This window comes from Bufo bufo, chromosome 8 (assembly GCF_905171765.1).
Source record: "Bufo bufo chromosome 8, aBufBuf1.1, whole genome shotgun sequence".
NCBI classification, from domain to species: domain Eukaryota; kingdom Metazoa; phylum Chordata; class Amphibia; order Anura; family Bufonidae; genus Bufo; species Bufo bufo.
The window spans coordinates 125,408,276-125,696,633 of NC_053396.1; the positions used below are offsets into that span (position 1 = coordinate 125,408,276).

Here is a 288,358-nt window from a genome sequence, read left to right on the forward strand (position 1 = left end):
GCGATTTTTGAAATGCTGACCCGGCCGGAGGAGGAGATCACGGCTGGCCCTGTCAATCAACACGACGAGGGGGCGTTTTTTTGCGGCGGCTACCAGCAAGTAGACGCCCTACTTGCTGGTAGAGACCTAATTTACATATTATAAAAGTTTGTTTTTATAAGAAACTGCTGAAGGAAAGTAAGTAAGACCATTATATTTTCATATATCGCAGTATAAGGAATTTAACTAGCCCAAAAAAAAAAATGACTTTAGTGGGGTGACAGAAGCCCTTTAACAGAGAATATGAACTATTAGCTTGAAGTAATTTAAGAGATTGCAAAACTAATACTGTGTTTTCTCTTTTCCAGATACATTAGGAACCAGACCCCCACCTTGTTTGCCAATCTTTGAAGTATTCTTTTCCATATTTCTTCCTGTTATTTCAGGTCTCTCCTCTTTCATTCCCCCCCCCCCCCCCCCCTCTTTTTATTCTTATCTCATTATTCTTATCTCTTTCTGTCAGTTTAATAGTACTTTTATACATCTTATTTTTCACTAGTTTCTTATGTCAGTAGTATTCACTTAGTACTAACACGGATTTACTCCCCTCCCATCTAGAATAGAGGCAATTAATTATGCGTTCCACTGTGGCACGCGTCACCTCTGACATGCGCTCCATGTGACGACAGCCAACCGCGCTCAAATAAGGCTTTCCCATCTAGCGCACCTAGATTTACGCTACGTTTCACTGGTGTAAGATTGTGTGCTAGCTGTAAATATTTACCTGCTGTTTTGAATTGCCTAATTTAGGACCTGATAAGTTCTATATATGTTGTATATCGCTAGAATATGCCATCCATTGTCAGATAGGTGTGGGTCCCACCTCTTGGACCTGCTCCTGTCGCCATAACAGGCCCCCCGAAGTGTGTTCTCCATGTACAGCTATGGGACTTCTGAAAATAGCCAAATGTGCTCACTTGGCTATTTTTTGAAATCCCACAGAAGTGAATGGAGAGAAAGCAGAGCATGAGTAGTGTGCCCTCCTTCACTTCAGGTGCCTGTTCTGGAGATCAGAGTGGGCCCCAGAGGTATGACTCCACCTATCTGACATTGATGGTATATCTTAGCAATATGCCATCAGGGTATGAGATGAGTATAAGTTTAACTTCTTACATTATTTTGTATTACCCTTTATTACTCAGAAGCCCCCCCCCCCTTTCCCGTGCAAGCTAAAGTCATATTACATAGAAGCAGAAAGCTAAGAAGAAAGCTAGTGTTACTTTGAACTACCAAAGAAACTTTGCAGCCTAAACTAAAATTTCCCTAACAACACATTTTGGAGGCCACCAAGTGAATTTATCTTTATAAATGCCACGTTTATAGAACATTTTGTATTTGCTTCAAGAAACGTGGCATTTATAAAGATAAATTCACTTGGTGGCCTCCAAAATGTGTTGTTAGGGCAATTTTATTCTTGCATGTTCAGCTGCACACCAGATCTATTCTCTGTGGCTTATGGTGGCAGATGAGCCCTCAGTTACAAAAAATGGAGAAAGCATCAGTTCAGCCAAGGCATGTTGCTTTGATTTGTTGCGTACAGTTAATTCCCTTGAATTATGTCTGTTAATAATTGGTCATTTTTTTTAGTTTACTGTAGTTTATTTCTCATGTATTGTTTATGTCTCATCACACTGCTCTGTGTGAGGTTCATTCCTATAAAACTGCAAGACTAAGCTGGAAAGACAACACAGTATAATACGTTCCACAAACAATTAACTGGTATTTAAGGAATCTCGTGACATCTTTAATATAAAATGTTAATCAAAACCAGGAGAATTTCAAATGTTTACTTTAACGTTAACTGTTGGTATTTCGTTATAAGGTTTGCCATTTTACATTATAGAGATGCTAGCCTAACCCTTCAGTTTTTGCAAGATCCAGATGCCAATGCTATCTGTGTGGTCCTCATAGCTAATATCCACATTTGGATCCTCATTATAATACCATATTTGCCATATTTTGGACAAATTGCTTGTTTTGTTTCAGCCTTGACCCCCTTTACTTGATCTTTGGGCACTTCCCCTGTCCCTTGAGAGACCTGAAAATGGCTGACCTCCGATGGTCTCCAAACAACCTGACAGAGCTTGAGAGGATCTGCAGAGAAGAATGGCAAATCCCCAAATCCAGGTGTGTAAAACTTGTGGCATCATACCCAAAAAGACTAAAGGTTGTAATTGCTGCTAAAAGTGCTTCAACCAAGTACTGAGTAAGGGGTCTGAATACTTCTGTCAATGCAAGATTTTAGTTTTTCCTTTTCAATATATTAGCAAAGATTTGTAACATTCTGTTTTCACTTTGTCATTATGGGGTAATGAGTGCAGAATAATGTGATTTTTTATTTTAGCACATGGCCACACCATAGCAAAATGTAAATAACGTGAGGGGGTCTAAAGACTATCCAAATGCATTGTATGAGAAGAATCGGACACATTGAATTAGGAATTATTGAATCAACTACACATTCATGCTCTGTCCATCTAAGCCTGTAGGTATATGGGAGAATCAGAAATAATAGCTGTTGGCCAAACGGGGGCTCAGCCAATGATTATTGAGGGTGTATGGACACAATTAGACTGACAGGAAGACCAATGGCATGGTATAATTTTTGTATGATCCTTAAACAAGGGCTCTAACCATGTTGTCTTCAATGCTCCAAATCTTAAAATTCAGTCTAAGGGGAAAAGAATGAGAAGACATGACACATGGTGGTACTTCAGTCTATCCTCTTCTGACCCCAAACAGCAGAAAATTCCTTTTTTTAACTAAAAACCTGGATGTTACCCTTACAGACTAAAAATACAAATGAGCCAATAGGATTCTGTCACACAGATCTATATGTCTTCAGAACATACCATCTGGACACAGTTAAGATAGCTTTTGGGTGGTGTCAGGATCCCTACTCAATAGGTCACGTCACTGGGGTGAATTATACTAGTGAGCTCATCAAGTTACCACAGAAATTCCCACCCACCTATTCTAGATGACGGAATTATGCTAACTTACTCCCCTAGATTCTAATACCCCAATATTTTCTATCACAATAGCTGCCACCACCTATACTATCAGGCAATAGGGGCCTATACTCAGATATTCTCTCAACCCAAATTTAACACAGTAACACAGGTTATCTATATGGGACCTAAAATCCTCTGAAACACTACTGGTAACGTTATTCCCTCCGAAAGAGCAAGTTCTATAAGACCACAAGGAAGGGACTTATTAATGTTTAAATTTAATACACAATAGTGCAGTGCAATACAAAAAGAAAGTGTCAGATAAAAGATAAAAACAAAATATACATACAATAACAATGCAGTGAACAGATAAAATAAACGGGATAAAATACAGAATATTGGCTTACTGAGATGCAGCAGTTATATTCCGGCTGTGGGGACAGCTTAAGATATGGGCAGTCACTCGAAACTAAGTGGATCCCCAAAATGGCTGACAATTACCTGTTCCCAAACACCCATTTTTATCCCCCCCTCAGCCGAGGGGTGGGCTGTGAGGGAACCTCCCTCCTTTCGGTCTGGCCTTCTGGGACGTCTGATATTATTCAGGTTTCTGCCCCACCTTCTTAGAAGACTGACTGAGGTGGCAATATGAATCACGAAGATTCCTCGCTGTATGACAGGGACTGCGGGTACAGGTATGATCCCATAATCTGATTCGCTTCGTCCCGGTCATACAGACACCAAATATGATTGAGCTATGATTTCCAGAAGGCCAGATCCTGAATACCGAGAAATGCCCCCTGTCCAGTATGGCGTGCATAGACTCTGCCCGAAGCCCATGTCAGGCTGAACACAATTATTAGGGTTCTGAGGCTGTGGGTGCCATGAGGTCGGAGTTATGGCTTCTGATATTATTTCATTCATCTACTGAATGGGTTAGACCACCCACTGGTCTAGCAGCCAACATGTCTAGGGTGGCTGTGCATTTTAAGTATCCCCCTCCCAGGTCTTCATTAGGATGCCCAAATGGTTTGCAATTAGCAGGCCAGTGCTAAATGGGGGCTTCCTCTGAGAATGTGGAGTGTCTCACCTAGTCTTCAGACGGGCTGGCATCTAGAGGCACAACTTGCATTTACTTAATAGATCCACAGCCACTGCTATACAATCAGCTATTGATAATACATTTAGGAAAATATGAAATCAATCTATCTATATATATATATATATATATATATCTATATATATATATATATATATATATATATATATCTCTTGTCTATTTACCTCAGATTTCGTTACAGGTGGCAAAACTGTAGTGCTCGGGGGCTCGGGCCAAACACATCGGGATGTTCGGGTGCTCGACCGATCACCCGAGTATAATGGAAGTCAATGGGAGAACCCGAGCATTAAACCAGGCACCCCATGCTCTGAAGAGGGGAGGGTGCCTGGTTCATAGGAAAATGTCAGAAATCTATGGAAACACCACAGAAATAGATCTGTAACAGCATGGGGATGGTGTCTGGATGCATCTTGGACTCGCAGGTCGCTGCTGGGAACGATGTTGTCTGAATAGTACGCCACTTTTACAGACTGACAATAATACGCACAAAACCGAATAAAAATTTGATTTTAGAGGAAAAATTGATAGGAAACATTCTTTCCTGTATATTTACTTGTATATAAAGTGCAAGTGCTGGCAAAAATTACAAGGAAGAGGCACTCTGATGTCGGATGTCTGGCCTATCAACTTTCGATGTTATTGTCAGTGCAAACCATGGTGACCACGGGTAACGGTGAATCAGTGTTCAATTCCGGAGAGGGAGCCTGAGAAACGGCTACGTCTACCACATCCAAGCAAGGCAGCATGCGCGCAAATTACCTATTAGGTATAATTAGGTGCGGGCCTGCAGGTGAGCTGACCCTGTAAAAGTCTTTAGGTGCGGGCCTGCTGGTGAGCTGACCCTGTAAAAAATTATATGCGAGCGCCTGCTGGTGAGCTGATCCTGTAAAACATCATATGCAAGGGCCTGCAGGTGAGCTGACCCTCTAAAGAATTATATGCAAGGGCCTTCAGGTGAGCTGACCTTGTAAAAGATTTGAGTTGCGGGCCTGCTAGAGAGCTGACCCTGTAAAAGATTTAAGGTGCGGGCCTGCTGGTGAGCTGACCCTGTAAAACATTTGAGGTGTGGGCCTGCTGGTGAGCTGACCTAGTAAAAGATTGTAGTTGAAGGCCTGCAGCTGAGTTGAGACTCTAAAAAATTATATGCGAGGGCCTGCAGCTGAGCTTACCCTCTAAAAAATTATATGCGAGGGCCTGCAGATAAGCTGAACCTGTAAAACATTATATTTGAAGGGCATATATATGCGAGGGCATTATATGTGACGAATAAGCATGTTGATATGATGGAAGAGGAGGAGAAGGATGAGAAAAGGAAGATTCAACCATATACCCTTGTTTGTGGTGAAAGGGGTGCATGGGAATACAGTGTATTCAGTACATTATAAACAACACATTTAAAGTGCCTTTATGTTCAGCTGCTTTCCTCTGGTGGAGGACAAAACGCTAGCGGCAGGGCAGGCCAGCACCTCCAAAGCGTAGAGCGCCAGTTCGTGCCACGTGTCCAGCTTGGACGCCCTGTAGTTGTAAGGCACTGAGGGATCATTGAGGACGCTGACACGGTCTGCTATGTACTCCTTCACCATCTTCCAAAATTTTTCTCTCCTTGTGACAGTAGGCCGCGCATTAGGGTGAGGGTGCTGGCGGGGTGTCATGAAACTGTCCCCGGCTTTGGATAGTGTTGCCCTGCCTCTGTTGGAACTGCTGTGTGTTCCCCTTGTCTCCCCTCCTCGGTTGACCAAGGAACTACGGACTCTACCGCCAGCGTTTTTGCTCGTCCTCTCCACCGGAGGAATGAGAGATGAGAAGTTCTCTTTGTAGCGGAGGTCGAGAAGGGTGAACATCCAGTAATCCATGTTGTCTAAAATGCGTATAACGGGCGGGTCGTGGGGAAGGCACCCTAACATGAAATCAGCCATGTCTGCTAGAGTACCAACAGGCAAGACTTTTCTGTCGTCATCAGGAGGATGACTCTCAATCTCCTCATCCTCTTCTTCCTCTTCTGCCCACCCACAGATGAAATTAAACTTCCATGGGTACTTCCCTCTGTAGCGGAAGCAACCGTCTCCTGCTCCTCCTCCTCCTCCTCCTCTTTATCGTCCAATTTGCGCTGAGAAGACGAACTGAGGGTGGTCTGGCTATCACCCTGTGTAATGTCTTCCTCCATTTCCACCTCTTCCACATGCAAAGCGTTGTCCTTAATTGTGAGCAGCGAGCGTTTGAGTAGACACAGAAGTGGGATGGTTACGCTGGTAATAGCGTTATCGCCGCTCACCATCTGTGTTGATTCCTCAAAGTTTCTTAAAACCTCACAGAGGTCAGACATCCATGCCCACTCCTCGCTTGTGAATAGCAGAAGCTGACTGGAAAAGCATGTTGCAGCTGGTATTCCACTACTGCCCTCTGCTGCTCACAAACCATGGCGAACATGTGGAACGTGGGGCAGAACAGCCGGTGAGCTGGCAATTTCAAGCGCTGCTGCAGCGTTGACAGACTGGCTGAAGCTGTTGTTGACTTGCGGAAATGTGCACACACGCGGCGCACCTTCATCAGTACAGTAGCTCAGGCAAATTGGGGTAGGTTTTGAGAAACCGCTGAACCACAAGGTTAAAGACGTGGGCAAGGCATGGGATGTGTCTAAGCTTGCCGAGCTCCAAAGCCTCCACCAAGTTACGGCCATTATCAGACACAACCATGCCTGGTTCTAGGTTGAGTGGCGAGAGCCACAGCTCAGTCTGGTCTCTTATCCCCTGCCACAGCTCTGTGGTGGTATACTGTTTGTCCCCTAAGCATATAAGCTTCAGCACGGCCTGTTGCCGCTTCCCCACTGCAGTGCTACATGTTCTGTCCCCACATGAAGGCGAATGAAGGTGTAACTGATAATGACTTTGTGACTGACCTACCTTCGTATCCAAGCAGTGGAGCCGACCGGACCGGCAGATGCTCAGGTTAGATGGATCCAGACGTAGACATGAGGATGCAATCAAACATGGGTTTATTTGATCCAGAGCAGTGACATACGGTGATGCAATACAGGAATGCAGTAGCAGAGTAGATGCTGTGATGTGGATGTCTTTCCTGAGGCTCACTGCTGGTCAAAAACTGATGCCTTCACAAGCCAAGGTGTGTGTCTCCAGTCACAAAGGAATACAGCACTGAAAATGGCTACAGGAAGTGACAAGGACCAAGGCTGCTAAAACCACGCCCAGAGAGAAAAACTTTATTTAACAAAGAACAAGGCGTGCAGCATACGAATTCCGGCCAGCAGATGGCAGCAGAGAACAATAGATTGAAACAACATGGTAAAAGGAGATAATAATGCAGTGCAGGAATCAAATTTTAAAAGAACAGCACACTCCCCGTCTGAAATTCACTTCGGGAATTTCACTACGACGAATGTCCATAAAATATAAATGACCTGTAAAAAGAATATGTTAGAATGCAAAACATAGATTAGTCCTGTTTTCCAACTTGGAATGGAGAAGATCTGCGAAGCTAGTTACAGTCCTGTTCACCCAGCAGGGACGTTCTCGATGGGTAATATTAAAATTAGTTTGTTGATTGGTCTTGAGAACGTTTTAAGCTTGCCCTTCCTGAAGATCTTCAACTCCACCTTCCGTACCTTGCCATCCTTGCTAGGGAAAACCTTTGAAATTAGTCTGATAGGCCAGTCAATCCTTTCGGTTTGTTGCTCTTTCATCAATACAAGGTCTCCTTCCTTCAAGTTTGGTTTGTGGTGTTGCCACTTTCTTCTTCCTTGAAGAACACTGAGGTACTCCTTTCGCCACCTGTTCCAGAAGTAATCTGCTAGGTATTGTACACGTTTCCAGTGTTCTTGGTAGATGTTAGCATGAGATTCTCCCTCTAATGCAGTGCGCCGAAGGCCGTAAGTTGCCACGGCAGGTGAAGGGCTGTTTCCAAATACATGTACCCTCATTCGATATTCTGCCATCTCTGCATTGGTGTCATTATTCTTGTACCACAGAAACCTGAGGAAATTCCAGTGGTCCTCTCTGACTACGAAACAGTGGAACATCTGTTCAATGTCGGCGGTGATGGCAACGAGCTCTTTTCTGAACCTCATCAGCACTCCAACTAGGTTATTCGACAGATTAGGACTTTTGAGAAGGACATCATTAAGAGATACACCTCGATGTTTGGCGCTTGAGTCGAAAACAACCCTAATTTGATTAGGTTTTCGTGGGTGATACACTCCAAATGAAGGCAAGTACCAGCACTAGTCGTTCTTCCCTAAGGATGGAGCTGGTTCTGCATGGTTGTTGCGGAATATTTTGTCGATAAAGGCAACAATGTGTTCTCTCATCTCAGGCTTACTGTTCATGGTACGCTGAAGAGAGTTAAATCTAGACAGAGCTTGTTCCCTATTGTTCAGGAGTCTCACCCTGGTAGCTCGGAAGGGTAATGGAGAAACCCAGTGATTGGTTTCGTCTTTAAGGAACTCATTGTCCATTATCTTGATAAATTCTCTGTCCTCTACTGACAATTTACAAAGCTACTTTATCATCGTCCTTGCTTGTGTGAAAGACTAATCTTCCCAAGTTGTCAGCAAAGATGGGAGGAATGTCGTCAGGTGGTTGTATGAGGTCTGGAGGCTTCTCTTTCACCTCATAGTGATGAGGGCAAGGCTTAATGCAAATTGTGCGTCCATCTCCACGCACGTACGTTTTGAATGAGTGGATTCTTGGTTGATCCAAGCATACATTTCCTATGACTACCCATCCCAAGTCCAATCTCTGGGCGTATGGTGCATAGTCGGGACCATTACACTGTTGACGCACGTTGTGTACCCTTAGATTGTCTCTGCCAAGCAGGAGTAAAATCTCAGCGTTGTTGTCCATAGGAGGGATAACGTTGACTAGGTGCCTTAGGTGTGGATGGTGAAATGCAGCTTCCGGGGTAGGAATTTCATCCCTATGGTTGGGTATTTGATCGCATTCGATCAGCGTCGGTAGAGGTATTTCCGTATTTCCACTGACGGAACAAGCGATGAATCCTTGTGCCCTCCTGCCGCTAGTCTCTATGCGACCCGAGCAGGTGTTTAAGATGTAGGGTTCTGACGGTCCCTTTATTCCAAAGGCTTCAAAGAATTTAGGTCCTGCTAGGGAGCGATTGCTTTGGTCGTCAATGATGGCATACATTTTTACTGCCTTTTCTGGTAGCCCCTCCGGGTAGACCTTGATTAGGCGTATACGGGCACAACATTTCTCACTCTGGCCCTCCCCACATACGTCCAAGCATGAGCAGGAAACGGCAGTGGCTGCGTTAGCGTGGTTCTGGGGCTCCCCGCCATGACTTGGAGCAGGACTGGTGGTGACAGCAGCCGGTGAATCCCTTGTGAGTGGAGTTGGGTGCATAGCTGAGGCATGTCTTTCACTATGACACTCTTCACACTTGATAATGGATTTACAGTCCTTAGCCATGTGCTCCAATGAAGTGCAGCATCTGAAACATACCCCAAGCTCGGTGAGGACTTTCTTGCGCTCCTGTATGGTTTTGGATCTAAATCCTCTGCATTTGTTCAGTGAGTGTGGTTTTTTTATGAATGGGACATTCACGATTGAAGGCCTTGTCTCCTGATGAGGTAGTGTACTGTTTACCAGTGGGTACTGCAGATGATGGTAGGTTAGTCTTTCTAACATTCACACTGCTCTTAAAGTCTCTGTGTTTATGCACAATACTTTCATACCTTGATGATGGTGTCACTGAAGCTGTAGTATTGAACTCCAGGAAGTCGAGGCTGGGGTCATTCCTCATCTGGGACTGTTCATCGATGAACCTACAGAAATGAACAAAATCAGGGAAAAGTGACATTATGCACTCTTTTGTACCTTGAGACTGATGCCGCCCACTTCTCTTGCAGGCTGTATGGTAGCTTCACGACAACTGGGTTCACCCCATGGGCTGTATCCAGGTAGCACAGCCCGGACAGACGAGGGTCTCTTTTGGCAAGCTCCAGTTCCATGAGAGAGATGCGGATGAGAGATGCAGAGTTCCACTTTATCTTTAGCGTCCAGCACCATGTCGTCTCTTTGTCTGTTTATTATTCTGCCTTGCACAATTCTGATGGGGCTTCTTCAATATTAGAGTCTTTTAGAAAGGTTATATACCTTGTGGACAGTCTCTTGTATCTTTCATGGGCCGCGTTCAGCCGCCCGACGGCAACTTGTAAGTTGATGGCATCGCCTGAGGAGGACTTAAGTCCTGATATGAGGGAGGAAACTCTTTCCTATAGCTCTTCCAGGTTTTCACATAGCTCATCTTTCCTGGTGTGATAATTTTCCGTCATCTTTATAGTTGGTTTGGGAGAGCTCCGTGGTCGCGTGACTTGGTCTGCTGGAAGTGTGGGTTCTACCTCCAGCTCTTCATAATGATCAGTATCAGGTTGCATTTGCTTTGTTTCATCACTGGGGAACTGTACGAGGTCCCTTTTGGCCATTTTGATTTAAGGTGCGCTGTCTCTTTAAGAAATCGAACTTTGAATTGGCTGAAAATTGCAGTGCGGCTCAGATGAGGCACCCCAATGAGGTTCCCAAAGTGTTGTGAGTGAATTACGGGGTTTTGGCTTGAGGGAGGCCCCGCGTGCGTGAACAGTTCTTATATCATGCGAGCAAGGATTAATATAGGATGTAGAAAGTGGCTTGGCGAGTAGTGGAGGACTTCCAGGCGAGAGTATATCTACTGCGGACACGCCGTGCTTCCCCTTGGGCTTGTGGGACGTGCACTGTTGCTGGGCAGATTTGCTGGGAGTGGGCCTGTTGCAGGGGAGGTTCCTGAGTGTGGCACTGGGCTCTGAGGGAACCTGTAGCCGGGCATTGGACATTCAGACAGATATTGACTGGGGTATAAGGCTTTAAGGCAGTTTTTGACTGTTCTGTCCCCAGATGAAGGCGAATGAAGGTGTAACTGATAATGACTTTGTGACTGTCCTACCTTCGTATCCAAGCAGTGCAGTGGAGCAGACCGGACCGGCAGATGCTCAGGTTAGATGGATCCAGACGTAGACATGAGGATGCAATCAAACATGGGTTTATTTGATCCAGAGCAGTGACATACGGTGATGCAATACAGGAATGCAGTAGCAGAGTAGATGCTGTGATGTGGATGTCTTTCCTGAGGCTAACTGCTGGTCAAAAACTGATGCCTTCACAAGCAAAGGTGTGTGTCTCCAGTCACAAAGGAATACAGCACTGAAAATGGCTACAGGAAGTGAGAAAGACCAAGGCTGCTAAAACCACGCCCAGAGAGAAAAACTTTATTTAACAAAGAACAAGGCGTGCAGCATACGAATTCCGGCCAGCAGATGGCAGCAGAGAACAATACATTGAAACAACATGGTAAAAGGAGATAATAATGCAGCGCAGGAATTAAATTTGAAAAGAACAGCACACTACACTGCTTCCAACTACCGACTGATGACTGACTGGTGATGCACGTGGATAATTCGGAGGTGGAAGAGGAGGCGGAGGAGTAGAAGTGGGGGTTGGAGCCACTAACGTAGGTGCTGGCGGAAACCCTGATCGACGTAGGGCCTTTAATCCTTGGTGTCGGTAGCACCTGTGCCATCCCAGTCTACGACTCGCTCCCAGCCTCCACAACATTCACCCAGAATGCACTTGTCCATGTGTCCGTGGTTAAGTGGACCTTCCCAGTAACTGCGTTGGTCAGGGCACGTGTGATGTTACGGGACACATGTTGGTGTAAGGCGGGCATGGCACACCTTGAAAATTGTGGCGGCTGTGGACTGCGTAACGCGGGATGGCCACTGACATCAGGCTGCGGAAGGCCTCAGTGTCCACTAGTCAGTAATTTGGAAAGCTGCACATTTAGTGCTATGGCCTGTGGGTGGGTGGGTGGGTGGGTATTTTCACTTGCGTTTAAAGGCCTGGAGTAAGGACATTTTGACGCTGTGCTGGGACACGGATGTGGTCGCTGATGGTGCTTGCGAAGGTCCAGGTGCAGGGTGGGAGACTTGCGCCTTCGACAGGGGATTAGCCAGCACGTAACATAGGGGAAGAGGAAGCAGTGGTGTGACCCGCAGACACAGATTGTGGACCCAGGCGTTCATCCCACTTATTAAGATGCTTGGATGCCATGTGGCGGATCATGCTGGTGAGGGCAAGGTTGCTAGTGTTCACGCCCCGTCTCATTTTCGAATAGCACAGCTTGCAAACTACTATTCTTTTGTTTTCGCACTTTCTTCAAAAAAGCGACAGACTGCGGAATATCTACCCCTTGGCAAGGGAGATTTCCGCAAGGTGGTGCTCCGTGGAACAGTTGCGGGCCGGTTTGGTGTGACCCACCTTCTCCCTTTTGCCACCCCACTGCCTCTTCCAGCCTGTTGCGGTGCTGCAGATCCCTCCCCCTCTGTACTGCTCTCCTTGCTCGGCTTGCCACCTTCCCAGGTTGGGTCAGTGACCTCATCGTCCACCACCTCCTCTTCCACTTCCTTACTCTGATCATCCTCCTGATTTGTTGACCTAACCACAACCTCAGTGATTGACAACTGTGTCTCGTCCGCTTCATCAACTTCTTGAGACAGTAATTGCAGTTAACTCATTGGCAACTGTGTCTCATCATCATCCACCTCATTAAACTCTAATTGCCGTTCAACACCGTCATGTTCTTGTGACTGTGGATGCTCAAGAAGTTGGGAATCAGGGCACAAGATCTCATGTCCCTCTTCAAGCGTGCTTGACGAGAGGGCCAAATCAAGTAATGGCGCTGAAAAGAGCTCCTCAGAATATCCGAGTGTGGGATCACTTGTTTGGCCACACTGTAAATGGTGGGAGGAAGGACGATCAGGGTGAGGATTGTGTGGACCAGACTCCTGGCTACTGAGACTGGACTTGGTGGAAGACAGGGTGGTGCTTAACCGACTGGAAGCATTATCTGCTGCAACCCAACCGACCACCTGCTCGCACTGGGCTAACTTCAAGAGTGGTATCCTGTGCTGCCCTGCAAACTGGGACATGAAGCTAGGTGTCTTTGATGATTGTTTTTCCTGTGCTCTGGCAGCAGGCACAGTTTCTCCGCGCCCAGGGCACGGCCTCTGCGTGCACCATCAGCATCACGGCCACTTCCCCGTCCCCTACTGCTCGCCTTCTTCATTTTAAATGTGATATATTCTTGAAAGTATGTGACACGTACGGTAGCGTAGGATTTGGAAGTGTATGTGCAAAAAAATTTACAACAGTATTTGTGATGAGGAAACATTATACAGGACAGGTACCACAGGTAATATCACAGTTCGCAGTCTACAGAAAAACTGCATTGGATGTCACTGATATTTTAGAAATGCGCACACTTTAAACATGAGATGTGGCGCGGATAATTTAACAGTCCGCAGCGGACACCGTCTACTGAAAAACTGCACTGGATGTCACTGATATTTTAGAGATGCACACACTTTAAACAGGAGATGTGGCGCTGATAATTTAACAGCCCGCAGTGGACAGCAAATCACTATAATGCCAGTACCCAACATGGCTACTGGCATTACAGTGAGGGCAGTACTTACCTGCACGTTTATTGGCTGCTTAGCAGCCGTGAAACATGTGGGATGGAGACTCGAGCATTGCGCTCAAGCACATGCGGTACTCGGCCGAGTACCGCCATGTGCTGAGCATAGCGATTCTCGAGTCGAACTGGTATTCGGCCGAGCATGCTCACTCAACACTTATAATAACCAATATTTAAATGTATTATTTATCTCTTAATTTTTCCCATATCACTAGCAATCAGAAGAAAGCCATAACATCCAAAAAGTTGTACGTTAAAGGAGCTGTTTTGGCATTAAAGATTTTTTTGTATTGGCTTATAATAGGCATGTTATGCAAATAAATGAACTTTATAATTAACGTTTATTCAATATATATGGATAAAGGGGCTATGTCTTGTGGTCACATGGTGGCTGTACAGACTTATGGTCAATGCATGGATGGAGGGTGTATTAACATGGTGCATGTATACTAAAAATACTATAAATACAAAAAAAAAAAATTATTCATATTCTATAAACCGTTTTAGATCTTTACGAATATCAATATCAGAGACTGTAGCTCTTTAAATAATTTAGATTATTTACAGGCTCAGCATGTTTCTTTCTCCCGACATCCCTAGACATCTGCCATTGGAGAAGAGTGGGGATGACTCCATGCATTTTTCGACCATTCCTGCTAAAACTGGCGGATTCAGCCAACAATCATTTTATGTCTATCGCCAGCTTAAAGAGTACTTGAGTTTTCAAAAAGAAAATTTGCATAATGGCTGTCCTTCTTTGTACAATCATAACTGTGAATGAATAGCTCTTTTTGGGGCTTACCTAATGTCTCTTTCAGCCATAAGTTTCTCTGTTTCAGCTGCACAGCTAGATGCATTTCACTCAGAAGCAGGGGCGTCTCCCTTCTATGGACTCTGCCAGCACTGTACTGCTATGACATCCCTTCCTACTATGTTTGTTTTCAGCTCAGGAGCTCACAGAACAGATAAGGAGGGGTAATCACACTTACAGACACACAGGAAGCTCCAATAATCTTGAAAAGCTGTGTAGCAGCAGTTCTTATATAGGGATCCGGATCTCAGCTAGCTCTGACACGACACCATTTCCTGTGAGCCACCTTCTGTGTCATTGTTACTAGGGGCAGATCTTAGCCATGACTTTAGAGGGTTTTTTTTGTTTTGTTTTTCAGGTGGATGCAGGCATTGTTTTTTTTTTATAAAATGATGTGAAATCTGCTATTTACACCATCATCTATTAAATGAAATGAAATTGTGTGAAAGTACAGTGACTTTATAGTAATGCCCTGCTCAAAGGCTATGGACACCCTTCGAACTTTTATTTTATTTAATTTTCTTATTGAATTGCATGTATTATGGGCTAAAAAGCATTATTTTTTTTAAATTAAAACCAATCATACTATTTGGCTTCTGCAGCTTGCATATATTACAATGCATAGCAAGCTGGCCTTCACTATCAATTCCATAAGACAGGATCTCTGATGGCCCATACTATTGTCTTCTCCAGAACGCTCATCTAAACTGAACTGTTAAATCAAAGGTCATCAACTTTGTTTCAACTGTAATTCAGCTTAGACCAGCGTGTCCATTCTCTCCAAAACTTCCCCTGCAAGACACGCAACATATTTCGTTTCTCCCTAACATTCTGATTCATTAACAAATGATTTACATGTAGATTTCAGCCAGGGTGCGATAAAATGAGCTTTACATTACCTTTGTACAGCGCTGACATGTCATTGTGGTCAGGGAAATTTTGAAAGCGCTTCACATTTTTACAACATTTTTTATTTTTGTAGCAGAAAGTCTAAATATACTGCACTGACCTTAGACTTTACTTTTGTTATTTCCTTGTTTTCTTACCTCACGGTACTGCAGTGATCAACTTAAAAAAATGATGATGCCCTCAGATTTCATGCCTGACTTAGAGAATGTGTGTTTGTATTCGTACAGAACCAATATATTAATATATTACACCTTGTAGTGGAATGGATCTGATAATTTTTATACTAATATTTTAAGGTATACTACTAAAAATAATCTATGCTATAAAAAGTAGACGTAAAATATAACACGGAAGGTTGAAGTAAGATCGACACTGCTGTTCACCAGTGTGTGGAAACACATAGCCATAATCAGAGGCTTGCGTAATAGGACGGTAATGTTCTGCTACGTAGTTCATGAAAAAGTCTCTCCAAGTAATATACATCAATAAAGATATATAAAACTGACACTCGCTGACAATAAAATCTGACACTTTTATTTCCAAAAATCCATAAAAACAAGCAGGAAACAAGATACATGATTGTGCAATAACGGCCATTCCAATTAAAGTATATTTTAGACTCTTTTTGCGCTGTGTCTTTTGTGTCCATATACTGTAAGCACCAGGAAAGCCTCCAGCACATCTACTAAAAGGACCCACAACAGCAACCAAAAGGAGTGTTTTTCTTGGCCTGTTGTAGGAGTTTCCAATTTTTTGCCATATGGCTATTCCATGCAAAAGTGCCCAGTAAGATAACGTATAATAGTACCCATTTTATGGGTCTGTTTAACGGATGCACCAGTAGCCACATATACGGTAAATGGACTCGAAAGACACAGTAAGCAGCCTAAATGCCTCAATGCACAAAGTCTAAGGTGTACAGGGTCTGGCAGCAGCTTTCCCCTCCCTCCCATTGAATACACATATATGTTCAGCTGAACCAAATGTGTATGTGTATGGGAGGTAGCTGGGAGAGATTGTTCTCGACCAATAACTATTGAATGTGTATGGTCACCTTAAACATATGTTCAGATTGATGGATCCAAGACAATTCTAATAGGCTATCCTTATGGATCCCATTGATTATTCCTTTTTACTGGAGACTATGGCATAAGACCACATAATTATGCCTGCCAGAGAGAAGGAAAACTTAAAGTTGGTTGTGCAAGAATGGGGGGATTTTGGCAACCCTTCCTCCCCCTCACTTTACAGGACTTGTAAAGGGAAGATTACATACCTATGGCTCCTGGCACAGGCCCCTCACTCTTTCTCCTCCTGGCCTACGATGCTCCGCTGCACTCCCTCGCTGTAAACATCCAGTTTGACACTGCCACAGCCAATCACTGGCCACGGGAGTGCCAGTCTCCCTTTATGTCATGACAAATGGTCACATGACGTAAGGGGATCCAGTCTCCACCATGGCCAGTGAGCGACTGTGACAGTGTCAAACCAGATGTTTAGATCGGCGGAGCATCACATGCCTGGAGAAGAAAGTGCGGGGAACCAGCACCAGGAAGCAGGTAAGTAATCTTCCCTTTACAGGTCTGGTAAATCCCCTAACCCTCCCCCACCATTCTTGCACCAACCCTTTAAAGCAATGGAACCAAGGGCGGACTGGAAACAAAGTAGCCCTGGAAAAAAAGAAAGAGTGGCCCCATGTTGTAGGTCGGTCCAAAATGACAGAAGGTGGGGCAACAAGTAGGAAGGGCCAACAGAAGTAGGCGGAGCCAGCAATACTGTAGTGCAGCACAAAATACTGCCACCCACGCCACAGTATGAAACTGTATCATCATCCTGAGGACGGCTACAGTTGAAATCAGGAGAGCAGGATAGGTCATCAATATCAGATCGTTGGGGGTCCGACACCCTGGACCCCCGCCGATCAGCCTCAACAGTTAGTAGAGGCCGGACACTCCATGAGCACCACGGCCCCTTCCTGGGCAATGTGACGTGACCGTACATGGTCTAGTTGCAGTCCAACCCCTTAGAAGTGAATGGGGCTGAGCTGCAATACCAAGCACAATCACTATAGTATGTACAGCGCTGTGTTTGAGCCCAGCGGATCCCTGTAACAGCTGATCAGCGGGGGTGTCGCCACTCGGACCCCCACCGATATGATAATGAGTGTGTGGATAACTGCTAATTGCTGGGATGTACTTATACTTGCCGTGGTTTAAGTTGAAAGCTCAGGTGCAGCCTGGCAATTTGCAGTAATCCTCATGCAGTTTCTGCAACCAGGCCACAACTAATCGGTGTAACCAGTGACGTCTACAGTTAGGCCTCTTTCCCATATTAGTGAATCATGGACCTGTGCTGTCCTTGGTCTCCGCGGGCCACTCACATAATAACTGACTTTAGTGTGTGTATTCACCATGTGGGTCCGTGGTGACACCCTGGAAACAGGAACAGTTTTTGCCCATGATTAAAGGGGTATTCCCATCACATACAATGGGGGCATATCGCTAGGATATGACCCCATTGTCTGATAGGTGTGGGTCCCTACAAGCAGAACGGAGCGGGGAGAGCTGTGACTGGAGGACCCCGGGTTTTCCCAAGGTCCATCCACCACCAAGCGCTGCTTACCGCTGCTCCCATACAAGTGAATGGGAGCGCACCACAAACGCGCGGCCCCTGCTCCCATTCATTTCTGTGGGGCAGATGGAAATAGCCGAGCCAGCACTCAGCTACTTTCGGAGGCCCTATTGAAATAAATGGAGGGCGGATGCGCGTGCGCAGTGCACCCTTCACTCATTTCCCCGCTCCGTTCTCATTGTAGGTGCGGGTCCCAGAGGTGGGACCTGCATCTATCAAACAATGGGGGCGGATCCTAGCAATATCCTAGCAATATGCCCCCATTGTATGTGATGGTAAAACCCCTTTAAGGATCTCCTACATATATTATAGTATAAGCAAGATATTGCTGCATTTGTGGGAGGGGAGGCTGATTACAAGGCTATTCATACGTGCCTGTGGGCCCAGGCTGGCTGATTACTAGGCTATTTATAGGCACCTGTGGGCCCAGGCTGACGCCGATTCAGCTGATTTCACTACCTCTGAGTCAGCTCTAGGATACAGCAGCATGGTGTGGAGGCTCCTTATGGCTGGGCGATGGCAGAATGTCTCAGGAGGGCGCTAGTATTCATGGGAGGATCGGAGTTGTTTGTACGGGACCCACGCTGTGGTCCCCGACATGTAGCGCTCTGGGATGAAGCAGAGTTTGGGCGCTAATGGTCAAACGATGGTTGTTAGTATTGTTTGTCTGGCTATTCAGAGGCCTGGTGGGGCCATTGCATACAGTTATTGGGGTAGCATGTGCTTAGAGTAGGCATGGTTGTATGTTTTCCGATACCTGGTTTACATGCGGGGCGCGTGTCTGCAGGGGGCTCAAGCTATGCACGCTGTGTTAAGTGATGGTAAATATGGATCAATGGTCGATTAAAAAAATAAATAAATGCAGCATTGTGTGGCAGCTCGTTCACATCTTGGTAAACAGCAAAAGGTGCCATGTGAATGCTGGCGCTCACGGTAGCATCGACCTTGCTGCACAGGACTCACACTGCGGTCCGCGATTTGCAGTGTTCTGGGACGAAGGGGGTTTGGCGCTAATGGTCGAATGATTGTGGTTAGGATTGTTACCTTCAAAACTACGTCTGTGTGTCTGCATTTACATTTTGTCCTATACACCATTCACTACTAGAGCTGCGTTCATACGTCCGCTGTTGCATTACGTTAATACTCTGCTCACTTTCAGATTGCATTCATACGGCTGCTTTATACCAGTGTTTCCCAACCAGTGTGCCTCCAGCTGTTGCAAAACTACAACTCCCAGCATGCCCGCACAGCCAAAGGCTGTCCGGGCATGCTGGGAGTTGTAGTTTTGCAACAGCTGGAGGCACACTGGTTGGGAAACACTGCTTTATACCATGCTCTTCATGCTCGTACTCAGAGCTGTGCCCATACCATGTTTTAGACACCACTCGCATCCAGAGCTGCATTCACCCACTTGTTCTTACATTACGTGTTATACTCTGCTTCCACTTAAAGCTGCATTTCCTTTCATTGCTACATTATGGTTACTCAGTATTCTTACTAGGGCAAACGGCGCACCGCTCTGATACTACTCTTCCGATAAACATAGCTGCTTTCCTTTCAGGCTTACGTTTCTTTCCTTGGTGGTTTGTTACATTCCATAGGTCTACTTTTCTGTTCACTTCAAAAAAAAATAAAAAAAATTGTGGTGTTCTTTAGTCCTGGTTTGCATTCACTAAGACTGGTCTCCTTGACTTCTGGTTCATATTCACTCAGATTGGTCTCCTGCCCCAGTTAACCAAATGGCTTCCCAGCGGTCAGTGGGCCAATAGGAGTAAGCCCTTACTATGTTTTCACAGTAGTTCATTCGTTTGTCACGGTAAGGGTCTTCTCTTAGCGAACTGCAATGCCTCTGGCTCTTGTTTTTCTCCCATCTGTTTCAATTTCGCGGTCGGTTTAATGTTTCGTTTATGCACATGGTTCAGATCACTAATGTCTATGCATTTTTCTTTAGGTCTGGGTCAAGTTTTAATTACTTGTCACTGTAAGGTCATTCAGTTCAGTCTCTTGGCTTCGGGGGGCTTCATGGCCTCGGGGGCCCGATGACCGTTCTTTATGTTCGTTAGGTGTACAATATGGTGTACAATACTGGTGCTGCATAAGTGGTTTATATTTTATAAAAAAAAAATAAAAAGGGAATCCGCCATTAGCGTCTCTCATGCATGGCTTCTCCGTTTTAGTCTCACGCATGGCTCCGCCATTAGAGTCTCTCACGTATGGCTTCTCCGTTTTAGTTTTACACGTATGACTCCGCCATTAGTCTCTCACGTATGGCTTCTCAGTTTTAGTTTACACATATGACTTCGCCATTAGAGTCTCTCACGCATGGCTCCGCCATTAGTCTCTCACGGATGACTCCGTCATTAGTCTCTCAAGTATGACTCCGCCATTAGTCTCTCACGCATGGCTTCTCCGTTTTAGGTTTACACATATGACTCCGCCATTAGAGGCTCTCACGCATGGCTCCGCCATTAGTCTCTCACGCATGGCTTCTCTGGTTTAGTTACATGTATGACTCCGCCATTAGTCTCTCACGTATGGCTTCTCAGTTTTAGTTTACACATATGACTTCGCCATTAGAGTCTCTCGCGCATGGCTTCGCCATTAGAGTCTCTCACGCATGGCTTCTCCGTTTTAGGTTTACACATATGACGCCGCCATTAGAGTCTCTCGCGCATGGCTTCTCCGTTTTAGGTTTACACATATGACGCCGCCATTAGAGTCTCTCGCGCATGGCTTCGCCATTAGAGTCTCTCGCGCATGGCTTCTCCGTTTTAGTTACACGTATGACTCCGCCATTAGTCTCTCACGGATGACTCCGCCATTAGTCTCTCACGGATGACTCCGCCATTAGTCTCTCACGGATGACTCCGCCATTAGTCTCTCACGGATGACTCCGCCATTAGTCTCTCACGGATGACTCCGCCATTAGTCTCTCACGGATGACTCCGCCATTAGTCTCTCACGGATGACTCCGCCATTAGTCTCTCACGGATGACTCCGCCATTAGTCTCTCACGGATGACTCCGCCATTAGTCTCTCACGGATGACTCCGCCATTAGTCTCTCACGGATGACTCCGCCATTAGTCTCTCAAGTATGACTCCGCCATTAGTCTCTCACGCATGGCTTCTCCGTTTTAGGTTTACACTTCTGACTCCGCCATTAGAGTCCCTCACGCATGGCTCAGCCATTAGAGTCTGCCGCGCATGGCTTCTCCGTTTAGATTTGACACACATAAACTCCTCCATTCGAGGCCAGCTGCGTGGTCCCACCACAAGTAGGTTCCATGTCTTTTTCTGCCTTCATCTGTGGCTCGCAATACAATTTCTTGTGGTGGCTCATGTCATTAGAGCCTCACTCACATTATTGTTTTCTCTAACTTTAAATTTCTAGGTTGTTGGGTATAAAAGGAAATCATTGTTTTTTTTTTATAAGCCGTCATCCCGAGCCTGCCTTTGAGGACATCACCTTCTCCCAGGCAGGCTTACTTCATCTACAAACTCGGGCTGAGGGTGTTGGTGTCCGGCCTAAATCCTGGGTATCGGTCGGTTTTCCAGTAGGAGGTACAGTAATAAGGTGCAATTTACGAAGTCTGCCACGTCTACAGACACGACAAAGCATATCACGACTACAGGCACAGTATACATAGTTTATCACGACCTTAAGCTTATTTTCTGTTACAACTGCAAGTATGGTGTACGTCTGTCCTTATTACAGGCAATGTTAGCTCGTTAATCGAAATAGGCATGTAATCCTGTTTGAGGTTCCCCAGGCCTGGTGAGTTTACAAATTTCAATTAATCTACTACTAGAGTAAGACGGCATACGCCATGTTCTAATTTTTTGGCTTCTTTATAAAAAAATAAAATAAATAAAATAAAGTGTGGCCTGGGGAATAAGTAGCGATGAAGTATTTTGCCACCAGGAACAGTTGGTGTCCTATCAGGGCCCTTGGCGAATGGTTGGAGTTAATTTAGGCCTTCCGACAGATTCACCATTGTTTGTTTCAGTCTGCAGCTCTCAGGATTCAGACCTTCTCGTTGTATGGTCATGTGTTAGCGTACATAGGAGTAAATCATTTCTGGTTACCGGCCACTCTTTCAATCACATCAGCATTAACCATCTCCAAGAACGATGTGCCGATGCACAAGACAAAGAGGTAAGGTAGATGGAAGTCACTGTGTTATATACGGTATATTCCGCACCTTCATCGTGAAAGGGCTTTCGTTCAAAGTGGGTGTCGTAACGGTATGTATATATTACTCTAAACTAAGGTCTGCTCTTTTTGGCCACTTTAGGCTACCCTTCCACAGCAGTTATGGCATGATTCTACTTCTCATTGTAGATGGGGTTAGATAGGTTAGGTTCACCTTTCTGATAGCCAATCTGACCACAAGTATAAGCAAGATATTGCTGCATTTGTGGGAGGGGAGGCTGATTACAAGGCTATTCATACGTACCTTTGGGCCCAGGCTGGCTGATTACTAGGCTATTTATAGGCACCTGTGGGCCCAGGCTGACGCTGATTCAGCTGATTTCACCCACCCACCCACACCATCTTACAGTCACTTCACATTAGGGTGGCCCACTTTAGGCTACCCTTCCACAGCAGTTATGGCATAATTCTACTGCTCATTGTAGATAGGGTTAGATAGGTTAGGTTCACCTTTCTGATAGCCGATCCGACCACAAGTCTATGGTTCATGAAAAAAACAATTGTTGTACACTACACTGTGTGCAAACAATGCCAGAAAAAAGCACCACAAAAAGCAAGGGTGGCAAAAAATATTACTTAATCTGGCCTTTTTTACAGGTAAAAAAAGAACAGTAGAACCAAATTCATGTATATGGAGACCCTAAATCAGCCAAAACCTAGGGCTGTCTTGATTGAGTGTTGTACTAGATATTGATAAATGAAATTATCACACCAACATGGACAATCTCCACAAGCTCAATTCAGTGTAATTGAGGTAAAATAACTTAATTAATTAAAAATATTTGTAGGATCAGTTGAAATACAGTATGTTATGATATTACAAGCAATAAGCTGCCATTCTCAGCATTTAAAGAGGACCAGTCACCTCTCCTGATATGTCTGTTTTAGTAATTACTTGCATTGCCCATGTAATAACAATCCTGAAGCATCTACTGTTATGGCTCTGTTTTGTGACTCCTCAATTTTTCCTACTAGAAGTTTATGAATGAATTACTAACCATTTGCAATAAACATAATACTGGATGTTACCATTTGGGGTGGGGGTGGGGGGGTCCCTGCACAGTCTGACACTATCCACTCAGTGCTGGCTTTGCAGGGGCCTACCCCCAACTGGTAACACCCAGTTGTACCTTTGTTGCAAACTGCTAGCAATTCATTTATAAACTTCTAAAGAGTGAGTGGGGTGAGCTTACGGCTGAGGAAGACAACGGGATGCTCCTCCCTGTTGACTTCCTGAGACAGTACAGCACCGAGGCCTACTTCGGAGGCAACGGTCTGTACTATAAATTCCTTTTTGAAGTCGGCCGTCATCAAAACCGGGGAACCGCACAGGGCCGACTTCAAAGCGGAGAAAGCCTCTTCCGCCTGATCATCCCAGCGAACAATCACTGACTTGCATCCCTTCAAGAGCCCTGTCAATGGCGCGGCCACCGTAGCAAAGTGGGGGACAAACCTCATGTACTAGCCCACCATTCCCAAGAACGACTTTACTTGCCTAGTAGTGACAGGTCGGGCCCAATTCCGTATAGCCTCTATTTTGTTCACTTGGGGGTTGATGACTCCGCGCCCAATGACATACCCCAGGTATTTAGTCTCCTCTAACCCTATCGCACATTTTTTGGGTTAGCGGTTAGTCCAGCCTTCCGAAGGGAGTCCACTACGGCCTGCACTTTAGGTAGGTGATTTTGCCAGTCGGTAATGTGGATGACCGTATTGTCCAGGTTAGTCGAAGTGTACCGACGGTGTGGACGAAGCACCGTGTCCTTAAGTCGTTGAAAAGTGGCAGGGGCGCCATGCAGACCAAAGGGTAACACCTTATATTGGTACAGCCTCTCTGGTGTGATGAAGGCAGTTTTCTCTTTTGCAGCATCCATCAAGGGTACCTGCCAGTACCCTTTGATGAGGTCCCAAACAGAAAAATACCCGGCTTGTCCTAACTTCTCAATAAGCTCATCCACCCGGGACATGGGATACGCCTCAAATTTGGAAATCTTATTTAGTTTACGAAAATAATTACAGAACCATAACGTCCCATCCGTTTTAGGTATTAAAACTATAGGACTGGCCCACTCACTTTTAGACTCCTCAAAAACGTCTAGTTGCAGCATTAGTTGCACTTAGTCCGAAATGGCTTGTCGCCGAGCCTCATGTACCCGGTATGGTTTTAACTGGACTTTTGCCTGAGGCTCAGTGACAATGTCATGCTGAATTGTGGAAGTGCGTCCGGGGAGGTCTGAGAACACATCCGTGTTCCTGCTGACAAATTCCCTGGCCTCCTGAGTCTGTTTAGAGAAGAGGCTGTCAGCAATCTTCACTGTGGCAACCGCTTCCCTTGCATCAGACCGAGGGGCTGGAACCTCTTCCCCTAGAAAACTCGGCTGCGGGCTGTCGTCAGTACCGGTATCCCTATCTTTCCAAGGTTTGAGTAAATTCACATGGTACACCTGCTCCGGCTTTCGCCGCCCTGGCTGGTGTACCTTGTACTTTTTCGATTACTTCATAGGGTCCCTGCCACCTAGCCAGGAAATTACTGTCCACGGTCGATAACAGGACCAAAACTCGATCTTGCGGGTTAAAGATCCGGACCCGAGCCGGGCGATTATAGACCCGACTTTTAGCTCGCTGAGCTGCCTCCATATGCTCTCTTACAAGAAGCAACACTGTTTCCATACGTTCCTGCATCTGGGTGACGTATTCAATAATACTTTTATATGGAGTGGGTTGTTGCTCCCACGCCTATTTGGCTATGTCCAACAGACCACGATGATGTCTGCCATATAGCAGTTCGAAGGGTGAGAACCCAGTAGAGGCCTGGGGCACCTCTCGCACTGCGAACATAAGATAGGGCAGAAGGAGGTCCCAGTCCTTCCCATCCTTAGACACCACTCTTTTTAACATGTTTTTTTAATGTTTGGTTAAACCTTTCTACCAGGCTGTCAGTTTGCGGATGATAGACGGACGTCTGTAGCTGTTTGATGTGCAGCAACTTACAGAGTTCCCTTATGACTTTGGACATAAAAGGGGTCCCCTGGTCAGTCAGAACGTCTTTAGGTAGCCCCACTCGGGAAAACATCTCCATTAACTCTTTAGCTATAAGTTTGGCCGATGTATGTCACAGTGGAACCAGCTCCGGATACCGAGTGGCATAATCTAGGACGACCAAGATGTGTTGGTGGCCAATAGCGGACTATGGTACTGGACCTATGAGGTCCATAATGATTTGCTCAAACGGTACCTCGATAATCGGGAGAGGAACTAAGGGACTGCGGAAAAGGTGCTGGGGGCTAGTTGTTTGGCAGGTCGGGCAAGACTTGCAAAATTTGTCTACCTCTCTAAACACACTAGGACCGTTGTAATAGCCAGTCCCGTGTTTTCTGCATTCCCAGATGACCCTGGAGAATATGTTGGTGGGCTAACTCTAACACGAGTTTGCGATAAGTCTGGGGCACCACCAACTGTTCAATATGCTCACCCCGCAGCTGGTATACCCGATACAGCATATTCTGATGAACGGGGAAACATTGACTCGGCCCCAGGTTGTTGTGGTTCACCATAAATTATTACCACATTCTCCCAGGCTCGGGATAGGGTTGGGTCCCGGTGTTGTGCTGTACCGAAATTTTTCCAGGAGATGTTGAAGTCTGCCAACTCAGGACACGGTGGCAAGTCCTCCACGTCTCCCACGATTTCACTCAGCGGGGTTGTCGTCCCCCTCCTCCACTGAAGTGGTGGTCACCCCTACTGCTGGCCCTTCGGCCTCAGGTTTCTAGGGTTCTGGCCTTCCTCCTGAACAAGGCTAATCCCCTGGGTTTACCCCTGACTCACGGGTATCAGTAACTCTCACAACCGGCCATAGGGCCGGGAATCCCGGAAAGTCTCTCCCTATTATGAGTTCGTAGTGTAGATTTGTGGCAACTGCCACCTTGTGGTTCCACCTGCTGGCTACCGTGGTTAAAGACACCAGAGCGGTGGGATAGTCTTTTAAGTCTCCATGGATGCACATCAGCCACGACTTTTCGGCCAGTATACTCGGTGGACCGCACTAGGGTAGCCCTTACTAGTGTCACCAGGCTCCCTGAGTCGAGCAGCGCCTCCGCCTGAGTGTCTCCCACTTCCACCTGGCACAAGTGGTCTAGAGATTCCGGGGTATCTGTTGCACACAGTTTCCTGGCATATAGCGACTGACGGTACCTACAATTAGTGTCCATGGGCTCAACCCGATGAGGACAGTCAGCCCTTACATGGCCAGGTTCCTGACACTGCAGACTAACGGAGCCAGGCCCATAGTGGGTACATCCCGGGTGGGTTTCATCGGCTCAAATATCTGGGCCTGGGGTGGAGATTTCTGGAGTTTGACTGCCCCCCTCCCAAAACAACCCCCCTGTAGATTCTTAGTAGCCTTATAGCGTTCCACCAGGTACACCATCTCCAGGGCATTGCGAGGAGACACCTGGCCAATCCAGTGCTGGAGAAGGGGTGGCAAAGCCCTCCAGAACATATCAGCTAATAGTCGATCCAGCATAGCCGTGGGACTCAGAACATCAGGCTGTAGCCACTTTTGCAAGAGGTGAAATAAGTCATAATACTGGGGTCTCGCAGGCTCAGCCGGGTTAAACCTCCACTGATGTACCCCCTGGGCCTGGACCAACACAATCACCCCCAGTCTTGCCAGAATCCCACACTTTACTTTCTGATAATTGGCCACTTGATCATCCGGCAAGTCGAAATACACCCGCTGAGAATCGGATGCCGGGAATGGAGCGACGACCTCAGCCCACTGGTCTCAGGGTAGTTTCTCCCTTGTGGCAACCTTCTCGTACATCGCCATTTAGGTTTCGATGTCTACTTGGGGATCGCCTCACGGACCGCTTTCCGGACATCATGGACGCTTTGGGATGTTCCTGCAGTCTGTATAGCCATCATGTGTTGTAACAGCAGCTTGTTTGTTTATTGCTGCTGCCTGTTAGCCTTCCGTTGTTGCAGGTTAGTTTCTCGCTGCTGCTGGTTAGCCTTCACAAGAGCTTTCATTATGGCCTCCATCCTGTCGATTGTCACGGGTTGAAATTTAGTGGGTTTAATGCAAGACACAACTGTGCCCAGAGAAAAACTGAAAAACAACAATACTTCGGCGATCACGTCTGCCTCACTGCGCTTGCCCGCATCCTCCACCAATTGTGGGGTTTCGCTCAGGTATATAGAAGACAAGTTCTTAACGCTAAATTTCAGTGTTTATTCACACTTGAGGCAAATGCACAAAACAATGCGTTACTTTGCAGTCTTGGTGTTTACTTCACACACAATGGAAAGTACATCTTGGTGTTACTTCACACAAATTGGAAAGTTCATATAAGACAAGTCAACTTGATGTCAGTTCTGCCTCCAGCAGTCCACGGCAGGCTTTAGGGGGCCTGTTTCCTCGGCCCATGGATCTCATCCCTCCAACCTGGCCCCAAGCCTCAGATCCCAACACAGAGATCCTGCTGCTGAGCCCAGCTGCCTATTTAAGGACAGCCAGGTCCTGCCAAAAACCCAGACCGGCAATTAAAATCCAGTCCGGTATTTTACCCCACCTGGCTGCAAATCAGCCCAGAAGCACACGCTGGGAGGAAAATGCCTGTTTTCCCAGACTATTCCCCTCACTTTGTCACAAGAGACACAACAAAAAGGGTTAAGAATAGATGCTCCAGTATTGTTACTACATGAGAAATGCAAGTCATTACTAAAACAGACTTGTCAGGAGAGTCGACAGGTCGTCTTTTAAAGTTATGGGTGCCAACACGTACCAAGATGACAACTGAGGTAGAAAGACAAGTGCAGTTGTTTTGGAAGTAGTTAAAGTGTATTTTCACCGGCTACAGAGATGAAATCTCCCAAAAGGATTCAAAGCCTAAATCCAGCTAGCGTCTTCTCAGTTCATTAAAATAAGCACATCAGAACTGAATAAGTAACAAATGCAACATACAGTTAATTATGAATTACAGCAGGTAATCTTCAATTGGAATGCTTTCATTTGCTGAGTACATTTAGAAGACATGTGGCAGTTCGTGTGTTAACGTTTTTCGGCACGTAGGCCTTCGTCAGACACTGCGATTACAATAGAACAAAATTCATCAAAACATAAAAAGTAAAGAGAAATAATCAATAACTCCTATACAAGACGGACGTAACTTAAAAAATGTCTTTACTTCGGAGCAAGTATTATTATTCTGGGGTATTCACAGTCTAATAACCAGTCGTATATATTCAAGTTTTCAAAATGTAACATTTGTTCGTGGATCATAGTAGCATATTTTGGTACATATATTGGTTTTGTTGTATAATTTTAGTAATATATGATTATAACTGACACTTATCTCTTCTGATTCTAGGCCCTCTGACCTCTGTTGGGACGACGTGCTGCATAAGGGTATCCTTTTATGTTATACTGGTTTTGGACAGTTACATTTACTGTCCTCCAACTTTTCTTTAGTATTGTTTCTTATTTTGTCCCCCACATATCCCCTTTTTTCTATATAAACCTCCACTGGGCGGGCGACCATTAATACCTTCTCTCTACTGGTACGCTCCAGCACCCTTACCTACGGTGTGCTACTATTCTTCTCCTCAGATACCTAACTGCGGCACAGGTAAGTCCACCACAGGGGATTATGGCCTTGTTATCTTATTATGTATTCAGCATGGAGTGTTCTTGATCACAAGATAGGAATTCTTTGTTAGCTACATGAGGTGACTTAGCATAGTCCAGAACACCTTCCCATAAATAAATAAAAAAATAGCTTTTAATGATCAATTTAAAAATATTCGCTCAGATCAAGCTCAGACCCCATGGGTCAAGACAACATATATACACAATGAAATACTTCATCTCAGATCCACAAATAGTTTTAGCATACTTCCAGGGTTACTCACGGTTTGATGATATAGCCCAGTGTTAGTTATTTGACGTTTGTAGGGGACTTGTATCCAAAAAGAGCAAAGGGTGAGGAAACAGCGTGATGAAGATATCATTGATGAATGTTCCAGGGCAAAATAACATAAGGGTCAGAGATTAAACGGTTGATTATCCCTGTTTCTCCCTGTGTCCCTTAGTATGCCTCAGCCCAAGGACACCCCTTGGTGGTAGGGGTTCCCTGTCCTCGTCCCTTATCTGTATGCCCCTGTAAAACCCTACTTTAGTAACGGCAAGTAACTAAAAATGATGCTGAGTGTATATAACTATCCCACTAAAGGACAACACGTATATGTGTATAGGAACAATTTCCCTATACATAAAGACAATTTCCAGATGAAGCGTTTCCCCAGTCGATCAATGTCACGACCGGTTCGTCAGGGGATAAATTATACTTAACTTAAGGTCTCACAATGGAGACTATCACTTAGTGCCCCTCAATCAGGACCCTCTTGGAGACTTGAGCCAGGATGCAGGCTTTTGGGATGTCAGTTGTCTCAACTCAAATTTCAGGTTGGCGCCTTAAATAGTCTCCTCCCATACTCCCCCCCCCCCCCCCCCAGCACAAAATCGTCACCATACATCGATCTCCTCAAACTATCCCCATTATTTGTCTCCGAGCTATGTGGATACATGGTATCTATCAATAGTTTGCCTTTTCTCTCCTTCTTAGTTAATCAAACCAGGGGTGAGAAAGCGCCGCTCTGCAACGCATATGCGTTCCACAGAGCGGAAGTTGCGTGATCCGGTCCCCTGGCGATATCTGAACTCCATCAATTGTGTGTTGGAGAGGAGGGACGCCTCAGATCATAGAGGTTATCCCACCTTTACCGCGTAAGGGTGATTGGGACAGGAGGATACTACAAAAAGAATGTCAATGGATTTACAGACTAAAGACATCTAGTTCTGATGGCCTAAACGAACAGCTTTCGTTTGGTTGTTTTCTTTAATGAATAAACATCTCTTATCCTCCCTATTCTTATACATCCTTCACAAATGATCTTCCCTCTAGTAATGAGGAACTTTCCTTCCTCCGTTTTCCCCCCTCCCCTCCCTCTGGAGTCATCCCCAATTCCTCCTCCCTCTATTCTCTGTCAAATGATGTCTGCATATTTGAAACTAGTGTCATACTTTTTAATATCGGATCAAAATACAGAGAGCGGTCCGTGGTAACCCGGCCGGGATCCCTGCTGACAGCAGGCGCGCACGGCGTCATTGGTTGCTATGACGCCGTGCGCTTCATGCAGCCGCTGCTGTACAGTAATACACTTGTATGATCTATACGAGTGTATTACTGTACAGCAGCAGCTGCATGAAGTGCACGGCGTCATAGCAACCAATGACTCCGTGCGCTCCTGCTGTCAGCAGGAATTCCGGCCGGGTTACCACGGCCCGCTCTCGGCCGTGGAACACGGCCATGTGCATGAGGCCTAAGTCTATCTTATCTTGTAGGAATGCTGGAATTTCTGGATTGTAATCATCAGTAGATAAATGGGGACCTGTTTGGAGTATTGATGTATGTTCTTTGCACTGATATTAGGCTTACTTTCTATTCTAATGCTTTAACTCATCCCCAAGGATTTAGTTCTGATTGATGGAACGCAAAGGGATATTGCGGACATGATACTTTCGGTGTCTGGAACGCATGAAGGTGACGCAACTTCCGGTCTCCGACGTGCTAGGTGGGGATGTAATCTCCCCTCTATGGAACGCATGTGCGTTCCAGAGCGGCGTCCCTCCTCTCCAACACACAATTGATGGAGTTACGGTCCCCTGGCGATATCTGATGACGCAACTTCCGCTCTGTGGAACGCATATGCATTCCAGCGCGGCGCTTTCTCTACCCTGATATACAAATTATGGTTTGATTAACTAAGAAGGAGAAAAAAGGCAAACTATTGATGGATTCCATGTATCCACATAGATCGGAGACAAATAATGGGGATAGTTTGTGGCGATCGAAGTATGGTGAGGATTTTGTGCTGGGGGGGGAGGAGTATGGGAGGAGACTATTTAAGGCGCCAACCTGAAATTTGAGTTGAGACACCTGACATCCCAAAAGCCTGCATCCTGGCTCAAGTCTCCAAGAGGGTCCTGATTGACGGGCACTAAGTGATAGTCTCCATTGTGAGACCTTAAGTTAAGTATACAAGGGTATGCAGCTGCATATTTAGCTGATGTCGTTGTTTTCAGTTCAGACTGGGAGTCTCATCTGACAAAACTCCAAGCGGTTCTGGACTCAATTTCGGAAGCTGGTTTAACTGCAAATCCAAAAAAATGTACCATAGGCCTAGAAGAAGCACGTTACCTAGACTACAACATTGGGCGAGGCGTCATCAAGCCTCAAATTGACAAGATTGAGGCTATTAAAAACTGGCCTCGACCTGTATCAAAAGGTTTCAAAGCCTTCTTAGGGATAGCTGGATATTATAGAAGGTTTGTACCAAATTTTGCCACATTAGAAGCTCCTCTCACTGATCTTACCAAGGGGTCCAAATTCACCATGGTAAAATGGAGTGAGTCGGCAGAGTAAGCGTTTCAAAGTTTGAAAGAGGTTTCGTGTAAAAGGCCAGTGTTGATCGCTCCCAACTTCAGAATTATTTTTTTTTGGTTCAAGCAGATACCTCAGATGTTGGGTTAGGAGTAGGGTTCAGCGAACCCGAACTGTAAAGTTTGGGTTCGTATCGAACATTAGGATTTTTGGACCCCGGACCCGAACCAAAATTTTTTTAGTAAAAGTTTGGGTTCGGCGAGTTGCAGAGCAGCCAATCAAGAAGCGTTTAACTCGTGTGCCCTTAGAGCCATCACAGCCATGCCTACTAGCCTACTAATGGCATAGCTGTGATTGGCCAGTGTAGCATGTGACCCAGCCTCTATATAAGCTGGAGTCACATAGCGCTGCATGTCACTCTGCTCTGATTAGTGTAGGAATAGGATGCTGCTGCTGTGAGGGAGATAATAGGACAGAATCTTTAATCTGAAGTGCTTGTTAACTCAGCGATCTACCTAGATTTTGTTTTGTGGGTGCAGTGCACAATCTTTTTACCCTGCCCTGAGCCCAATTACCCAGAAAAATAACTTTTATCCATCTGTTAGTTAGGTGGGCGGGGGCGGCCATTTTATGCAAGTTCTGTGCACCAACAGAGCATATATGCATTTGTGACAGTCAAATAGAAGCTTGAAATACTGCTATTATATTCTGGGCTTAAAAAAATCACCCATTTTTGGCAAGACCCTACATCTGTGGCCTTTGTAGCATTTGTCTGTGTGCAATTTAAGCTTGAAATAATGCAATAATTTTCTGGGTTTTAAAAAACACAAATTTTTGGCAATACCCTCCATCTGGGGCCTATGCCGCATTAGTCAGTGTGCAACTTGAGCTTGAAATACAGCAATAATTTTCTGGGTTTTAAAAAACACACCCTTTTTGGGCAAAATACAAAATTTTGCAGCCCTTGCTGCATCTGTCAGTGTGAAATTCAAGCGTTGTATACTGCTGTCATATTCTGTTATTAAAAAAAACACCCATTTAGGGCAAAATCTAAATTTTGCGGCGTTTGCTGCATCTGTCATTGTTATAAATTTTGTTCGAATAAATTTTGTTGCATCTGTCATTGTTAAATACAAGCTTGAAATACTTCAATAATTTTCTGGGTTTTAAAAAACACCCTTTTTTTGCAATACCCTCCATCTGGGGCATATGCAGCATTAGTCAGTGTGCAATTTAAGCTTGAAATACAGCAATAGTTTTATGGGTTTTAAAAAACACCCTTTTTGGGCAAAATACTAAATTTTACAGCCCTTGCTGCATCTGTCAGTGTGAAATTCAAGCGTTATATACTGCTGTCATATTCTGTTATTAAAAAAACACCCATTTAGGGCAAAATCCTATTTTTGCAGCATTCGCTGCATCTGTCATTGTTAAATAAAAGCTTGAAATACAGCAATCATTTTCTGGGTTTAAAAAAGCACCTCTTTTTGGCAATAGCCCCATCTGGGGCCTATGCAGGTTTTGTCATTGTGCAATATAAGCTTGGAATACTTCAATAATTTTCTGGGTTTAAAAAAAGCACCCATTTTTGGCAATACCCTCCATCTGGGGCCTATGCAGCATTAGTCAGTGTGAAGTTTAAGCTTCAAATACTGCAATAATTTTCTGGGTTTTAAAAAACAAAATATTAAATTTTGCAGCCCTTGTTGCATCTCTGTGTGAAATATAAGCGTTAGATACTGCTATCATATTCTGTTATTAAAAAAAACACCCTTTTTGTGCAAAATACTAAATTTTACAGCCCTGGTTGCATCTGTCAGTGTGAAATACAAGTGTTAGATACTGCTGTCATATTCTGTTTTTAAAAAAACACCCTTTTTGGGCAAACTACTAAATTTGCAGCCTTGTCTGCATCTGTCATTGTGAGATACAATCGTTAGATACTGCTGTCATATTCTGTAATAATAAAAAAAACAATTTTGGGCAAAATACTGAATTTTGCAGCCTTTGCTGCATCGGTCAGTGTGAGATGCACACGTTAGATACTGCTGTTCTATTCTGTTATTAAAAAAACACCCATTTTGGGCCACATACTAAATTTGCTGTCTTGGCTACATCTGTGTGAGATACAAGCTTGAAATACAGCAATAATATTCTGGGTTTTAAAAAAATAATTTTGGGCAAAATACAGAATTTTGCAGCCTTAGCTGCATCTGTCAGTTTGAGATACACGCTTTAGATACTGGTGTTCTATTCTGTTATTTAAAAAAAAAACAATTTGAGTCAAATACTACATTTGCGGCCTTTGCTGCATCTGTCAGTGTGAGATACACCCGTTAGATACTGCTGTTCTATTCTGTTATTTAAAAAAACACCCATTTTGGGCCAAATACTAAATTTGCAGCCTTGGCTGCATCTGTCAGCAGGGGCGTTGCTATAGGGGGTGCAGAGGTAGCAGTCACTACCGGGCCCAGGAGCCTGAGGGGCCCAAAGACCCTTGTGCCACTTAAGAAGACACTGGTATTTTAGAATGCAAGTTACACCTCTGGTTGGACAGAAGGGGTTAGGTTAAGAATTTAGTATGGAGGAGGGAAGGTGCAGTTTCAATTTTTGCCTCATGCAGCACGAAGGTTTGAGGGAAGGGGGGCCCAAGCTGAACTCTTGCACCAGGGCCCATGAGCCTTTAGCTACACCCCTGTCTGTCAGTGTGAGATGCACGCGTTCGATAGTGGTGTTCTATTCTGTTATTAAAAAAACACAAATTTTGGGCAAAATACGAAATTTGCGGCCTTGGCTGCATCTGTCAGTGTGAGATACACGCGTTAGATACTGCTGTTCTATTCTGTTATTTAAAAAAAAAAACATATGAGGAGTTTCAAATAAGGGACGTGGCCCCGGTCGTGGTGCTTCTGGTGGAGCTCCTGTTGCAGGGAGAGGACGTGGTTGATCTGTGCCAGCTACACGCACAAGTGAAACACCTTCCTCAGGTGCGAGTAGGCGACAGAACCTTCAGCTGTATTTGGTCAGGCGTAATGCATCTCTACGAATGGTGAGGCCAGAACAAGTACAGGTGATAGTAGATTCGGTGGGAGACAAGGTAATGGAACTGGAGGCACTGTCAGCAACCCAGTCTCCAGCTGAAGGATCAGAGTTGGCACCTGCAGCCGATGTCCATCAGTCTTTCACCTCACCCCCTTGCAAATCAGCGAAGCAGTCTGAGCCCCAAGTCATGCAGCAGTCTCTTCTCCTTTTTGATGACTCTGCTAGCAGGCTTTCCCAGGGCCATCCACCTAGCCCTGCCCCAGAAGTGGAAGAATATGAGTGCACCGATGCCCAACCACTTATGTTTCAAGATGAGTACATGGGAGGACCACCGCAGCACGTCTCGGATGATGACGAAACACAGGTGCCAACTGCTGTGGCTTTCAAAAGTGTGCAGACCGACAAGGAGGGCAGGGGTAAAGACTGGGTGGAAGATGATGTGGAGGACGATGAGGTCCTTGACCCCACATGGAATCAAGATAATGCGAGTGACCTGTGTAGTTCGGAGGAAGAGGCGGTGGTCGCACGGAGCCACCAGCACAGCAGAAGAGGGAGCAGGGTGCAAAAGCGGAGCGGCCATCCCCTAGACAGTACGCCTGCTACTGCCCACCGCAGCAAGGGACCGAGCACACCAAAGCCAGCTCCAAGGAGTTCCCTGGCGTGGCAGTTCTTCAGACAATGTGCTGACGACAAGACACGAGTGGTTTGTACACTGTGCAATCAGAGCCTGAAGCGAGGCATAAACGTTCTCAAACTGAGCACAACCTGCATGACCAGGCATCTAAGTGCAAAGCACGAGCTGCAGTGGAGTAGACACCTCAAAAACCAAGAAAGGTCTCCGGCTCCTCCTGCTTCCTCTTCTGCTGCAGTCTCGGCCTCTTCATCCACCTCTGGAGTGACAGTGCCACCTGCCACCCCGTAAACAGAGGATCTGCCAGCAACACCACCACCTGGGTCACCAAGCATCTCCACAATGTCCCACGTAAGCGTTCAGCTCTCCATCTCCCAAACACTGGAGCGGAAATGGAAGTACCCTCTACCCGTGATCCCTGGCCCTGAATGCCAGCATTTCAAAATTACTGTACCTTGAAATGCTGTCCTTCTGTCTGGTGGAGACGGAGAGTTTTAAAAGCCTTATGGCGGTGGCTGTCCCACAGTATGTCGTGCCCAGCCGCCACTACTTTTCCAGGCATGCCATCCATTCCCTGCACAACCAAGTGGGGGGACAAAATCAGGTGTGCACTGTGCAACACCATCTATGGCAAGGTCCACCTAACTACGGATACGTGGACCAGTAAGCACGGTCAGGGACGTTATATCTCCATAACAGCACACTGAGTAAATGCAGTGGCGGCTGGTCCTGAGGCGGATAGCAGTTTGGCGCATGTCCTTCCACCACCGAGGATTGCAGTGCGCTTCTCTTTGCCTCCTGTTGCTTCCTCCTCCTACTCCGCATCCTCATCCTCTACCGGTCAGCGTAACTCCTTCACCACCAACTTCAGCACAGCCAGGGGTAAACGACAGCAGGCAGTTTTAAAACTTATCTGTTTGGGGGACAAACCCCACACTGCGCAGGAGCTGATGGAAGAGGATGTGGCACAGGAGGAGGAGGAGGAGGAGGAAGAGGGATCATTTCATAGGGTTTCCGGCCAGTCATTCAGAAGTGGCTCCGAGGGTGGGTTCCTGCACCCACAAACGCCAGGTACACAATTGCCAGCCAGGGCACAGTTCTGGAGGATGACGAGGTGGAGGATGAGGAGGAGGATATGGAGGAGGAGGAACCGTGTTCACAGCAGGGTGGCACCCAAACCAGCTCATGGCCATCACTCGTGCGTGGCTGGGGGAATACAGAGGACACAGACGATACACCTCCCACAGAGGACAGCTTTTCGTTGCCTCTGGGCAGCCTGGCACACATGAGCGATTACATGCTGCAGTGTCTCCGCAACGACCGCCGAGTTGCCCACATTCTAACTTGTGCTGATTACTGGGTGGCCACGCTGCTGGATCTCTTTTACAAGGACAACGTACCGTCCTTAATTCCTTCACGGGAGCGTGATCATAAGATGCGCGAGTACAAGCGCACACTGGTAGACGCGCTGCTGGTGGCATTCCCACCTGAGAGCGTGGGCACTGTGGAAGCACAAGGCGAAGGCAGAGGAGGAGGAAGAGGTCACCAAAGCAGCTGGGGCACCGCCAGCACCTCAGAAGGCAGGGTTAGCATGGCTGACATGTGGAAAAGCTTTGTCAGCACTCCACAACAACCAGCACCACCAGCTGATATGGAACGTCTTAGCAGGAGGCAGCATTTCAGCAACATGGTGGAGCAGTATGTGTGCACATGCCTACACGCACTGATTGACGGGTCTGCCCCCTTCAACTTCTGGGTCTCCAAATTGGGCACATGGCCTGAGCTTGCCTTTTACGCCTTGGAGGTGCTGGCCTGCCCCGCAGCTAGTGTATTGTCTGAACGTGGGCTTAGCATGGCAGGGGGCGTTATCACAGACAAGCGCAGCTGCCTGTCCACAGCCAATGTGGACAAGCTCACGTTCATTAAAATGAACCAGGCATGGATCCCACAGGACTTGTCCGTACCTTGTGCAGAATAGACATGTATACCGGCACTAACCAGCCATTGTTATACTGCAGCGCAATTGCTCATTGTTGTATTTTGGATTATTCCCACTCTTTTGGAGTGTACCCTAATAAAAAAAATTCTAATCAAAACCAAAAAACTGTGTTGGCTACCTCGTCCTCCTCCACCGCCGCTCCCACCTACACCGCTACGTCCACCGCCTCCTCAAACTCCTACTCCATATGGACCTCCACCTAATAAATCAAGTTTATTTTTTTTTATTTGTACGTATTTTATTTTATGTCATTTCACTAATTTATGGGTGTGATATACCCTTGCTGTACCTAGTAGACAGGTAAAAACATTTCACTAATTTGTCTGTTACATTTTCTGGTGAAATTAACCAATTTTTCTGTGTGATATACCCCTGCTCTACCTAGTAGACAGGTAACATTTCACTAATTTGTCTGTTACATATTCAGGTGAAATTCAACAATTTTTGGCTGTGATATACTCCTGCTATACCTATTAGACAGGTAAAAACATTTCACTAATTTGTCTGTTACATTCTTGGGTGACATTTGCTGTGAGTAAACCCCTGCTCTGCATAGGTGATAAGGACATAAATAAATAAAAAATCGTCTGACATTTTACCAATTTTGCCGTATACAAACCCCTGCTCTGCATAGGGGACAGGGAATAAAATTTTAAAAATTCTTCTTTAATTGATGCGCGCCCCCTCCTTTCATTCAATGCTTAAACTTTAACAACTTGTCCCACATTTGCGCTTCAATAATTTGTCCCACTTTTCCGCTCAATTATATTTAATTTCAAACAATTAACCTCCCTTGGATGTGGTATCCCTTTCTCGCACTCCCTCTCCGGCGTGGAACCCTGATTCGCTGCTAACCATGATAAACATTGTAGGCACAGAAAAGAACATCAAAAGTTGATAGAGCAGATATCCAATTGGATGGTGGACATCACGGGGACGTGCGACATGGTGGAGCAGTATGTGTGCACACGCCTACACGTACTGACTGATGGGTCTGACCCCTTCAACTTCTGGGTCTCCAAATTGGGCACATGGCCTTAGCTTGCCCTTTACGCCTTGGAGGTGTTGGCCTGCCGTGCAGCCAGTGTATTGTCTGAACGTTTGTTTAGCACGGCTGGACGGGATTATCACAGGTTATATTTCCCAATGTTTTGGGGTGTACCTTAATAAATAAAAAAATAATAATAATTAAAATCAAAAACCAGTGTAGGCTACCTCCTCCACCGCCACATCCACTGCCTCCTCAACCTCCTACTCCATATGGACCTCGTCCTCCTAGATCAAGATTGTTATTTTTTATTTTTACGTATTATGTTATTTTAAGTCATTTCCCTATCCACATTTGTTTGCAGAGCACTTGCCATGCTTTTACTCACATTTTGCTGGCCCTTTTCATGACCCTTTTAGAGCCATTTTACTGCTCAAAAGTTCAGGGTCCCCATTGACTTCAATGGGGTTCGGGGTCAAGTTCGGGTACCGAACTCAAACTTTTTTGTGAAGTTTGGCCGAACCCATCGAACCCGAACATCCAGGTGTCCGCTCAACTGTAGTTAGGAGCCATCCTTTCTCAGGTGGTTAATGGTGAGGAACATCCCATCATGTACCTTAGCAGAAAGTTATGCTCCGCAGAAAAGAATTATGCAATAATAGAAAGAGAACCCTTAGCCCTTAAGTGGGCTATTGAGTCCCTTAGGTACTATCTGCTGGGGAGACAATTTAGGCTGATCACTGATCATTCGCCATTAAAATGGATGGAACAAAATAAAGGGAAGAATGCGAGAGTGACTCAGTGGTTTTTGGCATTGCAAGACTTTTTTTTTGTTGAGCATCACGCAGGCTCGGAGCAAGGCAATGCGGACGCGTCGTCATGAGTACACTGTCTAGGGCAGTGGTGGCGAACCTATGGCACGGGTGCCAGAGGCGGCACTCAGAGCCCTCTCTGTGGGCACCCTCACCCTGGAAAAAGTCTATGGTGTACCAATATGCCTTAGACTTTTCCTGCCATTCATCAGCGCAGGACGCACTATGAACAGCACAAGCAGCGCACTGAATGTAGGCAGGCTATTATAGCTACATGATAAAGTACCCTGGAAGATATATGATATTGGTGTTCAGGTTAAATTGCCGTGTTGTCACTTTGCGATAAATAAGTGGGTTTTGGGTTGTAGTTTGGGCACCCGGTCTCTAAGAGGTTCACCACCACTGGTCTAGGGGCACATGGTGCCCTTCCCTACAGGTCTGAGCAGAGGGGGAGGGTATGTAAGGTGGCAGCAGGTAAAGTATTAAATGGCGTATATATTCCACCTAGGTTTCTCACCTATATATGGTGAGGGGCTCTGTTCCTAGCCCTGGAACAATTTACTCTGCAGCCACTTGATTAATGCAGCTGGGCTGAGGCCTACTTAAAAGACCCAGGCTGCATTATGTGGGAGAGAGCCTAACAGGGTGGTTGCTCTGTGTGAGCAGAAGGTACAGGTTGCTGTTACTCTGTTTTGTTTGGGACAGTCAGGTACGTTTCTGTCTAGTTAGTGCTCAGATGAGTAGGAGTTTCTTTATGTTATGTACATGTGCTGTGCTGCCTGTTTACGCTGACAATAAATGCCGGAAAGGACCGCACTTTGAAACCTTAAAGTCTGTCTGGGTCTCTATAGCATGGACTTGCTCGGACCATTGAGCTGAATAGAAAAGTCCAATAAATATATATATATATATATATATATATATATATATATATATATATCAGTACAGACCAAAAGTTTGGACACACCTTCTCATTCAAAGAGTTTTCTTTATTTTCATGACTATGAAGGCATCAAAACTATGAATTAACACATGTGGAATTATATACATAAGAAACAAGTGTGAAACAACTGAAAATATGTCATATTCTAGGTTCTTCAAAGTAGCCACCTTTTGCTTTGATTCCTGCTTTGCACACTCTTGGCATTCTCTTGATGAGCTCCAAAAGGTAGTCCCCTGAAATGGTTTTCACTTCACAGGTGTGCCCTGTCAGGTCTAATAAGTGGGATTTCTTGCCTTATAAATGGGGTTGGGACCATCAGTGGTGTTGAGGAGAAGTCAGGTGCATACACAGCTGATAGTCCTACTGAATAGACTGTTAGCTGCTTTTTTCTTGCCATAATACAAATTCTAAGTAAAGAAAAAGAGTGGCCATCATTACTTTAAGAAATGAAGGTCAGTCAGTCAACAGAAAAATAGGGAAAACTTTGAAAGTAAGGGCTATTTGACCATGAAGGATGGGGTGCTGCGCCAGATGACCTGGCCTCCACAGTCACCGGACCTGAACCCGATCGAGATGGTTTGGGGTGAGCTGGACCGCAGAGTGAAGGCAAAAGGGCCAACAAGTGCTAAGCATCTCTGGGAACTCCTTCAAGACTGTTGGAAGACCATTTCAGGGGACTACCTCTTGAAGCTCATGAAGAGAATGCCAAGAGTGTGCAAAGCAGTAATCAAAGCAAAAGGTGGCTACTTTTGAAGAACCTAGAATATGACATATTTTCAGTTGTTTCACACTTGTTTGTTATGTACAGTATATAATTCCACATGTGTTAATTCATAGTTTTGATGTCTTCATAGTCATGAAAATAAAGAAAACTCTTTGAATGAGAAGGTGTGTCCAAACTGGTCTGTACTGTGTGTGTGTGTATATATATATATATATATATATATATATATATATAGAAAATCCGCAGCACTCCTTGAAAAATAAAATGTGCTCTTTATTCACACTTATCAAAAGTTGACAACGTTGACAACGTTTCGGTTCTCTCACAGAACCTTTTTCATATACATTGTGTGCTCACAACACCAACATTAATTATAGTTTACATCAGTGATACATTAAAGTGCATATAATGAAGTGCATAGTGCTATAAAAACTCCTTAACATCTAATACCTTGCTGGGGGTTTCTTATGGAGTAGAAGGAGATGGCGTGTTAATTTCTGTAGATGCACGCCGTTCCTCCGCGTCTACTCCTCGTCAGTGCGCATGTGTCAGCCTCTTGCCCCTCCTGTTAGGCGGTACATAACCGCTTTGCGTCACTGGTAGGCGGAGACTAGGCGTCATGAGGTCCGGTTTACTGCGATTCGGCTCGCATCACGTGCCTACGCGCCCGTCATCGCAGTCGCCAGCGTCACTTCACCTGTTCCTTCCGCCATTTTACATCAGGGCAAACTTTAGGGCAATGACAATATCCATCATCTTCCTGACTCTATTGTTTCTTATTCATTACAGTGATCCTCCCAGTAAGGTAAAATGCCTAATTCTACTTGCAAATAATGCAACTAAAGTAAGATCACGTTAGGGCATATTCCACGTAACATTCCATTAACTCCACCCTATACAGCAAAATGGATACACCGAAGCCTGGGCCCTATGAAGGGATAATAACTAACCATTCCTGTTACCCTAAATTCGACATTTAACCCTTTGGGTTTCAAAGTGTCCAAATGAAAAATCCATCTGAGCTCAGTTTTTTTTAAAATAGTCAACCTATCTCCTCCTCTAACGGTTTCACATGGGCCAAGATCATAAATCTCAGATCATTTTCCCTATGATTTTTTTTCACAAAAATGCTTAGACACCGGTAAATCTTTTCTTTTATTTCTGATGGACTGTCTATGATTGTTTAGCCTAGTTTTCATATCACACGTGGTTTCACCCACATAGACCATTTTGCACGGGCACCATAACACGTATATCACCCATGTTGAATTACATGTAAGGTAATATCTTGTGTTAAATGTTTCTCCCGTGTCTGGGTGCGTGAATACCGACCCTTTATGCATCAGTTTACAATTCACACATCCCAGACACGGGAAAGACCCTGTACGTGTCACGACCATGGCCATGGTCATGACTCCTTAACCGCATGCTGTTGCCTGCGGTCTCGTTTGGTTGTTTCAACCACAGGTGAGGGCCGCTTGTTTGTTGCCTCACTTGTGGTTGCCTTTAGCAACATGTTCTTTTGATTGTACTTGGCAGTATAGCAGCCTGAGCTGTTGCTAGGCAGCTTGCTGTCAAGTGCATGCGGTTACACCTGGTTAGGTGTGTGCGTTTATGTATGCACTTTGTGTGTCATTTGTGCACGAGCTTTACTTATGTGTGCACGTCCCCTTTAAGTGGCTGTCTTATCCCTAATATTCCCTGCTCTTTTATATGCCATCATCGGGTTTTTTTTAAAAGCTGCTATAGTGGGGTGACCACTGGTCAGCAGCCCCCAATGTCGCCTCACTATCTGTTCTATCCTTGGGCTCAACTCGTTATAAGATGATACAAATGGTAACCTTTCACTGGCCTGTTTTTGTTTCGTAGTCAACAATTCCTCCCTAGACATTCCTCTTGCTCTCTCAGCATGCCTTTTTACCAAACCTTTGGGGTAACCCCTATCCACAAATGATTGCTCCATATTTCTTAGTGCTTGATTCATATTTTCATCCTTATCCACTATTCTCCTTACTCTAAGCATTTGGCTGAACGGTAAAGAATTCACCATCCTCCTTGGGTGCCCATTCGAAAAATGCAGTAATGTGTTCTTATCAGTGGGTTTAATATTCAAATCCATATGTATTTGTTCATCCTCTATATATATCTGGGTATCGAGAAATTGCACTCGGTCGACCGATGCCGTTAATGTAAATTGGATCTCCTGGTCAATGGAGTTCAAAAATACATGAAAGTCCATCAGTGTCTCCATAGTACCAGTCCAAATGAGGAAAATGTAGTCTATGTATCTCCACCACGTCAAAACATGGTTGAAGTGGGGAGATACATAGACAAGACGTTCCTCAAAAGAACGTACAAATATATTTGCATAGGTGGGCGCGGTGTTGGACCCCATCGCCGCGCCCACCATCTGCAAATAGAACTGTCCCTGGAACACAAAGTAATTGTTCCTAAGTGACAACTCCAGTAATGTCAAAATAAACTGGCGGGTTGGAGCAGGATAATCAGAATCCCGCAACATCTCCGCTACAGCTAACAAGCCCTTTTCATGATTAATTGAAGTATATAGTGATACAATATCAAAGGATGCCAAAATTTCCCCATTCGGGATCTGCATCCCTCTGATCTTGTTAATGAAGTCTCCAGTATCCCTAATGTATGATTTTGCACCCATGGCATATTCTCTTAATATCTTGTCGAGAAAGACATTGATGTTTGAGAATATGGAGTTCCTCCCTGAAATTATCGGCCGTCCCGGAGGGTCTATCAGCCTTTTGTGTATTTTGGGTAATACATACATGGTTGGTGTAACTGGAGACTTCACCACCAAAAATTCTTTGAGTTGTTTATTAATAATACCCTTATCCTCAGCTGTAGTTAACTGTACATAAATTTTTCTTGATCCCTGCTCAATAGTTTAGACACCCGGTTCCCCTAGTTGCCTGTGTATTTCTTTCACATATTGGGAGGTATCCATAACCACGATTCCACCACCCTTATCCGCGGGTTTTATGGTGAGATCGGGGTTCTTGGATAAACTCTCTAGAGCAACCATTTCTTGTACAGTAATATTTGGTTTTACAATCGCATCAGATTTGGTATTCTGTCTCAATAAGACGATCTCTTTTCACTGCTTCAATAAAACATTCTAAGGCATGTGAGTTCACAATGGGAAAAAAATCACTTTTTAAATGCAAACCAAATTGTTTCAAGGTTAACCCAATATCTGATGCAGTAATCTCATTAGTGATCCTGGTCTCAGGGGAACCAGAGTCGAACCACACCCTCAATCTAAGATTCCTGAAGAGGCGGTTCAAGTCTAGTTCCAACTGAAACCAGTCAGGCTTGGCCTGTGGACAAAAGGACAGTCCTCTATTCAATACTTTCAATTCATGCTCAGTCAATGTATAGGATGAAATGTTGACTACTACATTTGTTTTTACTTCTTCTTCATTTGTTTGTTGGTCTTCATAGACCTTTATGCTCTGGTTTTTCCCAGATCTTCTGTGTCTATGACCACCCCTTCTCGTGGGGCGTCTCCCATAGCATTGTGGGTTCCTAAAAAAGAGATATATATATATATAATCTGATGGCCAAATTAATTTGATTCGTTGGTGATAGTGTTCATAAATATAATTATTAGTATCGCGTTTTTTATATAAAATATTGTTTCTTCTAATACCCCCTTTGATCATTGGTGGTATCAGTGGAAATAATGCACTGGCCAATTAGAAAAATACTTACCACATAGGAGGATCCAGCGATGTCACAGAACTCTCCTCCTTCTTCTCTACTATGCCGGCTGTCTTCTCTTCCGGGAGCACTGTGACGTATTCGGCGCATGCGCAGTGAGGAAGCCAGCGAGCGTCCTTCCCTCACTGCGCCTGGGCCGAATACTGAACAGGACGGCACAGGCGCGAGATTTCCCCGGCAGACAGGGCTGGCAGGAGGAGATCAACGCTGGCCTGACCCTGTCAATCAAGAGTACAAGGGCGTGACCTGAGGTGGGAGAATGGGAGAACGGAGCCTCTAGGAGCAAGTGCAACGCCCTCCCCCCCCCCCCCCCCGCTCCTAGAGGCTAATTTGCATATAATAAAAGTTATAATTGCACAAAAACGGGGGCACACTGAATAGCAGAGTTAAATTCAGGTGACATTTGCACATGTATAATGTCAGCCTGTTTAATAGCGAAAATTGTGGTGACAAACTCTTTAACTGTATTAAACTTGGGCCCTTGTTTCTAACAGCGATACCAACGCTTATCAATGGCCCAGTTCTAGAACATTCTATGCAAATGTGGTGACATCACAATACTCTGCCAGGATGAAGGCCAGATTATTTTAACCACTTAATGGCCAGAGCATCTAATATGTTAATGAACTAAGATATAGTAACATAGTATATAAGGGCAAAAAAAGACATTTGTCCATCCAGTTTGGATGTTATCATGCAAGTTGATCCAGAGGAAGGCAAAAAAAAAACCCTTTGAGGTAGAAGCCAATTATCCCCACTTTAGGGAAATAAAAAATTCCTTCCCGACTCCAATCAGGCAATCAGAATAACTCCCTGGACAAACGACCCCTCTCTAGTAGCTATAGCCTGTAATATTATTTTTTTTTGTAAATCTTTATTTATGTCAATTTTTTGGCATGAAAACAAACAAAGCTCAGTTGAATACATCAGATATTACAGCAAATAAGAGCAAAATAGTTACACAAATCTGACCATCGGACACAGTGAAAAAGGAATCAACCGTATGGGTGGCCCGTCTCCTGCCGCAATTGAAATAAGCAGTAAGCCCTCGTTTAACGCTAGAGTCAACTAACTCTTCCATACACGCTGTTATATTTTGAGGCCTAGATGAGGCATTGGCTAAGAGACCAACCTCCCCCAGTCGTCCCCTCCACCATGCTTAATGCAGTATGAAGGACAAACATGAAAGAACCATTAAACAAAAAGGGTAAAAGGAGAAAAAATTAAATATGTCAGTCAGGATATCTAGTAAATGGTTATGTTGTTATTACCACGAAACTTACACCTCTTGAAAAGTAAAATGTGAACTAGGGAAAAATAGAGTATGCACTATCTATCGCAATATGCTAGTAGGATGTACAATATGAATGAGCTAACACTACCCCTGAGCATACTTCTCCTCCATATGCGTGAGCCAAGGTTGCCATATTTTAAGGAACAACTTCCTATTGTTGTTTTCCCACCCCGCCAATTCCTCCATTCGACATATTAGGTTCATTTTATCATACCACATAGTCAAAGTAGGGGGATCTACCTCCCTCCATTTAATAGGGATAAGGAGTTTTGCAGCTGTAACCATATGAGTGGCTAGTGAAGTTTTATTAGGTCTAGAAGTTTTTCTCTGGACGCCACAGTAAGATCAATGGGCCCGTGAGGACAATTTGAGTGTTGCATACCTTATTGATTACAGTTTCAATTTCATGCCAGAAATGTGCGATATGTTACCTACTCCAGTGGAACATCTCCAGCAAACATTGGAAGGGATTAGGTTAATTTTATGAAGAAATTCCGGAGTTCGGTACCATCTAGTAAGTATCTTGACCGAGTTCTCTTGGACCCGCACGCACCTCGAGAATCCATGTGAGTTAGATAGTATAAATGCCTTATCCCGATCATCTAAAGTGATATTCAGTTCTCTCTCCCACTCCCTCAAATAGGCAGGAGTCTGTTTATCTCTCCCAATCAATAGTTGTCTATATATTAAAGAAAGGCATTTTGGGGGAATGGAGGGGAGAAGGACATAATTTTCCAACCAGGTAGGATCTGGAAGGGGCAGATGTGCAGACCTCGAAAACTTTGCGCATGTATTCTCAAAATCCCATTTCTGGATCATATTTATCAGAGTTCGGGAGGATTCTATTTAAGTCCCAGCCTGTAATATTATTACACTCCAGAAATATATCCAGGCCCCTCTTGAATTCCTTTATTGTACTCACCATCACCACCTCCTCAGGCAGAGAGGTCCATAGTCTCACTGCTCTTACCGTAAAGAATCCTCCTCTATGTTTGTGTACAAACCTTCTTTCCTCCAGACGCAGAGGATGTCTCCTCGTCACAGTCACAGTTCTGGGGATAAATAGATGATGGGATAGATCTCTGTACTGACCCCTGATATATTTATACATAGTAATCAGATCTCCCCTCAGTCGTCTTTTTTCTAAAGTGAATAACCCTAATGTTGATAATCTTTGAGGGTACTGTAGTTGCCCCATTCCAGTTATTACTTTAGTTGCCCTCCTCTGAACCCTCTCCAGCTCTGCTATGTCTGACTTGTTCACAGGAGCCCAGAACTGTACACAGTACTCCATGTGTGGTCTGACTAATGATTTGTAAAGTAGTAGGAATATGTTCTCATCACGGGCATCTATGCCCCTTTTGATGCAATCCATTATCTTATTGGCCTTGGCTAGTATTTGTTTAATGGATGCAGATTTTCAGTTTTTGAAAATACATTCATTTTTACCTTTACAGTACATTTTCTGCTTCACATTTTTTTTAGTTTGATTTGGTTGCTAATTTTATTTTTTCTGTATAGTTCCAAAACTTAGGGGTCAGATAATTATATTATATTATATGAAAAACTCTAATCCTTTAAATAAAATTACAGAATTTGAGATGCAGATGCTGCAGAAACTCTTTTCTGAAAAGTAAGGAAGAGATTCTTGTCCACCGCTGATTGCTTGGATAAGGCCTCATCTTTCTCATAAGAAGGTCTGCAGTATATGACGTGTATTTTTGTGTTGTGCCCACTTTTGTGATTACGAAGGGGTTGTCCAAATTGTAGAGTCCATTTAATTTTGGCCACCCATTAACACCAGAGTAATATGCAAGTGGTACGCAGCCATAATACAGCCCCCAAAGTAGTCTATGGGGCCTTACTGTACCCAAGGGCAAAACTAGATGCAAAATTTGGAGCAACTTCCCTAAAACCAATCCTCCTGCAGCGAGTCCTGCACAGTTCAGGAGGAAGAGTCAAGAGTTTACTTATCAATGGCTGATGAAAGCACCACCCCAGGCTCTTCCCCCCCTTATTAATACCCCTCCATCTACATGCAGCAGTTTCCTGATAGTCCTCTTCTCTCTGAGGGTTTGGGTCCCTGTAGGTCATAATCTTCTGTCCTTACTGTAACCTAATCATCTCTCCACATGCTGACCTTTTGCCTACACACAGCAGGAACATTGAACAGGCAGTGTAAAGCATGAGGTTGATACAGAACAGCAGACCAAGTTTATATGGAGACAGGACCTCCTATACACAATACAGCTAAGCTACAGTCACTGATCATAGTCAGGCTTGGACTGGCCCACAGGGGTACAGGTTAATCCCCCTGGTGGGCCCCTGAGTAAGGTGGGCTCCTAGTCTCCCACCCTCTACACAAGTGGCACATAACACAGTAGACTTACTGCACTACATACATATATTCAATGTACAGCACCTCAAACAGCCTATATTCATATAAAAAACTTGATAGATTATTAACTACCATTTATTATTATAGACTCGTTTATTATAGTAATGCTAGCCAGTATCCTCTTTTTTCCAGGACCTACCTTGTCAACGTTGCTGCAGGGACCCCCATATTCAATCATCTGGTAGCATCTAGCTGCTGCGTGAGCAGGTAATATTTGAATGTATCCGTACAGTGGGCCCCCAAAATAATTTTTTCTGGTGGGCCCTAGGAACCCCAGTCCGACACTGACTACAGTCCTTCTTCTTGCATGTAGTTGACTCTGCAAATTTCTGAGAACTGATGGCTTGTGCTCACGCAAGTTGAAAATTCCCAAGCCGAGATTACTTTTCCCAAAAAGCTGTACCAGCCCTGCACACATACGTTGAGCAGAAGGTGGGCCACCCCTTGGACCTCTCCGTGTCTAGTAGAGTTCACGCCAGAACTGATGTATGCAGTTGTAACCAGGGCTTTTTTTCTCAGAGAAAAGGTGGTGGAACTCACTCCCCCCTCCCCTGGCCATGCCCCTACCCACCCCTAGGACCGCCCCTAAAACCGCCCCTTTAGAGAACAGGGATGCAAGTAAAATTTGGGGGGGCTATAAAAGTCCAGCCCAGCAAAGAAACCCCCCAGATGGGGATGGCACTGTTAATGGGGGATCTGGGGATGGCACTGTTAATGGGGGATCTGGGGATGGCACTGTTATGGGGTGGAGGATCTGTGGATGGCACTGTTATGGGGGATCTGTGGATGGCATACACAGATCCCCCATCCTATAATAGTGCCATCCACAGACCCCCCTTCCTTAACAGTCCCATCCACAGACCCCCCCCCCATCCCATAATAGTGCCATCCACAGACCCCCCTTCCTTAACAGTGCCATCCACAGCCCCCCCCCCCACCCCATAACAGTGCCATCCACAGCCCCCTCCCCCACCCCATAACAGTGCCATCCACAGACCCCCCCCCTTAACAGTGCCATCCACAGACCCCCCCCACCCCATAACAGTGCCATCCACAGACCCCCCCCCCTTAACAGTGCCATCCACAGACCCCCCCCCCTTAACAGTGCCATCCACAGACCCCCCCCCCTTAACAGTGCCATCCACAGACCCCCCCCACCCCATAACAGTGCCATCCACAGACCCCCCCCACCCCATAACAGTGTCATCCACAGACCCCCCATTGCCGCTCCAGTACAGTTATAAAATGTGTAATTCAATTAATAATGATTCATGCTGCCCCCTCTGTAGTATAACATTCAATATATCCTACTCACAGCCGGCTACTGTTATATCGTAATGCAGGCTGGCCGGGCAGACGAGCGGCAGAGTGACTGACTGACTGACGTCACGTGCCTGCCCGGCCTACTTTATGAATGAAGCAGGCGGCGCAGGCACGTGACGTCAGTCAGTCACTCTGCCGCTCGTCTGCCCGGCCGGCTTGCATTACGATATAACAGTAGCCGGCTGTGAGTAGGATATATTGAATGTTATACTACAGAGGGGGCAGCATGAATCATTATTAATTGAATTACACATTTTATAACTGTTCTGGAGCGGCGGGGCCGGAGCACAGTGAACGCACCGGCCCCCAGCTCCTCCTCCCAGTCCATCCCCGCTGATACATCGCAGCCTGCAATGCTGGAGCACGGCAGGCTGCAATGTCAAAAGATGGCGGAACGCCAGAAAAAAAGCCCTGGTTGTAACTATAGTCATGGACAATATATCTCATGTGGTTCCGGCCTAGGCACACCAGCAACTTTGCCAGGGGATGGCAATGCCACCTCTCTGTTGTAATGGTGGGATTTCTGTGACCGTGTCCTCCTCTACCTCCTCTTCCTCCACCTTGTCCTCACCCTCCTCTCTAGACAGAGTTCACAATGGTCCTCCATCATATCACCTATGCAAAGCTAGGCGTTGTCAGGCGGTTCGCACCTGGTCAGCCTGGGCGAAAGGAGCGCCACCAGGGAGGAACTGCTCCATGTCATCAATAAAGAAATTGAATACTGACTGTCTCCTCGCCAACTGGAGATAGGAACCATGGTTACTGATAACGGGAAGAACAGTTGGTCTGCACTCCATCAGGGAGGGAGTGGCAGCTCATGCGTGACACATGCCGTTTGCTCAGGCTGTTTGAGGAGACCACTTTATTTGTCAGTCGGCAAAACAGGATGAATTATTTAATTCCACTCCACATCCTGGAGAAGAAGCTGAGAAATATGATTGGTGAGAGGAAAGAAGAGATGGCACCTCAAGGCCACCTGAGCCCTGAGGAGGATGAGCACGAGGAGGACATAAACACCCAGGAATTTTATACACACCTAGGTGGTTTATCTGCCCAAGGGATAGGAGAGGAGCAGGAGGACGATTGTGAAGACAACACAGATGACCTTGACAGACCGTGGCAGTATGCAGTGGAAATGGAGGCAGGGAGGTGCTTTTTGGCCTACTGATATGTACATGTTAAATTTTAAAAGGATATGCATGCCCCTGTGCCTTGCTATCACACTGCTGTTTTTGGGTTCTGCTACTACTTGTGATCTGCCACCTTGTGCTGTATGCCACTGCTGCTGCCCCCCTTCCCACTCTGTCATGGGGCCACTATTGTCACTGTTACTACCCCTGCTGCCACCCTCCCCACTCTGTCATGGGGCCGCTACTATATATCGTACTACTTTTTAAATTTATTAGACGCTTGGCCAGCACACTGGGATTGGGCCCGCAAGTTGGTTAAAAACACTGCATTATGCAGCTGTAACTTCCAAGCCTTCACACTGATATTGGTCCACCAAGTGGGAAGAATATGCCTTAGAGGGGGTTCACACCATCGTTTCTCTGGTTTTCAGACTTCTGTCCGACGGATCGGCCTGCCTGTTCCTTAAAACGGAAACAAACATTTCCGTTCTATTTAACCTGCACTTCAATGGAGGACAGATGTCATTTCATTGACATCCGTTTGCTCCAATTCCATCTAAAATCCGTTTTTATGCTGGATTTGAAAACGTTGTTTTTAGGCAGAATGGCCTGAAAGTACCTGATGTATAACGGTTTGTGACAAATTCATTTGTAACTAATCGAATTTCTTGTCAAACTTCGGTGAAGCTGTCAAATTGAATTTTTCTAAATTTCGCTCATCTCTAGTCTCAACATTACACATATAGTCTAATCCTCCATGGCAGTCCATGTGACTAGGATGTGTTTCAGAGGCTTCTTTTCAAAAGCTTATGGGCGTTTCTACAAATACCATGATTCTAGGTATATAAGCAGAGTCTAATTAGCATCAGTAATTATCACTGTTGGCACTATTAACTCTTTCATGACCACAGTACATACAATGTATATATATATTTATGTGAAAACATCTCCCAATATAGACACAAAATCGAGTCACATTATTCTAACCAGCAGCTATTATACAGCGTACCTGCTGTGACGGGCTGTGAGTGACTAGGTAGGTTGTCACAGGTATCTGGAGCTATGCTGACTGCAGTGCATCCTACAGCTGCTGGAGCGTGTGTGGGGGAGGATCCACAGAGCGATCATAATGATCAAAGTGGTTCCACAGGTGCTCTATTGGGTTCAAGTCTGGGAAATTAGGAGGCCAGGGTATTACTTGGAAGGCTTGGTCATGTTCTTCCGACCAATGTTGGAATTTCTAGCTGCCTGACATGTCACGTTGCTTTGCTGGAAGATCCCATCCACCCCATGGAAGACAATAAGCATGTTTGGGTGTACATAATATGCAAGGATGGATTCATACACAAACTGGTTGAGAGTACCTTCCACATGGATAATTGGGCCCAGAGCATGCCACAAAACATTCTCCAGACCATAACACTGCCATCACCAGCTTGTTTTCTTCCAGCAATGGTTGAAGGGTGTTTGTTCTCTGTTTCTTGCCTGACACGCCAATCTCCATCCATTCGATGTAGCAGAAAAAGAGAATCATCAGAGAAGGCAACCCTTTGCCAATCAGCGGAGGTCCAATTCTAATACTGCCACAAAAATGTAAGCCTTTTAAGCCAATGCTATTTAGTTAGCAGAGGTGTAGTGACCATCCATCGTCTTCAGAGCCCTATACACAGTAGAGTTCACTGTTGTTTTAGACATACGTTTGGTGGCCCCCTGGTTCATTTTGGCAGGGAACTGCTCCACTGTAGCGTGTCAGTCCACCCTCTTGCACCTATGTAGCCAATGTTCACCTCTCACATTAATGGCACGTAGTGCTCTACAGTTTCCTCGTCGCTTATTGACAATGGTGCCATCTTCACTACAGCAGCACGTCAACAGTTCGCAAATAGCGCAGTTTCAGAAATACTGCCACCCTTGGCCCCAAAGCCAATAATCATCCCTTTTACCCATGACAGTAACGAGGGACATGTTTGCAGACAGCCTATCTTAAAAGACTTAGATGTCTTAATTTAATAGGTCCTAACTAGGAAATATAGTTATGTTTTTTTTTGTTTTTTTAAATGGCCTTTTATCTGATCTTTTATATTAAAGGGATGCATTAACAACCTACAGTGGCAAGAAAAAGTATGTGAACCCTTTGGAATGATATGGATTTCTACACAAATTGGTCATAAAATGTGATCTGATCTTCATCTAAGTCACAACAATAGACAATCACAGTCTGCTTAAACTAATAACACACAAAGAATTAAATGTTATCATGTTTTTATTGAACACACCATTTAAACATTCACAGTGCAGGTGGAAAAAGTATGCGAGCCCCTAGACTAATGACCTCTCCAAGAGTTAATTGGAGTGAGGTGTCAGCCAACTGGAGTCAAATCAATATGATGAGATTGGAGGTGTTGGTTACAGCTGCCCTGCCCTATAAAAAACACACACCAGCTCTGGGTTTGCTTTTCACACGAAGCATTGCCTGATGTGAATGATGCCTCGCACAAAAAAGCTTTCAGAAGACCTTTGATTAAGAATTGTTGACTTGCATAAAGCTGGAAAGGGTTATAAAAGTATCTCCAAAAGCCTTTCTATTCATCACTCCACGGTAAGACAAATTGTCTATAAATGGAGAAAGTTCAGCACTGCTGCTACTCTCCCTAGGAGTGGCCGTCCTGTAAAGATGACTGCAAGAGCACAGCGCAGACTGCTCAATGAGGTGAAGAAGAATCCTAGAGTGTCAGCTAAAGACTTACAATAGTCTCTGGCATATGCTAACATCCCTGTTAGCGAATCTACGATACGTAAAACACTAAACAAGAATGGATTTCATGGGAGGATACCACAGAGGAGGCCACTGCTGTCCAAAAAAAACATTGCTGCACGTTTACAGTTTGCACAAGAGCACCTGAATGCCTGAATGTTCCACAGCAGTAATGGCAAAATATTCTGTGGACAGATGAAACCAAAGTTGAGTGGTTTGGAAGAAACACACAACACTATGTGTGGAGAAAAAGAGGCACGGCACACCAACATCAAAACCTCATCCCAACGGTGAAGTATGGTGGTGGGGGCATCATGGTTTGGGGCTGCTTTGCTGCGTCAGGGCCTGGACGGATTGCTATCATCGAAGGAAAAATGAATTCCCAAGTTTATCAAGACATTTTACAGTAGAACTTATGGCCATCTGTCCACCAGCTGAAGCTCAACAGAAGACGAGTGCTGCAACAGGACAACGACCCAAAGCATAGAAGTAAATCAACAACAGAATGGCTTAAACAAAAGAAAATACCCTTCTGGAGTGGCCCAGTCAGAGTCCTCACCTCAACCCGATTGAGATGCTGTGGCATGACCTCAAGAAAGCAATTCACACCAGACATCCCAAGAATATTGCTGAACTGAAACAGTTCTGTAAAGAGGAATGGTCAAGAATTACTCCTGACCGTTGTGCACATCTGATCTGCAACTACAGGAAACGTTTGGTTGAAGTTATTGCTGCCAAAGGAGGTTCAACCAGTTATTAAATCCAAGGGTTCACATACTTTTTCCACCTGCACTGTGAATGTTTACATGGTGTGTTCAATAAAAACATGGTAACATTCAATTCTTTGTGTGTTTATTAGTTTAACCCCTTAAGGACTTAGCCCTATTTCACCTTATGGACTTGCCCATTTTTTGCAAATCTGACCAGTGTCACTTTAAGTGCTGATAACTTAAAAACGCTTTTTTCTTACTCAGGCCGTTCTGAGATTGTTTTTTCGTCACATATTGTACTTCATGACACTGCTAAAATTAGGTCAAAAAAGTAAAAAATTTTCCTTAAAAAAAATACCAAATTTACCCAAAATTTGGAAAAATGTGCAAATTTTCAAGTTTCAATTTCTCTACTTCTATAATACCTAGTAATACCTCCAAAAATAGTTATTACTTTACATTCCCAATATGTCTACTTCATGTTTGGATCATTTTGGGGATGTTACAAGGCTTAGAAGTTTAGAAGCAAATCTTGAAATTTTTCAGAAATTTTCAAAAACCCAATTTTTAGGGACCAGTTCAGGTCTAAAGTCACTTTGCGAGGCTTACATAATAGAAACCACCCAAAAATGACCCCATTCTATAAACTACACCCCTCAAGGTATGCAAAACTGATTTTACAAACTTTGTTAACCCTTTAGGTGTTCCACAAGAATTAATGGAAAATAGAGATACAATTTCAAAATTTCACTTTTTTGGCAGATTTTCCATTTTAATATTTTTTTTTCTAGTTACAAAGCAAGGGCTAATAGCCAAACCAAACTCAGTTTACAGAAACACCCCATATGTGGTCGTAAACCGCTGTACGGGCACACGGCAGAGCGCAGAAGAAAAGGAATGCCATACGGTTTTTAAAAGGCAGGTTTTGCTGGACTGGTTTTTTTGACAGCCATGTCCCATTTGAAGCCCCCTGATGCACCCCTAGAGTAGAAACGCCATAAAACTGACCCCATCTAAGAAACTACACCCCTAAAGGTATTGAAAACTGATTTTACAAACGTCGTTAACCCTTTAGGTCTTCCACAAGAATTAATGGAAAATAGAGATACAATTTCAAAATTTCTGTCACGGCTGTATGTGAGCAACAAGAGCATACACAGTGAATTAGCTACTGACCGGACCCAACCTAGGGAGGATAAAGGGTGACCCCTGTCAGACCCTAAAAGCTCTCCCTATGCTGCTAAGCACATGTCCAGATCCAGATGGTGGATCGAGACATGCCCGCGTACCTAAGGCTGATGACCACTGTAACCCCCTACAATAATGGAAGGGGCACGGCCACCGGTGCCCTGCTCAGAATATGGACGGAACCGGGGTCGCCTCGGATCCAGTCAGAAAACAAACAAACACACAATGTCTGCACACTTAACTGAAGGAGCTGCAGCAGCAGTGAAAACAGACCCAAAGTCAGCAGACAATATCCGAAGTACTTGCTTCAGCAGAACTCAGGTCCATTGAAAGATATCACACAAGTGAAGACACTCAATCGAGAGATACAGCTCAAATGAAAAGTATAATCCGCACCCTACAAAGGAGGAGGCGTGATTTAAAGGCAGAGAAATCAAACACAGGAGGGACAGCTGGGAGGAAGGAAACAGAAAGTAAAGACCTCAACACAGGGGTGGAGAAACAGAGCAGAGAGAACTCCTCCAAGCTCTAGTAGTGACATCATCACAGGGGTGGAGAAACAGAGCTGTGAGAACGTCTCAACGCTCTGGTAGTGACAATTTCACTTTTTTGGCAGATTTTCCATTTTAATCATTTTTTTTCCGGTTACAAAGCAAGGGTTAACAGCCAAACAAAACTCAATATTTATGGCCCTGATTCTGTAGTTTACAGAAAAACACCCCATATGTGGTCGAAAACTACTGTACGGGCACACGGCAGGGCGCAGAAGGAAAGGAATGCCATACGGTTTTTGGAAGGCAGATTTTGCTTCACAGTTTTTTTTTTTTTTACACCATGTCCCATTTGAAGCCCACCTGATGCACCCCTAGAGTAGAAACTCCAAAAAAGTGGCCCCATTTTAGAAACTACGGGATAGGGTGGCAGTATTGTTGGTACTAGTTTAGGGTACATATGATTTTTGGTTGCTCTATATTACACTTTATGTGAGGCAAGATAACAAGAAATAGCTGTTTTGGCACCAATTTTTATTTTTTGTTATTTACAACATTCATCTGACAGGTTAGATCATGTGATATTTTTATAGAGCAGGTTGTCACGGATGCGGCGATACCTAATATGTATACTTTTTTTTATTTATGTAAGTTTTACACAATGATTAAATTTTTGAAGCAAAAAAAATCATGTTTTAGTGTTTCCTGAGAGCCATAAGAGTTGTAGTCTGAGAGCTATAATTTTTTCAGTTTTTGGGCGATTACCTTGGGTAGGGTATGATTTTTGCGGGATGAGATGACTGTTTTATTGGCACTATTTTGGGGTGCGTGTGACTTTTTGATCGCTTTCTATTACACTTTTTGTGATGTAAGGTGACAAAAAATGGTTTATTTAGCACAGTTTTTATTTTAAATTTTTTACGCTGTTCATCTGAGGGGTTTATTTATGTAAGTTTTACACAATATAATTTTTGAAACAAAAAAAAATCATGTTTTAGTGTCTCCATATTTTGAGAGCCATAGTTTTTTCAGTTTTTGGGCGATTATCTTAGGTAGGGTCTTATTTTTTGCGGGATGAGATAATGGTTTGATTGGCACTATTTTGGGGTGCATATGACTTTTTGATCGCTTGCTATTACACTTTTTGTGATGTAAGGTGACAAAAAATGGTTTATTTAGCACAGTTTTTATTTTTTATTTTTTACGGTGTTCATCTGAGAGGTTAGGTCATGTGATATTTTTATATAGCTGGTCGATACGAACGCGGCGATACCAAATATGTATACTTTTTTTTTTTTATTTATGTAAGTTTTACACAATAACAGCTTTTTTCAAACAAAAAAAATGAGGTTTTAGTGTCTCCATATTGTGAGCCATAGTTTTTTTTATTTTTTGGGCGATTGTCTCAGGCTGGGGCTAATTTTTTGCGGGATGAGGTGACCGTTAGATTGGTACTATTTTGGTGGGCAAACGCCTTTTTGATCGCTTGCTGTTGTACTTTTTGTGATGTAAGGTGACAAAAAAATTGTTTATTTAGCACAGTTTTTATTTTTTACGGTGTTCATCTGAGGGGTTAAGTCACGTGATATGTTTATAGAGCCGGTCAATACGGACACGGCGATACCTAATGTTTACTTTTTTCCCCCCCTATTTTTTACCAATTTTTTTTTAACTTTATTTGGGGAAAATGACGTTTTTGTTTTTACTTGAAACTTTTTTAATTTTTTGGGAGGAAAACTTTATTTTTGTAACTTTTTTTTTCACTTAATTTTTGGTCCCACTTTGGGACTTGAACTTTGGGGGGTATATTCCTTTACAATGCATTCCAATACTTCTGTATTGGAATGCATTGGCTGTATGAGTAATACTGTGTGTATTACTCATACAGCTTCCGGGGCCTGTGAGATCCAGGGGGCTGGATCTCACAGGCTATTCACCGGAAGGCAGCGCGTTGCCTTCCATGCCATCGGGTCCCCCCCACAGCCGCATGGGGACCCGATGGCACCTCCGCAATCGCAGGTAAAGCCGCAAACCGCAGGTCTGAATTGACCTGCGGTAAACGGGGGGGTCACATGACCCCCCCCGGGTATTGTGACAGGATGCCCGCTGAATGATTTCAGCGGGCATCCTGTTCCGATTAACCCCCGCCGCGCCGCAATCGCGGTTTAAACCCATGACTTACCGGTACGTCATGGGTCCTTAAGGACTCGGGAAACATGCCGTACCGGTACGTCATGCATCCCTAAGGGGTTAAGCAGACTGTGATTGTCTATTGTTGTGACTTAGATGAAGATCAGATCACATATTATGACCAATTTGTGCAGAAATCCATATCATTCCTAAGGGTTCACATACTTTTTCTTGCAACTGCATATGTGACTATTCTGTGTAATTTTTCATCAAAAAAACAACAACAGGTGTCTCTTCATGTGTTCTACCTCCTATCCTGGCTCTTTAACTTCCTCCTTTGTTAAGACTTTTAGCCCAGCAAACTGCCTCACTTATCTCTCTCAGCCAGACCATCACTGTGACCAGAGAGAGCCCCCCTGTAGTGATTCAATTAGAGCATCACTTTAATTAATGCAGTGATCTTTATCTACATCTTTGAAGAGAACTATCAATCTGTCATCCCAATTCTAAACCTACTATTATCATGAGTATTACCTTTCATATACTACATCCCTTCACAGCAGAAGTAAACTGACCATGGATTACCTATTCATATAGGAGGTTTTATTATCTGTGCTGAAATATAAAGAAGTACAGTATTGTGTTTAATGTTCAATAGCATAGTACGGCTGAAATAAAAATAAAAAAAAGCCAAAGAGTTAATAAAGTGTTTTCTATTACTATTTAAAAAGTTCTAAAAGTGGAAGTTTTTCTTTAAAGAAGTTGTACGAGATTTAAAAAAGGGGGATTTGCTGACTGGATATGGTATTGTAGCTCATCCCAATTCAAGTAAATAAAGTCACTGAACCCAGCCCATGTGCACATGTGCAACTGATTCTGAGAAAGAAAAAAAAACATTTTGTCTAATCCCGGACAACACTTTGAAATACAGTATATATGTGAACATAAATCGTAGTTTTGCAGGAAAAAATATTGAGTACCCATCTATTTCTCATAATTACTTGCAGATTGGCACGTCATTGAAAAAATTGGCCTTGAAAAACAGACACACTCTCTGTTCTTCATGACCATTTTTCAACCATTTTTGCATCCATTTTCTGGTTGTCTGGCCATTTCTGACATTTTGCATCCGGTTTTTTTAGCGGCCGTTAAAAACAGCCATTAAAAATGAATGATTTGCATTGGCTTTTTTAATTGAACCCAACCCCTGCAATATCAAATAGTCCCTGATAGTAGCCCCCAGCAGTACTAGTGGCCCCCAGCAGTAGTAATGTCCCCCTATAGTGGTCCATAGTATTTCCTACATAGTGTGCTGAAAAAAGAAAAAAATTCCTCACCGCATTCACTTGCATGCGCAGGGACAGTCGTTCTTCACTGGATGCAGAAGGGCCTGCACTCCCTGGGTGATGACATCACCATGCACTTCCAGCATGATCGCTGGGAGTGCATGGTGATGTCACAACACTGGGAGCGCAGGTCCTTCTGCAACTGTCCCTGCGCGTGCAAGTTCATGAGGACTTTTTTTTTTTTTCATTTTAATCCCTAAGGGCTGTTTCAAATGAGTGAGTCCATTGCGGGAATCAGACTCCATTTGTGAGCGTGATCCTCCATTCTGAATTTGCAGGAGCGCACAGGCAATATACTGATTTATAATGCTATCTACTTCGTCTTACTGCTACAGAATCATACTGACAGCTTTATGTCAGTATAATTCTGTATAAGTAAGATGAAGCAGAGGCACATAGCATTATAAATCACTAGTTTAATGCCCGTGCGCTCCTGCAAATTCAGAATGGAGGATCACGCTAACAAATGGAGTCTGATTCCCGCAATGGACTCACTCGTGTGAAATAGCCCTAAAAGGCAATTTTTTACTAGTGTACCCATTTTAACAGCAGTCAGTAATTGCATGTAATTAAAAATTTAGCATAGGCACAAAGTTATTCAATAAAATTTACCTGTATAGCGCCACCTGCTGTTTGTTTGTTTTTTTCTTATTTATTTGACCTGCTCACAGAGCTGGCCGCACATGCTCAGTTTAATCCTTCAACTGCCTCCTGAGCTGTGATAGGGAGAGAAGGGACACGCCTCCTGAGCTGTTATAGGGAGAGCTGAGACACGCCCCCTTAGCTGCAGCAGAAAAGACACTCCCTTTGAGCTTTCAGCTTGATATTAATCTAGCAGAGCAATGAATTTGGAGATCTCTGGATCCATGTGAGGTACAGGGCTGGTTCTAGCTGTATTAGAAAGAGATTTTCGTGTACTATATGATCTCTTATTTTAATTTTTTACATTAGTCTTGGGAAAACCCCTTAAAGGTGGATTTACACAATTCAATTATCGGGCAGATTATCAGGAACGACTGATCCTGCGAACGCTTGTTCCTGACAATCTGCCCGTGTAAATGTGCCGCTGATCAGCAAGGAGTGAGAAAAATGCTTGTTCGTTGGGGGATCCTGTCATTCGTGCAGACACACCAATTATCGTTTCTGGGCAGCAGATCATACGGTCTAAACAGCAATCTGCTGTCCAGAAACAATGATTCTGTATGGGGACGAGGGATCGCAATAGCGATCCCTCGTTCTCACACTGTGACGGTGATCGCTGCATGTAAATGCGCGGTCTCCTTCACTTACCGAGCAGCCGAATGTTGGGAAGGAACGCTTCCTTCCTGACAATCGGCTGCTGCTTCGTGCAGTGTAAACCCGCCTTTACAGTGAGCTCAGGATATTCTATTTTCAATGTACAATAGATAATTGTAACTTGAAACCACATTAAGCATACAATGCCGGAGACACTCTAGACCTGCAGCACTTGCTATAAGCTGGAAGATCCAGCCAATCAGTATCGCCATTTCACTGGTTAACTCCATGCAGCGATTACTGTCTAGCTGCGTCTCTATACAGTACAATGCGGTACTATGTGTTTGGTCCTGACACTTTCCCATGCCAGGATGAGCTGCTCCTTTGAACACCAGGATGGCTTCATTTTATTTTTCTGGTACACTGTGCGTACTGTACAGGACTCTGAAGATGCTCCTGTCTGGAAAGTGATTTACAGAGCAGCCACTTCTGACTTTTTATGGAAGGACATGCTTTGTCTATAATATTTTCCTCATTTTAATTTTATCTTCATATTTTTCTTCTCTTGAGTTGACATTTTAGAAGACTAGTTTTTCATAAAGTTATGGTTTTAAATAACAATGTGTTCAACTTAGGTTACGTTCACATGTGCAATAGTTCACCAGATCCAGTATTACCGGAGACTGCTGTTTACCACCGGACTGCATAGACTATGATGGGATCTGGTGGAAATCTGGCAACTTTCCAGCATAAGTGCCGGGTTTCAGACAGTAAAAAAACGTTGCATGAAAACACAGTATTTTCATGCAGCGGCCACTGGGGGGAGCTCAATTTAAAGAGATTATTACAATTTAGATGGTAATTGTATAAATTTCTATGCACTGAGCTCCCCCTAGTGGTGGCTACAGGCAGCCTGCTTTGTAATAGAAGTGAAGCAGGAGATTTATCAATGTATTTATGCCAATTGTCTAGTGCAGGCATGCTCAACCTGCGGCCCTCCAGCTGTTGTGAAACTACAACTCCCACAATGCGCTGCTGTAGGCTGATAGCTGAAGGCTGTTCGGGCATGCTGGGAGTTGTAGTTTTGCAACAGCTGGAGGGCCGCAGGTTGAGCCTGCCTGGTCTAGTGTAAAAACACGCAGTGGTTTTTGTTTGGCCAAAACCCAGCACTCATGCCGGAAACTGGACTGATCACATTATAATTTATGGGGTCCAGGGGGAAAATGGTAGTATCTGCCGGATCTAGTGAACTCCAGAAAATAACCAAGAGGTTTCAAGGCACAACTTTAAATGTCAGCATTTCTAACACATATTGTATATTCTAATAACTAATATTATAGACCACCTGTTTTTTTAGCTTTTCAAGTTTCTTTTTTTTTTGCAGTATAGAATACATGACAGTTATAGTAACATAGTAACATAGTACATAAGGCCGAAAAAAGACATTTGTCCATCCAGTTCGGCCTGTCATCCTACAAGTTGATCCAGAGGAAGGCAAAAAAACCCTGTGAGGTAGAAGCCAATTTTCCTCACTTTAGGGGAATAAAAAATTCCTTCCCGACTCCAATCAGGCAATCAGAATAACTCCCTGGATCAACGACCCCTCTCTAGTAGCTATGGCCTGTAATATTATTACACTCCAGAAATACATCCAGGCCCCTCTTGAATTCCTTTATTGTACTCACCATCACCACCTCCTCAGGCAGAGAGTTCCATAGTCTTATGCTATATCATTTAGGACTGATTTTAACTTAAATGGGTTGTCCAGGTTCAGAGCTGGACACATCCCCTTCTTCACCCTGGCGGCCCCTCTGAGATTACACAGGACAAGGGCTTTTTTTTTTTTTTTTACAAACTTACACTGCTAGGCAGAGGCTTCCACCTAGCAGAGGCCCGGTACGTCACTAGATCTGCTGAAAAAGCCCTTGCCCTACACGAGTCAGTTGCGGTCTAGCTATCTAGGGCTTGTACTGAAGTAGGTAGGTAAAGTGTGCTGGGTTCTAGCCTTAGGGCTCACTTTCCACGTCTCTCTCTACCTACAGTCGTAGCAATACCTGAAAAAACACTGCCATAGAAGTCAATGAGGACTCCTCCAGACTATTGTGTCTACAGTGTCCCACTCGTGTACGTGGGTACTGCAAAGTTGTTATATTATATGTTGTATCATGCTGTATTGCACTCTTATGTAAAATCCTTGTTAACAGGCTGATAGGTGTAATTCACACATTCAACCACTAGATGGGGATAGCACCACAGTATATATACCACAGTTTTGGCCTAGTTAGTTAGTTGTTGGTTGGGGGAGAAAGTGGAAGGAGATGGAGTAACATAGTAACATAGTAACATAGTACATAAGGCCGAAAAAAGACATTTGTCCATCCAGTTCGGCCTGTTATCCAGCAAGTTGATCCAGGGGAAGGCAAAAACCCTGTGAGGTAGAAGCCAATTTTCTCCACTTTAGGGGAATAAAAAATTCCTTCCCGACTCCAATCAGGCAGTCAGAATAACTCCCTGGATCAACGACCCCTCTCTAGTAGCTATAGCCTGTAATATTATTACGCTCCAGAAATATATCCAGGCCCCTCTTGAATTCCTTTATTGTACTCACCACCTCCTCAGGCAGAGAGTTCCATAGTCTCACTGCTCTTACCGTAAAGAATCCTTTTCTATGTTTGTGTACAAACCTTCTTTCCTCCAGACGCAGAGGATGTCCCCTCGTCACAGTCACAGTCCTGGGGATAAATAGCTGATGGGATAGATCTCTGTACTGACCCCTGATATATTTATACATATTAATTAGATCTCCCCTCAGTCGTCTTTTTTCTAAAGTGAATAACCCTAATTTTGATAATCTTTCAGGGTACTGTAGTTGCCCCATTCCAGTTATTACTTTAGTTGCCCTCCTCTGGACCTTCTCCAGCTCTGCTATGTCTGCCTTGTTTACAGGAGCCCAGAACTGTACACAGTACTCCATGTGTGGTCTGACTAGCGATTTGTAAAGTGGTAGGACTATGTTCATATCACGGGAATCTATGCCCCTTCTGATGCAACCCATTATCTTGTTGGCCTTGGCAGCAGCTGCCTGACACTGGTTTTTGCTGCTTAGTTTGCTGTTTATTAAAATTCCTAGATCCTTTTCCATGTCAGTGTTACCGAGTGTTTTACCATTTAGTATGTACGGGTGACTTGCATTTTTCCTTCCCATGTGCATAACTTTACATTTATCAGTGTTAAACCTCATCTGCCCAAGCCTCCAATCTATCCAGATCCCTCTGTAGTAGTATACTGTCCTCTTCAGTGTAAATTACTTTACACAGTTTAGTGTCATCTGCGAAAATTGATACTTTACTATGCAAGCCTTCTACAAGATCATTAATAAATATATTAAAGAGAATAGGGCCCAATACTGACCCCTGAGGTACTCCACTAGTGACAGTGACCCAAAGAGTGAGAAGCAAGGGGGAAGGAGAGGATCCCTCTCCTCTCAGCTCTCTCTTGGGCTCCACGGCCCAGAGGACCCAATTTGTTTTGTCTCAGTGTCAAGACAGGAAAGCAGGCAAAGGTGAGGCCTTCTTCTACTGTCTACTCTTCCAGAGTGCCAAGTGGATTTCTTCATTGCTATGTGAAAAGACAAAGGAAGGACAATATCCATTATTCTAGGCTTTAGGCGCCTTTCTACCAAGGTGAAGGTTTATTAGCTTCCGGCAGCCTGACCATTACTTCAAGGACAGACAGTCCATCTGTTGTAGCACTTGTGTGTAGAAGATAAGGACCTAAACCACCGTTTACTGAGATTAGAACAAGGCAAAGAGCTAAATACCAGTGAGTACACAACCTCCTACCATAGCCTGAGATATAGCCACATATACAGCCTGTTACCTGGATTTACAGTATTCAAGTTCCATATATATGAGAGACTGTTTATATCTGGATGTAAATGGCTGTCAAGACCCTGTTTACAGTAAAGTTCTTAGTTGGATTCGAACTCCGTCTCATTCTTCCATCTCCATACTACAACTACTCTCATAATTTTGCACCACCAAGGTGCTGGCGTCACGATATTACCTTAATTCAGGGGCCCAGTCGCACAAGCACCCACAAAATCTAATCACCATCAAGGGCACCTTGATCACCACCTGGTCGGTGTCCCCTGTAGAAGAGTGTGCCCCGGAGAATTCAGTGCTGTTCTCCCCTTCACTGCAGCCCGGCCCAGGGGGCGTCAAAACTGTGAGTAAAGAACTAACTGTTATTATTCCTCGGTCCACCGTCACCTCACAAGTTGTACCCCTGTGGCCTGTGTGTTGCATGTCTATGGCCCATGGTGGCTGCTGTAAAACATATCTGTAAATGCTGTTAACAACTCAGGCAGATGGCTGCCTCCATAATCATGTTCAGGAAATAGAATTGAAAAAAATCGACAATCAGAATATAAAAACAGATTATAAAAAAGGATATGTGTCACTATCTGGTTTTAACTGGCAGAAAAACTGCAAAAGCTGTGCTCCTATGCTGCTCTATAACAACAAGGAAGTGGAGGAGACATCACTAGAACAAGCAGCTTCCTCAAACAGCTGATTACCTGTGGTGCCGAGAGTCGAACTCCGGCTGATCTTGCAACGGGCACCTCCCCCGAGGGCCCTCTATATAACGCATCCCAGGTGTAGGAAATGCTGAGTGGTGTAATGGTGTGGCCCAAATGTCTCTTTATGTGTGTCACGGTGCTCTTACCTGGATACCGCTGGACCTCAGGCTTTGACTCCGAAGCAATAAATAGGGGGAATAATTGAGGGATAAAAGAATAACTGTAGTCCAGACCTTGAGATGAAGTTCAATGGCAGCTTTACTTTGAATAAATGTTCTCCAAAACAGTTTACAGGCTTTGTCTTGGTTCCAGCAGGCTTTAGCATTAAAACTGGCAGGCAAACTCCACTCTGCTATATTTGTTTCTCTCTGACTCTGCTGTACTGACAGGCTGGCTGTATAACTCTGCTTCTTCTGTATGCTGCACTTCACTCTGTAGTCTGACTCTAGGTTATGCCAGGGAACTTTCCTCTTGGCTCCTGAGGCCTCAAGCTTTGGCCTCCATGGCCAGCAGAGCTTAAGGTGCTCTGGCTGGCGTGGGCACGTCCATCACGGACTAGACTGAAACTGGTCCCCACCCTTCCTGCAGGAAGTAGGACTACCTGGACTTAGCGAATGGCATGATAGACCTGGCTTATTTACCTCTCCTGGGATCCTATCCCAACAGCCTGTACCTGACAGCTATATACTTGCCTCTGGAATAGTGGCTTCAGCTGTCTGTCGGATAGAGGTGGTCACTGCAGACCATAAACATTCAACAGCTGTCGGCTGATTGTTCGGCCGCGTCTAACCCTCCCAACTTCATCCAGACTCCCCATACACATACACGTTCACTTCGACTGAGCATGTACGGGTTATCAATGGGGAGAAAGGAGAAGGATACTCCCAGACACTTCTGATGGTGACTTATCTTCTAACTCAGGCATACGCAACCTGTGGCAGCTGTTGCAAAACTACAGCCCCCAGCATGCCCAGACAGCCTACAGCTATCAGCCTACAGCAGGACATGGTGGGAGTTATAGTTTTACAACAGCTAAAGGGCCGCAGGTTGGGCATCCCTGTTCACTTTGCCCGATCCTTCTCTCCCAGTTGCATTGAATGAAGCAACAGGTGTCTCAATTTATTTCTTCCTTTTTCCTATGAATATTTGATTTCAGTATTTCACTGACTACTTTAGAGTGGGCTTCACTGCTAGGCCATTGTATCTGCACACTGCAGATGGGTTCTCTTCAGCATTGGCCAACAGCCCAGCAACATAGTCCACCCTGGACTAAGTCCACATATGCACTGTGAACTCCGGCAGTGTCTTCCAGTGGAGGAGCTCACCATGCACCGCCAGATCCCCATTCACTGTAATGGGATCCTGTGGGAATCCGGATGCTTTCCAGCATATATGCCAGCTTTCAGCCAGACAAAAAGTGCTGCATGTAGTATTCTTTGTCTGGCTGAAAGCTGGCCTATACGCCAGATACAGTGATCGAATCAGAGTGCCGGAGTTCACAACGCAGATGTGAAAAACAGACTTTACTGTCAGTTTAGAGGTCAGGTAGCCATTTATGAACATTCAGGCTACATGCACACGACCGTATGTGTTTTGCGGTCCGCAAATTGCGCATGCCATCTGTTTATTTTTTTGCGGATCCATTGTAACAATGCCTAAAACAGACAGGAATAGGACATGTTCTATTTTTTTTTGTAGGGCTACGGATTGGACATACTGATGTGGACAGTACACAGTGTGCTGTCCGCAATTTTTGCGGAACCATTGAAATGAATGGGTCCGCATCCTATCTGCAAAAAACGGAACGGACGCGGAAACAAACAACCTTCGTGTGCATGTAGCCTCACGGTGTCACTTTCAGGCAGGCATACTTTGCATCTATCAATATAGTGATGAAGGCAATTGCCAAATTCTGATTTGGACCTCTCGGTTGGTGCTGACTAAGGAGTCCGAAACGTGTTGGCTACTTTTTGCTTTTGCACGAGATGTTTCTAATCGTAACTGAATAAAGAAGATATGTTTTATGGAAGTGCTGGAGAAAGATGTATTTTTCTGCAAGTTCTCTAGAAACCTGGTCCGGGATTATCTCCTTGCACTCAGGTTTCCAGTTTGAGGACAAACATACTGAGGTGAGCTGATCATCAATGTTTCATGTGCCATATTTATAACTAAATTATGCCAATGAATGACGTGCTACTTCTTTATGATGAAGCCCGTCACAGTCTCTTCATCCAGGAGAGCCAGCTTCCTAGCGTGATGTGACTTCTCGAGGAATATGGCGGACAGGCCAACGGCGAAAGCGACCGTTTTTAAACAAAGCTCCAATTTGTCTGAGAGACAGAATTGATCCATTCTATGGGAGCAGAGTCTTGGGAAGTCCTCTGTGATGGGCCTCATTGGTATTCCACCCCTGCCTCCCACAGGACTGGCACTTTCCACTGACAATAGGCCTCATTCTTGGGTTGTAAACAAGCAAGTGTTAATGGTGCACGTGTTTGGTTTGTATTTATGAGGCAGCGAGTCCAGAGTGACGTGTGGGGAGGAGGGAGGGAGGGAAGGAGGGAGCTGCCTGTTCTAGTGATGTCTCCTCCACTTCCTTCTTGTGATAGAGCAGCACAGGAGCACAGCTGAAGGAAGCTGATAGCCCTCAGTTTGAAATTCACAGGAACAGGCAGCCACACACTGGATCCTCAGTGTCCTGGAAGGGGGGCAACATGAGTGCAGCAGGGGATGTGGTGTGCACTGGCTGGCTCATCAAGTCACCCCCCGAGAAGAAGCTCAAGAGATATGTGAGTCCTGCTCTATAATAATATTAATAACAATATAACGCATGCATGCAACATAATATGTCTCTATATATAGTAGTGCTCATCGGGCACTGCTATGGGGAGATGTCCTTCCATCTATTCACGCTGTGCTCTCCTCACCATCCTTATTCTTCCATGCAGATGACACCACGCCAGGATGCATTTGGCAGGCGTAGTAGAGCTGAGTTTGACATTTGGCATAACTACTCATGACCTCACCGTGTGCCATCTGTGGTTTGGACTGAAGTAAATGATGGCACTATCTCAATTTATAAAATGATCGCCATGTGCAAACATTGTCTGCCGCAAGGATTAAGTGACAAATTCTGCTCCGCTGCCTCAGTACGTCCGTTCAAGGTGTTGTGCACGCACCTTACGGTGTCTTGGCGTACGTTGTCATCACTAGTGTGTATGGGCATGGCAGAGCAGAGCAGTAGTGTATGCAGTCCTGGCTAGCACATAAACCAGAGTAGAGGATGTGAGGGAACGTGCACTTTGTTCAGATCCCCTCATTTTTCTCACCGGATCAGCCTGTCTTTCTGTCTGGGAAAATAACAGGGTGTGTGTCTCACAAAGCATAGGAAACTCTCTCAATGCTGGCCTGCCAGCAGACATTCCAGGCACAAATAACCCAGGGACTTTCTATTCCGCCAATGAGATGAGAACGATGGATAGCGGCGTTCACTAGCGACAACCCTATGGCGGTCTGATCCTTATGGGGCGGGGGGGTTGCCGCTATTTATCACCCCGACCAATAATTTGCCGTAATGGACCATGATCAGCGATTTGTCATTTCTCGTGTTACTATTACACATTTCCTTTATAATACAGGAGCGGTTTATGTTACACTGTGGTCTTTGTGTGTTCTGTGGGAACTATGTGGGGTGGATGGCGATAAAAGACAGCTAGCGCAGCCACATTGTGTTCTTAATCTTTTCTCAGCTATTTTTTTTTCTTCTTTTTTTGCTTAATAATGACTTGTTTGTTTTGCTGAGGTTGGTAACTTTGTCACCAGAATTAGGGAACAAATTTGTGTGTGTGACATCTTGTGTGACAGGACAATTGTCCGGTGACTCGGAGTCATTTGTTTGTCCCATCGACGTGCAGTGTCTGTAAACATGTTCCACCCACTTATCTATTCCTGTGATATATGTCTGTATGAAAGTCATCGGAGTCCCGTTGTCAGGGATCCCGTTTATATATGAACATTTACTTTGTAGTTGTTGATCGTAGTAAAGATGTGACTCTTCATCCGGGATTATTTCTTTTCCCATAAGCGCTTTCAGTTTATTTGTTGTATTTTTGGTGTAGTATCTCTTCATGTGACTTGATGTGAATGGAAGCATTTTGGAAAGTTCTCTTTACAACAAATAAACACGAGCCATTCACTTGCTGTCTATGGAGGTGGAATACAAAGGATGTGACACTAAGCAACATTTTATTGCTGGATTTAGTCCTTTGTACTGAATGTACTGAGAACGTAGAGAATGTACTTGAGTGTAGCAGATTTGTGTTTTGTCAGATGCAGTGTTTGAGCTTTTGTGTGTCCTTTTGCAACATATTCTATATGTTTTATTTTTTTCAACTATATATATATCAAAAGTTGGTGTGGACATAGGGTGCACATTGCCTCTGATTTAGAAGTGCTGCATTTGTGGTTCACCAAATTTGTCACATGCAGCAGTGCCGTGATGTAAAAGGATCAGTTGACCATTTGACTCCCACTGTTACATCATAATGAGTTATGACTGCAAGTAAACATAAGGCTACTTTCACACTGGCGTTTTGGCTTTTCGTTTGGGAGATCCGTTCAGGGCTCTCACAAGCGGTCCAAAACGGATCAGTTTTGCCCTAATGCATTCTGAATGACAAAGGATCCGCTCAGAATGCATCAGTTTGCCTCTGTTCAGTCTCCATTCCGCTCTGGAGGCGGACACCAAAGCGCTTTGCTGTCCGCCTGACGACGCAGAGCCAAACGGATCCGTCTTGGCACACAATGCAAGTCCGTCCCCCATTGACTTCCCCATAAGACATAATACAACCGGATCCGTTCATGATGGATGCATGCGGTTGTATTATTGTAATGGAAGCGTTTTTGCAGATCCATGACACATCCGCAAAAAACGCTAGTGTGAAAGTAACCTAAAACATTGAGGCAGATTTACTAATGTTGTCTAATATTAAAGCGGTTGACCCAGGAAAAAAATACTACATTTTTTTCAAACCAGCACCTGGAACTGAATAATTTTGTAATTCCATGTAATAAAAAATTCAGTATAGCCAGTGACTTATTCACTAAACTGTATCTGTATAGCGCCTGCTCTGCGTTCTTTTCCGTATTTATGTGTCCACATTGTTGAGGTGGACACACATGCTCAGTTCCATCCTTTAACTGCCTCCAACTGAATCTTCTGTTAGAAGCTGTGACAGGTAAAGAGTGACAGCTGCAACGGAGAGGACATGCCCCCTGAGAAAGGACACACACCCTGAGCTGCAGCAGACAGGATGTGCTCCCTGAGAGAGGACACACTCCCTGAGCTGCAGCAGACAGGATGTACTCCCTGAGCTGCAGCAGACAGGATGTGCTCCCTGAGGCTCAGTTCAGACCTGAGCGTTTTACAGCGCGTTCCTACGCGCTGTAAAACGCTCAACAAGGAGAAACCAATGCTTCCCTATGGGAATGGTTCTCACCTGGGCGTTTTACAGCGCGTACGATCGCGCTGTAAAACGCCCGACGCTCACACAAGTACAGGAGCGTTTTTTTGGGCGCTTGTCGCGCGTTCCCGTACATAGACTTTCGGGAACGCGCGACACTGTGTGTACGCTTGTCTCTGTATGCGCGCTTGTAAACGCCCGTACAATCGCGCATACAGAGCGCTCCTTTCAGAACGCTCAGGTCTGAACTGAGCCTGAGAGAGGACACACTCCCCGAGCTGCAGCAGACAGGATGTGCTCCCTGAGAGAGGACACACTCCCCGAGCTGCAGCAGACAGGATGTGCTCCCTGAGAGAGGACACACTCCCCAAGCTGCAGCAGACAGGATGTGCTCCCTGAGAGAGGACACACTCCCCAAGCTGCAGCAGACAGGATGTGCTCCCTGAGAGAGGACACACTCCCCGAGCTGCAGCAGACAGGATGTGCTCCCTGAGAGAGGACACACTCCCCGAGCTGCAGCAGACAGGATGTGCTCCCTGAGAGAGGACACACTCCCCGAGCTGCAGCAGACAGGATGTGCTCCCTGAGAGAGGACACACTCCCCGAGCTGCAGCAGACAGGATGTGCTCCCTGAGAGAGGACACACTCCCCGAGCTGCAGCAGACAGGATGTGCTCCCTGAGAGAGGACACACTCCCCGAGCTGCAGCAGACAGGATGTGCTCCCTGAGAGAGGACACACTCCCCGAGCTGCAGCAGACAGGATGTGCTCCCTGAGAGAGGACACACTCCCCGAGCTGCAGCAGACAGGATGTGCTCCCTGAGAGAGGACACACTCCCCGAGCTGCAGCAGACAGGATGTGCTCCCTGAGAGAGGACACACTCCCCGAGCTGCAGCAGACAGGATGTGCTCCCTGAGAGAGGACACACTCCCCGAGCTGCAGCAGACAGGATGTGCTCCCTGAGAGAGGACACACTCCCCGAGCTGCAGCAGACAGGATGTGCTCCCTGAGAGAGGACACACTCCCTGAGCTGCCAGCTTTAAATAAATCTAGCAGAGCAATTGGAACAATGAATGGGGAGAGCTCTGGATCCATGTGATGAATAGGACTGGTCCTACCTTTCTTAAAAAGAGATTGCCATGTACTATATGATGTCTGATTTTCATTTTTACATCAATCATGGGATAACCCCTTTAATAATAATAATAATAATAATAAAATATAGCGTTGCTATATTCCGCAGCGCTTTACAATTCACAGGGTTCATATACAAAGCAAAATATACAACTGAAACACTAGGAGTGGGGGCCCTGCTTGCAAGAGCTTGCGATCTATCTGTCTGCCTATAAGGCAGTGTAACCACAGACCAGGTAGTCTGAAGATGAGCCACATTTATCATGGCAGTATTTTGAATAGTAAATCTGCTAATTATTAACTAACACTGAGGCCAGCCATAGATATTAGATAACTGCTGGCTGAACACTATCTAACTCTCCTATAAACATAGACACGTGCATCAGCGGATGAGACATATGTTTATTTCAGTGGAGAGAAGGAATAAGCCACTGCCAGACACCTCTGGAGGAGGATCATCTTCTGGGGGAGGAAAAGGTTGAGCGTGGTGAAGTCTAACGTGCTCAGTCCTTGTCTCCCCTCTGTTGGGCTGCTCTCATACACATCAGATCATCAGCCAATCCCTCTGAAACTATCAGATTTGGCCAAATTTAGATTGTAACAGATCACACTATGTTTTGTGAGTTGTTCCGGCGAACAGGCAATGTAACCCTCAAGAGTTGTCCCACGAAAATTATTCTACAGTTTTCAAACCAGCACCTGGATCTGAATACTTTTGTAATTTCATGTAATTAAAAACTGAGCATAGCCAGTATGGCGCCACCTGCTGTATGTTTTATTTTTTTCCTATTCCTTTGTCAGGTTCACTGAGATGGCTGCACATGCTCAATTTCATTCTTCATCTGCCTCCTGAGCTGTGATAGGGAGAGCATGGACACGCCCCCTGAGCTGCAGCAGAAGAGACACGCCCCTTGAGCTGTCAGCTTGATATAAATCTAGCGGAGCAATGATTAGGGAGATCTCTGGATCCATGTGAGGTGCTGGTTGTAGCTCTGTTAGAAAGAGATTTGCATGTTCTGTATGATGTCTTGATGTCTAAGGCTACTTTCACATATGAGTTTCTGCCTGATCCGGCAGAGATCAGCATTAACGCTTCCGTTTTTGATAATACAACCGTCTGCATCCTTTATGAACGGATCCGGTTGTATTATCTTTAAAATAGCAATGACGGATCCGGCATTAAAACCACTGTAAGTCAATGGGTGCTGGATCCGTTTTCTATTTTTCCGAGAAAACAGATCTGGCCCCATTGACTTGCATTGTGTGTCAAGCAGGATTCGTATTGCTCCGCATCCCATGCTGGACAGAAAAATGCTGCTTGCAGCGGTTTTCTGTCCGGTATGGGGACGCAACCAAACAGGACGGAATGCATTCTGATGCATTCAGTTCAGTTTTGCCCCCCTTGACAATGAATGGGGACAAAACAGAAGCGTTTTTCTCTGGCATTGAGATCCTCTGCTGGATCTCAATACCGGAAAAAAACAACGCAGATGTGAAAGTAGCCTAATTTTCATTTTTTACATCAGTCATGGGATAACCCCTTTAACATTTGCCATGGAAGCTTCTCATCTTCCAGCAGCGTAGTAATTCGAACACTTCCCAGCGCATGCTGTGTGTCTGGTGTCCAGCAGTCCTTGCAAACCAGGTCCATTACCATTACAAGAAGTATGATCTCACTCATCACTGGGAGGTGCCCTGCCAAGCCACACGTGACGCCAGCTAGAGAAACAAAAGGATGACCACACAGCGGTAGTTTAGTATTGTTCCTGATTGTCCTCATCATTTGGAAAGCACCATGATAGCGAGCGACTTTCAGTTCCTTCTACACAGATACATCTTCTCCTTTATAAGTGACATTTTGGAGAAACAAGACATTCTTTTTATGGAACAAGCCTGCGTTTCTGTGAAGGTTTTCCATGGAAAGAGATGACAGATCATGTTAATTATTCATCATTACAGTTGATGAATATTGGTTTCAATGAGGCAGATGCTGTTCCTGTCTTAGATCTGTCTTTTTAGATTGAAATTAATATATTCATTTTTAAAGCACCCCTGTTATGAGGCATTGTTGTGGAGAAATGGAGAAGCGCACTCTAAGGCCTCTTTCACACGGGCGTTGCGGGAAAAGGTGCGGGTGCATTGCGGGAACATGCGCAATTTTTCCGCGCAAGTGCAAAACATTGTAATGCGTTTTGCACTCGCGTGAGAAAAATCGGCATGTTTGGTACCCAAACCCGAACTTCTTCACAGAAGTTCGGGCTTGGGATCGGTGTTCTGTAGATTGTATTATTTTCCCTTATAACATGGTTATAAGGGAAAATAATAGCATTCTGAATACAGAATGCATAGTACAATAGCGCTGGAGGGGTTAAAAATAAATAAATAATAATTTAACTCCCCTTAATCCACTTGATCGCGCAGCCCGGCTTCTCTTCTGTCTTCTTCTTTGCTTTGTGCAGGAAAAGGATCTGTGGTGACGTCACTCCGGTCATCACATGGTCAGTCACATGATCTTTTACCATGGTGATGGATCATGTGATGACCGGAGTGACGTCACCACAGGTCCTTTTCCTGCACACAGCCAAGAAGAAGACAGAAGAAAAGCCGGGCTGTGCGATCAAGTGGATTAAGGTGAGTTAAATTATTTTTTATTTTTTTTAACCCCTCCAGCGCTATTGTACTATGCATTCTGTATTCAGAATGCTATTATTTTCCCTTATAACCATGTTATAAGGTGAAATAATAATGATCGGGTCTCCATCCCGATCGTCTCCTAGCAACCGTGCGTGAAAATCGCACCGCATCCGCACTTGCTTGCGGATGCTTGCGATTTTCACGCAGCCCCATTCACTTCTATGGGGCCTGCGTTGCATGGAAAACGCACAATATAGAGCATGCTGCGATTTTCACGCAACGCACAAGTGATGCGTGAAAATCACCGCTCATGTGCACAGCCCCATAGAAATGAATGGGTCAGGATTCAGTGCGGGTGCAATGCGTTCAACTCATGCATTGCACCCGCGTGGAATACTCACCCGTGTGAAAGGGGCCTAAGGGTTTTCTGGTGCCCACAAGGGCTGGATTAGCCACATTACATGTAGTGGAGATTGATGCACTCAGATCATTCAGCTTTTATTGATACATTGATTTCATAATCCAGTTGCCCAATTTTTATATCAAACTTAAATAAAGGAAAATGACCGAACGTTTCGGTCTCTATGGACCTTCCTTAGCGGTCAAATTTTATCTGCAAATAACGGGTACATAGGACATATCGTCATTGTCAACCAGTATGAGAACTCATAAAAGAAGGAAAAGGGGGAAAAAAAGAGAGACAGACAAAAAAAAAAAATGAAGCATCTAGCTATATAGTACTCGAAAAGGTAAGGGAAAAAGTATCAGGTGGTACGAAATAAACATAATTGAAGGTGATTGTAGACAATAATATACATGATTAAGGGTAGTTATAGACAATAATATATATGATTAAAGGTAGTTGTAGACTATAATATCCGGTGGATGTAAATGATCCTTCATTAGTCCATAATGTAAAAAACATGCCGGCATCACATAAAGAGGGGATATAATCCAGATGTAGTTAAAGAATCAGCGGGTCTGGGATCGTGTCTGTATGCGTTCTTCTTGACATTCTGCCGCCCATCCTGGTCCTCCACGTCCTGGTCTGCCTCTCCTCCGTAGATGGCCTAAAAAACGAGGTGGGAGCATCTGTCGCTGTCGAGGACCCGGAGTGGTAAGGATATTGATTTCCCTAGTAATTCTGTTGTTGGTTCCCTTTCCACCGATAAACTGTATGCAATCTATAATCCTCAGCATCTCGTACAAATTTCAGTTGTTTGTTCTGTTCCGTATTCTTCTTGAACTCGTGCAGTTGTTTCACGATTCGATCCTTGGCCTTTGTCAATTCTTCTTCAGGTGCTGTAGAGATTAGTTGGACTTCTGTGGACTCAATCTTCTTAGACAGTTCCCCAATTGAGGTCTGTAATTGTTCAATTGTTAGTAGAATCAGGTCAAAGGATGACAAATATTTTTTCATATGATACCAACACTGCAGAAGATATTGTATCAGGGGTACATTTACCCAGTGATTTTTTTTTACATATCCCGAACCATGAGATGAAAATTCGTAAATATGAGCGAGACCGTAGAAGGCTGATTGGATGGGAACTACATTGCAGTACTACAAGAACAACCGAATCCTGAGAGGCCTAAAGCCTACATTGTTTGCCAACTAAAAATAATTTTGCAAGCGATTTGAAAGCATCTTAAACAAGTGTTCCTTTGACCTGATTCTACTAACGATTGAACAATTACAGACCTCAATTGGCGAACTTTCCAAGAAAATTGAGTCTACAGAAGTTCAAATAACCTCTACAGCACCTGAAGAAGAATTGACAAAGGCCAAGGAAAGAATCGAGAAACAACTGCACGAGTTCAAGAAGAATACGGAACAGAACAAACGACAGAAATTTGTATGAGACACTGAGGATTATAGATTGGATACAGTTTATCGCTGAAAAGGGAACCAACAACAGAATTACTGGGGAAATCAATATCCTTACCACTCCGGGTCCTCAACATCTGACAGCGACAGATCCGGGAGCTACAGACGCCCACCTCATTTTTTGCCATCTACGGAGGAGAGGCAGACCAGGATGCGGAGGACTATGAGGGGCGGCAGAAAGTCAAGAAGAACGCATACAGACACTATCCCAGACCCGCTGATTCTTTAACTACATCTGGATTATCCCCCCTCTTTGTCATGCCGGCATGTTTTTTACATTATGAACTACTGAAGGGTCATTTACTTATGTATTGTATATTGTGCATATTCCTACAGTCCACCGGATATTATAGTCTACAACTACCTTCAATCATATATATAATCTTGTCTACAACCACCCTTAATCATATATATTATTGTCTACAATCACCTTCAATCATGTGAATTTTGTACCACCTGATACTTATCACCTTACCTTTTCATGTACTATATACCGTAGCTAGATGCTTCATTTTAATTGTAATTTTTTTCTTTGTCTGTCCCTCTTTTTTTTCCCTTTCCTTTCTTTTATGAGTTCTCATATTGGTTGACAATGACGATATGTCCTATGTACCCATTATTTGCAGATAAAATTTGACCGCTGAGGAAGGTCCATAGAGACCGAAGCGTTAAGTCATTTTTATTTATTTAAGTTTGATGTGAAAATTGGACAACTGGATTATGAAACCAATGTATCAATAAAAAATCTTTTCTGAAATGCAAAGCTGAATGATCCGAGTGCCTCAATCTCCACTACATATATAACGTGGCTAATCCAGCCCCTGTGGGCACCAGAAAACCCTTAGAGTGCGTTTCTCCATTTCTTCCCAACTCTACGACCACTTCTAAGCATGACAAATGTTTTTTCATATGATACCAACACTGCAGAACATATTATATTAGGGGTACATTTACCCAGTGATTTTTTACATATCACGAACAATGAGATGAAAATTCGTGAATATGAGCGAGACCGTAGACGGCTGATTAGATGGGAACTACATTACAGTACACTCACTGAATACTACAAGAACAACCGAATCCCGAGAGGCCTGAGATCACGCCTAAGGCCTACATTGTTTGCCAACAAAAAAGAATTTTGTGAGCAATTTGAAAGCATCTTAAACAAGTGTTCCTTTGACCTGATTCTACTAGCGATTGAACAATTACAGACCTTATTTGGGGAACTATCCAAGAAGATTGAGTCCACAGAAGTCCAACTAACCTCTACAGCACCTGAAGAAGAATTAACAAAGCAAAGGCCAAGGAAAGAATCGAGAAACAACTGCACGAGTTCAAGAAGAATACGGAACAGAACAAACGACAGAAATTTGTATGAGACACTGAGGATTATAGATTGGATACAGTTTATCGCTGCAAAGGGAACCAACAACAGAATTATTAGGGTCCATTCACACGTCCGTTTTTTCTTTCCTGATCTGTTCCGTTTTTTGCGGAACAGATCTGGACCAGATCTGGACCCATTCATTTTCAATGGGTCCTGGAAAAAAACGGACAGCACAATCTGTGCTGTCCGTTTCCATTGTTCCGTTCCGCATGTCCGTTTAAATATAAAACATGTCCTATTCTTTTCCGCAAAATTTGGATCCTGGTACAATACAAAGTCAATTGATCCGCAAAAAACGGAAGAGATTCGGATGTCATTACGTATGTCATCCGTTTTATGCGGATTCCGTTCCTGGAAATTACATTTTAATTTTTAAATTTTTTTATTTTTTTCCAAAGAAATCCAAACAACTTTATTTGCTTATTGAAATTTATACATGTTTCCAATTTTTGCGAATCCGCAAAAAACGGATGACATACGGAAACATTTTCAGGAACAACGGATCCGCAAAAAACGGACCGAAAATCGGGATATAGAAAAATACGGACGTGTGAATGGACCCTAACTGGGGAAATCAATATCCTTACCACTTCGGGTCCTCAACATCTGACAGCGACAGATCCGAGAGCTACAGACTCCCACCTCGTTTTTTAGGCCATCTACGGAGGAGAGGCAGACCAGGACGCGGAGGACCAGGAGGGGCGGCAGAAAGTCAAGAAGAACGCATACAGACACGATCCCAGACCCGCTGATTCTTTAACTACATCTGGATTATCCCCCCTCTTTATGTGATGCCGGCACATTTTTTACATTATGAACTACTGAAGGGTCATTTACTTATGTATTGTATATTGTGCATATTCCTACAGTCCACCGGATATTATAGTCTACAACTACCTTCAATCATGTGTATTTTGTACTACCTGATACTTATCACCTTACCATTTCGTGTAGATATAGCTAGATGCTTCATTTTTCTTTTTCTTTTTTTCTTTGTCTCTTTTTTTTATTCCCCCCCCCTTTCCCTTTTATGAGTTCTCATACTGGTTGACAATGACGATATGTCCTATGTACCCATTATTTACAGATAAAATTTGACCGCTGAAGAAGGTCCATAGAGACCGAAACGTTCAGTCATTTTCCTTTATTTAAGTTTGATGTGAAAATTGGGCAACTGGATTAGGAAACCAATGTATCAATAAAAAATATTTTCTGAAATGCAAAGCTGAATGATCTGAGTGCCTCAATCTCCACTACCTGTTATGAGGCAGTGACACTTTAAGTTAGGACATCTACAAGCTGACAATAAAGGGTTAAAGAGCGCGTTGAGCTTACAAGCCCCCGAAATTAGAGTCCTGTCAGTCAGTGCTGCTCCTCCAATTGTTATTGCAGAGAGCGCTCCAACTGTCAGGCTGGAGGTAAGAACATTGATAATTGACGCTGGTAAGCTACTCGCCCTGTCCTTCAGCTCTCACTTTTAACATCTAAAAGGGCCGGTTACCAAAACAAGCCGCTCCACTGCGTGGTCACAAGCGCTAAAGGACTGGACTTTTGAAGTTTGCAGAGAAAATATGCAGGAGCGTGGAAGGAGCTGAGCTGTTTGTGTACCCCATACATTGTCTATTGTTAGTGATAGAATTACCAGCAAAACATATATCATCAGGTGGTAATACGCTATTCTAGGTTATCAGCGATTTAGACTCCTGTCTTTTTCCCTCTTGTGCCAGCGGTTCTACATAACTTAGGTGGACTTCACACTTGTCTAAATCTACGCCAGCTCCCCTGCTGGTGTAGATTTAGACCATTTTCTACGCCTAAAACAGGTGAAGAAATTGATAAAATGAGATGGACCTATCCTTTTCCCGACCCACATCACGACCCCTGTTTTAGACCTGGCATGAGGGGTGGAAAAGGGGAAAAAGTTGCAGATTGCGGCCCAAATAACCTTTGCCAAACCATAAAGTGGCATATATCAGTTTGTAAGTGACACCCAACGTTTTTATCTGTTTCCAATGACATCCAGCAGAATTGTAAATGAATCCTAAAGGGGTATTCCCATCTCAGACACTGATGGCATATCATTAGGATATGCCATCAATATCAGACCGGTGTTGGATCCGCTCCTATCTCCAGAACAGGGTCCTCGAAGTGATGGAGAGCACACTGCGCATGCGTGTTGTGCTCTCCATTCACTGCTACGAGACTTCCGAAAACATCAAGTGTCGAGCTCACTGCGCATGCACAGCCCCTACTGTATTCACTGCTATGGGACTGAAGGAAATAGCCAAGCCAGCACTCTGCTATTTTCAGAACTCCGATAGTGGTGAACAGAGGGTGGCCATTCATGTACAGCTGCTCTCCCTTCACTTCAGGGGGCTCATTCTAGAGATAGAAGCAGTCCCAGAGGTATGACCCTAGGGTGGCCAGACATCCGGTTTTCTGGCTCCCTGTCCTCCGTCCGGCGCAGGGCCTGGACGGACACAGGGATGTCCACCCTTTCAGTAGCTCACGCTCAGGCAGCAGCGCTGCGCTGTCTGAGCGTGAGCTGCAGCAACTGACTGACTAGAGCCGCAGACATGGCTCCCTGTGGCTGACTGAGGGGGAGAGAAGCACCCCGACTGCCCCCCAGCCCACCTTCCATTCAGAAACTTCTTCCCTCTCCTCCCCCCATTTTCTTTCATGGGGGCGTGGCTTTACGGAGGAGGGCATGGTTTATCGGTTTGGGAGCATGGCCGGTGAGGTCCGGCTTTCTGGGGTGAAGCCAGTGGCCACCCTACATGACCCCCCCACCTATCTGACATTGATGATGACAATGTCGATATGCCATCAATGTCTGAGATGTGAATACCTCTTTAATCACATTCGTCCTTTCATTTTCCAAAGGAGCAGTCCAAAATGAAAGGTGGAATCTGATTGGTTGCTATGGCCAGTTCTACTTTACACCAGTTTGATAAATGACCCCCATAGCGTATATATGCCGGCTTTCGGCCTGACAAAAAATACCACATACAGCATTTTTTTGTCTGGCCCAAAGCCAGCATACATGTCAGAAAGCAGCTGGATCCAGCGGTGCACAGTGGCAGGGGCGTAGCTATAGGGGAAGCAGGGTAGGAGGCTGCTTTGGGGCCCGTACTCAGAAAGGGCCCACCCAGGATGAGGACTGAAATATTTTATTGTCAGGACCCCCTCAATAGTATTATAAAATTACTTTATATGCAGTGACACTTTAGGAAATGGATGGAGCGTCTGCCTGGCCTGGTCTGAGACAGCCATCTAGTTATGCCACTGTGCAGTGGTATCTGGCTATGGAACAGATTGCATATGTGAACACGGCTTTACGGTACCCTCAGTAAATTAATACTTCTAAACTTTGTGACCGAATTGCCCTTCATTTAACTGTAAGCAGTGACATTTGTTGGGTTCATGAAATGAATAATTTATCTCATAGATTATAATCTCTCTATAAACTGTAAAATGGTTTCAAGGGTGGATACTAATAACAGCTATAGGAGGCTGCCACCCAGCTAGCCTAGCAACAAATATACGTTAGGCTCTGTTCTGTGGGTATATACAGTGACATATACTGCCTCACATTCGAGGTATTTTTTGGGAATTAATGCCAGCAGAGACATCAGATGTGAGCCTCAAATGCTATGTCAACTCGGCCTAAGGAAGTATTGCATTTTTTTATTTTACAGCTTCAGGGGAGGGAGCTTTTACTGCTTTTACAGTTGTTTCCTTTTTGGGGATGAAATGTATTGATATCATTATAAAATTAATTTACGAAAACATAGGGGGAGATATAGCAAACTAGTGTAATGTAGAACTGGCTTAGTTGCCCATAGCAACCAATCAGATTTCACCTTTCATTTCCAACAGCTCCTTTGGAAAATGAAAGGAGGAATCTGATTGGTTGCTATGGGCAACTAAGACAGTTCTACTTTACACCAGCTTGATAAATGACCCCCCCATAGTTTTTTACTGTGATTTCACAGCAGTAGTAGTATGACATGATATGTATGTACTGTTACATAGATGGAGTGTTTGGGTAGAGGTATCACATATAAAATAGAAAAGTAATGATGAAACCAGCATCACATCCATTAATGATGTTGACTGCACACATCAGTATGCGTCTATTAGGTAATAACTTCTTGGAAGAAAAATTAAAAGAAAAAATAATTTAATTTGAACCATCTGAAAGTGATTTCTAAAATATGTATTGTGTGTGAGTGCAGTTGCATCATCTGTAGGCAGTGCTCACAGGCTCCAGTACAGATTCCATTAAAAAAGTCACACAAAAGAGCTGTACTTCGTCCGGTAAAATAATGGAAACCCAACAGAGCCCATTATAGGTCAGTGCGGTCCGTTGGGTGTTGTTGGTGTCCTATGATGGAGCAGAACATTGGGAATCAATAGAGGAGATGTGAATAAAGTCTATAGAGCAGGGGTCAGCAACCTTCGGCACTCCTGCGGTTGTGAAACTACAGTTCCCAGCATGCTCTATTCATTTCTATGAGAGTTCTGAGAAGAGCAGAGAAAGTATGCATGCTGGGAGTTGTAGTTTCACAACAGCTGGAGTGCCAGAGGTTGCCTACCCCTGCTGTAGAGCATTCCCCTAAAATCAGTAGGCTTGAAAATAGGAGTTAAAACATTTTCGACAAAAGGACAATTTATAAAAGGGTGTTGTGTCGTCCAAGACATTGGTGGCATATATCGCTAGGATGTCAAATAATGCCAGAGGTGGGACCTGCACCCATCTCTAGAACAGGGCCCCTAAAGCGAAGGAGTGCGCACTGTGCAAGCATGGCGTGCTCTCCATTTACTTCTATGAGACTTCCAAAAATAGGTGAGCATGCATGAATGGAAAGCGCACCATGCATGGCCACCTCTCAAGTCACCTATATCTGAGTTACAAAAATAGGTGAGCTTACTCGGCTATTTCCAGAACTCCCATAGGAGTGAATGGAAAGCGCACCATACATGCATGGCCACCTTTCAATTCACCTCTATGGGAGTTCCGGAAATTGCTGAGCCAGCATTGAACTATCTTCAGAAATCCCATTAAAGTTAATAGAGGGTGGTCGCACTTGTGTGGTACCCCACTTGGGCCCCATTCTGGAGTTACTTGCAGGTCTCAGAAGTGGCTGACATCGGTGGCATATCCTAACGATATTCCACCAATGTCTTACATGAGACAACTCTTTTAATATTCCATTCACCTGTGATAACCACTAATGGCAACCTCTAGGGGGCGTCATTTGGAGTCCCTTATCTGCATGTTAGGCCTCCTGCACACGACCTTTTTTTTTTAAGGTCCGCAAAAACGGGGTCCGTAGGTCCGTGATCCGTGACCGTTTTTTCGTCCGTGGGTCTTCCTTGATTTTTGGAGGATCCACGGACATAAAAAATGAAAAAAAAATCTAAGTCAAGTTTGCCATTGAAATGATAGGAAAAAACGGACATGGATCACGGACACGGGGTCCGCGAACCGTTGACCGTAAAAAAAATATCACCGGTCATATTTTTTTCACGGCCAGGAAACACGGATCACGGATGCGGCTGCCAAACGGTGCATTTTCCGATTGAAAGTCAATGGGTCCGCGAAAAAAAAACGGAAAACGGAACCACGGACGCGGATGCACACAACGGTCGTGTGCAGGAGGCCTAAAGCTGCATTTTTCTACAGTTACTTCGCCCCTCCCTGCACACTCCAATTGTTCTCTCTATACTGTGTTATCTCCCCCAACTCCCCCATAACATGCACACATATATGTTTATCCTCCGGATAGGTCATCAGTATCTGATCAGTGGGGGTTCGATGCCTGGGACCCTCACCGATCACCTGTTTGAGAAGGTGCCTGTGCTCACAGTAGTGCCACGGCCTTCTCCAACTTTCCCTAGGTCAGTGATGCCATGTTCATCAGTCACATGGCCAAGGCATTCACTTCCATGGGGCTAAGCTGCGATATCAAGCAGAGCCGCTATACAATGTACAGCGCTGTGCTTGGTGAGCTGAGAGAAGGCAGTGGCACTAATGTGAGAGCCGATGCATTCTCAAGCAGCTGATCGGTGGGGGTCCCAGGTGCCGGATCCCCCAATGAGATAATGATGACCTATCCAGAGGATACGTCATCAGTTAAAAAATCTCGGAAAACACCTTTAATGGGAAGATACCTCAGGCACCAGCTTATCTCATGGGTGAAATCTTCACTTTGACTTTTCCTTCTCTCCCCCCGACATCATCTGTTGGGGGAGAGTCAGGAGCTCCCAGCACCTGTTAGACTGAGGGCCGAACCCGCCATTCTCAGCCGACAATGCACTAAGGTCTAAGGGGGCCCATCATAACAAACCTTTGTTTTCCCTTTATAGCAAATGCTCTCTTACACATTAGCAAACTCCACCATCTAATATGTGCAGCCAAGTTTCATCGCAACTTCATGAACCTGGAAGCTCAGGATGAACAATGTCAATGGTTCCTGGTAGAAGGCGGCCTGCTGAATCTGCTTAGTTTTCATTTGTACACTGTTACTGGTGAGAGAGGAGAAGTACAAAGGGATGAAAAGAGCTGGCCAGAAGCAGCACGTTATATTGGGGAAGGTGTAGTTTACTATGGGATTATACAAAGTTGAAAAAACAGCTTTTTTTTTTTGTAGCAAATCCATTTTACATAAAAGGAGGATAGATTACTTTATGAGACTGTGGAGGTCGCCTTTAAAAGAAAGAAATAATTATCTGGCATCAGAAGCTGGCGTAATTAGCGTATACTGTTTTATAATTATTTTGTTCTCTGTTCTGCCCAGAATTTCACATTACATTGTGTTGCTTGGCAGCCCATACACAAACTTTTTGCGAGAGTGACAGAGGGTTTGTCACTGTCTTTTATCGTCCCATCTGATAATTATAATGTAGAAAGCATGAGGCAGTGTGTGATTAAAGAGATGTCCCACCCCGAGGGTTTATAGGAGCTCTGGATAATGCTGATGAGGGGTAGCCTCAACCTCTTCTATGTGTGGACCTGATGGTGACCACTGCCTACAGCAGGATGGATACCCCTTACCTGTAAGAGATGGAGGGCGTCTCTGAGATTATGTGAAAGCTGACTGAAATGTGTGCTGTATTAAGTAATCTAACATCAGACTTCACAAATATCATATCAGTACAGAAGATATCAAGTGTTTACAATGGAGGACCTAGTTAAGGTGGACCTCTACTCTCGTGACTACTTCTTACTGCATTTTTTTTGCGACTGTTACTTTTTATTTTTTGACTTTTCCATAATTGTTACTTTTCCTTCTGCCTCTATTCTTGTGGTGTTTCATTTCACTATCATTCCCCCTTCACTTTGCCTGTTCCATGCGGCACCTAAATCATCATTTGTCGGCAGGACATTGCCCTGTGTAAACGAGATGTGCTCCCGACAAATGACAGTTTTAGGCTACTTTCACACTTGCGGCAGAGTGATCCGGCAAGCAGATCCGTCGCCGCAACTGCCTGCCGGCAATCTGCATGTAACCGGACAGCATTTGTAGACGGATTCGGATGCGCGTCCGTCTCACAAATGCATTGCAAGAACAGATCCGTCTGTCCGTTTGTTATACGGACAAACTGATCTGTTTCTATTTTTTTCCCCCATTTTTAAAGGTCTGCGCATGCGCAGTTTGGATCCGACACTAATACATTTCTTTGGGCATTCAGGCAAGTGTTCAGTTTTTTTTGCCGGAGATAAAACCGTAGCATGCTGCAGTATTATCTCTGTCCTGAACAGTCAAAAAGACTGAACTGAAGACATCCTGATGCATCCTGAACGGATTGCTCTCCATTCAGAATGCATGGGGATAAAACTGATCAGTTCTTTTCCGGTATAGAGCCCCTAGGACGGAACTCTATGCTGGAAAAGAAAACCGCTAGTGTGAAAGTACCCTTAGTTGCCACATGAAAGATGCAGTGAAAACTAGAGTTTTGCTCTTCTGTCAGTGGCAACTGTACGCCGGCCAATTATCCAGAGAAACATATGTATGAGCTTTCATTCCCAATAATTGGTCCAATCCACATCTGGAGGAAAAAGGACCCTTCATCTGGCTGGAATTGAACCCCCTGCATCACAGCAGCAACTGTCCTGCCTTTTGCTTTATGGCATATTGGTGAGTGTTACTGACTTGCTATGTTCAGGCCATAGGTTCAGATCATCTTCAGGTCATCAGTATTGTCTGTGTGTTCTCGTTCTGAGCTCTTCCCACATACCAAGAACATAGTAGCATATTAATGGGCTTCCTTGGAAATCAGTGTAGTAGGAAAATTAGACTGTAAGCTCCTCTGAGGCAGGCAGTGACTTGTACAGGACTGTAGAGTATGTTGCTGGCAGTATCCAGATTGTCAGGATTCAGTTCGGATGCTGTCCGTTCGTAAAACTCGCTCGTGTGAAATCAAGTGCTCTTAAAGGGGTTATCCAAGACTAAAAACCTCCTCAGAGTTGCCAGACCGGCGGTGTGGTTCATACCTACCTGGTCAAAACCAGTGGATTCTGTCTGCATCGCTCCATGGCCACCTTGGCAGGTTCTAGGTCTGTGGCAATCAACATCCTGTTATGGACATCAAGTGACCATTGCAGCCAATCACTGGCCTGTCATTCATGCGGTACGTTACTGGGTCAAGAGCCACATGGGTGACAGGTCACTGACTTGCTACATTCAGGCCGTAGGTTCAGTTCATCTTCGGACCATCTGTATTGTCCGTGTGTTCTTGTTCTCAGTTCTTCCCACATACCAAGAACATAGTAGCTTCCTTGGAAATCAGTGTAGTAGGGAAGTTAGACTGTAAGCTCCACCGATGTAAGCATCGACTTGAATGAGCCCCATTGTTGTACATTGCTTGTGGTATCCAGATTGTAATATGGTTTCTACTGTCCACAGCTTTAATCACTGAGGCCTGCTACACATGGATTAATACACGCTTTAAATAAAGGGGTATTCCAGTAATTGTAAGTTATTCCTTATCCACAGGTTAGTGGATAGCTGTTAGATTAGTGAGATCCTACCGCTGGGACTCCAATCGATCTCTAGAACAGTAGCCTCATACATTGTTCTCCTGAAGTCCTGTAGGACCCCCACCGACGGAATATCTTGAAAATTGAAAATGAGCGGTCCATCCAACCCCTATGGGGACGGCCACACATAGAGGGTCCGCTGTGGAATTTCCAGCCAAAATCCACAGCAGCCAAATTCAGTTTGGTGTGGCTTTTGCCACTGCAGATTTCAACTACATCCACTGCTTATTTCTAAATTACAAAAATCGTCAGCAAACTCGCTATCTGTGGCCGAACACTTAAAGCAAAGCTCCACCTTAGAGTAATCTTGTAGAATATACTGTATTAAAGAACTGCTGTTTATGTAAAATGGATCTGAAGAGATTCTATTTTGGGGATATTTGGGAGTGACACATCAGAATGGGAGAAGACTGGAGCCTGTTGTGTAAATGGGTTGCTTCGTATTGATCTCCTGTAAGTTGATATCTACATTTTAGTCCTGGTGATCCATCTGCTGTCGTCTTAATATCATGCTGTGATATCACATAAACAGTGAAGCTGCCATACTTACTGGAACAGTCTTCCAGCCATGCCCACTTATGTAAGAAAATTGCCATGTTAGAACATTAGGGGCATGAACCATACTATCATAAGGAATTTGTTCTCACACATTTGAACTTGCCGGGTCAGATTCTGATATGATTTACAGACAGTAAAGCAATTTAATAAAAATTAACTTTTTATATGACTGCTTGTTGCCTAAAGACATTAATGGGATCACTGGGGGCTCCCATCCGTCAGTTTAATGACCAACATAATTAAAATGTTACAACATCCTTATTTGGGATAAACCCTTTAATGCTTTTTGGGGTATGTACTTATTACTGGTATAATCGGAGAATTCATACACTCCCTTTAATGCCCCACCTATCCCAGATCCTTCTAGAATAAAGTTATCTCTTGGACTTTTCAGACCCAATCATTTCTGTAAGCGTTCCTGACTGTTGCATCAGTGGCGTATCTAGAACTGACTTGGCCCCACAGCAAATTTCTGAATGGGGCCCCCCACCAACCACCTCCTCCCGTGAAACCCTCACTCCTGCAGCTAGTCAAGATAGCGCTCCCAGGGCAGGCCAGGCAGCCATTCCGTCCATTTCCTACACATATATACTGTATGTCATGTCACTGTATATAATGTCATTATATAATACTGTTGAGGGGGCACTGACAATAAAATCCTTCAGTCCTCCATCCGGGCGGGACCCATAGCAGCCACTTCCACTGCTTCCACTATGGCTGGGTTCAAGGGTTCTTCCCATCTTATAAAGAGATGACGTATCACTAGGATATGTCAGCACATTATAACTGGTGGAGTCCTTGAGATCCTGAGAATCACGGGGCTGCAGCGCTGGTTTATCACTACAATCCCTGTGCAGGGAACTGCTGTGTAGTCCATTCAAGTGAATAGGATCGGCACAGCCGGTGGGCCGGGAATGCCGCCGTGCAGGGAAAGTTTGGAATGGGCTGCTGTGGGCTCATATAGTTTGATTGAAATGTGTATGAAGAATCTAATGTTCGATGCTGAAAATGTGTGCTTAGTAGTGAATTAGACATATGGCTGAACCAGTGCTATGGCTCCTTAATTCTCTGGATCTGTGGTGGCCATAAAGTTGGACCTCCACTGATTGTAAAGTTATGACATATCCTAATGGATATCTGACATGGTCCAAAATCGTTAGCTGCAGCCGACATTTAGGCCTCTTTCACACAAGCGATGCATAACTCGTCCGAATTCCGTCAGTAAAAAAAAAAAACTGACATTTTCCCCTGAGGTTTCCTTCAGTTTGCTGCAGTGTTTTCTACAAACGTGTTATGTTTTTGCATTTTTTCCATACAGATGCAATCAGTTTTGCACTTGAAGAAAACCTGAACAATAACGCTCAACATCTCCTAGCAACCATCAGTGAAAAATGCTTGCTTCCAGATTCCTTCAGTTTTTCATGCAGCCCCATTCATTTGTATGGGGCCAGGGCTGCATCAGAAATGGACAATAAGGATGTTCAGTGAAAAGCAGTTCTCATGTGCACAGACCCATTGAAATGTATGGGTCAGGGTTAGTACGGATGCTGTCAGTTTGTAAAACGGATCGCATCTGGGCGGAAAACTCACTCATGTGAAAGAGGCCTTGTAAACCTTTTTAACAGACATTTTAAGAGTCACTGGGTGACGTGGCGCACAGGTGACAGGTCGCTGCTGCCACCTATGATTGGCTGCAGCAGTCACATGACGCCCATCAACAGGATTCTGATTCCCAGAGATCCGGGACCTGCCAAGTTACCTGTGGACCAGATAACCCCACCGCAGGTCCAGCCACTCTGAAGAGGTCTGTAAAAAGATTTAGTCTTGGATAACCCCTTTAAGATTTCACAAACAGTATTAGGCTAATTTCAAACAAGCATGTCCACTGCGGGAGACATGCTTCTTGTGGGAGCGGGCTTTCGTGTTCGGATCACTACTCCTTTGACAGGAGCACATGGCGTTATAATGATTTATAATGCGGTGTGTCCCTGCCTGAGCTTGCATCTACTGAATTTTACTGACATAAAGCTGTTAGTACAATGCAATAGATCAGAGGTCAGGCAGGGACACACAGCATTATAAATCATTATAATGCTGTGCAGTCCTGTCAAAGGAGTAGTGACCCAAACGCGAGATCACGCTCCCACATGTCTCCTGCAGTGGACATGCCTGTCTGAAATTAGCCTAAATGAAGTGGCATGGTGTTTATGAAGGGTGAGAAGAGGACCCACATTTGTACTAGACATCTAAGCATGTGTGAGGGGAAAAAACATGTGAAATACATGCTAAGACATGGGTAGACAGGAACACCTTTGGTGGTGATAGCATCTCACTAGGGATGTCACATTAGAAATGTCAACCCTCTCTTCATCCTGGTTGTCCTACGTGTGGTTGCCAGATAAAGATACAGGGTTCTTGTTCTTATAAGAACTGATTAGGTCTTATAGTATGGAAATCACTTTATATAAAACTGAGGTCACTTAGCTACTTCAGTGGCATGTTGTTGGGGAGCAATGTGGGACCCCACCATTGCCCATGGTCTTCACATTATGATGAAGCACCTGTAGATAGGTGTGATGTTCCTGTGCAGTCAGAATAGACAGGTGGTTTGTGGCGGGGTCAGGGACGCTGCCATCAGGACTACAGATGTGGTTGAACCTGAGACTGTTAAATAGCTGGAATGTAATGCACATGTGTTAGAACTAAAGCTGGTAGCTTAACTATTATTTCACACCAGAATGCATACGAAAAAAAATACAATGCTTGAAAAACGTTGCTTTTCTTGGCAAGTCCGGTATCAGTATTCTGAGCACAATCATTTCCCTTTGATGATATAATTTGGGTGGAGTGGGGTTTGGAATGTCAGCCCAGTTAAGTCCAGCTTAATCTTCTGTTCCACATTCCCTACTGTGTGTTGCTTTTGAAAACAGGAGTTCAGGATTTTCCATCTCTGTAGCATTCCTTAAAGTGATTTTTGATCATAAAGAAGGCTCCATATTTTAATGTGACAGTTTTGGCTTGGGGATTGTCTTGTTGTTGCAGAGGATTATTGAATTGTTGAGCAGTGAGTATAGGATTCATCAGCATTTTGGGATGTCAGTCATTTATAAAGGCTTGGCCCGTATTTTGAATGGAATGCATCTGACTGTCCACAATGACCTCACCATGTGCAGGTGGATCATGAGGCTGGTGACCATCCACATAATCCAGGACGGGTAAAACCATTGTAACAAAATTTCATTTAGTGTCAATGTTCACTACTTACCAGGAAACTGCAGCATTATATAACTGCAGCAGTTTTTTTGTCAGTGCGTTCACATGGCGGCTTTTTGCGACAGATTTCAGTGCGTTGTTTTCAATTGGAGTGCTTGCCACCATTCATGGTGGACACCACAGGAAATCGCGGTGGGATCCTACTGGTTTTGTCTCACAGTCACTGATGGAAAACACTGACCGAACACCGATGTGTGAATAAGGCCTTACTGTACCTGCTCCCTGCCGCTCCGGTCCTCTGTGCTGCCTCTGGTGTCTCCATGTTCTGGCCCCGCAGTGTTTACATTTGGAGCAGCATGGGCATGGTGACATGCTCCACTGCAGCCAATGACTGGCTTCAGCAGTGACGTGGTCACAAGCAGCACGACACCGCTGAAGTCAGGAATTGGCTGCAGCGGAGCATGCGACCATGCCCATGCAGCGCCGGATGTCAACACTGCGGAAACCAGAAGATGGGCACAGCGGAGGAAGCGCAGAAGACCGGGGTGGCGGGGAGCAGGTAAGTATGAATCCTTAGCGTAGTAAACATCTATGCGAGGGAAAATAAGCATCAGACATACAAGATTTCAACATGTCCAATTCTTTGTTCCCTACAGAGATAAGTGCTGCCAAAGGAGCTGATATTGCGCTGTGAGGGCTCAATCCTATATGAATCATATCAGTGGTAATAGTTGATAATCACATCACATTTTTTAATTCATTAAATAGGAAAATCCTATAGCAAAACATTCATAGCACAGACGATCACACAGGCTCTTATGTTTGTATTATTGTCAGTATATCATTTTTATTTGCCAGGGGATGTTGCTCTTAACTGGTGCTATAAACGGAATAATGATTACTGTACCTTTAAGCCTGGTTATTAATATAATTAACAGACACAATGGTATCGGTTGCAGCCCTGCAGTGCTAAACAGAAAAGACGTCTCTCTGTTTGAATCATTTGCATAGAATACTTTGCATGCAGAACTGCTTCGAGCATGTACTTCTTTCTTTGCTTACGCTTTGTTTATGTATGCCACGCTAGTGCTATCTGCTGCAAATGTTTCTACCAACATAATCGTATTACATTTATAATATACTATTTTCATTTAAAATAAAGAAATGTGTCATTTTTTTCTGTGTTCCTGGAAATTACTGTCAGCAGGGTTAACCCTATTTAAACAAGGCATACTGGCCACCACACCATGTACGGCGCTGTGTTCCATATACAATATAGTTTCTGGTGCTGTGGCTGCCCGCAACAGCTGATTGGTAGAGGTGCCCAGTATTGGACCCACTCCCCCACTGATCTGATATTGATGACCTATGCTGAAGATAGTTCATCATAATCTGTAGCTCGGACCCCTTTAATGATGCATCAAAATAACTGCCCCAGTCTGGTCAATATAGGTCCTGCTTCTGGAACCTTCAGTTTCCCTTGGCCATACATTGCTTCTGCAGCAGCCACTATTACATATTTACCATCTGTCTAAGGCTACTTTCACACTTGCGGCAGAGTGATCCGGCAAGCAGTTCCGTCGCCGGAACTGCCTGCCGGACCCGGCAAAACGTATGCCAACTGATGGCATTTGTAAGACTGATTAGGATCCTGGACAGTCTGAAAAATGCCTGATCAGTCAGAAAAATGTATTGAAATGCCGGATCTGTCTTTCCGGTGTCATCCGGAAAAACGGATCCGGCATTTATTTCTTTCACCTTTTTTTCGGTCTGCGCATGCGCAGACCAGAAGGACGGATCGAGCATTCCGGTATTTTGAATGGCACTAATACATTCCTATGAAAAAAAATGCAGAATTCGGCATTCAGGCAAGTCTTCAGTTTTTTTGGCCGGAGTTAAAACCGTAGCATGCTGCGGTTTTATCTTTTGCCTGATCAGTCAAAAAGACTGAACTGAAGACATCCTGATGCATCCTGAATGGATTGCTCACCATTCAGAATGCATGGGGATAAAACTGATCAGTTATTTTTCGGTATAGAGCCCCTAGGACGGAACTCAGTGCCGGAAAAGAAAAACGCAAGTGTGAAAGTACACTAAGGGCCCTTTCACACTTGCGTTCTTTTCTTCCGGCATAGAGTTCCGTCGTCGGGGCTCTATGCCGGAAGAATCCTGATCAGTTTTATCCTAATGCATTCTGAATGGAGAGAAATCCGTTCAGGATGCATCAGGATGTCTTCAGTTCCGGAACGGAACGTTTTTTGGCCGGAGAAAATACCGCAGCATGCTGCGCTTTTTGCTCCGGCCAAAAATCCTGAACACTTGCCGCAAGGCCGGATCCGGAATTAATGCCCATTGAAAGGCACTAATCCGGGGCCGGCCTTAAGCTAAACGTTGTTTCGGCGCATTGCCGGATCCGACATTTAGCTTTTTCTGAATGGTTACCATGGCTGCCAAGACGCTAAAGTCCTGGCAGCCATGGTAAAGTGTAGTGGGGAGCGGGGGAGCAGTATACTTACCGTCCGTGCGGCTCCCGGGGCGCTTCAGAGTGACGTCAGGGCGCCCCACGCACATGAATGACGTGATCGCATGGACACGTTATCCATGCGCATGGGGCGCTCTGACGTCATTCTGGAGCGCCCCGGGAGCCGCACGGACTGTAAGTATACTGCTCCCCACTACTACTATGGCAGCCAGGACTTTAATAGCGTCCTGGCTGCCATAGTAACACTGAACGCATTTTGAAGACTGATCCGCTGACTGAAAGCGTTTGTGAAACGGATCCGGGTGCGGATCCGTCTCACAAATGCATTGCAAGGACGGATCCGTCTCTCCGCTTGTCATGCGGACCGACGGATCTGTCTTGTACATTTTTACGGATCTGCGCATGCGCATGCCGGAACGACGGATCTGGCATTCCGGTATTCTGAATGCCGGATCCGTCGCTAATTCATTCCTATGGGAAAAAATGCCTGATCCGGCATTCAGGCAAGTCATCAGTTTTTTTTGCCGGAGAGAAAACCGTAGCATGCTGCGGTTTTCTCTTTTGCCTGATCAGTCAAAAAGACTGAACTGAAGACATCCTGAGGCATCCTGAATGGATTACTCTCCATTCAGAATGCATGGGGATAAAACTGATCAGTTCTTTTCCAGTATAGAGCCCCTGTGACGGAACTCTATGCCGGAAAAGAAAAACGCAAGTGTGAAAGTACCCTAATACATGGAAGGTTTGGGTCTGCCAGAACAAGAGCCACTCTTGTTTATTGACTTTCCATTCTGGCTGCTAGGTGGGGAGGGAGGGGTTGGGGGGTTGAGATATCTTCTTAAAATATATCTAGATAATTCAGGACCTAGAACTGAATCCCGATAGGTAGGTTTAGTTGATGGCCAATATATTGTGGTCTAAATATGGTGCAGACTAGGTCAAGACTTTGGGTTTAAAATTTTGATATTTTGAATTAAGATTGGCATAGATGTGGTCATGCCAAGAGTTACCCACTTTTATGTTGGTCGCATGTTTATTATGTACATATATGCTCAGTATACCCCCTCAGATGCCCACCAGTGAGAGAGGGCACTGGACTTGTCACATAAGCAAGCCCACATTTGCTAGTTGAATTCAGTTGAGAACTTAGTACTATGGATTTTAGTGTGAGATAAATGTTTCTCATGTGATAACATCAAGGGTTTGCTTTGTTCTTTTCAGCAAGTCTCCATAAATTCAATGTTAATTAGATAGACTTTGATGTCCTAGCCAATTTAGTAATACATGAGAACTGAATTGTACGAACCGCTCACTAAGTATTTAGTTTCATATATAACTTTGCAAAGTATACAGTATAGTTCCATTAAAGACACGGATATATTCACCCACATTTACTAATCTCCTGCACGTAGACCTTTCTGTAAATTCCACTGCACCTAGCTCACCATTGGGGTGGGGCCTAATGGGCAAGGTGTAAAATGCTAAATTTTTTCCCAAAAATGCACAAAATTTTTGGCACCAAATTCTTTCACACTGTAAGGATTCATACTTACCTGCTCCGGTCCTCCGTGCTTCCTCCGCTGTGCCCATGTTCTGGTTCTCACAGTGTTGACATCAGGCGCTGCATGGGCATGGCCACGTCACTGCTGAAGCCAGTCATTGGCTGCAGTGGAGCATGTCACCATGCCCATGTTACTCCAAATGTAAACACTGCGGGGCCAGAACATGGAGACACCAGAGACAGCACAGAGGACTGGAGCGGCAGGGAGCAGGTACAGTAAGGCCTTATTCACACATCGGTATTCGGTCAGTGTTTTCCATCAGTGACTGTGAGCCAAAACCAGGATTGGAGCCTCCACAGACATAAGGTATAAGGGAAAGGTCTGCACCTGTTCTGTGTTTAGAGCCGCACCTGGTTTTGGCTGAAAATCACTGATGGAAATCACTGACTGACCACTGATGTGTGAATGCAGGGTCTGAGGAGGCAGAGCATGATCCCCCTCAGGCCTAAATCAGTGTATTAGTTTTGGTTGAGGCCTTGATAGTCTGAAATGAATGGTAATTCGGTAAAAGCAGCACAAATACTGGCTTGCCATAAGATTTATACAGTCGTGGCCAAAAGTTTTGAGAATGACACAAATATTAGTTTTCACAAAGTTTGCTGCTAAACTGCTTTTAGATCTTTTGTTTCAGTTGTTTCTGGGATGTAGTGAAATATAATTACACGCACTTCATACGTTTCAAAGGCTTTTATCGACAATTACATGACATTTATGCAAAGAGTCAGTATTTGCAGTGTTGGTCCTTCTTTTTCAGGACCTCTGCAATCCGACTGGGCATGCTCTCAATCAACTTCTGGGCCAATTCCTGACTGATAGCAACCCATTCTTTCATAAGCACTTCTTGGAGTTTGTCAGAATTAGTGGGTTTTTGTTTGTCCACCCGCCTCTTGAGGATTGACCACAAGTTCTCAATGGGATTAAGATCTGGGGAGTTTCCAGGCCATGGACCCAAAATGTCAACGTTTTGGTCCCCGAGCCACTTAGTTATCACTTTTGCCTTATGGCACGGCGCTCCATCGTGCTGGAAAATGCATTGTTCTTCACCAAACTGTTGTTGGATTGTTGGAAGAAGTTGCTGTTGGAGGGTGTTTTGGTACCATTCTTTATTCATGGCTGTATTTTTGGGCAAAATTGTGAGTGAGCCCACTCCCTTGGATGAGAAGCAACCCCACACATGAATGGTCTCAGGATGCTTTACTGTTGGCATGACACAGGACTGATGGTAGCGCTCACCTTTTCTTCTCCGGAAAAGCCTTTTTCCAGATGCCCTAAACAATCGGAAAGAGGCTTCATCGAAGAATATGACTTTGCCCCAGTCCTCAGCAGTCCATTCACCATACTTTCTGCAGAAGATCAATCTGTCCCTGATGTTTTTTTTGGAGAGAAGTGGCTTCTTTGCTGCCCTTCTTGACACCAGGCCATCTTCCAAAAGTCTTGGCCTCACTGTGCGTGCAGATGCGCTCACACCTGCCTGCTGCCATTCCTGAGCAACCTCTGCCCTGGTGGCACTCCAATCCCGCAGCTGAGTCCTCTTTAGGAGACGATCCTGGCGCTTGCTGGACTTTCTTGGACGCCCTGAAGAACTTCTTAGCAAGAATTGAACCTCTTTCCTTGAAGTTCTTGATGATCCTATAAATTGTTGATTGAGGTGCAATCTTAGTAGCCACAATATCCTTGTCTGTGAAGCCATTTTTATGCAACGCAATGATGGCTGCACGTGTTTCTTTGCAGGTCACCATGGTTAACAATGGAAGAACAATGATTTCAAGCATCACCCTCCTTTTAACATGTCAAGTCTGCCATTTTAACCCAATCAGCCTGACATAATGATCTCCAGCCTTGTGCTCGTCAACATTCTCACCTGAGTTAACAAGACGATTACTGAAATGATCTCAGCAGGTCCTTTAATGACAGCAATGAAATGCAGTGGAAAGTTTTTTTTGGGATTAAGTTAATTTTCATGGCAAAAAAGGACTATGCAATTCATCTGATCACTCTTCATAACATTCTGGAGTATATGCAAATTGCTATTATAAAAACTTAAGCAGCAACTTTTCCAATTTCCAATATTTATGTAATTCTCAAAACTTTTGGCCACGACTGTACATGGTCTGCCACAAACATTAGGTTGACTGACAGACAGCCACCTCTTTTTCTACCCTACCTTATCTGAGGAACCTCAGGCTGAGTTCACACTTCAGTTATTTGTTCAGTTATTTCCATCACTTGTTGTAAACCAAAATCGGGTGTGGGTCAAAAACACAGAACAAGTGCAGATCGTTCCCTCATACCTTATCTCCTTGTAGGCTCCACTCCTGGTTTTCGCTCACAATCACTGATGGAAATAACTGACCAAATAACTGAAGTGTGAATTAGCCAACTGGAGGCATCAGATCTGAAGCCCATGGCAAGACAGAGCACAGAAAGTCTTGATAAATAGCTAGCTAAATATGTTTTGCTCTGTCTTCAGGCTCTACCTTTCAGGTTTCTTCAGTTATATTCTTGGTGCAGGTGGACATCCTCCTTTGGTCCAACATTTTTAATAAAGTTAGTACCGTGGTGCCTACAAGCCTTCTTGACTAAGGCCTCTTTCACACGAGTGTGACGGATTAGGTCCGGATACGTTCAGGATGCGTTCAATGAAACTTGCACCATTTTGCAAGAAAGTCAGTTGTTCAGTTTTTTCTGCGCGGGTGCAATGCGGTTTGATGCGTTTTTCACGTGCGTGATAAAAAACTGAAGGTTTACAAACAATATCTTTAAGCAACCATCAGTGAAAAATGCATTGCCTCCGCACTTTCTTCCGGATGCAATGCGTTTTTCACTGAAGCCCCATTCACTTCTATGGGGCCAGGGCTGCGTGAAAAAACAGAATATAGAACATGCTGCGATTCTCGCGCAACGCAGAACTGATGCGTGAACAAAACGCTCATGTACACAGACCCATTGAATATGAATGGGTGAGGATTCAGTGCGAGTGTTAATTGTTCACTTCACGCTTCACACCCGTGCGGAAAAATCACTTGTGTGAAAGGAGCCTAATAGATGCTGAGTTCCAGATTCCTAATTTAGGAGTCTAGAGGCACAGCCCATCAAGAGACATCAAGAAAGTTTTTTCAAGCAAATATTTCCCAAGACCATACCCTTTAACCAAAAAAAAATATGGCTCGGCCATTACGGCTTGTTTCTGTAATTTTAAGATGACTCAACCGATGTCCTTTTATGAAACTCAACATCTTACAGCTGCATCTTCCAATCTAAGAAAAACTTTTTTAGATTTTTTTGTGGAGTCATTAACAAGGAAATGTTAAGGTAGTTTATTTCCTGGATTTTCTATTTAGTACAAATCACACAAACAAAAGATAAAGATCTAGCAATAAATAGAAACATCTGTCATTACACTTTCAGTATACATTCTGGAATTCTTTATTGGTGCCAGTTTTGTATTAAATTACACTACAGATGTCAGAAAGTGCAAGCTCCTTCACATTTTTAGGAGCTACTCCTGGCATCCTGTTTCCTTTTCCTGTTCACGAGATCCACTAGAAAACCATTTGAGCAGTGATCTTTCCAGTGCACAAATGGCGAGATACAAATCTCTGGACTTTGTCAGCTATGCGAGTAGGCAAATATAGGTTGAGCTAGTTATTGGTGGCTTGTCTTCTTGGTTCTCCTATACAGCTTGTGTAGACAACAAAATAAAATTTTATGTGAAGAAAAAAAACTGAAAGCGTGCAGTTTCTTGGCGCTAGAGCATGTCTTAAAATTACCAGGTTTTAATCTCTCTGGGCTCTAGTGCCACAGCTGCAGTTAAAAAAAATCGTCATTGTCACTGGAAACTGTAATTTGTACTGACAAGACTGCCATATGCAATGAATGCTCTTGCTTTTCTTTCTCTTTAGCTGCTGTTAATTGCCCCTTTAAATAGTATTTCAGGTCATTATGCAAAAGTATTGTAAACTTGCTGTTGCTGCTGATATTATAAGGACTTCATATAGGCTAAAAGATCAATTGATAAGTAATAATCAAAATTCATAATTGTATGTTAGCTACAAAGAGTCTATGCAGACAATGAGTTAGTGTATGCCTCCATTGCCTTACCAAATGGCCCATTTCCACAGCTACAGTACTTAAAGGGGGGTACCTAGTGATGACATATCTTCAATATAGTCGACTCCTGGCACACCCACCGATCAGCTGCTTGAATAGGGCGCGATGCTCCATTGAGTGGTGCAACCTCTTTTTTGGCCAGCGACGTGACATTCATCGGCCACATGGCTTAGGCGCAACTCAGTCCCAAGTTATCACCAAGCGCTACCACTACTATACAATGTCGCTGTGTTTTGTAAGCTGTAAGGTAGCCGCCAGGGGCGTAGCTATAGGGGGTGCAGAGGTAGCAGTCGCTACCGGGCCCAGGAGCCCGAAGGGGCCCAAAGACCCTTGTGGTGCATAACAAGACACCGGTATAATAGAAAGTGCATGCTGGTCAAGTTACACCTCTGGCTGGAGGGAAGGGGTTAGGTCAAGAATTTGGCATGAGGGGGGATGGGGTGAAGTTTACATTTTTACTTCAGGCAGCATAAAGGCTATGTGCTCCCCTGCCCCTGGCCACAAAGCACTGAGGGGAGGGGGCCCAAGCTGAACTCTTGCACCAGGGCCCATAAGCCTTTAGCTACGCCACTGGTAGCCGCAGTGCTCACCCGAGCGGCATGGCTTCTTCAAACAGCTGATTGGCAGGGGTGTCCCCACTGGATTAGATATTGATGACCTACCCTGAGGATAGGCCATGAATGTCAAAATCTCAGAAAACCCCTTTAAGGGACTTTTCCAGGATTTACATATTGATAGCCTAACCTCAAGATAGGTCATTGATATCAGATCGGCAAGGGTTTGGCTCCCGGGACCTCCACCTATCAGCTGTATGATGAGGCCGTGATGCTCCATGAGCGCTTAGGACTCTTTCTGGGCCATGTGGAGCAGCTCAGTCCAATAGAAGTGAATGGGGCTGAACTGCAATACCAAGCATGACTGCTATCAAATAGACAGCGCTATGCTTGCCAATCACTGGCTCCAGCAGTGACCCGCCTAAGTCGGTTACTGGCTGAGCTGGCATCTCCAGGCATTTTCCACATATCGAGACTGCAACAGAAAGCAGAGTCCAGAGGGGATTCAGTGAGTGGGAAGAGTAGTTTTAATTACACTGCACCTCCTCTGCAGTCTTGAAGAGAAAGCAGCGGTCCTCTTTAAACACCTGAGGATAGGTCATCAATAGGTACCTGCTGCACAACCTCTTTAAACAGCTGAGGATAGGTCATCAATAGGTACCTGCTGCATAACCTCTAAACAGCTGAGGATAGGTCATCAAAAGGTACCTGCTGCATAACCTCTTTAAACAGCTGAACATGGTATCCTGCTGCTTCTCCTCTGAAATTCTGACATGTAGTAGTATTAGACTAGAAAATGGCTATGGTAATAAATTGTCAAAAATTCAGACAACACAACCTTTGTTCCAATTAATTCTTGTTTTTATGCTATGCATGTTGTAATACATAGTAACATCATTATAAGGCTGAAAAAAGACATACGTCCATCCAGTTCAGCCTAGTTCTAAATTAGCAGTCATGTGCAGCAGTCATGTGCCAGAGTCACCTAAAAGAAATTAAAGGAATACTCACCCTTACAAATTCCCTTCTGCTCCCGTTCCTAACTTCCTATGCTGACTGGCTCCCCACTGCTCTGCTTCTTGGTCCAGTCTCGACATGCGGACCATGCCTGGAGATGCCAGCTCAGCCTGTCGCTGGTTAAGGTGGGTCACTGTTATAGACAGTGACTGACTGAGCAGGAACCTCTGGGCATTTCCTGCATGACAAGACCATACCAAGAAGCAGGACCATGAGGAACCCGGTTAGTACCAGAATGGTAAGTACTGTACATATCTCTCCTTTTACTTTTTTTTTAAACTAGACTGAGCCCTTTCTAATAATTTACCCAAAAAAGTCTGTCATAATATTGTGTAGAATTGGGACAACAGTTGTCACGGCAGTGTCTCGGTCTCGGTGTTCGCCGTGACATGATAGCCGTGCATGCTGGTTGCCTGGGGCAACGTGTTGTTTGTTCAGCATTTGTGTGAACTGCTCATGATTCCTCTGTTCCTTCCCTGTCTGGTCCGTGAGGGGTTAACTACCTGGCTGGGTGTGGCCACTAGGGGTTTATATTGCCTGTGGCTTTCAGGATGGAGTCAGTTGTACTCCAGTCTTTGTTGGTGCTGGAGCTTTGCTCCTTTCCTGGGTGTTACATCTGCCCAGTCCTTGAGGGCCACCTAGTGGGACATCAATGTCTCCCCGATGTCATCTCGATGTCACCCTCCCTACCTATCCCATTTATATGTTTAGTGTCGGTTATGTTTGGGTTGGTGTTATATGTCTGGTGGTTGTTGTCCAGCATGTTTGCTAGACATTCCCCTGTCTATCTGTGCCTTCGGAAGAGGGCCTAAGGATACCCCGGAGGGGGAACCACATGTCAGTGAGCAGGTCTGCCTGGGGCCGCCATGCATCCTTTCCGCATGGGGGTCCAGGCAGTTTCTGGTTTGCTGGATTCCATGTTTGTTGTTTTGTGCTGTGTCCTGTTGGGTGAACGGGTTCCAGTACTGTTGCATGGAGTCCAGTCGTCGTTGTTTGCAGCGGCAGGTAAGTGCGTGTTTCTGGGCTCTTACCTGCCGATCCAGTGGCTGTTCACTGCCTATCTCTTCCTTGCATATAAGCCGGTTGAGACTCCTGTTCTTCCGTGTCTTAGGTCGTCTCACCTATGCTCCTATTCCAGGGATTATCAGGGCGTCTCAGGGTCCGAGGTTTCTGGGTGTGAGCCGTCCTACCATCTGGGTCCGCTCATATGGTTAGGAGTCAGGGCGAGGATTAGGAAAGCTCTAGGAGGTGACCTGCTCACTTTTTGCTGGTGTCCTGGCCTAGTTGTTATCCCCGTTTCCCATTGGTGTTCGGTGGGGAGTTTCCCCCCACTCCCCACCGTGACAGTATGTCCCACTAGGTGGCCCTCAAGGACTGGGCAGAAGTAACACCCAGGAAAGGAGCAAAGCTCCAGCACCAACAAAGGCTGGAGTACAACTGACTCCATCCTGAAAGCCACAGGCAATATAAACCCCTAGTGGCCACACCCAGCCAGGTAGTTAACCCCTCACGCATCAGACAGAGAAGGAACAGAGGAATCAGGAGCAGTTCACACACATGCTGAACAAACAACACGTTGCCGCAGACAACCATCATGCACGGCTATCGTGTCACGGCGAACAACACCGAGACCGTGACACTGCCGTGACAACAGTATGGCGGTTCTGTTGAAGAGCATTGCATTGATTAGTGTAATGTGTGATGCTTTAATTAAATCACCACAGGGGGCTCTCTGGTCGCATTGATGGCCTCACTGAAAAAGTTAAGTGAGATTGTTTGCCTTGTTAAAAGACCAAACCAAGAGGAAGTTAAAGAGGCAGGCCAGGAAGTAGAATACTTGTAGTGACTTCAAAAAATTATATCCAGAAAACCATCCACCCGATGACACAGAATATTCACAGATAGGTTGTTAATATATGTTTAAAGAATTGCTGCCTTTAAATAGCTTATCCAGAATGCGGCGATCATTTTTATGGGGGGATTTAAGCTTCAGAAGGCCCCAGCTTCAGCAGCAGCCAAGTTTTTTTGTGCTCTCAGTTCAGTAGTGCTCTACTTCTCTATGTACAACAACTGTTGAATATTGCATGATCATCATACGACGGCCAAGCGGCAGATCACTACTTGGACTGAACGGCAATAGAAAGGTCATTTTTAGAAGACAAAATTTACACTGAAGACCCCCTTTGCGTGGGGTTCACCCAGGGACTGCATCGTTTGGAGTACATTTGTAGCATATCCTAGGTTGAAGATGATACGTGTATTCTAGGCCTTACCCTGGGGAGATTCTACACAAATAAACTGCAAGTAAGCATTTCAAATCGAGAAAAGCAGTCTGTTTTTCTCATTAAAAATGTATAATGATTGCACCTGCTCACAGTGTTGTGCTCTCAACCATTACGGCATGCTTGAAAGATTATTTGGAGGGCAAGCTGACAAATAGGGTGTGTGTATGTTTATATGTGCGCTGAGTTTTATTTAATATCTACATCACTCATTTTACATATTCCCTTACCTAGAATCAAATAATCGCAACCTTGGCCAGCGTTGGCTGGGGTGGCCGTCCTTAACATGACTTGCAAAAAACAGTTTATTTTCATTTGTCGAGAACCTGTCTCATTATGTGAGATAAGTAATTGCTGGTAAGTTTTACACTGTGTTTCTGCTGAGTCATTCTGAGAACATGTCCTACCAGTACAACGAATTTGGAGGAGAACTTTTTTGAAATTTGGAATACGTAGAAAATAAATACATTAGATAACATTGAAATTGTAAATGGGTGGATAAAGAAGAATAGAAGCAGCAGCAATGAGAGTCCGTGCTGTATAGAAATACTTGTCTTTAGATTCAGTCGTTATGTTTTTCTAATCAACCAAAATTCTTACAAATTGCTGTTTTTGAGAAAAAAAAGTATATAAAAAACAATTTTGGCCAAGGCTGAGTTCATATCTGTGTCAGAGGCTCTGTTAGAGGCCAGTTATTAGCAATGTAAATGCTCTAGGAGTGAACAAGCAACGATCGCAATAGCCAGAAAACATTGTTCGAGTAACGGACAGGGTTGCCAACCTAAATTTTTTTCTTTTTTGAGGACAATTTATCCAAAAATATGCAGACAGCCAACATTTTTGAAGAGAAATTGGAAAACTATAATGAAGTATAAAGATTATGGGGCACATTTATTAAGACCGGCGTTTTAGACACCAGTCTTAATAAGGCCCTGCACTAGCGGTGGTTCCGCCAATGTTATAAAGAGGCGCCGGCCTCTCCATAACTTTGGCGCATCCTGCGCCAGTCTAAATATAAGACAGCTTCCTAGCTGTCATACATTTAGACCTTTTTCTATGCCTGAAACAGCCGTAGAAAATGATAAATGAGACAGGCCTGACAGTCCATTTCCTGCCACGCCCACTTTTTTAGACCTGGCAGGAGCGGGGAGAAGTCGTGTTAGTATCTGACCTATAGTCCAAATCAAATAATTCCCAGCAGCCTTGCTTGCTTCAATCTTGTTTCTTTATTTTTCAAAAAATGGTCTTCAAATGGGACGCGTTTCGGCACATATAGCCTTACTCAGCCGCTGGTAATTATTTGGTTTGGATTTTGTGGTGGGGTTCCCCCTTTCCCGTGCAACCAAGACAGGATCGGGAGCTGTTGATTTTGATTACAGTATCTGACCTATAGACATTTATTAATTATATGGGGTCATTTATTAAGCTGAATTACGCCTATATTAGGCGTATTTCAGGCACAGTGTGCGGCGCAACAGCTCATTTACAGTGAGCTCTAAAATGCTGAGAATTACAATCAGTGACCTGCTCAAGTACCACCAGCCTGGAAAAAATGTCCTTATTTTTATGGATGGTCCAGGAATTTCTGGACAGTTGGTAACAGAACATCTTTTTAGCATAAACGATTGACTAAATTGTTTCTTCTTGTTTGTTAATTTTTAACAAATGTCTGTCCATCTAATAGAACCCTTTACTCTGAAGCATTCTTCTTCAGATTCCACACCTCTGTATCAGGTCCTTCACAACTGCTTGATGAACTCCACAAATTGTTTACTTAAAAAAGCTTTGACAAGAATGAGTTGGAGGACGGTGTCATCGAAAACCCACTTTATAAATTTTATGCAGGTTAAAAATGCGACTTATGAACTAAAACTATTTATTAGTATCATCTATCTGAGAACCGATGAAAACACAGTTTTACAAGCCTTGCAGTTTTTACTGTATATTAGCTAAATTAAAAAAAAAATCTAAAAAATAAGATTTTAAAAGAAGTTCAATTTAGGACATCTTAAATCTGAATTTCGGGACTGTCCCAGCACTATGTGGTCTCTGATTCAGTGAACTGTGCTGTATCTATTAATCTTGGCTTAACTAATAGGCAGTTTCAGAATTGCATTGGAAATTCACACAAGTGTCACATTTTCATTTGTGTAATATCCCTAAATCTCATGATGCTATACATCTTTACCAATTTTAGCAATATTTCGTTTTACCGATACCGATAAAGTGATCGGAGAGACACTAATGTTATTCTATCTTATTTTCCACTTAATTTTTAGTATTTTCTAAACACTAGTGACTTAGGGGATAATGATGACCTATCCTCAGGATAGGCTTAGGGATAGGCTCAGAGTCCCGGCACCCCAGACGATCAGCTGTTTCAGAAAGCCGTCATGCTCATTGAAACTCTGGTGAGGGCGTGTGGCTCCCAGCAGCTTACTAACCATAGCGCCGCACAGCTGTGCTTGCTATTGTAGCTCGCCCCCCACCCCCGAAGGTAGGTCATCAATGTTATTTCCTGGACAACCCCTTTAAAGCAGTGGGGCCTAACCTGTGACTCTTCAGCTGTTATGACAGGTACGTATCTTGGGTGTTGTAGTTTTGCAGCAGCTGGAGGCACTACCGAATTAAAGTAATGCTCTACATTTGGGCTGCTGGAGCATACAGGCATTTTTCATTAAAAATAGGTGGGAAAAGGGGCATCGCTAGCTATGTTAAAGGAAAACTGTCACCCCAAGCAAGTAATGTCAAATACAGTAGCACATGAATAATACTGCTGGTGATGACTCCAGAGTACAAGCCTGTTTCATTTATCATTTTCTATGCCAGTTTTTGACATCACGGGCGTTGTTAAAAAGATACGGGGCCCAAGCCCCAATAAATATGGCCAAGTTCTCTAAGTCGCCCCCCCCCTACCCCCGCACACCGCATTTTGCTGTACTTGCTATACAGCAGCACATACCTCTCACATACGGTGCCTCCCAGGTGACGTCTCCTCCGATGTAGATCTTCTCTGTCATCATCTTTTCCATTTGGTCCGTACAACTTCTTTCAGCCGCCTCGTCTCTGCAGAGTGTGACACACAGACATCTTAGCTTCTTCACATTTCTACCATCATCCCCCAATCTCAAGTCCCCACAGTCTTGTCCTGCTGCTCGCTGTGCTCCTCAATACCCCCAAATACTATCCTAAAGAAATATAAGTGCTCCTAATGGTCCCACCAATAGTAATTCCCTTCTAGAATTCCCCATATTAGTAATACTGCCCCCTACAGTGATAATTCTCCCCAAGAATGCCCCCATTAGTAATACTACTCCCTACAGTGCCCCCAACAGTGATAATGCTCCACAAGATTGCCCCCATTAGTAGAAGAGACCCCCCCCCCGTATTAATAATACCCTCACAGAGCCCCAATAGAAATAAGGCCCCCCATTGTTCCTCCAGTGGTAATAAAGCTATCTACAGACCCCTCAGTAGTAATACTAGCAGTATTTATAGTGCCCCCTGTAGTTATATTCCTCCCTCCACCATAGAGTCCCATGTAAATAACATCACCCCCCTCAACATTCAGTCCCATATAAATAACATAACTCCCTCCCACAGCCATCAACATACAGTCCCATGTAAATAACATCCCTCCCTTTAGCCCTAATATACAGTCCCAGTTAAATAACCACAACTCCCAGCATTGCTCTGCCTCTCCCTTCACTTACACCTCCTCATGTAGCAGACATCACCACAGCTTTTTCCCCTAGGACTTCTCCTCTTCACTGCCGTCTTCTCCTGCACTGGTCACATGATGGTGACATCATCGCAGGTCCTTCTCAACCACTGCCTGTTTTACTGGTCACATGACCTGTGATGTCATCAAAGGTCCTTCAGCTCTTCCAATGCATTAAATTCAATTGTATTGCCGTCCTGAGGACAGCAATACAGTTGTATCTAGCAGGCAGGCAGGACATTCGGGGCCTGGGACAAAACATCAGGCGCCAGGCCCCAAATGTTTTAACCTAGCAACGCGCCTGTTTGGCATAGAAAATTATCTAAATCTACGCCAGCAAGGATTTAAGGCTGCTGGGTGCTGGCGGTGGAGATACCTAAGTTATGTCAAGGCCGGCTCTTATACATAACTTAGGTGCATCAAGCTCCAGCCCAGGGGTATTAAGATCAGCGTCTAAAACGCTGGTCTTAATAAATGACCCCATAATCCTAATACAGTTGCAAGAAAAAGTATGTGAACCCTTTGGAATTATATGGATTTCTGCACAAATTGGTCATAAAATGTGATCTGATCTTCATCTAAGTCACAACAATAGACAATCACAGTCTGCTTAACCATCTCCCGCAACTGTAACGCCGAAAGGCGTCATTGCGGCGGCTCCCCCAGGCTACGCTAACGCCAATAGGCGTCATCTCGCGTGAGCCGAGATTTCCTGTGAACGCGCGCACACAGGCGCGCGCGCTCACAGGAACGGAAGGTAAGAGAGTTGATCTCCAGCCTGCCAGCGGCGATCGTTCGCTGGCAGGCTGGAGATGTGTTTTTTTTAACCCCTAACAGGTATATTAGACGCTGTTTTGATAACAGCGTCTAATATACCTGCTACCTGGTCCTCTGGTGGTCCCCTTTGTTTGGATCGACCACCAGAGGACACAGGTAGCTCAGTAAAGTAGCACCAAGCACCACTACACTACACTACACCCCCCCCCGTCACTTATTAACCCCTTATTAGCCCCTGATCACCCCTGATCACCCCATATAGACTCCCTGATCACCCCCTGTCATTGATTACCCCCCTGTCATTGATCACCCCCCTGTAAAGCTCCATTCAGACGTCCGCATGATTTTTACGGATCCACTGATAGATGGATCGGATCCGCAAAACGCATCCGGACGTCTGAATGAAGCCTTACAGGGGCGTGATCAATGACTGTGGTGATCACCCCATATAGACTCCCTGATCACCCCCCTGTAAAGCTCCATTCAGATGTCCGCATGATTTTTACGGATGCACTGATAGATGGATCGGATCCGCAAAACGCATCCGGACGTCTGAATGAAGCCTTACAGGGGCATGATCAATGATTGTGGTGATCACCCCATATAGACTCCCTGATCACCCCCCTGTCATTGATTACACCCCTGTCATTGATCACCCCCCTGTAAAGCTCCATTCAGATGTCCGCATGATTTTTACGGATGCACTGATAGATGGATCGGATCCGCAAAACGCATACGGACGTCTGAATGAAGCCTTACAGGGGCATGATCAATGACTGTGGTGATCACCCCCCTGTCATTGATTACCCCCCTGTAAAGCTCCATTCAGATGTCCGCATGATTTTTACAGATGCACTGATAGATGGATCGGATCCGCAAAACGCATCCGGACGTCTGAATGAAGCCTTACAGGGGCATGATCAATGACTGTGGTGATCACCCCATATAGACTCCCTGATCACCCCCCTGTCATTGATTACCCCCCTGTCATTGATTACCCCCCTGTAAAGCTCCATTCAGACATCCGCATGATTTTTACGGATCCACTGATAGATGGATCGGATCCGCAAAACGCATCCGGACGTCTGAATGAAGCCTTACAGGGGCATGATCAATGACTGTGGTGATCACCCCATATAGACTCCCTGATCACCCCCCTGTCATTGATCACCCCCCCTGTCATTGATCACCCCCCCTGTCATTGATCACCCCCCCTGTCATTGATCACCCCTCTGTAAGGCTCCATTCAGATATTTTTTTGGCCCAAGTTAGCGGAATTATTATTTTTTTTTTCTTACAAAGTCTCATATTCCACTAACTTGTGTCAAAAAATAAAATCTCACATGAACTCACCATACCCCTCACGGAAACCAAATGCGTAAAATTTTTTAGACATTTATATTCCAGACTTCTTCTCACGCTTTAGGGCCCCTAGAATGCCAGGGCAGTATAAATACCCCACATGTGACCCCATTTCGGAAAGAAGACACCCCCAGGTATTCCGTGAGGGGCATATTGAGTCCATGAAAGATTGAAATTTTTGTCCCAAGTTAGCGGAACGGGAGACTTTGTGAGAAAAAAATTAAAAATATCAATTTCCGCTAACTTGTGCCAAAAAAAAAAAATTTCTATGAACTCGCCATGCCCCTCATTGAATACCTTGGGGTGTCTTCTTTCCAAAATGGGGTCACATGTGGGGTATTTATACTGCCCTGGCATTCTAGGGGCCCCAAAGCGTGAGAAGAAGTCTGGTATCCAAATGTCTAAAAATGCCCTCCTAAAAGGAATTTGGGCACCTTTGCGCATCTAGGCTGCAATAAAGTGTCACACATCTGGTATCGCCGTACTCAGGAGAAGTTGGGGAATGTGTTTTGGGGTGTCATTTTACATATACCCATGCTGGGTGAGAGAAATATCTTGGTCAAATGCCAACTTTGTATAAAAAAATGGGAAAAGTTGTCTTTTGCCAAGATATTTCTCTCACCCAGCAAGGGTATATGTAAAATGACACCCCAAAACACATTCCCCAACTTCTCCTGAATACGGCGATACCACATGTGTGACACTTTTTTGCAGCCTAGGTGGGCAAAGGGGCCCATATTCCAAAGAGCACCTTTAGGATTTCACAGGTCATTTACCTACTTACCACACATTAGGGCCCCTGGAAAATGCCAGGGCAGTATAACTACCCCACAAGTGACCCCATTTTGGAAAGAAGACACCCCAAGGTATTCCGTGAGGGGCATGGCAAGTTCCTAGAATTTTTTATTTTTTGTCACAAGTTAGTGGAAAATGCAGATTTTTTTTTTTTTTTTTTTTTTCATACAAAGTCTCATATTCCACAAACTTGTGACAAAAAATAAAAACTTCCATGAACTCACTATGCCCATCAGCGAATACCTTGGGGTCTCTTCTTTCCAAAATGGGGTCACTTGTGGGGTAGTTATACTGCCCTGGCATTCTAGGGGCCCAAATGTGTGGTAAGGAGTTTGAAATCAAATTCTGTAAAAAATGACCTGTGAAATCCGAAAGGTGCTCTTTGGAATATGGGCCCCTTTGCCCACCTAGGCTGCAAAAAAGTGTCACACATCTGGTATTGCCGTACTCAGGAGAAGGTGGGGAATGTGTTTTGGGGTGTCATTTTACATATACCCATGCTGGGTGAGAGAAATATCTTGGCAAAAGACAACTTTTCCCATTTTTTTATACAAAGTTAGCATTTGACCAAGATATTTATCTCACCCAGCATGGGTATATGTAAAATGACACCCCAAAACACATTCCTCAACTTCTCCTGAGTACGTAGATACCAGATGTGTGACACTTTTTTGCAGCCTAGGTGGGCAAAGGGGCCCATATTCCAAAGAGCACCTTTCGGATTTCACTGGTCATTTTTTACAGAATTTGATTTCAAACTCCTTACCACACATTTGGGCCCCTAGAATGCCAGGGCAGTATAACTACCCCACAAGTGACCCCATTTTGGAAAGAAGAGACCCCAAGGTATTTCGTAATGGGCATAGTGAGTTCATAGAAGTTTTTATTTTTTGTCACAAGTTAGTGGAATATGAGACTTTGTAGGAAAAAAAAAAAAAAAAAAAAAAATCATCATTTTCCGCTAACTTGTGACAAAAAATAAAAAGTTCTATGAACTCACTATGCCCATCAGCGAATACCTTAGGGTGTGTACTTTCCGAAATGGGGTCATTTGTGGGGTGTTTGTACTGTCTGGCCATTGTAGAACCTCAGGAAACATGACAGGTGCTCAGAAAGTCAGAGCTGCTTCAAAAAGCGGAAATTCACATTTTTGTACCATAGTTTGTAAACGCTATAACTTTTACCCAAACCATTTTTTTTTTACCCAAACATTTTTTTTTTATCAAAGACATGTAGAACTATAAATTTTGAGCAAAATTTCTATATGGATCTCGTTTTTTTTGCAAAATTTTACAACTGAAAGTGAAAAATGTCATTTTTTTGCAAAAAAATCGTTAAATTTCGATTAATAACAAAAAAAGTAAAAATGTCAGCAGCAATGAAATACCACCAAATGAAAGCTCTATTAGTGAGAAGAAAAGGAGGTAAAATTCATTTGGGTGGTAAGTTGCATGACCGAGCAATAAACGGTGAAAGTAGTGTAGTGCCGATTTGTAAAAAAGGGCCTGGTCTTTAGGGGGGTATAAACCTGTGGTCCTTAAGTGGTTAAACTAATAACACACAAAGAATTAAATCTTACCATGTTTTTATTGAACACACCATGTAAACATTCACAGTGCAGGTGGAAAAAGTATGTGAACCCTTGGATTTAATAACTGGTTGAACCTCCTTTGGCAGCAATAACTTCAACCAAACGTTTCCTGTAGTTGCAGATCAGACGTGTACAACGGTCAGGAGTAATTCTTGACCATTCCTCTTTACAGAACTGTTTCAGTTCAGCAATATTCTTGGGATGTCTGGTGTGAATCGCTTTCTTGAGGTCATGCCACAGCATCTCAATCGGGTTTAGGTCAGGACTCTGACTGGGCCACTCCAGAAGGCGTATTTTCTTCTGTTTAAGCCATTCTGTTGTTGATTTACTTCTATGCTTTGGGTTGTTGTCCTCTTGCAACACCCATCTTCTGTTGAGCTTCAGCTGGTGGACAGATGGCCTTAAGTTCTCCTGCAAAATGTCTTGATAATTTATTTTTCCTTCGATGCTAGAAATCCGTCCAGGCCCTGACACAGCAAAGCAGCTCCAAACCATGATGCCCCCACCACAATACTTCACAGTTGGGATGAGGTTTTGATGTTGGTGTGCTGTGCCTCTTTTTCTCCACACATAGTGTTGTGTGTTTCTTCCAAACAACTTTGGTTTCATCTGTCCACAGAATATTTTGCCAGTACTGCTGTGGAACATCCAGGTGCTCCTGTGCAAACTGTAAATGTGCAGCAATGTTTTTTTTGGACAGCAGTGGCTTCTTCTGTGGTATCCTCCCATAAAATCCATTCTTGTTTAGTGTTTTACGTATTGTAGATTCGCTAACAGGGATGTTAGCATATGCCAGAGACATTTGTAAGTCTTTAGCTGACACTCTCTAGGATTCTTCTTCACCTTATTGAGCAGTCTGCGCTGTGCTCTTGCAGTCATCTTTACAGGATGGCCACTCCTAGGGAGAGTAGCATTAGTGCTGAACTTTCTCCATTTATAGACAATTTGTTTTACCGTGGACTGATGAACAGCAAGGCTTTTAGAGATACTTTTATAACCCTTTCCAGCTTTATGCAAGTCAACAATTCTTAATCGTAGGTCTTCTGAGAGCTCTTTTGTGCGAGGCATCATTCACATCAGGCAATGCTTCTTGTGAAAAACAAACCCAGAACTGGTGTGTGTTTTTTATAGGGCAGGGCAGCTGTAACCAACATCTCCAATCTCATCTCATTGATTGGACTCCAGTTGGCTGACACCTCACTCCAATTAGCTCTTGGAGATGTCATTAGTCTAGGGGTTCACATACTTTTTTCACCTGCACTGTGAATGTTTACATGGTGTTTTCAATAAAAACATGGTAACATTTAATTATTTGTGTGTTATTAGTTTAAGCAGACTGTGATTGTCTATTGTTGTGACTTAGATGAAGATCAGATCACATTTTATGACCAATTTTTTCAGAAATCCATATCATTCCAAAGGGTTCACATACTTTTTCTTGCAACTGTAATACATCGAGACTAACTGTTTTGTACAGGTGACAGTAGCCACTGCATTATCATAACAGGCAGAACTACAATGACATATATTACCTTTGTATAGATAACACAGGATCCAGCTTATCTACTCCCTCCTAACCTCTGAACTAGAAAAATCTCCCACAGAAGTCATAGAGGTCCCCTTAAGTCTATTATGTCTATGGCCCATGTGGTGTGTGCTGTCAAAGAACAAGAAGTCTTGACATATTATAGGTATTGTGGCCAGTGTGAAAACTGCATGATTTCAGGATTTTTAACTACAGATAGGGACATGGAAAATTAAAAAAACACAAAAAATTCTTAAAAATGTTTAACATGAAAAATTGATTTAAACAATTACTCCTTTTCTGAAGACACATTCCCTTTAATGTTACTCATGGTCCTGATGACCACACGCTAGGTGTTGTGCTCCTACCAGTGAGTATTATCATAGAGGACATCGACCCCATGTCTTTCATGATATTACTGGCCAGAGGAACCTGGGGACCCATAGACATGTCACATGTAAAAGGAGGAGAGACGCATTTTTCCAAGAAGAGTCTCTACTAAGAGATCCGAAATACACCACATTTGGACACTTTGTGGAAGTTCTGTATTTCTATGTAAAGGGACTTTTATAAATTCTAGCACAAATAAGAGTGAATGTTGACATAGCACGCCATCTCTTTATAGTGATCACAAGATCTTGGCACAGATTATCTTTGGTTGCTTTGACTGGGTTTAATTTGTGTCTTTACGTGCAAGTGTTGCAGATTTAATTAACACTTTTCCTCTGTTGTGTAGCGTATGTAGGTTGTAGAAACCATCAGCACACACTGGAGAGGATCAGTAATCGTCCAGTTAAATCTGGATCCTTGTGCTCATGCAGAGGTTCATTCTGGTTATTAAACACGTGACGTTAATCTCTAAATAGACTTCTGCCGCTTTTGTTTGCTATAAACTGAGGGGGATGCACTGACCTTGTGTAGAAGTGAGAGATCTCATTTCTGATAGTGAACCTTGTACAGAGTTCTTTCTGAACTGAACCAAGGGTCAGAGGAGTTCAGAGGATTGTTCAAGTTTAGAAAAACATGGCTGATTAATTTCAGAAATAGCACTATTCCTGTCCAAGGCTAGTATATGGGACTGAGCTGCAATATTGGCCACAACCCATAGCAGGATCCCAAAGGTTGAATACCAGGGAATTGACAGAATAACGTCCTTAAGAGTATCCCAAAGTGAAATCTGTTGGTTGACACAGTGGTTCCACACCCACTAAACTGAATAGACAACCCCTTTTAAGATTTGGTTGTTGCCTTTAGTTAATAAGTGAGGTTCTTAAGCTACTTTTAATAAAGAGACCAATATACAGTGAGGAACAGAAGTAATGGTGGCCACCTGACTGTATAGGGAGGGTGGACAGGGACTGGTGGTCCTTCCACCCCCCCCCCTTTTTCCCCTCTCCCTTCCTGTTAGCGCGGGTTGTTTATGTCCCCTAGTGATTTTAGGGGTTCAGGAGGATATGAAGGAGTTAATTGCCCGGGAGATTGAGGAGGTGGGGGCTAGCGGTTACTTAAGCCCTGTTCCCGCCTTCCCCTTCCTCTTCGAGCGGAAGCGTGGTGCCCCACCCTCCCTCCCTTTTGGATTGCAGCGATATAGTTGATGTTTGATTGTTTTGGTGTTTCCTTGGGCTAACCAATTTATGGAAATATTACTACCTGGTTGTTATATTAAGTCACAGCTGGCGGCAGTTCAAGACAACGGAGAGGTATCGGAGAAAATGAGCGGAACTGCCCGCTGGGAGACCAGCGGCTGGCAGATCGCACGGTTCAAAGGTTTTATGGTTGCCGTTAAAATTATCAGCTGTGGCCGATTACCACCCAACAAAATAAAGGTGTTGAAAGGAAGAACGGTGTCTGTGTCATTCTGTAAAGGGGTTGGTGGTGTTGTTATGGGCCAGAAATAGAGGCGGTCATCTACCCCCCCTTCCCCCTGGGTTAACCCTAGTTGTACCAGCAGTCTTGAACACCCTGTGATTTTGCAAGTTCTCCCACTTAGAAATCATGGAGGGGTCTGAAATTCACATTGTAGGTGCATTCCCATTCTGAGAGACAGAATAAAATAAAAAATTCAGGAAATCACATTGTATGATTTTTAAAGAATTTATTTGAAAATTAGTGATAATATTTGGTACAGAAGCCTTTGTTTGCAATTACAGAGGTCAAACGTTTCCTGTAGTTCTTGGCCAGGTTTGCACACACTGCAACAGGGATTTTGGCCCACTCCTCCACACAGATCTCCTCTAGATCTGTCAGGTTTCGGGGCTGTCGCTGAGCAACACAGAGTTTCAGCTCCCTCCAAAGATGTTCTATTGGATTTAGGTCTGGACACTGGCTAGGCCACTCCAGAACCTTGATATGCTTCTTACGGAGCCACTCTTTGGTTATCCTGGCTGTGTGCTTCGGGTCGTTGTCATGTTGGAAGACCCAGCCATGACCCATCTTCAATGCTCTGACTGAGGGAAGGAGGTTGTTGCTCAAAATCTCACAATAAATTCATCCTCTCCTTAATACAGTGCAGTCATCCTGTCCCCTTTGCAGAAAAGCACCCCCAAAGCATGATGTTACCACCCCCATGCTTCACAGTAGGGATGGTGTTCTTGGGATGCAACTCATCCTTCTTTTTTCTCCAAACACGACGAGTGAAGTTTAGACCAAAAAGTTTTAATTTGGTCTCATCTGACCACAATTCTTTCTCCCATGCCTCTTCTGGATCATCCAGATGGTCATTGGCATACTTCAGATGGGCCTGGACATGTGATGACTTCAGCAGGGGAACCTTCTGTGCAATGCATAATTTGAAACCATGACGGCGTACTGTTCTACCGACAGTGACCTTTGAAACTGTGGTCCTGGGCTGATTCCTCACCTTTCTTATCATCAGTGATACCCCACGAGGTGAGATCTTGCATGCAGCCCCAGTCCAAATCAGACTGACAGTCATCTTTAGCGTCTTCCATTTTCTAACAATTGCTCTAACAGTTGATCTATTTTCACCAAGCTGCTTGGCAATTGCCCCGTAGCCCTTTCTAACCTTGTGGAGGTCCACAATTTTGTCTCTGTTGTCTTTTGACAGCTCTTTGGGCTTGCCCATGGTAGTAGTTGGCGTCTGACTGACTGTGGGGTGGACAGGTGTCTTTAAAGAGCTCGGACAGGTGCTACTAAGTTAGATTAATGAGTGGAGTAGAGGTGGACTTTTTAAAGGCACAGTAACAGCTCTTTGAGAGCCAGAGTTCTTGCTGTTTCTCAGGTGTTCAAATACTTATGTTCAGCAGTGCAAGACATTCTTTAAAAATCATACAATGTGATTTCCTTTTTTTTTTTTTATTCTGTCTCTCAGAGTGGGAGTGCACTGCACCTACAATGTGAATTTCAGACCCCTCCATGATTTCTAAGTGGGAGAACTTGCAAAATTGCAGGGTGTTCAAATACTTCTGGTCCTCACTGTAGATGACAGTGTATTGTACACTCATTGGATGTTTTCCTTTAAACTGATTTATATCTACCTGTTGATATTTTATTGTGTGTTGTATGAAGCTTGTTTATTTTATCAGGAGCAAAAACATTGCAGTGCAGACTCTTCATTCAGCAAATTAAGGAGGGGTGCCCATGATAGTAAATTTTAAATCTATTTAAAAAGTGCATAATTGGGCAAGTTTTGAAGATGTTATGAGCATGTAAAAGATTATTGCTGGGTTTATCTCGTGTGCAGTTCTCTACTTAGATTCCTTCTCACAATTACTGAGAAAGAGGTCTTGCAGAAGTTATCAGTTTTTGGTGATCATCAGTGAAGTATAAGGGGCGGGAGTTTGTATTCTTGGTAAGTGTTTTTTTTTCTTCTTTCTAAGAAAACACGATCAAGAGGCCTTCTTTGTGCCAGCGGTTTGAGGTCACCAATTTTATGCCTCTAAGTTATTGTATTATATTGAAAACACTGAATTGTACTCTACGTAACAGTTTCTATTAATGTCATTTTTTTTTTTTTTTTTATATTCCTCAAGGTTCCTTAATATCTTGTTACATCACGCTGGTGGTATAGTAATTCTAAACTGTGCATTTGGTCTGTCCACTAAGGAAGGATCACAAAACCTTCAACAGCATTTTTAATGCAGATGCAATAGGTATGTGTGATTAAAGGGGTTATCCAACCCCTATAATGCCCGCCCACAATGACCATGCACCTCATATAGGTTATACTTACCCCGCTCCCCGGCAACCCTCGTCGCTCCTGATGCCTGCACGACTGCCGCTGCATCTCCCCGTTGTGCGGATCAAAACATCCGGCAACGAGGAGGAAGCCATTAGCAAGCCTCCCTAGAGTCACCCGCTATGCTGGAAGGCTCAGGGAGATGCAGCGGCAGTAGTGCGGGCATCAGGAGCAACATGGGTGCCGGGGAGCGGGGTAAGTATAACTTATATAAGGTGCCCGAGCATTGGTGGGGGGCATTATAGGCGTTGGATAACCCCCTTAAGTATGAAAATTCTCCTTTTTGTTTTTTTGAGCATAACATTGATTACAGACATGCCTTGGCTGGGTAATTCTGCCAACCGGGTGTGAGCTTTGCTTGCAGATCTAATCTTTTTTTGGAAAGCAGTGTGTCCTGTAGTTAATATACTACAGCATTTACATACTGCCTCAATTATATTGGTGTTCCACAGATGAAATGCAGCAGTCATAAGCCTGTCCACCCAATGGTAACCGTTGGGGTATTCCCATCTAACTCAAGACAAAATAAATATAGCTCTCAGCGCCACCTCACAGGACACATTGGTCTAGAGGGTGAAAGGAATCACTGGTGCTCAGTGGAAGAAAAATAAAAAAAACATGAAATAATGAACATAGAAGGAACTCCACGGCAACTAGCGATCTTCATCAAGTCCATTTAAGTCCATAAAGTGCACAGTGCATAGGGAGAGGATGGCAGATGGCTACTGGCCTTGGCCTATTCCCATCTCAACATTTATGGCATATTGCTAGGATGTTCCACAGATGTCACATAGGTGCGCATCTCACCTCTGGGACCCACTCCTATCTCTAGAACGTGGGACTCAAAGTGAAGGAGAGCATACTGTCTTCTTCAATCATTGCCATGTGACTTTGAAAGAAAAAATAGCCGAGTGAGCCCAATCAGACATTTGTGTCATGTCCAAGCAATATCCCATAAATGTTAAGAGTGTACAGCCCCTTTAACCTACAAATTTGTTTTGTCATTAGCCTCCATGGGTGGGCCATTTGCGGCTACCCAGTGGAAACCCAGCCTTAGACCTCATGCCTAAACCACAAAACCCATAATGTAGTGTTTTACTTAGCAACCCCCTTTGACTATCACTGTATAAAAAGGAAGCAGCATTAGTATGCACAGTGGCAATGTATACATTAAAAAAGTAAACTGACAGTAGATCCCTATCTATATAGGAGTTTTATCTCTGTGCTGACTGCTAGAGAAGGACAGTATTTTGTATTTCATTTTAAATGGCCTACTGCTGCTGAAATAAAAAATAAAATGTAAAAAATTCTTAAATTGTTTCTTATGAATATTGAGTTTTACAAAAATACCCCTTTCTGATGGAAATGTCCCTTAAAGCATAAAAAGACGTACCCATTTCATTGACTCTTTTAGAATTAGACAGATCCACTATGGCTTTGTTATTAAGGAGTTAATCTGAACTGTGACGTCCCCACATCAGATGGCATGTGCAGCCTTTCCAATATCTCTCTTTTGTAAAACAACCACAAAAAACACCTTGTAATATCATGAGAAATTGTGCCAATATGGTGTGATTAAAGGGAATCTGGCACCTAGTTTTACCCTATAGAGATGCGGACATGCACGAATAGATCTCCGCTAGCATGTCTGCAATATACCTGTCCCATAGCTCTGAGTGGTTTTATTTCTGTTAAAAAATGATTTTATAGATATGTAAATTAGCCAAGTAAGGTGCCCAAGGCGTGGTTACTTACGGTTAAGGAGCCCAGCCATGCCCCCTGTGAAGGAGCCCAGCACCGCCTGCATCCAGGAATCTCCTCCTTGCTCACAAAGTTACAGTGCCGTAATCTCGCGATGCGCGAGCTAGCACATGCACAGTGCCGGCAAAGTGTTCGTTCCCTTTGCTGGCATCAGCCTCAGTGAACGAACTGCGCATGCGCTAGCTCGCACATCGCAAGATTACGGTGCTGGGCTCCTTCACAGGGGGCGTGGCTGGGCTGCTTAACCGTAAGTAACCACGCCTTGGGCACCTTACTTGGCTAATTTACATATTTATCAAATAATTTTTTAACAGAAATAAAACCACACAGAGCTATGGGACAGGTATATTGCAGACATGCTAGCGGAGATCTATCCGTGCATGTCCGCATCTCTATCGGGTAAAACTAGGTGACAGATTCCCTTTAATAGAGGATAAAGGTGCAAATCATTTGGTATCAACAGAGTAGCACTAAGGAAGGGTTGGGGAACCTCCAGCCTGTGGGCCACATACCGCCTGCGGGATCATTTCATGTGGCCCCTGCCAGAGCATATAGTCAGAATGCTAATGACTACCATTATGGAAGTGGTCATTATCATGCAGGAGGCACAGGAAGGTGAGAACAGCGCTGCGCTGGCTGTACTCACTTTTCCTGGTCTTCTCCCGAGCCCTGCTCTGTGTCCTGACACGTACAGCTTCAGGACGTAGTGCATGTAGGTACACACTATGACCTGACACTGTGGTGGGAAGAACAGGGAGGGTGAGTGAATCTGCCGAGTGACGGCGCCGTCCAGAGCTGAAGAGGTACGTTGTTGTTTTTGTTGTTGTTTTTTTCCGAACGTCTGATCTGAAGATAGTACAGGCTGGGGGTTCTGATTGGAGGCTGGGGGCTGAACTGAGGCTGGGGGGTCTGATATGGGCTGATCTGAGGCTGATGTAGGCTGGCAGGTCTGATGGGAGGTTGATCTAAAGCTGATGGAGGTGAGGGGGGCTGATAAGGCTGATTAAGTGACGGTTGCAAAGGCAGAGGCAGGGCGAGTAGAAGCTGGGTGGACCCCTCTCTGGACCCTTCTGGGATGAGCTTGGCTGCCATTAATGCCAAAAAAGAAATTAATAACTAAATATATAATATTCTCTACTCAAAAATTTGACTGCTATATTTGGTCAAAATGGCACCTGCACTATATATAATATATACAGTGCAGGCGCCATTTTGCGCTGCAAGAATACAGCGCTCTAAATTTTTTTTCATTGAAGCGCAATTTCTGTTACTTACTCCTAAGTCAATTATATGTTTGACCAAATATAGCAGTCAAATTTTTACGATGAGAATTTTGTATGGCCCATGAACGATGTTACAAATATCCAAATGGGCCTGAGCAGCAAAAAGGTTCCCCACCCCTGCACTAAGGTGATGTTGGTCCTCAAGGGCAAATGTAACATGTTGTCAACTTATACATTTCCGGGAAAGAATAACATGAGGAATGGCACAACTCTTTTTGGCAGTTGGCACCTAGTTCTCCAACATACTGTAGTTTAAGACTGTATTTAAAGTAAATTACCCTCATAGTTAATGTACCCAGCCCACCCATAGGTGCTGTACTTGAACATGTATGTGTGTTTAAGCAGATCAGGGACTGATGTGTTCCAGCATGTATATTACAGACTATACGCAATTATATCTCTCAGATAACTGAGCACGGGTTTAGGTATAGTATAAGAACAGACATGAGAACATGAAAGAATAAATTAACTTTCTCCAAGTCTACATATCCCCAGTGAGTAGTCCATAACTGCAGAACAACCAGTCATGTCCAAAATGGCAACACCCTAATGTTGACCTTTTCCATTGTTGGCTGTCCTGATCAGATTCTGGAGAACAGTCAGAACCACCACGCATATTACTTCAGTTTTGTCCCTTTAACAACTACCATTTTTAATGTTGTCAGCCCGAGGGTCTCCTGGAACTCTTTCTCACACCCTTAAGGCCCATAGTGTCCACCCTGCATTCAGCACTATGCTATTTAAGAAGCCATTATGTTGAGCAGGAAAACATCAAGCAAACTACAGTAATTCTCAGATACCTCTAAACACTTTTTTTCCAGACTTCCAATATGAGAAAAAATACTTACGGAGGTACTATTCCAGCAATTCCTTCCTTCTTCTCTAAGATAATCATCTAAAATGTCTTAAATTTGTACACTTCATACCTTCATCCTTGCTATGCCAATATATCATAATGTCCTCCCTGGTTTATATTTTTTGTTAAAGTGGTCCGATAGGGACAGCTTCCTCTGGGACAGCTTCCTATCTGAGGATTGGAGCCCGAAGTGAATGGAAGCAAGCTGTGCATGCACAGCCACCCCTACTTTCAATGCTATTGGATTTCTGACATGAACCAAGCGAGCACGCTCCCCATAAAAACTCCCCATACACATGCACACTCAGTTCTGCCAAGTAAGTTTATGTTTTCAGTGGGAAGAGGACAGTAAGCCACTGCCAGACACCTCTAGTGGTGGCTTATCTTGATTGAGAACAAAGAGTTGGGCATGTTGAAATTTAATGCTGAACTTTTTTGTCCCCTGACATATAAAGAATGAAAGGTTGCAGGCCATTTCATACTCATTAGCTTGTCATCCAGTCTCACTAAAAGTGGCGGGTTTGGCTGACGTAAGCCTAATGTGTATGCCCACCTTAAGATGCTGCCAGACACAAATGTCAGTAGCTTATATCCTGTGGGTACAAAGGATCAGTCATGTTGAAAACATATACCACCAGGTGGAAAAGTGGAGAGGTCCCTATACACATAAGATTGTTGGCTGATCTCAACAGTACACATTGGGGCAGATTTACGAATATTGTCTAAAAGTAAGACATTGTAAATTTAGACAGACGTGGCTGTTGCTGGATGATAATCTGACACATGTGTAGACTATTGAGTCTAACTTTACACCACTTATTTTTGGCTTAGTTGACTCCAAAAATAAAAGCACCCAAATTTTGGCACAGAACACTTCTGGTGCCCTTCTTTTAATCTTTTTAGCCTCAGATCTGCCAATTCCTGGGCTGCTCTTCTGCCATCCAAGATGGCTCCATCGCTTCTTAGACTGGCTGATGCATACTGTGCATTTGGTAGCCTAAGACACTTCCTGCTACCCTTGGATTGGCCATCAGTGCTCGCATGAACAGTACTAGCCAATCCAAGAGCAGGGCCGGACAATTAGGAAGTCTCTTGGACTACCAAATGCACAGTCTGCATCGGGCAGTCTGAGAAGTGGTGCAGCCATCTTGGATGGCAGAAGAGGAGCCCAGGAATTGGTGGATCTGCAGCTAAAAAGATGAAAAGGAGGGTGCTGGTCACCATGTAAGTGTTCTTTTAGTTTTCCATCTTATTGTTTTTTTCTTGAATCAGAGGGTCACTTTAATGTATGTGGTGCAAAGTATGCCATTTCTGTCCACGTTTCTATATGATCTCAAACCTTTTTTTTTATTTATCCAAAATGGCTTTTTTTTTTTTATATTGAATATTGTTCAGTACGGTATTTTCTGACCAGTTCTTTCTAACATTATCCAGGGTGTTCCTCTAGTCTGTGCCAAACCATATGACAAGGTATTTTAGGTCAAAAACATTCAGTAAGACAGCTAAGGACATGATGTATGGTGCAATCAGCATGGTAGTCTCCATATTCATTGGTGAGAACACGTTGATTTTTCTTCTATACAGCACATGCAAAATAGATATTAAAGGTTACTCCTTCCCATAATGCCTGATGTGATCCACCTGGAGAATGTGCTTTCGTTTGCATATATTATTTGTCTTGGAAAATATGTAAATGTTTGTTTAACCCCGCCAACGTTCACTCCATGTTTTTTCATTAGAATTTTTACATCCTGCTTTCATAGTGACATCAAAATCTGTAATTCTCTGGCTGCAGATATTACGATGTTTCTCTTCATATGCAAAAATGAAATAAAACAATGGACGATAATCCTGGGAAGAGTGGCCTGATATTTGATAATGGAAATTGGGTTACAAAGTAGTCAAGTTCTAGGTTAGAATAATACCATATATGTTCTCAAAAATTCAGAGTCTGTTATCCGTAGGACATAGTGGAGCTGAAATGAAAATAATCCCATAAATATTCCCATATAACATCCTAAATCAATCAGGAATCTGTCACCAAGAAATTCACTGTGAAACCAGGCACAATGGCTTGTAGGGCCAGTTCAGCGGAATGTAATGAGATACCTGTCACTTAGCAATGCGTTGCTTCATTCTGGAGAAAAAATGCTTTTAATCCACATGCAAATGAGCAGTTAAAGGGAACCTGTCATCAACGTTATGCTGACCTCACTGAGGGCAGCATAAATTAGTGACAGAAATGCTGATTTCAGTGCTGTGTCACTTATGAGCTAAAAGTAAGTGGTTGCTGAGAACCGGCATCATAATCATTGCAGCCCAGGCCTTGAAAAGAGTCACATCTACTTGGGAAGAGTCATAGTTATTCATAATCTCCTGCACTCTCACCCATCTGCTGATGATTGGCAGTTCTCTCCTAGAGAGAAAGGGAGAAAACTAGGTAGAAGACTGTCAGCCATCAGCAGGTGGGCAGGAGAGCAGGAATTCATGAATAACCAGGACTCTTCTCAGGTGGCCTTGACTCTTTTCCAGGCCCAGTCTGCAATAATTGTGATGTTGGTTCTCGGCAACCACTTACTTTTAACTTTTAATTGACAGACCGCTGAAATCAACTCACCTGTCTCTACTTTATACTGCCGTTAGTATGGGCAGCACAAAGTTGATGACAGGTTCCCTTTAAGTGCACTGAGGGCAGGTACAAGCCACTGTGTGCATCCGTGCTCCTCCTGTTTCCGCCTCCCTTCTTCTCCTTCCTGTTTCACAGGGCCAGGTAAGATGACCATGCAGGACCTGGCTTTGTCAATCATAAAGGAGAGGGAGGGGCTGACAGGAAGCAGGAGGGACATGGGTGCATAGAGTGGCTTGGGCCCGCCCTCAGTGCACTTAACTGCTCATTTGCATTTGAATTAAAAGTACTTTTTCTCCAGAATGAAGCAATGGATTGCTAAGTGAAAGATACCATTACATTCAGCTGAACTAGTCCTACAAGGCATTGTGCCTGGTTTAACGGTGAATTTCCTGGAGACTTCCTTTAAGTCTAATCCTGGCATGTGGATTTTTTATGATGGTGAATGTGATTTTAACACCTGGATATAAAGAATTGTGTCATTTTGGGGCATTCTACAAAATGTAAACCATAATATGACCTATTCTGGGGCTAGGACTACAAGGACAATGTTGAGGATTGTTGTTATGACTGCTTAGGCTACTATCACACCAGCGTTTTTTGCGGATCCGTCATGGATCTGCAAAAACGCTTCCATTTCAATTATACAACCGCATGCATTCGTCATGAACGGATCCGGTTATATTATGTCTTCTATAGCCATGACGGATCCGTCTTGAACACCATTAAAAAGTCAATGGGAGACTGATCCGTTTTCTATTGTGCCAGATTGTGTCAGGGAAAACTGATCCATCCCCATTGACTTACATTAAGTGCCAGGACGGATCCGTTTGGCTCCGCTTCATCAGGCGGACAGCAAAACACTCCAGAGCGGAACGGTGACTGAACAGAGGCAAACTGATGCATTCTGAGCGGATCCTTTTCCATTCAGAATGCATTAGGGCAAAACTGATCTGTTTTGGACCGCTTCTAAGAGCCCATGACGGATCTCACAAACGAAAGCCAAAACACTAGTGTGAAAATAGCCTTACTTTTATGTTAGCAAGGTACATGGCAACTCATGATATGACTTTTATTGAAGGTGATGCTTGGAAATGAAACACACCATACTGCACGGTCAATGTGATGTTGTTTGTTGTAGCAATATATACCGTAATACCATTTTAACATAATATTTTAAATGTTTGTAGCATGAGCTTGCAAACATGTGGCCATGAATTTGTTTTGTAGAGTTATGACGTACTAGTGTAAAGATCTTTATATGATCATATACAGTGGATATAAAAAGTCTACACACCCCTGTTAAAATGTCAGGTTTCTGTGATGTAAAAAAAATGAGACAAAGATAAATCATTTCAGAACATTTTCCACCTTTAATGTGACCTATAAACTGTACAACTCAATTGAAAAACAAACTGAAATCTTTTAGGTAGAGGGAAGAAAAAATATAAAAATAAAATATGGTTTCATAAGTGTGCACACCCTTAAACTGATACTTTGTTGAAGCACCTTTTGATTTTATTACAGCACTCAGTCTTTTTGGGTATGAGTCTATCAGCATGGCACATTTTGACTTGGCAAGATTTGCCCACTCTTCTTTGCAAAAAGACTCCAAATCTGTCAGATTGCGAGGGCATCTCCTGTGCACAGCCCTCTTCAGATCACCCCACAGATTTTCAATCGGATTCAGGTCTGGGCCATTCCAAAACTTTAATCTTCTTCTGGTGAAGCCATTCCTTTGTTGATTTGGATGTATGCTTTGGGTTGTTGTCATGCTGAAAGATGAAGTTCCTCTTCATGTTCAGCTTGCTAGCAGAAGCCTGAAGGTTTTGTGCCAATATTGACTGGTATTTGGAACTGTTCATAAATCCCTCTAGCTTAACTAAGGCCCCAGTTCCAGCTGAAGAAAAACAGCCCCAAAGCATGATGCTGCCACCACCATGCTTCACTGTGGGTATGGTGTTCTTTTGGTGATGTGCAGTGTTGTTTTTGGGCCAAACATATCTTTTGGAATTATGGCCAAAAAGTTCAACCTTGGTTTCATCAGACCATAAGACCTTTTCCCACATGCTTTTGGGAGACTTCAGATGTGTTTTTGCAAAATGTAGCCTGGCTTGGATATTTTTCTTCGTAAGAAGAGGCTTTCGTCTTGCCACTCTACCCCATACCCCAGACATATGAAGAATACGGGAGATTGTTGTGACATGTACCACACAGCCAGTACTTGCCAGATATTCCTGCGGCTCCTTTAATGTTGCTGTAGGCCTCTTGGTAGTTTCCCAGACCAGTTTTCTTCTCGTCTTTTCATCAATTTTGGAGGGACGTCCAGTTCTTGGTAATGTCACTGTTGTGCCATATTTTCTCCACATGATGATGACTGTCTTCACTGTGTTCCATGGTATATCTAAGGCTAGGTCTACACGACGACATTTGTCGCGCGACAATAAGTCACAACTACACTGCAACATTTGTAGCGCAACATTTTGTTGCACTAATGTCGCGCAACAATTTTTATAATGGCAGTCTATGGTGTCGCACTGCAACATGCAACATGCTGCGACTGCGACGCAACAGTCCACAGTCGCAGAAAAATCCATCTTGAATGGATTTTCTGCGTCTGTTGCGTCGCAGTCGCAGCATGTTGCATGTTGCTGTGCGACACCATACACTGCCATTATAAAAATTGTCGCACGACATTAGTGCAACAAAATGTCGCACGACAAATGTTGTCATGTAGACGTAGCCTTATGCCTTGGAAATTCTTTTCTACCCTTCTCCTGACTGATACCTTTAACAATGAGACCCCTCTGATGCTTTGGCAGCTCTCTGTGGACCATGGCTTTTGCTGTGGGATGCGACTAAGAACATTTCAGGAAAGACCAACTAGAGCAGCTGAACTTTATTTGGGGTTAATCAGAGGCACTTTAAATGATGGCAGGTGACGCTGACTCCTATTTAACATGATTTTGAATGTGATTGCTTAATTCTGAACACAGCTACATCCCCGGTTATTGAGGGTGTGCACACTTATGCAACCACATTATGTTAGTTTTTTTTGTTTTCTTCCTTCCACCTAAAAGATTTCAGTTTATTTTTCAATTGAGTTGTACAGTTTATAGGTCACATTAAAGGTGGAAATAATTCTGAAATGATTTATCTTTGTCGCTTTTTTTTACAGCACAGAAACCTGACATTTTAACAGGGGTGTGTAGACTTTTCATATCCACTGTACTTGTATGCGGAAACTCCAACTTTTAACCATTGCCTTTACATTGTAATATAAAGGGTGACAGATGCCTGCCCTTGAGTAGTCACATGGCAAACCTCAAAGGATATATCAGCATAGCATAATTTACACTGTGTAGGTCACACTTCATCCTTATCTACCAATGTGTCACAACCGCGTTGTCTTCCCGCAACAGTGACCTAATTGTATAATTGTCTGAGTTCCCTGCCATAGAAGATTGCCTGGGGCAAAACAGAAAAAAATCTGTTGGTAACTTATTTATATTTCTGTTGTCTAAAGGTCCTATTAGAATGTCTGATTTTCGGGCCAATTATCACGGACAAGTATTTATACGAATGCTCATTCCTGATAATTCGCTTGTGTAATTGAGCAGGCAGCCACCCAATAAACGGGTGATGGGCATCTTTCATCAGGATGAAATATGCCCGATTATCAGCCGCACATCTAGTAGTAGAACTGAATGAGTGAGGGACGAATCGTTCCTCCAGCATTGAGTTAGTGTTATCTTCCATAGGCGCTCGCATTGTCTGTACATTGTGGAGTGTAATACAGCCTTTATGCCTTGAAAGCTGTCTGCATTTGTTATCCATAGTAATACAAGGCTCCTAGACACAGGACGGGGTTAAGACCCTATTAGACTGCATAATTTCGGGTCAATTATCAGGAATATGAAAACCTGTTCCCGATAATTGGCCTGTATAATCGAGCAGCCGATCTCCCTGTGTAATCAGGGATGTGCTGCCGATCATCTATAGAAGAGAATGAGCGATGAATGACTGCGGTAGCAATCCTTCCGCCCTCATTCAAAGTTGGCATTGGCCTGTGTAATCAGGCCAGTGCAAACGAGCACCGATGGATGGTTATTATCCATCGATGCTCGCAGTGTCCGAAGATTGGGCAGTGTAATACCACCCTTAGGGTATGTGTCATAAAAATAGGGCTAGGCCCGTTACGTGGTGATTACCTGCAGGACCCTTGGTGCACCAAAACTAGCAATGTGCAGCAGCTGGGAAGTCTACTGGATGATTGAAAATCTACACAAGATCATTCACATTTACTTGAAAATCTACTGCAAGCTCATTCCCATTCACTTCAGTGGGCTTGAGCTTGCAGCAGATTTCTCAGGCACCACACAATGTACGGAGTCAGGCTAGTTCTGGTGCAACGTGGCTCCTACTAACGGCCCAGGACTATAACATTGATGAGCTGAGAATAGGTCATCAATGCTACAGTCCTTAAATATCCCTTCCAACTGTCCAGCTGACCTCATCAATTATAGCAGGATCTGACAACACTGATGGACAGCTTTAGTGGTAAAGAGATGACATCAGATCTTACTCCAAAGCAATCAATTTTCCTTCACATCTCCTCTCTTTTTAGGTCATTCATGGATAATGACAGTAGCAAAACTTCTATCCTTTTTTACAGAAATCTCCAAGGAACTGCTCAACTGACCACAGCAGAGTCCATTCTAGCCTTAAAGGGGCTTTCGGGGAGTTTAAAGGATAACTGTCATATATTTTTTTAATTTGCTAGTTTATTAGAGCTAGGCATGTATACCTTAGTTAGTCTGTCAATTATTGCCAAAAGATCAGTAATTATTCATTAATGTCCCCTGTCCCTTTCCACTGCTCCCTTAAAAGACCATTGCTATGGCTCATCTGTCTCTGGCTAGGAAGACAGAGGGGCGGTCCTTCACACTGCATGCCTGCATTAGGCTTCAGAGTGAGGAGCTGTGTCTCTCAGTAATCCAATCTGATTGGCTGGCCGGGAGCTGCTGGCTACAGCAAGTTTGTATGTGAAGTGAGGGAAAGCAGTTTTGGCCTCAGAGAACTGGCAGAGGAGCCATCTTGAGAAGATCCTCATAATGTAGGATTCAAAACAGCCGTAACTAAGAGGAAAACTCAAGGAAAACGGTGGTAAGTGAAGAAACTAAAGATTGCTTTATGCATAATGCTGCTGCAGGAGTAACATATGCTAAAATAGATTTTTTTTAAATGAAAATATGACAGTTGTCCTTTAATATTAATGAGCTAAAATATATCCTCAGGATAGGTCATCAATACCTGATCTGTGGGTTCTAACTCTTGGCACTCTCACCGATCAGCTGTTTGAAGAAGCCCCCAGCACTCCTCGCAGCTTACCGAGCACAGCACCATCCATTGAGTATTGGCTGTGCTTGGTACTGCAGCCCAGCCCCGGGGAGGATGGGGGGGGGGGGAGGCCAGGAGTCAGACCCCTTTTAATCACTATTGATGACCTGCCCTGAAGACAGGTCATCAGTTTTAAGCACCTGGAAAACGCCATTATGATAACCAGATACATTAGTTCATGGAAGCTGTTAGCAGTAATCTCCCAGCCATGCCTTGCCCAATAATGACTCGTTAATAATGAAACCATACACCATATTGAGAACATTTCTTGTTATCAGTTGACATATAGCTAAGGGTGGGTTCATATTGTGTTTTTCCTATCCGTTTAACGTATACAAAAAAATATACGTTAAACGGATGCCTCAGACAGATGCCATACAGTGGCATCCATTCACCATCGAGTTCCATTGTAAAAAAAATAAAATAACTATACTTTATTTTTTATTGGACTCTCTAGAATACAAAAATGTGGTTTGCTGCGTTTTTGTATCCTTTTTGTAACATTTACGTGAAATGGATGCATAAAACGCAATGTGAACCCAACCTTAGTGATGCTTTAAAATAGGTCCAGTCCCCATTAGTTTGGTGTCGGACTCTGTAGTATCATTATCCCCAGCTGGGAAATTACTAGGGAAATTTTCACCCCGGAATATACAGTCTAGTACATATACCATATAATCATATGATCGGGACTGATGAGACGCATGATGACTTTAAGTAGTCAGAAAACAAATTCACTGCTAAAGTTTCTTGCAATGAACTTATTTTCTAGTTTTTAAAATGCACCATGGGAATTCCTGGGCGTCTATGAACTAGAGAATATCATGGGTGGGGTCCTAATCCAAAAGAAATGCTGATAGGTTAGAAATATGATTATGCTAACATCATCTCAGTGGACAGTGGCCAATACATGGAAAACTAGTTACTAAAAACCATCACTGGCTTGGTGACCTGTGACACGTGGACTACAGGAGTAAACTGTAGATGTGAACCTATTCACTTCTCTGCCACAATTAGATCTGTTTATTTAACTGTATATTTGCTGATAAGATTGTTTATTGAAAGTGGGCCATTCCATCTCCTGTTTCTGGGAGAACTGGGTGATAATAACATCTTTATGTGTCCCACAGGAGTTGTCACTAAGGTAGATAAAGGTGTATAGAAGCCCCAGGCAAAATGTGTGGGTCTTTTCCTCTTTTAATTGAAGGAAAAGAGGGGAGAATAGAGCCATATACATATAAAGTCAGGTCCATAAATATTGGGACATCTACACAATTCTAACATTTTTGGCTCTATACACCACCACAATGGATTTGAAATGTAACGGACAAGATGTGCTTTACCTGCAGACTGTCAGCTTTAATTTGAGGGGATACATCCAAATCAGGTGAACGGTGCAGGAATTACAACAGTTTGCATATGTGCCTCCAACTTGTTAAGGGACCAAAAGTAATGGGACAGAATAATAATCATAAATTAAACTTTTACTTTTTAATACTTGGTTGCAAATCCTTTGCATTCAATTACAGCCTGAAGTCTGGAACACATAGACATCACCAGACGCTGGGTTTCATCCCTGGTGATGCTCTGCCAGGCCTCTACTGCAACTGTCTTCAGTTCCTGCTTGTTCTTGGGGCATTTCCCCTTCAGTTTTGTCTTCAGCAAGTGAAATGCATGCTCAATCGGATTCAGCTCAGGTGATTGACTTGGCCATTACATAACATTCCACTCCTTTCCCTTAAAAAACTCTTTGGTTGCTTTTGCAGTATACTTTGGGTCATTTTCCATCTGCACTGTGAAGCGCCGTCCAATGAGTTCTGAAGCATTTGGCTGAATATGAGCAGATAATATTGGCCGAAACACTTCACAAGTCATCCTGCTGCTTTTGTCAGCAGTCACATCATCAATAAATACAAGAGAACCAGTTCCATTGGCAGCCATACAGGACCACGCCATGACACTACCACCACCATGCTTCACTTATGAGGTGGTATGCTTAGGATCATTAGCAGTTCCTTTCCTTCTACATACTCTTCTCTTCCCATCACTCTGATACAAGTTGATCTTGGTCTCATCTGTCCATAGGATGTTGTTCCAGAACTGTGAAGGCTTTTTTAGATGTAATTTGGCAAACTCTAATCTGGCCTTCCTGTTTTTGAGGCTCACCCATGGTTTACATCTTGTGGTGAACCCTCTGTATTTACTCAGGTGAAGTCTTCTCTTGATTGTTGACTTTGACACACATACACCTACCTCCTGGAGAGTGTTCTTGATCTGGCCAACTGTTGTGAAGGGTGTTTTCTTCACCAGGGAAAGAATTCTTCAGTCATCCACCACAGTTGTTTTCTGTGGTCTTCCGGTGTTGTTGAGCTCACTGGTGCGTTCCTTCTTTTTAAGAATGTTCCAAACAGTTGTTTTGGCCAGGCCTAATGTTTTTGCTACCTCTCTGATGGGTTTGTTGAGTTTTTTCAGCCTAATGATGGCTTGCTTCACTGATAGTGACAGCTCTTTGGATCTCATCTTGAGAGTTGACAGCAACAGATTCCAAATGCAAATAGCACACTTGAAATGAACTCTGGACCTTTTATCTGCTCATTGTAATTGGGATAATGAGGGAATAACACACACCTGGCTATGGAACAGCTGAGAAGCCAATTGTCCCATTACTTTTTGTCCCTTAACAAGTGGGAGGCACATATGCAAACTGTTGTAATTCCTACACCGTTCACCTGATTTGGATGTAAATACCCTCAAATTAAAGCTGACAGTCTGCAGTTAAAGCACATCTTGTTCGTTTCATTTCAAATCCATTGTGGTGGTTTATAGAGCCAAAAATTTTAGAATTGTGTCAATGTCCCAATATTTATAGCCCTGACTGTATATCAATGTACAGTACAAATACGCGGTTGTGCTTAATATGTATGGGCTCCTAGCAGAATCCAACCCTGCTGCAAGCAGTCCTGAGAACCAATGTCTACCACCCCACCAACCAACACCCTAAAACAAACCTTAACACACACAAGAGATCACATAGAATCCTTTAAAAAAAAGTCCCACAATCCCAAAACTCAGCACATTCCTTGCTGCTACTTTTCAACACCATTGGAGGAATTCATCACACCCTCCACTCTAGAACTGTGCCTTCAAAAAGTCTTGTGACAACATTTTTTGCAATTTTATTTTGCATTTTTAGACCCCTCACCTCAGTTTTGAAATGTAAGTGGAAAAATGGGCATGATTAGCTACGTCAACGAGTTTCACTCCAGATTTATGACTGGGAATTTTTTAATCAGTCACAAAGAAAGTCCTAAAGCCACTCCAGTAGGGACAGGGGTACAGAAAACTGGAATAGAATTTCTAGACCAAAGTTTTTGGTTTAAGGATCAAACAACGTGCAGCATCTGATAGATTTGGCACAAAGTATACCAATGCAGACTCAAGCAATTACAAATATTACCCTCATGATAAATTCCACCATCACATATATCTCAGTGTCACTTGACCTCATAACGTAACCTAAACCTCACTGGACCCCATACAATGTCCATACATAAGACAGCGCACTCTCACAGACCTCAGGGCCTGCACAGAAATAGTTATGTGAGCACAGGTCTTCTACAGCAACAGGTCCTGCAACCTATAACACAGTGATATCAACCTGACAGCAACATTTAAAAGTCCTTAGCTGAAATAGAAAAAATGGTTAAAGGAGTTTTCTCAGATTTTTATACTGATGGCCAGGGGCATAGCTACATAGCAGGGAAAACTGCTGCTACAGATCGCAAACTCAGGAAGGGGGCCCAGGAGAAGGACAAATTTATTTATTTTCAGAGCCCAGGGAGCGGTGAGTATGGTGCTTGTAGTCCTAGCACTGGTATTATTCATCGTTCCCTGGTCTTCATCTCCGAGCACCTGCACTGCACTGGCAGCGCACAGCTTCAGGATGGGACATAGTGTGCATAGGATGCTGTGCAAAGTCAGGTCACAGTGTAGAGTGTGCCTAGACACAGTGCTGCACGAAGAGTGGAGGCGTCTGTAGGAGGAGAGTTTTTTTTTTTTGTCCGGTCTGAGGTCTGCATTAGGGGGCTGGGGTAAGAGCCTGTTCAAAATTTTGCTGTGGGGCCCAGTCAGTTCTTGTTATGCCACTGCTGATGGCCTATCAGTCATCAGTATCTGATCAGTGGGGGGTCTGAAAGGATAGGTTGTCATTATAAGTCTTGGAAAACCCCTTTAAAGAGGCTCTGTCACCAGGATCAATCCTAAACAACGAGACATACACTGCGTGCAGAATTATTAGGCAAATGAGTATTTTGACCACATCATCCTCTTTATGCATGTTGTCTTACTCCAAGCTGTATAGGCTCGAAAGCCTACTACCAATTAAGCATATTAGGTGATGTGCATCTCTGTAATGAGAAGGGGTGTGGTCTAATGACATCAACACCCTATATTAGGTGTGCATAATTATTAGGCAACTTCCTTTCCTTTGGCAAAATGGGTCAAAAGAAGGACTTGACAGGCTCAGAAAAGTCAAAAATAGTGAGATATCTTGCAGAGGGATGCAGCACTCTTAAAATTGCAAAGCTTCTGAAGCGTGATCATTGAACAATCAAGCGTTTCATTCAAAATAGTCAACAGGGTCGCAAGAAGCGTGTGGAAAAACCAAGGCGCAAAATAACTGCCCATGAACTGGGAAAAGTCAAGCGTGCAGCTGCCAAGATGCCACTTGCCACCAGTTTGGCCATATTTCAGAGCTGCAACATCACTGGAGTGCCCAAAAGCACAAGGTGTGCAATACTCAGAGACATGGCCAAGGTAAGAAAGGCTGAAAGACGACCACCACTGAACAAGACACACAAGCTGAAACGTCAAGACTGGGCCAAGAAATATCTCAATACTGATTTTTCTAAGGTTTTATGGACTGATGAAATGAGAGTGAGTCTTGATGGGCCAGATGGATGGGCCCGTGGCTGGATTGGTAAAGGGCAGAGAGCTCCAGTCCGACTCAGACGCCAGCAAGGTTGAGGTGGAGTACTGGTTTGGGCTGGTATCATAAAAGATGAGCTTGTGGGGCCTTTTCGGGTTGAGGATGGAGTCAAGCTCAACTCCCAGTCCTACTGCCAGTTTCTGGAAGACACCTTCTTCAAGCAGTGGTACAGGAAGAAGTCTGCATCCTTCAAGAAAAACATGATTTTCATGCAGGACAATGCTCCATCACACGCGTCCAAGTACTCCACAGCGTGGCTGGCAAGAAAGGGTATAAAAGAAGAAAATCTAATGACATGGCCTCCTTGTTCACCTGATCTGAACCCCATTAAGAACCTGTGGTCCATCATCAAATGTGAGATTTACAAGGAGGGAAAACAGTACACCTCTCTGAACAGTGTCTGGGAGGCTGTGGTTGCTGCTGCACGCAATGTTGATGGTGAACAGATCAAAACACTGACAGAATCCATGAATGGCAGGCTTTTGAGTGTCCTTGCAAAGAAAGGTGGCTATATTGGTCACTGATTTGTTTTTGAATGTCAGAAATGTATATTTGTGAATGTTGAGATGTTATATTGGTTTCACTGGTAAAAATAAATAATTGAAATGGGTATATATTTGTTTTTTGTTAAGTTGCCTAATAATTATGCACAGTAATAGTCACCTGCACACACAGATATCCCCCTAAAATAGCTAAAACTAAAAACAAACTAAAAACTACTTCCAAAAATTTTCAGCTTTGATATTAATGAGTTTTTTGGGTTCATTGAGAACATGGTTGTTGTTCAATAATAAAATTAATCCTCAAAAATACAACTTGCCTAATAATTCTGCACTCCCTGTATAGCCTGGTAGGGTTGATGAGGCTGATTAAAATTATACCTTTTTTTTTTTTTACTGTAGGTGACGGCCTTCAGGAGAAATGTGTTAATGTTTAATAAACAAAACCACATAAAAATGCACAAAAAACCCCAAACCGCAATAAAATGGTGCGGATTTATGTGCAATTTTGGTGGAGATTTTTGGCAGATTTTCTGCACACAAATGCGCACCCTGTGCATGTACCCTAAGTTTAAAAAAAGTGCTGGGGGGCTTGCCCAAGGATAGTGGACCGGGGAGGATAGTGGGCAGTAGCACAGGGGCGCCAAGGTGAAGAAAAAACAGATAAGGGCGGTGTAGTAAGTCTATGGAAGGTTACTACTTTGCTAGTTGGATTTCTGCTTCTGCTTCACAGTATCGATATATTGATATATTGCAAAGGCATATATATCACTGTGTCTATATAGTTAGTAGTTCTATTTCACAGTCTCAGTATATGGTAAGCCTATATATCACTGAGTCTCTTTATATTTTGTTATATTGATTCTATTTCACAGTATCGATATATGGCGACACATGTATCACTGTGCGGGTATTTAAATGATAATGAATAATATGGATAATAATAAATAATGTTAAAAGAATTATATGAGAAAGAAACGGAAGGCGACTTACTTCACCAGGGAGGGAGATATAGGATAAGCAAAATATACCTATACCTGCTCCTCCCTGGTGAAGTAAGTCGCCTTCCGTTTCTTTCTCATATAATTCTTTTAACATTATTTATTATTATCCATATTATTCATTATCATTTAAATACCCGCACAGTGATACATGTGTCGCCATATATCGATACTGTGAAATAGAATCAATATAACAAAATATAAAGAGACTCAGTGATATATAGGCTTACCATATACTATATAGACACAGTGATATATATGCCTTTGCAATATATCGATACTGTGAAGCAGAAGCACAAATCCAACTAGCAAAGTAGTAACCTTCCATAGACTTACTACACCGCCGTTATCTGTTTTTTCTTCACCTTGGCGCCCCTGTGCTACTGCCCACTATCCTCCCTGGTCCACTATCCTTGGGCAAGCCCCCCAACACATGTACCCTAAGGCCGGGATCACATGTGATTGATTAGCTGTGGATTTGCTGTTGCGTATTTTTGTGCGGAAAATCTGCAGAGTTGTACAGTACCAGCAAAATGCAGCAGAAAAGCTGCAGTATTGCAGATTTGAAATCCACAGCATGTCAATTCATACAGTGGATATTCTTGCAGATTTAACCCTTCTCAATGTAGAGGGTGAAATCTGCTGAGTTTTCCACAGCATGTAATACGTATGGTTTTGTTGCGGTGCTTTGTGCAGGATTGTTCCGCTGGATTGTCCGTCACACGTGACCCCGGCCTTTGCTTATAGATACCTCATAGAACGTACGTTATGGCAGAGAAGAGACTTCCTCGTGTGCCGCATACATTGTAACAGCCCCAACCTGTTTCTTTTTTTCTGTAAACCTGAATTTGTGTAGTCTCCTTCTAACTACTGTAGGAAGGCGCAAGGGTCCATCGTTGACGGAAGGTATGTGTCACTGAGGTTCCTGGCATTGGTGAAGTAAGAGCCGGTATTTTCAGGTGTTAGCGGCAGCTAATGCTGATTGACACTTTGCTATTTTAGTATGGCTGTACAGCTGATCCGGTACGGCTCTTACTGGGAGTAGTCAAAGTGCTGGGTGGGTGACTATTCCCCATATTCCAGGCCGGGTCTTGACTGGCCTATAAAAAACCCAGCGGCAGTGTCAGCTGGTAGTGATTACCTCTCTCTGACAGAGGAGCTCTGGCAATCACTGGTGTGGGAACTGAGCCCTGTGCTGGGCTGAATAGCTGAGACCTGTGTGTTGGGAGAGCAGGCCACCTAAAGCCTGCATTTGGACTGCTGGAGGCAGAACCGCTGACAAGGTGACGCTTTTTGTTGTGCACAAACTTTCTACTCGGTGTGAACAAACACCAACCCTACAAAGAGTTTTTTGTTTGACCTTATGTGTGAATAAACACGGACATTTGAATTACGAACTTGTACTTTGCCTATGTACTGCACCTGCTTATCCCAACTATCAGAGCGAATCCCCACACTACATTCTTTCAGCTCTGAGACATTGCTTCTCGCAGCACAAAAGACTGACTGTACCAGATTTTCACACCTACACGTCAGCTGCTTCATTGCCTTTCTCACCCCTCCTCCCCTCGTTGTTTCTAATAGCAACCTTGCAGATCTAGTAATTGGGAATAGGAGAAAGAAGACTTCTTATTTACCATCACAGGTATACGTTCCAGACTAAACTGTCATGTTAGATCATTTACGTTCTATAAAACCACTTTCGCCGCAGAGAAACTGGCACAATCATCCTTAGTCTAGCACTCCATATGTCTCTGGCAGTAAGATGATACATTGATGAGCAGTGTGTACTCCATCCATGTTTTCTTCTCCTATATCTGTTACCTAAAGCATCACTGATCCCCCAGGGAGAGCTAAAAAAATCTATTTACCAAGGGCCCATCAGTTCTACTGACATTTGTTGATTTAGTAAACGCTCATGTTCTTCGTGAAATGAGAAGTGTCCAGTTCCTCCTAATTTCTGAATACATTAACAATTGGGTGTAACCAGTTGTGGGTTTCCACGCTGAAATAACCCTCAAAGATAAAACTCAGGATCAGGCTGGAACTTGGTGAGCAACATATCAGTCATGTCATGGAACAGTGAGGTGAAATGCATAAGGGTATTTTTGTTTAGGGAATAGTTTTGGACTTTAGGGTACGGCCACATGGTCAGGTTTCATGATGCAGTTTTGGAAGCCAAAACCAGGATTGGATTAAAAAAAGAGCCATATCTGACCTTTAGACGCTCTCTCTGATTATGATCTACTACAAAACTGCATGTAAAGACCTGGCCGTACCCTTGTCCTTGTTTTTGCTTTGATTTGAAATGTTTGCCAGATTTGCCGTTTGCCTATTATTAAATTGTAAACAATAGGGGCCATTCATTTCATGTACAAAAAGCAGAATACACCCCGTGTATCTTGTTATTCTGCAGACACCCTCTAAATATGTGGCGTGCCAAAGCATGAGCCAAAGAGTGTGATAATGGAAATCTCATTGTGGGTCATTTATTACGCTGAAATATACCTATATTATGCATTTTTCAGGCGCAAATTGCAGCGCAACTGGCTGTCTGCGACTTTTCCCCACTCACGCCAGGTCTAAATAAGTGGGCCTGGTATGGGCAGGGAATGGGCAGGCCGCATTTACCATTTTGTACGCCTGTTTCAGGCATAGAAAAAGGTCTAAATGTAAGACAGCTCGGAAGCTGTCTTACATTTAGACCTGGTGAAGGATCCGCCGAAGTTATGAAGTTATAACTTCCGCGGAACCACCACGAGCACAGGGTTTTATTAAGAACAGGGTCTAAAACTTGCTTCTCTTTTTTCGTCCGTGAGGAAATTGACCTGCAGTGTGGATTTAAAAATGTGCAGTATGCTTAGTGTTTGTGTGAATCCGCACCTTTTGTAGAGTGGTTTTCCCCATAGATTTCAATGGAGCTGTTAACATAAACAGAAAATCCACAACAAAAACTGCACAAAAAACATACCAAAATAGCGGAGAAAAATGCTTCAGTTTTGTGCCCATTCATTGTCAATGGGGACAAAACTGAACTGAAGGGAATGGAGTACACCAGAATGCATTCCGTTCTGTTTCATTGCGTTCCCATGACGCACACAAAAGCGCTGCAAGCAGAGTTTTTGAGTGCGTCCTGGGATGCGGAGCAAGACGGATCTATCATGAATCACAATGTAAGTCAATGGGGACGGATCTGTTTTCTCTGACACAAAAGAAAACTGATCTGTCCCCCATTGACTTACAATGGTTTTAGAGATGGATCCGTCATGGCTATGTTAAAGATAATACAACCAGGTCCGTTCATAACGGATGCAGACGGTTGTATTATCATGACGTTTTTGCTGATCCATGACGTGAAAGTAGCCTTACATTATGGATTTATGTGCGGTTTTGGTGCAACTTACTTATTCCGAACACAAACCTTCACCGTGTGCAGGTACCCTAAGAGTCCTTGTACTTTAAGATTCTTTCCTATAAACTACCTCCACAGCATTATAACACTGAGCATGAAACTGATGCCTTACTTGACTCTGATATTGGATCTACTGACACATTTCAAGGGCTCCTTTATTAGCTCAGTTATCTTTGCTACAGAAGCAAAAACATTATTGTGTTTCCAGAAGTTGGACAGTTTTCTGTGCGCTGGTTTAGGGGTTCACAGCTGCAGAGGAACAGGGTTTACCTACAAATGCATGTCCATTTATAATACTACAGGGTAACTGTATCACAGATGGAATCTTTTATGTCAGTTTTACTTCAGTCTGTATTGGTGAAATATGTGCCAGATTAAAGATTGGTACTTTTGTCTGGAGGTGTTCCCCCAGATTCTTACACCTGGAGAAAGACTGCAACTTTTTTGTAACTTTTTAGAAAGCCACAGTAGATAAATCTGGTGTACGCCACTTTAATGTAGCTAACCATGCTCACTTTTCAAAACTGGGGTGAGCATCGTAAAATCACAAAAGTTGCAATTTCTTTCAGCAACAATGACATTAGGCAAAAATTTTTGACTTTTTAGCACCTCATTTCTGGTGTGGAAGATTAAGTCATTTACCCCCATATGTTTGTATGACTTAAGCTGGCCACACACTTGAAACCAAGAACAACCGCATTGTGGTGCATCAGTCATCCGTGGGATCGTTTGTACGAAGGTTCCCAGTTCCCACCAGTGATATATATTTTTTTCTTCTATGTTCTCCTAAGAGGATTTTTGTCTCTTTGCCTGAAACACATCGAGCTACTTCAATAAATACCTCTTATATGAATGAAGGCCTCTTGTGCACTTGGATATATCGTCTATTTGAGATCTACAGGCGGCCTCAGCGGGGGTGGAGTAGGCTTGTCTCTTGCAATCCCCCTCCCTGGTGGAATCAGTACTTTGTGATTTACCTTTTGTGATTCACTTATGGAGTCCTTTTGCATGTGGATAGGGTTGGTGACCCCACCATTTGTATCTCATACACATCATTCTATTGCAGTCTTTCTCCTGTGGTAATTTTTCCAGCATGGCCGATTACATTATTGGTACACAAGGGCCATTGCAAACGATCAATCCATGGTTGTTCGAAATGGCTGAAATTGGCCATTTCAGCTAACTTAAGTCTTGTGTATGGCCAACATTAAAAAGTGCACCATGACAAATATGCTCCACAGAAACAAAGGCTAATAAACTGAAAGGAACATGGACACATGTGTGACTTACATTAAAGTGGGAAGATAAGGAGGGGAAGCAATTAGGACAAAATATTTGAATTATCTAAGACTACACCTTCAGATGGATACAAGGCTAAGACGTCAGTCAGGGAGTGGACAGTGTGATCTTTTAACCTCCTTCTAGCACTGGGCGTAATGATTTCTATTGAGCTCCTAAGGAAGAGGAGTCAAAAACTGGACAGCCTGCTGGCTGACTCATAACAGGAAGAATGCCTGCATACATGACTCACTGTAATCATCTGCCTTCTAATAGTATTCAGCAACTTTAGGGCTTCCATAATACACCCTGCCCTCCACCCAGAGTGAGATAAAATGCAGCTAAAACACAAGTGCAAGGACAGGAAGCCTGAACATTTCTTACAAGGTCAGCTGCACATATGTCAAAATGCAATGGTTTTGTAGAGTTTTTGGTGATGGTTTTGTAGTGTTTCCACCTCAAAATCAGCTTAAAAAAAAGTCTCAAAATAGCCTCCCATTCATTTCAATCGGAAGCAGACCATGCTTTTTTTCCACATGTAAAATAAAAGCAGCATGCCCTATCTTGGGGTAATCTCCCATTGAAATGAATGGAAAGCATCAAAAAATAGCGCCGTACATGTCCATGTGTTTTTTGCGCATTTTCTGTGGGATTTTTGGCGCAGATCTGTGCCAAAAACCACAAGCTGAAAATGCAGATTTGTATTAAAGCAACCTCCTTTGATTTAAAAAAAAAACCACAGAAAATGCGTGAAAAATGCAATGGAAAATATCCTTCTACATCAGTGATGTAAAAAATAGGGCCCAGGATAGTCCAGCTCCCAAGCATTACGACTGAGGTCTGAGAACAGCTGTAGGGTTTGAAGTCTATTCCTAATGTTGCTGCCGATTCCAAGCCGTGTAATCCCTCAGCTAAAGATGATATTTAAAGAATTCCTTAGACTCAGAAATATTTCATTTCACCCGAAAGACCCAGACACATTGCTTAAAAAATTAAGATTTAATATCTAGGCTCTTTTTCTGCGACTTCAGATAAATAGTATTCCCAGTTCATGTCTAGGCCTATTTATTGTTGCTCATTTCCTGAGAAGCCATGAGGTGAAATTTTTCCAGTTTTGTCTTGTTGTCAGGAAATGACCTGACTATTGTGTAGTTATTGATCAAATACCAAAGTAGATTGTTTGACACATGGAGAAATTGTCTGGTGGTGAGAGGCAACGTTCACTGTATTAGGGTAGGTTCCCACTTGTATCAAACAGATCCGGCAGAGAACAGGTGTTACTCTGAGCGCTCCGGGTCCCCTGCTGGTCTCGGAGCGCTCACAGCGTATGTCCCCAGGCAGCACTCCAGTGTCTCGGCGTGTGCGTCCTCGCTCTCTAGGGCGCGCGCGCCCTGGGACTCTTAGATTCAAAGGACCAGTGCACCAGTGATTGGTGCCTGGTCCAAAGGGGTTATTAAGGGTTAAGGTTGTGAGAGGCAGTGCTGACTTAATTAGGCTGCACCTGTGCACTGCCCATTTATACCTTCTCCTCCCACAGCCTTCTGCCGGATCTTTGTGCCTTGTGCCTCAGAGAAAGCGTTCCCTATGATGTTAGTTTGCCTTACCTGTTGCCGTACCCGTTGCTACCGTCCACTCGCCTTTGAACCTTTGCCGCCTGCCCTGACCGCTGCTTTGTCCGACTAGGCTCTTGCCTTCTCCCTGTGTACCACGCCTTATCAGTTGCCAGAGAGGTCGAATTGTTACTAGGGGACACGACCTGGTAGTTACCGCCGCGGCAAATCCATCCCCCTTTGCGGCGGGCTCTGGTGAAGACCAGTAACTGCTTAGAACCGGTCCTCTAGTACAACCCGCGCCATCGCCTCTCTGGTGCAGAGGATTAACTACCTGTCCTGCCGGTTCGTGACAACAGGCCACCGGAAGTCCACCGGATCCAGCCTAGCCAGTTGCTGTTGTTCCCCACCGGACCCCGTTGACTATAATGGGATCCGGCGGGGATCTGGCCACTGTCCGGCAAAATGCTGGCTTTCGGCCAGACAAAAACCCAGCCGGAACCCGTTAATTATGAACATCTGTATCTGGCTATACTGGATCCGGTGAACTCCAGCGTCCAGATCCGTTTAACGCAAATGTGAACCTATCCTAAGAGGGAAGTAATAGTGCAGTCACCAGTATATAAACACTGATTATACTATTCTAAGGAGACAAGGGGATTATGCATCAACATGGTGTCAACATGTGTTCTTGACAGCAAAAAGTCAGAATCCACGTTTCATGTTTTTAATCGGGCTTAAGAAATGTAAAAATAAATTCTGATTGGTTCCTGTTGGCTTTGGCGCCACTTTTTCTCTGTAAGGGCGGAGTCACACATATTTATTTTTTTTGTGGCACTTTTTTTCCAACATTTGCATTATTTTACACATTTTTTGCACCTATGTGTTTTGGTGTGTCTTTTGCGGTAAGAACACCAACTGCAGTTGGTGGAAATATGAATGCAGGACACACTTTTCTATACTTGGTTTTGTTGAGTCTATGGCACTTTTTATTGTCTTAGAGAAAAAAAAATATGAAAAAAATGCAATTTAACCGAAAAAAAGGCAATAAAAATACACACGTGTTCTTTTTTAAATACAACATGGCTGGGTGGTTTCTTTGGGGTATCAAGCGTACATCATCTACCAGCCACATTTTTAACAGGAGGATCAGATGTAGATATTTGTACCTATTTTAGTTAATAATACGGACTTTATACTACTGTATCTTCAAGAGGTTTTCAAGGAAATAAATACTGGTGGCCTAACCTCATGTTAGGTTATCGATATTTGATCAGAGGGTGCTAGAAGGGGCCACAGTGCAAGGGCTAGTAAATGCGGCACCCATGATAGCCATTGGGAGCCTACTGTATATCTGTATGTCAATTTCTCATTTCCTATGGAGACATTTTTCAGTTGGATTCCATATGAAGCGTTGCCTCTAGGGCTCTGCACAAGGCACCACACATTGGCATATAGAATTAAATACTGAGCCTGGAATCCCGGGCTAAACTAAAGCTGCCTGTTCAGATTTCAAGAGGAGCAAATCTAGTGAGAAGTAGGTGATCTGGGCTTATTTTATGGCGGCGTCTGTGACTGGCACTGTTTCTGAGACATCTTTAGGGGGTATAAGGCATTGGTGGAGATTCATCAAGACTAGTGTAACGGGAAACTGACTAAAGCCTGTATTACACCTGCCCATTTTTCGGCAAAGGATCGCTAATGAGCCTTCGCATTAACGCTTATTAGCGATCATCCGCCAATTGCCCAATGAACAAGCAAACTCCCGCTCATCTGGCAATCCAAATCTTTTGCAGGCGTCAGATCGTGGTGTCTAATAACAATCTGCCGCCGGCAGACCACTGTACAGCATGGGGATGAGCGATGGCATGGAGGAGATCTCTGCATGTAATAGCAGTGGTCTCCTCCGCTAGCGAGCAGGTGATTGACGGAAGGGAACGCTTCCCTCCTGACAATCGTCTGCCACATTGGACTGTGTAATACAGCCTTTAGTTTTCTTTACATCAGTTTTGATAAATCTCCCCCATTGTCTTCCCTTGCCAGAGTTTTTTTTTATTCTATTTTTTACAATTTACAAATTGTATGTTCATCCAAGTCATTTGGCCACCAGTAAGGAAGCCTGTTGGCCATTTCTTACAGTAGTTTATGTATTGCACTGTTACGTTATAACATAGGAATTCAAATATTTCATAACACCCTGGTGTGGGAACTGTCAGAAGCGAGTGGAATTTCACATCAGGTCTAAAGAAGAGACACTTCACCAGTCGGCGAATGAGCATTCTTTTAATATTTTCTTCCACCCCTTAACCGGCGTCTTGTTTGTGGGCGTACAGGAGGGAAATATGTAAGTGGAATGCCATTTATGCAAACAAATGTCTAATCTATAACTGGTTTTACTGTAATCATGTCTGATATTAGGGCATATTTCACACAGTTAATATGAATTTCCGATGCACTTTCCTATGTACCATTAATACTGATGCTATACCACATGGTGGATGCTACGTTACATAGCACATCTGCGTTAAAGGGATTCTGTCACCAGCTACCTCCCTATGAAACTGTCTGCATAGACGAATGGCTGTGGTTCACCTGATTAAAATGCTGTTTTTCTTTTGTTGATCTGAGGCTCCATTCTTGAGTTATGATACTTTTTCTTAATGTGCAAATTAGGCCATTGGTGCAAAGAGGGCGTCACCATTGCCCTTGTTGCACCCAAGCTCCACTCCCTTCTTTGGGCAGCCCCTCCCTCGCTGCTTTACCATTGTCTAGCCCTGTTAAAGCAGCCAGGGAGGGGCTGGCCATGGAAAGCAGGGGGGCTTGAATGCAATAAGTGCAATAGTGACACCCTCATTGCACCAAAGCTCTAATTTGCATATTAAGAAAAAGTATCATAACTTGGGGATGGAGGCTAGGATCAACAAAAGAAAAACAGCGTTTTAATCAGGTGAACAATAGCTATGCGTCTATGAAAACAGTTGGATAGGGAGGTCGCTAGGGAAAGACTCCCTTTAAGAATTCAGTTTTTCTCTTCTGTTATACAAGAAGAAAAATTGGTTTCAAAACTGTGACAAACCCATCCTATAAGGGAAAAATTAATGGACCCTGTTGACTTCCGTCAGGTTCTGTCACGGTCCATATGGTTATCTTCCACACTTCACAAGTGACAGTGGTATTAGTATAAAGCTGGGGCTGTTTTCCCTCAGGTGCACTCTGTAACTACTGTAAAGTCCATTACATGACTAGCATTTTTCTCTACATATAGGAATGTATGTTGATGTTTCGGTTGCTTTAGTAAATAAAGGAGTATGAAGTTTATAGTGAATTCATGAGATGCCAGAGGTGGCTGGGGCTTCGTTCCCATCACCGTTCAGCCTTTCCGTTCTCCTGCTCCGTTTAGGAGCAGGAGAACGGAAAGGACAGATTCGGCACATAACTGAGTCGAACGGACCTAAGGACCCCATAGACTATAATCCGTTTCCCTTTAGAAGAAGATTTTGGAGCGGAGACAAAAGTAGTGCATGCAGGACTTTTGTCTCCGCTCCAAAAATCTTCTTCTGAGCGGAAACCTAACGGACCGCATTATAATCTATGGGGTCCTTAGGTTCCGTTATGTGCCAAATCCGCCCTTTCCGTTCTCCTGCTCTTAAAAGGCTGAATGGTGATGTGAACAAAGCCTGAACTGCATATCACAAATTAAGACACAAATATGTAACATACGGACACGCGCCCTATGTTGTTAAAAGATAATATTTTAAGAAATTACATACAGGATTTTATCATTATTTTTTTGGACAGTTTCTCATGATGTAGTACCATCTGACATAGGATATGCTTGGATTGGCCAATGAACATCAAAATATTTCTCACATGCTACACAATAATGGGCTATGTGCTGTTGTATTATGGCTATACCAGTTTTATTTATATATCATTTTGGTGCCTTAAAGTCGTTTTCTGGGACTTAGATATTGATGGTCTATCCTCTGGATAAGTCATCAATATCAGATCGTTAGGGGTCCGACACCTGGTACACCTACCGATCAGCTGTTTCAGGCAGCCACTGGCACCAGAAACTATACAGTGGACAGAACTGGAAGCAGAAGGCTCTGTCCACTGTGTAATGGAGACGCCAGGTACTGCAGCTCAGCTCCCGTTCAAGTAAATAGGAGCTGAGCTGTACTACGTCATTGCAGGAAACTACACAGTGGACAAAGCCTTCTGGCTCCATCCAATTTATAGTTTCCAGCACTGGCAGCTGTTCGAAACTTCTGATCATGGGGGGTGCCGGATGTTGGACCTCCATCAATTTTAGGATAGGATAGGTCATTAATATCTAAGTCCCTGAAAACCTATTTAAGGGAATTTTCAACTCTGAACAAGCCAAAGTAAAAAGAAATATAGGAAATAGCTCACCCACTCGCATCCACTACGAGGTGCTCTAGTCTAAATGTGAAACACCCTTCACGGCAAAAATAGTAAAATAGTAGAAGACTGGCACTCTCAACACAGGGGTCATTAGGTTGCAAATCACAAAATTTAATGTAGGTACATAAAAGGTTAAAATTAATATTGATAAAATGCGTAATTACATACACTGTTGATAAATAAACACAGTCTGGTGTCAATGGTAACAAATAAATCAAGGTGATAAATTTTATCAATGTTGCAAATCCTTGAGAAGTTAGCAATAAAGGGATAAAACTTCTTTTTTGTTCCTAATGGAGAAAGATCCAATATTGAGATACTTCAGTTATGTTGAACTTTAGGTATAATGTTCCTTTTCAAGCAGGCTGTATATTTTAACAGCTCAGAGTATATCTGATAACGCCCACTCTATTAGTATGCTTCAGTAATAATCAGTCCCTCCGGTATTTCAAGACATATATATTATCAGCCCGCTATACGGGTATGTCTCTATATCAGTCCGGCACTCCGGGACGGTGTACAGATGACAACCCACTATGTGGGCTTACCTTCTCCTTTGTGTCGGACAATCCTCCAAGTGATCTAAGCGCTGCTGAGAGCCGGCGTCCCGGCTGTTCCTTGGTCAGCGTTCCACGTGGAGTCGGAGACAAGATCGTCACTCCGGAAGTGACGTAGCGGCCAGTTGTATAGGGCACAAGCTTCGTTTTCGTCCGATCAGGGATACAGTGCACTGTTGTCCCGCAAAATATAAGGAAAATCTTCTTATAGCTGGGTCATATATAGATCTTTGTCCAGATCCCTAGAAACCAAACGCGTTTCGAGGACACCTCTCCTCTTCCTCAGTGGTAATGACCCTACTCCATATTGGATTGATTTTTATACTCCTGGTTGGAAATTCCAAAAGTCAGAAATGGAATATTTTTCAACAACATTTTTTCTCTTTTTAGATGCATTGGATATCATTTTTTCTTTTTTCATGTATATCCTACACATTTTTTCTCATCTACTATTTCATAAATCGCATTATTTTTCAATTTTTCTACTTGCGTTTTTATTGCGTTTTAGGTGCGTTTTTGTTTGGCACATGCGTTTTTTTGACAAAAGCTGCAGATCTTCTCAGGATACAAAAATCCTTCAAGGATTTTGTTGCAACAACTCTACTTAAACTTTTATAGTGATTTTTATCAGCCAATTTTTTAAAAATCATATTTCAATTATATCTCATTAATTCATTTGCCATCTTTCCTCATATACTGTGTACCAATCAGCATCATAAATACATATAAAAAATTATAAAACTTTTATTATTAAAAATGATAAAAATGTGAGCTGCATTATTATAATTCCCATCCAAACAACATCCTATTCGGATTGTTCAAAGTACAATGGATATTTATCAAAATATTCATCCAATGTCAACAAGATATAGAGAGTGAGTCGATTTTGTATTTTAAAGATATGGCAGAAGTTCTTTTGGGATTATAGATCATTTTCCGGATATACAATATTAGGCAGGGAAAAGGGTACACATGTCTGTCTCCGAGAGAGAGCCGCAGCACTGATGAACAGTCAAGCATGCGATTCCCTAACAGAGAGAAACATATGTCCCATAATATTAAAGAAAGCCAAAAATCTCCAAATCTGCATTTAATCCTCTAGGTATAAGACTTCCAAAATCATAAATTCGTTTCGATTCTGCCCTTGACATTTTTTCAATGTGGTTGCCACCCCTCCAGTCATGATCTATCTGCTCCAGTGCTAGGAAGGAAAGGCCTCCGCCATCTTTATTGTGGCAGATGTTAAAAGAGTATTCCCATCTGGAACATTGATGGCATAGTGCTAGGATGCGTCCTCAATGTCAGATAGGTGCAGGTCCCACCTCTGCTCCTATCTCCAGAACAGGACTTCTAAAGCAAAGGAGATCACACTGCACAAGCACGACTTGTTCCCCATTCACTGCTATGGCACTTCCGAAAATAGCCAAGCAAGCATTCTTGGCTATTTTTTCAAAAAATCCCATAGCAGTGAATGGAGAGCAACCCACACAAGCATGACCACCTCTCTATTCACTGCTATGGGACTGCCAGAAATAGTTGAGTCAACTCTTGCTGTCCCTTACATTCTCTTGCTCTTCTTTGCACGACTGCTTTCCCTTCACTTCGTGGAGCCCGTTCTGCCCTCATCCTATATCTAAATTCTCTGGCCCAATGCAAAGGGGCTAGTTGCCACTCCTCTGGCATCTGGCACCTGGGGCACATGTTCCCCCAGCTATGCCACTTTATTAGAGGCTTATGAATCAATGTAGGGTGATCTCCTGATTGATTAGTTAGAGCAGAAAGTTACTTTCTCACTAGTGAACAAGCGTCTTTGGAGTTTAATGGTTTAATTGGTTGTCGAGTAATTCTTCACATTGCATACAGTTTTGACAAGCTTGTGAGGAACCAAAGTGGACAAACCCGTTTGGTTTCTGTTATCAGTGAGTTGCCAAAGTCTGCCTTTATTTTCCACAACCCCAACTGATCCACAAGTATATCTGATGATATGATTCTCTGAGGGATACTACCAAGACCAGATTTTCTACTAGGCACATACCCATGGGCTGCCCTATGCAGTGGGGCACGGGGCAGTAGTCTCCAGTCAGTAAATAAATGCTGTACATGTGATGTAGCTCTATGTTGGATGATTACTATACAGGTGGAGGGCTAGTTTTAAAGTATAAAGTGATGGCTGCTGGTGTGTGTGTGTGGGGGGGGGGGGGGTAATAATTAGTGGGTGTAAGTATGTCCTTTCATGAATACCGATAATGGTTGAGGATCAGTCCTTTAGGACCTCTGATGAGAAATTGACATCTGTCAACAGGATACTCACTGAATTTGTCGAAATTATTCTTGGAGGGGTTTTTGTATTTTATTTTTCTGTAACCAAAACAACAAAAGTGTGAAAGCAACAAAGTGGCAAAGGCGTTCTTAGCATGTGGCCACAAACCTGTTTCTATTCTTTGAAACGTAGTAGGTTATACAGATCTATTTCCTCACCATAGGCCGTCCAGTTGTGGGTATCATCTTTACAGCTTCATTTTGCCCAATTTCCTGTTTTTGCTCTTTCTCTTTTTTTTTCCACTTTGTGCCATCATGTGAGGCCTGACGGTTAGATATGCAGTTTGACTGTTAGTGACCTTTTGGGTTTTGTGGTATTTCCAAAGTGAAACAAACTTAGTTCCATGGAATTGTGAAGTGCTGCCTTGGCTCTTCAGATAGCACAGGGGAGTAGTTTAGAATAAGTATTATTGAATAGGAAAAAGCTTCCTAAAGGGGCAATATCATAAAAAATAAAGTTTTTGGAGGGATTTATTTTAATATAGTTTGCAGTTCTTAAAGTGGTTTTCCAAGATTTTAATAGCAATGGCCTATTCTCAGTATAGGTCATCAATAACTGATCAACAGGAATTCTACATCCCACACACCCACAAATTAGGTGTTTTAGAGTAGCTCCGGTGCCAGAAGTCAGCACACTCCATCCATTGTGTAGTGAACATAGCAATGGACAGGGCTGAATAGTTCTGACAACAGGCTGTGCCGGAGCTACCTTGAAACAGCTGTCTGACCATGCCGACCAGATATCGATAGCCTATCCCAGTGATGGCAAACCTTTTATAGACTGATTGCCCAAACTGTAACCCAAAACCCACATATGTATCGCAAAGTGCCAACACGGCAATTTAATCTGAATACTACAGTCCAGTATACCGGTAGTATATCTTCCAGGTACTTTACCATTTAGGTATAATAGCCTGCCCACATTCAATGAGCTGCCTGTACTCTTCATAGTGCGCCCTGCGCTGATGAATGGCAGGAAAAGTCTAAGGCCAATTGGTACGCCTGAGGCCTCTTTCACACGGGCGAGTTTTCTGCGCGGGTGCAATGCGTGAGGTGAACGCATTGCACCCGCACTAAATTCGGACCCATTCATTTCTATGGGGCTGTGCACATGAGCGGTGATTTTCACGCATCACTTGTGCGTTGCAAGAAAATCGCAGCATGCTCTATATTGTGCGTTTTCCATGCAACGCAGGCCCCATAGAAGTGAATGGGGCTGCGTGAAAATCATGGTTGCTAAGATGACAGTGTATTCACTGTATTATTTTCCCTTATAACATGGTTATAAGGGAAAATAATAGCATTCTTTAATACAGAATGCTTAGTAGAAGGTCAATTGAGGGTTAAAAAAATAAAAAAAATTATTAACTCACCTCCTCCAATTGATCGCGTAGCAGCCGGTCTCTTCTTACTTCTTTAATCATGAGCTGCCGGCTAAAGGACCTGTGGTGACGTCACATCACATGGTCCATCGCCGTGGTGATGGACCATGTGATGAGCTCAGTGACGTCACCACAGGTCCTTTGACAGGTCCTGAAGAAAGAACAGGAGACCAGCAGCTACGTGATCAATTGGAGGAGGTGAGTTAATTATTATATTTTTTTTTAACCCTCAATTGACCTTGTACTAAGCATTCTGTATTAAGAATGCTAAAATTTTCCCTTATAACCATGTTATAAGGGAAAATAATTACATCTACACAACACCGAACCCAAACCTGAACTTCAGTGAAGAAGTTCAGGTCTGGGTACCACATTCAGTGTTTTATCACGCGCGTGCAAAACGCATTGCACCCGCGCGATAAAAACTGAACAACGGAATGGAATTGCAGTCAAAACTGACTGCAATTGCGTACCTACTCGCACGGGTTTGCCGCAATGCATCCGGACCTAATCCGGACACGCTCGTCTGCAAGGGGCCTTAGACTTTTTCCAGGGTGCGGATGCCCACAGAGATGGCTCTGGGTGCTGCCTCTGGTACCTGTGTCATAGGTTCGCCACCACTGGCCTATCCTGTGCCACTCCCGGTACCTCCTGCCCATCAGCTGTTTCAGGGAGCCAATGCCCTCATCAGAACTCTGGTTGGAGTTTTCCAAGCACAGTGCCGTACATCGTATAGAAGCTGTGCTAGGTATTGCAACTGAGACCCATTCAATTGAAGGCAGCTGAGCTGCAACTAGGCCATGTAACTGATGTACGGTGCAGGAGCACCCAGCTTATTCTAACGACTGATCTGATATTGATGACCTATCCAGAGGATAGATTATGGAGCACCCAGCCTCACGAAGCTCCTAGCCTCCTCTAACGGCTGATCCACAGGGGTCCTGGTAGTCAAGCTTCCGCCGATCTGATATTGTGACCTATCTAGAGAGTAGGTCATCAATAGTAATTCCCAGATAACCCCTTTAAAATCCCTAAAACCCCATTAAAGTTATTTACACAATACAATGACAAATGGGCCAATTATTCCATAAACAATAAAATGCACGCCTCGCCAGAAATTAGACGCATCTTCCAGCAGTCCATGTGCCTATTCTAAAATCTACGGCAGCTCGAAGCTGCCATGCAATTCAGTCTTCTCTTACAGCAGAAAACAAGTGTAAAAGAAGATCATTTCATCCGACCCAGTGGTCTCTCCCCCTCTCTGCCCTCACAACGTCCCCTTTTCAGGAAGATGGCAAGGATGGCGTAGATATGCCACTTCCGCCTAGATTTAGGTGCAATGGCGTTTTAAAAAGTTGCAAACCTTATTACACCAGAAAATTGCCATGGAGGGAATAATAAATTTCCCCCAAAATTGTTAAGACCCTAAAGATGGAAAAAACACTGATCGACCCTAGACCACTATTTTCCAACATTAATTTGTTAGTACATGCAGTAAACTTCTATAGCAATCATCAAATATTTACAATGTGATGAATATTATAAATTTTTGTGTGTGATAAACCAACAGTTTCATAGTTTGTCATTGCGGAAGTGTATGAATCATAGCTAGTGGGTGTGTCGAGGAGTGAGCACCTATACCATCAGTCATAGTTGGTAGAGCCACTGTACAAAGTTTTAATACAAAAATGGGTTTTAATGGAAAGTTGTTGTTTTTTCATAGTAAACTCGATCAGTGGGCCTCCCAGAAGAGTTCTTTCACATCAGGGTACAAACTAACAGGGTGTGCAGCCATTTTACATGGGTGTTTGACTACATTGATTTCAAATCTGCATTGGAGCCAAGAACCCCTGGGGTCCTAACCAGTGCCCCTGAACAAAAAAAAATCCTACTCACCTCTCCGCAGTCCTGACACTGCAAGAGCAGGAAACTGCTTGGTCCTGTGACCACTGAGGCCAATCACAGTTCTCAGCCATCACAGAGCTGTGAAATATTATTTATGCAAAACAACCGCTATCATAATTGTCTGATAAGTGTAAGAGCCACCTCTTGGACCTACTCCTATCTCAAGAACGGGGCCCAACTGAATGGAGAAGAAGCAACGCATGTGCAGCTTTCTTCATTAACTGCTATGAAAACAGTTGACTAAGTGCCTATAGAAATTAATGGAGAAAGCCTTACATGTCTGGCACCCTCTGGAACCCCATTGTTGAGATAGCAGTGGGTCCCAAAGATGGAACCTGCGTCTATCAGACACTTATGATAGTGGTTGTTTTTTTTTTAAAACTGAATCTGTTCCACCAGCACACATAAGAGCCTCTGTGCTATAACATTCCTGTAGAAGCAACTTCCCTTTTAAACACTCTTCAGATTGAAACACTTCTTCCTGAGAGGTCAAAAGAAAAGGATGCTTAATCCTATCCCGAGAGCCACCTGCATGTCTTCTGACCACTTCCTCTACAATCAGCTGCATTTTCAACAAGACCCTTAAGCCGGGGGCAACAATACAGCTTTTTTTACTTGCATAAAAGCTTCAAAGCTTATACATGTATGTTGGACCCTTTCCATGAATGCTATTAGTTCTGAAAGCTTATTTAATTTTGTCAAAGGGTGAATTTGAATTTCCTCAAAAACATCTGTTCCGATATTCAACCAAATAAACAAGTGTATTCACTACATGGACCTATCAGAAAAAGTATGGCTTGGCCTGACCTTATCTGAACCTGGAAATAATAATATCATCATGTACAGTACAGCCAAGGGCTCAGACATGTAGAATTGTTCCAAACACTTGTATACAGTGAAACCTACTTGAGATGACCACCTAAAATTATATTGAAAAGTGGTCTTCTAGGAGAGCTGTCCTCTACCAGTACCAGGTCCATAATATATGGTTGAACTGAAAATCTAACATTTGAAATGTGATTTGGATGAGGGGATGGTCTTCTCAAAAGGTGGTCACTGTATTTTGTTTATTATTATAGATGTTTTTGAGGATATTCAACTACACCTTTTTTTTTTTCCCACGAACAAATGCTGGGGGGATCGTCAGCCTATCACCATATACAGTAGATTGTCAGCAGATCCAGATTAAATCAGCCAGATCCTCCAACAATGATGTTTTGTGTATGAATTCTGGTGAACTTCTATGGCCATTTTTCATGGTCAGTTAAGATACATGAGGTCCAATGAGTGGACCATTGCTAAAATGTATTGCACAGTGTAGCATCCTCACCTTACTTGCCATTTTGTGCATTTGCTCACTAATAATGGAACCTGAGTTCAGGTGATAGATCTGGTGACACAGAGACTTTTGCAGACGAAATAATTGAATATATGATGGTGTTTTGTCTTTTCCCATTTTTAGCTGGTTATACTGCAGCATTGAATTATCTGTCACAATCATTGGAAAGCCAGTTGCTAAGGAAGTGATATTTCTTGTAGTGTGGGACTATGCAGCTGAGCTCAGCCTTCCAGGGCCCCTGATATTATCTATTGCCAGAAATGTCTTATTCGCTATACTGTGTAATTTGTTTCAACATTTTCATGCTTAAAAGGACAGATAGCTTAGAATGTTCTTGTGTGCCCTAGTATTTTCAAGGAATAGTACCATGACGATACAGGGGTCTTATCCGGCTTTGCTGCCAGTGGCTCATGACATACAGTATCTCCATTCCTTGCTTCTTTTATGGTAAAAAAAAACAAAACGTAAGTATCTGAACGTAAGGAATAATGTTCTGATGTGAACAAAGCCGAACGTATCTCCTGAACGTCACATAGCATAGAATAAAAAAAATCAAATTTTTTCTGCAAAACAGTTTCCTCATAGCTATCCATGTATAAACTGAATTAATGAAAATAATGTAGGTACATGGTATTTCAGTGGTTAGCATTGTTACAGTGCAGAATTCAAGTCCTTGCCTCAAATGGCACTAGTTACTACGCGTATATGGAGTTTATATGTCCTCTCAATGTTGTGTACATTTTCTTTTGGTACTTTTGATTCCTTCCACCATCCAAAAGCTCATTTAAGGGTTATTCATTGAAGGAAACTATGTCCATAATCCTTTTTTGAGGCATATACATATCTTAGAGAGGCAGACTGAACATGGCCATATAACAAGCTAACCATATACATTAGATTAATGTTGGCCAAACTTGAAAATTTGGGTGGACCAGCCCATCATGTAATATGTATGGGTGCCTTTACAACTATCATCCCAATGGCTGGCAGAAGGGTTTAACATGTTTGATTTCAACATTTCCAAACCTTTTGCTGAAGGGGGATAAGCCACCCTTTCCCATTCATAACATGTGCATGCTCAGTGAGCTAGCATACAGTCAGGTCCATAAATATTGGGACATTAACACAATTCTAACATTTTTGGCTCTATACACCACCACAATGGATTAGAAAAGAAACAAACAAGATATGCTTTAACTGCAGACTGTCAGCTTTAATTTGATGGTACATCCAAATCAGGTGAACGGTGTAGGAATTACAACAGTTTGCATATGTGCCTCCCACTTGTTAAGGGACCAAAAGTAATGGGACAGACTAATAATCATAAATCAAACTTTCACTTTTTAATACTTGGTTGCAAATCCTTTGCAGTCAATTACAGCCTGAAGTCTGGAACGCATAGACATCACCAGACGCTTGGTTTCATCCCTGGTGATGCTCTGCCAGGCCTCTACTGCAACTGTCTTTAGTTCCAGCTTGTTCTTGGGGCATTTTCCCTTCAGTTTTATCTTCAGCAAGTGAAATGCATGCTCAATCGGATTCAGGTCAGGTGATTGACTTGGCCATTGCATAACATTCCACTTCTTTCCCTTAAAAAACTCTTTGGTTGCTTTTGCAGTATGCTTTGGGTCATTGTCCATCTGCACTGTGAAGTGCCGTCCAATGAGTTCTGAAGCATTTGGCTGAATATGAGCAGATAATATTGCCCAAAACACTTCAGAATTCATCCTGCTGCTTTTGTCAGCAGTCACACCATCAAAAAATACAAGAGAACCAGTTCCATTGGCAGCCATACATGCCCACGCCATGACACTACCACCACCATGCTTCACTGATGAGGTGGTATGCTTAGGATCATGAGCAGTTCCTTTCCTTCTCCATACTCTTCTCTTCCCATCACTGTGGTACAAGTTGATCTTGGTCTCATCTGTCCATAGGATGTTGTTCCAGAACTGTGAAGGCTTTTTTAGATGTCGTTTGGCAAACTCTAATCTGGCCTTCCTGTTTTTGAGGCTCACCAATGGTTTACATCTTGTGGTGAACCCTCTGTATTCACTCTGGTGGTCTTCTCTTGATTGTTGACTTTGACACACATACACCTACCTCCTGGAGAGTGTTCTTGATCTGGCCAACTGTTGTGAAGGGTGTTTTCTTCACCAGGGAAAGAATTCTTCGGTCATCCACCACAGTTGTTTTCCGTGGTCTTCTGGGTCTTTTGGTGTTGCTGAGCTCACTGGTGCGTTCCTTCTTTTTAAGAATGTTCCAAACAGTTGTTTTGGACACGTCTAATGTTTTTGCTATCTCTCTGATGGGTTTGTTTTGTTTTTTCAGCCTAATGATGGCTTGCTTCACTGATAGTGACAGCTCTTTGGATCTCATCTTGAGAGTTGACAGCAACAGATTCCAAATGCAAATAGCACACTTGAAATGAACTCTGGACCTTTTATCTGCTCATTGTAATTGGGATAATGAGGGAATAACACACACCTGGCCATGGAACAGCTGAGAAGCCAATTGTCCCATTACTTTTGGTCCCTCAACAAGTTGGAGGCACATATGCAAACTGTTGTAATTCCAACACCGTTCACCTGATTTGGATGTAAATACCCTCAAATTAAAGCTGACAGTCTGCAGTTAAAGCACATCTTGTTCGTTTCATTTCAAATCCATTGTGGTGGTGTATAGAGCCAAAAATGTTAGAATTGTGTCGATGTCCCAATATTTATGGACCTGACTGTATGTATAGGGGGATTGGATAGATAGCTGTTGGTGAATGAGTGTTCAACTAACAGTCATCTTGTGTGTACGACCAACTTTACATGTGTATACAAATATATAAATGGGCCATACAAAAAATATGGTGAAAAACTGTTATATGTAAAATGCCCTCAAACGACAAGGGGACACTGCCCCCGACCGGAGAAGAAAAAGTTCAGTCTCCAGAAGCGTCAAAGCTTCTTTACTGTAAGAACTGTAAATCTGTGGAAAAGACAACCTCCGAACGCGGTCACAGCAGGAACAGTGGACAGTTTTAAAAAGGGTTTAGATGAATTCTTAAAAGTAAATGACATTAATGCTTAAAAATGTGTAAAAATCTGAGTCTCACTTTCTTTCGGGATTCATGTCCCCACCTATCCCTTAGTTGAACTTGATGGGATAACTAGCCGGATTAACTATGTAACACCAAAACAACTGAACATAAAAGAGTTTAACACCCAGACTCCCCTGTCTGTCTAAATGTAGCCTTAAGGTCCCGTAAAACGGGGTGAGGAGAAGTCGATTGTCAGGAAGGAAGTGTTTACACAGGCAGATAATCGGGAACAAGCATACGTTCCCGATATTCGGCCTGAACATTGGGCTGTGTAAATCCACCTCTAGAAACCTATAACTAATGTCTATAGACAGCTAAACTGTCTAGAATAGGAGAATTAGTATTACCATGTTTTGGCCATGCCAGTTTTGACCATGCCAAACTGTTGACAGCACTAGGTAGGGTCTGGGTAAAGCAGGGCAAACATATCTTTTGTGGAGCTTTTTTCATCAAGAGTAGTGAGAACATGAAGTTTTATTCTGCCAAATTCTGCTCTCTCAAGTGCATAGGAGTCAGAACATCATTAGGAAGTGCTCTTTGCATTGAGCTGCTCCACATCCCCTTCCGTCTGCTCTGAGTGGCAGCTGTCGTAGTCTCCTGGTTGAATGCTACAGCTGTCACTCAGAGGAGAGCAAATTCTTGGTACAGCACTGTTAACTGTGTTGACACTGAATATTTTTCATATCTTTATAATTGCTAATACAACTAGATGGAAATGTATTTCCCCTAGCTCAGTCATACATTTATAAGATGCTGAGTTATGAGTAATGCATGTAAATAACTTCATGTATGACATGATAACCCACATACTGTAACAATTTAAAAAATAGTACAGAATTCATGATATGGGCAGTGGAAATATAAGATTTTTTTTACACACACTATATGAACAGAATGTAAAACCTCTGACTAAACTAAATAGGGTTGTATTTTTTGGAAAGAAATTAGACTCCAGCCAGTTAGATCCTTGCTCCCAGGGAACCTTCATTCCCTTTCTCCCTAGATGTCAGTAGAACCTATCAAAGTTGACTGGATCACTCAAGATTTCTTGAAGATCTGATCGTACCTAAATTAGACCATCAGTTATTACGGGCAAATGAGAGTATTGTCTTGACTATATGCCAGAACGTGCACCACCCGAATAATGCAGGGAAACTATTAGTTCAATTCCTGAATAATGGTCTTATGTGACTATTCACTCACATCCTGAAGAAGATCCAAGTGGATAAGGTGGGAGCTTAAAGGGAACCTGTCACCATGAATATTGTGTCTGAGCTGCAGGCAGCATGTTATAGAGCAGGAGGAGCGGAGCAGGTTGATATATAGTTTTGTGGGAAAAGATTCAATGTAATCTGTATTTCATTCACTTAATTTCCTGCTCATTCGGGGCTTTGAAGTCAAGGAGGAGGTCCTATCAGTGACTGACAGCTATCTCTATATGCATAGTCTTAAGGATATTTTGACATTTTCATGGTGACAGGTTCCCTTGAAAAATTAGACTTGCCTTCAGTATAATGTAGCATGTATTAGCAGGCTAGTAGTGTGACAAAGAGATGTATCTAAGCGTAATTAGACGGGTTGCCACTCTTGGTGCCTGAAACCTTCTTTCCTCAAGAAGTAATGGATGCCTCCTTGTTTAGTTTACAGAACTGGGTATGACATGATGATTATAAACTTCTCTATATTGATCTTTCATGGTTCTGTCAACTTAAAGGGGTTGTTCCATCTTGGCCTTTCATGGCCGGGATGGGAATGACTGCAGTAGATGCTGGCCAGGAAATAGCCAAGCAGCCTGTGCCCTGCTGTTTCCGCAACTCCCATCGCAGTGAATTTTTCAATAACATTGTACATTATTGACATGAGACCAGAAAAAACACTGGGCCTGCATGTCCTAAATCACCTCATTGTAAAAATCATCACCTAAGATGTACAGTGTGAACATAGGTGGTTCTTTAATGTCCATGTCTTCAGAGCACAAGCTGCATGATGCTATACAGATTGTGTAATTGGCGGCATGTCTGTTCTCGCCGAGAGGGTCTGTTTTCATGTTTGTCTGTTTGTAATGAGGAGAGGGTCTGTTTCATGTTTGCCTGTTTGTAATAAAGTTTATAACCATTGTATCAGGTGTTACGTTTCAGCCGAAGTGCTTGTGGTCTTTGTTAATTCACCTGGTTACTTATTAATTTCCACTTCCTTTTTTTCACATAATATTTCTGGGAATTCATTTTTTTGTTCCTCTTAGTCTTGGTTTACGGATAGATTTCTATTTTGGTCTTTTACTGTCATGCTGAGTTTCAATGTCATTTATTTTTATACTTTTTTGTGGATTGCTCTGGTTACCAGCCTCTAAACAAGTTTCTCTTGTAAATATGTTTCCAATTGTCCAGTAATTGTGTTTGTGTAAACTTGCTTCGGTTTCTGGTTTAGATCAGCCAGTGTAAAAATATTAGTCCAAGATCTTAGACCTAGATGCTTCCTAAAGCTACTGTCTTTCTTCTGTGAAAGTGATAGTACCAATATATATGTCTGTATGGAGAGTGGATTCTAGGTAACCTTTTAATATACGTCTAAGGCCTCATGCACACGAACGTATTTTCATTCCGTGTCCATTCCTTTTTTTTTTTGCGGACATATACGAAACCATTCATTTCAATGGGTCCGCCAAAAAAATGGAAGGTACTAAATGTGCATGCCCATATTTCCGTTCCGCAAAAAAATAGAACATGTGCTATTATTGTCCGCATTACGGACAAGGATAGTACTGTTCTATTAGGGGCCAGCTGTTCCGTGCCGCAAAATGCGGAATGCACACGGATGTCATCCGTATTTTTTGCGGATCCATAATTTGCGGACCACAAAATACATACGGTCGTGTGCATGAGGCCTAAGCCAGTGTTTCTCAACTCCAGTCCTCAGGGCCCATTTGCCAATCATGATTAAGTCATCTATATATCGGTGGGGGTCTAATTCCCACCACCCAATTGAACTCTGGCTCTGACCACAGCAACTTCTGAAAATAGCGAGTCGGACTCCCACTGATCTGATATTGATGACCTATCCTAACGACAGGTCATCAATAGTAAACTCCCAGAAAACCCTTTAAGAGAATCTAAGACAAACAGGTGTGAATGACTCAATTATTTTGACTGCGCTACAATTTAGTTAAAGGCTAACTCTCTTGCTCTCTTCAGGTGTGGCGAAAACGGTGGTTTGTACTACGACGAGGGAGAATGAGTGGAAACCCCGATGTGTTAGAATATTACAAGAACAACCACTCCAAAAAGCCCATCAGGATAATAGACCTGAATGAATGTGAGGTGCAGAAATACATTGGAGTTAACCTCATAAAGAAGGAGTTCCAGAACAGCTTTGTGTTCATCGTGAAAACTGCTTTCCGTACATTCTACCTTGTGGCTAGGACAGAGGAGGAAATGCAGAGCTGGATGCATAATATCAGCAAGATTTGTAACTTCGAACAGCTGGAAGATGGCACAGGTGAGGCTGAGACGATGACCTTGAAGTCCTTCATAGCATGATGCTTTCAAGTTACATATTGGCATAAATAAGTCATTTTTATAAATAACTTTAATTGAATTTAAATAGTTTTTCACAGAAAGTCATGGGAGTCAGGACTTAAGTGTTTATGGCCTGGATGCTTTCTTCACGACAATCGGCCGCTGCATCGCCCCCATGTAAACCCAGTTTAGGAATGTACTGATGATTAGATATGGAGTCTAAATGCATAGCATGGGATCAGGACTACTCGGAATACAAGATAAGTCAGGAACAGGCAGTTCAAAAGGGTTGACCCAGCAGTGACGTTCCGCCTGGGAACATGTCGCCGCTGACACCAGTTATTAGTTGCAGAGGGCATGTGACCCATCTGAGTGGAAGTCGACAGGCAGGGAACTCCAGTCAAGACAGCCTGAAAAGGAGTGGAAGGGAGCAGGTAAGTATAGATCTCTTCATGGGTATGGCTGGGTGTCAATTGGTGGAGTTATATTTTGCGATGATGAGGGTTAGCACTTTAGCCATACTGTACCCCCCCAAATACCTCTTATTTCGTACAGAGGTTTGGAGGTAAAAAACTGCACCAGGCATTAGATCAGGGGTGCACAACTTTTTTTGCTGTGCGGGCTGCATTGTCACATTGTTCTATTTTTATTTCTATTTTTTTTTTTCCAAAAAACATTTATGACATTTATTTTTAGCACATAATACAAGATGATAATAACGGCTATTTAGGTTGGTGTGGGAGTTTTATTTTTTTAATTTTATTTGTATTTTATTATATTTATATTTTTTATATTTATTTTTGGCATATCATTTATCCCCCAGGATGTAATTAAAAGACCTTTGCCATTTATTTTTTTTGTATTTTGCATATATTCCACTGTAACTGGGGCAACCTGTGGGGACATTGTACACAGGCAGAAAGTCTGCTGAGACCCTGCAGCTCGCTCTGCCGCCGAGACACCCAGAGATCACATGATTGCCAGGTCCAATAGAGGAGGAGGCTCAATTGCTTCTTCTATTTACTGCATTGCTCTCATTGAGGAGAAGGCAGAAGCAGTAATAAATCAATTTTGTCTTCTCCGCTAGGATCCAACCTGATTCTGCTAGATTGCAGGAGCTTTAATTCGGCGACATATGGCGCTGGGGAATACAGCTGACCGCAAAGGCAGATGATCAGCTGTGTTTCTGTCCAGGAGGACAGGGGCCGCAAACTGTGGCCCTGTGGGCCGCATGCAAGCCATGGGTTGTGCACCCCGACATTTGGGTAAGTTGACACTGAGTTTTTACTGTGCAGAATCCGCTTCAGGATTCTGTGCGTTTTTTTGGATGTGTTTTATTTTAACGTGGTTTTGGTGCATTTTTCACCCTGCCCATTTTCAATGGGAATGCTGGATGTGGAATCCACATCAAGAATGGACATGTCACTTCTTTTTTTTGGAAAAAAGCTCAATATGAATTTACATGCGGATTCCAAATTGAAATCAATGGTGAAGATCTGCAAGAATCCACACCAACACAAATTCCTTGTGAACATGATCTTAAAGGGAGTCTGTCAGCACTTTTACCCCTTTTTAACAGTTCCCATAGCGCTGTAGCCGCAACACAGATGATTAAAACTGTACCTTTATATGCTTTTGTGGACTTATAAAACTGCCAAAAACGAACTTTGATGCATATGTAAATGAGGGCTCGCAAGTGCCCAGGGACGGCGTCCACCGCGTTGGTGCCCAGGCAGCTCTGCCTCTTTGGCTCTTATCCCCGCCCAGCCTCTTCCTCTGCCCGCCCATCTGTTTTCTCTCCCCCTCAGCAAGATCCCGCGCCTGCGCACTGACTTCCTTGGCCGGGGCATGCGCACTGCGATGCCCATTGCTGGCACGGCATCGCAGTAGCTTATGCGCATGCGCCGGCTAACGGATCAAACAGATAAATTTACCTCTCTTGGCTCTCTGTGTCTGCAGTGACAGCTGCTCGTTTGGCTTTCCTCCTCTTCTCCTGCACCGATGGACCGCCTCCTTTCTGCAGTTTTTGCGCCGTTAGCCGGCACATGCACATAAGCTACTGCGATGCCGTACCAGCAATAGGCGCAGTGCGCATGCCCCGGCCAAGGAAGTCAACGTGCAGGCGCGGGATCTCGCTGAGGGGGAGAGAAAACAGATGGGCGGGCGGACAGATGAAGAGGCTGGGCGGGGATAAGAGCCGAAGAGGCAGAGCTGCCCAACGCGGTGGACGCCGCCCCTGGGCACTTGCGAGCCCTCCTTTACATATGCATCAAAGTTAGTTTTTGGCAGTTTTACAAGTCCACAAAAGCATATAAAGGTACCGTTTTAATCATCTGTGTTGCGGCTACAGCGTTATGGGAACTGTTAAAAAGGGGTAAATGTGCTGACAGACTCCCTTTAACGGCAGCACTCAGTGCAGACTATGCTGTGTGCATGATGTCTGAGGAGCACACTGAGCTCTTCATGAGAACCAGCCTATCTTATCAAGTACGGTACATTTTGTCAGCCATTTTCCACCAACTGCTTATGAGTCATAGTCAAAAAGTCAGCACAAGTGCATCTATTTGCATTGAAAAGCACAAGAAGATAGTCCTCGGAGCTGTACTGGAGAAGTACTTCAATGTCTTGTCTCATTATAGGTAATTAGTCCTAATCCTGGAAGAGCATGCTTTCTCTGCCAGATACATCCAGCTCTCATGTCCACAGCTTATCATCATTGATTGGTCATCATTCCGCACAATGTACTAGAATAACAAATTACTACAGTTTACAACCTTCTTATCCTAATGACACCATTCGCACCAGTTCTTACTGTGGCAGATGTATTTCTAGTGGTAAAACTTGTTTCACTTGTGACCTCATTGGAATGCTTGTTAATAATCCACTTTTTGTAGAGTCTGGTGCTCCTGTGCTTTCACTAGAGAAGATTGTAAAGACAGACCAGTTCAACCACAAAAATTCTCAGCCCTGGAGGACCCATTGTACATAATGTGAAAAAAACACTGTTAAAAACTGATAAATTGTCCATTTTTCATGGCCATTTTGCATCCGTCTGTGCATCCATTTTCTGGCTGGCTATCCATTTTTAACATCTGTTTTTCAACAGATGAATTTCATAGGCTGTTTTTTAACATCCCATCCCCTGCAGTACCCTCAGTATACATAATGCTCCCCATATTCCCCATATGGATCATATGGCCCCTATAGTGCCCTATTGACATCCAGTGTCCCCATTAGTGCCTCCCAGTACAAGTAATGTCCCCTTAATGCCTCCCATTCTGCTGGTTCCAACAAAAAACAAAAAAACTTACCTCATCCACTTGCCGACACTGGAACACAAGCTTGCAGGCTGCAGGACCTGAAGTTCCCAGTGAGATCATGTTGAGAGCAGGTCCTGCTTCCTCCAGTGCAGAGTAAGTGTTCAACCGCGTTCAAGTGGATGAGGTGAGTATTATATTTTTTATTTTAACCCATGAGAGGCCCTTTCTTTTACGTAGTGTACCTGTTTTTAACAGCCTTTAGACAGCTGCACCCTTGTCTAAAAGGGCATTAAAAACATGCCCGCTATTAATCGCATGAATGTCCCCATAGTCTCCTTTGGGACCCTGACCTGAATATGGATAATATGGAAGAATACTTACAAAAATGCAACTTTCCACATATGCTCTGGCAGATTTAGACTTCTGTACTGATCACTAAATATTGTGTTTGTGAGCACTTTGTTGGTACATATGAGCAGCTAAATTGGATGAATAAAGACATTTAGGACACACCTAGGAAGAGGTGAGCCACTGAATATATTGCTATTGCAAGGATTAAATAGTGTTTTCATCATCATTGAACATATACAACATTAAAGTAACTCTCCTGGTTCCCCCTGACTAAAGGCTTCTTTACACTAACCGAGGAGGGATCAATTATCGTTATGGAGCGTTCCTAGGAACACTCATTCCCAATACTTGTGCTATGTAAAGGTGCCACCAGTCATTGATGTGAGAACCAAAATCATTGTTTCTGGACAGCAGATTGTGCTGTGTAAAAAGGGGCCTGCTGCCCAGAAACAACAAATCTATATGGAAACAAGGGATCGCAGTAGTGAATGCATACAGCAGAGTTGATCGCTTTCACCTCATTCACGATCGGGTAATTTTTGGGAATAATTCATTCGCTCCCAATAATTGCCTGGTTAGGTGGTCCGTGTAGAGGGGTCCTAAAGGGGTTGTCCACTTTTTATTGAGTAATGGTCTATCCTCAGAAGGGGTCCGAAGTCAATGGGAGCCGCGCTGCAGGGACAAGATCCGTCCATTGCAAAGTACAGGGGCGGATTGGACATAGACCTTACAGGGAAATTTCCCAGTGGGCCCAGGAGGCCACCCAAGCTCTTCTCTCTGCTGCTGGCCGGGTACATAATGAGCTCTCACGGATAATTAAAGCCTTAAGAATCAGGTACTCATGTACCTCGACAGCGATCGCACATGCCCTCCTGAATTCAACCGTGGCCCACATCTCACCTCCTATGCCCCCTGCTCCATATCATAATCAGAGACAACTGGAGAAGGACAGAATATGGCATCTATTGATGGCCACCACTGAGGGACTGCTTTTGGGGCAATAGATTATGCTGCACTGTGGTATATGGTTCTGATGGGACGTTATTTTGTGATATGGTATTGCTGACCTTGCCTACTTGTGTTGGTCCGCCTTCTGTCAATTTGAGTCCACCTACAACATGAGGCCACTTTTAATTTTTTAACTTTTAAAATTCCCAGTCCACACTTGGCAAAGTAGATGGAGCTGTCTGCTTCAGGCACCAGAGCCATTTCAAAAAAGCTGATCGGAGGGAGTGCAACTAGTGATGGCTTATCCTGAGGATAGACCATTAGTTAATAAAAGGTGGCCAACCTCTTTAAGGCGCCTTGGTCAGTCTTTGTGTGGCCAGTACTTTGTAATCCTGATGCCCTTGCTCTCCAAGTACTGACGGGCTGGTGAGCTTTCTGTAGGTAGGTGTTTATACACAGCAGCCAATCTGTAGAAGCAGAGCAGCAGCCAAAACCAACAGTGAGTCAGGAGGTGCGTCTTAGACTACTTCAGACATCCTACAGACATTGTAGCTAAGCTGTAGTCACAAATCACAGCTCTGCCCTAATGGCATTGAGCTAAAGATCAGCCAAGCAGCAAACACTGAGAAAAATAGATAGCAAATAAGTATTTCATATACTGTAGGTACTGACTTTTTTTTTAAGTACATGACTAGACAGTTGCATTAAGTGCTCATGCTTAGTGGTTTTTGTAATATATTGCAATAGGTTAAATGTGTATGTCTAATGTGCAAATCATGTGTCAGCTCTGTGCGTTAGTATTTGCATTCCACTTGTATTGTCTATGCCATTTCTATTCTGCATGTGAGGCTGCACTAGACGATTAGGTCTTGCTGGGAAAAAAGAAACCTTTTCCCTTCATTCTCTAGTTAGAAAATACTTATACATAATTTATTCAGCCAGCTGTTGCAATAGAACATTAATGCCCACTGATACTATTACCAGACTCGGAGAAGAGAGTGCTGGGGCTGTTTTGCACCCAAGGGAGATCTGATGAGACTGAAGGTTAGATAAAGGGTAGTGAGCACTCACTATAAGATGTGGGTAATTAGACTGTAAATAATGGAAGGGGATGTAGACTGGGAAGTTTGGGCTAAAAGGAAATATTTTATGTGCATAACGACTAGTGAAGCAATAGCAGAAGCAGAAATGTGCTGTGTGGTTTGTCTTGAATGTCCTCACATCATCTCTGCTGCAGCTTTGTGATAAATAAGATACGTTCGTGCTTCCTACTACAGTTTTGTGGAGCACACACAGGAGATTTGTGTGTTAAGAGCGGTCATTAGGTTATGGCTGGTAGTGATGAGTGAAGAGGAATTCGGTCCGAAGGTTAGGAAAACTTTGATTCGCAACTAATCCGAATTTCCTTGCGCTTCATGGCAACGAATCGGTTTTTCCTAAAATGGCGGCTGCATGTGTTACAAAGTGAAAGTAAGAAGCCCAGAAACGTGAGATCACCCATAATGCTGTGCAGCCAGCCAGTCCGCAGATAGCCATCCCCTGTTATGTCACAGCCTTATAGAACCCTCATCCTGCGCAGTCATCACCATTGACCTGTGAGCTGAGCATAGGGAGAGACGTGGCAAGCGCTCATGCGCTAGGGACAGTGTTGCTGAAAATGATTAATAGAAGAATATTGGAGAGGAAGACTGCAGGGAGAGTGCAGGGAAGAGTGCAGGGAAGAGTGCAGGAAGACTGCAGGGAGAGTGCAGGGGGGCCTATGCTGCATCAGTTTTATTTATTCCTACATTTACTTATTCCTATATCAGCCGTAAATAAGATATGTAATTTAATTCCAATAAGATGGAAGATTTTATTATTACACTGCCAGTGTGCCAACCAATACCATCCAGTCTGCTCCCCTGGGGCGGGGGGGAGCAGGTCTTAATGATGACCATCCTCACCTTTTGCTGGCATTAGGAGGAGCTGGATGTTCCAGATAATATATTCTCATCGATATTAGATGATAGGGAAAAGGAAGAAAAGCAGATGGCAGAAGAGCGATGGGTTGGTATGCCGGAGCTGATTTAATATTCTATGTTTCCTGTCAAATAACCTGCAGGAGATTGACGGCAAGAAAAGCAATAATTAACATTTTGGCCCCCCCACCTAACCAGCCAAACCCCATACCAGGAACAGCTCCTGTTTAAAGGTGCAGCGTGGTCATTAACAATGAAGAAGGGCTATACAGTGTGGTGTTCATTATTACATGAAAGGCAGCTGCGGGCTAATTGGCCACGCAGTTCTTCATGGCCGCAACCCACCCGCAGCACGGCCACTCTGTGTGGCCATACCCTAAGGCAGAGTGGCCAGGGTATACCTGATTTGAAGCGATTTATGACAAATTAATTCGTAAATGATTGAATTTCTTGGATAACTTTGGCAAAGTTGCTGAATTGATTTTTTTTAAACTTTGCTTCTCTCTAATAGCCACATGGACAGTTTTCCTCATGCAGCTTTGGAAATGAAAATGAGGAATGGATCCTTGAACTCTACGGCCTCATTGCCGGCCTGACCACTCCTCCTACAACTGTAAGGTGCGCACACGCACTCCCTCTAGCTCTTAAAAGGCTAGAGCACCCGTGCCCTAATCTTCTGCAGCCAATGCCTGATAGTCCTGGGGTACTTAAGGTCACAGGGTAAGGTGCCTGAGCAAAAGGTTCCCTAGCTTTCTAGGTTCCCTGCTAAGGTGTACTGACCTGTTGTCTGCCCGTTTACTGTTCTCTTGAACTGGGACCATTTACGGTATTGCTCGTATTCTGCCGTGAACCTCGGCCTGTCCCTGACTATGATTCTAACTGACTCCTCTTCATTTGTTTTTCACACAAGACTGGTCCATTCAAGGCCTTATGCACATGACCATTCTGTTTTTTGTGGTCCGCAAATTGCAGATCCGCAAAACACGGAAGCCGCCCGTCTGCCTTCCGCAATTTGCGGAACGGAACAGACGGCCCATTGTAGAAAAGCTGGCAATTTTCCAAGGTCCACTTCGAGCTAGAAGACATAAGAATTTGAAAATATTTAAAGTGCGTGTCCCATAAGATAAAATAAGAGCTATTGCCAGGAAACTGTTGTAGTATATGCCACCCAATCAGCTCTATGGATGACCATACAATGCAATGAAGGCTGGGCATACCATCAGAGCAGCTATTCTGGCTCGTAGAGGGGGTCCTTAAGCAGGGACATGTTCTAAATAGAGTATATGGACAGGGGGTTATCTTCGTGGGTCTGCTACTGTAAGTTTGACACGCATTATATGACACTGTTACTAGTGAGGCCATTCCCACATGAAACATTCTGCAGAATTTCTATATAATTGATTATGATGGCTCATTTGTCTCAGAGTACAAACCTTGCATCAACGTATCTGAAATTAAAGGGATGAGTCTTTGCATTCAGCCCTTATGTATGGGGTTGATAAATGAGACCTCAGAGTTACGTTGAGGATTCTTATGAATATCTTTCGACACGTTTCTGTGTGCAGTAACTGAAGACATGACATATTTTGGTGAGAAGAGGAGAGTTTAGCATTCAGTCTGCAGGGAGTGTAGCAAGCCGGCTCTTTGTAAGTAACTGCTGGGAGAATATTGTGAGGACATCTGTAGCGAGACACTTCCTGACAGGACACAACTGTTCCTGCCATGTGGTCCATCTGGTGTAAAAACACAGCAAGAAACGGATTGTTGTGCTCACATTGTGTATTCGTACTGCAGTTCTTCACGCTCCATGTTTATCGTACACAGACCTGTATATATTTTATAGTGAAGGTACACAGCGCGTGATTAATTTGCCCTGTGACCCTGTATATCACATAGATAAGGCAAATGACTCGAGGAGCCAAACCAAATATAATAAAGCAGATCTATCAGCTGAATATGCTGCCCAGCGCAAGGTCCATTCTTGTGTTAGCCAAACAAGGCACAAAAAAAGGTTGTGTCTTTTGACTAATAGAAGCCATTGAAGAATACAGAACAATCATTGGTTAAGAGTCTGCTGTTATACGGTGAATGTGCCCACTCCACTCTGCGGTGAGTGATAGGCAGGGGCGTAGCTATAGGGGAAGCAGGGGAAGCGGTTGCTTTGGGGCCTGAACCTTAGAAGGGGCCCACCCAGGAGAAGGACTAAAAGATTTTATTGTCAGGACCCCCTCAACAGTATTATACAATGACATTACAGTATATAGTATGTGTGTGTGTGTATATATATATATATATATATATATATAGGAAAAAAAATACCAACAGCACCACCCAGCCAAAAAAACAAGTAGAGAGGGTGCACTGTCCGAGTATGGTAACTGGTGCTTACCCACTGATACAAAATAGCAACTCCTGGCTTGAGAAAGGCTCATATGCGAGCCGAAAACGTCGCTTGTGCCACCTATGGGTGAATAAATCTTTTTCCACTGAAGATTCAACTGGAGTGCAGTCCGATTTCTTTATTATATATATATATATATATGAAACGGACAGAGCAGCTTCCGGGCGTCGTCTGAGAAAGTAATCTTGACTAGTCACCAGAGTGGGGGTTGCAAAGGAGTTGCTAGGGGAAGGAGGGGGCCCCCATTCAAAATTTGCTGTGGGGCCCAGTCATTTCAAGTCATGCCACTGGTAATAGACTACTGTGTGTACCACACAACTGTATACCACACAGCAGCCCTTCAGTCACCAAAGTGAGGGGCCAAGTGAGGCAGTAGGATCACTCCTATTAGCCAAACAGCTCAAAATATGCACAAGTGGAATATAAAAAAAGGAAAACCTGGAAAACGTAATCCAATTGAGCTTAGATTGACAAAGTATAAACTGCTAGTGGTGAATGGTCAATGATCACACAACCATTAGTAATACATTATTCCCCCTTGCTGTGATACAGGCTGCCACTCTGGCATGATAACAGTCATACAGATGCTGGATATCCTCCTGTGGTATGTCATTCCAAGCTATTTCACCTTGGATCTGTAGTTTAGCCAAGGTGGTTGTTGGATGCTGTGCATGGGAGATCCATCGCCCCATTCAGTCCTAAACATGTTCGAAGAGGAGTGATCTGGCAATCCAGCTGGCCAGAGGAGCTGCGGTATACTATGAAGAGCATGTTGTGTAGCTCTCCAGACCTCCTGCGAACTGACGTGGCCATCATTAGTACCAAGGTAGAACCTGTATTAGCACTGAACACTACATTGAGTATGTAGGAGAACTAGAGAGCGCTTACTGCCATAATGTGTATTGATGAGACCAACACCAGGTGTTATGGTTTAGGGCACCAATTGCTACCATGGCCAATCCCATGTGATATTCGTAGAGGAAACATTGACCAGCCTTCAGGATGTACAGGACGTTATGGAACCAGTCCTACTGCCTTTTTTGACTACATTAGGAGACTTAGAGTTTCAACAAGATAACGGCCACTGGCCGCGCTACTCAACGTGCTTTTCAGGGTATCCAGCAGCTCCTGTGACCAGTTGGATCACTAAAGCTCTCCCCAGTCGTGAATGTCTGGGAATGGATGGGGTGACAGATCTCCTATGCAAGGTAGCCAACAACCACCTTGGCTGAACTATAGGTTAAAGTTGAAAGCTTGGAATGACATACCACAGGAGGACATCCAACATCTATATGATAGTTACCATGCCAGAGTGGCAGCCAGTATCGCAGCAGGCATTTTAGCAGTAGCCCCTCGTAATCGGCAGATTACCAGGAGAGATTCATTTTGAAAGGAGCAATTATTTCATTTTTCACTGGAAAAGAAGCAGAGTTTATCTAAGAATATTGACTTGCTCTAAGAACCACTATTGTCTAGTTCAGAGCACAATTCTCTATAGGCCCCCGGTGTATTACAGTCTAAATGAAGAAAAAAAGTACTGGTTCTGATTTATTGCTGTGTAGAACCATAGGAATCCTAGTCTCACTAGAAGCCAAAATGTCTTCATGTTCTTCCTCCTTGTAAACCTTTTCTTGTAGACAGTTTAGTTCAAAGGAAAGAATTGCGAACTATTGGTCTTATACACATATCACTCCAAAAGTAGCAGTTGAAGGGGGTTTAGTAGCATTGGGGATTTCAGACGTTTCTTTCTTCTTGTAACGATGGCTTAATATCCTACTTACTGGTATAATTGGTAGGTTGTGTAAGTACCGTAGAGAATGTCATGCAGTTTTTACCTGTCAAGCAGTGGAAGGGGTGTCCCTGACAGATATCAGTGGAGCCATTTTGCTTTGAGAATGGTGGGACGGACATGAGAATAAGCCTAATGTTGAAGGGCATCTGTCAGCAGATTTGTCCCTATGACACTGCCTGGCCTGTTACATGTGCGCTTGGCAGCTGAAGGCATCTGTGTTGGTGCCATGTTCATCTGTGCCCGCATTGCTGAGAAAAATGAAGTTTTTATATATGCAAATGAGCCTCTAGGAGCAACGGGGGCGTTACTGTTACACCTAGAGGCTCAGCTTGTTCTGCAGCTATGGCACCCGCTGCACTTTGATGGACAGGGCCATGCAGGTGTGATGATGTTTTCACTGCCTGGCCCTGTCAATCAAAGTGCAGAGACAGCAGAGCCTCTAGGTGAAATTGCAACACCCCCGTTGCTCCTAGAGGCTCATTTGCATGTATTAAAACAGCGTTTTTCTCAGCAATGCGGACACATATGAACATGGGACCAACACCGATGTCTTCAGCTGCCAAGAGCACATACAACAGGCCAGCCAGTTTTATAGGTACAAATCTGCCAGCAGATGCCCTTTAAGGGCCTTTCATACAGGCCGCTTATTGGTTGAAAAGAATGCTTGTTCCCCATTATTGGTTCTTGTAAAAGCCCCCCCCCCCCTCCCCCACTTGTCAGCAGATTGGATCTTTTATAGCTTAGAAATAAAACCAGTGGTCACATGAATGTACTGATCATTCATGTAGCCATTCATTCAGTTAAGTATCTGTTTATGTGAAAGTCATTAAAGTGGTTAGCCCACCTTAGACAGTAATGGTATATCGTTAGGATAGGCCTTGAATGTCAGATAGTTGAAGGTCCCACCTCCAGGACCCCCTGCTATGTAGTGTGCTCTCTATTTACTGCTATGCTAGTTCCAAAAATAGCTGAGCAAGTACGCTTGGCCTTTTTGGGCAGGCCCATAGCAGTAAATGGAGAGTACACTGCACATGTACGGCCACCTCTCCATTCACCTCTATAGGACTGCCGGTAATAGCCTCGGCTATCATGGAATAGAGGTTGGCCGAGCTCGCCCTCTCCTTCACTTCAAGGGGCCCATTCTGGAGGGAGGAGTGGGTCCCAGAGGTGGGACCCACTCCTATCTGACATTCATGGCATATCCTAGCGTGAGAATATCCCTTTAACTGAGTGATGATTGACTTGCTATATTGTTTATTGGTATTTGTCACCTGCCAGAAATCTGCCTGTGTAAAAGGACCCTTAGCCATTAGAAAGGCTTTTAAAAGACCCTGCTAAGTGCTTCACATAGAAATAATCTATAAGTTTACAAAATTCTCAGTATGAAGAGCTATTGGTGAGAGACCAGACTTGTCCACCGGGGGATTGAAAGCACCCCATCCAATCCTACAGCAAGATAGTGATAAATAGCCTCTCATACATATAAGCTCTACCGCAGGGGGGCAGAGCGTTTTCTGGTTGGGGGCCACATTGTCAGACTGAACCAACCACAAGGACTGAAAATAAATCTTAAAGGGGTGTTACCAAGTAAAATATTGTACGTATGGCATATTGAACACACAATATATACCATCTAATGATGGAGTACCAAAAAAAAATACACGTGAGCAGCCACAAGACATAGACATACATGTCTGTTACCAGATGGTAGGGGCCACACAGAATGGTATCGGGGACCATATGTGGCCCCTGGGCCGCAGGTTTTGCACCCCTGCTCTACAGTATATCTTGATTTAAACAAACCTGATAATGAAACAGGCCATCAGAAAACAGGACGTCAGATCAATTATGAGTTTAAAAACAAAAACACTAACTTTATAGGCTCTTATACCTGGGCCAATTATACAGGCAATTATTGGGAATGAAATCTTCATTCCTGATATTTGCCTATCATTAAGCAGAGGGGAGATCTGTATGGGGATGAGCGATCACTACTGTGATTGCTCATCTTTGTAGACAATCATTGGTCGCTGGCAGCAGATCCAGGGTAGTATTCTGTCAGTAAATGATGATTTAAGGTGCACAGGAAAGACGTGATCACCCGATGAACAAGTGTTTGCCAGTTCATCGTGGCACCTTTTTATGATATTTACCCAGATCGTTTGCTTGTGTAAAAAGGGCCTTATACTACAGCATACTGCTTTTCCACAAATGGCGTCCCACTTGTCCATGGCAAATAGTATTGCATTTCACCACTATACACTGGTATCGCAATACATCCATATTCAAATGAACTGTGCTCAACACCAGACTGAGCTCATGGACATGAGTGATGGTGTTTGTCCAAAAATTCTGTAGTAATTTCTTCATGTAAATCGTTGTTCCTTTTGAGGTTAGGAGTCCAGTGGGCGGTTCTATCAATGATTGGCAGCTATCTCTCTAGACACACTCCTACGGGGAAGGCTGTCCATCATTGGATGACTCATCCATTGGACTCCTAAGCAATAGAATGAATAAATTACAAGTTAAGGAATCTTATCCCACAAATCTCTATCTGCTCTGCTCCTCCTGCTCTATAATATGCTGCCAGCAGATTGCACTGCATTTTTAATGTGACTATTTCTCTTTATTAAAGACGAGGCCGCCCTGGAAAAAAAAAAATTGGCCCCATGTTGTAGGCAGGTCCAAATTGAAGATGGCGGGACAACACAAGTAGGCAGGACCAACACTAATAGGCAGGGCCATAATACCGTAGTACAGCACAAAATACCACCCTAGCTAGAAGAACCGAATACTACAGTGCAGAAAAAAATAATACTGCGCCACCGCTTAGGTGTAGAAGTATCTGATGCTCCTAAATTAATGAATGCTGAGAGCATCAGATCATTATGTACCCGGCCCTCAGCTGGAAGGAGGGCTCAGGCGGCCCCCCAGGCATTGACCCACCAAGAAATTTGCCTGTAGGGTCTATGGCAGGTCCACCTCTCCTCTTTAATATGTTCTGTGTAGAAGCTAGAGGTTGAAGCTGCTTTTAGGATTTAAGTGGCAGTCTCTCTGCTACATATTGACTATGCTATGTCTCAGGCTGCTACTGTAGACAAAGCTGAGCCTCTGCCTCATTCTTCCATGGGAATCTAATGGAATCTGGAGAGATCGCAGTGAAAACTGCTGCAGATTATCATCCCATCGGTCATTAAGTAAACAGGCTTGTTCTGAGATAAATTTTTGAGCTCATTTGTTGGCCCCTCTCCCTGCGCTCTATCGGCCAGGGAAACAGTCTTCTTAGGAAATATAAACACCTGGTACAATTTGGACTTTGCCGTGTCCTGCCTCCATACTTAATAAATGGCATGTGTACAGTCTCCAGACATGTAAATATGCTAACACTGGGATTACTCTTTTAAACAGATTCTGTGGAAAGCCTTCCTCATACCAACTCCTCCGTCCAAGCTTCCCCAGCAGTCTCCACTCACACGTCAAGAATCACAGACCCGTCCTTCTCTGTGGACAGCTCTGCGGCTGATACCTCTACAGAAGAGAACAGAAGTGAATCCGAGTCCATATTCATCCCAGACTATCTCTTTTTATCCAACTGTGAGAGTGGGAAATTGAATACCGCCAGGTACGTCCGCCAGACTATGGACATTATCAGTTCAAATGATAAATGGACCTCTTTCCAGCATCATATCTGCCTCAAAAACCACAGCCACACATTTTATGTATTCCCCCAAAAACAGATAAAAAAGGAATAATACATTAGATCAGGGATCAGTAACCTTTGGCGCTCCAGCTTCTGTGAAACTACAACTCCCAGCATTCTGTTCTTGTAACTCCCATAGAAGTGAAAGGAGTTGTAGTTTCAGAACAGCTGGAGTGCCGGAGATTGCTGATCCCTCCGATAGATAGATAGATAGATAGATAGAACTTCTACTTTTCATATAGTAAGTATAGCAGTAATGCAGTTGACACTTTCATGTATTCAACGTTCACCTGTGTCTGTGCATTAAGTAGTGTGCTGCTACTTGTAGTTCTACGCGATAGATAAATAGATAGATAGATAGATAAATAGATAGACTGAAGGTCAACTGAAGCTTCAGTCGAGTCATTGGCCATAGCAAATAAACAGAAGCAGAAGGTTCCCTTTAAAGGGCATCTATCAGCAGATTTGTACCTATGAAACTGGCTGACTTGTTACATGTGCACTTGGGAGCTGAAGGCATCTGTGTTGGCCCCATGTTCATATGTGGCTGCATTGCTGAGAAATGAACATGGGGCTTTAGTATATGCAAATAGGCCTCTAGGAGCAACAGGGGCGTTGCCATTACACCTAGAGGCTCAGCTCTCTCTGCAACTACCACGCCCTCTGCACTTTAATTGACAGTGCAGGCAGTGAAAATGTGATCATGCTTGACCCTGTCAATCAAAGGGAAGAGGGCGCAGTAATTGCAGAGAAAGTGGAGCCTCTAAGAGTAATGGCAACACCCCTATTGCTCCTAGAGACTCATTTACATATATTAAAACTTCATTTTTCTCAGCAATGCGGACACATATGAACATGGGACCAACACAGATGTCTTCAGCTCCCAAGTGCACATGTAACAGGTCAGCCAGTGTCATAGCTATAAATCTGCTGACAGATGCACTTTAAATTTTCGATGTAGAAGCTGAACACCGAGTCTCAAAATATGTAACTGCATGCCATAAAGTTGCATGTCGCCTATTGATTCACATTGTGAAAAAACATATCCTGCATATAAAGGGTGCGACCACATGGTCAGGTTTCTGCAGGCCGTACCCATAGGCCTCTTTCACACGGGCGTCATGTTTTTTGCCCGGATAAAATGCGGGTGCGTTGCGAGAAAATACGCAATTTTTCTGCGCGAGTGCAAAACTTCACAGAAGTTCGGGTTTGGGTTAGGTGTTCTGTAGATTGTATTATTTTCCCTTAGAACATGGTTATAAGGGAAAATAATAGCATTCTTAATACAGAATGCATAGTACAATAGGGCTGGAGGGGTTAATTAAAAAATAATAATAATTTAACTCGCCTTAATCCACTTGATCGCGCAGCCTGGCTTCTCTTCTGTCTTTTTCTTTGCTGTGCACAGGAATAGGACCTTTGATGACGTCACTGTGCTCATCACATGGTCCAATCACATGGTTCATCACCATGGTGAGGGACCGTGTGATTGGATCATGTGATGTGACGTCACCACAGGTCCTTAGCCGGCAGCTCAACATTACAGAAGAAGTCAGAGATCCGCAACTACGTGATCAAGTGGACTCGGTGAGTTAATTTTTTCTTATTTTTAACCCCTCCATCACTATTTTACTTTGCATTCTGTATTCAGAATGCTATTATTTTCCCTTATAACCATGTTATAAGGGAAAATAATACAGATCGGGTCCCCAGCCCGATCGTCTCCTAGCAACCATGCGTGAAAATCGCACCGCATCCGCACTTGCTTGCGGATGCTTGCGATTTTCACACGGCCCCATTCACTTCTATGGGGCCTGCGTTGCGTGAAAAACGCAGAATATAGAGCATGCTGTGATTTTCACGCAACGTACAAGTGATGAGTGAAAATCACCGCTCATGTGCACAGCCCCATAGAAATGAATGGGTCAGGATTCAGTGCGGGTGCAATGCGTTCAACTCACGCATTGCACCCACATGGAATATTCGCCCGTGTGAAAGGGGCCATACTCTTTCTTTGGATCCCCTGTATTGAAAAGCACAGTTTGCCAAACGTATAGCAAAAGGACACTGTTTTGCCATGTTTCAAACCTTATAGGCTATGGATACATTCAGCATATATTTTGGGAGTATTCCTAGTGTATACGGTAACGTTTTTCCACAGAATTTAATTTTCATTTAGTTTTCATTTGTAGTTTAGTTTGGTATATCTGTTTACCTTCTTTTTTTTTTCTCGAATTCCAGACAACCCCTTTAAGGTAGTGCTTCCCTTTTAACAGCTAAAAATACTAAAGATAATGGTGGACAAAGATTGTCACGCACTATGTATCATTGAAAGAAAATATACATTTGTGTACTATTTCAAATGGAATATAATCTACTATTGGGGTAATTTATCAAACTGGTGTAAAGTAAAACTGGCTTAGTTGCCCATAGCAACCAATCCGATTCCACCTTTCATTTTTGACAGCTCCTTTGGAAAATGAAAGTTGGAATCTGATTGGTTGCAATGGGCAACTAAGCCAGTTCTACTTTATACCAGTTTGAAAAATGACCCCATATATTTGTAGAAAACTGGAAGACAGAGGTGCATTCATCATTCTGATTATACACCACACTGCAGGGGCAGACTGGCCATAGACCCTGCATGGAAAGTTCCTGGTGGGCCGATGTCCAGGGTCTGTCCGAGCCCTCCTCAAGTTACGTAACAGGTACGCAACAATCTGATGCTCCTTGCATTAATTTATGCTGGGAACATCAGGTACTTTTATATATACAGCTGTGGATTCCTGCCCTATCACAAAGGGGAGATATTTTGTGCTGTTGGGGCAGTATTTTGTGCTGCACTGTGGTATCTGGTTCTGCTGGTGCAGTTTTTTGTGCTGCACTGTAATATTTGGTTCTGCTGGGGCAGTATATTGTTCTGCACTGTGGTATCTGGTTCTGCTGGGGCAGTATATTGTTCTGCACTGTGGTATCTGGTTCTGCTGGGGCAGTTTTTTGTGCTGCACTGTGGTAATTGGTTCTGCTGGGGCGGTATTTTATGCTGCACTGTGGTATCTGGTTCTGCTGGGGCTGTATTTTGTTCTGCACTGTGGTATCTGGTTGTGCTGGGACCATATTTTGTTCTGCACTGTGGTATCTGGTTGTGCTAGGACCATATTTTGTTCTGCACTGTGGTATCTGGTTCTGCTGGGGCAGTATTTTGTGCTGCACTGTGGTATCTGGTTCTGCTGGGGCAGTATTTTGTTCTGCACTGTGGTATCTGGTTCTGTTGAGGTGGCATTTTGTGCTGCACTGTGGTATCTGGTTCTGCTGGTGCAGTTTTTTGTGCTGCACTGTAATATTTGGTTCTGCTGGGGCAGTATATTGTTCTGCACTGTGGTATCTGGTTCTGCTGGGGCAGTTTTTTGTGCTGCACTGTGGTAATTGGTTCTGCTGTGGCGGTATTTTATGCTGCACTGTGGTATCTGGTTCTGCTGAGGCCATATTTTGTGCTGCACTGTGGTATCTGGTTCTGCTGGGGCTGTATTTTGTTCTGCACTGTGGTATCTGGTTGTGCTGGGACCATATTTTGTTCTGCACTGTGGTATCTGGTTGTGCTGGGACCATATTTTGTTCTGCACTGTGGTATCTGGTTCTGCTGGGGCAGTATTTTGTGCTGCACTGTGGTATCTGGTTCTGCTGGGGCAGTATTTTGTTCTGCACTGTGGTATCTGGTTCTGTTGAGGTGGTATTTTGTGCTGCACTGTGGTATCTGGTTCTGCTGGGGCGGTATTTTGTGCTGCACTGTGGTATCTGGTTCTGCTGGGGCAGTATTTTGTCCTGCACTGTGGTATCTGGTTCTGCTGGGGCGGTATTTTGTGCTGCACTGTTGTATCTGGTTCTGCTGGGGCAGTATTTTGTTCTGCACTGTGGTACTTGGTTCTGTTGGGGCAGTATTTTGTTCTGCACTGTGGTATCTGGTTCTGCTGGGGCAGTATTTTGTTCTGCACTGTGGTATTTTGTTCTGCAGGGGCAGTATTTTGTTCTGCACTGTGGTATCTGGTTCTGTTGAGGTGGTATCGTGTTCTGCACTGTGGTACTTGGTTCTGTTGGGGCAGTATTTTGTTCTGCACTGTGGTATCTGGTTCTGTTGAGGTGGTATTTTGTTCTGCACTGTGGTATCTGGTTCTGCTGGGGCAGTATTTTGTTCTGCACTGTGGTATCTGGTTCTGCTGGGGCAGTATTTTGTTCTGCACTGTGGTATTTTGTTCTGCAGGGGCAGTATTTTGTTCTGCACTGTGGTATCTGGTTCTGTTGAGGTGGTATCGTGTTCTGCACTGTGGTACTTGGTTTTGCTGGGGCAGTATTTTGTGCTGCACTGTGGTATCTGGTTCTGCTGGGGCAGTATTTTGTTCTGCACTGTGGAATCTGGTTCTGTTGAGGTGGTATCGTGTACTGCACTATGGCATCCCTGACCCTGCCTACTTGTGTGGCCTCACCTCCTTTACATTTTTCCAGGGCCACTTTCAGTTCCCAGTCCGCCCTGCCACACTCTGAATAGGTCCCCACTTAGCTGCAATGTAACCACAGATTACAGCAATACAGTAAATACACAAATGGCAAATCGGTTCTCAGTAGTTGCAAACAAGGGCTATGGATTCCCTCAATTAATGGGGTGCGTTGCGAACACAGTGGAGCTACAAGTCATTAAAGGGGTTGTCCAGTTTCCTATATTAATGACCTATCCTCAGGATAGATCATTAATATGAGATTGGCGGGGGTCTGACTCCCGGTACTCCGCCAATCGCTGAACACTGCAATCTCTTGACCGTTTACCTGCTCGATATCGCAGCGGCGGAGCCGTGTAATTACAGCATCTCCGTCCCCATTCACGCGTATGGGACAGAGTGTAACTACAATTTCTCCTTCCCATTCAAGTAAATGAGATGGGTAGCTGTAATGGCACTGACGGTCCCTAAGGATAGGTCATCAATATTGGAAACTGGACAATCCCTGTAAGTTCCTAAGAGTCCAATTTTCCATTAGTCCCCAATGCAGAAAACATGAATGAAGCACTGACCGGCTCCTGTAGCAAAATGCATATAAACTGTTAGAATGTATAGTGTATCTCTCCTGAAGCGCATATTGGGTTTCGCTAATCGGTGAAGTACTGCATCAGTGTGAATATGATTTTAATGTGATATGAAGCCATGCCGTTCTCCAAATTCAGCAATTCAGTGCAGTGGATATTTAGGAACTGGGCTTTAATTTGATCGTTCTCCTCTTGCGGTTTCAAAATCAGTTCACTATAAGACATCTAAGGCCAAGTTCTCACTTCAGTTATTTGGTCAGTTATTTCCATCAGTGATTATGAGCCAAAACCAGGTGCGGGTCAGAAGCCCAGAACAGGTGCAGAGCTTTATATTATTCCTTATCTCTGTGGAGGTTTCGCTACTGGTTTTGGCTCACAATCACGGATGGAAATAACTGCCCAAATAACCTAAGGCTCCATTCACACGTCCGTGGTGTGTTGCGGACCCGCAACACACCCGCCCGGCACCCCTATAGAAATGCCTATTCTCGTCCGCAAGCTGCGGACAAGAATAGGACATGTTCTATCTTTTGCGGAGCTGCGGACCTGAAGATCGGGGCCGCGCTCCGCAAATGCGGATGCTGACAGCACACTGTGTGCTGTCTGCATCCATTCCGTCCCCATAGAAAATGAATGGGTCCGCATTTGCGGACGTGTGAATGGAGCCTAAGTGAGAGCTCAGCCTTAGGGCTCATGCATACGGCGGGTCCGCAATACACGGGGCACCGGCCGTGTGCACCCCGCATCACGGATGCGGACCCATTCACTTGAATGGGTCCACAAACCCGGAGATGCGATGCGGAAGAAAGGATCGGAAACCCACGGAAGCACTACGTAGTGCTTCCGTTGTGTTTCTGGCCGTGCCTCGGCACCGCAAAAAAGTAGTGCATGCAGATGCATCAGATGCGGATCAGGGACCCCATTCAAGTGAATAGGTCCGCGATCCGCATGCGGCTGCCCCACGGTCGGTGCCCGTGCATTGCAGCCCGCAATTTGTGGTCCGCAGCACGGGCCTGGCCAGCACACGTGTCGTGTGCACGAGCCCTTCGTTCCTTGATTTTCCCTTCCGTTTATGATCGTCATATCGAGCACGTTTTACACACAGAGTTAACTCGCTGTTTCCTTTTGAAGCCTGAGAAAATGTGGGCACTGACCCAGCTATGGGAAAGAGTCATAAACCATTTCAGAGTAGATTAAATTTAATTGGACTTTACATTGTGATCTCTTTTATTACACCACAAACAGATGTAGGAGCATATGCAGGGTACAGTAAAGATGCCCATTTCTGGCGGTAGCAGATGATAGAATTTCTCATAAATTACATGAGCGGACACATGTATTAGAAATTAATTATAATACAATATAATACAATAAATACCGTTTCCAAAAGCAGATTTTTATTGTTTCGACATGCACAGGTCTGTAGACTTCTTGTTTAACCTCTTTTTACTTACGTAGTATAGTTTCTAGATTGTCAGTATTAGTACTCATTGCATGGGACGTTCATTCAGATACATTTAACCCTTAGGCCTCTTTCACACGGGCGTCATGTTTTTTGCCCGGATAAGATGCGGGTGCGTTGCGGGAAAATGCGTGATTTTTCAGCGCGAGTGCAAAACATTGTAACGCGTTTTGCACGCGCCTGAGAAAAATCGGCATGTTTGGTACCCAAACCCGAACTTCTTCACAGAAGTTCGTGTTAGGTGGTGTGTAGATTGTATTATTTTCCCTTATAACATGGTTATAAGGGAAAATAATAGCATTCTTTATACAAAATGCATAGTGCAATAAGGCTGGAGGGGTTAAAAAAAAATAAAAAAATTTTTAACTCACCTTAATCCACTTGATCGCGCAGCCGGCATCCTCTTCTGTCTTCTTCTTTGCTGTGCACAGGAATAGGACCTTTGATGACGTCACTGTGCTCATCACATGGTCCAAATTGGAAATTGCCCATTTTGATCCTTTTTTCCGTTGCGCCATTCACCATATTGGAATTTTTTTTATTTTTATATTTTAATAGTATAGGCATTTTTGGTCGCGATGATACCCATGATGTTTATATTATTACATTATTGTTATTTAGGTATTTGTTTTTTAATTATACAGAAAGGGGGGTGATTTTAACTTTTATATCTTTATTTTTTTTCTAGATTTTTTATTTTTTTGTGATGATTTTGAAGCTCATATATGAGCCTATAAATAATGTTTTTTAATTTTTTATTTTGTTCTAAAGGGGATTTTTAAAATTTTTATAGTTGCTCTTTTCTTATCCTGGCCTGCCATCTGGTGGCCAAAATAAAAATTTCAGCATGAACACTTAAAGCCTCGTCAGTGTTAAGGGCAACTACCGATGCCCACATTGGCTGCACGGGGCATCAGTAGGATGCCCGGAAGCGCGAGCTTCCAGGTTTTTGAGCATTTAGATGCCGTGATCTCGCTTGATCGCGGCATCTAAAGCCTTCAATTACCGCGATTGGCATTATTGCAGGTCACGGTAATTAGCCGCAGGTCTCTGCTGAATGAAACAGCAGAGACCTTCCGGCCATGGCGCCCACTGCACGTGTGAGCGGGTGCCATGTTTACACATCGCTCCAGAGCCATACATGTATGGCGCTGGTAGCGAACGGGTTAAAGGGAGCCTTTCAGTTTGCACATGCACTGTGACTTGCCAGCAGCATGTTATAGAGCAGAAGAAGCTGAGCAAATTGACACACAGGGGGACATTTACTAAGCTGAAATACTCCATAATTAGGCGATCCAAAGTTTGCTCCTCTGTTCAGCTCCTCTCAGCTCTATAACTTACTGCCTGCACCTTGAATAGCGTTTTGAACATGACAGGTTCACTTTAAAAGGCATGTCTGGTTTGGAAAACCTACAATAAAACTCCTTAGTATGTGTTGGCAAATCTGCTGCAAAATTCACATCTGACTGGTGTAGATTTAGCTGCACATTTGCATACCTCCCAACTTTTTGGACGGTCAAAGAGGGACACATGGTTCATTGTATCAAAGATCCATTTTTCCCTCATATCTAAGCACTTCAATCGTTTTCTTTTATGAAATGGCGCAAAAATAATCTGAATATAGAAATTTCTAAGATCCCAACTGCATCACATAATGAAATAATATACAAGACAGACTCAAATACACAAAGAGGAACCAGACAAACACTTTCTGGGTCAATATTGGGAAGGTAATAATGCAAATCTATACCTCAGATCAAGAAGAGGGACATTTAAGGAGCAAAGAGGAACAGAGGGACTTTGGTCAAAAAGAGGGACTGTTCCCCCAAAGAGGGACACTTGGGAGGTCTGCATTTGTTGCAAACTTGTTACAGACTTTCACATTTACAAAGGGTGAAATGCAGATTTTGCAGCAGATTTGTTCATGGCAAAAAATGATGCCCCCTGTGAATCCACCCTTAGGACATTCTGAGTTAGGGTACAGCCACATGGATCAGGTTTTTGGATGCCGTTCTTGAACCCTAAGGAAGCGAGATGCAAAACGTGTGTGTCGGGGTCTCGGAGCCACACTGGTCTGTATTCATGTCTTTCACACTTGCGGCAGAGTGATCTGGCAAGTAGTTCCGGCAAAACGTATGCCAACTGATGGCATTTGTAAGACTTATCAGGATCCTGATCCGTCTTACAAATGCATTGAAATGCCGGATCAGTCTTTCTGGTGTCATCTGGAAAAACAGATCCGGCATTTTTTTTTTTACTTTTTTTTCGGTCTGCGCAGGAAGGACGGATCCGGCATTCCGGTATTTTGAATGTCGCATCCGGCACTAATACATTCCTATGGAGAAAAATGCCGGATCCAGCATTCAGGCAAGTGTTCAGTTTTTTGGGCCGGAGATAAAACCGTAGCATGCTACAGTATTATTTCCGTCCTGAACAGTAAAAAAGACTGAACTGAAGACATCCTGATGCATCCTGAACCGATTTGCTCTCTATTCAGAATGCATGGAGATAAAACTGATCAGTTCTTTTCCGGTATTGAGCCCCTAGGACTGAACTCTATGCCGGAAAAGAAAAACGCAAGTGTGAAAGTACCCTAACTATATGTTTTCAATTGACTGTCTTTTTTGGGACTGCATTCACCCCGTACATAGGCATTTAGAGAGGTCTCCCTCCTCTTGCACAGTATGTATCCCCTTTGGTGTTTGCACTATGCACTTTATTCAGGTTATTAGCGCATAGTGAGTTGCATCAGAAGTGGGGCAGTGTCCGTCCACATTCAGTCTATTTATGATAAGAACAAGTATAGATCTAGTCTGGGTTCCTTGTCTGTACAGGTCTGCCGCTGCTATTGATTTTTAATACTAATTTTGATAAATTAGTAAAGGATATATTTTTTATACTATTGTTGCACTGTGTTATTGTGGTTCTCATATTGGAGTGATTGAACCCAAACACAGAAGTAGATTCAAAAAGGAGGCTACATAGTTTCTGTCCTTAATACTTTCTCTCTTTTTATCATGTGCTCCTTACTTTGACTTCAAAAACGGCAACAAAAACTTGCATGTGTAGCCAGGGGACCGTGGTATCTGGTTCTGCTGGGGCAGTATTTTGTGCTGCACTGTGGTATCTGGTTCTGCTGGGGAAGTATTATGTGCTGCACTGTGGTATCTGGTTCTGCTGGGGAAGTATTATGTGCTGCGCTGTGGTATCTGGTTCTGCTGGGATAGTATTATGTGCTGCACTGTGGTATCTGGTTCTGCTGGGGAAGTATTTTGTGCTGCACTGTGGTATCTGGTTCTGCTGGGGAAGTATTATGTGCTGCACTGTGGTATCTGGTTCTGCTGGGGAAGTATTATGTGCTGCGCTGTGGTATCTGGTTCTGCTGGGATAGTATTATGTGCTGCACTGTGGTATCTGGTTCTGCTGGGGAAGTATTTTGTGCTGCACTGTGGTATCTGGTTCTGCTGGGGAAGTATTATGTGCTGCACTGTGGTATCTGGTTCTGCTGGGGAAGTATTATGTGCTGCGCTGTGGTATATGTTCTGCTGGGATAGTATTTTGTGCTGCACTGTGGTATCTGGTTCTGCTGGGGCAGTATTTTGTGCTGCACTGTGGTATCTGGTTCTGCTGGGACAGTATTTTGTGCTGCACTGTGGTATCTGGTTCTGCTGGGATAGTATTTTGTGCTGCACTGTGGTATCTGGTTCTGCTGGGGAAGTATTATGTGCTGCACTGTGGCATCTGGTTCTGCTGGGGAAGTATTTTGTTCTGCACTGTGGTATCTGGTTCTGCTGGGGCAGTATTATGTGCTGCACTGTGGTATCTGGTTCTGCTGGGGCAGTATTTTGTCCTGCACTGTGGTATCTGGTTCTGCTGGGGAAGTATTATGTGCTGCACTGTGGCATCTGGTTCTGCTGGGGAAGTATTTTGTTCTGCACTGTGGTATCTGGTTCTGCTGGGGCAGTATTATGTGCTGCACTGTGGTATCTGGTTCTGCTGGGGCAGTATTTTGTCCTGCACTGTGGTATCTGGTTCTGCTGGGGAAGTATTATGTGCTGCACTGTGGCATCTGGTTCTGCTGGGGAAGTATTTTGTTCTGCACTGTGGTATCTGGTTCTGCTGGGGCAGTATTTTGTGCTGCACTGTGGTATCTGGTTCTGCTGGGGCAGTATTTTGTGCTGCACTGTGGTATCTGGTTCTGCTGGGGCAGTATTTTGTGCTGCACTGTGGAACTTGGTTCTGTTGGAGCAGTATTTTTTTCTGCACTACAGTATTGCTAGCACCACCTACTTCTGATGTCCCTGCCTACCTGTGTTGCCCCACTTTTTTTTTGTCCAGGGACACTTTACCCAATCCTCCCTTATGTGTGGCCTACCATTAACGTAGCGGGTTCGATAATTGGTGGTCTCCATCAATTAACCTGAGCAAACAGCGTCTTTAATGGGATTCTCTCACCAAGTTTTGGGCTATAGAGCTGCGGACATGCACGGCTAGATCGCCGCTAGCATGTCCGCAATATATCTGTCCTATAGGGCTGTGTGCTTTTATTTTCTTTAAAAAAGGATTTTAGAGATATGTAAATTAGTCTTGTATGTGTCCAAGGGGCTGCACTAACCTTCCTGGAGCCCAGCCACGCCCCTCTGTGAAGGAGCCCAGCACTGCCTGCGTCCTCCGAATCTCCTCCTTTCATCACCGATAGATTTTTGTAATCGCGCGATGCGCAGTGCCGGTATAGTGTTCCTTCCCTGTGCTGGCATCAGCCTCAGGGAAAGAACTGCACATGGGCAAGCTCACGCATCGCGAGATTACGGCAATCTATCGTTGATGAAAGGAGGAGATTCGGAGGACATAGGAGGTGCTGGGCTCCTTCACAGGCGGGCGTGGCTGGGCACCAGGAAGGTTCGTACAGCCCCTTGGGCACCTTACCAGGCTCATTTACATATCTCTAACGCGTATATTGCGGACATGCTAGTGGCGATCTAGCCGTGCATGTCCGCCTCTCTATAACCCAAAACTTGGTGACAGAATCCCTTTAAAGAGCATCTTTAGTAGGACCCAGAACATCTGTTCATGGCTGCATTATTTCAATGCTTTATTTCCCTGCAGTGGAGCTGTAGGGGAATTGAAGACTTGCTGTCGGGGTTCCCCACAGATTACAGCTCATTAGGAGTGAGGGTCCCAGCAGCATATTTTTGTAGAGCCATTCTTACAAAATGGGACTGCAAAAAGCGGACACCTCAGCATGCCGTACATATTGTATAGGTAATGCTGCATTGTGTCCTTCACTTGAGCAGGACAGCACTGAAATATCCTGCATAGCTAGTCTATATGTACGGCATGCTGGAGGTGCCAGACACCCAACAATGTGATATTGAAGGGGTTAAAGGGGTTGTCTCACTTCAGCAAATAGCATTTATCATGTAGAGAAATTTAACATAAGCCACTTACTAATGTACTGTGATTCTCCATATTGCTTCCTTTGCTGGCTTGATTCAGTTTTCCATCACATTATACACTGCTCGTATCCAGGGGTTATGACCACCCTGTAATGCAGTGTATATTGTGATGGAAAAATGTATAATTGATAAATGCCTTTTGCTGAAGTGAAACAAACCCCTTTAGGGTTCACTCACACGACCGTATGAATGGGGCTGCATCCGTTCCACAATTTTGCAGAACGGGTACGGACCCATTCATTTCAATGGGGCCAGAAAAGATGGAGACAGCACAATACATCCGTAGTTTCGTTCTGCGGCCCAGCAAAAGATATAGAGCATGTCCTATTCTTGTCCGCAATCACGGACAAGAATAGGCATTTTCTATATAGCGCCAGCCCTGTGTGTTCCGCAAAATGCAGAATGCATGGGGCCGGTATCCGTGTTTTGCGGATCCGCAATTAGCATTTCCAACTAAAGGTCCTTCTACACGTACAGATGATCTGGCAGAGAATTGGGAATGAATCAGATGTTCCTGATAACTACCAGATCATCAGAGGAGATGAGAGCTGCATTTACATGCAGCAATCCCCATCGCTGTATAGGGACAAGCGATCAACACAGCGATCGCTTGTCCCCCTAGGAAATCATTGTTCCAGAGCAGCAGATCGCTGTTTAGACAGCACAATGTCCTGCACAGCAAGGAGGGTTTTCCGTACAAGCAGAACCACACAATCACCCGATGAAAGAGCGTTTGCGCATTCATCTGAAGATTGCCAACACCTTTTGCACAGGTAGATTATCAGGAATGAGCGTTTATACAAATGCTCACCCCCGATAATTTGTCTGATAATCGGTCCCTGTAAAGTAGGGATGCCCAACATGCGGCCCTCCAACTGTTGCAAAACTACAACTCCTAGTATGTCTGGACAGCCTACAGCTATTAGGGCATTCTTGGAGTTGAGCATCCCTGCCGTAAAGGGACCTTTAAGCACAAAAAGGCCATATATAAGTTTTTGCAAAAGTGAGTACAGGAAGTGCAGCCATATTGAATTAGTTTACATCTCACTAAAGTTTCATCTATTATATGTGACTGCTGCTCTCCAACTTTATTATACACTCAGTCTCCTTGACCTCTACATTACCTCTACAGCAGCTAGCATAATACTGACCAGAATGTTTCTAGGACACTTAATCGGTTTTTTTTCCAATATGAAAGATGTTTGGTTAGAGGGAGGGACATTTACACATTTTAGTACACTCGTCCATTGTAACCCAATATTTCTTTTCATCTTGAAGGGAGATGTTTGCTGAAATTGCTTACGCCGTCTTCTACTAGACCTTGTAGTCTCCATTGGCTTTCAGCCCCACACAACCAGTCACATCTATCCCAGAAGACGAGATACCTAAGTGTGTTAATCACCCAGGGCTGGCTCCAGATGTATGTAGGCCATTGCATGGAACAGTTTTAGTGGGCAACCTACCTACCATAATCATAACTTGAAAAGCATAGAGGTTTACCCAGATCACCATGGGCCCCAAGCCCAGTTGGCGCTGGCATCTGCACAGGCTTGCCTGGCACTAATGTCAGCTAGACTATGACCATGCCTCAAGGTCTTTTCCACCCTCTCTGAGGTGGGTTCACCTATTGTGAAGGTCAATAATGGCTGAGTGTGGCAGATCCCATTCTCACAGACACATAGTAGCTCCCTCTATGGTACATATAACACTTTCAATCTCAACTGAATTGACACAACAAGATAAGGTCATTGACATATCATAGAAAATTCCACTACATTTTATGTTTTTAACCCAGATATATGATTGATTTAGTAAAGGTAGTTGCCATTTAAAGGGGTTGTGTCACAAAACATATTCTACATTTTTCAAACCAGCACCTGGATCCGAATACTTTTGTAATTGCATGTAATTAAAAATGTAGTATAGCCAGTGAACTATTTAAAAAAATGTATCTGTATAGCACCACCTGCTGTTTGTTCTTTTCCTTATTTCCCCGTCCACCTCACCAAGGTGGTCGCATGCGCTCAGTTTAAATCAACTGTCACCAGCCATATCTTCTGTTAGAACCTGTGACAGATACAGGGAGAGAGCTGCAGCAGAAAGGACATGCCCTCTGAGCTTCCAGGCTGAAGATAATCTAGCAGAGAAATTGGAGCAGTGAATGTGGAGATCTCTGGATCCATGTGAGGTACAGGGCTGGTTCTACCTTTGCTAGAAAGGTATAGTTTTGAACTATATGATGTCTGATTTTCATAACCCCTTTAACTAAAATGAGGTAAAACAAGGCCATGAGATAGCATTTTGCTTGGTGGCGACGTTTCATGCAATATTTGATCCAAGCAGAAGAGAACTGAGTGTTCTTACTTAATGACACTTAGAAGGATCAGGCAGTCCCTCCCACTTGGTATCATCTGTGAGAATCAGATGTAGGACGGAAAACTCTGACTTTAGTTTAAAAATAGCCAAATGCATCTTAAACAGATGAGGAGCGCGTTCCATCTTATAAACAAGAGCTTTGCCATCTTGTGTGCTGACAAGTATGGGAAGACTCGATCTTTAACAGGACATTGGCACAATAGGCCGTTTTTTCCTCTTGTGTAAAACATTTCTGCTGTGTCAGTGCCAAATGTTACCAAATTCCATGAGAAGTATTACATTACTGTGTTTTTGTGTTCTGCGGCCGTTAACAGCTAAAATACTGCATCCCCTTCTGGAATAGCCCCTTATTAAAACAGTTTAAAAAAATTAAGAGGAATAAGTCAATTATCTCTTGTAGTCTCTATGGAGAGATTGGATCCAGTGGTGGCGATCAGGTGAGCATCACTCCAACCCTGGGTCGGGCAGGTCTGTGCCCCTCTTTTAGTGTTGGATACCCCCTTTAAGGATGTTGGAGTACTATCTAAAGGCCAATATGTAACCAAATTCACCTGATTTACTCAAATAATAGTCATAAAATAGCTTAAGTTATGTTTGTACACTGTATTATTAAGCAAGCTTTCTCTTTTTAAAGGGGTTCTCAGAGAATAATTGATTTAAATTGGCCGCAAGCAACCTGTCCTAGAAGATGAGCAGGAGTAGATGCCTTTACTTGCAGAGTTGCCTGGGAGGTTGAGGGGTCGGGGCTTTACTACACTGCTTACAATAGATAGTAATGATGTGATCCTGCCTACGATATGCCATCATGGCTGAACAGCCCAACAGGAAAACTCACCATACATACTGTATGCAAGTGCCATAGTGTAGTGTGTAGTGAGGCTCTGACCACTCACCCCTCTAGGCAGCTCTGCAAGTGGAAGCAACCAGTCCTTCTCATATTCTAGGACAGGTTGCTTAAGGCCATTTTCACAGATCAAAACATTTGGTATGTTTTTATGACGTATCAATTTTTTTTTTGAGAAGTTAAAATGAAATGTTTAAATGTAATTATTGTTAAAATATACATATTGTCCTGACAACATCCCAACACATCCCCCCCCCCCCCACTGTGGACCAGAACTGGAGATACCTCAGCTATCTATGTTACGCTGCTGTACCTATCTTTGTCTGATAGATGCTGCATTATAAATAGGGTGGCCACTTGCTTAACGCCAAAAGGAGGACATCCTAGCCTAGGCAATGCCTTCAACTCTGCTAAGCCTTGCTCGCAACTCCACTAAGTCACGTCCCCTCTCCCAGTAACAGTGCCTGGCGAGAGAAAAAAAAAGAGGTGGGGACCATAAGGTGAGCTGTGCGTGGGCCCAGAGTGCTCCTCTCATCTTCAGTCAGTCACAAGTGACATGTCGGCTGTCTCTAGTGACTGACCGGGGGCGAGAGAAAGTTTCAGTCAGTCAATGCTGCTGTCTGAGCATGGAGCCACAGAAAAGGTGGACAGCCAAACATCTGTCCAGATCTTGCACCAGACGGAGGACAAGGAGCCAGGAAACCGGACTGTCCGGCCACCTTAATTATAAACGTGACAACTAGTGTTGAGCGCGAATATTCGCATAGCGAATATTAATCACGAATATCGCAACTTCGATAATTCGCGAATATAGTGCTATATATTCGTTATATCGAATATTCGTCATTTTCTCCATCTGAACACATGATTCCTTCCTGCTTAAAATGCTTGTGGGCCAATGACTCATTGGCCCACAAGCAAGAAGCAGGGAGGAATCAAGAGTTTAGATGGTTAAAAATGATGAATATTCTAAAAAACGAATATATAGCACTATATCACATATATTCGTTTTATAGAATATTCATTTTTTTCCCCCCAATTAGTACAGTTATTGCCCTTCGGCATACTCCTCCCCGACAAGCATCCCTGTCACCATGGGAACGCCTGGTGGTTAGAATATTCCATCGGATCTGAGTTTTCACGATCTAACTCAGATCCGATGGTATATTCTAACCACCAGGCGTTCCCATGGTGACGGGGACGCTTGAAGTTAGAATATACTGCCAGGGTGCTGTGATCCGCGCAATTAACCCCTCAGGTGCGGGTTAATTGCGCTGATCACAGCGCCCTGTGCTCCCTCCCCCCCACCTCCCCAGTATTAAAATAATTGGTGGCCAGTGCGCCCCCCCCTCACCAGTATTAAAATAATTGGTGGCCAGTGTGCCCTAACCCCCCCAGTATTAGACCCTGTGGCCACTGCCACCAATGATTTTAATACTGGGGGGCAGGGGGGGTTAGGGCGCACTGGCCACCAATTATTTTAATACTGGGGAGGGGGGGCACACTGGCCACCGATTATTTTAATACTGGGGGGATGGCGCACAGGGCGCTGTGATCCGCGCCCTGGTGGTATATTCTAACTTCAAGCGTCCCCATCACCATGGGAATGGCTGGTGGTTAGAATATACCATCGGATCTGAGTTTTCACGATCTAACTCAGATCCGATGGTATATTCTAACCACCAGGCGTTCCCATGGTGACGGGGACGCTTGTCGGGGAGGAGTATGCCGAAGGGCAATAACTGTACTAATTGGGGGGGAAAAAAAAGAAGATTCTAAAAAACAAATATATGTGATATAGTGCTATATATTCGTTTTTTAGAATATTCGTCATATTGTAAGACAAGAATATTTAGCAACATAGCGAATATTCGTAAATTACACATATAAACTGAAATTTTACTAATGTAGTGCAATAATCTTTTTTTTTTTTTCTGATTCAGAAAGAGACCAAATTGATTTGACAAAAAATAAATAAATAGATTATAGCACTACATTAGTGAAATTTCAGTCTATATGTGTATTTTACGAATATTCGCTATATTGCTATAACTTCGTTTTTTAGAATATTCATCATATTCTAAAACAAGAATATATAGCAATATGGCGAATATTCGTAAAATACACAAAATTGCAATACGCGATTAATTAATTCGCATATTATTCGCGATAAATAGCATAATGACGAATATTCGATTTCGACGAATATAAGACGAATGTTCAATCGAATATTCACGAAATATTGCGAAATCGAATATGGCACCTCCCGCTCATCACTAGTGACAACCACGAACAGTCAATTTTATGATACTTACAGTTTTGCCACCAAGCTTTGAAAGGCTCATACATTTGCATGACTATGCCACATTCCATATTTTTCCGATTTCTTCTCCCCTACTACTCCACCTGTGTGTCACAGTTTAGTTCTATACTCCTTGCCTTATATTGAGGAGCCAGGAGGTCCATCTCCTAACTCAATGCTGTCCTAGGCATATACCTGCTTTCATATACTATATATCTTATTTCTTTTCAAGTAGCATTTTCCACATTTTAATAGCATGTATTGTGTTTTATTCCAGATGTGACGCCTCATCCAACTCTGATAAGTCCCTGGAGCAGACGTCTTTTGATGATGTGTTTCTTGACTGTCTACCCTCCCAGCACTCTGTTAGCCAGACTCTCTACAATGTTAATTTCCACCACAATCACATGCCGCCCGCCAACTTTGTTGTTGTCAAAGATCTAGAATCCAATAGTTCATCCAGTGACTTTTCCTCCTCCTCCCCACTGTTGGGACCCTCTTCAGCCCAGACATTTCCAGTTGAGAAAAACCACAGTGGAGTCAGTGACAATGAAATATTACCCATCACCCCACCACCAAGACCGCCTAAACCAAATCATTTTCCTGAAGCGAGGCCTGAGGTGATTTCCAGTGGAATTATCCAGAATGGACATTGTTTATCTGGAATGGTGCCCAGAAGAATTTCACTATCCAGTCTGGACAATGTTAGGAACTGGAAAGGTAAACATAGTATTTTTTGTGTAAAATGGATAATCGAGTGGTTTATTTAAATGGTCATTGATGGGACGCCACTACACTTATGTTTCTTCGTGAATCTAAAAATACATGTGTACAGGAAGAGCTGGTTATTCCACTTTTAATACTTTTCTAGGGCCATTCAACGATCCAGAACAATTGTGTTTGACATGTGTAAAGGAATATGCCCTCTACTATGTATTCAGCATAGGGAAAATTTGCAGGCTGATAGGTGAGGGTCCCCTGACCTTGCTGGCGGAGGAGAGTAAATGGGCAGGTGACGCTATATTCAAGCATATGAGAGTTGTTGGAATAGAACATGGTTGTGGAGAAACTTTTTTTTATTTTCATATACAGGCAAACAAATTTTTGCTCACTGATTTAGCGAAGATCTCCAGCACATGACATGGTACCAAGGTATTCTTCCCTAGAAGCATGTATCTTAATATTAGCTCAGCTTTAAAGGGAATGTTGAACAATGCCGTCTGATATGTAGAGCAGGAGGAGCTGAGTAGACCGTACGGTTTTGTGTAACTCTGTATAACTTGTGGTTGAAATATATAAAACTCTGCAGATTTAGGGCTCAGCAGTCCAGTGGGCAGTCTCACTCAATCATTCCCTGTATGAATGTATATAATATAGAAAACCGCGCTGCTTCAACTTGAGTGCAATTCACACTGAGGGAGATAAAAGGTATCTATCTATGTGATTCCTCAGTTTTGGTTCCCACTAAGGTCGATGCTCAATTCTCCTTAAAGTCAAAGAAGAGACGGCCCAATATAGTGAAATACTGCCAACTGAGTTTAAATAATGTGATTTATTGTACTTACAAGATCCATAAAACAACACACATATAAAATGTGCACATCCTCTCATGAAACGCCCTCTGTTTCATGAGAGGACGTGCACATTTTATATGCGTGTTGTTTTATGGATCTTGTGAGTACAATAAATCACGTTATTTAAACTCAGTTGGCGGTATTTCATTATGTTGGGCCATCTCTTCTTTGACTTTTAGGAGATTTGAGCATCAACCTTAGTGGGAACCAAAACTGAGGAATCACATAGATAGATACCTTTTTATCTCCCTCAGTGTGAACTGCACTCAAGTTGAAGCAGGGCGGTTTTCTATATTATATACAGTCAGGTCCATAAATATTGGGACATCGACACAATTAAATATTTTTTGGCTCCATACACCACCACAATGGATTTGAAATGAAACGAACAAGATGTGCTTTAACTGCAGACCGCCAGCTTTAATTTGAGGGTATTTACATCCAAATCAGGTGAACGGTGTAGGAAATACAACAGTTTGCATATGTGCCTCCCACTTGTTAAGGGACCAAAAGTAATGGGACAATTGGCTTCTCAGCTGTTCCATGGCCAGGTGTGTGTTATTCCCTCATTATCCCAATTACAATGAGCAGATAAAAGGTCCAGAGTTCATTTCAAGTGTGCTTTTTGCATTTGGAATCTGTTGTTGTCAACTCTCAAGATGAGATCCAAAGAGCTGTCACTATCAGTGAAGCAAGCCATCATTAGGCTGAAAAAACACAGCAAACCCATCAGAGAGATAGCAAAAACATTAGTCGTGACCAAAACAACTGTTTGAAACATTCTTCAAAAGAAGAAACGCATCGGTGAGCTCAGCAACACCAAAAGACCTGGAAGACCATGGATAACAACTGTGGTGGATGACCGAAGAATTCTTTCCCTGGTGAAGAAAACACCCTTCACAACAGGAGGTAGGTGTATGTGTGTCAAAGTCAACAATCAAGAGAAGACTTCACCAGAGTGAATACAGAGGGTTCACCACAAGATGTAAACCATGGGTGAGCCTTAAAAACAGGAAGGCCAGATTAGAGTTTGCCAAACGACATCTGAAAAAGCCTTCACAGTTCTGGAACAACATCCTATGGACAGATGAGAACAAGATCAACTTATACCAGAGTGATGGGAACAGAAGAGTATGGAGAAGGAAAGGAACTGCTCATGATCCTAAGCATACCACCTCATCAGTGAAGCATGGTGGTGGTAGTGTCATGGCGTGGGGATGTATGGCTGCCAATGGAACTGGTTCTCTTGTATTTATTGATGATGTGACTACTGACAAAAGCAGCAGGATGAATTATGAAGTGTTTCGGGCAATATTATCTGCTCATATTCAGCCAAATGCTTCAGAACTCATTGGACGGCGCTTCACAGTGCAGATGGACAATGACCCAAAGCATACTGCAAAACCAACCAAAGAGTTTTTTAAGGGAAAGAAGTGGAATGTTATGCAATGGCCAAGTCAATCACCTGACCTAAATCTGATTGAGCATGCATTTCACTTGCTGAAGACAAAACTGAAGGGAAAATGCCCCAAGAACAAGCAGAAACTGAAGACAGTTGCAGTAGAGACCTGGCATATCATCACCAGGGATGAAACCCAGCGTCTGGTGATGTCTATGCGTTCCAGACTTCAGGCTGTAATTGACTGCAAAGGATTTGCAACCCAGTATTAAAAAGTGAAAGTTTGATTTATGATTATTATTCTGTCCCATTATTTTTGGTTCTTTAACAAGTGGGAGGCACATATGCAAACTGTTGTAATTCTTACTCCGTTCACCTGATTTGGATGTAAATACCCTCAAACTAAAGCTGACAGTCTGCAGCGCATCTTGTTCATTTAATTTAAAATCCATTGTGGTGGTGTATAGAGCCAAAAATTTTAGAATTGTGTCAATGTCCCAATATTTCTGGACCTGACTGTACATTGGTTATTTGTGAAGGGTACCCACCTCACAAGAAAAACTGCAGCGCGAAAGGACAATACTGATCTGGGGACTGTAACTTTTTTTTGCAGATTATTGTCTGTGTTTTGTCTTTGTAAGTGTATGTGATTGTTTTTTGGGGGGGTATTTTTACCTGTATAAATGTGCACACAGCTGGCTAGCTGTCAATTACTGAGCAGGACCACCCACTGGACTCCTAAGCCTAGTGAGCAGAGTGTTAGATCAATAAATTACAAGTTATACAGGTTTTTTTCCCACACGACTACACAGAAATCTACTCAGCTCCTCCTGCTCTATAACATGCTGCCTGCAGATCACGCTGTTGCTGGGGCATTATTTTGTGATGCACTGTGGTATTCGGTTCTGTTGGGACAGTGTATTGTGCTGCAATGTGGTATTTGGCTCTACTGGGGTGGTATTGTGTGCCGCAATATTGTAATTCTCGCCCCACCTATTGTGTTGGTCTTGTCTTCTGTCAATTAGGACCTGCCTACAACATGGGGCCATTTTTAGATTTTTCCAGGTCCACTTTAAGTTCCCAGTCGTCCCTCAGTATGTGCATAAAGGAGTCTTAAAGGGGTTATCCAATGTCATAAACAGCCCCCCCATGTGCCGGGCTCCTCACACAAAATATACTTATCCCGCTCCCCGCGGCACTCCTGGTCCCTGCACCGCCGCTGCTACTTTTCCCTGTACATGGATGAAAACATCTGGTGTCAGGGGGGAGCAGCCAATGGCAGGCGGGGACGGAGACGAGCCTCCCTAGCATCGCGGGTGACGCTAGGGAGGCTCGTCCCTTTCCCCACCTGCCGTTGGCTGCTGCCCTCCCGACACCAGATGTTTTCATCCGTGAACAGGGAGAAGCAGCAGCGGCGGTGCGGGCACCAGAAGCGGTGCAGGGAAAGGGGAGCGGGGTAAGTATATTTCGTTTGAGGGGCCCAGCACATGGGGGAAGGGCTGTTTATGACATTGGATAACCCCTTTAAAGCTATATTTAAACATTGCTGAAAGGGACTCATCACATGCTTAACAAAGGGGGCGGACCCCCGAAACGTAGCTACATGCTTGCTAGGGACCACATATGCTGAACCTCAGAAGGACCCTATGCACCCAGGACTTTTTTAATAAGTGTGGATCAGTACTAAGAGCACCCCCATGTTTGGGTCATCAGACCTGTGATTGGGCTCTGATTGCTTCTGTATTATGCTTATGTGAAACTGACCTTATGCTCAGTTTAAAAACATGTTGTCCAGGGCCCTGATGTCAGGCTTCCCCATGTGATCCCGATGCCCAAGTTATTTATTTAGAATAGCGGATCCAAACGTTATTACTGTGGGGTAGCCCCTGAAAGTTCTTCTTGCTCCCAGGGAACAACTACTCTAATCCCTACATCAAAGAAGTTTGGTGTTGAGGAGGTAGAGTATTGTATATAAGTCTCGTTCAGCTTTATGGTCTGTTGGATAGCACTTTGCCCATTCGTACACCGAACATTTGAGAGGATGGAAGAATCAGTTTGCCATTATTGCTAAAAATGATAGATTTTGTTGTGTCCTGTGGAATCCTTGGCCATGCTCCAAGGAACACTGGGTACTGGGGAACCCTGCTTGGGAACATTAGATCAGAAACAGAAGTTTGACATAGAGAATATTATGGAAAGTTCACAGGTTCTGAATGTTCTATATCTATACATCTAACCAGAGGTTGTAAAAATCCATGCACATGCTGTTCGGAGGTGTGGAACACATTGCTGCTGCATAATTGTCTGCAACTAATCTACCACCTATGGACAGTAGGGATTCACAATTCTACATGTACTTGATTTAGAGAGAAAAGTCAGAAGACACCCATGTGACCATTAGACAAACCTATTAAAGTACAAATAACCGGTGAAGTTCATGAAGTTTAATAAATACTCTAATCGTTTCATCTGTATTTAAACCAAAATATTATCCCAAAACATGTCTACAGCTGGCCAAGCACTTTAGATAGCTGGCAGCTGAGCTCCACACCCTTCCCCCATACGCATGCACACTTGATCCAGCGTGTATGTGTCTGTGATGGGAGGATGGCTAAAAGCTGCTGACAGACACCACTATTCTGCTCACCTGTCCTAGTCCCCCGCTACTCGGCAGTGCAGACCTGCCTCCCGCTGTTCCTTTTTTTGGCTGCCGAGCCTGCTCTGTCCGTCCATGTAGTTTGCGGCCTTCTTGCTGGCAAGGCATCTCTTCCTCTGTTCGTAAAGCACATGCACGCTGGCTATTAAAGGGCCAGCACACGCATGTCCTAATTGTCACCAACCAATGGCTGCCCACCTTGGGGTACTTTAGGCAACTTCCCCTATGGAAAGATCCCTGAGCAACAGCTTCCTAGCTTGCTAGTTCCTGCAAAGGTGTGCTGCATTTTTCGTCTGACCATCTAACTTCTACCCGTTTCCTGGACTTTGACCCTCTGCTTCCTGACCTGACCTTGCCTGACATCTGTATTGAGTTTTTGCTGCTTGAACTCTACTTGACCTGACCTCAGCCTGTCCCTGACTATGGTTCTTGCCTGATCCCTCGGCACTCTGCACTGGTGTCTCTGACCGACGTAGGTCAGCGATCAATCATACAGAGACTAGTTTAGGAGATAAAGTAGTGGCCTGGTGGTTCCCCTGAAGATCCCTGTACAGGGCAAAAGGGTGAAAATCAGTGGACTGCCAAAATAATGACCTTAGGAGTAGCCGAAAGTCACATCTGTTGGTTGACACAGTGGTTAAATACCCACTGCTGTAACACTTATCTCCCTCAAAAAATGAAGGATTGGACATTTTGAAATCCTACAGCCGACTCCTTATCTCTGCCGTCAGGGGAGAGTAAGACAACCACGTACATGATGGGCTGCTGGTTCCAGCAAACTTGGCGGGAAAGTTATTGGAAAGCAGTAGCTTTTATGAAGATAAAATGTAATAAACTAAACTTCTGTCTTTCAGGTGACTTGGAAGACATCTCATTAAGAAGTAGAGATAAGAGACTCAGTCTAAATCTGGTTGGTAGCATACAATTATTCTTTCACTTTAATTCCAAGTAACTTTCAATATTTGAATGTTCATATGGGTATTATAAGTGTAACAGCTTTATCTGTGTGTTTCTATATACGGTTTTATGCTCAGATTAGACTTCACACGGCATCTCCATGTAATGATATTCTTATTTCATAACTCGCTTTAAACAACTGTAGAAAATCACACACACTGATCAGATGGAATGCCTTCCATGGTGCATTACTCAGCACGCGTTAAATCACTGCTTAGGTAACCTTCTGTGTATCCTCATCATTACATAAGACTTCATACACTGGACATTATGACATAGCACTCATATACTGCAAGAGTGTAAAAATATAAGGAAGAATGATGAGGACAATATGTAGAAAGAGAATCTTAATTCCAACGTTTGAGAAACTGGTTCCTACTCTAAACTAAATGGAGGCTCCGTGTGGACAACTGGGGAATTACATGTGCTGATTCAGATAATCATAATTAAAACATATAAAAATGTAATTTGTGTGATTTTTCACTGATCTGGGTCATCAAGACTATCACATTCAAGGCCCCAGGTGTAGTCTGCCATTAGGTGTCCATACCATCTGCCTCATTAGGTTTCCTCAATCGCCTTTATATTCTGATGGATATTATCAAGATTATTTGGACATCTATGGAGATGGCTATTGAGAAAGTGTGCCTTATTGCCATTAGTACCCACATTTTAAAAGTTTGCTAACTTATTTTGCAGCAGTTTTTCATACTTCTCTGTTTTGTGGTTGCCCAAAAAGTTCTTGACAAATGTGACATAACTGCACCGGGCAGAAGCTTTAACACCAATCACAACTTTGCTGAAATACAAATCGTTGATGTGTTCATAAATCTGAGGACCATCAAAGATTCCTGCTTTTAGTTTTTTTTTTCCCATAGTTTTTTTGGTTGTCTTTTAAGTCTATAACTCTGAGTAATAAGAGTGACAACATCCTGTGGAATATATCAGCAGTTGGTGAATATTCATTATATGAGGTGTATCTAGCACCTCAAAACTAGAGCAAATCATCTGCATCATGACCAACGCTGGTCTAATACTTTCCTTTCTTCTCTTCATCCTTCATTCTTATTGATACTATCACAAATGTAATATTTCCTTCCTTTTTTTTCCCCCCTTGTGTCTTTTAGCCTAGGTTCACACAACTTTACTCCTTGACATCAGACTGTTCAGAAGATAGCTATGTCCCCATGAACCCAAATGCCTCCCCACCAGTTTCTGAGTCAGGTAGTAGCACAGATGGCTATATACCAATGAGTCCAGTAACTGCAGCTTTCACCTTCCCAACATCAGTCAACTCAAAGGTTACCAGTCCTTTGCCAGAACTCCCAGCAGATCTGGAACCTCCTCCTGTAAATCGAGAACTCAAACCTCGTCGAAAGAGTAAGTCAGAATGTTTCATTGTAGTTTTGGTCGTTGTTTTATGAAACTTTTTTCTTTCAGTCATTTAAGAGGCAATGATCTATAGGAACATTTTGAACAGACAGTCAAGCAGGATTGATTGTTTATCACAGACAGGATACTTTAATTCCATAGACCTCAACATACTCACATTCTCTGGAACACCTTCATTCTTTTGATGTCTATAAAATTGAAAAAAAAAAACACAAACTTATCTTGGGTCTATACCAGGCATCCTAAAACTGCGGCCCTCCAGCTGTTGCAAAACTACAACTCCCAGCATGCCCGAACAGCCTACAGGTATCAGCCTACAGCAGGGCATTGTGGGAGTTGTAGTTTTACAACAGCTGGAGGGCCGCAGTTTGAGGATGCCTGGTCTATACAGTCTGTGTTCAAACTTGTTTGATATTCATTGGGCTCCTGCCTATTTGAGTGAAAACAAGATACATGGGGCAGCTTATCAAACCAAAACTTAACCTTAATTCCAAGCACGTAACAGTTTTTGGTCCATCAGGTAGAAGAAAAGGTATGACATGTTTTAATGTAGCAGTTATTAGTCATTTACATGATAATAAATTAACTCAAAAATATGTGTTTATAGTGCGTCCACCACCCCTGGACCTGCGTAATCTTTCTACAATTCGAGAACATACTACAGTGACCAGAACGTGGACAGTGCCTTAGTAAGTAATCCCAAGTGTTTATTGTTAATGTATCTGTCTGTCTGTCTATCTATCTAGAAGAACAATAAAAATATACTTGTCTCGGTGGAACGGAGAGCGTTATGTAGGCTAAAGATTCTTTATTGGCAAAAATAATGCATTTTTCAGCCAGACAGTCCCATTCGTCAGTCAGACCAGCGTTGGTCTGAATTTGAAGAAGGTGCCTGTCCAGCCCAGAAACACGTTATTGTTGCCAATAAAGAATCTTTAACCTACATAACGCTCTCCATTCATCTGACCCACAGAGGCGAGTAGCGCCACTATATTTTTATTGTTCTCCTGGATTCTATGCCCGGCTAGCTCCCTAACCGCAGTCAAGTGAGCGTCAGCACACTACAGGTGAGCACCTTATCTGCTTGTATTGTCCTTATTTCCTGGCGGTCCTACCGATGTGCTCTTCTCTTTTGTAATACATATCTACCGTGGGGAAAATAAGTATTTGATACAGTAGCGATTTTGCAAGTTTTCCCGCCTCCAAAGAATGGAGAGCTCTGTAATTTTTGTCGTAGGTACACTTCAACTGTGAGAGACAGAATTTAGAAAATCACATTGTATGATTTTTAATACTTGCATGTAATTATACATTTAGTATAGCCACTGAGTTATTTAAAAAATGTGTCAGTATGGCGCCACCTGCTGTTTGTTTCTTTTCTTATTTCGTTGTCCCGCTCACTGAGAAGGTCGCACATGCTCAGTTTCATCCTTCAGCTGCCCCCTGAGCTGTGATAGGGAGACGTGAGACACGCCCCCTTACCTGTAGCAGAAAGGACACTCCCCCTGAGCTGCCAGCTTAATATAAATCTAGCAGAGCAATGAACGGGGAGATCTCTGGATCCATGTGAGGTGCACGGCTGGTTCTAGCTTTATTAGAAAGAGATTGTCATATACTATATGATGTCTGATTTTCATTTTTTACATTACTCATGGGATAACCCCTTTACGGCAAAAAAGGATGAGATGCACAGTAGATTCCCACCTGTGAGGATTATTACAGACGTATGTAGGAGCCAGACTTCACATTTTCTTCATCTTATATATGTAATAAGCTTCCTGTTAGTCATTGAGGCTGCAGTTTATCTTGTGGTAGTACAATTGCATTATTAAAATAACATAACATGTACTATAAAGGCCGCACCCACCCTAGTGACATCCCGGTAGAAGGGGCTCCTGTTACCCCCATTCTACTGAGCAACACTAATATTTATCAGGTTTTAGTGCTCTGTAGACATCATATCATACAATCCTGTGCGTCAGTTTTCAGCACAGCTGCAAACCTAAACATTGGCAGGAAAACCATCGGCTCAGTACAACAGCCCCCGGTGTCTCGTAAAGCAAATATGACAAAGAGAAATAGGCTAAGGTATGAATCAGACCCAGCCTTTGGATGAGAAGCAAATAAATATTACATGAGGACGCAGCTGCACGGCACATTCTGGACAGACATATCATGCTTGCTGTACTCTACAGTCTATGGGGTGGACACTCTTCATATGGCTGGGGCAGTGTTTACCATGTATGTGCCTATCTGGATGAAGACTGACCCCCACTTGCCAGAGATCTCCTCACTTTCATACTGTTATTCTTACCAAAGTAACAAAAGAAAGCCATGTTTATGGGACATATGTGCAATGTCAGGAGTTGGCCGCGATTCAGAGCATCTGTAACATGCTTGTCTAACCTCTTCCATGTTTTTCTTCCTAGCAATCGGACCAGCTTTATCTCCCCAGAAAGTGACTGTATTAGCTCAGCAAATATCTTTGCCAATTCTGTCTCAGGAGAAGAGGAGGAGAGCTATATTCCAATGGTAAATGTCTTGCACTGGCTCTTGTGATGTGCCTCAGTCTTCCATAACTGTTTTACTGTGGATACTCCAGAAATAACATTGTATACAGGATATAATACACAAAATATATATATATATATATATATATATATATATATATATATATATATACTAGAAATAGTGCCACTCTTGTCAGTAGTCTGTGCCTGGTATTGCAACTCAGGCTCATTCAGTGAATGGGACTGAGCTGCAACATCAGATCTAAGCCATCTAAGCAGACAGGGTATAATAAGTCACCAAAGAGCCCCAATGCAAACCTTATACTAAGGTCCCACATGTCCACCAAGTTCAAAACATGCAAAGCATATGATTATTTTAAGTGATATGCCAGTACAGGGATAATGTACATCATGGTGTCACAGTACAAAGATAATGCTTAAAATATTGTCACACCATAAGGACAAAATGCACAGTAGAGGTATAATAAATACAACAAAGTTACAACATATGAATTGTGTGCACAGTGATGTCACAATTGTGAAATAATGTGCAGTGATGTCACAGTAGTAAAATAGTGTGCAGTGATGTCACAATAGTAAAATAGTGTGCAGTGATGTCACAGTAGTAAAATAGTGTGCAGTGATGTCACAGTAGTAAAATAGTGTGCAGTGATGTCACAGTAGTAAAATAGTGTGCAGTGATGTCACAGTAGTAAAATAGTGTGCAGTGATGTCACAGTAGTAAAATAGTGTGCAGTGATGTCACAGTAGTAAAATAGTGTGCAGTGATGTCACAGTAGTAAAATAGTGTGCAGTGATGTCACAGTAGTAAAATAGTGTGCAGTGATGTCACAGTAGTAAAATAGTGTGCAGTGATGTCACAGTAGTAAAATAGTGTGCAGTGATGTCACAGTAGTAAAATAGTGTGTAGTGATGTCACAGTAGTAAAATAATGGGCACAGTGATGTCACAGTAGTAAAATAATGGGCACAGTGATGTCACAGAACTGGAATAATGGGCACAGTGATGTCACAGAACTGGAATAATGTGCACAGTGATGTCACAGTACTTGATGATGATGTCCTAGAACTGGAATAATGTGCACAGCAGTGTCGTAGTGCAAGAAAACGACTAAGTTCCAGAACACCAATAATACACATATTAATAGATGACAGGGATTATGAGCACAATGATGTGAAGACTGCACACAAATATACAACAATACAGAGATAATACACATAATAATATCATAGCATAGGAATAACGCACAAACATTTTTATCATACACACAGGGTGATTACATTTGCCTGTGGCTTTACTGCTTTGAAAGTCTCCTACTTGTCACCCCATGTCATGTCTAGATTAGGGACTTGCTGTATATTTGCAGATTTTCTCTCCCTGAAATGAGAAATGCAAAAAATCTTAATCGCAGTAAGCGCAGCGTTTGGCATGTGGCTAGTACAGCCTTATGACAGCACTTTACCAAATGTGACGCTTTCCCTAAACTTCTCATATACAGTATCACATGGTCCATGGCCATCTGCATGTACATTAGATTTTTATTGAATATGCATACCATAGAAATAAAAGATTTTTTTTTATTTCCTGTAATAGCCTAATTAAAAATCCTGCTGCTTTAAGTATTCTCCATCTGTCTGCCATAATTACAGCTTAGATCTCAAAATAGTATGTTATGTCAGAAAAAGCATTAGTACACTGATATCCATCTTCCCGGCTTCATGTAGAAGAATCTTGTGTTAGCGCTAATTCTTACAGATCACAGTTAAGCAAAGCTTTTATCACAAAGTAAATGGAGCTATCAATATACTGTCATGAGAAGTGCGGTATAATAAAAGTAACATTACATCTCTGGAGACCCTATGCCAGTGCCCAGCACTCTTACAAGTAACTTACCGGTATATAGCGCAAACATCTTCAGTAGCAATGTGTCTTTATCCATCCTTACCACCAGTCCCGTGCCCTCATACTCATTTTAAAGGGAACCTGTCATTGGATGTTATACTGCTGGACTTTTTAGTGTTCTAACATGCTCCTCTCAGATTTTAGCATTGTGTCTAAAAAGAAGCAAATGTATGTAAGTTACCCTAGAAGGTCCAGCGGTATCCGGTTCATGTGCCGTGAAGTACGGTGTGCTGGTACTGCTCCTGTGCATGATGCCGCTAGGAGTTTACATACGTGCCTGCTTATTATACATTTTCAGACCCAATGCTATAAGGAACAGTTTTGATGGCAGCATGCTTAGAATGCTAAACCTCAGCAGTATAATGCCATGCTGGTGGTGCAGTGCCCTACATTTTACTGCCAGGTTCTCTTCAAAGGCTATGTACACCTTCAGGGGCATTTTTTCGGGTGCATTTAGCTCATTTTGGGCTAAAAAAAAGAATAATTTTTTCAATAGTTCTTTATTAAAAATAATAAGCCGTTTCTGTGATACATATGTGAACTCTAGTTTCCGATCACTATTAAATATGTCTAGGTTAATTGGTTTCACGGAAATTTTTATAGCTTGTTATAGAGAGAAGGGTAAAATCAGGATAGCTTTTCTTTATTAAAACCGCTGCCCTTCCTGAGCTTAGAAGCCAAGTGGGCAGTCTTGTCAGTGATTGGCATCATTCCCTGTATAAAGCAGAATTCACACGTCAGTGTTTGATCAGTAAATTCCGTCAGTGATTGTGAGCCAAACGGAAAGATCGGCACCTGTTCTGTGTTTAGAGCCGCACCTGGTTTTGGCTCAAAATCCCTGATGGAAATCACTGATCGAACACTGACATATGAATGAGGCATAAACGTGTATACAGAGTATCTGTCAATCACTGATAAGCCCACTTGGCTACTAAGCTCAAAAGTAGACATTTCCATGAATAAAAGATAAGTTATCCTGAATCTTTTCACATGAACGATATTCCTTCAATTATATCTGCTCTACAGCATGCTGCCTGCGGATTGCTCTGCCGATCACGATGACAGGTGCTCGGGTATTTAAACAGGACAGCCCTTTAAATCCGGTTTCCATTTTCTTCTATAGGAGCAGAGACAAGGGGTATCCCCCAGCAGTGGCAGTTTCCCATGGCCTAGGAAGTTCAGCCTTGATTATCTGGCATTAGACTTTAATTCTGCATCACCGTCTCCTGTACAAAAGGTAAGGGATCTATAGAATCAGGACCTGTTGTAAGTTTACCATGGATTTATTGCCTCTGATATGCCATAATTATTCATTCCTGCACTTACATTTCCCGGAAAACCCCTTTAAAGGGGATGTGTCATCAGAAAACGACCTACTGCTCCACTATTAGAGAGCAGTCATCTCATCATTACAGGCAGGATTCAACTGACAGATATCCTACACCTAGATATAGATAAAGAGATAATTACATAGATAACACATTACCCAACATTCACAGTAGGTGATATCACAGCTTATCTACTCCCTCCTGACATAGCATGTCTAGAAAAGTCTCCCATAGAAGTCAGTGAGGTCCCCTCCTGTCCATTGTGATTGTGTCTATGGCCCATGGTGGCTGCTGTAACGCATATCTCTAAATGCTGTTAACAACTGCTTAGGCAAGATGGCAGCCCCCATAATCATGTGCAGGAAATAAACAAAAAAAAAATCTACAATCAGAAAATAAAATTAGATTAGAACAAATGTGTGTGTGTGTTGCTATCTGCTTTTAACTGGCAGAAATAATTCTAGGTTAGACGTTCCCTTTAAGACTCCTAGGCCCCAAAGCAAAATCTATAACAAGGCCCCTACCTACCATATGCTAGAATCTCATGTGTCAAAAATGCTTTTGGGTCCCCTTAAGTTTTGGGGCCTAGGTGCAATTGTTACCTCTGCAACTCATCTACGCTTGTCAACAATTTGGTGTTCAGATTATCAGTCACGGCCTTTAGCAACTCTGAGTTAGGCCTCTTGCTCACGACCGTATGCCCTCCAAGACATATGGTCCGTAAGCGGGCCATATGTCCCGGAGAGGCACTGATCGTGCGCACGGGAGTACACAGCATCATAGAATACAATGATGCTGTGCACGTCGGGGCTATTGCCCTGCACTCATATGATCTTATGAGTGCGGGACAATAGCCCAGTGGGCGGCCCGACGTGCACAGCATCAGGCCTAGTTCACACGAACGTATAGCTTTTAGGCCCCTTTCACACGGGCGAGTATTCCGTGCGGATGCGATGCGTGAGGTGAACGCATTGCACCCGCACTGAATACCGACCCATTCATTTCTATGGGGCTGTGTACACGAGTGGTGATTTTCACGCATCACTTGTGCGTTGCGTGCAAATCGCAGCATGCTCCTCTTTGTGCGTTTTTCACGTAACGCAGGCCCCATAGAAATGAATAGGGTTGCGTGAAAATCGCAAGCATCCGCAAGCAAGTGCGGATGCGGTGCAATTTTCACGCACGGTTGCTAGGTGACGATCGGGATGGAGACCCGATCATTATTATTTCCCCTTATAACATGGTTATAAGGGAAAATAATAGCATTCTGAATACAGAATGCATAGTACAATAGGGCTGGAGGGGTTAAAAAATAAAATAAAAATTTAACTCGCCTTAATCCACTTGTTCGCACAGCTGGCTTCTCTTCTGTCTTCATCTGTGAACAATAGGACCTTTGATGACGTCACTACGCTCATCACATGATCCATCACCATAGTGATGGATCATGTGATGGACCATGTGATGAATGCAGTGTCGTCATTAAAGGTCCTATTGTTCACAGATGAAGACAGAAGAGATGCCGGCTGCGCGAACAAGTGGATTAAGGTGAGTTAAATTATTATTTTTAATTTTTTAACCCCTCCAGCCCTATTGTACTATGCATTCTGTATTCAGAATGCTATTATTTCCCCTTATAACCATGTTATAAGGGGAAATAATACAATCTACACTACAACTAACCCAAACCTGAACTTCTGTAAAGAGTTTTGGTCTGGGTACCACAGTCGGCTTTTTATCACGCGTGTGCAAAACACATTGCACCCGCGCGATAAAAACTGAACATCGGAACGCAATCGCAGTCAAAACTGACTGCAATTGCGTACCTACTCGCGCTGGTTTGCCGCAATGCACCAGGATGCATCCGGACCTAATCCGGACACGCCCGTGTGAAAGAGGCCTTATAGTTTTTTGCATAGCAAATTAATGATAATAGTGCTGTATAGCCATTTTTTATCTTGCTGAAATTTAAAACAGTTGTTGTATCAAAAGCATAGTAATGAGGATGTGCGATTTAGATTCTCTCTCACACATTGGATACATTGTATAGACCAGGGATCAGCAACCTCCGGCACTCCAGATGTTCTGAAACTACAACTCCCAGAATGCTCCATTCACTTCTATGGGAGTTTTGAGAATAGCTGAGCATATTTGCATGCTGGGAGTTGTAGTTTCACGGATCCATTGTTCCGTTTTTGAGTTCCGTTGTGTTTCCGTTTCCGTTCCGTTTTTCCTTATGCCATGTACAGTATACAGTAATTACATAGAAAAAATTGGGCTGTGCATAACATTTTCAATAGATGGTTCAGCAAAAACGGAACGGATACGGAAGACATACGGATGCATTTCCGTATGTGTTCCTTTTTTTGCGGACCCATTGACTTGAATGGAGCCACGGAACGTGATTTGCAGCCAAATATAGGACATGTTCTATCTTTCAACGGAACGGAAATATGGAAACGGAATGCTTATGGAACACATTCCGTTTTTAATGCGAAACATTGAAATGAATGGTTCCGTATACGGAACACAAAAAAACGTCCCGTACACTCGCAAAAAAAAAAGATCGTGTGAACTAGGCCTCATTGTAATCTATGATGCTGTGTACTCCCGTGCTCACGATCAATGCTGTTCCGGGATATATGGCCTGCTCATGGACCGTATATCTCGGAGGGCATACGGTCGTGTGCAAGAGGCCTTAGAATGTGAACAATCCAAACTGATCATTGGGAACCAGTATTATGTATCTCACAACAAAACCTGGACATGATGCGGTAATGTGCCTGCATGGTTAGATCCTGTCTGCTAGTGCTATGATATCCAACCAAGCTCCAGTTCTTCAGTAGGTGCAGTAGACTTGTGTCTAAAGGGTTCCCCTGTTGGAAGAACACCTGCTAAAGATAATTCACATACAATACTCTGAATTAATCTGGTTCTGGATCCAAACCACTATGTGTATACATATATACTCTCTCTGCTAGACATTACTGGATCCAGCACTTTATATACAGAGAGATTCTTATTATAAACAGAGTAAACCCCCAAATTTACTCAAGAAAGTTTTTTGCCTAATCTGATGAAAAAAAATTCTCTGCGTGCATAAAATGATGGCTGATTGCTAGGCTATGCCATCACTTTATTATTATTAATATTATTTATTATTTTTAAACCGCCATTTATTTCATGGCGCTGTACATATGAAAAGGGGTGCACATACATAATATAAAAAATTACAATAAGCTTGAACAAGACGAGTAACAAGCAGGTACAGAAGGAGAGAGGATCCCTGCCCGCGAGGGCTAACACTCTGCAAGATATGGAGGAAGCATACAGTAGGCGAGGGTAAAGCTGGTCATACAGCGGTATAGAGGCAGCAGGAATACTGTAGGTTGCAGGCTTGTCTGAAGAGATGGGTTTTCAGGTTTCTTTTGAAGGTTTCCACGGTAGGTGAGCTTCTGATATGTTGTAGTAGAGAGTTCCAGAGTATGGGGGATGCATGGGAGAAATCTTTGAGGTGATTGTGGGAAGAAAATGAGGAGAAAAGGAGGTATTGTGAGGATTGATGATTGCGTGTGGGAAAGTGCCAGGAGAACAGGTCACAGATGTACGGAGGGGACAGGTTGTGGACGGCCTTTTATGTCATAGTTAGTGTTTTGTACTTTATTCTCTGGGCAATGGGGACCCAGTTAAGGGAACGACAGAGGGAAGAGATGGATTAGTCGGCCGGCAGAGTTGAAGTTATATTGGAGGTGATGAAAGGCTACATAGGAGGATAATACAGTAGTCTAGGTGGGAGATGATGAGGGCATGTACAAGTATTTTTGCAGACTCCTGGTTGAGGAACGTGTGGATTTGAGAGATATTTTTCAGTTGGAGGCAGCAGGAGGTGGAAATGGCTTGCATGTGTGGGTTGAAGGACAGAGTAGAATAAAAGGTTACCCCAAGGTAGGGCTGCAGTAAACTATGCCAGCATCTTGTGCCAGCATCTCTCCACCCCTTGTGCCAGCAGATCTCCACCCCTTGTGCCAGCAGATCTCCACCCCTTGTGCCAGCAGATCTCCACCCCTTGTGCCAGCAGCTCTCCCCCCCCTTGTGCCAGCAGCTCTTCCCTCCTTGTGCCAGCAGCTCTTCCTTCCTTGTGCCAGCAGCTCTTCCTTCCTTGTGCCAGCAGCTCTCCCCCCCCCCCTTGTGCCAGCAGCTCTCCCCCCTTGTGCCAGCAGCTCTCCCCCCTTGTGCCAGCAGCTCTCTCCCCCCCCCTTGTGCCAGCAGCTCTCCCCCCTTGTGCCAGCATCTCTCCCCCCTTGTGCCAGCCGATCTCCACCCCTTGTGCCAGCAGATCTCCACCCCTTGTGCCAGCAGCTCTCCCCCCTTGTGCCAGCAGCTCTCTCTCCCCCCCTTGTGCCAGCAGCTCTCCCCCCCTTGTGCCAGCAGCTCTCCCCCCTTGTGCCAGCAGATCTCCACCCCTTGTGCCAGCAGCTCTCCCCCCTTGTGCCAGCAGCTCTCCCCCCCCCTTGTGCCAGCAGCTCTTCCCTCCTTGTGCCAGCAGCTCTACCCCTTGTGCCAGCAGCTCCCCCCCCCTTGTGCCAGCAGCTCTCCCCCCCCCCCTTGTGCCAGCAGCTCTCCCCCCCCCCCTTGTGCCAGCAGCTCTTCCCCCCTTGTGTCAGCAGCTCTCCCCCCTTGTGAAATCATCTTCCCCCCCCCCCCCCCCCGCTCCTCCTGACACCCAGAGTGCACAGCGTCATTGGTTGCTATGACGCTGTGCACTCCGGGCGCCCGGCCTTAGTCGCACCAACTTACCTTTCCAGCAGGGGCGCCGCCGTAACTCCATAGTTCCGCGCTGCTCTGCATCTGATGTCACACAACGCGTCAGGAGGTCAGTGCAGCGTGGGACCAAGGATGTGCTGTGGAGTGTCCAGAGGCTACCTGCTGGAAAGGTGAGTATTGCAGGCCAGCGGGAGACCACAGAGCGGGACTAATAGCAATCGCTTCACTCCCGCTCCGTGGTCACGTGACACAAACGAATCTTCGATGCAAAAAATTAGCATCAAGGATTTTTTTGTGTCGAATTACTCAATTCAATCGAGTAATCGTTTCAGCCTAAGGCAATGCACTTGATTGACCAGGGAGAGTATGCAGCCATTGACTGTGATATTCAGGACCACATCAATTCCAGGAAGGAGGGGATTGCAGCACAGATATAGCCATGAATTTGTGAACTGCCATAACTGACGCATGATAATGCAGTAGGTTTACCTGATTTCTCAGTGGGTTTTACTGGGGGACAAGTTCAGCTCTGCTCCATCTGTAGCTTGCTCCAGCTGTAAGATTAGTATCTGCTGTAACCATTTTTCTTGTTGACCACAGAAACCTTTCCTGTCGGAAGAGCAGAGAGTGGACTACGTACAAGTGGACGAGAAGAAGACTCAAGCTCTGCAGAACACTAAGCAGGAGTGGTCTGATGAGAGACAGTCTAAAGTGTAAAGCCACGTTCATGGTCGTTTTTTATTTTTTGCACTAAATTAATCAATTTTATATAGCAGCTAAATGGACTTTTTTTTTTTATCACTTGTGCTTCAAGCTGCAAGGGAAAACAGGAAAGTCAAGGGACAAACTATATTTATTTCCCTGAAGAACCAATGTGGAGAGAGGTTCCCACTCACATCCAGGGATTGATCGTATACATGATGGTGTACTACAGGTAGCAGCATTTATACTGAGCACCTCACAGTATGAAGGATGAAATGTATCAGAAGTATACGCGTCACCACTCCATTTTGCAAAGCCATATGAAATCCACCATATCGTGAAATGATGCTCTTCCTCCCTAGTGAAAGGATGAAGCTCCCATCACAGGGAGTTGTCTCCTTCTCTCGGTTTTTATAGTGCACATGAGACCTCTTGGTTTTAGAATAGGTGCAATGGATTCCGACATTTTTCTATGTTTCTATTAGCGGCACTGTAGTTTATGCACTGCACTCGATTTTTTATTATTGTAATCTATTTTTATGTTCTTGTGTCTAATTTAGGGGCTGAAAATGGCACCACTGTCTTTAGCCATAGCACTGAAACCCACCCTGTGCGGGTTGTATTTCTGAAGGTGACAACTGTGATAAGCCTTAGCAGTGTCTGGTAAAGTGAAGAACGCTGGTCATGAGTATACATATGCATGTATAGGCGAGGCCTTGGCACCTTGTATAAATTATTACTATTATTAACATTATTAATAATAATGTATTCATTCCAGTGGACTTCTCCAATGTGTTAAGACAGAAGTTGCCTTCTTTCTAAGCGTACAAAAAAAGGGCTATTGACCTTAAACTTCTTTGAAAACCCAGAGTTTCCACTATATGTATCTGTAGCTTCTTCATCAGGAGAAACAATGCAGGAGGGACAATGAGGCAGATTTATAGATAGATTTAGGTCAGTTTTGGTGTAAGCACATAGAAATATATAGGTGATTTATCAAAACTGGTGTAAAGGAAAATAGACTTAGTTGCCTAGAACAACCAGATTCCACTTTTCATTTTTCAGAGCTTCGTTGGAATCGGGATGGTTGCTATTGGAAACTAAGCCAGTTCTACTTTACACCAGTTTTGATAAATCTCCCCCATAGTATTTTAGTCAAACGGCATACATACGAAGCCCCTGTGACACTTTTTTTTTCTCAATTCAATGGCCCAGATTTGCTAACGTGTCTGTGCCAAAAATTTGCTTGGAAGGTTGCACAATCAGGACTTCTACATTTCCCCCCAATATGTTTGACAAGGGGGTGGAGCTTAGCAGAAAGGGAGTGGAGCATCCTGGAAAAGGGTGGAGCCTAAGATGCGCCACTTTGTGCCAAAATTGCCCCACAATTCTCACGTAAATATCAGTCTCAATGTAAGCCAACCAATAGTTGGTATAAAGTCATAAAAAGACGTCTATCCCTGCACCACATTTATCATCAGCCCGAGCCTCTGTGATACGTCTGGTGCAGGTGTAGACAGCCAGTCTAAGCTTACGCCATCTACAGGCTTAGTAAATCTGGGCCAATGGGTTAGAAATACTAGGGAGGGACTTCAATGGGTGCAACTTATTTATATAGGTTTTCCGATGCTTTTCTACTTTATCAACTAAAAATCTGCCGAATACATCAGTTACAATTCCAGTGGATTTTATATAGTTTTCCTAGGAATATATCTAAATGGCATTAACTGTTTCAGTCCTGTAGCTGAGACAATCATAGTCACAAAAGATAATCCTGTCCTTCATAAGGCCCCCATACTCATCAAACTATTGTCAGCTGAACCCTCTGTTTTCAGTGCCACTGGCAGACAGTCTAATGTGTATGGGGGGCTCCCACCTCCCCCTGGCAGATAATGTTGAGGAAGAGAAGGATCAGGCGTGCTGAATTTCAACACCCAATTATTTTGTAGCCCAAGGCATACTCGGCTGAGCCGAGCGTATATGTGTATGGGGGAGTTGACCAAACAAGCATTTGTCTAATAGTTATTGCTAGTCTATGGACACTTTTAGACTCTGTTCAGTCTAGTGTCATTATCATAAAAGTATGATAGATCTGTCCTTTAATGGACCCTGAGGAATTCTTCTTTCTGATAATAGGTCTCTCACTGGTTCCATTATTTCTATGGGACGTAATAGTGCACCAGAGTTTAGTATCCTACCTATCTGAGCATCAGAAGAAGCTGGAATGGACTAGTGTGAACAGAGCCTGAGGGACACTCACCCTGTGCTTTAGAATATGTGGCACTAAGTATCCCTATGGATAATGCCATGTCTGTCTGTAATCTGCTTTAAAAGGAACACATCACTGAATGCTACATTGTGTCCTTACTATAGCCATATTGCCTGTATTATTCTATGGTAACAGTCTGGTGTTGGCATTACCCTCTGTGCTCATACAGGTGTCATCCCTGTATAAGTTCATGAAAGTATGTCCAGATCTGACGTTCTATATCTAGTATAATGCCCCTTCTAGTCCATGTAATACAGTATTAGAAGAGTATTTACCAGTATCCTAATCCGAGATATGGAGTGGCCGCCTCTACTCATACCAAATGGGTAAGAAATGGAACGAGTGGAAGCTACTGACATGATACCAATTTTTGAACAGAAAAGTACATGTACAGAAGCAGAGCGAAATCCACACTTGTGTTTCTTAAAGAATCATTTCAGACCCTTTCTGTAAAAATAGGTAAGGAAAGCTAGGTTAGACCAACAGCTGGAAATTGTCAAACACAAGTGTCAGTATAGCTGTGCTCTGGGGTACATTTTATGTGCTTTCCACCCCATTCTTTATATAGGAAACAGGGGAACAGAAGTCAAAAAGAGTGGCACACAATTAGACCTCATGCACACGACCGTATTTTCTGTCTGCATCCTAGTTGCATTTTTTGCTGATTGCACGTGGACCCATTCAATTCTAAAAAAAAATGCGGACAGCGCTTGGACGTGATCTGTGTCGGCATCCATGCGGCTGTTCCACCAATTATAGAACATGTCCTATTCTTGTCCGTCCTGGGAACAAGCGTAGGCATTTCTACAAAGAAGTTGAGGCACATGGATTAGGCTACATTCACACAAACATATTTTGTTTCCGTGACCGTTCCGTTTTTTTTTTTTTGCAGATTCGATGAGGACCCATTCATTTCTAAGGGTCCACAAAAAATGCGCTGTCTCCGCATCCGTATGTCCGTTCCGTAGCCCCGCAAAAAATATAGAGCATGTCCTATTCTTGTCTGTTTTGCGGACAAGTATAGGCATTGCTACAATGGATCCGCAAAAAAAATGGATGCAGCACAGATGTCACGCGGACGTGATCCGTATTTTTTGTGGATCCGCATTGTGCGAACCACAAAATACATACGGTCGCGTGAATGTAGCCTTCAGACAATTATACAGCGCCTAGAAAGAGCTACTTTTAGGAACTGTTCATGTATCTTACTTAAATGTATTACATAGTTGACTGTAGAATTGAAACAAATCAGTAATTCTGTGATAGCTTCCCTAATATGAAGCCTTAACCCCTCGCTCACTGGGGCAGATTTACTAATCCTAATATTTAGACCATGTAAACTTCTAAAGATGTGCCAGATTTATCAAAGCGGATGTTGCTGTGTGATGAATCTGGTGCATCTTTAGACTTTGGTCTCTCCTTACACCACCTGTTGGTTGGCTTGGCTTGCCTAGTGCCAAAAGTTTGCACCAAAATGTTGGTGCAATTTTGGCAATGCTCCTTGTTGAGTGAGAAGCAAAAAGTGTCTAAAATACATCAGAAAAGTGGTGCAGGGTATGTATGCCAGTCTTTGTTCAGGCAGCCGATGGTCCTTTTACATGGGCAGATCCTTGGGTTAATTATTGGGGATGAGCATTTGTACAAGACACTCATTCCAGATAATTGGCTCATGTAAAGGTGCCAGAGATCACCTGATGAACAAGAAGACGCTTGTTCATGGAGTGACCATGTCTTTCAGGTAGCACCTAAAACCATCATTTCTGGGAAGCAGATTGTCCTGTATAAATATGGATCTGCTGCCCAAAAACAATGGGGACAAGTGATTGCTGCAGTGATTCCCCGTCCCCATCCAGCGGAGATGATTGCCACATGTAAATGCAGCTACATCTCTGTGGACGACCAGCCAATTGCCTCAGTCCCTTAAAGGGAACTTACCACTGGATATTTTTTTAGATATGGCTAGAGTTTGGTAATTATGTGGTATTTTTCTGTTTTGTTGTGGAAGTCATTTTTGCAACAAAAAAAAGAAAAGACAACAGTAAGTGCCGCCATATTGGTTGTCACCTTTGAATTAGCTTCTCAGCGAATTGTTACTGTGTTATTGCTTAATAACACTGAGAAAATGATCATTTGCTGTCACCTACATTAGTTTAAAGCAGACAACCAACACTGTTCCACTTCCTGTTGTCACTTTTGCAAAAACGACTGCCGTGAAAAAATAGAAAAGTACAAAAATGCCAATATCTTTTGAGGAAAAAAAACCAAAAAAACACAACCAATACAAAACATAATTACTACACTTTGGCTACTGTTTTAACCTTTGATTTACTAATATTTAACCAGTTTTGCATTATGGGTGTAAATCCTCCTTTCAGATACCAACAGGCTCCCTCATTGCAAACAGCTTTTAACGCTAGAATACTAGCTTGGCGCAGGAAGACGTGTCTGATGGATGGCTGCACCCTGGCATCTCCCTGTCTAGTGGGTATGTGTACAGGGAGAGACCCGTCACTCGAGCAGTGCTAGCTGGGGAGTATTCCGGGGGGGGGACATTTCTTCTCACTCTTTTGTAATGAGGGAGCCTGGTGGGATTTTGTGCTGCTAGTAGTGAAACTACTGACAACATACCTTTACAATAAATGGAATGGAATTAGTACAGATCTGTCCGCTTGCTCCCTCTAGTGGCATCCTCGGACCCCTAAAAAAATATATGTAGAAATTCATGTTAAATTCTACATCCACATAGTCATGCTTGGTCCATTTATCTCATGTCCAAGTTTTCTTTAGGGTCTTTTTTTAAAGCTAAAGTACCACGAGCCTAGGTGTATCCTGCAGACCTGTTACTGATTTGAAGGGCTAGACATCTGAGCCATCAGGGTTTTAGAGACCTATTTTAAGGTGACAGTTTGTAGATTCTGTCATCTTTCTTTTCTTTCAGAGATTAGGAGACTTGCCCATTGCACAATATAGGCGAGCCGGCTATACTTTTCTGTAGAACTTGTTTAGGGTGTACTGCGCGTCACTCCTATTAGAAGAATCTCCAGTTTAGGTTTGGCTAATAGCTATTTGTAGTGCAGAAGACAATGACAGTCAGAAATGCAAATGACACCCTCCCAGGCATTCATGTCTGTACAGTTTGTTAAATAGTAAAGTAAACTCAGTTATGAGATCACTGTGGTCGAAATAAGTTCTAAACCTAAGGGCTTTGGATATTGTCTTGAGAATTCATAGCGCAGATGTACCATAGGACCTTTAAATGTGGGACACAGAGGATTTCTAGCCGTACTCTGGTGAAATTCACATAACATTTATGAATGTTCAACGCCTGAGGCTTGGGAATGTCAGTGCTGTGACCTTAATATCTTAAAATTCAGTGTTAAAGGGGTTATGTGAGATTAGAGATTAGAAAAGCATTGGCTGCTGTGTTGTTGTTTTTTTTAGAAACAGTGCCACTCTTGGCCATGGGATGTGTGAGGTAGTGCAGCTCAAAGTGAATTTAACTAGAATGCAATACATGACGCAGCCTATGCACAAGGGTGGCACAGTTTCTCGGGGGGGGGGGGGGGAAATCAGCCATTTTTTTTTCGATTCTCCAACAACCACTTTAATACCACTAAACATTTTGTGCTGCTTCACTTATATTGTCTTTTGACAGTACATGACATTATGTAACGTTAAACCTGTTTCTTCATGGCTTGCCCGTTGTCACCAGGCTGGCTCTTTCTCTGCTTGATTTCATAGACAGATGTCCAGCGATTCATATCTTGCACTATAATAATAGCACTGGGTTACATTCCAGCACGCAGTGTTCAGAGTCCACCGTGGTCGTCCTGCTGTCTCCTGACCACTGATGGAACTTTTTTAGCAAGATTCTTGTACTGGAGACTGCCGACAATATCCAGTTGGTCACCGTCAGCTTCATTATGGTGTGGAATGTTGAAAATGTATCTGAACGTTTTAGAATTTATTGCTGGAATTTGCACAGAACTCTGCATTCTGGAATGCGCCGTGGCCTCCTACGCACTGTTAGTGAAACATGTCACTTTTATAGAATACATAAATCATTGATTTTCCATTAATTGGTATTCTTTTCCATCATACATGGACATTGAAAAGCTCTGAAAGAGCAGAAGTCTTTCTCTTAAAGAGGATGTCCAGGATGAAAGAATAGGGTCTGCTTTTTCCCGCAAGAAACAGCGCTCGTCTTGTCGTTCAGCTGTGTCTGGTCTCAGCATCAGACTGTGGTTCCTTGGGCCCACCAGTGGAAATTATTCTTGTGGCCAACCCCATATCATAAATAAAGTCTAATAGATTTTGATTCAAAAATTAGATCCTAGTCACCCGCATCTTTAGGGCCCACTATTGTATCAGAGCCTGGGCCCACTGGTGGGCCAATTGGACGATGTCTGGTATTGCAGTTTACCTACATTAACCGATTTTACCCTCTTTTTCAAAACATCTTACCTTTGTTGGCAATGAGGTGACCTGTAAAACATAACTCATGCTTCAATCTTTGGTAATGAAGCTTTGCAGACAACCATGTCTATACTGGTGTCCACAAGGTGCAGGAGCAAAGATATCTAAAAAGGGGTTCGGCCTCAGAAATCTGTTCAGAGGAGTTGTCATTGGGCACTTTTTAACAAGTAGACTAAACAACTGTCTGTTAGAGGATGATGTGAGTGTCAAACTGGATATTTCATTTTCTTTAAAGCTGGCCATAGACATAAGAGGTTGATCAGCCAAAATGCAGTCAAAGAATAATCAGTTGGATTGTTTGCATGAACCATCCTGGCAGCAACATAAAGGGGATGTCCACTAAGGTAAAATCTTTTGGAAAGGGCTACGAGTGGGTTAAAAATAATCAATACTCAGATGCCACTCCTGTTCTGCTGCTTACAGGGTCCCTGCTGGTCTCTACTTCCTGGTCACATCTTGACACACAGGAAATGCCCACTCAGCCGGTCACTGGCTATAACATTGACCCACCTTAGCTAATGAGTGGCCATTTCCAGTGTATTGAGATTGGAACAGAGGTAGAGACCAGCAGGGACCCAGTAAGTGTTGAAATGGAGTGGCGGGGAATTGATTCTTAAATTAATTTTTTTAACCCACTTTGACCCCTTATCAAATATTGTTGTCCCACTGGACAACCACTCTACCTGGCAGATCAAGCACTTAAAAACTTGAAAAAAAGAGGCAAATGGTCAGCTAAATTTGCTGATCAAGCCTTACATATGTAGTTTCAACCAAGTATATTTGGCCATTGGCTAAATGACCAGTGACCAAAATTGTCCATTTTGTCCACCTTACGTGTGTGGGTAGCTTAATTGCAATGTATTAAGCCAGTAAAGTCTTGTAGATATGTTTGTCCAAAAATATTGCAAGGTCATACAGTATTTCTTGTGCAGGACATTTCAACACACTATAAGAACCGGTAGGATTTTGAAACATTTGTTTTCTTTAATCTCTTAGGAAACTGATGGTATAACTGGCTCGGGGGTTGTTAACATGTAGCCATGTATGATAATTTGGCCACTTTGCTGCAATATACAAGCAATATTACTGTTATCCGTGATTTTGTAATGAGAATTGTCTATAGCAATGGCTAGAAACATTTCTTAGTGTAAAATCTAAGGGACTACTGTGATGTGAAAATAGCAAGATGTTGTATACCACCAGATGCCTTTAACCAACTACTGAAAATGCAAGGACATATGGCTTCTGGGGTCATGGCCTGACTCTACACTGCTTTAGATCCTTTATTTCTATATTTGGATCCTAAATTCAAAAACATCTGGAGACTTCAGAATAAAGTTAAGTTTGGGATTATGTTCAAGACCATGCTGGACTAGTGGGACCTTTGGACCATGGTGTTCCAGATTAATGGAATTTTAAAACGCTGACAACACTTGCTACCCCTACAGGAACCTGATGTTGACCCTTGCAAATTTTTTTGTCCAGACAGATTCCTGACATACAATCATATCCATAAAGGAATATGTATGACCAAATCTGAGAGATTCCTGTTAGGACCAATATGATTGACCCAACAGATGAGGTGATCAGCCCATCATATTATATTCCATTTGTCTTCTCACAGCTATGAGATCTTTCTACCATTGCCTCTTCAGTATAAGCAGGCTTATGTCTGACTGCTGGCTTCTCACTGAACATTATTGCATGCAGGTACCAAGACCAGTACTTTTCTCCATGGTTATAAATTTGTGCCTAAACTTAGAGCAGTGGATTTCTAAGACTAATGGAAAAATCAAAGTGCCATTCTTAGCCTGTTCTGCTGTCGACCAAATATCTGGTGACAATCAGGGGCTATTAATAACAATCAAAAGTGCTATTAATACATAGCATGTGATATAATACCCTTACCCATATCAAAATTCAGTACGGATATCTGTCACAGCACTGGTGTTCATGATGAATGCATGTACGCTCTGCCTTCTGCTGACTGACAATAAGGGCTATATTTATCGCAGAGGGCAGGCAGCATTGTATATCGGAGCTGCCTTTGCTATTTTACACTTGTGCTCTTTACCATTGTAGATGTTGCCTACAGTATATAATTGTACACAGCTTGCCTATTTCTATTTTAGACAATATGATTTTATTTTCTTTATGCACCCTCAAAGATATACTACAAAGTCTATCTTTTTTAGTATATACTAGTATCCCTCATGAAAAAAAAAAAAATTCTGAAGAACATTTTTCCTAGAACTCTGCATTGTTCCCTTCCTTGTTCCTTACACTTCCTTTTTCCATGTATAGGTGTGTCCCTATACAGTCTGATACTGGCCATGTCAAATCATGCGGTGACCCACCCTATCGACAAGGAGAATGGTTAACAGCCGGGCATCTATTTATTCATACATTTCCTTTAGGAATACTGTAAGGCCTCATTCACAAGACCAATTTTTGTATCCGTGTCTCATCCGTATTTTTTGTGGACCGCACATGGACCCATTCATTTTTATTTATTGCACCCATGTCTCCATTCCGCAAATTAAAGATCGTATCCTATTCTTGTCCGTACTGCGGACAAGAATAGACATTTCTAGTAATTAAAGTGAGACAAATGTGGATTGCATACGGAAGATGCCCGTATTTTGTGGATCTGTTGTTTGAGGACTCCAAAACGGACACGGTCATGTGTATGAGGTCTTAAAGAGATACAGTATAACTCAAAGTCCTATGAAAAGATGTTCCAGAATTTATCAGGAATACAAGTTGTTACTAGAACAGATTAGCTAGGCCAGCAGACAAGTCTAATTTAGGCGGGTTTAACATGAGCGCAATTGCGATGCATTTATGTGCCTGTATTATGGCTGTACGTCCCGGGCTGACTGCGCATCTACAGTAAGACCAGAACGGACACCATCATATAGATCATAAATGTGCCCTTATTATGTTTGTGTGAAGCTGGCCTGAGATATATGCACAATCCACGCAATATAAGATCCCGATGAAGTTGTGCGTCTTTCACTAGCACAGGACTGTAATGGCACAAGGTCAACGTCTAGTAAACTTCTAGGCTGTTCACATCACACAGCGCAGCTTTTTATGACAAAAAGTATTACATTCTGTTGTAATTATGCAAGAATATAGTTGTAAACATGAATTTGTATTTTACTTTTGGATTTTGTATATAGTATAGAAGTATTGTGTTCTGATTGCATACCACTAGTAATGAGGTAGTTCAACCAGTAGTGGGCAGCACACAGCCAGGGGCCTTCATACAATCCTTTCAGGGCTGGCAACAGCTTTTCCTACTAAGAATAACCATCTCCTTTATATAGTGACGAGAACCTCAAACTTTGCAGTAGAATATTGTTGTTTTTTTTCAGACCATAAAATGTGCACAAAATTAAAGAAAATTAAATGAAAATTCAAGAAAGGGGAAAAAAATCTCAGACCACAATCTGTACTATAGTGTCAAGCTGCATATATACATTTGATAGTTGTCAATGTATACATTGATTTCCATGCATTTAGGCATAGGAGGACGGGCTGTTGGATTTTAAGTGCACATCCTGAAAGAGATCCATTACTTGTGGGCAGCAGATTACTGTTTACAGAGTACAATTTGCTGCCCAGAAATGATGGTTTAGGTGTCTGCATAAGTGATGAATTCACCGGAATAAGGCTAGTTGCACACCTGCGGCTGCTCACTCCGGCATAGAATGCAGGGAACCATCGCATTCAGCGTTTTTGTCCAGCCAATTCCCGATTTTCCCCAACAACAGATTTCAAAGGAAAGAAGGATCAGACATGTTGGATTACAACATGCCTATGGTTTCATTACCTGAAAAATATGACTTAGGCCTCCTGCACACGAACGTGTGCGCCCCGTGGCTGTGCTGCGGCCCGCAATGCACGAACACCGACCGTGGGGCAGCCGCAGTGGATCACGGACCCATTCACTTTAATGGCTCCCCGATCTGCAAAAAGATAGGACATGTTCTATCTTTTTGCGGAACAGAAGTACGGGACGAAACCCCACGGAAGCACTCCGTAGTGCTTTCGTAGGGTTCCGTTCCGCATCTCCGGATTTGCGGACCCATTTAAGCGGAACGGTGCCCGTGTGCTGCGTATCCGCAAATGCGGTCCGCAATACGGCAACGGGACACCTACGGTCGTGTGCAGAAGGCCTTATTCCCCTTTCCCAGTACATAAAGATGTGCAAGTAGTAAATTCACACAATCTATGCTGCAACGTTACTCACACTGCCAACAATATGGAGGAGCTAACCGCTATGACACCCATACACTGATGGGCCTTACAGTCACAATAAACGTGTCAGCGACTAGATAGCAATAGGTCATTTTATGAGTCTCCCAAAATGCATATTGTCCACTGCTGATTGACACGCATGTTACAAGCCTCTGGGCAGCTAAGCAGTCAGGAATTTTACTTTATTGTATTTTTTTTTTAAAAGCAGAATTTTAATGTTACGTGAAAATGTTTAGACATGCTGTATTTGAAACCGATAATTACCATGATGTGTTACTTAAACTGTGAGATGATCGATAAAACATTGCTGTATGGTCCTATGATGAGAACAGAAGCCAAACATAACAATACCCCAACCTAAGGGACAGAAAAAGGGGTTAGGCATAAAAACATAGTAAACGCCAGGACTTGACAGTTGTATGGAGCTGTACGGTGCTCGTAGGTTTACATCACCCTTCATATAAAGCGAATGAAATCAGAAGAAAGAAATCACGGCATGTTCCATCAGATGCCCCACAAGGATGGATCCACACCTAGTTTTTAGTGGTGTGTTTCAGCAATTTTGTGGCCTTTGCACTTGCGTTTTTTGTGGGGGGTTTCCTGAAAAAAAAAAAACAACACCATAATCTATGGGAAATATGAAATGAAGGACACATTTAGTGTTTTTTTCAGGCATGTTTCCATACCCTTCTATATAGAGAAAGTAATGCCTGAAAAAAAAGTCAAATGAGTTAACACAAAATCAACACAAAAAAACGCAAGTGGTTTTCTGGAGCATTTACAGTGGTAAAAAATTCCAGGCTAAATTTGTGTAAGAAGGAAGCGTAAGGCTGAGTTCACATCACCGTTTAGCTTTCCGATATTCTAATCCGAGAGAAAAAAAACGGATCCTGTTACATAAGGTTACTTTCACACCTGCGTTAGGTGCGGATCCGTCTTGTATCTGCACAGACGGATCCGCACCTATAATGCAAACGCTTGTATCCATTCAGAACGGATCAGTTTGCATTATTCTTTAAAAAAAAAAAAGTCTAAGTCAAAACGGATCCGTCCTGACTTACATTGAAAGTGAATGGGGGACGGATCCGTTTTCAATTGCACCATATTGTGTCAGTGATAACGGATCCGTCCGCATTGACTTATATTGTAAGTCAGGACGGATCCGTTTGGCTCCGCATCGCCAGGCGGACACCAAAACGCTGCAGCGGATCCTTATCCATTCAGAATGCATTGGGGCTGAACTGATCCGTTTTGAACTGTTTGTGAGATCCCTGAAACGGATCTCACAAACGAAATTCAAAATGCCAGTGTGCAAGTGCAGTCAGTTGTCATCCGTTTCAGCCATTTCCGTCTGAGATCAGTTTTTTAGACGGAAAAAAAGTATAGCATGCAGGACTTTTTAAGGCTACTTTCACATCAGCGTTTTTGCTTGATACGTCATGGATCAGCAAAAACGCTTCCGACATGATAATGAAACCGTCTGCATCCGTTCTGAACGGATTTGGTTGTATTATCTCTAAAATAGCCATGACGGATCCGGCACTAAAACCATTGCAAGACGATGGGTGACGGATCCGTTTTTCTTTCGTATCAGAGAAAACTGTTCTGTCTCCATTGACTTACATTCAATGGACGGATCCGTCTTGCTCCGCATCCCAGGACGCACTCAAAAACGCTGCTTGCAGCTCTTTTGTGTGCGTCATGGGAACGCAATGTAACGGAACGGATTGCATTCTGGTGCACTCCGTTCCCTTCAGTTCAGTTTTGTCCCCATTGACAATGAATGGGCACAAAACTGAAGCGTTTTCCTCCGCTATTGAGATCCTCTGACGGATCTCAGTAGCAGAAAGGAAAAGCGCAAATGTGAAAGTAGCCTTTTTTATGTAAAAAAACGGATCTCAGATAGAAATGGCTCAAACGGATGACAACTGATGCAACAGGATTATTTTTTTTTCTTTCTCTTCTTCTGACGGATCAGAACAATGGAAAGCTAAATGGTGTTTTGAACTCAGCCTTACTGGGGTATTCTTTGTAATATGGTGCCATATGGTTGCACACAGAGTGCCTGCGGCGCTATACTCAAGGCTTTACACTGCTATAGGACATGTGCTTTTATTTGCATGAGGAGTGAAATACACAGAAGTGAAAGAGCTCAAGCAGGGCAATGGATGATCATCGCATTTTGTGGTATCCTAAGGTTTCTTGGTCAAACATTGTTGCAATTTAATGGGAAAACGTTACTTTTGTCTACAATATATGGCATATTTGCTTTAGCCAACATGCTCTAGTTTCATAATACTTCAAATAACCCAATAATTCTGCACTTCTACAATTAATAATACAAAAAGAAGTAGAGTTTAAGTGAATATCTGTGAGGGATTAGACAAGAACCTTTCAGGGGCTTGCATTAAGTCTGACTGCTTTATGAAGGTGCATGAAGTATCACAGTAGGGTTCCTGCCATATTCTCAATAGATCTAGTCAGATTATGTTTGCTTGTCTCCAGTGGATTTGAAGCATCTTTGCAGCTAATAAATTCTCTGCAGACTATCTCAGGGTATAACGTGAAGCAAAAGCAATGTTAAAAAGGGCAAGCAAAGGCATTTTACACAGTATGTCTTAAATGTTATTGTATGTCATTTCTGAAGGTAAAACTACAAGTATACAAGTATGTATTCCAAATACTAATTTAAGCATTACACTCTGTACATAACTCGATCTATATCAATCACTGGAATAGCATTAATTTTCATCTCTTAAAGATATTTGTAAGAAAGAGCATAATATAAACTTCCATTTTGTTTAAATTGCTATCTTTGTATATATTTGCATGTACATTGTAATTTTTTTAATAAAAGATTGATAACATTGTTTTATTGAACATGTGTGTGCCTCTGTCTGAATTAAACCTGACAGTACGAGAGAACTAGAAATGCTAACAGCCCCTAGGTTATCTAGGCTGGCATCTCCTCTCTCCTAATGAGTACAGCCGCCAGAGTACTCACCCTTCCCACTGCTCCACGCTACTTGTGTTTGACTTCCCTGTCTCCCTCTTGCAGCTCTGGCTGGCGGATGACCCATAATGTGTACCAATCTGTGCCCAGGCTATGGCAGTGTTCCCTGGGGTATATATGATGCCTTCCCATATGGGAAGGTGTCTGAGCAAATGGTTCCTAGCTTGTCAAGTCCTGAAAACTTGGGCTTCTCTTGTGTTCTGACCTCCTATGTCTGACCTCTGCCTGTTAACCATATTGACCCTGTATACCTGTCCTGACCTCAGCCTGATCCCCATAATGACCTTGTGCTACCTACCCTGACCTATTGCCTGTCTACCATATTGCACTAACTCTGTCAGCCCTGACCCTGACCTCTTATCACACTTCTTCCAGTCCTTTTATTGTGATGCACTAGTGTCTTTTGACGCGCCTGGCTCAAAAACCTCTGAATGGAGACTACTCCTAGAGGTGGCAACTTGGTGGCCCTGCAGTGAAGTCCAGAACCCCATACAGGGGTCAAAGGGTGAAGACCAGAGGACCACATTGGAAAGCACACAGGAGTAGCCCTTAGTGAAATCCATTCAGTGGCAAAGTGCGTTATCCAGTGCGTTTACACCCTACGTGGTGGATGGCCATAACAAATTTTGTAGGAATTTGTAGAAAAATAGGTCAGGGCCTGGGACCACCCGAGGACTGTTTTATAATCTGGGGGGCCATTCCAACTCCTAAAGTGGCCATACGTGTTAATTTAATGTTAGCCAAACTCCTAAATTTTAGCAGAACAGACTTACCATCTAATGTAGAGTCATGGCCAAAAGTTTTGAGAATGACACAAATAGTCGTTTTCACAAAGTTTGCTGCTAAACTGCTTTTAGATCTTTGTTTCAGTTGTTTCTGTGATGTAGTGAAATATAATTACACGCACTTCATACGTTTCAAAAGCTTTTATCGACAATTACATGACATTTATGCAAAGAGTCAGTATTTGCAGTGTTGGCCCTTCTTTTTCAGGACCTCTGCAATTCGACTGGGCATGCTCTCAATCAACTTCTGGGCCAATTCCTGACTGATAGCAACCCATTCTTTCATAATCACTTCTTGGAGTTTGTCAGAATTATTGGGTTTTTGTTTGTCCACCCGCCTCTTGAGGATTGACCACAAGTTCTCAATGGGATTAAGATCTGGGGAGTTTCCTGACCATGGACCCAAAATGTCAATGTTTTGGTCCCCGAGCCACTTAGTTATCACTTTTGCCTTATGGCACGGTGCTCCATCGTGCTGGAAAATGCATTGTTCTTCACCAAACTGTTGTTGGATTGTTGGAAGAAGTTGCTGTTGGAGGGTGTTTTGGTACCATTCTTTATTCATGGCTGTGTTTTGGGCAAAATTGTGAGTGAGCCCACTCCCTTGGATGAGAAGCAACCCCACACATGAATGGTCTCAGGATGCTTTACTGTTGGCATGACACAGGACTGATGGTAGCGCTCACCTTTTCTTCTCCGGACAAGCCTTTTTCTAGATGCCCCAAACAATCGGAAAGAGGCTTCATCGGAGAATATGACTTTGCCCCAGTCCTCAGCAGTCCATTCACCATACTTTCTGCAGAAGATCAATCTGTCCCTGATGTTTTTTTTGGAGAGAAGTGGATTCTTTGCTGCCCTTCTTGACACCAGGCCATCTTCCAAAAGTCTTCGCCTCACTGTGCGTGCAGATGCGCTCACACGTGCCTGCTGCCATTCCTGAGCAAGCTCTGCACTGGTGGCACTCCGATCCTGCAGCTGAATCCTCTTTAGGAGACGATCCTGGCGCTTGCTGGACTTTCTTGGACGCCCTGAAGCCTTCTTAACAAGAATTTAACCTCTTTCCTTGAAGTTCTTGATGATCCTATAAATTGTTGATTGAGGTGCAATCTTAGTAGCCACAATATCCTTGCCTGTGAAGCCATTTTTATGCAACGCAATGATGGCTGCACGCGTTTCTTTGCAGGTCACAATGGTTAACAATGGAAGAACAATGATTTCAAGCATCACCCTCCTTTTAACATGTCAAGTCTGCCATTTTAACCCAATCAGCCTGACATAATGATCTCCAGCCTTGTGCTCGTCAACATTCTCACCTGAGTTAACAAGACGATTACTGAAATGATCTCAGCAGGTCCTTTAATGACAGCAATGAAATGCAGTGGAAAGTTTTTTTTGGGATTAAGTTAATTTTAATGGCAAAGAAGGACTATTAATCTGATCACTCTTCATAAAATTCTGGAGTATATGCAAATTGCTATTACAAAAACTTAAGCAGCAACTTTTCCAGTTTCCAAAATTTATGTAATTCTCAAAACTTTTGGCCACGACTGTATATAGGAGTGTCCCGACTTTTCTCAGATGGCAGATTTTAGTGGAAAAAAGAATTATGCTCTTGCATTTCAACATTCCCGATCGTTATATTCTAAAGGAAGATATGCGCCACGAGAGGTCTCTGGCAGTGCCTTTCTCTCCTTTCCCCATTCAGAAAACTTGCACACATGGGCGAACCAGTTTGTCATATGTATAGGGGTGTCAGGAGCAATAACTATCATCCAGATAAGAATTTAGCCATACAGCTGTCTAAAGCTGTCTTAAAAGGGTTTTCTGGGAATTAAATACTGTGGCCTAGCCTCAGGACAGGCCATCAATATCTAATCGTCAGGGATCTGACACCCTGGACCCCTGCTGATCAGTTTCAGAGTAGCTCCTGCACCTTAAGTCAACAGCAGACTTGCACATCATTGTCCATTGTGTAGTGGAGAGAAGAGCTGTGTTAACCAGCACTGTCCACTACACAATGGACAGTGCTGTGTAGTTCTGGTGCTGACGCTACTCTGAACCATCTAATTAGAGGAGGGTGAGCGGTGTCAGACCCCAGCCAATCAGATACTTATGGCCTATCCTGATCCCAGAAAAAACACAACTTTCTTTTAGCCCTAGTAAATCCAGTAAGCATGTCCAGTTAAGCGGTGATGGTACAGATTATATGTGCAGCTGAAATCCTAAACCAACTGAGGAGTTAAAATAATGTTAAGCATATAAAGCCTAATTCTGGCCATAGAAATTATATTTTTGTTGGCAGATCCAACTGACTTTGATAGAATCTGCTGACATTGCTATTAATATTGGGTTTGGCAAACCCTCAGGTGAGTGTTGAGTCTCTGACACCAGGTGTTATTGGTGTATTCCCTGAATCTATACAACATGAACATATAGGAGATAGAATTATACAGAGGACATAACCTATATATATATATATATATATATATACACACACACACACACACACACACACACACACACACACCTTATTTTATCCTGTATTTCAATACATATCCAACAATGTAGCTATAGCTGATTGAATGCCTAGCCATAATTTTTCTACTCCTGATATTCTATTGTACTGTGCTGTATACAAACTAATGTTTTGGGTTCCGGGGCTTCATTTAACAGTCCAAGATAATACACTGCTCAAAAAAATAAAGGGAACACTTAAACAACACAATGTAACTCCAAGTCAATCACACTTCTGTGAAATCAAACTGTCCACTTAGGAAGCAACACTGAGTGACAATCAATTTCACATGCTGTTGTGCAAATGGGATAGACAACAGGTGGAAATTATAGGCAATTAGTAAGACACCCCCAATAAAGGAGTGGTTCTGCAGGTGGTAACCACAGACCACTTCTCAGTTCCTATGCTTCCTGGCTGATGTTTTGGTCACTTTTGAATGCTGGCGGTGCTTTCACTCTAGTGGTAGCATGAGACGGAGTCTACAAACCACACAAGTGGCTCAGGTAGTGCAGCTTATCCAGGATGGCACTTCAATGCGAGCTGTGGCAAGAAGGTTTGCTGTGTCTGTCAGCGTAGTGTCCAGAGCATGGAGGCGCTACCAGGAGACAGGCCAGTACATCAGGAGATGTGGAGGAGGCCATAGGAGGGCAACAACCCAGCAGCAGGACCGCTACCTCCGCCTTTGTGCAAGGAGGAACGGGAGAAGCACTGCCAGAGCCCTGCAAAATGACCTCCAGCAGGCCACAAATGTGCATGTGTCTGCTCAAACTGTCAGAAACCGACTCCATGAGGGTGATATGAGGGCCCGACGTCCACAGGTGGGGGTTGTGCTTACAGCTCAACACCGTGCAGGACGTTTGGCATTTGCCAGAGAACACCAAGATTGGCAAATTCGCCACTGGCGCCCTGTGCTCTTCACAGATGAAAGCAGGTTCACACTGAGCACATGTGACAGACGTGACAGAGTCTGGAGACGCCGTGGAGAACGTTCTGCTGCCTGCAACATCCTCCAGCATGACCGGTTTGGCATTGGGTCAGTAATGGTGTGGGGTGGCATTTCTTTGGAGGGCCGCACAGCCCTCCATGTGCTCGCCAGAGGTAGCCTGACTGCCATTAGGTACCGAGATGAGATCCTCAGACCCCTTGTGAGACCATATGCTGGTGCGGTTAGCCCTGGGTTCCTCCTAATGCAAGACAATGCTAGACCTCATGTGGCTGGAGTGTGTCAGCAGTTCCTGCAAGACGAAGGCATTGATGCTATGGACTTGGCTGCCCGTTCCTCAGACCTGAATCCAATTGAGCACATCTGGGACATCATGTCTCGCTCTATCCAACAACTGTCCAGGAGTTGGCAGATGCTTTAGTCCAGGTCTGGGAGGAGATCCCTCAGGAGACCGTCCGCCACAGACTGTCCAGGAGTTGGCAGATGCTTTAGTCCAGGTCTGGGAGGAGATCCCTTAGGAGACCGTCCGCCACCTCATCAGGAGCATGCACAGGCGTTGTAGGGAGGTCATACAGGCACGTGGAGGCCACACACACTACTGAGCCTCATTTTGGCTTGTTTTAAGGACATTACATCAAAGTTGGATCAGCCTAGAGTGTGTTTTTCCACTTTAATTTTGAGCATGACTCCAAATCCAGACCTCCATGGGTTAAAAAATTTGATTTCTATTTTTGTGTGATTTTGTTGTCAGCACATTCAACTATGTAAAGAACAAAGTATTTCAGAAGAATATTTAATTAATTCAGATCTAGGATGTGTTATTTTTGTGTTCCCTTTATTTTTTTGAGCAGTGTATATACCCATTGTGGGGTTTTGCTCTGGTAGATAGGGTAAGCGGACGCAGTACAGAGGCAAAATACAAGTTCTTAACTTAAAACATTAGTGTTTATTCACACTTTAGGCAATTGCACAAAACAGCACGTAACTTCCCGTATTTGACCTCACCTGGTTGGAAACCAGCCCAGCCGCACATGCTGGGAGGAAAATACCTGCCTTGCCAGACACAACCCCTCACTGTGTCACACCATTTATTAAATTAACATATGTGGGTGGCTGATTGGAATGTGTACATTACAAGGGAATTTGGGGCTAACAGTTATTGATAAAACAGTTCATTCACACCCCTTTAGGATGTCCACGACTAGGGGGAGGCAGGGGCATAGCTATAGTGGAAGCAGGGGAAGCGGCTGCTACAGGACCTGCGAGGAGGACTGAAAGATTTTATTGGCAATGGCCCTCAACAGATTCTACAATGAGATTATATATAGTGACAGTATATACAGTGACATAACATACAATATATGTGTAGAAAAAGGACAGAGCAGCTGCTGGGCCTGGTCTGAAAGAGCGATCTTGACTAGTTGTAGAAGTAAGGGTTGTATTTCACTTCTAGTTACGCCACTGTGGAAAGGTTAGGCGGAGAAAGAGACTGCTTCGGGCACAATTGAAGGAGGGTGATATTTATACACTGAACAAAAATATAAACGCAACACTTTTGGTTTTGCTCCCATTTTGCATTAGCTGAACTCAAAGATCTGAAACATTTTCTTCATACACAAAAGACATTATTCTCAAATATTGTTTACAAATCTGTCTAAGTCTGTGTTAGGCTACTTCCACTAGCGTACGGGGCTCCGCTTGTGAGTTCCGTTTGAAGGCTCTCACAAGCGGCCCCGAACGGATCCGTACTGCCCCAATGCATTCTGAGTGGATGCGGATCAGCTCAGAATGCATCAGTTTGGCACCGTTTGGCCTCCGCTCAGCAGGCGGACACCCGAACGCAGCTTGCAGCGTTTTCGTGTCCGCCTGGCCGTGCGGAGCCAAACGGATCCGTCCAGACTTACAATGCAAGTCAATGGGGACGGATCCGTTTGACGTTGACACAATATGGTGCAATTTCAAACGGATCCGTCCCCCATTGACTTTCAATGTAAAGTCAGGAGTCTCTATTAATATACCATCAGATCGGAGTTTTCTCCAATCCGATGGTATATTTTAACTTGAAGCGTCCCCATCACCATTGGAACGCCTCTATGTTAGAATATACCATCGGATTTGAGTTACATCGTGAAACTCAGATCCGACAGTATATTCTAACACAGAGGCGTTCCCATGGTGATGGGGACGCTTCAAGTTAGAATATACTGATGCTGCCAGGCAGCAGGGGGCAGACCCCCCCCTCCATTTAACTTATTGGTGGCCAGTGCGGCCCCCCCTCCCTCCCCAGTATTAATTGTAACCAGTGCGGCCCCCCTCCCCATATATACATCGGTGGCCAGTGCGGATTCCCAGTATTAAATATGACCAGTGCGGCCTCCCTCCCCAGACACCCCCCTGTCATTGATCCCCCCCCTGTCATTGATCACCCCCTTGTAAGGCTCCATTCAGACGTCCGTATGATTTTTACGGATCCACTGATACATGGATCGGATCCGCAAAACACATACGGACGTCTGAATGGAGCCTTACAGGGGGGTGATCAATGACAGGGGTGATCACCCCATATAGACTCCCTGATCACCCCCCTGTCATTGATCACCCCCCTGTAAGGCTGCATTCAGATGTCCGTATGTTTTTTACGGATCCACGGATACATGGATCGGATCCGCAAAACACATACGGACATCTGAATGGAGCCTTATAGGGGGGTGATCACCCCATATAGACTCCCTGATCACCCCCCTGTCATTGATCACCCCCCCTGTAAGGCTGAATTCAGATGTCCGTATGTTTTTTACGGATCCACGGATACATGGATCAGATCCGCAAAACACATACGGACATCTGAATGGAGCCTTATAGGGGGGTGATCAATGACAGGGGGGTGATCACCCCATATAGACTCCCTGATCACCCCCCTGTCATTGATCACCCCCCTGTAAGGCTGCATTCAGATGTCCGTATGTTTTTTACGGATCCACGGATACATGGATCGGATCCGCAAAACACATACGGACATCTGAATGGAGCCTTATAGGGGGGTGATCAATGACAGGGGGGTGATCACCCCATATAGACTCTCTGATCACCCCCCTGTCATTGATCACCCCCCTGTCATTGATCACCCCCCTGTAAGGCTCCATTCACACATTTTTTTGGCCCAAGTTAGCGGAAATATATATTTTTTTCTTACAAAGTCTCATATTCCACTAACTTGTGTCAAAAAATAAAATCTCACATGAACTCACCATACCCCTCACGGAATCCAAATGCGTAAATTTTTTTTGACATTTATATTCCAGACTTCGTCTCACGCTTTAGGGCCCCTAGAATGCCAGGGCAGTATAAATACCCCACATGTGACCCCATTTCGGAAAGAAGACACCCCAAGGTATTCCGTGAGGGGCATATTGAGTCCATGAAAGATTGAAATTTTTGTCCCAAGTTAGCGGAAAGGGAGACTTTGTGAGAAAAAAAAATATTCAATTTCCGCTAACTTCTATGAACTAGCCATGCCCCTCATTGAATACCTTGGGGTGTCTTCTTTCCAAAATGGGGTCACATGTGGGGTATTTATACTGCCCTGGCATTTTAGGAGCCCTAAAGCGTGAGAAGAAGTCTGGGATCCAAATGTCTAAAAATGGCCTTATAAAAGGAATGTGGGCCCCTTTGCGCATCTAGGCTGCAAAAAGTGTCACACATCTGGTATCGCCGTACTCAGGAGAAGTTGGGCAATGTGTTTTGGGGTGTCATTTTACATATACCCATGCTGGGTGAGATAAATATCTTGGTCAAATGCCAACTTTGTATAAAAAAATGGGAAAAGTTGTCTTTTGCCGAGATATTTCTCTCACCCAGCATGAGTATATGTAAAAAGACACCCCAAAACACATTGCCCAACTTCTCCTGAATACGGCGATACCACATGTGTGACACTTTTTTGCAGCCTAGGTGGGCAAAGGGGCCCACATTCCAAAGAGCACCTTTAGGATTTCACAGGTCATTTACCTACTTACCACACATTAGGGCCCCTAGAATGCCAGGGCAGTATAACTACCCCACAAGTGACCCCATTTTGGAAAGAAGACACCCCAAGGTATTCCGTGAGGGGCATGGCGAGTTCCTAGAATTATTTTTTTTTTGTCACAAGTTAGCGGAAAATACGTTTTTTGTTTTTTTTCTTACAAAGTCTCATATTCCACTAATTTGTGACAAAAAATAAAAACTTCCATGAACTCACTATGCCCATCACAAAATACCTTGGGGTGTCTTCTTTCCAAAATGGGGTCACTTGTGGGGTAGTTATACTGCCCTGGCATTTTAGGGGCCCGAATGCGTGAGAAGTGGTTTGAAATCAAAATCTGTAAAAAATGGCCGGTGAAATCCGAAAGGTGCTCTTTGGAATGTGGGCCCCTTTGCCCACCTAGGCTGCAAAAAAGTGTCACACATCTGGTATCACCGTACTCAGGAGAAGTTGGGCAATGTGTTTTGGGGTGTCTTTTTACATATACCCATGCTTGGTGAGAGAAATATCTTGGCAAAAGACAACTTTTCCCATTTTTTTATACAAAGTTGGCATTTGACCGAGATATTTATCTCACCCAGCATGGGTATATGTAAACTGACACCCAAAAACACATTGCCCAACTTCTCCTGAGTACGGCACTACCAGATGTGTGACACTTTTTTGCAGCCTAGGTGGGCAAAGGGGCCCACATTCCAAAGAGCACCTTTCGGATTTCACCGGCCATTTTTTACAGATTTTGATTTCAAACTACTTCTCACGCATTCGGGCCCCTAAAATGCCAGGGCAGTATACCTACCCCACAAGTGACCCCATTTTGAAAAGAAGACACCCCCAGGTATTTCGTGATGGGCATAGTGAGTTCATGGAAGTTTTTATTTTTTGTCACAAGTTAGTGGAATATGAGACTTTGTAAGAAAAAAAAAAAATAAAATCATCATTTTCCGCTAACTTGTGACAAAAAATAAAAAATTCTAGGAACTCGCCATGCCCCTCACGGAATACCTTGGGGTGTCTTCTTTCCAAAATGGGGTCATTTGTGGGGTAGTTATACTGCCCTGGCATTCTAGGGGCCCTAATGTGTGGTAAGTAGTTTGAAATCAGAATCTGTAAAAAATGGCCGGTGAAATCCTAAAGGTGCTCTTTGGAATGTGGGCCCCTTTGCCCACCTAGGCTGCAAAAAAGTGTCACACATGTGGTATCGCCGTACTCAGGAGAAGTTGGGCAATGTGTTTTGGGGTGTCATTTTACATATACCCATGCTGGGTGAGATAAATATCTTGGTCAAATGCCAACTTTGTATAAAAAAATGGGAAAAGTTGTCTTTTGCCAAGATATTTCTCTCACCCAGCATGGGTATATGTAAAATGACACCCCAAAACACATTGCCCAACTTCTCCTGAGTACGGCAATACCACATGTGCGACACTTTTTTGCAGCCTAGGTGGGCAAAGGGGCCCACATTTCAAAGAGCACCTTTCTGATTTCACCGGCCATTTTTTACAGATTTTGATTTCAAACTACTTCGCACGCATTTGGGCCCCTAAAATGCCAGGGCAGTATACCTACCCCACAAGTGACCCCATTTTGGAAAGAAGACACCCCAAGGTATTTTGTGATAGGCATAGTGAGTTTATGGAAGTTTTTATTTTTTGTCACAAGTTAGTGGAATATGAGACTTTGTAAGAAAAAAATAAATAAAAAAATCATCATTTTCCGCTAACTTGTGACAAAAAATAAAAAATTCTAGGAACTCACTATGCCCATCAGCGAATACCTTAGGGTGTCTACTTTCCGAAATGGGGTCATTTGTGGGGTGTTTGTACTGTCTGGCCATTGTAGAACCTCAGGAAACATGACAGGTGCTCAGAAAGTCAGAGCTGCTTCAAAAAGCGGAAATTCACATTTTTGTACCATAGTTTGTAAACGCTATAACTTTTACCCAAACCATTTTTTTTTTTACCCAAACATATTTTTTTTTATCAAAGACATGTAGAACAATAAATTTAGAGAAAAATTTATATATGGATGTCGTTTTTTTTGCAAAATTTTACAACTGAAAGTGAAAAATGTCATTTTTTTGCAAAAAAATAGTTAAATTTCGATTAATAACAAAAAAAGTAAAAATGTCAGCAGCAATGAAATACCACCAAATGAAAGCTCTATTAGTGAGAAGAAAAGGAGGTAAAATTCATTTGGGTGGTAAGTTGCATGACCGAGCAATAAACCGCTAAAGTTGTGGAGTGCCGATTTGGAAAAAAGGGCCTGGTCACTAGGGGGGTATAAACCTGTGGTCCTTAAGTGGTTAAATAATCTACAATTTTTTGTATGGATATAGGCTGACTGAGATGCTGTGCCGGGGGACTAGGGGCCCACCAGGGAATTCACCTGTTCCCTTGTGGGCCAGCCCAAGCCTGGTCTCACGAGAGATCACACCTTAGCTGGTTATTAGAGACTAGACAACCTCAAAGCTCAGGGGAGACTAATCAGCAACTTAACCAGCACCTGGACGGGGTCAGGAGGAAAGCATTAACTCTTGCAATGCTGAAAGAAAGGTCACTGAAAACTAGTCCCAATTCACATAGGGAGAGCAAAGTGATATCTGCACCTGCCCGGGACAGCAAGACATTGCTGGGCACGGACTACTGGGGTGAAACAAATATATATTGCTAGTTTATTCACAAGCACAATATGTGATTACAAAGGCACCAGTAATATGGGTTAAATGAGGGAGAAGAAAAATCTAGAAGTCTCTCCTGGGATTTGAACCTGGGACATCTAAATACAAGAATGATTACTTACTTCAAGGTTACAGCCTTATCATAGTAAGACTGGTTTTCTGTCTTTAGAAAGCTATATTACTGGCTTCTTTATAATCATATAGTGTGCCTGTGAATAAACCAGTAATATGCATTAGTTTTCTAAGCATAGAAGGCTATAGTAATCGTTAATTTCTAATGATAATTTGTTTTCCCTTAGTCCTAACAGCAGCACAGATGGGGTTAACCACCCCCCCGTGGACTGGTAGGACCGGCGGAATTTTAATGAGCCCAAGTAATAAACTTAATGAAACACTTAAGCATCCCCTATAAAGGAGGGAATCACCTCCAGCCCACTGTGTTATAGCAAGAAAAAAAACTCGCCTTAGGCTACTTTCACACTAGCGTTCGGAGTGGGTCCGTCTGATGTTTCATCAGACGGATCCGCTCCTATAATGCAGATGTTTGCATCCGTTCAGAACGGATCCGTCTGCATTATAACTTAGAAAAATTTCTAAGTGTGAAAGTAGTCTGAACGGATCCGTCCAGACTTTTCATTGAAAGTCAATGGGGGCGGATCCGTTTGCAGATTGAGCCATATAGTGTCATCTTCAAACGGATCCGTCCCCATTGACTTACATTGTAAGTCTGGACGGATCCGCTTGCCTCCGCACGGCCAGGCGGAGCGGAGGCTGAACGCTGGCAGACTGATGCATTCTCAGCGGATCCGCGTCCACTGAGAATGCATTAGGGCTGGACGGCTGCGTTCGGGGCCGCTTGTGAACCCCTTCAAACGGAGCTCACGAGCGGACACCCGAACGCAGGTGTGAAAGTAGCCTTACTACGGTGGTATATTTGTGTGCTGCTGTTAGGACTAAGGGAAAACAAATTATCGTTAGAAATTAACGATTCTCTTACGTCCTACCAGGAGCACAGATGGGAAGATAGCAAGAAGAACCCCTAGGGAGGGCCATCATGCCTGGCAGAACCAAGTATAGTCTGCCCAAAGGCCAAGTATTCAGCTAATCTGGCATCCAGTCTATAATGGGAGATGAATGTTTATTCAGAGCTCCAGGAAGCATACTTGAAAATCATGTTGAGCGGAAGAAAACTTCTCTCGGCAAAAGAAGTAGCTACGGCCCTGATAGAATGGGCCTTTACAAACCCCGGAGGGTCTAGAGATTGGGAAACAAAGGATTCCCTAATAGCCTCCTTAATCCATCGACTGATGGATGGTTTAGATGCCTTACGGCCTTTAAACTTACCGGCAAACAGGATTAGAAGATTTTCATCTCTCCTAAACTCCTTTGATCTATCCATATAGATCCGGAGGCATCTCGAGACGTCCAGAGGATGTATAGCAGGTTCCTCGGAGGAGGTAGAAGGTGTAGAAAGAACCGGGAGGGATATCACCTGGTTGATATTCTGGAACAAAGGAACCTTAGGCCTAAAGTACGGGATAAATCTTAGAAGGACCCGGTCTTGCAAAAAATGGTATAGGGCTCGTGTGCTGAGAGAGCTTGAAGCTCAGAGACCCTCTTGGCCGAAGTCACTGCAAGGAGAAAAACAAGTTTCCATGTGATGAACTTGAAATCTACCTCCTCCAAAGGGTCAAAGGGGGGAGATGCTAACCCCTTTGGAACTACTGATAAATCCCATTGAGGAATGGGTCTCAGTACTGTAGGCTTTAATCTTTCAGCTCCTTTAAGGAACCGTTTGATGAGCGGGTCCTGAGAAAAAGACTTGTTGAGGCAAGCTAAAATAGCTGAATCTTGAACCCTCAAGGTAGATGGAGCAAGGCCTTTGTCAAGGCCATCTTGCAGAAACTGAAGGATGGCGGAGAGGGGCGGAGAGGGGCCGATCTGCAAACGCCACCTCCTTTGAGGAACACCAAGAAGAGAATATCCTCATAATCCATGAGTAGGCTCTCTTAGTAGAGACTCATCAACCTCCAGGCTGTCAGGTAGAACCTGTGCAGATCTGAGCAGAGGTTAGTGTCTCACGACACCAGGGTCTGCTGAGGGGGGAGCCTCCAAAATTGCCCTCGACTCATTTGGGTGAGCTGGGTAAAGCAGGATCTCTTCGGCCAAAACAGTATGATGGCTATCACCGAGGCCTGATCCTGATGGATTTTCATCAATACCTTCGGAATCATGGAAAACGGAGGGAAGATGTAAGCCAGTCTGAACCTCCAGGATATTGACAGAGCATCTATTGCCAGGGGGTTGTCCTCCCTGTAAAGAGAGCAAAACCTCTCCACCTTGGCGTTGAACCTTGTTGCCATAAGATCCACCCCCCACTTGAGGACTATCTGCTTGAATATCTCCGGATGTAAAGACCACTCCACTGTTTGAAGACCACGGCTCAGCCGATCCGCTATCATATTGAGGGAGCCTCGAATGTGGATCGCAGATAAGTGGGAAAGGTTCGACTCTGCCCAATCCAGAATCACCCCGATCTCTGATAGGAGGGGAAGTGATCTTGTGCCTCCCTACATATTGTCTGACTGGACTTTCACCGCTTTGCCCTGGATCTGAGGGGCGAAGTAAAGGAGAGCTAGCCAAATAGCTCGAATCTCGAGATTAGATGAGAGGAGCCGCTCCTGAGGAGTCCAGGATCCGTGGAGAGTCGTCTAGGTGAGCACCCCAGCCTACTTGGGACGCATCTGTTGTCAATATGACCCAGATTGGCTGGGTCATAGACTTCCCATCTAAAAGATGGAACCACCATCTGAGGGAATGCCGAGTTCGCTAAAGACAGGGAGCACAGGGAGTTCAGCCCGGCGGGGCTGCCGTTCCATTTGGAGAGGACCTCCGATTGCAGCGGCCGGAGGTGCCATAGAGCCAAAGGGACTGCTTCCGCAGACGCTGACATGAGCTCCAACATCTTCATGAGAGTCCGAACTGGGACTCGCCGAGGCACGGATAGGAACTCTGCCATGTTCTGTATTCGGGATCTTCTTTCTCGAGTCAACCGGAGAGACATCCCAACGGAGTCGATTATGAAGCCTAGATATCTTACTGAAGTCGATGGGCTCACGTTCGACTTCTGCCAGTTGATGATCCACTCTAGGCGGAACAGAAAGGAGATCGCTACATGAAGATGGTGGGTCAGGACCACTAGGGAAGAGGCTTTTAAAAGCCAATCGTCCAGATAAGGAATGATGGTCAGTCCTTGAAGTCTTAGAGCCGCCACCACAGAAACTACCACCTTGGTGAAAGTGTGAACGGCAGAAGAAATGCCAAAAGGAAGGGCAACAAACTGAAGGTGTCTGATGACCCCCGAAATCATGACCGCAATTCTGAGATATCTCCTGGAAGCAGGATGAATCGGGATGTGCAGATACGCATCCTTGAAGGCCAGGGTTGCCATCACGTCTCCAGGATTGAGAACGTGAACCACTGACCTGATGGTCTCCATACGGAACCTCACCTTCCTTACATATCGATTGAAATATCTCAGATCGATAATCATCCGAAGATGCCCTGACGCCCTGGGAACCAGAACTACTGGTGAATAGATCCCTAAGCCCCGTTCCCCTACCGGAACCTCCTCCAGAGCCCCCTTGTGGATGTAATCCCGAATGCAAGTCTCCAGAACCGACTGCCTTGCGGCCTGTAAAAGTTGGGTCCTGATGAACCTGTCCAGAGGAAGAGAAATAAGACTGATTAAATATCCCTCTGAGATGACATTCAGGACCCAGGGATCCGAAATCTCTCAGATCCAAATGCCGTTGAAGTGGGAGAGACGACCCCCAACGGGAAGATGAGGCAGGGGAGTGAGGAAGTCTTCTGGCAGGACGGCAGGCGTAACGGGAGTCATTCAAGAGCCTCGAGGAGGCCCGTAGTCAGAAGGTGGATATTTTACCCTTGGCTCTTTCGCGAGAGCGCCTTGAACCTCTTCGCTGTGCTCCCCAGTCCCTCCGGGCTCTTGACTGCTGGTCAGACCTACCACCACGGTTCTGTCTGCCCTGCCCCCGAAAGGACTGCTGGGGAAGACTTTTTATCCGACAGGCCTTACATGATCATATCTAGCTCCTAGCCGAACAAACGGTTGGGCTCAAAGGGAAGGCCACATAAATACACCAGGGCCATGGATTTGGCCACCAATTTCAGCTGCTGCTGCGCTGTATCACACAGGAAATCCATCGCCAGGTTGACAGTCTTTAAAAGCCTCCAGAATGTCGTCCCGAGACACCTTCTGATCCATGGATCTGGTTTAGGCGAGACCGGAGGTACATAGAGACTTCTGTAGCAGAAATGGCCGTAGAAGCGGAAGCTGCCGTATAATTTCTCCTGAGAGTGCACTCCGCTCTCCTGTCAAGGGGATCCTGCAGACTAGACCCATCGTCTGCTGGAAACAGAGTGTGCTTGGACAACTTGGCAATAGCCATGTCCACCTTGGGAATGGAACCCCACGATTCCACCAAGGGTTTAGCCATCGGAAACATGGTTCTAAATCTCTTGGTTAGAACCTGACCTTTTTCGGGTTTCTTCCACTGTGTACGCATGACAGAGAGGAGGGTCTCATCCGCTTTAAAGACACGAAGTGCCCGACTAGTGGGATCAGAGGGCTCCCCCGGGTCAACATCATGGTTCCCCGACCTGATGGCCTTAAGTAACTTTTGCGTCTTATCTGGAGGAAAGGAGCACGAAGTAAGCTCCTCCTCATCCGAGGAGGAAGAACCCAAGGAGACCAAGGAAGGTCTTTCTAACGGAGCCGAAAACCCGTGGAGAAGACATCACTGCGGGAAAAAGAGACAAGTAAAACATTTGTAAACTACCTATAAATGTTTCAGGAGAAAAGGTGAAAAAAGGCAGACCGGCCGAAGCGGACAATGAGGACCAGAAGAAAAAAGGCACCAATAAGTGGAGGAACACCGACTTATAGGACTCTGGGAGCTAGCTTAAAAAGCCTGTGCAGCCAGAGACCAACCTGGTGCACAATGCTTTCTTAAATAGGGGAGGGGATAGGCCCAGAACCGAGCCCCCGCCCCCAGAGGAGAAACACCATATTAACAAATAAAAAGTTTCCTCCCCAAAGAAAGGAACACTAGAAATCCTCCAGCAGGAGAAAAGATCGCTGATTATAATAAAAAAATGAGACGCGAAATCGCACGCAAGGAAGCTCCGGAAGTGACGTCAGAGAACTCCAATGTCAGTTCCGGAAGATGGCTGCGCCCAGCGGCCGCATGGAATAGGACCGAGGACGCCACCAAACACACCACAGCGAAGCGCTGATGCGCAGAGCCGGCAGCAGGTTAGCTGCCGGTCAAAACACTCAGTGAAACGAAGGCACAGCCCGCTGACAAACTAAAAAAATGATCCCCTTAGAGGGAGGGGGAATCACCGCTTAGTCCACCTGTCCGGAGGACAGAAAAAAACACAGTGGGCTGGAGGTGATTCCCTCCTTTATAGGGGATGCTTAAGTGTTTCATTAAGTTTATTACTTGGGCTCATTAAAAATTCCACCGGTCCTACCAGTCCACGGGGGGTGATTAACCCCATCTGTGCTGCTGGTAGGACGTAAGGGAAGTAGTGTATATGATATGTAAATGTTAGGACACAGCTCTGCCTTCAGCATGCTGGTGTCTAGCCCTGTCAATCAAGGGGGAGGGGGGGAGTGTGCAGAGCACAGGGTTGTTACAAAATCACAAAAGAAACGTATCATTTTAATCAGCATGATTTGCCTAGTTTAATTGGGTTGATCATGCTGACAGAGGCTCTTTAAAGGGGTTGTCCGGGTTCAGAGCTGAACCCGGACATACCTCCATTTTCACCCAGGCAGCCCCCCTGACATGAGCATTGGAGCAGTTCATGCTCCGATGCTCTCCTTTGCCCAGGCATTTTTAGGAGTTCCGGTGATGTATCGAGGCTCTCGATGGGGCTGCCAGTAAAATGGCTAGGGCAGTGCTAAAGCCTGCCCATCACAGCCGGTGATGTCACCTAACACAATGCTGGGCGGAAGCTTCCACCCGGCAGTGTGTTATGATAAATAAAAGAGCCTGTGCTCTGCGCGATCTAGCGCAGGGCAAGGGAGCGCATCGGAGCATGAGATGCTCCGATACTAGCCTCAGGGGGGCTGCCGGGTTGAAAATAAGGGTATGTCCGGGTTCAGCTCTGAACCCGGACAATCCTTTTAAGTAATACCTGGCATTTATTTAGATAGTAACTGAACTTTTTCAAAACTTTTGAGATCATAGCGACGTACAGTATAAAAAGTTTTGGTCAGTGAGGCTCCCGTTTCTGAGACCCACAGTTAAAGTGAGGCATTAGAAGTGCTCATCTGAGCACTGTTTCTCCTCGCTGCTCAACACAAAATTAAATTCTATGAGGCCATCTTCATCTCTGTGTTCAGCAGTGAGGAGAAACAGAGCTCAGCTGAGAGCTTCTTACTCCTCATTTAAGCTGTCACTGCGGGTTTCAGAACTCAGACTCTCACAGATCAAAACCTTTGATAAAAAGTTTTGAAAAAGTGCAGTAGCCTTTTAACCATTTCATTTTTTTACATTTTAATATATATATATATATATATATATATTACATTTTATTTTTATTTGTAAAAAACACAGTAACCACATTAGGATGAGTTACTTAGTAGCATTTATCTTGTACCTTCTTTTCAGCAGGATCTACACTCACCTAAAGAATTATTAGGAACACCTGTTCTATTTCTCATGAATGCAATTATCTAGTCAACCAATCACATGGCAGTTGCTTCAATGCATTTAGGTGGGTGGTCCTGGTCAAGACAATCTCCTGAACTCCAAACTAAATGTCAGAATGGGAAAGAAAGGTGATTTAAGCAATTTTGAGCGTGGCATGGTTGTTGGTGCCAGACGGGCCGGTCTGAGTATTTCACAATCTGCTCAGTTACTGGGATTTTCACGCACAACCATTTCTAGGGTTTACAAAGAATGGTGTGAAAAGGGAAAAACATCCAGTATGCGGCAGTCCTGTGGGCAAAAATGTCTTGTGGATGCTAGAGGTCAGAGGAGAATGGGCTGACTGATTCAAGCTGAGCTGAGAAGAGCAACGTTGACTGAAATAACCACTCGTTACAACCGAGGTATGCAGCAAAGCATTTGTGAAGCCACAACACGCACAACCTTGAGGCGGATGGGCTACAACAGCAGAAGACCCCACCGGGTACCACTCATCTCCACTACAAATAGGAAAAAGAGGCTACAATTTGCACGAGCTCACCAAAATTGGACTGTTGAAGACTGGAAAAATGTTGCCTGCTCTGATGAGTCTCGATTTCTGTTGAGACATTCAAATGGTAGCGTCCGAATTTGGTGTAAACAGAATGAGAACATGTATCCATCATGCCTTGTTACCACTGTGCAGGCTGGTGGTGGTGGTGTAATGGTGTGGGGGATGTTTTCTGGGCACACTTTAGGCCCCTTAGTGCCAATTGGGCATAATTTAAATGCCACGGGCTACCTGAGCATTGTTTCTGACCATGTCCATCCCTTCATGACCACCATGTACCCATCCTCTGATGGCTACTTCCAGCAGGATAATGCACCATGTCACAAAGCTCGAATCATTTCAAATTGGTTTCTTGAACATGACAATGAGTTCACTGTACTAAAATGGCCCCCACAGTCACCAGATCTCAACCCAATAGAGCATCTTTGGGATGTGGTGGAACGGGAGCTTCGTGCCTTGGATGTGCATCCCTCAAATCTCCATCAACTGCAAGATGCTATCCTATCAATATAGGCCAACATTTCTAAAGAATGCTATCAGCACCTTGTTGAATCAATGCCACGTAGAATTAAGGCAGTTCTGAAGGCAAAAGGGGGTCCAACACCGTATTAGTATGGTGTTCCTAATAATTCTTTAGGTGAATGTATATATTCAATGGGAAGCATCTTTTTGCTTAATAGAGGTGAGGCAATACTCTACACTGTTAAGAAATTGTGAGTAATAACATTTGTCATTTCATAATTGGACAATTTAGTTGAATAATGTATTTCTGGACACTAGTGGGCTGGCCTGCTATATAGGCAGTATTGCAATCATCTGGATTCATCACCAAAACATCATTGAACTTATTATAGCACATTTCACATAAAGGGATGTCAGCATTACAGGGAAAAGTTCTTTGACGGAGGATTATTAGGATTATTATACATTTTATATTGTTGCTCACAACAATTATCAAATAAACAGAGAAGGTACAAAAAATACCACGTTTTAAAGGGGGTTCCCAGTCTTTTCTTGGAACAGATGATTTATGTCTGACCTGTGGGGATCCTCTGTATAGACTATTAATGTTCTATTTTGGAAAACCCCTTTAACAACATGACTATTTAATAGTTTCTCTGTAATGTTACACCAGCAGAGCGCATCAATCAACGCCAACACAAGAACTGCAATAACAGGATTTCTAACTTATCCAAGTCCCGCTCAGCTAATCACTCCCACCACTCTCTGATTTTAAAGTTGTTTTTGCAATGATAATGTGACATAAGAACCTCATGATCCTATAATGGAATTATTATAAAAAAATATATTAGAAAAATACAAAATGTTGCTAGTATATAGGATAATATGCGTGATGGTGTGGTGGGTGAGTTTCCCTGTAAAAGTACCTTTTCAATAGGAATATACAGTCCTGATCAAAAGTTTAAGACCACTTAAAAAATGGCAAAAAATCATATTTAGCATGGCTGGATCTTAACAAGGTTCCAAGTAGAGCTTCAACATGCAACAAGAAGAAATGAGAGTGAGACAAAACATTTTTTGAGCATTCAATTAATTGAAAATAACGATTAAACTGAAACAGGCTGTTTTTCAGCTGATCAAAATTTTAGGACCACATGCCTTTAAAAGGCCAAATCTGTGCAAAGATGTGGATTCATTGTCATTTTCTGTCAGGTAGTCACACGTTGTGATGGCAAAGGCAAAAAAACTCTCCCTTTTTGAACATGGTCGGGTTGTTGAACTGCATAAGCAGGGTCTCTCATAGCGCGCCATCACTGCTGAGGTGGGACGCAGTAAGACAGTCATTTGGAATTTCTTAAATGATCCTGAGGGTTATGGAACAAAAAAGTCAAGTGGAAGACCCAAAAAAATTTCACCAGCACTGAGCCGGAGGATCTAATTGGCTGTCCGTCAAGACACTGGACAATCCTCGATCCAAATTAAGGCCCTTACTGGTGCTGACTGCAGCCCCATAACCATCAGACGGCATCTGAGACTGAAGGGCTTCAAAAACAAAAAACGTCTTCAAAGACCTCGTCTCCTTGAACGCCACAGAACTGTTCATTTGGACTTTGCAAGAGAGCACCAAATATGGGACATTCAAAGGTGGAAGAAAGTTTTATTCTCTGATGAGAATTTTTTTTACCTTGATGGTCCTGATGGTTTCCAACGTTACTGGCACTACAAGCAGATCCCACCTGAGATGTTTTCTACGCGCCACAGTGGAGGGGGCACCATAATGGTCCGGGGTGCTTTTTCCTTCAGTGGAACAATGGAGCTTCAGGAAGTGCAAGGGGCATCAAACGGCCGCTGGCTATGTCCAGATGTTGCAGAGAGTATTCCTCATGACTGAGGGCCCTCGTCTGTGTGGTAACGACTGGGTTTTTCAACAGGACAACGCTACAGTACACAATGCCCGCAGGACAAGGGACTTCTTCCAGGAGAATAACATCACTCTTTTGGCCCATCCTGCATGTTCCCCTGATCTAAATCCAATTAAGAACCTTTGGGGATGGATGGCAATGGAAGTTTACAAAAATGGACAACAGTTCCAGACAGTAGATGGCCTTCGTGCGGCCGTCTTCACCACTTGAAGAAATGTTCCCACTCACCTCATGGAAACGCTTGCATCAAGCATGCCGAAATGAATTTTTGAAGTGATAAACAATAACGGCAGAGCTACTCATTACTGAGTTCATGTTTGGAAGTTGGATTTCTGTTTTGGGGGGGTTTAGTTTTTTTTTCGGAGGTGTGGTCCTAAACTTTTGATCAGCTGAAAAACAGCCTGTTTCTGTTTATTCATTGTTTTCATTAAATTGAATGCTCAAAAAATGTTTTGTCTCACTCCCATTTCTTCTTGTTGCATGTTGAAGCTCTACTTGGAACCTTGTTAAGATCCAGCCATGCTAAATATGATTTTTTGCCATTTTTCAAGTGGTCTTAAACTTTTGATCAGGACTGTAGAACAAGGCTGTGTTAAAGGGAACCTGTCATGTTGAACATGTTGTAGAACAGGGAGGAGCTGAGAAGATTGATGTATAGTTCTATGGAGACAAATTCAGTATAACTTTTATTTTATTCATTTAAATTCCTGCTCGTTCTGGGCTTTGAAGTCAAGGAAGCGGTCCTATCAGTGATTGACAGCTATCTCTGTATACACATTCATAGAGGGAAGGCTGTCAATCTGTGGTAGAACCTCCTCCTTGACTTCAGAGCCCAGAATGAGCAGGAATTTAAAGGGGTTGTGCAGACAATATATATTGATGAACTATGCTCTGGATACAGCTGATCGGTAGGGGTGCCGGTTGTCGGACTCCCGACGATCAGCTATTGATTACCTACCCTACACATAGCTCCCACAATAAGGTAAAACAAGACATTTGGGGGGCATTTTAACATTACATTATTATTTTTTACTTCTGATTTCGCCTGTATCTGGGGCTGACATATCAGGGGTAATACAACCTCTGAGGTCTCATTGCAGAGCTGATCTGAGTTTGCTAAAGCCAAGCAGCTCCTGCAGTTACCCGTCACCTTCCGATCATTGATCAACAGAACGAGAGCAAAAAGCGTCATGGCCACTTTCTGAACTGTATTCAAGGTGGTTTTTGAGCACTGTGTATACAGCGGTTGAGAAGGCAGGGATGGTAATAAATCATCTCTGCCTTTTATATGAAGAGCCCAGCTGACACTGACAACCAGCACGTCACTCCTTTAGCTGCTCAATCGGTGGGCAGCAGCAATCTCAGCAAGGACATTTTAAGTCATCAGTCAGCCCATAAGTAGTTAAAATGTAGCTCTCATTTCAGATGACTTTTTAGAATAAACTGCCATATATGTATACATGTGTGATAGCACTATACATGACATTATATAATTTGTAACTGGCATCTTTTAGCAGTTTTTTGCAGATTATGTTTCCGGTCACTCACTCATTCAAAATCACTCCAAAGCATCACATAGGACATTATAAAGAAGTACTGAGCAGTACAGATGTGAATCAAGCACTTTGGTAAGATTTAACATTTACTGTTAGCTGCTATATTTGTTAAATCATGTTTGTCTCTCTTCTATTTGTGTCTGTCCCTGTCACGTTCATGTGTGGGAGGGAAACACCACACCGAACATAGGAGGGAAAGGGGTGAGGGAATAAGGCCTGGAAACTAGGAAAGGAGATGGACACCTCCTATTAAAACCCTAATCAAAGTCCTGACTAACTACCAGTATGAACAGACCCCAGAGGTAGGGGAGATCATACACAGGCATACATAATGTCCTAACTCACCCTATAGGAACCTGGTACTAATGTCAGGACTGAGACAACCTGTTCCTCCAAAAGGAAGGACGAACAGGAGTATCCCTCAGGCCTTAATACAAATTACAGGGAAATGCAGCACACAAAATAACCCAAACAAAATACAAAAGGGAAAGAAAACACTTAACTTCAAGTGGCTATGGCAGCACCAGGAACCCAGCCGAGATCCACACACCAGCTATCCACAACTCAAACTGAAGCTATAAACCGCATAGCATAGTGGCAGAAACAACAATAAATAGAGAAGAATGAAATGACCATAATAGCCACACCTGGGGAAAGAAGGTGTGGCAAGCACCAGAAACAACGCAGACGTCATTTGATTGAAACAGAAAACATGTCAGATCAAATCACGTGTTGCCAGTCTCACTGATCTCCTACCACCTGTCGCGGGAACGTCCGTTACAGTACCCCCCTTCTACGGGTGAACTCCGGGCAGCCAGGACCAACCTTATCCGGATGAGACCTGTGAAAGGCTTTCACCAAACGACTGGCATTCACATCAGATGCCGGTACCCACATCCTCTCCTCTGGTCCATAACCCTTCCAGTGAACAAGATACTGAAAAGATCTACGGAGAACTCGAGAGTCAATAATCTTGGCGATCTGGAATTCCAAACTACCGTCCACCATGACAGGAGCAGATGGCAAGGGGGACGACTTCCAAGGTTCCACATATCTCTTCAAAAAAGATTTGTGAAACACATTATGAATTTTCAGAGCCTGAGGAAGTTCAAGACGAAAAGCTACAGGATAACTAATGGCAGTGATCTTATATGGGCCAATAAACCTTGGACCCAACTTCCAAGAAGGAACCTTCAACTTAATATTTCTTGTGGACAGCCACACAAAATCACCCACACTTACGTCCAGACCATTCATACGTTTCCTGTCAACCACACATTTATACTTGTTGCCCATATTCCTCAAGTTATTTTTAATTTTCCGCCATATAGAAGACAATGATGATGAAAAACATTCCTCCTCAGGGATACCGGAAGTATCCGAACCAGAGAATGTGCCAAATTGCGGGTGAAACCCATATGCCCCAAAAAATGGCGACTTACCAGTGGACTCCTGTCTATTATTGTTTATAGCAAACTCTGCCAAAGACAAAAACGAGGACCATTCCTCCTGGTTCTCAGAGACAAAACATCTTAAGTAAGTCTCCAGACTCTGATCAGTGCGCGCTGTCTGTCCATTCATCTGAGGATGAAAAGCAGAAGAAAAAGACAGTTGTACCCCCAGCCAAGTACAGAACGCCTTCCAGAATCTGGACACAAACTGAGTCCCACGATCCGAGACCATGTCAGAGGGAATGCCATGAATGTTGTCAACAAACACGTGCGCAAGTGTTTTAGCATTAGGTAGGCCAGGCAATGCTATAAAGTGCACCATTTTACTAAAACGATCAACTACTACCAGAATAACTGTCTTTCCAGACGAATTAGGCAGATCAGTAATAAAATCCATAGACAAGTGAGTCCATGGTCTGGACAGTATGGGCAACAGAAGTAGAGATCCAGAAGGTCGAGTATGTGTCACCTTAGCGCGTGCACAGATACTACAGGCCAACACATAGTCCTCAACACACTTACGCAACCCCGGCCACCGGGAGATGATGTCGGCAGTGGATCTACTCCCAGGGTGTCCCGTAACAACCATACAGTGATGTTCCTCAAACACCTTATGACGCAATTCTGATGGCACACACCATTTCCCAGAGGGGCAAGACTCTGGTGGGTCTCCCTGAGCCTCTAACACCTTCACCTATAGGTCAGGGTATAGAGCGGATATCACCACCCCCTCCGACAGTATAGGACTCAGATTTTAAAAATCACCACCTCCAGGAAAACTACATGACAAGGCATCTGCGTTAACGATCTTAACCCCAGGACGATAAGTGACAATGAAATTGAATCTGGTGAAAAACAAAGACCATCTGACCTGCCTCGCGTTCAGTCGTTTAGCCGACTCCAGGTAAGCCAGATTTTTGTGATCTGTGAACACTGTGATCGGATGAATCGCCCCTTCCAACCAATTACGCCACTCCTCAAAAGCCAACTTAATGGCCAGCAACTCTCTGTTACCCACATTGTAATTTCTCTCTGCCGCAGAGTTTTTTAGAGAAAAATGCACATAGGCGCCATTTACCAGGTGACGGGCCCTGCGATAAGACTGCCCCTACCCCTACCTCGGACATGTCAACTTCCACAATGAAAGGTTGGGATACATCCGGCTGCACCAATATAGGGGCAGAAGCGAAGCATTCCTTAACCGCAGAAAAGGCTCGCAACGCCGAATCAGACCACACTGAAACATCCGTCCATTTCTTAGTTATGGCAGTTAAGGGTTTCACCACTGTCGAAATAGTTCTAAATACATTTTCGGTAATAGTTGGTGAACCCCAAAAACCGCATAAGAGCCTTTAGATTTTCGGGTCGAACCCAGTCCAATACAGCATGGATCCATTCGAAAACCTGAAGATGAAAGCAGGTAGCCCAAGAATTGTACCTCATGTACAGCAAAAATATACTTCTCTAATTTTGCGTACAATTTATTATCTCTTAGGATATGTAACACCTGTCTAACGTGATCCTGATGAGTCTTCACGTCTGGAGAATAAATTAGTATGTCATCCAACAAACAATATAATAAATAGACCGCGCTGGCTATCCAGTGTGAGTCTTCAAGTATGTAACTAAAGCAGGGTATGTATGTCAATAACTTGCCTTTATGACGCTGGCTTTTAGGGACTCCTTCCCAATCTTCCTGGTGCTTGTGTTCAAAGGTAGTAGTGACGGCTGTATCTTCAGGTTTCCTCTTTCAAACGCGCGCGGTCCCGGCCGGTGACTCGTGCATGTGAGGGAAACCCAGGCTGGTGATTCAGGAGGACGCTGCTTCCGTGTGACGTCACACTGAGTATGGATGCTCTCTCAGACCAAAACACCCCCAACGCGTTTCGAAATTACCGAATTTCTTCATCAGAGAGGAGTTCTGGTTGATTTCTCGTAGAGTAAATAGGCGTCCGTCTCCATAGTCACCAGTTAACCCATCACTCCCGACAACACATTGTAGCAGCACATACAGGAACTTTCATTTTGACATCTCTGCTATTGGAGTTAGATAGGGGCTTTAAAGAATAAAGTAATATGGTGTATTATGAATAAGAATGCGATTTCAAAAAATGTAGATTATATAAATCCTAGAGTTATCATTATGAATTGATATATATATTTTCAATAGCTATTATACAATCATAAGTACTATGAAAAAGCAAACAATTCAATCTCTTGATTGAGTCCTGCTGGTGCAAGGGTGTTCAGATTGAAAATCCATTTTGTTTCATTTCTGGACATTGTTTTAATAAAGTCTCCGCCTCGTTGGTCTGGCTTAATATGTTCCAACGCACCGAACGTGGATCCTCTAAACGTTCCTCCATGTTTTTCAGCAAAATGTCGGGATAGTGGGTGGCCGTCCAATTTTTTCTTTATGTTAGCAATATGTTCCTTTATCCTGGTTTGCAAGGTTCTTTTGGTCCTCCCCACATATAATTTTGTGCATGGACATTTGATAAAGTGGTATAACAAGTGAGGTGACCCTCTATCCCAAATGTCCCCTGCGCACCCTCTATGGTGTTTATTGGTTTAGTCTGACTTGTAATATGACAGGCTTTGCAGGTTTTGCACGGAAAAAAGCCAGAATTAGGATTATGGATCATTATTTTTGTGTTTTTCTTTATTGTTTTAACAGACGGAGCTATTAAATTACCCACATTTTTGGCCTTCTTAAATACAAAACATGGGTATTTAGATATTTTTTCCCCCATTACTTTGTCCTGTTTGAGGATATCCCAATGACATTTGACAATTCTTTTAAAAACGTTCTCCTTTTCACTATATTGTGTTATAATGGGGATTTTTATAGGGTCAATTAGATTCTCTGGTTGATCTTTTTTGATGATGTTATCCTCCCTTTTGGCCTTTTTATGTATAAGTGACTTCCTATCAATTAGTGCTATTTCTGACTTTATTTTCTCCAATTCATCAGTCTTGTAGCCCTTCTCCTCAAATTTGCTTATTAATACCTTGGCCTCCTTATCAAACTGCTCCAACAGTGTGCAGTTTCTCCTTAATCTGATGAATTGGCTCTGTGGCACGTTGGTTAGCCAAGTTGGTAGATGGCAACTCTCCAATGAGATGTAGCTATTGCTATCGGTGGGTTTTGAGTAGGTTTCAGTCAGTATTGTATCATTCAGCCGTCACTACTACCTTTGAACACAAGCACCAGGAAGATCGGGAAGGAGTCCCTAAAAGCCAGCGTCATAAAGGCAAGTTATTGACATACATACCCTGCTTTAGTTACATACTTGAAGACTCACACTGGATAGCCAGCGCGGTCTATTTATTATATTGTTTTTTGACCTTACTCACTGTTTTTAGGGTTTAGGCAATTTTTTACCTATTATAGACCTGCAGCGGCACACTCCAAGGAGTGTTACTCAGTGTACTTCACATCACATTCTCTTTTAACAAAGAAGGGAGCGGGTTCCCTTTGATAGTTTTTTCTTTAGTATGTCATCCAACTACAGGACAACAAACCTCCCCACCAGGTGATGAAAAATGTAATTCACAAAATGCTGTAAAAACGCAGTAGCATTGGTGCCAGGGTCGCTCAGGTGACTGATGTCAGGAAATCAATGAGACTGGCTGAGCATGGAGGAATCTAACAGCCTCCTTGATTTCTCTTGATTCAGTGTTGATAGGGTTAATGACCACTTTCCTTTTCTCAGCTGTTGCTCAGCGGTCATCACTTCTACCCTTTATAGTCTCACCCCACCCTTCTGATTATGCAGTAGATAGCTTCATTTGGGTTTGGCTGAGCTGGTGTGAGTTTGTCTCTGGTGTTCCTGCTCGTCCGTCTCTACAGAAGTTAAGTGTCGCGTTTGTTTGTGTTTGTTATATTCACTGTTGGCTGTATCTGGGCCTGAGACAGAGACTTCCATTCGTCCATCTGGGGAGGAATGGGTTGTCTCTAGTAGTAACCTTTTTCAGGGCCTTATAGGGATAAAAAGGTCTAGGTATACTGCATATGAATATTCCTACCTTCAGGGTCTATTCATATTGATAGATAGTTAGGGCCCAGATTAGGGTTGTCTAGGAGGTGACCTGTTTCTTCCCTAGGTTCCAGGACCAGTTACTGTTCCCCTTCCCTCCTGTGTTCAGTGTGGAGCTTCCCCCCCCCGCATTTATCATGACAATTGGTCAACCCAAAATGTATGACCAGGTTCTCAAAGTGACCCTGTGGGGTATTAAAAGCCATCTTCCATTCATCCCCTTCCTTGATCCTGACCAGATTATATGCCCCACTTAAGTCTAACTTGGAGAACACTGTGGCATCAGCAATCTGGTTAAACAAATCAGGAATCAAAGGAAGGGGTTAAGGATCACAGACAGTAATCCGATTGAGCTCATGGAAATCCAGACATGGCCTAAGAGTGCCGTCCTTTTTTTAAAAAAACCAAAAAAAAACCCTGCTTCCACTAGAGATTTGGAAGGTCTTATGTGTCCTTTAGCCAAACTCTCGGTAATATACTCTCTCGTGGCCATTATTTTGGGTCCAGAAAGGTTATACAACCTAGATTTGGGCAACTTAGCTCCGGGAATAAGGTTGATAGGACAATCATATTCCCGATGCGGATGTAAATACTGGCATCCACTTCCCGAAAATACATGTCACGAGGGTGTCAAGAGCCACGCCTGACTCCGTTATACCCGGGGTCAGGAAGTCGCAGTGGGTGTCTGCGCGCTCTATGTCTAAAGACAGTGCTGTTTATTAATGGTAGCTTTCTGGGTTTGCCTTGCAATCCTTTTTGGCTCACTCAGGGATCCGTAGCTTCTCCCCCTCAGCTGTTTCTTGTCCAGCAATCCCAACCTCCTTATATTCCCATCTCCGACTTCTCTGGTTGCCAGATATAGAGCTTCCTGCCTGGACTTCTATACTGACCCACTGGAGCTGTGTAGCTGTGTTCCCTGGTTGTTGTTCCAGAACGTTACCCTCCGGATCCCTGTTGGGCCTTGGTGGTCTGCTGTTGTCGCCCACCTGGGATTATATGTTTGTCTGTATTGTCTGTCCTCTCCTTGGTGTTTTCCTCTTAGTGTCAGTGGTGCAGACTAGTGATCCCACCGCCCCGTTCACTACATAGGGCTCTTCTTAGGAAAAGCCAGGGTTTAGGCACGTGATCGGCGTACAGGTGAGGAACCCGTCTAGGGATGTCAGGGCAGTCAGGTGCCAGCCGCAAGCAGAAAAATATGTATTCAGACAATTGTCAACGCAATAATCACCCCAATCCAAAATCTGTCTAGCTTGCCAATCAATGGTTGGATTGTGCTTGCTTAACCACGGTAAACCCACAACCAACGGAGCAGGGAGACCCTCTAACACAAAAAACGAGATTAATTCCTAATGAAAGTCACCCACTCTTAATCGGATGTCAGTCACCATCTGAGATAAACACTTCTGAGTTAGAGGTGCAGAATCAATAGCAAAAATGGAAATATTTTTCTCTAATGCACTTGGAGACAACCCGTGCATACGGATGAACTGAGCATCAATCAGGTTCATCCCTACCCCACTGTCGATAAACACCTCAATCCCCACAGTCTTGGACTCTAGCGCCACCTCGGCAGTCAGGAAAAATCGGGTACTACTAGTCAAAGACAGATGCACGTTCTCTGACTCCCCTCTCACCCCTCCAAGAGTCAGATAGGAATTAGACATCCCCTTTTTATTTCGATAAAATGTCCCTTTTGTCTGCAGAAAAAACACACTCCCTTCCTATGACTAATACGCTTAAAAGCAAATCCACGAGTATCTCCCCCTAATTGCATGGGTTCGTCCCCAGACATAAACCCAGGAGTATCTTCACTCAAAGTGTCAGAGGAAGACGATACGTTATGTGATAGTACGTCCTGAGAGTGGGGGCCCCTAGATCTCTCTCAGGCGTCTATCAATGCGTACTACAAGAGACATAGCAGCTTCCAGAGACTCAGAATTCTCATGAAAGGCCAAAGCATCCTTTAGCCTCTCTGATAATCTGTGACAGAACTGACTACGCGAGAGACAGATTGTTCCACTCAGTATCATTAGCCCACCTCCTAAACTCAGAGCAATATATCTCAGCAGAAAGCTCTCTCTGACGAAGGCCACGTAGCTTGGTCTCGGCCAGGGAGGTCCGATCCGGGTCATCATAGATGAGACCCAGAGCTTTGAAAAATTCATCCACCGACCGGAGAGACTGCGATCTGGTCAGCAGAGAAAAAGCCCATGATTGAGCGGGACCTTTAAGCAACGAAATAACCACACCAACTCTCTGAATCTCATCCCCAGATGAGTGTGGACGTAGCCTAAAATACAATTTGCACGCCTCCCTAAACAAAATGAAATTATCACTTCCCCCAGAGAATCTGTCCAGGAGGGCAACTTTAGGTTCGAGACAGGCCTGGTAACCACCACTAGGACCAGCAGCCTGTGGTCTCTGGATCTGCGAGACGGTCGTGCAGAGGTCCGCTACCTCCAAAGACAGCCCCTGTAGCTGTCCGGCCAGTGCAGCAATAAGATCTATGGCTGTACTGAAACAAGTAAAAAAAATGACGGTTTTGGAAGTTTATAATCTCGCATTCTGGTGTGGGAGGGAAACACCACACCGAACATAGGAGGGAAAAGGGTGAGGGAATAAGGCCTGGAAACTATGGAAAGGATATGGACACCTCCTAGTAAAACCCTAATCAAAGTCCTGACTAACTACCAGTATGAACAGAACCCAAAAGGTAGGCGAGTTCATACACAGGAATACCTAATGTCCTTACTCACCCTATAGGACCCTGGTTACTAATGTCAGGACTAAGACAACCTGTTCCTCCAAAAGGAAGGACGAACATGAGTCTCCCTCAGGCCTTAATACAAATGACAGGGAAATACAACACACAAAATAACCCAAACAAAATACAAAAGGGAAAGAAAACACTTAACTTTAAGTGGCTATGGCAGCACCAGGAACTCAGCCGAGATCCACACACCAGTTATCCACAACTCAAACTGAAGCTATAAACCGAATAGCATAGTGGGAAAAACAACAATAAATAGAGAAAGTTAAATGACCATAATAGCCACACCTGGGGAAAAAGGTGTGGCAAGCATCAGAAACAACACAGATGTCATTTGATCGAAACAGAAAACATGTCAGATCAAACCACGTGTTACCAGTCACACCGATCTCCTACCACCTTTCGCAGGAACGTCAGTGACAGTCCCTCTCTCTGTCTTCTCACTGCCGCCACCCTCCCTGGTAAAATTATATATGGGATGATGTAATCTGATCCTTTAGTAAGCAGGCATCCCATCTTGGTTTTAACAATGCAGATTTTTCACAAAGTTAATTTAACCCCTTAGTGACGACCCATACGCCTTTTTACGGCGGTCACTAAGGGGTCTTAGGATGGGCCGCCGCTTTTTACGGCGGCCCAGTCTAAGCGCTGCACCGGTCCCCCGTGCAGCGAGGAGCGCCGCATGTAAAGTGCTGACAGAGGGAGCGGACTCCCTCTGTCTCCCATCGGCACCCCACAAATGCAATTGCGGGGTGCCTATGTGTGTGAAGGCTGGCTGGAGACTCTGTAGGCCCCAGACGAGCCTTTAGTAATTTCCAGCAGGCTGCGCCTCTCTGGTGCAGCCTGCTGGTCAATGTAAGAATAGCACTGATATTAAAATACAATGCACTATAGGGATAATGCATTGCATTTTAAAATCAATCAGAATGTTGTCTGTTATAGTCCCCTATTGTCTGTTAAAATCCCATAAAAAAAAAAAAAAGAAGCTTTTTTTCATTGAAAATACGCTTTTCAATGAAAAAAAAAGAAAAAAAAATCTCTCCCATATGTTTGGTATTGCCGCATCTGTAACGACCCGGACTACATAAATATCATGTAAATTATCTCCTACGGTGAACACCGTAAAAAAAAAAAATGAAAAAAAAAAAAAAGAATTTCTAATTTGTTCTTAGTTGCCACTGAAAAAACTTAATAACAATCGATTAAAAAGCGCCATTTACTCCAAAATGATACCAATGAAAAATACAAGTTGTCCTGCACAAATCAAGCCCTCACACAACTCCATAGAAAGAAAAATACAAAAGTTATGGGTCTTTGGAAGCGGCAATGCAAAAAGGATTTTTTTCTTTAAAAAAAAAAAGTGGTTTTATTGCAAAAAAGCTGTAAAACGGAAAAAAAACTATATGTATTTGGTATCACTGTAATCGTAATGACCCAGTGAATAAAGAAATTATTTATACTTATAATGTAAAAACGCAGTGGCAGTATTGCTGTTTTTCCCCATCTCCCTCCCAGAAAGAGTTAATAAAAGTTAATCAGAAAATTATGTGTACCCCAAAATGGCGCCATTAAAAACTACTACTTGTCCCGCAAAAAAAATAAAGCCCTCATAAAGCTATATAGACGGAAAAGTAAAAAAAGTTATAGCTCTTGGAACGCGACGATGAAAAAAGGAAGAAAAACGCTTGGTCCGTCAGGCCCAAAACAGGCTGGTCACTAAGGGGTTAAAAAGGGGGTGGGGAAGACAAAAGCTGTCTCTACATTACAAAGTTTCTTATATAGTATTTGACTGTACTATTAATTTATGCTAAAGCGTATGAGAATACAGTGAGCATTTAAAGTAAAACTCCATGTCCAAAATAAATTGTTGTATAACTTTACTTTAATTATTTGCCAACTTATTCTTTGCGAGTTACACATTCTTTCTCCAGTCATATCTGAAGTTAGATTCCAAATCCTGATGATTTTCTGTTGTCAGGGAGCAATTGTCACAAATGTGGAGGGAGGGGAGGAACACCAGAATGACAACAGAAGGAAAATGACCAGGAACTAGGCCTCCAGGCCGCTAGGGAAAGGGAAACAGTAACAACCTAGGAAACCCTAAACATAGCCCTGACTCCTGTCAGTATGAATAGACCCTGAAGGTGGGAATAATCATACACCGGAAACCTAGGCCCTAGTAACCCTCAAAATCTCTAGGAGTAGTGACAGGGTCTGAGACTACTGGTTCCCAGATGAACAAACCAGCGTCTCTATGAGGCATAGTAAACAACTAGCAAATGGGAACAACAAAATACAAAGAGAAGTACACTTATCTTCAATAGAAAATGGATAAGCAGGAACTCAGATGAGAACCACACCCCAGCTCTTCCAACTACAGGCAGATAACATCAACCGCATGGTAAGAAGTGTGCAGACTAAAAAGAGGAGCAGTAATGACCACAAGCTACACCTGAGACAAGAGGTGTGGTCATTACCAACAACACTGCAACAAGTGAAAACAGAGAGGCTGTCAGATAACCTCACGTGCAGCCAGTCTCTCAGATCTTCTAACCTCTGTCATGGGAGGGATCGTGACAGTACCCCCCCTTCTACGGGTGACCTCCGGACACCCACGTACGACTTTTTTCAGATGAGACCTGTAAAAGGCTTTCACAAGGCGACTAGCATTGACTTCGGCTGCTGGAACCCACATTCTTTCCTCTGGACCGTAACCCTTCCAGTGAATGAGATACTGAAGGAATCTACGGAGAATTCGTGAGTCCACTATCCTGGCGGTCTTCTCTTCCGGGTGTAGGGCTGACATCATCGGTGCAGGCGCACTGAGGAAGGAGTGGCCGTCCTTCTCTCAGAGCGCCTGCGCCGAATGACGACCGGTACGGCGCAGGCGCGGGATTTGAAGCTGCAGGCAGGGCCAGCGAGAGGAGGAGAGCGCTCGCTGGCCTTGTAAAGTGGAGGAGGGGGCGTTTGTTCAAACAGAGGATGCGGCGGCTACCAGCAAGTCCGCCCAACTTGCTGGTAGTGAAGAAATTTACTTAGAATAAAAGTATGTTTTTTACTGTAATTAATGCACAGCCCGAGGTAAGAGGGGCATATATGGAATCGGCTTACATTAACAAATATAATAAGTCAAAAACTGAAAATTGGGGGTTGGGGGGTGACAGAAGCCCTTTAACCATGGTAAAAGTAGCACCAACGGAGCAGGCAGACCCTCCAGCAAAAACACTAAATGGATTCTTGATGAAAATAACCCACTTTTAAATGGATGTCCTGCACCCTATGTGACAAACATTTCTGCGTGAGTGGAGCGGAATCAATTGCAAATACCGAAATATTTTTGTCTAATGCACTTGTAGTCAACCCATGCATACGGACTAACTGACCATCAACTAGGTTAACCCACGCCCCACTGTCAATAAACACAACAATTCCCATAGTTTTGGAATCTAGCACCACCTCAGCAGACAGGAGAAAGCTGGTAATTACTCACCGGTAATTCTGTTTTCTCATGGTCATGTCACCGCCAGCTCTCTGAGAAGCTCTGGCAGACGTTCTTCTGTACCTCTTGCATGATGTTCTTTGTTTTGGTTTCACTTTGTCATCTCTTTTCCTTCTCCCAGCTGTCATCTATTTACACTGATTGCCTCCCTTTATATTCCCTCCCATACTGCCTCACTTTGCGGTTTATACTACTTCCTGGATTGTGTTCACTGCTAGATGCTGCAACTGCTGGTTCCTCAGATAAGTCTTTTCCTTTATTTGTGTTTCCGTGCTGGCTTGATTCTAGGTGACCCTGACTCCCTCCGTATTACGTGCAGGGAGCCGGTGGTCGTGTCCCCCCACTATTATAGGGTTTTCAGGTGTCACACAGTCTAGGTACGAGGGCATGCAGTTATCTATCATAAAGATCTTTGCATGGGCAGAGCAGTCAGGGAGAGCTCTAGGGGTTTTATAGGGCTCACCCATATGTTCCTTAGTTTGGGATCAAGTCAGTCGGATGTTTATTTATAACTTCCAGTTTTCTGCAACATCATCCGTGACTGGTCACGACAGCACCACCACAGAGATGGACTCCTCCCCCAGGGACAGGAAACCTAGAGCACAAAAGGAAGCACTTCCGTCCCATACATCAGTGAATTACAGAGATCTAGGAAGCCTTCCAGTTAGTTAACATCTGAAATAATGCATACCACTTAACAACAAAAGAACAAACTAACACTTTTTTTTTTTGCCACACCTCTTTCCCCCATGTCACGACAGCACCACCAGAGAGAATACCAGAGAAGAAATTAGGGTGGGACCACAGCCTGAAGCACCTTACGGCCAAAAGCCAAGGAGAAAAAGGAACCCACGTCCAGTCTATAGTGACAGAAAAAAGTGTGTGGAGACGACCAGGTAGCCGCCCTACAAATCTGGTCAATGGAGGCACTTCTCCTTTCCGCCCAGGAAGATGCCACTGCCCAAGTAGAATGGGCCTTCAGATTATCCGGAGGAGATAAACCTGCAGAAACATAAGCCGTAGAAATGCCCTGCCTGATCCATCTAGAGATTGTGTCTCCTCTTACTTTGTCCCCTTTACTTGGCCCTGACACCTGAATAAAGAGTCTATCAGACTTCCTGAAGCCCTTAGTCCTGTCTATGTAATCCAGAACACATCTACGTACATCCAACATATGAAAACGCCTTTCTCCCTCAGAAGAGGGATTAGCACAGAAGGAGGGCAGCACCACCTCCTGGGACATATGAAAAGCGGAGACCACTTTGGGCAGAAATGCTGGATCCGGTTTAAAGATTATTCTATCTTCTAGGATCTGAGTACAGGGCTCTCTGACAGATAAGGCTGCTAACTCTCCTACCCTACGAGCCGATGTTATTGCGACCAAGAGGGCGGTCTTCTGAACTAGCAGTCTGAGAGGAACATCAGATAAGGGCTCAAAAGGACCTACACATAAGGACTGAAGAACAACTGAAAGGTCCCAAGATGGTGATCGTATCGGCACAGATAACTGTAGTCTCTTGACTGACTTAAGGAATCTGATGATCCAGGGATGATCCGCAATCTTCTGGCCAAACAACGCCCCTAAGGCAGAAACCTAAACTTTGACAGTGGCCACTCTCAAACCCTTCTCCATACCTTTCTGCAGAAAATCCTAAATGTCCGCCAAACTGGGTTTTTCCGGGTCAAAGGAAACCAGGTTAATCGTGGACAGAAATTTTCTCCAGATCCTGACATAAATCTTATACATAACCTCTTTTCTACTGGCTTGCAAAGTGGAGATGACGGCAAAAGACAATCCCTTAGCCTTTGAAGTTAACCTCTCAAAAGCCAAGCCGTCAAGTGGAGATTGAGCACCTCTGGATGACATACTGGGCCCTGTAAGAGCAGATTGGGAAGCTCCGGAAGGACCCAGGGATCCCCCAGTGACATGGTCTTTAGACAGGAGAACCAAGCTCTCCGAGGCCAAAAAGGAGCCACCAGGATGACTTTGGCCCTTTCTTCCTTTATCTTCTTGATGACCCTGGGGACCAGCGCCAGCGGGGAAAAAGCATACGCTAGGTCCCAATCCCATTTTTGAGATAAAGCGTCCACTGCTAGAGGTCTGTCTGCCGGAAATAGGGAGTAGAATCTGCTGACCTGTCTGTTCACTCTCGTGGCAAAGAGATCTACCTGAGGCTTGCCCCATAAGGCTGAGATCTTCCGGAACACTTCTGGATTTAACTTCCACTCTCCTTGACGAATCCGGTGTCTGCTGAGATAATCTGCTCTCAGGTTCAGGTCTCCTCTTAAGTGAACTGCTGATATTGAATTTAGGTGAGATTCTGCCAGAGGGAGAAACTGAAAAGACAATGACATTAGACTTGCACATCTGGTAGTTCCTTGTCTGTTGATCACGGACACAGTAGTTGTATTATCGGACAAAATTCTTACATCTAACAGCTAAGGATTGAAGGGCTTTAAAAACTGCAAGTCTCCTTGTAATTTGAGGATCTAGTCTGAGACTCTGGTTCCCAAGACCCCTGACAGTTTATCTCCCCCATGTGCGCCCCCCACCCAAAGGGGCTAGCATCTGTGGTTATTACTGCCGAACATCGAGGGTTCCAATCAAGACCTCTGGATACATTTTCCTCCTGTAACCACCAAACTAAGGAAGAGATAACATTAGACAACTTAATCTTCCTATCTAGGTCTGACTGAGAACCATCCCAGGAATCTAATAGCTGTAATTGTAAACTCCTAGAATGCAGCTGACCCCATGGAACTGCAGGAAAAGCGTTGGTAAACAGACCTAATAGAGACATACCCTTCCTGATAGTTATAAAGGGAGCAGAGGAAACTTCCTGCACCAAAGCAAAAAATTTCTCAATTTTCTGTCTGGGAAGAAAGGACTTTTGAACCTCAGAATCTAATAAGATTCCCAAAAAAAACTTCTGTCTTGTAGGCAGGGGGGGAAGATTTTTCCCAGTTAATTTCCCAATCCAGTTTTTCCACAATTGATTGTGTATAAACTAGGAAATCCTGTACCTTTTCTTTGGACTCTGCCACCAGCAGGAAGTCGTCCAAGTACGGGATGAAGATGCTGTCCCCCTCTCTGATGTGGGCCGCCATCTCGGCAATGATCTTTGTGAAGATCCTTGGAGCGACGGCAGTTCCTAATGGCAGGGCACAGAACTGTAGGTGCAACAGATGGGAGTTTGCATGAACTGCCAACCTTAGGTACTTCTGAAAGTCTTTGTGGATGGGCACATGGAGGTAGGCGTCCCTTAGATCTAGAGATGCCATATAACAGTCCCTTGTTAACAGATTTATTGTTGACTTCAGGGTCTCCATCTTGAACCGATGGTAAGTGAGAAATTGATTCCGAGGTTTCAGATTTATGATGACTTTTTTTTTATAAGGAAGAGAGTCAAATTGAAACCCTGACCTATTTCCTCTGCTGGAACCGGAACCAGAACCAGAACCCCTTTTTCCATAAGGGATAAGACTTCCAGCTCGAGAGAAGACAGACCTGAGGGACCCGGCGGACATTTTGTAACTATGTAACGGGTAGGTGGCAGGCTAATGAACTAGAGACGGAGACCATCCCTTATGGTCTCTAGGATCCACGCACTTCTTGAAATAACTACCACTCTGCCAAAAAGTTTCTTAACCTGCCACCTACTCGCAAGAACACGTCATTGGGGACTGGGCTTTTTAGAGGAGGAGGGGAGGGCTGGTAAAACATAAAGCCGCTTACCTTTACGGGAACCCCTCCATCTAAAGCCTGACTGTCCTTTACCTCTATCCTGGCCCCCTCCCCTTCGCATGAAAGGACCAATATTGCCTAGAGGACTGAGGAAGAGGGAACCCTTTCTTCTTATCCCCTGCTTTTTCTAATAAATCTGTGAGGACCGAACCAAAAAGTAACTCGCCCTCACATGGTATGGCACACAATTCATTTTTGGAGCTGAGATCCCCTGACCAGTTTTTTACCCATAGAGCCCGCCTAGCCGAGTTAGTCAAGGCAGCAGCCCTAGCGGACAGCCTTAGGGTACTAGAAAAAGAATCTGCCAAAAAGGCGGCTGCCTGCCTAATTGCGGGAAGAGAGGCAAGTAGTTGCTCCTTAGGTACGTCATTTTGGATGTCTGATGAGAGCTGATCAATCCATAATATCATGGATTTAGCCACTGAGGTACCTGCTATGCTTGGTTTAAGAGTTGCCCCCGTGGACTCCCAGGCTCTCTTAAGAAACCCCTCCGCCTTTTTATCCATGGGTTCCTTAAGAGTCCCCAAATCTTCAGACAACCCTTTCTAGAAATTTTGGCAATAGCCAGATCAATTTTGGGCGGATGATCCCAGGATTTGTTCTCGGTGTCATCAAATGGGTATTCCTTTTTATGGCCCTAGGAATAAACGATTTCTACAAGTAAAGTGAGATAGGGGGCGGCACCACTACACCGGCTAGGCGCACATAGAAGAGACGCTGGCGTGGCTTGAAGAGGACACACACGATCTGACGTGCTCAGCTGAACGTAGCAAGTAAGATGCAAAGCGAAATCAATGTAGAAATGAAAATAGGCAGCGGCACTCACCAAAATCAAGTTATGAGGGATATCAAGGCAGTTATTTATTCCACTGCTCAATCCAACATCAGTCCAGATGAGCATAAAGCCTTACAATGGCTCCGCTCACAGGAAGATATAATTGTGAAACCGGCGGACAAGGTGGGCAACGTGGTTCTCATGTCGAGGAATTATTACTTCAATGAAGCATTCAGACAATTAGGCGATACTCACGTTTACGAGAGGATACGGGGGGATCCCCTACCCAATACCCTACAGTTGTTGAAAACCCTCGTCAGTAGATTTGTTGAGGTTGGTTTTTTTCCCAGAAACATGTTGGACAAACTTGTCCCATTATCTCCAGCCAAGCCATCCTGGTATTTCCTTCCCAAGATTCACAAGTCGCTGAGCCATCCCCCGGGACGTCCCATCGTCGCGGGGATTGGCTCAGCGACCAAGCCGTTGTCCAAATATTTGGACTGGCTCCTGAGACCAGCACTCACCAGCGCCCCTGCGTACCTCAGGGATACAAATGATTTTTTACTAGCCCTTAGGGAGATTTGCTGGCAACAAAATTACCAACTAGTGTCCCTCGATGTGGAAAGCCTCTACACCCGCATCCCACATGATGCGGGTGTCGAGGCGGTCCTTGACATCGTGGCGAACCTGGGTAAGAGCGATTTATATTGTGAATTTGTTGGTGAGGCACTCAAGTTTATTTTAACTAATAATACTTTCCAGTTTGGGAGCGAGTGGTTCAGATAAAAAGTGTGTACGGCTATGGGGACCCCCGTCTCCTGTACGTTTGCTAACATGTACCTTGCCAGACTAGAAGACAGGTATGTTTACTCTACCAGTAATCCTTTTCTCTCTAAGCTCAAAACGTATTTACGTTTTGCAGATGATGTGTTTCTGGTCTGGGAAGGTACAGAACAAGAATGTGTTGAGTTTGTGAAGTATCTCAACGAAAATGACATGGGCATGACTTTCACCCTCAATTTTGGAGGCAATAGGTTAGAATTCTTGGATGTGGCTGTCCTGGTGGAAGGCGACGGGTTGGTCACGGAGGGCTTTCGTAAGCCCACGGCGACCAACTCCTTGCTCCACCACGACAGCTTCCATCCACAGAGTGTCAAGAAATCCGTACCTTACGGTCAATTCATTAGATTGAGATGCATCAACAGTACAGACAGTGGATATCACAGACAGGCTCAGGATCTCAAACAGCGATTAGTCAGGAGAGGCTACCCTGAAGAGATGTTAGACAGGGATATGGAACGAGTGGAAAAAAACTTCACACAAGATAGTCTCCTCAGAAGTGGGTATGAGAAAAAGGATCAGAGCCAAAGGGGGAAAAAGGGTGTTAGATTTGCATTCTCATTCAAGTACAGTCCCATGGCTGAACGCATACGATCAGTCATATTTAAAAATTGGGACGTCTTGAGAAGGGATGCAACTCTAAATCAACTGACACAACAGAAACCCCTGATCTCCTTTAGAAGGAGCCATACTGTTAGAGATAAGCTTGTTAGGAGTAGGTTTCAATCAGACAGTAGTAAGAACTGGCTCAAAAGTAGCCTCCCTAAAGGCAACTTTAGGTGTGGAAGCTGCTCACTGTGCACTAGTAATTCTCAGAAAAAATGCATTGAATTTGCAGGCATTTCACATAAAGTTAATACTTTTATCAATTGCCACAGTACTTATGTAGTATATTTACTATTGTGCACATGTGGACGCTTCTATATCGGCAAGACGATAAGATGCCTGTATGAACGAGTCAGGGAACATTTTAATTCCATTAAGACAGGGAAAGGATGTCCGAGACTCATAGAACATGTGAGAGCAGTTCATGATGGTGACATTAGTTGTATCTCTTTCTCAGGTTTAGAAACCGTATCCACACCCCTGCAAGGAGGAGACAGACATCGTCTACTCTTGCAGAGAGAGGCTAGGTGGGTACTACGTACACAAGCCTTAGGGGAATTAGGTATGAACGATAGAAACGATCTTAGCCCCTTTTTATAACATTGCATGTATTTATACATTGTTATATTAACTATACTGCTTATGACCCATGACAGTTGCACATGTCATTGTTTTTACATTCACATTTATTATATTTCCAGTCATTCCCTTTATGCAGACGCGGCCTGGCTTGTTAATTTCTATGACAACGGCCTGCGCTAGCATTTAAAAGGAGCGATGCGCAAGCACGCATTGACGCACAGCCAGAAGAAGCGCATGTAGCGCGAAACGGTCGCCGCTGTTCAATGCGTGCTTAGGATCTGTCCGCCCCCTGCCTCATGTTACTTCGAGAAATAAAGCTGTTTATCTACACACGGGTGAGTGCCGCTGCCTATTTTCATTTCTACATTGATTTCAATAAACGATTTCTTATCCGGGTTTTCCCATTCTCGTTTAATAAGTTGGGACACAGTCCGGTGAATAGGGAAAACTTTCCTTTTCTTTAATTCAAGGCCCTCAAACATGATGTCCTGGACAGATTTCTGTTCTCTAGCCTCTTCCAGACCCATAGCTGATCTTACTGCCTTGACCAACTGATCCGTATCTTCACATTGAAACAATGGTCTGCCTGACATATCTTCAGACCCCTCTCCTGAATAAACATAAGAGAAATAGCTGGAGCAATATATACACAAATATATACATCAAAGTAAAGGTCGGACATGCCGCAGACTATACCTGAGTCCGAATGAGCCATAATTAAACCTTCTTCTTCAACATCATATAGAACTAGGACAGAAGGAGCAACTGCCGGCTGAGGTGCAAGTGACGTAAGCGCTGGCAAAACTCCTCTTAGGGAGGCTTCTATTTGGTTCTTGACCATGTCCTGCATCTGCAGCAGTAGTAAAGCGTTTCTTGCGCAATAACCTTATTAGTGCAGCTGACACAATTAAGTTTACTATAGTCAGCCGCAAGACTGACTTTGCACATGGCACATTCTTTATTCTTAACTTTCTTAGATTTCCTGGAACCCTCATCCGTAAATGGGACCTTGGTAGAAGATTCTGAGCGAGCCCTCCTGGAGCCTGTATCCTCACTGGAAGCACTCATCTTCTTGGGCAAGCACCCCCTCCTGGAAGTTGAATCACCGACGCTGACTGTTCCGTTCACCTAGAGGAGGCAGAACTGCAGCCAAAGGAACTCCTTTTCAAATCTGCCGCTCTGAGACTGGGAGAGCCGGCGACTGACGTCATCAATAAGCGCAGGCATCATCCATCCTTCTCCCAGCCCCATGTGACTTGGGCCCCGCCTCCAACATGGCCACGGCCATCGGAGATCCTAGCATAACCACGCCAGAGCACCGGACCCCTCCTTCATTCCACGAGCAGCTGCGGTGAGCTTAAAAACTGCAGCGGCCCCTCCCGCACTACGAGCGGGCCGCGGTGGTGGCGAGGAGCAGGCGGAGGGAGCAGGAAGCCGGTGGCAGGTCAAAGCCTGGAGATGGGGGTGAAAGAACTGGCTCCACACCATACGGGGGACCTAGCTACCCTAACCCATAGGGATTTCTAACTTCCCCGGTCCCCCAGCCAGATACCGCACACAGCCAACCAGGCTATGGAATCACTCCAGGCTTCCTAGGGACAGGAAACCACTAATGTATGGCTTGGAAGTGCTTCCTTTTGTGCTCTAGTTTTCCTGTCCCTGGGGGAGGAGTCCATCTCTCTGGTGGTGCTGTTTTGACATGGGGGAAATCGCGTACTACCGGCAAATGACAAAAGTAAATTGAAAAAGCTGAGTCTCTTCTTAAGCCTAAAGTTCTTATCACCAAGTCCAGGGGTAGCTCCCCCCAGCTGCATTGGTTTGTCACTCAAGTGTCTCTCTACCCAAAGTGTGGAGGAGGCCGCCACCTTATATGATAGTATGTCCTGAGAGTGAGGAACCTTAGATCTCTCCCTCAGGCGTCTATCAATATGTACAGCAAGGGAAATGGCCAACTCCAATGACTCAGGATATTTGTGAAACGCCAACGTGTCCTTCAGGCTCTCGGATAACCCTTGACAGAATTGACTATGGAGAGCTGGATCATTCCACTCCGTATCCGTAGCCCATCTCCTAAATTCAGAGCAATAGGTCTCCACAGAATGCTCTCCCTGCCGTAAGCCACGCAACTTAGTCTTGGCCAGGGAGATCCGATCTGGGTCATCGTAGATAAGACCTAGAGATCTGAAAAATGTATCTACCAACCGGAGGGACTGTGATCCAGTTGGCAATGAAAAAGCCCAAGACTGAGCGTCACCTTTAAGTAGTGAAATTAGTATACCCACTCTTTGACTCTCGTCCCCAGAAGAGTAAGAACGTAGTCTAAAATTTGCACAACTCCCTGAACCAAATAAAGTTGTCACTACCCCTGGAAAATCTATCCGGGAGAGCGACCTTAGGATCTGGGCAGGCCTGATTCCCGCTGCCGGAACCAGCCGCCTGTGGTCTCTGGATCTGAGAGACGGTCGTGCAGAGGTCAGCTACCTCCAAAGACAGTCCCTGCAGTTGTCTGGCCAGTGCAGAAATAGTATCCATTGCTGCACTGACACAAACAAAATGGCAGTTTTTCGGCGGTTGAAAATGTCACAAATGTGGGGATGGGGAGGAACACCAGAATGACAACAGAAGGAAAATGACCAGGGACTAGGCCTCAAGGCTAGGGAAAGGGAAACGGTAACCAACTAGGAAACCCTAAACCTAGCCCTGACTCCTGTCAGTATGAATAGACCCTGAAGGTAGGAATATTCATGCACCAGAAACCTAGGCCCTAGTAACCCTGAAAATCCCTAGAAGTGACAGGGTCTGAGACTACTGGTTCCTTCCCAGATGAACGAACCAGCGTCTCCCTGAGGCCTAGTAAACAACGAGCAAATGGGAACTACAAAATACAAAGAGAAGTACACTTATCTTCAATAGAAAATGGATGAGCAGGAAAGATGAGAACCACACCCCAGCTCTTCCAACTCCAGGCAGATAATATCAACCGCATGGTAAGAAGTGTGAGTCCAGACTAAATAGAGGAGCAGTAATGACCACAAGCTACACCTGAGACAAGAGGTGTGGTCATTACCAACAACACTGCAACAAATGTCAGGTAACCTCACGTGCAGCCAGTCTCTCAGATCCTCTAACCTCTGTCACGGGAGGGATCGTGACAGCAATGTGTTGTTGCAACTAGAAAGTTAGAGTTATAACTAAACTGTTGGACACGTCTCACAGGAAAGTGTCTATTTTCATATTTTCAAAGGCAACAAGCAAAATTTAGAAAGCATTTATATACTATTTATAAACTGAGAAAAGATCATGAAATATCTCAAAATTCCTACACCAAAAGAGCATTTGCAAAGCCATTAAATTTTTGGCAGATCTAAACTAAACAAGGTTGATAAAAGCAGAATGATGCTATGTAGTTACAAAATGCATAACATTTATCCATATGTTATGTTTTTTGAATTTTTATAACTAAAATAGCATACCTTAACTAAATCTAGTTGCATGAATCGATCACTTAAATTTAGACTTCTTCTAAACCTGACTCATTTCCTTCTGTATATTGTTTGTGCCACATTTTTTGCATAAATCTGCAGAAAAAACTGCACAGTCTTTTCCTGCTTAGGGAAAAAGTCACTCTATAAACAGGAGGCTTAACATGAGACTATCTGACCATACAGCTCAAGTTCTTGACTTTTTTGGGGAGTTTTAGACACATGAATCTATTAAAAGGTCAAAGGGCTAGTTACTAAGATTGCGGAACCTTCAATAACACAGTGATAGCCAGTCATAAACTGAAAGCTGGCATTCTGCCGCAAATGCTGTATAGATTTACATATTATTAAAACAAGTGTAAAACATGTTAATGTGATGATCTATATTGGAAAAAGGTTCCTTATGATGTAGGAAATAGAAGTGGAACAAGCTCTCCTGGTACATAAAGTAGGGGTTTCAGAACATGTGACATACATTTTTTTGGCCAACATGCTCCAATGTAACTGGTAATGGCATATGGACAAGGGTAAGCTATGAGCTTGGACCATTGTTGGAAATGTGTGACAAATCTCTGAGACATTCATAAAGGGTTTAGGTTCTTTAAAGCCCCATCGTCCCTTTCATTGGGAAATCAGTAGTGTTAGAGCTCAGGGTCACCAAATGATAACATTCAATGATGAATGATATCAGTAAACAAGGAATAACTGTTGGTTAGCTTGCAGGATTTTCTGCATACTTCCATATTCAGCTGTGATACGGCTGATGGAGCGGGGTTTATGCAAGAGGTTATTCAACTGCTTAACTGGGGGATTTTTGTGATTATGTTTTTTACTATTTGCCTTCCCAGAGCCATAACGTTTTTATTTTTTCATTCTCATAGCCATATTAGGGCTTGTTTTTTGCAGGATAAGTGTTGTCACAGCTTGGAGGTAGCTTGCCGTGACACTTTCGCCGCGCATGCTTGTTGCCGGTGGCAACTTATTGTTGTATTGCATGCGTGTGTGCTTTCCCTTTAAGGCTGTTGCCCTTCCTTCCTGGTGTGCACGGGGTTAAGGTGTGAGCAAGGTGGAGCTGGGTGTGGTCTCAGGTCTCTTCATATACTGTTGCTGTGAGACTGAGATGACTGTTATGTCTGCCTTTGTATGAGAAGGAGCTTGCTCCTTTCGTGGATGCTATCTGAGGGCCATCCTAGTTTGACATAGAAGTCCTCTGCGATGTCATCCCTTTGTCTTCCCTTAGTTTCTTTTGCTTTTCCTATCCTCACTTGTTGTTTTGAGTATGGTGCGTGATGTACAGGGTGTTTGTTGTATGTCATTTGCTGTTCCATGTCTTGTCTATTTGGAGATTGTAGTCCAGCATGGTTGTTTTACATTTCCCCAGTTTGTCTGAACCTCCGGAAGGGGTTCCCTGGTGGGGGAACTACAACTCAGTTAAGCAGCGCTGTCTGGGTCCGCCATGCATCTTGCCGCATGGTGGTCCAGGCAGTTACTACTGCTCCTGTGTTTGGTGTTGGTACTGAGTCCAGATTTGTGTGTTCTGGGCTTCAGTGCTTTTCACAGGATACAGTGGTTGTGGTGCGGATGACTCGTTCCTTTTAGTGTTTGTGGGCAGGTAAGTGACGTTGTGGTCCTGTGGTCTGTTGTCATTCTGCCACAGCACACTTACCTGTCGAGTTTATCCTCTGCTTACTGTCTGCTCCTCTCCTTGCTGTTAGGCCTGCAGAGACTCCTGCTCTTCTGTGTCTTAGAAGAACAGGTTGTCTCTGGCCCTGACCATACTACCAGGGATCATTAGGGTTAGTAAGGCTCTAGGTTTCCTGAGAATGAGCTGCCCTACCTTCTAGGTCCGGCATACAGGTAGGAGTCAGAGCGAGGCTTAGGGATGTGCTAGGAGGTGTTCGGCTCCCTTATCCTTGGTTTCAGGCCTGGTGGCATTCCTTTCTTCTCTGACATTGTACGGTGGGGGTTTTCCCCACTCCCCACTATGACAGTATGTCAAACTATGGCTTCTCGGTTTCTTTACCTTCAGAAGAGGGTGCAGCATATATCGCCATCCGTTTCGGCGTACATGCTTGTCCTCCAGAGGGAGGGCAAAAGGGGTATCACCGTTTACGGCGCGGTTGGTGGTTATTGGTGTTGCCATTTGTTGTACCGTTGCTTGTGCTGGTGGGTCCCCTCGTCTTTGTTCCCATGTCTGGTCTTCTTGCTGGTGGCATTCCTTTGGTGTACTGGCTGAGTGCTGGTTGGGGAATTGTCACGGATGTAGTAGGGGAGAACACCAAAAGACAATCAAGAAGGAAGGGGAAAGACACTAGGCCTCACCGCTAGGGAAGGAAAAGGGTCATCACCTATAAAACCCTGCTCCTGGCCCTAACTCCTATCCGTATGGGCACCTCTCGATGGTAGAGATACCCATACACGGGAACCACCTAGAAAACCCTGGTGACCCTCAGATGCCCTAAAGATAATGACAGGGCAGAGACCACCTGTTCCTTCCCTGGTGAAGGAACTAGCGTCTCACTGAGGCCTAGTAAACAACCGGGGGGGGGGGGGGGGGGGGATACAAAACATGACAAGCGGAACACTTAACTTCAGAGGATGAAGGATGAACAGGACTTCAACACGAACCACACTCCAGCTCTTCCAAGATCAAATGAAGCTATCCCAAGCAAGGAGAGATGGGAAAAGTCAGACTAAATAGGGTGTGGTAGAGGTCACATGATCCACACCTGAACAGGAGGTGTGGACATACCAGCAACACACAAAGTGAAACCAAAAGAGGCTGTCAGATCACTAATGCATAGATAATCTTTCAGACCTTCTGGGACCTGTCACAGATGTGACAGTATCCCCCCCCCCTTCTACGGGTGACCTCCGGGCACCCAGGACCGACCTTGCTTTTACCAGACGACTAGCATGAACATTGGTCGCTGGAACCCACATCCTCTCCTCTGGTCCGTACCCTCTCCAATGAACGAGATACTGGAGGGATCTCGGGAGTCCACAATCCTGCTGATCTGAAATTCTAAATTGCCGTCCACCATGACAGGAGCGGGAGGCAAGGTGGACGGCTCAACAGGTTTGACACATTTCTTTAGCAACGATTTATGAAATATGTTATGGATTTTCTTTCTTTATTTCAAATTTCTTTTTATTAAGCATATAAATTGAAACATACACTCATAAACATAAAGGACAACATGTCCTGGGATCATAAAGCAGAGCATTTACATAGAAAAACTCGACATTATAGCGCGCATGTGAAGTACAAATACTTATAGTACCACAAATGAAAAACCACGACAAATGATTTAGGCATTTAGAAGGGAACAAGGGTGACCATGTTAAACTAAGAAGGGATAGAGATTTTAAAACAAGTACTCCTAGGATTTACCCAACCACTTAGCCCAAATTGTCAGAAACTTGTCGTGTGACAACGTCTCCCAACTAGACAGCTCCTCAAATCTACAGATCTCGTGTACCTTCTCCCTCCACATCTGCACCGTAGGAGGTTGAACCGAGAGCCACTTTAATGGGATTAAAAGTTTAGCAGCCGAAATAAGGTGTGATAATAGGGAGTGTTTGTTAATAGGGCAGTTGAGATCAGAAAAGTTTAGAAGAACAGCTGTGGGTGTTAGGGTTGTACTGGCCGGGCAAATTTTCCTTATTTCACTAGCCACATCATCCCAAAAAGGGCGGATACCCGGGCAGGACCACCAAACACGCAAAGCTGTACCTTTACCTGTCAAACACCTCCAACAATTCTCAGATACCTCAGGGAACATTCTACTTAATACATCCGGTGTGCGGTACCACCTTGTAACTATCTTGAACGCGTTCTCTTGTATGGATATGCAACGGGAGAAACCATGAGAGTGGCTCAGGATCCTCTTCACATCTCCATCTGAGAATTGCATATTAAGTTCAGATTCCCACTGGGTAATGTAATGAGGTCTTCCCGAATCCCCCAGGTCCAGAGTCTTGTTATATATGTTTGAAAGTAGTTTACTTCTAGGGCTAGGGGATTGGAGAATGACATCATACCAAGATGGAATGTACTCCTCCTTAGTGGCGATGTTTAAGTAGGCTACGCAAATTTTCCTGAAAAGGTTCATTGATTTTTTTCTCCAAAAGAGTGTGGAGATCCTTCCGTCTTTCGTGAAAGATACAACTGACATGCTGAGACGGCTTAACGGAATCCACGTCGACCATGACGTGGTTCTCGTTACATGCGATATTGAATCGTTATACACGTCTATATACCACGACCAGGGAGTGCGGGCATCCAGATCCTTTTTAGTTATGACTGATTATGAGAATGATATGATTGAATTTATTTTGGCGTTATTGGAATTTACACTGACGCACAATTATTTTCTTTTTAAGGACCGCCTCTTCCTACAGCTCCAGGGGACAGTGATGGGGGCATCTTGTGCCCCCTCATATGCCAACCTGTTCCTGGGGCTGTGGGAGAGAGAGGTCGTCCACGATACACCTGGATATGATGCCGCACTCCTTTGGTCGAGGTATATAGACGACGTGTTCTTCTTATGGCAGGATACTATTCCGGCTTTAGAGGACTTTTTGGCCCGTCTTAATATGAATACACGCAATATCAAACTTACCTGGAAATACAGTCTCACGAATGTCGAATTTCTGGACATAATGATTATAAAGGGTCCTGATGGATATTTGTCCACCGATCTCTTTAGGAAGTCTACAGCTGTCAATGCCCTTCTCCACGCCTCCTCTGCTCATCATCCTAATACAATACAGGCAATACCCACAGGGCAATTCCTAAGAACCCGCAGGATCTGCTCCAATGAGGAGCATTTTGAACAACAGGCATCAGCTTTGACGCAGCGATTCCTTGAAAGAGGATATCAGTTTAACACGATCCAGCGGGGCTATGAGAGGGCCAAAAAAACATCAAGAGACTCTTTGCTGGTGAGTAGAATCAACAATAAAACCAAAAAAGATAATAATGTGAGATTCATCACCCCATTTAATAACAAGTGGAAGTTTATTCAGTATATTTTACGCAAACATTGGCCGGTCCTGCAAACAGATGTTGATCTGGCGGTGAGCCTTCCGGCATACCCCCAGATCACTTGGAGAAGGTCGCGCAATCTGCGCGACATTCTCACTAAGAGCCATTATATACCCAAACCTGTAGGAGGTATCTTTGGGAGCAAGGGCCCAAGCTGGGGTTCCTTCTCCTGTGGATCCTGTGCTGCCTGCATATATATGGCCCGTTCCACTGCCTTCTGTGACTCTTCTGGTACAAAGAATTTTAAGATCGTACATCACATTAATTGTAACACGGAGGCAGTGATTTATCAGATCACATGCCCATGTAATTTGTTTTACATCGGCATGACTAAAAGAGCCCTCAAGGTACGGGTATTGGAACACATCTGTAAGATTCGGTCAGCTGCAGAGACACCAGAGAAAGATTGGGTATTGTTACAGGCAGTCCCACGACATTTTTGTAAGTTCCACAGATCCGATCCAGGGGGACTAACGGTGAAAGGTATTGACAGAATCCATCTAGGATCCAGAGGCGGGAATATTAAAGTAGCTCTACTCCGCAGGGAAACTAAATGGATTGTCACCCTGGATACCGTAACACCACATGGCCTCAACGAATTTAATAGCTTTTCCTCCTTCCTATAAACATCGCGCAAATTTTAATTGCAGGGTATGTTTTTGCTTTTTTATCATATTTTTTCTATACTATAATATTGTATGTCTCTTTTTTTCTTTTTTTGAGATCCATATATTCAGTCTTTTTGGGATTCGGTGGTGATGGATTCTGTAACCAACCATTGGGGAATACGACCGATATGTGGGACAACACCAGATACGAACTACTAGCAACATATATATGCAGGAATTCATTACTAAATACATTGTATTGTCTTAAAATGTCCGGTATATTATTGTTGGTCTCACAATTGTTCACGTTCATTCCGGCTCCCTTGAGTCAGGGCTTATTGTCTGCTTCTATATGAGGATGTTCCATATGCTGGTGGAGCGTTTATGACATACCTTGCTCCACATAGGTTGAGCCCCCCAGGCCCTGGTGGGATGGGAGTTCCTTGGTCGACCCCATCGGCGGCTGCCGCCGCCGGTGTTGCCGCCCCTGGTACTTCCACCCCACATCTCAGGTCATTTCTTGCTTCATATAGTTTTAGTCACCCAGACCCTGGTGGGCTGGGAGTTCCTTGGTCGACCCCATTGGCGGCCGTTGCCGCCCGTGGTGCCGCCCCTGTTACTTCCATCCCATATTTTGGTCATATAGCCACCTTAGATGGGCCTACTAGGTGGCTTCTATGAGCACCAGCGTAGTTGGTTCATGTATTCACTAGGAAGAAATTTCCTGTAATTTACCTATTGTCACTTTCTGGTTATGTATAGATAAGGCCTTTTGTATGCCCATATGATAGCATCTCCTTTTTAACAATTATGAATATAGGATGCGTCTGGTATTATTATGTTTTGATGAATAATCATATAAGCTACTTTATTCATTTTATACGGATTAGTTTTTAATTAATTATGTGATCTATTACCATCCATTGTGTATTGCATCGCCAATTTGGCTATGCTAATTATGGCTATTTAATCATGTATCCGATATGCATTTTTTCATGATATATATATCAACATATGGTGTATACATTTATTTATATATAACAATTTATGTTTTTGTCATGATATTTTATCTCACTATATTTTTATGGCACTCTTGGTTCCATTTATATGGTCCCCTTATATATATACTTTTTATATTCACTTGTTGTTCTATTGTGTGGGTGGGCCAGAGCAATCATTTGCATTTGAATGGGCTCTGTCCTATACACACATATACACATATTATACACCATGTTTCTATATATTATATGCTTTCCACTTCACTTGTAAGTATTCTTGCCAGTTCTAGGCCCTTGCGATCTTATGGGGGACTCAATATGGATATACCGAGTGCAGATTCCGGAACAACGTCATCGCTACTCACGTGATCGTGGCGCTTGTTGGCCCTCTATTCACTCACTGGGAGTTGCGGGTCACCTGCGTTCCACTGGGTCGCGGACTGCGCATGCGCTGCACGGCACCATCTCGACGCGCTCCGTGACGTCTTTAAGCGCCGCGCATGCGCGGTGAGCAGATGTGGACGCGCCGAGAGATGGCTCCGTGCATCATGGAGCTTTCCGCGCCCGAGTATGTGGACCACAGGTGTTTCATATGCAGGTAATCTCCCTCTACCCACCCACCTTTATCTCAGCCTATATATACCCTGCTTATACAATACTCTGTACCTCCTGACGAAGCCGTTGAGGTGAAACGCGCGTCGAGGTCTCGCGCTCAGGGTCTGATATTCCTCCCATCACCATGTCTTCAGGTACGTTCTGCTACTAGCATTGCTTCACACTGCCCATGGGATTTTGTGCTCATATCCATAGTGAGTCCCCTACACATATATTTTTTGTGCATATTATCACCATTTTCCTCCTGACTGGGATATCCATTCTCACTCTGAGTATTTATCATTATAACAGTTGGTCTAGATAATTATGCACTGTGTCATGTGTGAGTCAGCTCATGGATCACCAGGTATGGTTATTTGCACTCTCTGTGCATAGCCTTATTGCGGCTATTTATTGCCCTGCCATCCTGGTTCTCCTTGAGCTTTGATTGCTTGATTCTTTGATTCATGGATCGTACCCTTCTGTGTGTTATATTTCACAGACTTATTGGTGATCGGTTGGCATCATTGACCCTGTGCTTTTCCGTATCTTTGTATGTCATCCTGTAGTTTCTCCATATTTTATATTTTATAATAAACTTATATTTTGATACATCATTTCCACTTGTTCGTTTTGGTCTATCTTGGATGTTATACAAGTGGTAACTGTAGCTGTCTAGTTGACAGGTGGCCTTTTTGAAGGTTAATAAAGCTGTACCTTTACCTGTCAAACACCTCCAACAATTCTCAGATACCTCAGGGAACATTCTACTTAATACATCCGGTGTGCGGTACCACCTTGTAACTATCTTGAATGCGTTCTCTTGTATGGATATGCAACGGGAGAAACCATGAGAGTGGCTCAGGATCCTCTTCACATCTCCATCTGAGAATTGCATATTAAGTTCAGATTCCCACTGGGTAATGTAATGAGGTCTTCCCGAATCCCCCGGGTCCAGAGTCTTGTTATATATGTTTGAAAGTAGTTTACTTCTAGGGCTAGGGGATTGGAGAATGACATCATACCAAGATGGAATGTACTCCTCCTTAGTGGCGATGTTTAAGTAGGCTACGCAAATTTTCCTGAAATGTAAGTAATGCAAGTGAGACCAATTGCACGCCCCGAAAGACTTTTTCAAGGACTCTAAGTCTGGGACCTTATCGCCCTTCAACACATCTCCTACAGCAACGTTACCAAGGCCAGACCATATGTTAAAAACATCCACATAACCTGGATTCAGATGATACGGAATTAGGCGGATTGGTGTGAAAGGAGTAAGTCCCTTTGGAAGCGACAGTAGAGACGCAAATTTCTTCCATTCCTTACAGATCCCAACAAATGAGGGACTAGTTAGGTTGTCACCCCCAACCATAGAGGGCGAGGACTCCCAGAGTTTAATCAGTTCCCCAGGTTCCCACGAAATATTAGCTATCTGGCAGCCTAGCTTGGGAGAATGAGGGTTAAGAATTTCTGAATGAAGTCTTATCAGATTGGCCAAATAATAACTTCTGATGTCTGGGAGGCCAAACCCTCCTCTGGTAATAGGCTGGGACAAACGGCTGTAAGAAAGTCTCGGTTTCAATCTCCTCCACACAAAGGAAGAAAAAAGTTTCTGGATCCGAGAAAGGTAGGAAGCTGGAAGGGAAATCGGAAGGGTCTGGAAAAGATACAATAGCTTAGGGAGGACGTACGTTTTCAAAAGGTTTTCCTACCTATCCAGGACAGAAAGGGAATTTTGAGGTTCTCTAATTGTGCTTTAATGTCCGACAGTAGGGGCAAATAGTTTGAATGGAACAGCTGGCTAGGAGAGGGCGTTAAATTGACGCCTAGATATTTAATATGAGTTGTAGACCAGTGAAAGGGGTAAGAGGATGAAAGGCTAGATAAGGTCTTCCTAGGGAGATTAATGCCCATGGCTGAACATTTAGCTAAGTTGACTTTGAAATTAGAGAGATGTCCAAATTCATCTAACAATCTCAAAACCTCTGGAAAAGCAGTGACCGGGTCCGACATTATAAGCAGCATATCATCTGCAAAGGCCGCCACAGAATGACTAGTGGAGCCGACTTTTAACCCCTTAATAACGCTACTTTGCTTAATTTTCTGAATAAGGGTTTCTAGGCAGAGGATGAAGAGGGATGGGGACAATGGGCACCCCTGTCGAGTACCGTTAGAGATGTCAAAATAGGGGGACAAAACACCATTAACCCTTACACGGGCATGGGGAGCCGAGTACAGGGACAGCACAGCACCTACGAATTTAGGATGGAAACCAAATCTGATGAGAGCAGCCTCCATAAAACCCCAATCCACCCTATCGAAGGCCTTTTCGGCATGTTATGGATTTTCAATGCCTGAGGAAGTTCAAGACGGAAGGCTACAGGGTTAACAATGGCAGTGATCTTATATGGACCAATAAATCTTGGGTCCAACTTCCAAGAAGGTACCTACCACACAGAATCACCCACTCTCAGGTCCGGACCACTCATACGTCTCCTGTCAGCCACACGCTTATACCTGCTGACCATCTTTTTCAGGTTATTTTGGATTTTCTGCCAAATAGAAGACAAAGAAGAGGAAAATCGTTCCTCCTCAGGAATGCCGGAATTTTGAGCACCAGAAAATGTACCAAACTGTGGATGGAACCCATATGCCCCAAAAAACAGCAACTTATCAGTGGATTCCTGTCTACGGTTATTTATAGCAAACTCAGCTAACGACAAAAATGAAGACCACTCTTCCTGATTCTCTGAAACAAAACATCTCAAGTAAGTCTCCAGATTCTGATTAGTGCGCTCCGTCTGTCCGTTCGACTGAGGATGAAAAGCCGAAGAGAAGGACAATTGTACACTCAGACGAGTACAGAACGCTTTCCAGAATCTGGAAACAAACTGAGTCCCTCTATCGGACACCACATCAGAGGGAATGCCATGTAGTTTCACGATGTTGTCGACAAACACCTGTGCAAGAGTTTTAGCATTGGGTAGACTAGGTAATGCAATAAAGTGTGCCATTTTACTAAAACTATCTACAACCACCAGAATCACAGTTTTTCCCGAAGAATTCGGTAAATCCGTGATAAAATCTATGGACAAATGGGTCCAAGGTCTGGACGGGATGGGCAATGGAAGCAGAGATCCGGAAGGCCGAGTATGTGTCACCTTAGCACGTGCACAGGTACCACTGGCTTACACATAGTCCTCAACACACTTACACAACCCTGGCCACCAAAATCTGCGAGAGATGAGATCGACAGTCGATCTGCTCCCAGGGTACCCAGCAAGCACCATACAGTGATGTTCCTCAAACACCTTGTGACGCAATTCGGAGGAAACAAACAACTTCCCCGGAGGACAAGAGTTCAGAGCATCCTCCTGTGCCTCCAACACCCTGGCCTCAAGATCAGGATAAAGAGCGGATATGACTACCCCTTCAGATAAAATGGGACTAGGGTCATTAGACTCACCCCCCCCCCCCCCCCCCAGGAAAGCTACGCGACAAAGCATCCGCCTTGACGTTCTTAACCCCAGGGCGGTAAGTGACGATGAAGTTAAATCTGGTGAAAAACAATGACCATCTGGCCTGCCTTGGGTTCAGTCACTTAACCGACTCCAGGTAGGCCAGATTCTTGTGATCCGTAATTACTGCAATAGGGTGAATTGCTCCTTCCAACCAATGCCGCCATTTCTCGAACGCCAACTTAATGGCCAGCAATTCCCTATTCCCCACATCATAATTCCTTTCAGCAGTAGAGAGTTTTTTAGAGAAAAATGCACATGGGCGCCATTTACTAGGTGAAGGACCTTGCGACAAGATTGTTCCTACCCCTACCTCGGACGCGTCAACCTCAACAATAAATGGCTGAGTCACGTCCGGTTGCATCAGAATAGGGGCCGAAGCAAAACATTCTTTCACAGCAGAAAAGGCCTGTAATGCTGCATCAGACCAGACAGAAATATCCGCACCCTTCTTAGTCATGTCTGTTAAAGGTTTAACCACCGATGAATAGTTCAAGATAAATTTACGGTAGTAGTTGGTAAATCCCAAAAACTGCATAAGCGCTTTCAGATTTTCGGGTCGATCCCAGTCCAACACGGCACGGACCTTCTCGGGATCCATACGAAAACCTGAGGATGAAAGCAGGTAACCCAGAAATTGCACTTCCTGTACAGCAAATACACACTTTTCCATCTTAGCATACAACTTATTCTCTCTTAGGATCTGTGACACCTGTCTCACATGATGCTGATGAGTCTCTATATCAGGCGAATAAATTAGTATGTCATCAAGGTATACAACGACAAACCTCCCCTCCAGATGATGAAAGATGTCATTGAGAAAGTGTTGAAAACCCCGCAGGAGCATTGGTTAACCCAAAGGGCATGACCAGGTTTTCAAAATGACCCTCAAGGGTATTAAATGCGGTCTTCCACTCATCCCCCTCCTTGATCCTTACCAGATTATATGCCCCCCTCAGATCCAACTTAGAGAACACCTTGGCACCGACAAACTGACTAAACAAATCCGGAATCAAAGGAAGGGGGTAAGGATCATGGACGGTAATACGATTGAGCTCACGGAAGTCCAGGCATGGTCTCAGGGTACCATCTTTTTTCTTTACAAAGAAAAACCCAGCAGCCACTGGGGACTTGGATGGTCTAATATGTCCCTTTGCCAAACTCTCTGTAAAATACTCTCGCATGGCCTTTCTTTCGGGTTCCGAAAGATTATACAACCGAGATTTGGGCAATTTAGCTCCGGGAATAAGATTGACGGGACAGTTATACTCCCGGTGCGGAGGCAACTCCTGATTACCACTCTCAGAGAAAACATCAGAAAATTCGGAAATGAACGAGGGTACAGTTTTAGTGGTCACCATAGAGAATGATGCATTAAGACAGTTGTCCATGCAAAAATCACTCCAATCGAGAATCTGTCTCGCTTGCCAGTCAATGTTAGGGTTATGTTTGCTTAACCATGGTAAGCGCAACACCAACGGAGCAGGCAGACCCTCCAATACATAACAGGAGATAGATTACTGATGCAAATCACCCACTCTTAAATGAATGTCATTCACTACCTGCGACAGACAAAAATGGGTGAGAGGTGCTGAGTCAATTGCAAAGACAGAAATACTTTTCTCTAATGCATTAGTAGTCAACCCATGAATGCGTACAAACTCTCCATCAATCAAGTTAACTCCTGCCCCACTGTCAATAAATGCTTCGATTTTCACAGTTTTGGACTCTAGCACCACCTCGGCAGTCAGGAGAAAACGGGTACTACCAGTAAAAGACAAATGTAGGTTTTCTTGCTCCCCATCCACACCACCAATAGTAATTTGAGGATTAAAAGGTTTTTTCTTTTTGTTTACACCTTGATGCTGCAAGTACGGACAAATGTTCACAAAATGTCCCTTCTTGCCACAATAAAAGCAGACTCCTTTCACATGACCCAAGCTTTTGCCAGGAGTAGCTCCTCCTAACTGCATAGGCTCATCACAAGGCGCAACTACCAGTGTCTCTCAACCATAAGTGTCAAAGGAAGCAGTACCCTTATTGGACAGTACGTCCTGAAGGTGAGGACCCCTAGATCTCTCCCTCAGGTGTCTATTTAGTCGTACAGCAAGGGACATAGCTGCCTCCAATGACACAGGATTTTCATGAAAGGCCAACGCGTCCTGCAGTCTCTCAGAGACCCTGACAGAATTGGCTGCGGAGAGCAGGATCGTTCCACTCAGTATCGGTAGCCCATCTCCTAAATTCAGAGCAATAGGTCTCCACGGAACGATCTCCCTGCCGCAAACTCCGTAACTTGGTCTCGGCCTGAGAGATCCAATCCGGGTCATCGTAGATGAGACCCAAGGCTCTGAAGAATTCATCTACCGACCGGAGGGACAGTGATCCGGTCAGCAGAGGAAAAGCCCAAGATTGGGCGTCCTCTTTAAGCAATGAAATAATCATACCCACACGTTGACACTCATCCCCAGAAGAGTATGGACGCAGCTTAAAGTATAATTTACATGACTCCCTGAACCGGATGAAATTGTCACTACCCCCGGAAAACCTGTCCGGGAGAGCCAACTTCGGTTCAGGACAGGCCTGGGACCCACCACCGGAACCAGCAGCCTGTGGACTCTGAATCTGCAAGACAGTTGCGCGGAGATCTGCTACCTCCAAAGTCAGATTCTGCATCTGTTCAACCAGTGCAGACATAGTATCCATAGCTGCACAGATCAGAACAAAAATGGTGGTATGGGCTTGGGATAATGTCACGGATGTAGTAGGGGAGAACACCAAAAGACAATCGAGAAGGAAGGGGAAAGACACTAGGCCTCACCGCTAGGGAAGGAAAAGGGTCACCACCTATAAAACCCTGCTCCTGGCCCTAACTCCTATCCGTATGGGCACCTCTCGATGGTAGATACCCATACACGGGAACCTAGAAAACCCTGGTGACCCTCAAATGCCCTAAAGATAAGGATAGGGCAGAGACCACCTGTTCCTTCCCTGGTGAAGGAACTAGCGTCTCACTGAGGCCTAGTAAACAACCGGGGGGGGGGGATACAAAACACGACAAGCGGAACACTTAACTTCAGAGGATGAAGGATGAACAGGACTTCAACACGAACCACACTCCAGCTCTTCCAAGACCAAATGAAGCTATCCCAAGCAGGGAGAGATTGGAAAAGTCAGACTAAATAGGGTGTGGTAGAGGTCACATGATCCACACCTGCTGGTGTGGACATACCAGCAACACATAGACAAAGTGAAACCAAAAGAGGCTGTCAGATCACTAATGCATAGATAATCTTTCAGACCTTCTGGGACCTGGAATGCTTGCTGACAGGAATGCTTGCTGACAGCGATCTGGAGTGGGAACTGTTTCTGAGTTGGATGCGGTGTTCAGTACGATTTCTCCTGACTGTTTGGTGGTTGGCTGCCAGGGGCCTAGTTGTGGTCCTGGTGTGCTGGCGGCAGTTTTGGAAGGACATGCTGACACCGATTTATACCCTTTCCTCCCCCCCCCCCTGTTATCTTTGGGGGGGGGGGGTTTGAGGAGGAGTGTCACGGCTTGGAAGTAGTTTGCCATGACACTTTCGCCGCGCATGCTTGTTGCTGGTGGCAAGGTGTTGTATTGCATGCATGTGTGCTTTCCCTTTAAGGCTGTTGCCCTTCCTTTATGGTGTGCACGGGGTTCAGGTGTGAGCAAGGTGGAGCTGGGTGTGGTCTCAGGTCTTTTTATATACTGTTGCTGTGAGACTGAGATGATTGTTATGTCTGCCTTTGTATGAGAAGGAGCTTGCTCCTTTCTTGGATGCTGAGGGCCATCCTAGTTTGACATCGATGTCATCTGCGATGTCATCCCCTTGTCTTCCCTTTGTTTCTATTCCTTTTCCTATCCTCACTTGTTGTTTTGAGTATGGTGTGCGATGTACAGGGTGTTTGTTGTATGTCATTTGGTGTTCCATGTCTGGTCTATTTGGTGTTTGTAGTACAGCATGGTTGTTTTACATTTTCCCTGTTTGTCTGAACCTCCGGAAGGGGTTTCCTGGTGTTTCCCGGAGGGGGAACTACAACTCAGTTAAGCAGTGCTGTCTGGGTCTGCCATGGATCTTGCCGCATGGTGGTCCAGGCAGTTACTACTGCTCCTGTGTTTGGTGTTGGTACTGAGTCCAGATTTGTGTGTTTGGGCTTCAGTGCTTTACACAGGATCCAGTGGTTGTGGTCCTGTAGTCTGTTGTCATTCTGCCACAGGACACTTACCTGTCGAGTTTGTCCTCTGCTTACTGTCTGCTCCTCCTCCAATTCCACCCAAATTTTATGGGTTTAGTTTTCACGGAGTTCCTTATGCAGCGAACTGACCTGTTACCTTCATTCTCTGGGTCAGTTTGATTACAGTTATACCACAGTTATTAAAACACAAGAAAAACTATATACTTAAAAAAATTAAAACTTTGGAAAAAATGTTTTATTTGCATGGTCATATTCTGACCCCTATAACTTTTTTATAATTATGTTTATGGAACTGTCAGGGCAAATTTTTTGCAGAGTGATTTTTCTTTTGTTCCGTTATGCTGGTAATCGTAGGGGATAAATGTTAATCGTATGGTTTTTTGATGCGGCGGTGCCTATGATGACTATTTTTTTTATTGTAAACTTATTTTTAATATGAGTAGGAGGATGATTTAAGTGTTTTTGTTTTTTTTTGGGGGGGGGGGGGAGTTTTCACTTAAGTCCTCCTAGGAGACTTTAACATGTGATCATCCAATTGCTTCTTTAATAGACTGCAATGAAAGGAGTTGAAAGGAAATCTGAAGCAGCAAATCTGCATCATAACATGGGTATACATAAAAAAAATTATGTATCTAATGGATGAGATTTCTACAAATCTCATTCACTTTGATGGTACTGAAATCCACTGTTACAGTTCCCCCGGCCGCTGCTGCCTCCTTGTGGCAGCAGCATCCAGTTGCCAGGGTAACCAGGGCAATATCAGAGCTCCAGGCCAATGAGGCGGCATGCCGGGGCTCTAGAGCGTCAGGATGTACTGCTGCCAGCTCTATCCGGCTCACCTCACTCAGTATAAAAGGCCGGTGCAGGCATGTGCAGGTGAATTTTTTGTCCTCTAGTTCCCCCTGCTGTTCCCTTGTGGTACTGAAGACTCCTTTGGCTTTGGATTTCTGGATTGGTACTGTGACTGCTTTTTTTGGCTTCTGGTGATTTGTTATTGTATTGATCTCCTGGTTCTGACTTTTTGTCATGATGGGTTTCTCGTTTGTCTCTGGCGTTTTTGTACTTCATTGTCTGACTGGCGTTTGACCCTTTTCCGTACAACTACTCTTTCTGTTTGTTGTTCCCTGTTTTTGTGTCGCCCTCACATTTATTCCTAGGGACTGCTGCCCAATTGTGGGGTCACTGCCTAGGGTGACTAGATGTGATAACTCACCAAGTGTGTGTGTTACCTCTTGTAGAAATTCTTGTGGCTCTCCTATTCAGCTGTATGGATGTTACAGTGGTGCTCCATGTGCGACGCTGTCCCTTACTAGTCCCTGCATAAGGAGTGCTGTTCCGTTTGTCTGCCCGTGCACCAACCTCTGCCTTATTCCTGAATCTACTTTTTACCACCTGCACTGCCTCGGACCTGTTTCACGGATTCACGCAAAATCTGCTTGCCCTAACCTCGCCAAAGGCCAGATTCCTGTATTAGGAATTAAAAGGTGAATACCAGGGGACTGTCAGGATAACGCCTTTAAGTTTAGCCCAAAGTCAAACTGATCAAACTCTAATACCTGCCTTTCCTTAATGTGGTCTATAAAACCTCCTAATAACTATAATCACAAAAATACTAGTGTTGTAAGGGGTTTAGCCACAGAGATATGATATAGCTAACAGATATATCCCTTCGCTTCTTAGACCAGCCAAATTGATAACTCCGTTTAGTCTCTCCACCCTTTCTCCCTAATAACTGTTGAAATCATATGGCCATGCCTACGCATTTTTACTTCAGATAGCAGTATCTTCCCATTGCATAATACATTATACGCCTTTTCATTCTGCATACTCACTATTTGCTTTGTGGAAATGCTTTAATTCTGTGACATTTATTTTCTTCGTTTATAAAATGGATTCACCCTCCTTTCACTGTTTCATGCCTTTTTGTCGGACAACTTTGAAACATCTGTATCCCTACTGACACTAACATGACTTTATTTCTGTAACATATACTGTATAAAACACTTTGCAAACCTCATGAGATATGGCTCTGATACAGTTCTAATGCTGGCAATACACATCTTCTCCATGACGATGCATGTTTGGAGCATGGATGTTTCTATAAAAATCTTCAACTACATGAGATCTGCAGTCACATGCCAATCCATTTCTCTTTGGTGACCCCTACGTCAGGGGGGTATTTCATTTTTAGTAAATTAAAGTTACTCTTTTTATTGCAACCTTATACAAATTTCCATTATACAAGTTGTGCTCATAAGTTTACATACCCTTGCAGAATTTATGATTTCTTAATCATTGTTCAGAGAATATGAATGATAACATAAACTTTTCTCTCACTCATGGTTAGGGGTTGGCTGAAGCCATTTATTGTCAAACAACTGTGCTTACTCTTTTTAAATCATAATCACAACACAAACTACCCAAATGACCCTGATCAAAAATTTACATACCCTGGTGATTTGGCCTGATAACATGCACACAGCTTGACACAAAAGGGTTACAATGGCTATTAAAGGTAACCATCTTCACCTGTGATCTGTTTGCTTGTAATTAGTGGGTGTGTATAAAAGGTCAATGACTTTCTTGACTCCTGACAGACCCTTGCATCTTTCATCCAGTGTTGCACTGATGTTGTTTGGATTCTAAGTTATGGGGAAAGCAAAAGAATTATCAATGGCTCTGTGGGAAAAGGTAGTTGAACTCTATAAAACAGGAAAGGGATATAAGAAAATATCAAGGGACTTGAGAATGCCAATCAGCAGTGTTCACACTCTAATTAAGAAGTGGAAAAGTAGGGGTTCTGTTGAAACCAAACCACGGTCAGGTAGACCAACTAAACTTTCAGCCACAACTGCTAGAAAAATTGTTTGGGGTGCAAGGAAAAACCCACAAATAACTTCAGGTGAAATAGAGGACTCTCTGAAAGAATGTGGTGTGGCTGTTTCAAGATGCACAATAAGGAGGCACTTGCAGAAAAATGGGCTGCATGGTCGAGTTGCCAGAAGAAAGCCATTACTACGCAAATGCTACAAAGTATCCCGCTTATAATATGCCAAACAGCACAAAGACAAGCCTTAAACCTTCTGGCACAAAGTCATTTGGAGTGATGAGACTAAAATTGACACAATCATAAACACTACATTTGGAGAGGAGTCAACAAGGCCTATAATGAAAGGTACACCATTCCTACTGTGAAAGATGGTGGTGGATCGCTGATGTTTTGGGGATGTGTGAGCTACAAAGGCACAGGAAATTTGGTCAGAATTGATGACAATATGAATGCAGTAATGTATCAACAAATACTGGAGGAAAATTTGCACTCATCATCCCGGAAGCTGCGCATGGGACATACTTGGACATTTCAACATGACAATGATCCAAAACACAAGGCCAAGTCGACCTGTCATTGGCTACAGCAAAATAAAGTGAAGGTTCTGGAGTGGCCATCTCAGTCTCCAGACCTCAATATCATTGAGCCACTCTGGGGAGACCTCAAACGTGCAGTTCATGCAAGACAGCCCAAGAATTTAGGGGAACTGGAGGCTTTTTACCAGGAAGAATGGGCAGCTTTACCATCTGCGAAGATAAAGGACCTCATCCACAACTACCACAAAATACATCAAGCTGTCATTGATGTTAAAGGGGGCAATACATGGTATTTGATCAGGGTTATTTGGGTAGTTTGTGTTGCGATTATGATTTAACCCCTTCTTAACTAGCGTCGTAATAGTACGGCACAGCGGGACGTGACTTGCCGCTCAGCGCCATACTATCATGGCGGGCTGATCGGGAGGGGTGCAAGAGCTGCGCCCGCCCGATCGGTGGCAGGGGTCCGACAGTGACTGATAGCGGGACCCCTGCTGTATGCGCCGGCATCCGTGAAAACACAGATGCCGGAGCATGTATGGTGAGGGAGGGAGCAGCCATCGGGTCCCCGCGCTGCTGTGACAGGGACCCGATGGCAGGGAAGGCAGCCCAATGCCTTACTTAGGCATTGTGGCTGCCTTCCGTGAGAGCCTGTGAGATCCAGCCCCCTGGATCTCACAGGCAAGCAGGCTGTAGGTGTATTACACTGGTAATATACTTACAGCCAATGCATCACAATACAGAAGTATTGTGATGCATTGTAAAGGGGATCAGACCCCCAAAACTTGAAGTCCCAGAGTGGGACAAAAAATAAAGTGAAAAAAAAGTTTTACAAAAAAATTTAAAGTAAAAAACAAACAAACAAAAAAAAAAACACCCTTTTCCCAAAATAAAGTAAAATAAAAAAATAGGGGAAAAAAAAACAGCAGACATATTAGGTATCGTCGCATCGTATCGACCGGCACTATAAAAATATCACATGACCTAACCCCTCAGATGAACACCGTAAAAAAAAAAGTGCGTCAAAAAGTAATTTTTTGTCACCTTACATCACAAAAAGTGTAATAGCAAGTGAAAAAAAGTCATATGCACCCCAAAATAGTGCCAATCAAACAGTCATCTCATCCTGCAAAAATTATACCCTACCTAAGACAATCGCCCAAAAACTGAAAAAACTATGGCTCTCAGACTATGGGGACATTAAAACATGATTTTTTTTCAAAAATGCTTTATGTAAAACTGAAACAAACAACCAAAAAAAGTAG

The 288,358-nt window shown here is 43.9% G+C and overlaps 1 protein-coding gene across 2 annotated transcripts; it reads left to right on the forward strand.

Moving 5' to 3' along the window:
- The first annotated feature begins 67,701 nt into the window (after nucleotides 1-67,701).
- GAB3 (GRB2 associated binding protein 3) lies at nucleotides 67,702-213,394 on the forward strand. Of its 2 annotated transcripts, XM_040405291.1 has the most exons (10): nucleotides 67,702-67,919; nucleotides 159,295-159,598; nucleotides 173,737-173,950; nucleotides 191,820-192,262; nucleotides 198,026-198,081; nucleotides 199,256-199,508; nucleotides 200,128-200,209; nucleotides 201,950-202,052; nucleotides 205,077-205,190; nucleotides 210,646-213,394. In XM_040405291.1, the coding sequence occupies exons 1-10, from the start codon at nucleotides 67,845-67,847 to the stop codon at nucleotides 210,760-210,762; spliced, it is 1,761 nt and encodes a 586-aa protein (XP_040261225.1). In that variant the 5' UTR covers nucleotides 67,702-67,844; the 3' UTR covers nucleotides 210,763-213,394. The 2 variants fall into 2 exon arrangements, with proteins under 2 accessions (XP_040261225.1, XP_040261226.1); XM_040405292.1 differs by lacking the exons at nucleotides 67,702-67,919; nucleotides 159,295-159,598 and adding an exon at nucleotides 160,746-160,883.
- The last annotated feature ends 74,964 nt before the right edge of the window (nucleotides 213,395-288,358 follow it).

Bases quoted from the DNA above. Each gene is read 5' to 3' on its own strand.
- GAB3 (XM_040405291.1), top strand. From the start codon at position 67,845: ATGAGTGCAGCAGGGGATGTGGTGTGCACTGGCTGGCTCATCAAGTCA. The intron at 198,082-199,255 runs GTTGGTAGCATA...TGTGTCTTTTAG, and splicing joins AGAGACTCAGTCTAAATCTG to CCTAGGTTCACACAACTTTA. The intron at 205,191-210,645 runs GTAAGGGATCTA...TGTTGACCACAG, and splicing joins CACCGTCTCCTGTACAAAAG to AAACCTTTCCTGTCGGAAGA.